General features: G+C 37.3%; 1 protein-coding gene and 3 pseudogenes across 1 annotated transcript in view; 2 read left to right on the top strand and 2 right to left on the bottom strand.

The window, feature by feature from the left end:
• The first annotated feature begins 47,798 nt into the window (after positions 1 to 47,798).
• LOC140503124 (ornithine decarboxylase pseudogene) lies at positions 47,799 to 49,168 on the top strand (annotated as a pseudogene).
• A 29,604-nt stretch (positions 49,169 to 78,772) lies between these two features.
• Positions 78,773 to 192,563, bottom strand: LOC140508039 (MAPK-interacting and spindle-stabilizing protein-like; annotated as a pseudogene).
• A 12,035-nt stretch (positions 192,564 to 204,598) lies between these two features.
• On the top strand, positions 204,599 to 212,719 carry LOC140508038 (phosphatidylinositol N-acetylglucosaminyltransferase subunit P pseudogene; annotated as a pseudogene).
• A 72,328-nt stretch (positions 212,720 to 285,047) lies between these two features.
• The window catches only part of NR0B1 (nuclear receptor subfamily 0 group B member 1), a 3,421-nt gene continuing 110 nt past the window's right edge, over positions 285,048 to 288,358 (bottom strand). Inside the window, exons 1-2 of the mRNA XM_072615229.1 lie at positions 287,423 to 288,358; positions 285,048 to 285,446 (exon numbers count right to left, since the gene is read on the bottom strand). The exon at positions 287,423 to 288,358 is cut by the window's right edge and continues 110 nt beyond it. Coding sequence (XP_072471330.1) covers positions 285,202 to 285,446; positions 287,423 to 288,023 — 846 coding nt within the window. The 5' untranslated portion in view covers positions 288,024 to 288,358 and the 3' untranslated portion in view covers positions 285,048 to 285,201. The remainder of the gene's footprint in view (positions 285,447 to 287,422) is intronic.

The following is a 288,358-nucleotide window of genomic DNA, read 5'->3' as shown; positions in this document are numbered from 1 at the left end:
GTGGGGAAGGGGAGCGATGGACCTTTTGGAAGTATGATGAAGCCTGTGGACCCCTTCTTTCAATAATGTTTTAAAATGCCCAAAATGCAATGCACAGGATTGTGAAGGAAACCAATTATAATGGAATATGGTTATAAAAATATTAAAACAAAGATACATTCATGTACCTCAATAAAGGAACCCCATTTCTAGACCTTAAAGCATCATTTATTGAATATCTACTCAACTATATTCCACATTAATTTGTCTCTTTAGATTGTCTTGTCCTTACAATTGAGGCAGGCCTAAGACACACATGACTAAGGTATAATATAAACATCCTCATGTGTAGAAAGATGACATAAAAGTGGAATCTGTAGAAGTTGTGTATATAGTATAATCATCAAGATAGAAATGGAAGATCCCTTAGTCATTTAGCCCAAACTGCTCCTATTTGCCCTCCTTGTGCAGTCATGAAAATTACCAAGGAGCAGAATTAGAATTCTAGGACCCCTGACAGCAAATCCAGTGCTCTTTTCACTGCAAGTCCTAGCCCATAACTTTTGAGTTTGGTTTAGTTTTAGATGAGACCCCTGATTTCATTGTAGGGAATTCCTAATGACTAAATTCCCTCTACCAATGCAGATAGACAGACCCTTGCGTGTAACAATAGTGTAAACAGAATTGTCTGAGGCACTGAGAAGCTCAGTGACTTTTCCCACAGTCAATATGTGGCAGAAATAGATTTTAAAGCCAGGATCTCTTTTTTCTAAGGTCAGCTTTCCAATCATTATGTAACCTTTTCTCTGCCAATGCCATCATTTTTACAGGTAAATGAATGAAAGCTCAGAACTTCTCCCAATGTCATCCAGCAAATTAGTAGCAGAGTGAGTATTAGCATCTTGTGTCTCCTCAATCATTCTTTCCATTATTTCATAAGATCTGATTTGCTTCCAAATAAGCTTAAGCTTAAATACTTTGGCCACATAAAGAAAAGATGGGATTTACAGGAAAAGACCCTGATGTTGGGAAAGATTGAAGGCAAAAGGAAAAGGTGACAGCAGAGGATGAGGTAGATAGATGGTGCCATGGAAACAATGAACATAAGCTTGGACAGACTTTGAGAGATGGTGGAGGATAGGAGGGCTTGACATGCTATGGTCCATGAGGTCAATGAAGAGTTGAACATAACAGAATAACTACAAAAAGCTTATTGATAATTCTGTGGCTTATCTTTCTGGGTTTCTTAGGTTCTGTATCTTACCTGTCTTGAAGCTCCAAGATTTGATTACTCCTTCCAAATCTCTGACCCCTTAGCACCCAGATTTTTGGGGTTTTTTTTTCTGACAAATAATTGATGCCATCCCAGCTCACCAATACTACCTCCTGTTTTATCTTTCGGGTTCCCAGAACTTCAGCTTATTTTTTGACCTCTGACTATACTGGACCCCTCAACGGACCACATCAGTTTTCTTCCAAATTTTGCTTCTATTTGACTAGTTCTCACTCATAGTTGCTTATATCTTAATATGACATTTAGAAACTGCAAATTATTTTTAGGTAATAAAATTAATTGACTGATTTAATATGTCCCCAGAAGAGCTAGGAAAAATATGATTAAATCCCAGAATTTTACTGGAATTTAGCTAGAAGGTGCCATGGAGGCAATCTAACCCAGTCTTCTTATTTTATAAAGAATGAATCTGAAGCCCATAACTTTTCATGGGTAATATCACTAGTATATTAGGAATGTCATGATTAGAATTTTGTTTCTTGAAAACCACCAAAATGTGAGGGAAGACTAATTTTCCCAATTGGAAGAAAGAAAATTAGTCCTTTCAAGCAAGGTAAGTTAGGTACCAAATTAAAGACTCCAGGGATTGGCAACTTAGATAAAGTTGAAAGTACTGTAATTGAGGGTAAAATTGGATGTGTTTCTCATAAGTACTGCCAATAAATTGCCACCCTACCCCTACTTCTAAAACCTGAAGAGCCAGGGGCTCATCATCAGTTAGTTGGATGCAATTTACCAGGTTAGGCATGTAAAATGGCCCTAGGATAAAAGGCTTAGCTCTACATAAAAGTCTACTGGAAGGCAGGGTTTGTGAATATGGACAGTAATTAGTTCTGGAGAGGAAACCTGAAAGGGAATGGAAAATGCTGGCTTCCAAAAAGACACTAAAGTCAAAGGATCATTGACATTCAACGTAAAGATAACAGTGTTCATTGTTATTCTTTTGCCCAAATCCTTCTTAGTCTAGAATGCTAAGCTATCAAAATACAAACTCTGGCAGATTATACTGGCCTGAGGAAAGGCTTTGGGTTGTGGTTTGGCCAACATATTGTGCCCCACTCATCTAAGTACCAGCTGATTTTAAAAAGGCTCATCACCGGAAGTGTGGTCATTGGGTAATGAACATTTTCAGCCACAATAATTCATGTCAGCTAAAAAATGGAAAGGGTACAATCTGCCACTGCATGGTCTTCACTGCTAAAAATCACAGACCTATTGAAGGATTAATAAATATGTAATCCCAGTCCCAAAACTCATTGGAATGGGACTCTCTCCTTATTGGGGGAAAACCCTACCTTATGGCTGTATGAGGGCTAGGGTAGAGTTGGCAGGAGCAGGAGAGCTTCAATCTCTTCAGTCTTCTTCAAGTTTTCTTCATATAAGTCCCTGGGGACTTCTGGCTTCTAGCTTCAAGAGGCAAGGAACCCAAGGAACTTCTTGGCTAAGTATCATATGTGTTCAGTGTGGAACTAATATGTAGTGAGACCTTTGTCCTTTACCCTAAAAGAGTTTAGGTCCCATTTGTCCAAAGAGCCCTGGAAGACCTCACCTTGACAGCTCCTTGGATTTCCCCATCTGATCTGGTTTTCCCTTGAGGCCTTAAGCTTTTTATTATCACCATGCCCAAATCTCTGTTACCTCCTGATTTCCTTTGGCTGCTTCCCACCCTTAATCTTATCAATATCCCATTCTCCAGGCTACTGGTCACTCCCATTAAGATCCTCTGTAGATTCAATCTCTAGTCATTCCAGGGTACTGGTCATTCCCATCCAGATCCTCCCTAGATTTGACCTCTTGTCACCTCAGAATACAGATCATTCCCATTAAGGTCTTACATCTAGACACCACAAACTACTGAACATTCCCATGAAGACCATCCATGGAATCCCCAGACTACTTGACCACCCCTAGATTCTTCCTTCAGTCTTTCTGTATATAAGATTCATTTTGTTTTCCTGAAAGTGGTCCAATTCTATCTAGCCTGCTTATATTAGAATTACAAAGGCTCAGATTCAACCTGGTCAGTTGGCATTAGTGACACAAATGCTTAGATTCTTTAAGAGTCTACTCAATATTTAGAATCTTTAATAAATTTTATTTCTCTTTGGCTGAAAGAAAATTTGGGTTGAAGTCATTCTGGCAGGACCCTGTGTGTCAGTATTTTGGGGTTCCAAGCACTCGTAAAACTTAACAGTGTGAAGGGAGAAAAAAACCTTGGAAATAAAGCCTGGAGTCCTTCTTTTCCTCCATTCAGTGAAACTGTGATCAGAAGTTAGCTTAAACCTTAAAAATCATACCCCATAGACAAGCAAAGTGAGCAGAGAGATATAATTCTAGCCTGATACCCCACTCTCTAAAAAGAGCAGAGGTGCAAATCCCTGACCCTAATATCTTTTTTGTCTTCCTGGTAGGAATCAATGTCTCCCTTGGAAAAGGGTAGGGGAAGAAGAGGCTAGAGATGTCCATTTTCCTTCCCTTAAATATCAATATTGTAAGTCTTGGTGATGTGATATTTTTTCAGGTTTCTGATCACTCTTAGCCAAGAACCTATTCATCCCAATCAGTAATAAAAGAAAAGTAGCAGAAGATAAAATATGAACCAGATAGTAGAGAATGAAGGAGCTCTCCTATTGGGAGGGAGGTAACTCAGTTCAACAGAAAGAAAGAGGGAGATCTTAGATCTCACACAAGGGTAAGTTCCCTGAAATTTCTAGTGTAGAAAAGTAGGGACAGGAACATGATGTAGGCTGGCAGCTCCTATCATGCTGGTTTCTTCCCATAGCCTTTTCCTTCAGCAACCTGAAATGGAGTTGGCATCTTTTATCTTTTCATCTTTTTTGAAACTAGAAGCCAGCAGTGCCCAAAGTCCAATGACTCAGTGACTTAAAACCTGGAGACTGAAAAGACTAGAACTCTCCTTTTCTTGCCAATTCCCAAATCTGTAATCTGTGTCTATCAGCTCTCCTTCTGTAGGTGAATAGAATTTTTTATCATGAAGTTGTGGTGGATGATTTTATTGATCATAGTTACTAAGTCTTTCACAGTCAATTATCTTCACAATATTGCTGTTAACAGTTATCATTGTTCTGATTCTGCTTACTTCTCATTGCATCTGTTCATATAAGTCTTTCCAGGTTTTTTCTGAAACTAACTCTTTCATCATTCCTTATAGAATAATATACTACATCATATTCATATACCATAATTTGTTTACCCATTTCCCAATTTGTGAAGATCCCTTCAGTTTCCAGTTCTTTGCCACCACAAAAAGACATAAATATTTCTATATATATATATGGGTTCTTCTCCTTTTCCTTTGATCTCCTATGTGTATGATTTAATAGCTGTATATCTTGGTCAAAAGGTATATAGTTTTATAGCCCTTTGGGCATAGTTCCAAATTATTCTCTAGAATGGTACACTAGTTCACAGCTCCACCAACAATGTATTAGTATACCTACTTTTCCCACCTCCTTTCTAGCATTTGTCATTTTCCTTTTCCATTATGTTAGCCAGTCTGATGGATATAAGGTAATACCTCAGGATTGTTTTAATTTGCATTTCTCTAATTGTTAATGATTTAGAATTTTTTTCACATTACAATTGATAGCTAGCTTTAATATCTTTCTTTTAAAACTACATGTTCCTGTCCTTTAATCATTTCACAGACAGGGTTATTTCTAATGAATTTGGCTCAGTTCCCTATTATATTAGAATAATAAGACCTATAATAATAAGAAGAAAACTTGCTATAATTCTCTGCTTGTCTTCTAGTTTGGTCTAAATGATCTGATTTGTACAAAAACTTTTTTAATGAAAACTATTTGCCTCTTATTAACATCTCTATCTCTTGTTTGGTCATTAATTTTCCTCTTATATAGAGTTTGATAAGTAATGTTTTTTTTTTCATTTTCCTCTAATTTGCTTCAGATACCAACCTTTATGTCTCAAGTATGTCTTCATTTTAAGCTTATGTTGGTATTTGATGTGAGATGTTGGTCTAGACTTACTTTCTGCTTTTCCCAGAAATTTTCTTAATTAATGAGCTCTTGCCCCAGTAGCTAGGATTTGGAGGTTTATCAACCACTAATTTACTGTGGTCATTTGTTTCTGCATGTTGTCTACCTAATCATTCCAGTGTTCAGCCACCCTATTTCTTATCTACAATGAAATTATTTTGATAATTACTATTTTGTAATAGAGTTTGAGATTTGGTACTGCTAGACCCCTTTCTATCACATTTTTTCATTGATTCAATCCTTTAATATTTTTACATTTTGTTCCTCCAGATGAATTTCATTTTTGTTCCATAAAATTATTCTTGGGTAGTTTGATTTGAATGGCACTGAATAAGTCAATTAATTTAAGTTGTGTTGTTATTTTTAGAATATTGGCTCATTCCATTCATGAGCAATTAATATTTTTCCAATTATTTAGATCTATCTTTATTTGTTTTACAATTATGTTCACATAGTTCCTGTGTGTTTCTTGACTGGTAGACCCCCAAATATTTTATACTATTGCATCTTGAACGGGATAATCTATAAAAAACAGTAGCCAATGAGAAAAGAGTATGGCTTAGTAATGTGTATATAAATAATTTATAATTGGGGAAAATGGATACCAAAACTCTGCAGTGATTATAGAATAAATATAATTTATTTGATCAGGAAGAAGATGAGAACTAGGTTACTGAACTTAACACTAGAAGGATCAGATATATTTATTGATACAAAAAATTCATTGTGATTTTATTTTGAAATAAAAAATTTTCATCATATCTCTATTTCCTTTGCCTTCTGGACAAAGAAAAATACTCTATCAAGTGGACTTAACTTGGTAGTTCTAATATTTTCAATTCCATTTTTAACAGAGATGATCCAGAATCTGAACTAAAAAGTATAAGAGACAGACAAAAGTATAGATTTCAGCCTGAGATACCACAACTATGTCCCTGTATTCTCTCTTGTTTAAAGGACCAAGTTCTGATAAGCAGAGGAATAATTTAGAAGCAGAAAATCAGAGCAGCTATTCAGTGGACCAACTATTTTGGTTAGGGACATTAAGCCTATTGATGGAGGTATAGCATGACTCAACTTAGTTTAGAGTTTAAGTATTTGATCTGTTTAATACAGAAGCTATATCTATCAAGGAACTTTTATGGATAGACCATAAGACAGAACAAAGATGTTGAAGATTATATGGTTCAGTAGTCTATGTTATCCTGAGCAGATGGGTATTCCTAACTTGTACGTTCCCTAGCCAGTTTCTAAAAGTGTGTACTTTCCTTTATATTCAAAGTGTGTATATATATATATATATATATATATATATATGTATATATGTGTGTGTGTGTATGTGTGTATATATGTATATATATGCAAAGACTAAGATTTGTTTATTATTTATTATTTATTTATTATTCCTTAATTTGCTTTGATATATAAATAACTGTGGCTTCATTTCTTTTGCTTTAGTCTTAAATAAGTAGTTAGGCTTAAGATCTAGTGTGTTATTATTCTAAATGACTGGGTTTGTGTAAGTTGAAGTACAGTGGTAGAAGCTTGGGTATATTTCCCTACAATATGGTTAACTCTAGAATCCTAGATAGATTGAATGCTTCCATATGATTGTGGTCCATTTCTGGAAACCCAGGCCTTCCAGTGTGAGAGCAATTTGGAGATGGTGATTCAGTCAAGATGGTGAATGAGAGTGGTATGAAATGAAAAATATTGGTGACCAATCTATGCACCTGTAACATCTATAACTATTGTTACAAAAGATGCATACATTTATGTAATCATTTTCCAATTATCTGATATTTTCCTTTTATTGAAAGTCAAAGAGAAGGAGGAAGAAAAAAGGAGGAAAAGGAAGAGGAGAAAAAGGGGAAGAAGAAGAAAGAAGAGAAGAAAGAGGAGGACAAGAAAATGATTTCATAAATCAATATTTTCTGAGAAAGATATGTGTATTCAAAAGTGAAATGGACATAATCATCATTATAATTCCATATTTACATGAGTTTAAAAGTAACTTTTCCCAAAACATAACTGTGGGACAGATACTGAAAATATTTTATTAAGAAATTGGGGTAGTAGTCTTTGCAGTCCCTGAGATTCCTTCTTCTCCCTCCCTGTGTCCCTCCTATGGCTAGATTTTAACTTGAGAGATGAATGAAGTGACCAGAAGTGATGGTGTTATATATCCATAAATAAAATTCATGACTTGCCCATCTGGTTGCAATCCCATTTTTGGATGCTAAGTCTGAAAATACAGAGACTGTGAGAAAAACTATAGAAGAAAAAAAAAACACCAGGGTACAACTGTCCCCTGCTAGCTACAACAAAAACCACATAGGGAGATATGACATTGGTGAGCTGACCTAGAAAGACAACTTAAAAGTATGAATCAAACCTGGGACAAAGGGCTGGCAGCCTACTGAGTTACAATCACCCTCAAAAATTTGTGAGAATGGGGGTGATGGAGGGTGGAAGACAGGAAGGATATGAAATTGATCCAGAAAGCAGTGCAAAAGAATACTAAGTAGAAAAAAATGGATGTGATATGAATGTAGACCCCCCAAGCTCCTTCCCAAATTGAAGTAGGAACTACCTGGGGACTCTTCAAGTCAGACAACAGCTTCTAGCTGAAAGGCAGATAAGTAGGAAATGTTTTTAGTGAAATAAGTAAACTTCTCACAGGTCTGCTAGTAACCAAGTCCTCTTGAATTCCAATTACTTATGAATTCAATATGGTGTGTGACTATGTTTCTAGAGCATATTGATATGTCACTATAAATGCTGTGTTGTTGTTCAGTTGTGTCAGTTGTGTCAGATTCTTCATGTGTGGGGATTAAAATTGTCCAACCTACAATAAAAGAGATTGAGGCAGAGCTCTAAGCCATTGGCACTTTATTAAAGGGTCTATGGGCCCCTCCAATGATGGGAACCTCGGATCTTCCTCATGATCTGAGATCCCTCCTTCCAGGACTTTATTTTTATAGAGTTTAATATCCAAATATGCAAAAGAGGCATGTCAAAATACAGAATCTCATTGGTTGATAGACCTTGCTCTTGAAGGCCAAATATGACCTATTAATAGGGGCGTCTTGGGTTGGGTGAAGTCACCTCTACTGACAAAGTATTCATAAGATGATCACCTTCTCATGTTGGATAAAAGACAACAATCTAGGGTATAAAAATAAATTGGGGGACTTTCCAAAGCACCAAAACTTCCCACTTACGCTGAGTTTGGACATAGAATTTGAGCAAAACAGGATGGACATGTCTTTGTCAGCATTGTTGGGGTTGCTCAAATGAGCCTTATAATTTGTCAAACAAGGAGTGAATATTCAAGTTTAAGGTCCTCTGTAAGAACCTATCTATCTAATTCTCCTTGATTTATGCAAAATATAAAACTGATTAATACTTACTGAAACTGAGTAGGAGTCCAAATGAATTATTTCTCACTCATCACCACATTTGTGATTTTCTTGGTAAAGATGCTTGAGTGGTTTGCCATTTCCTTCTCCAGCTTATTTTACAGATCAGGAAACTGAGACAACAAGGTTAAGTAACTTGCCCAAGGTCACATAGCTAGTAAGTATATGAAGCTGGATTTGAATTCAGATCTTCCCATCTCCAGAACTGGCATTCTATCTACCGTGCCATCTGGATGTCATGTATAAATGCTGATTTATCTATACAGTATTCAATGCCTTATTAATGGATATAATAAAATGGCACTGATGAAACTGACAGGCAAGAATGCTAAGAACTGTGCTAGAGAGGAAAAACTGAGCAAATTTTGTTTTTCTTTTTTTCTCCTGTTTTTCCTTTTGGGGACCACTTTTATTTAAACTTGAATTAGCAGTCCTGAAAGGTTTCCAAAGGAATCTGACAATGAATGACTTTGTCAAGAACAGAAAGGAAGTTGAAAGGACCTTGGAATCTTACTTCAAATGATATAAGCAGCTGTGGTTGCTTCAGAGGCAAGACACCTCCATCTACTAAACTCCCTGTTGGTGAGGATGAAGTTTCAGAGAAGAAAGTAGATATTGATATTGATGACTTCAGAAGACAAGATATTGTGGATACAAAGCTACTCAATTAAAAAAAATCATTTTGAATTTGGAATCAATACAGGCTAGGTAGAGTCAATGGGATGGTTAAGCCCAGATTGTTTTCTGTGTTCAGGTAAATTCTCTGACTTTAGGTACCTAGGTGGTACAGCTTGACCTGTACTCCAAAAGTTCAAATATGGATCCAGGCACTTATTAGTTGTGTGACCTTAGGCAAATTAGTTAAGCTATGTCTGTCTCAAGTTCCTCTTCTCTAAAGGGGGGTCTGCAATCTCATCCACCTCCCAGGATGGTGTGATGGCAAGCAAAATAGGATCTTTTTCTGTTTTTATTTTAGTACAATCAAGTGCCTCTCCTTTAATCTTGCCTTTATCAATCAAGAGTCTTTACTAGGAGTAAAATACAGAATTAAGAGTTTCTTTAACTAGAAACAGCGTGTGTATTTGTATAGTTAATTATTTTAATGTGATTAAAGATCTTTCCCACCCATTAATGGTCCTGCCCATTAAAGGGAGCTTGATTAGGGAAGATTTGTGTGAAGGACTAAGCCTTTTGTTAATGAGGCACTTGTGATGCTCTCTGGCTCTAAAAAGGTATAAATATTCTGAGTTGAGATTTTACTTTGGGGCTTACTGGAAGTGTTTGTTTTGCCAGATGAGGACTCTGAGAAGCTGCTAAGGAGCTCTCCAGCTTTGAAAACCCAGATACTGGTGCTTCCCTCTCTGGTAACTATGGTCGGACTGTTGGACCTGTCGTTTGATGGGCTGGCAGAGGAGGTCATGTCTGTTGATCTTTGATTTCTCTATATTTTCTTTGAAGCTCAGGGTGCTGACTCCCCTGAACTAGGTGAATGATACTTGTGCTTGGTTAAAGGAATGCTATATGTGTTTGATTAAAGTGATTGTTAACCTCTCAAAAGCAGCCTTTCCTTTTATGAATGCAGATCTAAGAACCTGTGCATGTTGGAGTGCTTACCAATACAGGTGGTTTTAAGGATAAACTGAAACAACTTTTTTAAAGTGTTTTGCAAACCTTCTAGTACTATATAAAACCTACTTATTATTAGTATTCTATAAGTTTTAAATGTCCCACATTTCACTCCCCTGTAACTAAATGGGAATGTTTCCCCCCTCTTTCCCACTAATAATGTTAAAAATAGGAAATGTTACCCTATTCTACTTTCATCTCCCTTAGCCATTTACTAAGCTCAGGGATGCCAAGGCATAAATCTACATACAAAGGTATCCTGCCCAAAACTCCCTCTGCCCCACCACCAAAGAGGAGGGAGCATTTCTAACACATTTCAGAGATGGAAATTTTCCTATGTAAAAAAATAATGCTGGGTAGCCATCTTTGGAGCCAGCATACCACCTGAAGTAGTGTCATCACATTAATCTAATCTGGAAAACCAATTTGAAGACCTGAAATACTCCACTGCTATTTCTAGTCATCTGTAAGGAATATCCTTTTGTAAATCCCCTTTGGAAAGAGAAGCTTCTGTGTGGATTTCCATTTCCCATTCCTAGTCCAGTGGTAAGATTACCATGTAATTACTCATTTGGAGAGGCATTTGCTGCCAAATGGAGGAACTGAAATGGATAGGATAAATTGATCAAATCTCTTCCTCATAATGAAATTCCTTTGGGATCTTTCATTATAATTGCTTTAGTGTGGACCCAATTTACTTTCATTTTTTCCCTAATTACACAGTTTTTCAGTTTTATTCTTATATTTGTTACTTCGAATTAAAAATCTATCAAAACTAGATATTCCTCTGCCTAAAATTTTAATTTCTTGCTTTCCCCTATAGATTTCTATCATTTGACTATATATTTTATCAAGGGATATATGGAATGTTCAGGGAAGCTGGCACCTCAGGTGTGAGGGCTTGTTGAGTCCTTTTCAGGGCTGCTCACTCACCTTTGGAGTCCACCTGGTACTTTGAATGGCTCTCACCTGTGACTCCAAGAAGCTGTATCACGCCCAGTGACAACATTCTAGTAAACTGTCTTGGTAAGATGGGTTAAACCAGGTTGAGGGTAATCAATACGCCTCAAACCTATTGATGAATTAGGAGGATGTTTCCCCTAAACGTGAATACTTTTTCCAATGAAATGGATGAGAACAATTTGCTTGAATGGCCATGAAGGTGGCTGAAGCAGGTGCTATAGAGTGTTTAGAGTTTGGTCAGACATCAAAGATGCCAAGATCATCCATTGGCTATCTCCTGGCCTGTTCTGAGCTCTCTCCATTCTTTCATGCATTTGTCTTACTACTGGACTTTGATGGCTCCAGAAGAGAGAGTTGATTTTGTGCACTTAAATTCTCACTTAAATATAATTCATAAACAAACCCTGTGATGTCCTTGACTCTCTCTGAAAAAAAAAGACAAATAACGAAGTCAACAACAACATATTTTATCAGTTTAAGTTAAAAGAAGATATCTTCTCTTAGGGCAATTAAATATTCTTTCTTTTTTTTTTTCCCAGACTCTTTAGATTGAGGGGCAGTGTTTGATAGTGGACAGTGTGCAGGTCTTTGAGTCAGGTACATATAGGTTCAACTCTTGCTCTGACACTAACTCCACGGCTACAAATGAATCAGTTAACCACACAGTACTTCAGACAACTGCTTAACATATCTTATTCCAAGGGAGTTCTAGATCCTTGATTAATTCCTTGCTTAAATGAACTTTGGGGACTTTTTTGATATGGTACAACACAATTAACACATGTATTATTAGGAGTTCTCAATGAATCCTTGATACTTTAATGGCATTGTAACAGATTGGGAAAAGTCACTGACTTTAGGAGTCACATGGAAATAAATCAATCCCTTGTCCAACCTAATGATTGTCCAAAAATCATGTGGAACTTTAAAAGTGGATCCCATATACTGGCCAGAACAATATCACTAATTGATGTCTTCGTTCATGGCTAAATATTCAGAATTAGATTACTTATAGATACACTCAACAGTATTTCAGAAAAGCAAAGAGAAAACCTTTATAATTTCCTCCCTAAGGTACCCTATACAAATGGAATCATATGGAACATAAAATAATAATTTTTTTCTTAGAATTTATTAAAATGATACAAATTTTAAGAACAAAACTGCTTCCATTAAATATATTATTATTTAGAAAAATTAAGATGATATAGCAATTGCTAAAAATAGGCATAAATGCATTATAAATATTGATAACCAAAGGAGTCCTAATGTGCCACAAAATACACACACACGCACACACACACACACACACACACAACAACAACAATTCTATGGAATCATGGCTTTCATCTGAATACAATCTTGGGAACTAACTATAATAAGCATTACTTACATATTTAGCTAATAATAATTTACAAGAGTATTTGGTGGATGATTAGGATGACATAGTTCTAAGAAACTTTGAACAGATGCCTCTATATCTCAGTAAATTTCTCAGTAGCAAAGACCTTCAAGATTAACTTTTGTTCCAAGGTGTAGGCCCCATAGATATGTATTATTGGTGATAGTATTTTTCTTAATGAAAATAACTTTTAAAAGTAAAGCAATGCTCCTCCTTTTCTCATCTCCGTAGACCAATTCAGTGGGACAGGGTTAGTTAATGGAGAGTAAGCCTTAAAATTAGGAAAACCTGGTTTCGTACTCTGCCTCACACATACTTGCTGTGTGATCTTGTGTAACTCATTTAACTTCTCAGTGATGTAAGCAACTCCATGACTCTAAGATGCAGAGAAGGTACTTGTACATTGGTAGAGAAAGTTTCCTCACCAGGGATTTTCTTATAAATTTGAAATTATAGGTGAAGTCCCTATCCCTAGGGGTAAGGTATAGTGCTAAGTTCTGGTGATAAAAAGACAAAACAGAGATCATCTCTGCCCTTCAGAAACTTGAATTCCACGTAAAGGACATAATATATTAAGATATACATAACTATGAAATATTGACAAAATGATTTCAAGGGGGAGAGAATGAACAACTTGGGCTATCAATCCAATGAGGTTGTTGATACTCCCCCTACAGTAGGCTTCTTCTCCTGCTTCCCCTCATGCCTTGAATGTTTTTCCTATCATCTCTGACTCCTCATTTTCCTGACTTCCTTCAAGTCCCAGCTAAAACCTCACATGATACAGGAAAACTTTCTTGATCCTTCTTAATTGTATGGAGTTTCTTCCCTCAATGATCATTTTTAATTTATCCCATATATTTCTTGTTTGTACACAGTTGTTTCTCCCTTTAGATCATGAATCCCCCAAGAGCAGGTTGTTTTTTTTGTTTTTTGTTTATTTTTAGTATTCTTTGTTAGGACAAGTTAAGACAGTGCCTGGCATATTGTAGGCACTTAATAAATGTTTACTGATAAACTGATGTCAAGAAATACCTTATGTAGGAGGTGACATTGGAGTTGATGCCCGAAGCAAAGAAGGAATTTAAGAATTGGAGATGAAAAGGGAGTCAATTTGAGAAGGAGTGGCATACTCTGAGGAAAGGACCAGTAGAATAGGAAATGTTATATATGGGAAACAAGAGCAATCAAGCTAGTTTTTCTGGAGCACACCATGAATGAGGAAGAGTAACATGAAATAAATCCAGCAATATACTCACCATTGGAGTCCAATTGTGAGAGGCTCAGGTGCCAGACTGGTGTGCATTTTTTCTTAAAGATAGTAGAGAAAGACTTGCTCATTAGGAATCTCTATGTAAAGGATTGTTTTGCAGTTTGGCAGGTGTGTGGAGACCACATTGCCAAGGTGAGAGACTGAAAGCAGTAGATGATGAAGGACTAGACTAGGGCCATGGTCATGGGAGTGAAGAGAAGGGGGCAGATGAGATAGAGATTGTGGAACAAAGAGGTATAAGATTTGACCACAGACTGAATATGGAAGGTATGGGAGACTGAAGATACAAAGATAACTCCAAAGTTGTGAACCTGGGAGACCTGAAGGATAGTGGTGGCCTGGACAGAAGTAGGGTGGTTAGGAAGAAGACTGGGTTTGAATTTTTAGGTACCACAAAAAAAATGATCGCCATTACATTTTCTCAGCCATAGTTACTGCAGGGAAAAAAAAAAAAAAAACTTTGTTACCTTTACACTTCACTACAAGACCTTAAAACAGTTATCAAATAATTAATAAGAATTTTAGGAAAGGATTTTTAAAATTTCTCTCCCAGAATCTTTAACAAGCATGGAAACATCATCCAATATATCATAATTGTTTGTAGTGATAAGACAACAAGTATTAAGGGAAAGTTGTTAATAGGTGTGAGGGTTGGATCAAAATTGTTCCCAACCCACTTAGTTCTGACAAAGTTTTCATAAGCACATCACAATTTTTCACTAGGTTTGATCAAATGCTGGTTACTTTGCTAGGTGGGACAGGAAATCTCCCCACAGAGCTAAGACTCTTGGCCATACCCTGTAAGGACTGTATAAAACCAATAAACTAGTTGGATTCAGATATTTGAGCAAGTGGTGAGCAGGGAGGAAGCCTTGTAGTCAAGCCTCTGAAAAGAAACTATTCGAGTTGGGGGTGCGCTTTGACCTCAGTCCAGGTTTCTTCTTGTACTGGTGGAGGCTTATGAGCTACAGATTTAGAAAGACAAATCTTTTTTTTTTTTTATTTAACTTTTAACATTTATTTTCACACAATTTTGGGTTACAGTTTTTCTCCCCTTTTATCCCCTCCCCCCCCAACCCCAAGCATTCTAATTGCCCCTGTGACCAATCTGCTCTCTCTTCTATCCTCCCTCTCTGCCCTTGTCTCTGTCTTCTCTTTTGTCCTGTAGGGCCAGATAGCTTTCTTTACCCCTTAACCTGTATTTCTTATTTCCTAGTGGTAAGAACATTACAGTTGATCCTAACACTTTGAGTTCCAACTTCTTTAGCTCCCTCCCTCTCCACCCCTTCCCTTTGGAAGACAAGCAATTCAATATAGGCCAAATCTGTGTAGTTTTGCAAATGATTTCCATACTAGTTGTGTTGTATAGGACTAACTATATTTCCCTCCATTCTATCCTGTCCCCCATTACTTCTATTCTCTTATGATCCTTTCCCTCCCCATGAGTGTCAACCTCGGATTGCATTCTCCTCCCCATGCCTTCCCCTCTATCCTCCCCCCCACCCTGCTTGTGCCCTTGTCCCCCACTCTCCTGTATTGTGAGATAGGTTTTCCTATCAAAATGAGTGTGCATTTTATTCTTTCCTTTAGTGGAATGTGAGAGAGTAGACCTCATGTTTTTCTCTTGCCTCCCCTCTTTATCCCTCCACTAATAAGTCTTTTGCTTGCCTCTTTTATGAGAGATAATTTGTTCCATTCCATTTCTCCCTTTCTCCTCCCAATATATTTCTCTCTCACTGCTTGATTTCATTTTTTTAAGATATGATCCCATCCTCTTCAATTCACTCTGTGCACTCTGTCTCTATGTATGTGTGCGTGTGTGCATGTGTGTGTGTGTACTCCCACCCAGTACCCAGATACTGAAATATTTCAAGAGTCACAAATATTTTCTTTCCATGTAGGAATGTAAACAGTTCAACTTTAGTAAGTCCCTTATGACTTCTCTTTGCTGTTCACCTTTTCATGGTTCTCTTCATTCTTGTGTTTGAAAGTCAAATTTTCTTTTCAGCTCTGGTCTTTTCATCAAGAAAATTTGAAAATCCTCTATTTCACTGAAAGACCATTTTTTCTCCTGAAGTATTATACTCAGTTTTTCTGGGTAGGTGATTCTTGGTTTTAGTCCTAGTTCCTTTGATTTCTGGAATATCCTATTCCATTCCCTTCGATCCCTTAATGTAGAAGCTGCTAGATCTTGTGTTATCCTGATTGTATTTCCACAATACTTGAATTGTTTCTTTCTAGCTGCTTGCAATATTTTCTCTTTCACCTGGGAGTTCTGGAATTTGGCCACAATGTTCCTAGGAGTTTCTCTTTTTGGATCTCTTTCAAGCGGTGTTCTGTGGATTCCTTGAATATTTATTTTGCCCTCTGGTTCTAGAATCTCAGGGCAGTTTTCCTTGATAATTTCATGGAAGATGATGTCTAGGCTCTTCTTTTGATCATGGTTTTCAGGTAGTCCCAGAATTTTTACATTGTCTCTCCTGAATCTATTTTCCAGGTCAGTTGTTTTTCCAATAAGATATTTCACATTATCTTCCATTTTTCCAACCTTCTCGCTATGTTCTGTGATATCTGTCTTTCTCACAAAGTCCTTAGCATCCATCTGTGCCATTCTAGTTTTGAAAGAACTATTTTCTTCAGTGAGCTTTTGAATCTCCTTTTCCAATTGGCTAATTCTGCTTTTGAAAGCATTCTTCTCCTCATTGGCTTTTTGAACCTCTTTTGCCAATTGAGTTAGGCTAGTTTTCAAGGTGTTAATTTCTTCAACATTTTTTTGGTTCTCCTTTAGCAGGGAGCTGATCTGCTTTTCATGCTTTTCTTTCATCCCTCTCATTTCTCTTCCCAGTTTTTCCTCCACCTCTCTAACTTGATTTTCAAAATTCTTTTTGAGCTCTTCCATAGCCTGAGCCCATTGGGTGGGCTGGGACACAGAATCCTTGATTTCTGTGTCTTTGCCTGATGGTAAGCATTGTTCTTCCTCATCAGAGAAGAAGGGAGGAAATGTCTGTTCTCCAAGAAAGTAGCCTTCAATAGTTTTATTTCTTTTCCCTTTTCTGGGCATTCTCCCCAGCCAGTGACTTGACCTCTGAATATTCTCCTCACACCCACCTTGCCTCCTGGTCCTCCCAGCCAGCATTTGGGGACTGAGATTCAAATGCTGCTTCCCGCCTTAGGGCTTTTGGCGGGGGCAGGGCTGCTATTCAGTGTGAGAATTAAGTTCAGGTGGTCAGGTCGGGGCAGGGCCGCCTCTCAGGCTCAGTTCCCTCAGGGGGTTTATGTACAGACCTTCCACAAAGGATCCAGGCTCCTGCCTGCTTGAGGAGCCCCTGTCTGCAGCCGCCTCTCAGCTTCTATCTCCTGGGGGGGCCCGAGCCATGGGGGCACCCCACTCCCCTCTCGACCCGCCAAAGAGACTCTCTCACAGACCCCTGTCACCTGTGGGTGGAGGGGCTTGTGCCACCGCTGGAGATCCCATCCCTGAAGCCTGCTCGGATCTGTACCTCTCGGCGCCGTGGCCGCCGCAGGTCTGGGCTGGGCTCCGTGTCTGCAGCGCGACGGACCTTTTGCGAGAAGTTTGCAGGTCCCTCTGTGGGTGGAGGGACCTGCGTGGCCACTGGAGATCCCGTCCCCGTAGCCCGCTCGGATCTTTTCCTCACGGTGTCGCGGCCGCTGCAGGGCTGCCCTCTGCTCCCAGTCCTGGCGCCCAGTCTGCAGCGTGAAGGACCCCCGCGAGAGGTTTGCAGGTCTCTCCAGAACAGAAATCTCCCTCGCTCCAATATTCTGTGGTCTCTGGGTGCAGAATTCACCGTGAGTTGGTCCCCTCTAGCCGTTCTGTGGGTTGTGGGTTCGGAGCTATGTGTATGTGCATCTTTCTACTCCGCCATCTTGGCTCCGCCCCCCTAGAAAGACAAATCTTCAACCCTTCTGGGACCTTTGAAACCCTAAGGATGAAATGTAACCAGGCCTGCTCTGGGGACCTGACATGTGGGAACTGTAATAAAGACCTCCACTAGACTAGCGAGGCCCTGACTGATATGTTCAATGAAGGACAACAAGATACTGTCTGCCTTTTGGGAGACAACTTCCACCAGATACAATCTGAGAAGCTGATTATTTGCCATCTACCAAATCCCAGAAAGAGAATGGATCTGTGTTCAATTTGTACCTGAAGAAAGAATTCTCTCCAAAAGGTAGCAAATAAATGGTCAAATAACGCTTCCTTGACGTTTTCTATTGAGGGAGTAACCCATTGCCTCCAGAGACAGTCATTCCACTCTGGTGTGGTTGTTCAGTCATTTTAGTCCTGTACAACTCTTTGTGACCCCATTTGGGAATTTTATAGCAGAGATCCTGGAATGGTTTGTCATTTTCGTCTCCAGCTCATTTTACAGATGAGGAAACAAAGACAAATGGGGTTGTGACTTACCCCAGGGTCACGGAGCTAGTGAGAGTCTGAGGCCAGATTTGAAATCAGAAAGATGAGTCTTCCAGACTTCAGGTCTAGTACTCGATCCATTGTGTTACCTAGTTTCCCCTCTCCTCTTGGGGATACCTCTAAGTGTTAGAAAGTTTTTACTTACATTTATCCCAAATCTACTTCTGTAAATCTTCTAGAACTGAATGCAATACTCCAGATATCCTCTGAATGGGAGCAAAATCCAATAGAACTACCACTTTCCAAGTCTAGGACACATTAGCTCTCTAAGATGACATTAACTACTCACCTAGGGGCAGATAAATAGATTTGAAATGTGAAAACCTAGCTTCCAATTCTAGCTCTGCTATTTATTGGCTATGAAACTTTGGATAAATCTTTTTGTTTGTTTAAACCACTCTAGGCTTTCATTCTTCATCTGGAAAATGAGAGGGTTGGTCAAGATAATTTCTAAGGTCCCTTTGGGATCTAAGTCACATGACAGCACAATGGTTCCCTATTATGATACCTCGTTAATCCTCCTTAAAAAACAATGGATTTGTTCCAATCATATCAGGTGGGGCTTTTTCTCAGATGTTCCTTGTGTATACATAGGGCACATGACAAATTGTAGGGATGAAAGCAATGGTTATTGGGGGTTCACACTGAAAGCTAAGTAAGCTAAATTTAGTATTAAGGGGAAAAAATTATATACTGACTCTCATGTATACAGTAAATAGAGTTTTGGATCTGGAGTCAAGAAAACCTGAGTTCAAATACAGCCTCAAATATTTCCTAGCTGTATGACTATAAACAAAGGACTTGAGCTCTGTCTGTCTCAGTTTTATCAACTGGAAAATGAGAATAATAATAGCCCTTATCTCTTGGACACAGAAAGATCTGAGTTCAAATTCAGCCTTAAATATTAGCCATGTGACTCTGGAAAAATCATTTAACCTACTGTGTCTCAGTTTCCTCATCTGTAAAATGAGTTAGACAAGGAAATGGTAAACCACTCCTGTATCTTTTAGAAACAAACAAACAAACAAAACCATATAAGTGAATAAAGAATCAGAAACCACTAAAACAACTCTAGAGCAGCAATAACCTCCTCTCCCACAGGTTGGTGTAAGGACCAAAGGAGATATCTTTAAAGGTGTTAGCCCAGTTCCTGGCACATAGTAGATGCTTTTTATTAAATTTTTTTTGCTCTTTCTAAACTTCTTCATCTCTCTGTTTCAGTTTTCTGATCTATCAAATGAGATTTGATTGCATATTTTAGAAAGTAGAATGTATAGTATAAATGGGGCTTTGTATATGCTATGATAGATACCTAATATGAGATCTGGCCCAGTTTGTCTCTAGGGGGAGAGGAACATTTCTTCCTTTGTGCAGAGTAAGAGAAGGGACATGTCTGTATCACCAGTAGACTAGAAGAGAAGAAGCAAGCAGGAACTGCAATTGAAATGGTTCGAAAATTGTTATTGGACTAGAATTGTATCTTTCCACTACATATCAACCGTCTGTAGTTTAGGAGCATGAAAAAGTGGTACAGAATAAAAGTTTCCCTTGTCATTTGAAAAAATAAGAGTAACAGAGGGCAGAGTCAAGATGGTGGAGTAAAAGCAGGGACTTGATAGAGCTTCTCCACACTAAACCCAGTCAAATACCTGTAAAAAATTGCTCTAAACAAATTCTGGAGCTGCAGAACCCAAAGAATGACAGAGTGAAGAGTCCAAGACAGCCTGGAAGATTGACAGGAAGTGTCTATCATCAATGATGAGAGCAGAGTTCAGTCTAGCATGGGCCATGCCTGCATAGATGAGACCTTAGCAGACCCTGGGAGGACTGAATCACTGGTACCTGTGACAGTTTCCAGACTTCTTGACCACAAAACACTGAGGACAAAGTACAAAGTGAGTAGAAAAAACCTGTCAGATCTATGTGAGAGAGTAGAGTCGTCTGGCGCCAGCCTCATGGTGGTGGAGGTAGAAGAGCAATGGACAGCCATGACAGCATCAGGGGCTGCGACAGCAACTATTTCTGGAGCTCTAGACCCACAGATTGAGAGGCAATCAAGCCACTGACCATATAAACCCTCTCTCCCCCACTAACACTGGAAGCAGAGAACTACCTTAACGAAGAGCTCAAAAGTCAAGTAATTGGCTGAGGACATGAGCAAAACCCAGAAAAAAAAAACAACACATCAGACTATAGAATCTTACTCTGGTGACAAGGAAGATCAAAACATACAACCAGAAGGAGACAATAAAGTCAAAGCTCCTATATCCAAAGATTCCAAAAAAAAAAAAAATACGAATTTGTCTCAGGTCATGGAAGACCTCAAAAAGGATTTTAAAAATACAGTAAGAAAAGGAGAAGAAAAATTGGGAAGAGAAATGAGAGTGAGGCAAGAAAATCATGAAAAATGAGTCAACAATACTGAAGAAAATGACACCTTTAAAATAAATGGCAAAAGAGATCCAAAAAGAAAATGAGGAGAAGAATGCCTTAAAAAGCACAATATGCCAAATGGAAAAGAAGATCCAAAAGGTCACTGAAGAAAATAATTCCTTAAAGATTAGAATGGAGAAGATGGAAGCTAATGACTTTATGAAAAATCAAGAAATTAAAAACATAACCAAAAGAATGAAAAAAATAGAAGACAGTGTGAAATATCTCATTGGAAGAACATCTCACCTGGAAAATAGATTCAGAAAAGAAAATTGAAAAATTATTGGTCTACCTGAAAGTGATGATAAAAAAAAAAGAGCCTATCTTTCAAGAAATTATCAAGGAAAACTGCCCATATATTATAAAATCAGTGGGAGAAATAGATAATGAAAGAAATCACCAATCACCTCCTAAAAGAGATCTCAAAAGGAAAACTCCTAGGAACATTGTAGCCAAATTCCACAGCTCCCAGGTCAAGGAGAAAATATTGTAAGCAGCCAGAAAGAAACAATTTGAATATTATGGAAACACAGTGAGGATAACATAAGATCTAGCAGCTTCTACATTAAAGGATAGAAGAGTTTGGAATACGAATTTCCAGAAGTCAAAGGAGCTAGGATTAAAATAAAAAATCACCTGCTCAGCAAAATTGTGTATACAAATTCAGGAGAAAAATAGTCACTCAATGAAATAGAAGACTTTCAAGTATTATTAATGAAAAGATCAGAGCAGAATAGAAAATTTGACTTTTAAACACTAGAATCAAGAGAATCATGAAAAGGTAAACAGGAAAGAGAAATCATAAGGGACTTACTAAAATTTGACTGTTTACATTCCTACATGAAAAGATAATATTTACAACTCTTGATACTTTTTTCAATATTAGGGTAGTTGGAAGGATGATAGATAGATAGAGGGCACAGGGTGAGTTGAATATGAAGAGATGACATCTAAAAATAAAATTAAGGGTTGAGAGAGGAATATATTGGGAAGAGAAAGGGAGAAAGAGAATGAGGTAAATTATCTCTCACATAAAAGAGGCAAGAAAAAGATTTTTCAATGGAGAAGAGGGGGGAGGTGAGAGGGGAAAAGTGAACTTTACTCTCATTGGATCTGGCTTACGGAGGGAATAACATGCACACTTAATCTGGTGTGAAAAATCTATCTTCCCCTTCAGGAAAGTAGGAAGAAGGAGATAGGTAGGGGTGGAGGGTATTGGGGAAGGTGAGGAGATGATAGAAGGGAGGACAAATGGAAGGAGGGAATAATTAGAAGTAAACTCTCCTGAGGAGGGACAAGGTCAAAAGAGAGAATAGGATAAATGGGGGCAGGATAGGATGGAGGGAAATGTAGTGAGTCTTTCACAATATGACTGTTATGGAAGTGTTTTGCATGACTACACATATATAACCTACATGAAATCGCTTGCCTTTTCAATAAAGGTGATGGGGAGGGAGGATGAGAGAGAAGTTGGAACTCAAAGTTTTAAAAATGAATGTTAAAAGTTCTTTTTGCGTGTCATTGGGAAATATAAAAGCAATGGGGTATAGAAATCTATCTTGCCCTCCAAGAAAATAAAGTGAAAGGTAATAACAGAAGGGAGAGGTGTAATAGAAGGAGGGGCAGATTGGGGTAAGGTATAATCAGAATGTACACTGTCTTGGGTTGTGCAGCAGGGAGAGGCGGGGAGAAAATTTGAAACTTAAAGTCTTGTGAAAGTGAATGTTGAAAACTAAAAATAAATAAATTAATTAATAAAAATAAAATAAAAGTAACACTTAGCTACTGCCCCCAGAACCATTCCTCACATTTCCCACAGAAACACAGGTGTGCCCATGCACTCAACCACAACCTTATCCAGTCAGTCTTAGATAGGACCACAATACTCAGCCAATCAGAAAGCAGTACAACCAGGATGCCCAAGCAAGATGCAGACCCCAACACAATAGAAGGGACTTTCCCTAAGTAGGCACCTGCACAGTAATGGTAAAGAACTGACCTGAAGTGAATTTATGATGTAGAGAGGCTTATTATAATATCATAATCATATATACATACTCCCTCTCATGGGTTTCTCTGCATGCATTGTGGGTAATTATATGGGCAGTTCCACTGTGGTTTGGACCCCTTCCCTACTACCTAATCCCTTAACAAACCCCTTCTGCCTTTTTAATATTCGTAATTTGTCACTTAGTTGATAGTTTAGATCCCTACCACCAAACACTGTACAAAAGTTCATCAAGACTCTATAGTAAACCTCTTATCAACGTAAGCAGTCAACACAAATCAGGGAGTTCATACAGATTAGAATAGATGGATGAATACCCAAGAGTAATGGAGCTTTTTGACTAAGAATATAAGATCTTATCTCCTGCAAGAAAAGAGAAAACAATCTCTATCAGAGGAGTATTCCTGGTCTCAAGGGTTTCAGGAAGTCGAGGACACGGTAGGAGGTAGCTTCCTCCCCTGCCTGCATTCTCAGAGTCATCTCCAGTTCACCATTCAAAAGTCTACTCTCACTCCCTCTTGATCATCTCTTCCATCCTTTTTCTCTGAGGTGCCAATACAGGTAAGCAGAATCTTGAGCTCAGTAATTTCTCACTCAATCAAGACTTATGTCTTCCTTGGTGTATTTAGCACTCAATTAAAAGACTATCCCTTAGGAAAACTATCCCAGACTTGGGAAGAAGTGGGTTAAAATGTAAGCTCTTAAATAGCAAGGACTGTTTCATTTTTACCTTGTTGCATTCTCCTCTCCCACCGCCAAATCCATTACAGTGCCTTGCACATTTTAATTTTTTGAGGTGGGGAATTGAGATTGGTCTAAACCTGCAATTTCATCAGTTGAAGGAACTCCCAGAGTAGCAATTTCTTCCACTGAGGCAATTTATATATTTAGATAATTGACTAGGGCACGAGGGGGTTAAATGATTTGCTCTGCTTCACACTGCCAGTATATGCAAAGGTGGGAATTGAACCCAGGTCTTTTTGATTGTAAAATTGTTCCTTTATCTATTGCTCCTCTCATATTTTTTTGTTTTTGTTCCATCACTTTTCATCATTCTTTTTAGCTTCATTTGGGATTTCTTCTGGCAGACACTGGAGTGGTTTTCCATTTCCTTTTTCCAACCCATTTCATACATGAGGAAACTGAGGCAAACAGGGTTAAGTGACTTGTTCAAGATCACATAGTTATTAAGTGTCTAAGGTCAGATTTGAACTCAAGAAGATGAATCTGCCTGATTCCAAGAACAGTAATCTATCCGCTCCACAACTTAGCTGCTCTGCCTCACATAGAGTAAACATTTAATAAATATTTATGGTCTTTAGGATAACTTCCAAGGATGAATTTTTGGAATAGAAAGGAAAACACAACTCTGCATAAAGGAAAAGCTAAATTTTGCATGCATAATAACGATAATAGTTAGCATTTCAATCAATAGTCTGTCAACAAGCATTTATAACAATGTTTTGGGAGCTGTGCTAAGCCTTGAGGGAAAAAAACAGAAAAAATTCCCTGCTCTCAAGAATCTTGAAATCTAATGGGAGAGGTAACATGAAAACAAGTACACACAAACCAGCTGTGTACAGGATAAATAGAAAATAATAAATGGAGGGAAGGCTCTAAAATTAGGAGACACCATCAAAAGCTTCCTGTAGAAAGCTGGGACTTGAAAGAAGCTAGGAAAACCAGAGCATTCCAGGTCTGGGGTACAATCAATGGATGGTCTTATTAGTGGAATATCAGAGACCAGTGCCAGTGGATAGAAGAATATGAAGGGCATGGGGGGAGCCTGGTGTTTAAGGGGAAGTGGTACCCATAAAAAACCTAGAAAGGCTGGGAGGCAGGGCGATATTAGGAAGAGCTTTGAATGACAAATACATTTTTTTTATTTGATCCCAGAGGTGGTAGAGCCATTGGAGTTTATTGAGGAAGGGATTGACGTTTTTGGACCTAAGCTTTAGAAAAAAATCAATTGGTGGCTGAATGGAGTAGATTGAGAAAAATGATTGTTTTCTTTTTATATTAGTAACCAGTTTTATATACAGGACCCAAAGATCTTCTTTCTGCTTACTCATTCAAAGCCCAGTCTCTCAGGGATATTTCTGACCCTGCTTAAAAATACACCCCATCCAAACCATCTTCTCTAGGTAGAATTCTTTCCATAACTTCACCATTGTTCAACTTGAGTATGACTGGGTGGGAAATGGATTCTTTTGTACATATTGTTGGAGGCAGAATTATCTGGGAGTGCTGATGTGATCAAAGCCATATCTCCCAGGATCTCATTAGAAAAAGCCCACTATTCATTTTCTCATTTATTATTAATCCATTGATTTTCACCCTCAGGGACACTCCCTTTTCCAACGGTATTTAAACATTCAGTGATTTCCACATGGGGTCTTTGGTTCCCGAGAGGACCACTGATCTCAATATATTGATTATTTGCTAGCCTAATTAATAAATATATTATTAATTACTCAGAAACTCTGACTCTCAAACTTTTCATTCATCAGACAGAAGTAGGGAGAGAACTGTGGCAGACACACCAACCAGGTCTAGTCCAATAGTGAGGTGATGAAGGACTTCACCAGAGTGACGGCAACATCAGAGGAGAGAAGGAGGCAGAATGAAGAGATTTTACAAAAATAAAATCAACAAGCCTTGAATATGAGGGGTGAGAGATTGGGAGGAGTCAAGGATAATACCTATATTGTGAGGCTGGGTGACCAGGAGAATAATGAGTGCCTTTATAATCAATAAGGAAATTTGGAAGAAGGTTTGAGGGGAATATCTATATTATATAATATGTATCTACATGTATATATTATATTATATAATATAAGATAATATTTTTAAAGTGCTTTGCAAAAAAGTGAGAAATATGTGTGTACATATGTATGTGTACATGTGCGTGTATATATGCATATGTATGTATGTATGTATGTATATTCTCATTTTATCCTCACAATAGCCCTGGGAAATAAGTGGAATTATTACCCTCATTTTGCAGATGAAGAAACTGAGTCATGGAGAGGTTAAAATTACTTTTTCACGGTCACACAATCATAAATGTCTGAGACCAGATTTGATCTTAGGTCTTCCTGACTTGAAGTCCGACATTCTTACTCACTGTGCAATTTCATAAGGGAGTTATGGCAGTTTCACTGCCTATACATGGTAGGATGCAATGTGTTAGATAAACTAGAGTCTTTCTTTTAGAAGACCAAAACTGAGCTAAACATACCCAAGGAAAAGTTGACTTCTATTGATTTTTCAAAAACGTTTGTAGGAAATTTTTAAGTACATATAAAGTTTGCTGAGACAGAAAAAGTTGCAGTAAAGGTAAGGACAACATTGCTAATATGTTTTACTTGGTTTTAATAACTTTAGTATGGCCTATTATCATAGTAAGAAATGAGTGGAATCAGTCTCAGAAGACAGACATAGGTAAAAAAAAAATGCCTTAGGAAGGCATCTCAATTTCAAAGACACATCAGTGTTAAAAATGGTATGGAAATATTTCAGGAAAATTGAAAAGGAATGACTTTCCTTCATCCCAGTCTTTTGTAGAAAACAGATACAAAAGGGCGTAATGGATATATTGGGTATATTATTCATCCTTATTTCGATGCATCTTCACCCTCACTCCTCTTACCAATCCATCTTCAAGCTATACTTTCCCCAAAAAATCAAGAAAAAAGCCATGATAGCTGTCTTTTCTATTCTGCCCTGCAGGCAACCATTAAAGTCAATGAGTCTCTGTCTCTGCTAATGTGATTGCTTTGAAACCAAATGTGTACCAGAGAGCTTAAGAGTGATGGAACATTCTTCTAAGAAGGACCTGTGCTTTTAAAAAAAAGATTAGCCTTACTGAAGAAATTTGTGCACATCATTTTCTTATGAAATGTAACAAATTAATTCCACATTGAGAACTGGAGATACTTAGCCCAGTCACGTATACTAATACAATTGCTTCTGTTTTGGAAAACACTGAAATTAAAAGAGAATATTTACACCAGGAAAGGCATCTACTAACTTTAGATAATTTGACAAAGTCTTGCGCTACCATGTCTCTGTGGACATGATAAAGTCTACCAGAGTGCCTCTTCAAGAACTTTGTGTGATGCAAAGAGGAGACTTCATTTTCAGAACATGACACTTTACTATTCCATTGAGGTAAGTGAGCTTCTTCAAGGATATTACAGAAGATGATGAGCTTGGCTCCTTTCTACCTTGAAGTATATATGAAATTAGTTCTGGCTGAATAGGAGTTCTTTATTGAAGTGCCTACTCAGGCTAAAGTGTGGGGATATGTTCCTTGTTCATGTAGCTGGGAAAGAACACAAGAAACTGCAGTCATCATAGACAAATATATTTAGAGCTGCAAAGGACCTTAAGCTCAGCCAAACACAGTAGAAAGAGCTGATTTTGGAGGAATAAGGCCTGTGTTTGAGTCCTGACACTTTTACTTAGCAAATCATTTCAATTTTCTTAGCAATCTTGTGTGTAAGAGGAAAGAGAATGGATCGTGTCTACAATTCTTTCTGGTTCAAAATCTATCATTCATTCTATGACCAGAGAAAAGTGGCATGGATAATGTCATGAATGGCATGTTAATGGGGAAAAAAGGTAAAAGATATAAAAGAATCATGTAGAAAACCAAAATTTACCAAGGATTTAAAATGCAGCTACCCTTGGTAGCATTCTATCTGGGTGATGATGTGGAGAATATAGACCTGTGGTTTCATTAGCCTAGGGAAATCCTGGTATTGAAATTCCTTCCTCTAATGAAAATTGGGACGTAGATACTCCTAGGTGGTACAATGGATAGGATGTCAGTCCTGGAGTCAGGAAAACTCATTTCCTGGAGTTCAGATCTGGCCTCAGGCACTTAGACTAGGTGTGTGATGGTGGGCAAGTTATTTAATTGTTTTGCCTTAGTTTCCTCATTTGTAAAATGAACTGGAAAAGGAAATGACAAATTTGCTTCAATATGAAGATGAGTAGTAGTAATAGCTGATATTTATATAGGTTCTACACATACATTCCCACTAAATATATTTTCACCTTAGCCATGTTGCATAGAAGAATGAAAATGAATGGGAGAAACGCAAATATGAATCATTAAACAAAATAGATTCTTAGCCTGGATGAAAGACATTTGCATCTTTAGCACTAATTATGTCTAGATGAAAAAAATCTTGATTAACTTTAATGTTTTTTAACCTTTCTTCAAGAATGATCTAATTAATGAAAATCCATCCTTCTTCATCTTCCTCGAAAGTAATTATATTTTTGCATGTCACTTCACTCTGGGGAACTGTCTCAAAAGAAAAGAAGAAAATCAATCTCATAAAATTCTAAGAACAGGAATAGATGAAACATATTTGCTGATAAGAAGGTAAAAAGAAGGGGAGAAGGGGAGAAAATAAGGAAAGAATAAGTATGAAGCACGTGAAAGGGAGTAGTTGAAGGGGGAAAAGACCCATCTCAGGATGGTTCTTAGAATGGCTACGAGAACATTTCTATTTCAAGAGATGCCCACCTTCTTCAACAACATCAGCAACCTCTTCTCATCAACTGCCAACAATAGTCAGATAAGCAAAAAAAAAAACCTGCAGGTGACAGCATCCCTCTCCCTCCAGGCCAGTTTAGCCCTCGTGCCCTTCATCTAGGGAGGAAGCTCCTATGGACAAGGGACCAGCCATCCCTACCAACTATCAGCCAACTGCTACTCACTGGGCAGGCAGGCCAGCTTAGCTAAGGCAGCAAGGGACCCTAAGAGAGAGATAGGAAGCAGCATGTGTCAGATGGATCAGACCACTATTCCCATTTTGCACCGCCCCCCCCCCCCCACATATCCTTTGAACCTCATATTCTTTTAATGGCAATACTCCCGATCCTTAGATATCATCCTGGTATGCAACCCCTGTTGCCTGGCAACAGTCTCTACAGGTGATACAGCCACATCTATTGAAGACCCAGAAAAGACAATTCTTGACACCAAAGTCCTTGGCACTATCAAACTGTTCAACATTAGCAGCTGATATGATTATCAATGGAAATGGCATTAAAGAAAAGGCATTGCCAAGTACTTTATCACTTTACCCTAAGGAGCACAAGACCTTACCATCTGATTTGCCCCTGAAACCTTCTATATGTATTGCCTCCTCCACTAAAATGTGAGCTCCTTTAGAGCAGGGGGTCTATCTTACTTTTCTATTTTTAGCCCCAGAACTTAGCACTATGCTTTTGCATATACTAAGTATTTAAGTAAGTCCTTCATTCCTTCATTCACTCATTCATTCATCTAGAATGTATTACTTTGCATTTTTAAGGCAAAGCTCCTCTCCAAATTTTGGTTCAGCTTTTCTCCCCTGGAATGCTCCTTTCCCTGCTCTAAGCCTCACAAAGCCATGGAGTTTCATCCAGAGACATTGCTCATAACAAAACCAAAGCAAGCTGAAATTAAAAACTAAAACCAACTTCCAAAATTTATGAGAGAAACAGAGAAAGTGTGTGAGAGGGAAAGAGAGAGAGGGAGGGGGGGTAAGAGAGAGAGAGGGAAAGAGAAAGAGGGAGGGAGGGAAGGAGAGAAAGAGAGAATACAAAAAAAATTGACTTATGGTGAGTCTGATCATATATGATGTATTCCGTCATACACCTCTGTGCTTCTTAGAGTATACCTCGCTATTCTCACTCACCAAATTCCCCCTTCCCCTACCGCATTAGCAATAGCATGGTGTAGGGAGAGAACCCAGGGCTTAGAATCAGCAGACCAATATAAATTCCAGATTCTACATTAAAAATATTGGCTAGCTGGATAGATATGTGTATATATTATAAATATATTATTTATTAAGATATTTATTATACATGGCTGTGCATATATATATATATGTGCATATATATATAAATATATATATATATTTAAGTGTGTGTATGTGTGTTTGTGCGTGTATATGTGTACATGGACAACATGGATCTTATTTTGCTGGACGACGCATGTTTGTAAAAAACAATTTGTCTTTCTTTCTCACTTGGCTGGGAGGAGGTGGGAGGGATAGAATGTGGATCTGAAAATAAAATTTAACTTAAAAAACTAGAGGGCATGCCAGAATAGCTCCGTTTTCTCTTTTGGCAGGCTTTCTAAACTGGTAGAACATGAGAACACTGTGGATATATGTTACCTAGATTTGGGGAAGGTTTTTGATCGCAACTCTCTTTGTGTTCTTATGAAGAGGTTGGACATATGTGAGCTGGGCAGTACTGTGGTTGGGTAGATTTAGAATTGGTTTAATGGCTGAGCTCAAAGAACAGTCTTTAGTGGTTTATTGTCTCTGCTACCTGAAATGTTTTCCCCTTCAACTCTGCCCTGGCTTCCTTTAAGTCTCATCATTTACAGGAAATCTTTCTCAACCCCTCTTAATTTTAGAGCCTTCTCTCCATTAATTATCTCCTATTTACCCCGTATATAGCTTGAACTGTATATATTTGTTTGCATGTTGTCTCTTTCATTAGATCATTAGTTCCTCGAGATCAGAGATTGTCTTTTGTCTCTTTTTTGTATCTTCAATGCTTAACATTGTGTCTGACACATAATTGGTATTCAAAAAATGTTTATTTATTGACTGACTTGGATAATGGCATAGATGGCAAGGTCCTTAAATTTGAAAATGATACAAAGTCAGGAGCAATAGCTATCACTCTGGGAAACAGGATTCAAAAAAAGTTCTTGACAAGCTAGAATATTGTACTTTTAACACTTTGATAACTATATTTCAATATAATTTTTTCCTCTGTAATTTTTTTATTTTGTATTGTGCTTTAAAAAACATTATTCTAAGAATTTGTTCCTGGGCTCTACCAGACTGCCAACGCAGTCCATGATGTAAATTAAAAATAAAATTAAAAAATATGGGGAAAATCCCTGAACTAAATATGAGAATGGGCATCAGATTCTCCTTAGACAGGAAAATTAATGTGTTAACAGAACTAGTTTTATCTTGTGCCTGAAGGCAACAAGAAACATCGCTTGGTCAGTTAGGACATAAGATATTGGTCGGTTCTTAATATATTATACATAATAATGATTTGCAAAGAAAAAGAAACATGAAAATAATGGCAGCTTATTCAACAACATCTTTTGTTAAAGAAGAAGAGAAGGTAAACAAACAATGCAGCCAAACCTTAAAAATCCAATAGAAATAAATTTTTGCTATTCAGTGACTTAAAAGCAAAGATGGGAATCAGCTATGATGGTGAAAAATACACTGAAGAGAATGGTGGTTCAGTAGTAAAGGAAATGCCAAGGCCAAAACTTGGAGGCTTAACATAAGCCTCATGCCTATATGTCACAATTTTTTGACAAAAGAATTGGAGCAGTTAAAACCTTTACACAAATAAAGAATAATTTCCAATCAACTACAAAGAGCTTATGAGAGGGAAAGGACAATATTCAGAGACACTGGACAAAAATAAATAGATTCTGTCAACTGCGTTGATAAGGAGAATATCCACATTGATGAAATTACCTGTTTCAAATCTTTATTTCAGTATGTTTTCAAAGAAGGAGGAATTCTGAGTGAGTCAGAGTTATTAGAAGGTGATATGTGTAAGGGCTGGGGCCTTTATAAATGGGTATCATACCATGGGTATGATATATGGGATATGCGAGTAGATATCTATCTGTCCTTTGATGAATGGATGGATGATAGATCCACATGGAGATATATGTGTGTACCTCTATCTACCCATCCATATGAATATATATGTGTACGTATCTCTATCTATTTATCTGTCAATGAGAGGGTGAGTTTTCAAGTAGAAAATATAAGTTATAAGATGGAGAAACAGAACATGTGAGAAAGAAGCAGCAGAAGAAGCTAAAATGTCAATTTGAATGTCTCCACAGTTCTAACCAAAATTCAGAATTCCTTACACTAATGTGTTATGCTGTATTTATTCTATAAACTCAGGACAAAATTGTAGAAAGAAAATATTCAATTTGTATATTTTCCCAGGTAATGATAAGTTCCAGTTAGATGCTGCCTTCTCAGGGCTCATTGGTTTTGGGGGAGAGACGAATGGCTTCCTGGGGGTGAGAGAATGTAGTTAGGGAGGAGAGAAAATGGAGGGACAGTCTTTGATCAAATCACATGTGGTCACTAAGTCTGCTTTTCCAGCAAGACATCATTATAAAGACAGGCAGCTGAATCTGTTTTACATATACTCAGGTAGATAAAAATTTGAATATTTTCAGAGAACGTCTACTTTGCAGAAGCAAATCTCATTTCCTGGAAATCAGGTTACTTCATTTTCTTCCCTGCCATTAGCCAAGGACATCATCTGGGACAGTATCCAAATGAGTCCACTATTACACACTCAGCTTAATTGGTTCTCTTCATTAATTTATTCCATTTTTGAACCTACACGGCAACCTGAAGATACCATACTATATAGGAATAACAATGAAACGAAAATGAGATTCCTGCTGCCTGCCTGAGAAATTATTTCTTTTTGACCTTTTATTTTGAATTGTCAAATAGTAGAGAAGCAGAGTTAATCTCTCCTCATCAGTTCACTAACTGGCTGATCTAACATTTGCCAAAAAATAAAAATTCAAAGGTGCGTACATTAAGACGGGCATTAGTGTATTGGTTTCAAGGGCCTATTTGTTTTAACATTAAGAAAGAAAATGTGAATTCATAATAGAAAGAAAACTGAATTGTTAAATTATTTTAGAAGTAATTTGAGGCTTCTAACATAAAAAAAAGGAAACTGATAATATATTACGAGTAAAGATCAGTCCTGATTTAAGAAAATCCAATATGCAAAAATTGTTTAAAAAATAGCAAACTGTAAAGCACTCATATTAAAATATGAATCCTACAAATAGCAATTTCCTCAGTCCACTAAGAATATGACTCTTTTCTGGAAAAAAACAAAAGATTTAAATTCAAGGAACTTACTTCATGAAATGAAACACAGCTGCAATTCTTTGATGGGTCCATTCTCCCCCATAATAATGGAATCCTTTTTCAGCAATACAGGATCCAGGTTCTTTTTCAATTACGCTTCTTCTAGGCATAGCCTATCAAAGAATCCTAAGACCCATCATATACTTAGCAGGATATTGAACATAATATACCAATACAGAAAAAGAGTTTATTCACAGGGAATATAGTATGCTTTCCCTGAATAGGGACTTTGCAAAGTACCTTTGGATGATCATGGGGTTGAGATAAAGGAGATCCTATTCCTTTAAGGAAGTTTCAGGGTTGGAACAAATATGGAAAAAAGTCATCAAGTGAAGTCAACAAGCGTTTTAGGGATCTGTTAAGTGCTGAGGTAACAAAGAAAGGCAAAAAAAAAAAGATCTGTGATCTTAAGAGGAAGAATCAATCCTATGTTTTGGAGTGTATATTAGAGCAACAAGCTATGGGCTGTGGGTAGGGTCAAAAAATAGAAGAGGGGAAAGGAGCACTTGAGGCGGCCATATGGCAATTCTAAGCTCAGCAGTAGCACTGAAATCCTGGTGACCCCTATCTGCTTACATGCACTGGTGTCCAGATTATCCATGATCGCGTCAATTTCCCAGAGAGCATTTTTCCTCATCCACCACCTTAAGTGATGTAGGTGTTGTGTTTAGTTGTCTAGTTAGTAAGAAATGACTCTATGAATGATTTCCTCATTATTCACATTGCTTTATATCCTAAATATTTTTCCAAAATGATTAGATTGGTGACTAAAATAGCCTAGTAACAGAAAAATATTATGATGAACAGGGCCACAGAATGAGATTTGCAAAATTGATTACCCCCAAAAAAATTGTACAACGTATGTGTACTAATTAATAGAAAAGGCAGCCGAAAAAGAAAAATAATATATTTTTCTTTATCCAAGCAGTATTATGTACTGAAAAGAAGTCAAATTCTGGCTCTACTACTTTTTACTTATGTGACCTTAGGAAAGTTATCTATATCATATGAAGATTGGATCCAATGTCATCTAAGGATTACATCAAATCCCAAATCGATTATTCTTCTACAATGGCAGCTGAGAAACTATAGCTACTGTTACCATTATCTTACAAAGAAACATCCCTGAAAGACTAAAGGGAAGACCTGACAGACTAAAACTGAATGATGGTCATACATTTTCAGAATTGAGAAGTCAGCATGTGTAGTGAAGACTGAAGGCCACTTTAACCATGATCTTTTTCAAATATGTTACATTGTAAATATTTACTTGTCTTTACTGGACTATTAGTAAAGAGTTTATCTAGGAATACTGATATTTATTTAAGCTTAAAAGGTTGAGGAATAGATAAAAAATACACATAGGTAGATGTATGAGAGAGAGAGAGAGGTTTTGGGGAGAGAGAAAAAGGGAACAAATGCTTATAAGGGAAAAAAAGGTTTCTCAGATTTCTTAAATAATATTTAATAAAATAGGGTGAAGTCTCAGAGCTAATTAATTGAGATGTGTTACAATTTTAATAATTATTTGAAAATATCAGACCATGTTCCTTGATTGCCTTACAACCTAGGATAAGAATGAAAAATGAAAATGAGGGGCACCATGTAGAGAGAAAGGTGATAACTCCACTTGGGATATAAATGAGGATGAACCCTAGAAGCTTATTACATGTTGGATTTTTAAAAATTTGTTTCTTTCCTGTAGGTATTTTCTCTCATTATAAAACCAGTGTAATCAAAACTGCAAAGTTCCTGACCGTGCTACATAGATTAATGAAGCTGTTTTAACTATTTCACTATTTTGTTTGATATAATTGAAATGCTATTGTTTAATTACTATATATGTTACATATTTAATGTTGAACATAATTAGTTTGCTAAATATAATTTTTATGCTACAATTATTTGAAAAAATAGAGATTGGTATATTTAATAAGTATGAAACTTTTAATCAAGTATTCAAAAAGATCTTAAGAGACCCAGTTAGGAGTAGATCCAAAGAATAAAATGAAAGACAATATAAGAACACTGAAAAGAAAGGTTAAAGAATTGCAAGGCAATTCATAGTCACATCAGGGCTGGTGAGACCACTCAGTTGTGTGATATATCAAAAGTTCAAAAGACATAGTTTCATGTAATTAATTATTTTATTAATTATGCTAGCAATAATTAATAAAATGGGTCACTGTCACTCTCCAGTGCAAAAGATCCCTCATGAAACTCACTGAGAGATTAGACCTATTCTAATGAGGGGCTGAGGGAATCATGACTATGTCCCTCATGGACACTCAGGGACTATCTCAAGCCACTACTCCCAGCCACAAGCTATTTCGCCTGCTTGATAATGGGCCAATATTCACCTTAGATTAAATTCTTTGTAAGATTTTCTTGTTGGATGGAGTAAGAATTCCACGATTTTATCTCACATTCATTTTGGTCTTCAGAGAATTAATTCAGAGAATTAATTCAGAGAAAAAATTCAGAGAATTAATTAATTAATGACCTAATTTCCAAGTGAGGAAGGGAAATAATCGTGGATCTCTTCATATTTAATTATTCAATGACAATTTCTCTTAGTTAGAACTCCAGGGTAATTAGATGTCACAATGGATAGAACATTGGACCTGGAGTGAGAAAGACCTGAATTCAAATCCCACCTCAGATAATTTTTAACTGTGTGTCCCTGAGCATGTCACTTGACTTTTTTTCCCGGCGTTGTTGTGTGAATAAGATGTGACAGTATTTTCAAGCATTTTGCAAACCTCAAAACACCATGTAAAGGGAATGATAATGATAATGATGACCTGGTCTAATGGATCATGCAAAAATAGCACTTACACCGATAGTAAGGAGATATCACCTAGGAACTGAATGACATCCCCTCAATACTGATCGGGAAAGATTATGGAGACCTTTATGTGAAAACAGAGACCTGATAATAAGGAGATTTAAGGAAATTCTTGTCAGATAGAAACAATTCGCTTGTGAGAAAAACCAAAAATAGACTCCTTATGAAAGAAGAAGACAGTTTACTTATGGATAAGGCAAGGACAAGATCCCCTAAATTGAACAGAGACACATTTCTTCTGGGCAAGGCTGAAATAACATTTATCAATGCAGAACAACATCTTAACCTGTAGTCAGGAAGCTCTTCTGGGAAAGTACTGTACCTTTCTGGGAAACAAACAAGGGGAGCTGATATCAACAGAGAGAATCACTACTGAATTTGACAGGCATCTGAGTTAGGAAAAAATGAGTAGTTTAATGGTCTGTCTTGACGTATACAGTTTTGGAGTTGCCTGGATTCACATGACAAACCAGTTGCAAAATCGACAGAGATGTTTTGGTATCCCTGCAATAACACAGAAATTTTTTTTAATTATTTTTTTGAGACAACCAGTTAGTGATTCATTGTATACATATGAAAAACCAAGAATTCACAGCTGCAAGACTACATGTTCCCCTATCAACCATTATCATCATCATTATAAAAATGCGTTCCATAGAATCTTCAGAAGTAAGCCCCATTCCCCTGAAGCTCACTGTCCTAAAAGGTAAAAGCTTTGTCCTGCTCTTATAAAGAGATCAACTAAAAGCATATTTCTTCCACTGTTCAATGATCCTTTTCCTCATTCAACAAAACTATGTGTTGCTTTTTTTTCCCAATTCAATTTTCTTTTTCATTTTTGCTTTCAATGTATTGTAATAATCTTTATTTTCTTGGACTTTATACTACTGTCTTATTTCTTTCTTAATCAAAAGTTCAAAAGACATAGTTTCATGTAATTAATTATTTTATTAATTATTCTAGCAATAATTAATTCTTCTTTCTAAATCACTTCTGAGAAGGAATAGCCACTTAGAAGGAATAGCCCCTTGTCAACTAATGTGAGAAAAGTATCCCAAAGACTCCTCCTGTGAACCTATATATATATACCACACCTGCTCAGTTCCTTTCTACTAAAGATGGAAGGAGAAAATAACTGTGCCCCTTTGGGATCATGTTACACATGAGGCAACCAGGTCCACATTAAGGGATTTACCCTCTATCATACAGTATATATGAAGACAGAACTAGAATCAGAACCTGAGACTCACTCCAGAGACCTTTCAACTCCATCTTCTTTCCACCAAAGATGCAAAGACGGTATATACTCTGCATTTACCAATTCCTGCTGCTTGGCCTTGTATTGAAATCATTCAATAGGAAAATCCCCATAGCTACTTCCATGTTCACAAACTCCAAAAATGCCTTTTTCTCATGATAATCTTTTGTTTTTTCTTCTTTCTTTGATCTTTAGAAGTCTGCTGACTTTGTGGTTTGTGTGAATTCTGAGCTAAAGAGACTACAATAAAGGGGAGCTGTAAAGCCTGGGGAAACAGATAAGGTTAGATTTTGAGATGGCCTGAATCACAGCCCAGAGACAAAATGGCATCTGGTTGAAACTGATCAAAACCACTGTCCACCCCACTTAGAATACATGTGAGTCTCTGGACAAATGAGATTTTAGTTAGGAAAGGGACTAACTCTATGATCATCCCCTCCTCCTTCTCTGTTCTGGGATCTTCTTCACTCATAGCCCAAGGTACTCATTGTATTATTCAGTATATTATTTCATTATTCAATATTCATCATTTCATATATTCATAATATTATTCAGTTTATTTTCATGAGTGTATGCATATAAATACATACACACACGTGTGTGTGTATGCATGTGCATCTGCTTTCCTTAGGAACATTAGTTTTAAGTAAACTAGAAAGCTCTTTTTTCAAGAACTCTTTGTGCTGACTGGAAAATACCCTGGGCTTCAACATTTTTTAGCTGCTCTTTCAATATAGCCATTTTCTTCTGAGAAGTTTTTCATTTTTGGTGTTCTTTGTGAGTATGTTGAGTTTATTTTGGTGAAGATGATGATGAAAACAACGTGACAGTGGCTAAAAGAGCTGTAAAGATCTGGGTTCCAGGTCTGCCTCTGACACGCACTATGTGTTGACTCTGGGCAAAGTACTTCAATTCTCAGTGCTCCAGGAAACATTACAAGGATATATTATGGAGAAGGTACAAACCTCTATAGGTAGACATTCAGGCTTTTCTTAAGTCAGTAAAATTATAGACTGAGTCCCTGTCTCCATCTAGATGATGGCTTGTTTCTATATCTAGTTATTTCTTTATAACTAAAGTGTGAACGTTTTGATTTCCTGTAAACATGCCTTTACTCTCTCTGACCCTCTAATTTCTTTTTTGAGCTGAGATATCTGACACTTAAACTTTTTGTTTCTGGTTATCAAGTCTGTCCAATACTCTTTGACTATTGCCCACTAATTCTTTAAAGATTTAAAATTTAAAAAATGTGTATTTCCCCTTCATGGACACAGTCTGCAACCCTCTCTACCGCACAGTTAATAGTCTTTTTGATTTGCTGTAACTGAAGAGAAATCACTATCCAGGGATGAACATTTGGTGACCAGACATTCTAAAATTAGCAATGCTGATCTATAGGAAATGTGTTCATATACGTTAATCTAACCCAATAAACCTTAAGTGCCTACTGTATACAAGCTACTATGTGCTAGGTGCTAGAGATACAAAGATAAAAACTGACATAAACCCACCCCCCAAAGCTCAAAGTATGACAAATTACATGTATGCAAATAAGCACTTTATAGGTTAAGTAAACAAGATGCCTAGACAAAAGTTGCTAAGAAAATCTGAGGAGAGAGAAATCATTTCCAGCCATTTGGTACTTCAATTGGCTTGGCCTTGTAGGAATTTCAACATGCAGTTGAAGAAAGAGTGTCATTCACGTTTAGGGAATGGCCAGAATGAATGTACAGAGACAGGAAAATGAAAATTAAGATCTAGGAAGAGCCGATATCTAACTTGACTAGAATATCAAATGAATGAAGAAATCTCAAATGAAATTGGGTTGGAAAGACAGATTGGAACTATCCAAAGAGGGCCTTAAATGTCAAACTAAGGAGCTGGCATTTTACATACTTGACAATAGGGAACCAGAGAGTTTTCTGAGCAATGGTGTGACATGATTTGCCCTGTGCAAAATTTTGACAACTGTATGAAGGATGGATTGAAAAGAGTGGAGACCGGAAGGCTTCTTAAATTAGTAGGACTTGCCAGAGCTTAGAGAACTCAGACATTTCAATTCCATACTTTCTCTATGTTTCTTTATAAATATTTTTTTAATACAAAATGTGGTTTAAAGAAACTAGACTAATTTAGATTTTTAATTTTACTGAGTATAACAAACCTTGATTGTATTACAAAATATCTGAAATGGTCCCACTTTTGAGTGATCTTACCTTCTATTGAGAAAAAAAAAAAGTAAAAACCAATTAAAGATGAAAAGGTATAGGTGCTTCATTCTCCAGGGTGATATCAATCCCTGACAAATGAATGCAATGCTCCTATCTGTACAAAACTAATCATTTTAATAATTCTACTGTGGTTTCCTCTTTAGGAAATCTGACAAAAACAAGATGATAGAACCTGGTCTTTATGTACTATTGCTACAATTTTAGCCAGAAAGTAAGTGCTGCTATCTGAAATGTTTGAAAGACAGTGAGACAAATCTGGAATTCCTCTGGTAAAGCTGAAGGTGAATAGTAGTTTTGTAACCACAGTCCCTCATTTCTACTCAAGGTTTTAAAGGGTCCCTCAGAAATCTGAGGAAGAGCACAGAATACCAGGAAGAAAACATTTTCCTCTCCACTGTAGCACACTGCCCCACCCACCCACCCCAAATCTAAGAAAGAGAGAAGGTAAACCATGGAAATAACTCAGAAGTTAATCATCAGGAAACCACATTTGATTATACAGCTATGTGTACCCAGCTAAAAATTGACAAAGTTCTTGATTGGTGACCATAAGATCATAGATTAAGAGGTCATTTGGTCCAGCTTCCTTATACTACAGATGAGGAAAATGAGGACAGGACTACAGTTTATTTCTCCTGAGAAAGCAGATTCACTGAGGACCCCTACTCTATTTCAATCAGTATCAATGAATTTGATATGATTCTACAGAGGCAGTGATTATAAGTTCTGTATATTTGGCCCTAGAGTTGTGGCTACAGATTCTAAGTTCACTTGCTTAATCATAGGAAATTAACTAGAGCCTCTCCACCCTTGTTTTTCCTTGTCATGGTGACCAAGCCTAGCATGGCAGAGATGACTCAACTATATGGAAAGTCCCTCAATTTATTTTTGTAGCTCCAGACCATTCTCTTGCCCAACACAATACGGTGACTATCTTATGATCACTTAGTCAGTGGAGATGCCCCATGTTTCACCCAGTCTGTGACACTGCCCCCAGCCCCAGTCTTCCACTGTTACTTTTGGCCCTCAAGAGCAAGCTATATCAACCAATGAGATGTTGTACTTTGCCATGCCTCTTTGCATAGTTGGGCCAGGAAAGGCAATATATTAATCCATACTTTGTATAAGTCACTTAGAAGGGCCCTATGAAAGGCTTCAAACTCTAATGTAATTTTCATTACTTGTATCAGCTATGGAGCTCACTTGTGCAACCATAACAATGCTGACAAAGATATCTCCATCCTGTGTTGCTCAAATTTCATGACCAAACCAAATATGGGTGGTGGCATGGTATGGAAAATTGTCCCCTACATCCCACCCCAGATATTTTCTTGCAGCATGTGTATAGTTCCTACCTCATCTAAGGAGAAGTTCGTCTATCTTATGACCATGTAGTCAACAGAGATCATTTCCTGCTTCCACCAGCTTGTGACCCTGCTGATATATTGTTTGCTTATTTTAACTCATGCATCATATGTCAATCAATGGAATTATCCTGTATTTGGTATAGTCATTCTTGAATGTCTAGATATCTTACCCCCTAAAAATTGGGCCCTGGAAGGAGGGGGCATCTCAGATCATGAGAAAGATCTGAGGTCTACTCCATTAGATGGGGACCATAGACCCTTTAGTATTGTATTATTGATGCAATGCTCTGCCTCAGTCTCTCTTACGATGAATTGAATAATTTTTATCCCCACATCTCAAAGCCACATAGCTTGTAAGTACTAGAGATAGTATTCAAGCAAGTGCACTCCCATGAAGCCTAAATGACTTACTATGACATGCTTTGGGTGGCAGCAAAAAGCAGCTCAATTAAGACTATTCTAATATTCTGCTACCATGATCACCCCCCTCCCTCCACCCTCATTCCCAATATGTGTCTATATGTTCTTTTTTTGTTCTATATAGTGACTTTCTGTCAGGTGACCTTCTTGGGCCTCAAAATAAGCAAGTTACCTTGAATTTGGAAAATCACTGCAAAATCTGAGAAGCTCTTTTTTACTTTACATTTTTGTCTCTCCTGATTCATCTTGAGCTCTGCAGAAGCTTTAGTAACAATCAGCAATAAAGTGATTGATATTTTTAAAAAGACTATAAATCTCCATAGAAATTGTATTGAATAAAGACCTTCTATGTCATTTTTAATTGAGGGATTCATTTCTGCCCCTTTTCCTTCTGATTCTCCGGGGGAGTGTTTTTGGTTTGGTTTGGTTTGGTTTTTTCATTTTCTCAGATCACTCAATTCAATTCAAGATGAATTTAGTACGTGCCTACATTAGGTTCGACATTAAGGTAAGTGCTAACTATGTAGAAAAAGCGAAATATTCTGTACTCCCAAGGAGCATCATTCTACTGGGGAAAAATAGCATGCTTACAAATTAAATAACCACCAAACACATATGAAGTAGAGATGCAGAATGTCATGGACAGCGGCCTTCATTGTCAGGAAATCCCAGGTTAAAGTACTTCTTGGGACACATATTAGCTACATGGGCTAGTCAAAACTTTTCAGTTCTCTCAGTCAGTTGTCCTAGACTAAAGTTTCCGAGCAACTGCTGATCGGCATTGGTAGAGAGTTTCGTTGCTATGTTTGCCACATCATTGGCATCACAGGTCTTGAGAAAAAAAAAAAAACAGTTTTAGGGAGGGATAGAATCATGAAGAATGGGAGTTTCAGGAAAGAATCTATCTTTGTTTTTTGTTTCCCTTTCAATTGCCAACTGCTTCTAAATGGGAGGGACTGAGTCTTGGACATACTGTCTCCATGGGGACAGCATAGGTCATCAGAACTATACAAATGGATTGGAGACTTTGAGCTAGGGTAGACCTTAGAGATTATCTAGTTCAACTCTTTGAACTTATGCATAGGGAACCTAAAGGCTAGAGAAGGAAACCGCTTTCCCAATGTCCTGCACGTTAGGGTTAAAACCCATGTCTTTTGATTTCCAGTCTAGTACTTTTTCCTCTGCAACACAGCTCTTATGTTGATTTCTGTCTGAGCTTGGGAGGTCATGAGGCTTAACTAAATTATGAGTCTTGATTCTCTAAGTAACCAATTTTGCAACCATGCCCAACTCTCCACACTTTAGACTTCCCTTGAAATGTCACCAACAATGACAATAATGACAGCAGCTGATTCAGTTAAGTAGTCTAGATCTTGACTCCTAAAATACAATAGTAACCTGAGTCGAGTTTCAGAATCTGGCAGAGTGGGAATATTCTGGACTATATTTCTTCCCCTACCCCACCCCAAGGTCATAACACAAACTTTTCCTATAGTGGTAGAATGAGAACCATGTTAAGTTATCTTAGAGTGTTTATGTGATCTTCCTGAACTCTTCATTTAATACAGCTGGATTTTAAAGTTAACTGTCCAAACTACTTAATTTGTTTCAGTCGTTACACTTGCTTTCGGGTACTAGGTAGAATTTGCTAATTTCTTAGGTGTAAACACTAGGGCTAAAATTTTAGTAATCAGCTCTCCCTAGCAGGTTACATATGGCTCCAGGAAAACTCTGATAACTTGTCCTTCCTTGGGCCTCTGTTTCCCCACCTTTAAATAATGACATTATAGCTAGACAATCTTTAAGTCATCACCTTAATTTTGAGAGACATCAGAGAATTCTTCATATCATGGCACAGTTGTGTAAAAGATGGTCTTCATTTTGATATTCATATCACTGCCTCCAAAAACCAAACATGCTAGATTTAGAGGCAGACAGAAAAGTTGGGTTCGAATCTCAGTTCTCCTTGTATAACCTAGGGCAAGTCACTGATCATCTCTGAACTTCAGTTTCCTCATCTCTAAAACGAGGGAGTAGAACCAGAGAACTTCGATGGACATTCCTAGCTCCAAATCTATGATCCTGTAACTCAGACAATTAAAAGGCCACTGTGGATGCCACTGAATGTTTAGGTGAAAAGTTGAGTGTATCTCCTTCATCTGCTAACTCTTATCGTCCAAACTAGCACCTCAAGATAGAAAACAATTGTTAAGGGTGTTTAGGAAAATAATCAATCAGAAAAGATAAATTGTGTATATTTTATCTTCAACTTTTCTGAGGTAGACGCTGAAAGACAAGTTATTGCCCTGACAGTGGAAAAAATATATTAGGCCACCACAGGACCTGCTCTAGGGGAACAGGACAACATCTAGTCATTATTAATATACTAGAATTGAGGCTAGGGAAATATTCAGGAGGCAGAATATTAAAGATGTTTAAAATATTCCCGGAACGTTTTTCCTGGGAGCAATTCGTAACTGAACTTACTTAGACTTTATTTTGTCACCTGGAATGGAGACGTTTCTTAGTAGGTAGCTCTGTAGCCAGTTGAAAAGGAAGGAAAACAAAACACAATTAAGCAGGTTAGTTGGCATAGGATAGAAGCTAAGTACATTGTCCTTGAATTCAACCAGTTTCCATTTTTCTTTTGCTGAGTTTAGTCATATGAGTTGTGCATTTGCACAGCCATAAGCAGAATATTTACAATAAACATCAAAATCAGTGGCCATTATTTTCCAGCCTTTTATATATTCAGTTTTCCCCATGCAAGACTTAGCAATTCCTCCTTTGTAGCTGTTGATTCCAGTTCCATATCCAGATATGTTGTTCTGAAATAGGCTTAATTGCACTTGGCTGTGTAATATTTGAATAATAGAGCAGCATCATTTGGAAATGCAGCAATACAGCTAGCAAGTAGGCCAAGAGATTTTAGTTTATTCTTAAAGAACAAGAAGTACAGGGAGGAAGTGATACCTTGACATTATTATTTCCTTATATCAGGGCATGGAGTCTGAGGATATTAAAGTAGGAAGGGAATTTAGAAGTAATCTAGTTGAATGTTCTCATTTTACTCAATAGAACAGTAAAGGTCACCAACGTGGAGCCAACTTGGCAGCATACAGGCCAGGACCCAGTTGAACTCCCCCAACATTCTCCTGCAAACAACTTTAAAATAACCCCTCATATCAAATTTTGGAGTTGCCGAGCCAACAAAAGTCAGATGGAGACATTTTTTTTTCCAGCTTAAGACAATTTAGGAGGTCCACAGGAGAAGTCTGTAACACTGGGCCTTGGAGGCAGCCCTGACAGGATGAGAAGTGGGTTGGACAACTGGTTGGAAAGAGATTACAAAGAGCCCTTTGTTGACACTGGGTATATCTGGCACCAACTGGCAAGTCTCTTGACCATAAGCAATTCTGAGTTGCAGTTGCAGGGCAGAGAAGAGTGCTGGTGGTCAGTCACAAGGGAGCAGGGGCCCTGATCACAGTGTCAGGGCCAAGGGGAGTGCTGTTGCTCTCAGCTGCAGGGGAGCAAGAGCCCTCCCTGGGTAAAGACAGACCAGGAGAGCAATGATCACACCTCTACTAAGATAGTACCACTTTAGAAGCACCAAAAACTTACAGACACCCCTTTGCTCCTTTCTGTTCCCTCCCCCCAACTAATTCTGAAAATAGTAGCACAATAAAGCCTGAAGTTTGGCACAATGCCTCCCTACACCAAGGTGAACAGAGCCCAAATTTAATATAAAGTTCGAAATCAAGAAAAAGGGTGGGAAATGAGCAAAAAGCAAACAAAACAAACAATCAAACAAGCAAAACAAGAATTAGACTGTAAAAAAGGTACTTGTAACAGCAAGCATAGTAGGATCTTTGATGTTTTTCTGGATTGAGCTTTAACCAATCACATATGTACATATGAGCTCTATCCAATCAGATACTGAGTACAACTGTATATAAAGACAGAGCTGATGTTGAGAAAGCAGATCTGAAGAGAGCTAGCCTGGAAGGGGTGAGCCAATATTGAGAAGAATAGAGCTGAGAGGAGACCTGAGCCAGTAGTAGACCTGAGTCTGGAGGAGACCTCTGAGCTGAGGAACCTCTGATGGCAGAGACTTGTTGAAGGATCCTCCAAATTTGGAAAGCAAATAGAGCTATAGGGAAGAAACACTTTTGAGAGCTTTTAAAGTGACTTTGGAGGTGAACTGAGATGAAGGTGCAGGTAGTGTGTGTCAGTATTGTTGTCCTGTTCAGCTTTGTTTTCCCAGAGGCAGAAGCTGCAGAGTGGAGCAGTCCCCCTGAACTGAGCCATGGAACTGGAGTGGAGAGCTGCCTAGGTGTGAATTCAGGAGAGAGTCAGAGGAAGAGCCACGGGACTTGAAAGTTAACCTCAAGTTAAGATGAAAGAGGACTTTACTTGAATACTTGGCATTGATCAAAGATGTTGTGAATATGTTTTAATTTTTTGAACAATATTAAGTCTATTGCTGAATAGAGGACCCATTATACAATGCAATTAGACCCTTCAAATGATTCACAACAGCAGCCTCAGGTGTGCTGCCATGGCTAGTGTTACTATGGTGGCAGAGAAGTCCAAGACATCTATAGTCATATTAAAAAATGCCCCAACTCACTATTGATGAGAAAAAGCCAAATTAAAACAACTCTCCAGTACCACCTCATACCCATTAGAAATGACAAATCCTGGAGGGGATGAGGGAAAATTAATACATTAATGAATTGTTGCTGCTGGGGTGTAGGGTGTGTTCAGAGAGGAGCAAAACCTTTGGTGTGATGGCTGCTGAACCCTTTGAGGGGTTCTTTCTACCTTCGGTGCCCACCTGTTCCACCCAACTTTCACCTGTGGCTCCAAGAAGCTGCAGCATGCACAACAGCCACACCTTGGAAAACCATTTTGACAGATGGGCCAAACCAGGCTGAGGGTAACCAAGGGGTCTCAGATCCATTGGTGAGTTAGGGGGCTGTCCACCCCAAGCATGTGAAGACTTCCCGTGGTAGAATGGGTGCATGACAATAATTTGTTCCAATGGCCATAAAGACAGCTGAAGCAGGTGATGTGGAGTGCTTAGAGCTTGGTTAGACACTGAAGATGCCAAGGTCATCCACTGCATCCTGAGTCATTTGCAGATATCTTGACTCTGTCCTGCCACTGGGCTATGATGACTCCAGAGGAGACAGTGAGGCTGACCATTTTGTGCAACTCTGCCTCACTTAAATCCAAATTACACATGAATCAAAAGACATCACCCATCCCATTTTACTGTTATGCCTTAAAGTCCTATTGCAACAGGCAAGTGGTGAAGCGACAGGTATAGATACACTGGGAGCTGTAGTCACAGTACAAGGGACCCAGGTCACAGAGTCTGGGAGCAGCCTCCCTGGTATCTGAGTAGCCTGTTATGACTCATACTGCTCACCTCCTGGTGTGACGAAGGGGGCTAGAAAAGGTGCCCTAAAAATTGTCTGCTTACCCCACCCTGGTCTGATTACTGCAGCAGGCAAGGAATCTCACTCAGTGGTCAAAACACAAAAAGATGTACAAAATGTACAAAAACATCTGCAAAGATGATTCCACTCACTATCAGCACATGGAACGTGCCACTTATAGATAACACAAAATCCAGTAAATCTGGAAGACGAATTGCTTTTGTTGAAAAAGAACTCAACAGGTATTGCATCCAAATAGCAGCCCTGTGTGAAACAAAACTGGCAAATGAAGGCCAGCTTACTGAAGTCGGCACTGGATACACATTTTTCTGGAGTGGCTGCAGTGAAAGGGAACCCCATGAAGCTGGTGTAGGTTTTGCAATTAAAACCAATCTAGTCAGAAAGCTGGTATGTCTGCCAAAAGGAGTGAATGACAAGCTCATGACAATATGATTGCCACTCGCAGGAAAACGCCATGCTGCCATCATCAGTGCCTATGCTTCCACCATGATGAGCCCTGATGAAGTCAAACAAAAATTTTATGAAGACCTAGAGACCCTTATCGTCAATGTGCCAAAAGAGGACAGGATTATAATTCTGAGTGACTTTAATGCTAGAATAGGCTCAGACTACCAGACCTGGCAGGGAGTCCTAGGGAGGAATGGAGTTGGAGGCAGCAACAGCAATGGTCATTTATTGCTGAAGACTTGTGCATCACATGACCTTCTCCATCACCAACACTGTTTTCCACTTACCTAAATGCAATAAAACTTCAAGGATGTACCCTCTCAGCAAACATTGACATCTAATAGACTGTGTGATTGTAAGAAGATACAAATAAGATGTGAGAGTGACAAAGGGAATGTGTGGTGCAGAGTGCTGGACTGATCATAGACTTATCTTTTCCAAGCTAAATATTCGCATTCATCAAAAGTGCTGCCCCCAAGGCAAAACGACCACCAGAAGAATTAATGTCAGCAAATTAGAGCCATTCTCTGAGCATGAACAGTTGTTGCTAACTTGGAGGGAAAGTTGAACCAACACACAGTTGGCAGCGATTGAGCAGAAAAGGAGGGGGCAGGTCACACCTCTTCAGCCTCTGCCACCACTAACTCCTCTGCCACCAACTGTCATGCAACCTTGGGTTGCTGGCTCAGTGTGGCTCCTCCAGCTGGGCAGGAGGTGGCTGAATGGGGGCAGAGGTTGAGGAGAAGTGTTGTAGCTGTAGAGTTCCCTTCATTTAGAGCATCTCCATGGGGTCTTCCCACTCTGTCCATGCCTTTTAAGGACTTTGTCTTCCTGGAGAACCACCTTCAGTGGAAAGCTGGAAATAGCCTGTCTTCAAATTTTATCTCCTAGTTTTCCATTTTGTTGCACTTTAGAGGAACACCAAGAAATCATGAACAACTTTAGCAATCGTGAATTTAACTTCACTTTCCTTGATGAAGGCTTTACTGCTAAGGATATACTGGACCAGAAAATTAATGAAGTTTCTTCTGATAACGATAAAGATGCCTTCTATGCTGCTGACATTGGTGGCATCTTAAAGAAACATCTAAGATGGTACAAAGCTCTTCCTGGAATAACTCCTTTTTATGCTATTACATGTCATGACAGTAGAGCTGTAGTGGAGACACTTGCTGCTTTAGGAGCAGGATTTGATTGTGCTAGCAAGACTGAAATATAATTAGTACGAAATCTTCGGATGCTTCCATAGAGGATGACCTATGCACATCCATGCAAACAAGTGTCACAGATTAAGTATGCTGCCAACAATGGAGCACAAGTGATGACTTTTGATAGTGAAGTAGAGTTAATGAAAGTTGCCAGAGCTCATCCAAAGGCAAAGTTGGTTTTGAGGGATTGCCAGTGATGACTCCAAAGTGTCTGTCATTTAAGTGTTAAATTTGGTGCCACTCTCAACATTTGTAGGCTACTCCTTGAGCCAGCAAAGGAACTGACTATTGATATTATTGGAGTCAGTTTCCATGTGGGAAGTGGCTGTACTGATCCAGAAACCTTCATCCCAGCATTTTCTGATGCCCAATGTGTCTTTCACATGAGGGTGGAGTTTGGTAATATGTATCTTCTTGACATTGGTGGTGGCTTTCCTGGTTCTGAAGATGTAAAGCTCAAGTCTGAAGAGATCTCAAGTGTAATCAATCCAGCACTGAATAAGTATTTTCCTTCTGACTATGGAGTGAGATTCATAGCAGAAACAGGCAGATACATCATTATTCATGTTTGCAGTTAACATCATTGCCAAAAAACTTGTATTGAAGGAACAGACAGGTTCTGATGATGAAGATGATGCAAATGACCAAATTTTATGTACTATGTAAATGACGAAGTATATGGATCACTTAATTGTATCCTGTTTGATCAAGCTCATGTTAAACCTGTTCTACAAAAGAGACACAAATCAGATGAGAAGTATTACTCTTGTAGCATATGGAAACCAACATGTGATGGCCTTAATTTGTTGAATGCTGTGATTCACCAGAAATGCATGTGGGAGATTGGATGCTCTTTGAAAACATGGGTGCTTATACTGTTACTGCTGCTTCTACTTTCATTGGATTCCCGACACCCACTATCTATTATGTGATGTCTGGGCCAACATGGCAATGCATGAAACATATCAAGAACCAAGGTTTTCTGGCAGAAGTAGAGGATCAGGATATCAACCTTTTGCCATTATCTTGTGTTTGGGAAAGTGGAATGGAACATCACTCAACAACTTGTACTTCAGCTAGTACTAATGTATAGATGCTCTTTGTAGCAATTAATTGCAAGTTTAGCTTGAATTAGAGCATTTGGGGGACCATTAACTTAATTCCTGCTAGAGTTAAATATGTTTTAAGAATAGGGTTGGCACAAAGGCAACAATGTTGAAGACTAAGAAATGGGGTCACACTTACCTGTGTTCCTATGGAAACTATTTGAATATGTTTTGCATGGATTTTTGTTCACTTTTTCAAATATGCTTCTAAAGATTGCCCCTCAGCTGCTAAGCAAACATTTGTTGCTTGTAAAATGGCAGAATGGGATTGAACTTAGTGTTGTGACCTGTTTTAAAATAACAGTATATTGAAATAGTTAGGTATTGGAAAATTCTTCAATCGTTAAAAACTGGTTTGCATATAATGCCATTAAGACAATTAACCACAAATACTTAGAATGAATTCAATTTCTTCAATTAAAGGTTTCAGCCAAGGATTTCTTCTGCTGGGGGGCAGAGGGTAATGGAAGTGTATATATTTTGAACTCCCATTGAAATGTTTCTCAAGATCCTAGGCATTTCTAGTTACCATTTTAAGGCCCTATACTTAAGATGAAAAAAATGTCAGAATGAGTTCAATTTCTGTCCTGCTTTTTTGTAAATAATGGCTAGGAAAAGGACAAATATAATCGAGATGCTAAAATTGAAAGACTTTTCTGGGGCCAAACAGTCATTGTAACTCTAAAGGTGAAATTGTGACCTAAGCCAACTGTTACAGCCATTCGTTGGCTATAATCGAAAGGCATACTTAATCGTTGAGGTAATAGAACATTTTTGTTTAGTTGACAAGATAATTTGACTCAAAGAAAAAAGATCATGACTTAAGTCCTTAAACCCTTATTTCTTCCCCTCCTCCATTCTCCCCATCTTTGCTTAGTGGGACAAGGTACAGTTGCAAATTGAATCAGGAATGTAAAATATTTGTCAATAGTGACAACTCAATAAACTGAAAACTCAAAAACAAAAAACCAAAAAAAAAGGAAAAGGAGTGGGCAGCTTTCAGAGATTTGGAGTACAGAACTGCATTTGCTCATCTGGGTCAGAACACTCGCAAACACCGAGACTGGTTTGATGAAAATGATGGGGAAATCCAGAAGCTGATAAATGAAAAGTGAGAACTCCACAGGACTTACCAGCAGGATAGTTCATCCATCTCTAAGAAGGCAGCATTTAATTCCATCAAAAGTAAAGTACAAGCAAAGCTTTGAGAGATGCAAGATTTCTGGCTCAGTAAGAAAGCAGATGAAATTCAGTTTTATGCTGATAGTAACAATCCAAAGTGCTTTCATGATTCCCTAAAGGCTATTTATGGACCAAAAATTTATGGTGCATCACAACTATTCAGTGCTGATGAAGTCTCATTGATTAGTGATAAGGACATGATCCTAGAGAGATGGGCTGAACACTTGCATAGTGTTCTCAACAGACCATCATCAATCAATGCTGAGGCTACTGACCGTTCACCTCAGGTTGAAGTCAATCCCTCCTTAGCTAATCCTTCCTTAGTAAACTACTCCAATAATTCTGGAGAACAATCTGGAAGTAGGCTCAAAGGGCTATAAAACTCTGCATATCCTTTGATCCAGCAAAACCACTACTAGCTATATGGGGGCAGCTAGGTGGTGCAATGGATAGAGCACCAGTACAGGAGTTGGGAGGACCTGAGTTCAAATCTCACCTCAGATACTTGACATTCACTAGCTATGTGACCTTAACCCTACTTGCCTCATCCTGGGTCATCTCTAGTCATCCTGATGAATATCTGGTCACTGGATTCAGTTGGCTCTGGAGGAGAAATGAGACTGGTGACCTGCAAAGCCTTCCTTCACTTGAAACAAAGTCAAGTGCAAGTCATGTCATCATTTCTCTGATGCCATGATCTTCTTCGGCAATGAAGGACAAACACACACACTAGCTATATATTCCAAAGAAGCAAAGAAAAAGCAGATATACAAAAACATGGTGTCAAAGAATTGGAAATTGAAGAGATGCTCATCAACTGGGAAATGGCTGAACAGGTTGTGGCATATGATTGTGATGGAGTACTAATGTATTTTAAGAAACGATGAGGAGAGTGTTAGAAAATAATATGGTAAGACTTATATGAACTGATGCAAAGTGAAGTGAGAAGCAGGAGATCATTGTGCATAATAACAGCGATGTTGTAATAATGATCAATGTGAAAGACTTGGCTATTCTATCAATAAAATGATCCAAGTTCCAAAGGACTTCTGAGGAAAAAATGCTATCCACCTCCAGAGAGAGAACTAATGAATTCCAAGTGAAAACTGAAGCATAATTTTCTCATTCTTTATTTTTCTTTTTGAGTGTGATATGGCTAATATAGAAGTTATGTTTTGCATGATTTCACATGGATAACAGATATCATATTGCTTTCTTCTCAATGGCGGGGGGAGTGGTAGAAGTGAGGGAGAAAGCATTGAGCTCAAATTTTAAAAAAATGTTAAAAAATAAATGTTTTTAAAGGAGGGAGGGAAGAAATACTGTATGTCTTCTTCGTACTCCACCCTTGCACCAAACTAGATTTAGACATCTGAAAAATAATCAAATCAGAGGAAATCATTAAACTAAGCCAGGCAAAAATAAAATAAAACTACTTTTGATTCAAAGCATTCTTTGATAGTAGGTAGAAAGAACGGATCTAATGCAATTTTCTGAATAGCAGTAAGATACTTTAAGAAAAAAACTTTTGTATTTGCAAGGCGCACACATAGTACTATTGTACCTTTAGACTTCAATAAGAAAGAAAACATTTTCAGGAAAAGGTAGTGAAAAAAGGAAATAAATATAAAAGTTTATACTATTTCACATGAAAATTCTTAAAATAGCATGTGTATATTTAAGAAAGTAATTGGGCTATATTATTATAACAGTAGAACTTTTACAAAAGAATATATTTGCTTTCAAAGATGTAATTACAAATATACAAACATCCTCTCCTCCACATATGTGTGTATGTGGGGAAGTATAATCCCCATTCACCTCTAACAGTATTTCACTTTTGAGGGAGGGATGAAGATTAGATTCAAAATTTAGCTTGGTTCCCATAAAGCACAGTCCCAGTTCCAGGTACAAACCTTCTGGGGGCTTGAGTCCCAGGCACTCTAGCTTCTCATCTCATGCTGAGATGTCTGGCTCATAGACCACCTCACCTGTAATACAAAGTCTTGAACTCCAAGTCCCTTGAGGACTATTTCTGGCACCTGAAATTGAGGGCAAACAATGGAACAGAAACAAATTTCCCTAGATCCATTTCTTGGAAGTGGGATAAAAAAGGCAGAGCAGGGGAAGCACATGTCCCTGTCGCCTCTCATGACTTCAATGTAGAGCCTCCACCTGGGCACAGCAACTAGGAGCATAGCCCAAAGCAACTGGGGAAATAGAGTAATCCCTGTTCTTGCCTGCTTTAAAGATAGGCAGTCAAAGGAGGCTACCCCAACCATGTGGTAGGAACTCAGCAGGCTCCACATTAGGCAAACTAGACATGCTTACAAACTGGGTTACATTATTATCTGAACTTCTATTTGAAAAAATATTCTAGGAGCAATCCATCCAATTATATATGTTGGGGCAGGGGACTGGGGCAGCACAAGGGGTGCTGCAAAACTATTCACTCCCACCTTCTGAAAGGGCACGCGTCAGCATCAGTTCTCAACCCACGTGCATGATAGAGACCAGGTTCATTCCTAGTGGAGTCTGATCACTTAAATCCTTTTAGGATGCAATTTATTTTCTTACGCTTATTACACCTCCCCCCACTCCAGCACCTCAGGGAAATTATATAAAGCTTAGGTTTGGCTTATGTCTAAAATCTCCTCAAAATGGAAAATAGAAGGGTATGCAATATGCAATGTAAATAAGACAAGAAGAGTTATTTCTTCCACACAAGAGGAATGCTTAGGTAGCAGAATGTATAGAGGCCCACATATAGCAAGAAGGCCAAGGAGGCCTGGAGCTGTAGGTGGCTAAAAAGGAAGACAGAATAGACATCTCTAACCACCTCTTCTCCCACCCTCCTCCAAGGCAGGCTTTTGTCCCTTCCAGGAGGTTGGGGCCAGAGGCCTCTGATATCCTCAGAGAGAGGAGGTACCAAGATAAAAGTATATCTGTCTTCTCCCATAAATACTGCTTAACCAGGGGTTATGATTAGATTCCATCTAACTTTGGATAGATTTGTCATTTCTGAGGGTAAAAGAAGTCCCAGGTTCTACATCCAAGGCTTGACGACTTTACAAACAAATATCTGTTCCACAATGAACACACATAGAGAACAACAAAGAAACCAAATAATAACAAATCATAAGTCAGAGGTCTACAAAGGAGAATATATACCAGACAAAGAAAAATGAAGGCACTCACCCATTGGGAGAGAGGTAGCTCAGTTTAACCAAGAAAGAAGTTCATGAATCTTACCCAAGAGGAAATTCTTTGCTGTCTCTAAAGGAACGAGTAGGGAACAGGGACATTTTGGAGACTGCCTGCTCCTTTCATGCCTTCCCACACTCTTTTCTTTCCGCAGTCTAAAAGTGGGATTGGCCTCTTCCATCTTCTCTCCCAGAGCTGGAAACTGACTCTACTGTACTCTGGAATCTGGAATATGGAGTCTCCTAAGGGGGACTGGCCTTTGGAGAATCTCAAAGGTTATTGACTGATAACTGAAGTTGTCATCTCTTATCAATCTCACCCTGCCCCTCATGCAGGGCAGGAAGTTCATCTATTCCAATAAGGAAAGAATTGCATGCCAATGAACTTTGAGATAGGGGTTACAATTAAAACATATCATACTAACAGGCATGTGTTGGTAGACTCAAAATAATATTCAGAAGCTTATAACTGCTTCCAGCCTCAGCTGACTCTGAGAATCTTAGGCAGCAGTACTATCTACTATTATGCTGAGAAGCTGAAACTTAGTTATCCAAAAATGAAGCAGTTTGATGGAATGCTGAATAGGCATTTTAGATCTTGCCTTGCTCTGGACTGTATCTCTAGTATCTTGAAGCTCACATGATTGTCTCCTTATATGAGGCTGTTTTAGGCATGACTCTAAAGCTAGTGCCCTCTTATTTTAGGTTCAATGTTGGGACAAAATGAGTCGCTCACAAGGCTTTGAATATTTAACCAAGGAAGAGTTTCATTTTGACCCAACATAGCAAGGATATATATCATGTGTCATTAGATACAATGGCATTAGGCTTCTCTGAATGTGGCCTCCCTTTTCTCCATTTAGAAATACATCTAGTCAGTGTTTGACCACTTGTGTGGTCTCAGGCATCCACCATATCTGAGAAAATCTAAATACCTGAAGCTGGGACTTTTCTATGTCCACGGGCTAGGAAGCTACATCAAGGAATCTAGAGCAATGAGGCTGCATGCAGAAAAGAAGTTCTGTCAAGAAAGTCAGGAAAATTGCATCAGGAAACTGCTAGTCCTATCACAGAAGCGTTTTATGCCCACCCATTTAGCTTCTTGAAGATCACAGAATTGTCTCCCTCACTGAACCTTACCATCTTGGGATTTCTCTTTGGGAAGCTATACTCAGGAAAGGAAACATAAATCAGAAAGGCAACCAGGAGCCCAAAGGCCCAAGTCTAGCTCACCTAGCTGAGTACCTATCTGTTATCACATGGAAAAAGTCACCATTTCTTCCAAGGCAGGGGAAGGACAGCTACCTTGTCTTCTCACTTTCTTCAGGATGGACTAAAACTGACCTAACATGCTTGGCTGTAAGAAAGAGAAGAGGCAATCAAAGGTGAATTATCAGGTCTTTATGTCCAGTGGTCAATGTAGGTATTGCTTTGTCATCACTAAAGTACCTGAATTCTTCAGCACTGAGAGAAACATAGGCAACAATGAGAATCCAGGAGCCTTGTCATGCTGAAAACATCCTAGAGCTGAACTAACATACGTGGTCCACCAGAAGCAGGGAAGATCCATCCACATGTCTTGTTACACTAGGCTGAACTCTTGTCATGGTTTATGAAAAAATCTTTAGCACTTATAAATACATGCTTTTGTAATTTTTAATATGATGAAATGATTTTAAAAATTTTGCTAAGTACTACGACCATCATTACACTAATTTTACAAAGACAGAAACTGATTATGTGACTTGTCCAGGGTCCCACAGCTGCAAATTTTTTTTCTTATGGCACATTTTTCCAATGTACATCCTTCCTAGACAGCACTATGGAATTGAGAATCTTTGCCTTGGTCTTTATCTTAAATCATCATAGTATGCATTTTCAATGGGATAACAACTGATTCCATCTACTTTATATTTCGTGGTTTATTCTCTATCCATACTGTTGGATAGTTGAAGACAGAGGTAGACATATTCTGATATCCAGACAATCTCTAAGGTATCTGAAAAAATAAAAAATGATTATGATATTAACATATTATTATAAATACAAGATGTTATTAGTTATGATTATTATTAATGACCATTCTAGCAATGAGATTATTTTTTTCTATGAAGACCTTAGCATGGATTTATTTTTGAAAATTGATACTTATGCTTTGCGGAAATAAATTAGAGCCCAGAGCATGAAATGGGTATAAGAAAGCTTTTTTTAACTCATTTTAAAAATTTTGATTTCCACATTCTACCTTCCCTCCAGCCCCCCCGCCCATCCATCAAGATGGAAGTAATATAATGCCCATTGTACATGTGAAGGCAGCCTAAATATATTTCCATGTTAGTTACATTGCTGGAAAAAAAAGAGAAAGAAATGAAGTGGAAAGCGTATGCTTCTATCTGGACTCAGTGCTCATCCATTCTCTACCCTACAGGTGGATAGCGTTTTCCATCATAAATCCTTTGTAATTGTTATGGATCATTGCATTGATCACAGCAGCTAAATCTTTTACAGTAGATCATCATTACAAGGTTACTATTACTGTGTACAGTATTTTCCTGGTTCAACTCAAATATGTTTTCTCAGGTTTTTTTTTTCTTCTGAAATCATCCCCCTGATTATTTCTTATAGCAAAATAATATTCTATCACAATCATTATATCTCAGCTTGTGAAGCCATTCTCTTGCTGAAGTACCACAAGAAAATTTCAACAAAGAATTAGGAGACTCAGAAAGTTCTGGATTTGGACACTCTTAAGAGAGGGCAAACTGTGGTGGGGTGGCTCAGTGAAAGATTGGAAACTGGGAACATGAAAGTAATAGCTACTTGGAAAATATCCTAGATGATGTGTAAGAAGTTCAAGAGATCTTTTGTTGAGGAACTGGAGTCCAAGTGTACAGAATATTAGATGTACTTTGAGACATTGTCAATGTATTGGTAAATTTTGACGAAATTTATATCTTTTTTTTTAAAACCTTCCTAATAAGGAAAAGTTAGATGAGTAGGAGAGGGGTATATTTGGAAAAGAGTGCAACATAAGTGAAAAAGTACTCACACTTTTTTTTTAAGATGCACAAAGGATGTCAAAAATAAACTTTATATACATTACGATTTAGAATTTTGCCTAAGATCAACTGTGGTCCACTCTAGCATGGGACATGAACATGTAGAAGTCACAAATTTCTAATCTAGATTACCTTTCTAATTTTGAAATTATGAATATTAATTGCACTGTAATCACCTTTAAGAAATGTGAAGGTTTAGATCAGACCACTGAATCATAAATTCCCAGCAACTATTTGAAAATCAGTTAGAAAGGAGATAGCAGACCTATTTTTTGATGACAACCTTGCTGAGAAAACTTATTTTTACTTTGCAGCTAATTATTAAAGCATAATGTATTTTTAAAATATATAAAATATCTGGTGAGCCCAAATAAATGCAATTGAAATTTAGACCCTGCAAAAATGGAGAAAATGAAAATTGAAGCAAAATCTGCTAATATATCTAAATAAAAGGAAAATAAAAACCGATTAACCTCTGGAAACAAGGAATGGTAGCTAGAATGATAAAATTGAATTAGTCAGATGTCACATTACACTTTGGAACTAAGATGCTATTGTCCAAATTCCTTTAAAAACTTCCTCTTGCTCAGACCATAGTTGCCAGAAAGCACTGGTACAAAATGTGAAAAGAGCACAGTTGTCTGTTCCATATACGTGCATCAAGATCATTAAAGACCTGATGAAACCTTTAATAGCCTGGAGGAAATTGGAAAGAAGGCATGGGGCTAAGAATTACATCATAAATCAATTTTTGAATGCATGCCTGTTAAAAGTATTGTGACTCCATTGATGTATCATCAAACTATTTTGGCCAGTTCAGGCAAGCAGCGTAATTTAATTCAATTCACTAAACGTATTATGTACCAGCTAGGTGTTGTATATTAGAAATCTGAATGAAAAAAAATCATTTATCAAAAGCTTACTATGTGCCAGGTACTGTACCAGTGATGCAAGTACAAAAAAACAAGGCAGTTCCTGTTCTCAGAAAGCTTACATTCTAATAGAGAAGACAATAGATATAGTAGATGGTGGTTAAGGAGAGGTGTTTTGGACTGAGAATTCATGAGTCTGTGAGTGGAGTCAGAGCTTAATTGATTGACAAGTCCTTAACAGGAATGGCAGACTTATTTCAGAGTTAGGAAGGTAGGAGAGTGCCCATAAAAATTATTCACAGATTATCAATTATTTATTTGTTTTCAGTTTTCTACCATCACTTCTATAAGTCTTAGGTTTTCTCCCCCTCCCTCCTCCTCCGTCCCCGAGAGGGCATGCAATCTTACATGGGTTCTACACATACATTCTTATTAAACACATTTTCACATTGGTTATGTTGCACAGAAGAATTAAAATGAATGGGAGAAACCATAAGAAAAAGTAAAACAAAACAAAGCACAAGAGAAAATATTTTGCTTCATTCTGCATTCCAATTCCATAGCTCTTTCTATGAATGTGGAAGGCATTTTGCCTCAAGAGTCCATTGCAAATGTTTTAGGTCCTTGCATTGCTGTGAAGGGTTAAGTCTACCACAAAAATTCCTTGCACACTGTGGTTGTTACTGTGCACAAAGTTCTCTTGGTTCTGCTCCTGTCACTCAGCATCAGTTCATATTAGTCCTTCCAGGCCTCTGTGAAGTCTTCCTGTTCATCATTCCTTATAGCACAATAGTATTCCATTACATTCATATACCACAACTTGGTTAGCCATTCCCCAATTGATGGGCATCGCCTTGATTTCCAGTTCTTGGCCACTACAAAGAGAGCTGCTATAAATATTTTTGTACATGTAGGACCCTTTCCCGCTTTTATGATCTCTTGGGATACTGTTCTAGAAGTGGTATTGCTGGGTCAAAAGGTATGCACATTTTTGTAGCCTTTGGGGCATAGTTCCAAATTGCTCTTCAGAATGGTTGGATCAGGGGGCGGAGCCAAGATGGCAAAGTAGAAAGACGCACATACACATAGCTCCGAACACACAAACCACAGAACGGCTAGAGGGGACCAAGCCAGGGCGAATTCTGCACCCAGAGACCACGGAGTATTGGAGCGAGGGAGACTTCTGCTCCAGAGAGACCTGCGGACCTCTCGCGGGGGGGTCCTTCGCTCCGCAGGCTGGGTGCCGGGAGGGGGAGCGCAGTGCGGCCCTGCCGCGGCCGCGACACTGAGGCTACGGGGACAGGATCTCCAGCGGCCACGCGGGTCCCCCCACCCACAGAGGGACCTGCAAACCTCTCGCAAAAGGTCCATCGAGCTGCAGACACGGAGCCCAGCCCGGACCTGCGGCGGCGGCGGCGGCGGCAGCCACGGCTCCAAGAGGCACAGATCTGAGGGGGCTCCGGAGGCAGGATCTTCAGCAGCGGCACGGGCCCCCCCACCAACAGGTGACTGACGGGGGTGGGTGAGAGAGTCTCTTTGGCGGGTTGAGAGGGGAGTGGGGTGCCCCCAAGGCTCGGGCCCCGCCGGGAGGTGGGGGCTGAGAGGCGGCTGCGGACGGGGGGCTCCCCAAACGGGCAGGAGCCTGGATCCATTGTGGAAAGTCTGTGCATAAACCCCCAGAGGGAACTATGCTTGAGAGGCGGCCCTGCCCCTGACCACCTGAACTTAATTCTCACACTGAATAGCAGCCCTGCCCCCGCCAAAAATCCTAAGGCGGGAAGCAGCATTTGAATCTCAGTCCCCAAACGCTGGCTGGGAGGACCAGGAGGCGAGGTGGGTGTGAGGAGAACATTCAGAGCTCAGGCCACTGGTTGGAGAAAATGCCAAGAAAAGGGAAAAGAAATAAAACTATTGAAGGGTATTTTAGTGGAGAAAAGACACTTCCTCCCTTCCTTTGTGATGGGGAGGAACAATGCTTGCCATCAGGCAAAGACACAGAAATCAAGGATTCTGTGTCCCAGCCCAGCCAATGGGCTCGGGCCATGGAAGAGCTCAAGAGGAATTTTGAAAATCAAGTTAGAGAGGTGGAGGAAAGACTGGGAAAGAAAATGAGAGGGATGAGGGAGAAGCATGAAAAGCAGATCAGCTCCCTGCTAAAGGAGAACCAAAAAAATCTTGAAGAAATTGGCACCTTGAGAACTAGCCTAACTCAGCTGGCAAGGGAGGTGCAAGGGGCCAATGAGGAGAAGAATGCTTTCAAAAGCAGAATTAGCCAATTGGAAAAGGAGATTCAAAAGCTCACTGAAGAAAATAGTTCTTTCAAAACTAGAATGGCACAGATGGACGCTAAGGACTTTGTGAGAAAGACAGATATCACAGAACATACTGAGAAGATTGGAAAAATGGAAGATAATGTGAAATATCTTATTGGAAAAACAACTGACCTGGAAAAAAGAATCAGGAGAGACAATGTAAAAATTCTGGGACTACCTGAAAACCATGATCAAAAGAAGAGCCTAGACATCATCTTCCATGAAATTATCAAGGAAAACTGCCCTGAGATTCTAGAACCAGAAGGCAAAATAAATATTCAAGGAATCCACAGAACACCGCATGAAAGAGATCCAAAAAGAGAAACTCCTAGGAGCATTGTGGACAAATTCCAGAATTCCCAGGTGAAAGAGAAAATATTGCAAGCAGCTAGAAAGAAACAATTCAAGTATTGTGGAAATACAATCAGGATAGCACCAGATCTGGCACCCTCTACATTGAGGGATAGAAGGGAATGGAATAGGATATTCCAGAAGTCAAAGGAACTAGGACTGAAGCCAAGAATCACCTACCCAGCAAAACTGAGTATAATACTTCAGGAGAAAAAATGGTCTTTCAATGAAATAGAAGACTTTCAAATTTTCCTGATGAAAAGACCAGAGCTGGAAAGAAAATTTGACTTTCTAACACAAGAATGAAGAGAACCATGAAAAGGCGAACAGCAAAGAGAAATCATAAGGGACTTACTAAAGTTGAACTGTTTACATTCCTACATGGAAAGACAATATTTATAACTCTTGAAACATTTCAGTATCTGGGCACTGGGTGGGAGTACACACACACACACATGCACACACGCACACATACATAGAGACAGAGTGCACAGAGTGAATTGAAGAGGATGGGATCATATCTTAAAAAAAAAAAATGAAATCAAGCAGTGAGAGAGAAATATTGGGAGGAGAAAGGGAGAAGTTATATGGGGCAAATTATCTCTCATAAAAGAGGCAAGCAAAAGACTTATTAGTGGTGGGATAAAGAGGGGAGGCAAGAGAAAAACATGAGGTCTACTCTCATCACATTCCACTAAAGGAAAGAATATAATGCACACTCATTTTGATAGGAAAACCTATCTCATAATACAGGAGAGTGGGGGACAGGGGCACAAGCAGGGTGGGGGGGAGGATAGAGGGGAGGGCATGGGGAAGAGAATGCAATACAAGGTCGACACTCATGGGGAGGGAAAGGACCATAAGAAAATAGAAGTAAAGGGGGACAGGATAGGATGGAGGGAAATATAATTAGTCCTATACAACACAACTAGTATGGAAATCATTTGCAAAACTAAACAGATATGGCCTATATTGAATTGCCTGTCTTTCAAGGGGAAGGGGTGGAGAGGGAGGGAGCTAAGGAGGTTAGAACTCAAAGTGTTAGGACCAAATGTAATGTTCTTACCACTGGGTAACAAGAAATACAGGTTAAGGGGTCAAGAAAGCTATCTGGTCCTACAGGACAAAAGAGAAGATGGAGACAAGGGCAGGGAGGGAGGATAGAGGAGAGAGCAGATAGGTCACAGGGGCAATTAGAAAGCTCGGGTTTGGGGGGGGAGGGGATAAAAGGGGAGAAAATTTGTAACCCAAAATTGTGTGAAAATAAATGTTAAAAATTAAAAAAAAAAAGAATGGTTGCATCAGCTCACAACTCCACCAACAATGAACTTGTGTTCCGATTCTTCCACACCTTCTCCCACATTTATTGTCTTCCTGTGTTGGCATAATAGCCAGTCTTATAGGTGTGATGTGGTACCTCAGAGTTGTTCAGATTTGCATCTTTCAAATCAATAGTGATCTAGAGCATTTTTTCATATGACTATAAATAACTTTAATTTCTTCCTCTGAAAACTGCATATTCATATCCTTTGACCATTTATCAATTGGGGAATGACTTGTATTCTTGTAAATTTGACTCAGTTCTCTATATATTTTATAAATGAGGGCTTTATCGCAGACATCAGTTGCAAAAATTCTTTCCCAATTTTCTGCTTCCCTCCTAATCTTGGCTGTATTGGATTTGCTTGTGCAAAATTTTTTCAATTTAGTGTAATCAAATTATTCATTTAATAATAATAATAATTTTGGGGGAAGGAGAGAGAAAACTTAAGACTTATAGAAGTTATTCTACAAAACTGACAACAAATAAATTAATAATAATTTTAAAAAGAGTTCTTTTGGTAGCTAAAGTGGAATATTTAGGAATTTGTGGGATGTAAAAACAAAAGGAATGAAAAACTATTCAAAATTATAATGAAAAAATGTTAATGCCCAATGCCCTCTGGGCACCATACCTACTTGTATACCAACAAAACAAAGCTAAACTTAAAAAAAATTATTCACAGAATAAACTTCTCTATACATATTCAGTGAGAGAAATGATGACTGTGTCTTGAGTGCTAAAATAACCTGTTGAAAAATGTAAAAAAAAGTATTGAAAAACTGTTTAGCTAGAAATGGATCAAAAAAGATTGCTGAACTAAATTCATTTTTTAGAAATGGAATTATGTCAAACTGAGCTAGCCAATTGGCCATTGTGTCAGAATTCACTAATTAGTTCTGGGCACTCATGAAGTTTAACTCTATTTTCACCAAATTGACTAAATTAATCAGTTATAATCTCTTTCAGTCCACCATGAAGATAGAGACCAGTGACTTTCAAATGCAGATGAAAAGTGGTGTTCATTTTCTTTAAAGAATTCAGAACATAGACACAAGAATAATCCATAACTAGAAAAAAGGGGGAATTATTGATTATGTGGGATAAATGCATGAATCAACAAACAAAAAAGGGCTTGGATGCAGGATTCCCATAGGGAGAGGTCACTACTAGATGAGAAGATCAAAAAAAGTTTAATGAAGTAGGGGAGAAATCCAGGAAAAATCAGAGTTCTGAATGTAGTAGTTAAATTATAAAAAAAAAAAAATTATATTTCCTTTTGATATAACAGATTGATTTAGCTAATTTAGTGAAAAAAAAAAATCAGCTAAACTTTGCATATGCCCAGAATTAGTCAATCCTGGAACAATGATCAATTGGTTAATCTCGGTTTGAAATAATTCAACTTTTCAAAATTAAATTTGAATCTACAATCTTTTTTTGGTTCGTTTCTAGCTAAACATTCTTAGCCATATTTTTCTGCTTTTTAACAGGTTATTTTGCACTGTTGAAACACATTTATCTCTCACATTGCATATATATGGAAGTTTACTCTGAGAATAATTTTTGTGGGCATAAAAGGGCACAGTATATAAATATAGATAGATCCATTCTTACCTTTTTCGTGAGACAGACAAGAACAATTTTCAATCTCAGACCTAGACCCTAGGGGAACTCTTGCCTTATTCTTAGATAGACTATACTGTATACTACAGTGCAACCTTGAAGTGCCCATTAAGCTTTCAGAGCTCCATTGGATGAATTTTATCACCCAATGGATATATTAATGAGACATCTGGGAGAGTTATCTGAGACAAGGAGTGCTTTCAGAGAATGATAACTAGTATTGATGAAGGCTCCAAAAGTTTATATTATCTGAATTATTCAGGCTTCTTAGTTATGTTGGGGGTGGGGTGTAGAGGAAAAGTATATCCATAAAACATAATATGCATGGGATTAGATGAGAAGACATCTAAAATTCCTTTTCCATATTGCTTCATTTAATCTCATAAGAATTATAGTGACAAGTAGAAAAAAAAAGGGTTTCATATATTTGTGAATGGAAATATGGTGGACTGAGAAAATCACTAAATTAGAAGTTAAGAGGGATGAGTTTCAGCCCTGCCAGTGATATTAATTAGCTGCGTGACTTTAGACAAGTCACTGCACTGCATTTCACTGGACCTCAGTTTCCATATCTGTAAAATCAGAAGGTTGAATTAAATGATCTTTAATGGCCTTTTTCCAGGTGTGAGATTGCAAACAGTGGATTTATAGATTAACCATCAATTGAAACTTTGCAACACAAACTACCATACTATGGATAGGAGAAGAACCAGGAGTATCTCAAAAACCTAGGGACAAGACAATGTCAAGAAGAAGAATGTGATTTGGCAACTGAAAGATCACTGGTAACTTCAGAGAAGAAAGATTCAGTTAAATGTTGAGGTTGGAAGCCATATTGCAGAATATTAAGGGAGTTAGAGAAATAGAAAAATGTATCCTAGTTATTCATCTATGTTTCCAACATCTTTGTCTTCAGTTGTTTCAATTGCATATAAAGTCCCTTTGCATAATGATATCCCTCAAAAATTCCAACCACACATACAACCTCTTACCAACCTCTCATCACACTTCATATTCCTTGTGAGAATCTAACTTTGTGAATACGGAAATAAAGCAAAAAAGCTTACCCAATGGCATGATATCTTATCCCATAATCTACCATTAGGGAAGGAGATGTTTCTAAAGGAGCAGTGCCTGTCACTGCTCCATTGGAATCTATAACATAACTAGCATACTCTGAAATGTCAGAGATAATGCAAAAGAATTATTTATTAAAAACTTCCCAACTTTATGTGAGGAAAATTTCAAAAGCCCTGTAATCTGCAATAGAACTGGGAAGCATGATGCTGAATGCTGTCTCTCTCCTTTTATGTATGCTTGTACAACACTGACCTGTTCTGGGGTGGAGTAGGTTTGCTTGAACCTTTGGGGATTGGGAGGGAATGTAGTCAGCCCTTGAACAACTTACCAAGACCCAATCCAATTATGAGTTATAGTTAAGTTGTGAACTGAAAGTGTTTCAGGAAGTGAGGTATGGCTCAGATGTCAAGTACTTTATCATAAGTTAATGCCTCAAGTTCTGTACCTGAGGGTGCAGTCAATCCCCTGTGCCTCTCCATATTTCACTTTGGGTTTCGTTTCATCAGGGATAGGCCAGGAGAGAAGAGAAGGATCACTTTTTAATGGCAGTTGGTTTCTATTTAGATTTTCAGACTGTGAATGGTAACACCACTTCAGAAAATATGTTCCTCTCTAGTACTTACTTCTTAAAATGAGAGCCATTCTGCTTTTTATTCTCCATTTAAAAGTGAAAAAAATCTCCTAAATCTTTTCCTCAAGTATCAGTCTCTCAATATTTTGGCCTCTAGTCTTTTTTGACTTCTTAGTCTATCTCTGACCTTTAGACCCTGTCAGACTCTCAGGAATTAAACTTACATGAATATAATTAGATTCCTGCTATAGGAAGATGTTGAAATTGGTATTTCTTTCATAGACATGGCCTGAGGAAAGCCAAGCAAGCAGCATTCATTTTTTTACATTTGCAGGAGAGAGATATACTCATTAATTGCCTAGGCGAGAAGATGTTTGTTTACCTTTTCCTATTATTTCCCAACTAAAATTTTAAAATAAGTGTAAGGTAAAATGAATAATAATAAATAAGAGGAAACTGACATTTACATAGCACTTAAGGTTATAAAGCACTTTACAGACATCGTCTCACTTGACCCTCTGAACAACCCTGGGAGGTAAGTGCTACAATTCTTATTGTCTTCATTCCCATTTAACAGATGGGAAAATTGAGGTTTAAAGAGGTGAAGGGACCTGATCGGAGTCATAAAGGTAGTGAATGACTAAAGCAGAATTGGTTTTCTAGAATCCAGGTCAAGCACCCTGTCCATTATGTTTTACAATCTACTAATGAAAAGACTCAAGAGGCCTAGATCATGGTCTGACCTTTTGATAAGTGAATATGAAAATGTTCATTGTCCTCATCAGGATCACCTGGTGCAGATGGTTTAGCTCTTCTCACCACAGAAGCAAATGATAATATTAATATTATCACATCATTTAATATTACAAGAATGAAACAAAAGGAAATGGAAATCTTTCATGGGGGAGGGGCATAGCCCAGCTCCTTTTTAGGATATAGCTCATCATATTTTAAGTTGATCACGTACCACTGGAAAACTGGAAGAGGTTGTACTGATTGGGTTGTATAGGGGACTTGATGGAGGAGAGAAACTTCTCTGGAAGGGGCTATCTGTTCAATGTGTAGATTCTGAAAAAGGATCCTGGATACTGAAGTTTCAGTATAAGGTATATGGAAAAGAAAAAGATCCTTATTTGAGTATATAAATGAGTTTCATCAGTTAAGAGACATTAACACTGATATAAAATGAGTGGAATCTTTAAAAAATTATAATCTTTTGCTTTTGTACTATTTTCATTTCCTAATGTATCACTAGTGCTAGGTGATACATTGGATAAAGCCTGGGACTTGGAGTCAGGAAGACCTGAATTAAAATCCTTCTTTTAAGGAAATTCTTTCCTCAAATCCTTGCTAACTTTGTGACCCTTGGCAAGTCATTTAGCCTTTCTCAGTTTCCTCATCTGTCAAATGGGGAAAATAATAGTACTTACCTAGAGAGCTGTTATGAAGATCAAATGAAATTGCATATAAAGTACTTGACAAATTCTAAAGTGTTATACAACTATAAACCATTATCACTCCCCCCTATTTAAAGAGTTATTTGTATAATGAGGAATGAAAAAGAAAGAGGTAGAATAGCGGAGAAAAGCATATTAGCTAAAGTCACCAACACATAAAACAAATGAATTGATAATTTATTAAAATATAAAATGGGGATGAGTTCTTTGGGTACTCTGGGAAAAGACATAATGGCAGTGGGAAACAGGGATGTAATCATGCTTCAATAGGGCACAGAGGGTGTTGGGAAAAACAGTACAGAAAGTGCAGGGACAATTTACAAAAAGGGGGACACAGAAAAGGACAGTTTGGGGACAAGTAGTGAGGTGGTAAAGTAAGCCAAGAAGTGTGAAGAGGACAGGAAGTGGGAGAGACAGAGTATCACTTATGTAAACATAAATTAGATCTGGGAGAGCTTGGCAGCATGGATCCAGATGGAGAGACATGAGTACTTGGGGTGGGGCAAGAGTTTGAGGTCTGATTTTTATAGGATTTTTTGGGAGGGAAACAGATCAACTCTTACCTGTCCTGCCTTGGGATTATTTCATTAATGTATCCAAATCATTTCAAAATTTTCAGTAAAAGTTTGAAGTTAACATGTCTACATCATCTCAAAATTTTCAGTATCATTTGGTGATTTGTTGATCTTAGTATGGATGTCTAGAGTTTGTCTGAAATTTACATATCACAGGACTAAAGACTGATGGCAAATTCAAGATGGCATCCGCTGATGCAGCACATAATCCTAGGATGTGATTTTTGGTTAATATATGATAAAATTTGCAAATTATGTTCCTTTGATCTTTGGAACTCTTTCTACATGACTTCTAGGTTTCCCTTTGCAATCTTATTTCCTGCTATAGCCACTTTATGCTGGCTACTTACATACTTTCTTACTATAAAGACAACAAGGGGAAGAACATTAAGGGGAGGATGGAACAAAATGCAATTTTAACACCCCAAGTTGGACAATTTAGTCTAAGTTCCTCTACCCTTGCAAAGAAAGGAAGCAAGTATATTTTTAATCTCTTCTTTGGAAAAAAAGTCTTCTTCAGTATAATTATACAGCATTTGTTTTCTTTTTTGTTGTTATTGTTTTAATTTATACTTTTGTAGTAATTATGTATTATCTTTTCCTGGTTCTATTTACTTCACTTTGTAGCAGTTCATCGAAGTGTTCCTTTTTTGTCACTTTCATTGCTCTTGCTGTGCAGTCATATTATATTACATTCTTGTAACACACCATTTTTCTGTCAATGGATGTCTACTTTTTTACTATTCTATGCTATTACAAAAAAAGTGCTACTATAAATATTTTGGTGTTTATGGAATCTTTGTTTCTATATTTTAGTTCCTTGGGGCATATACTTAACAGTTGAATCTCTAGATTAAAGTCAAAAGGTTGTGCCAGAACCAATGTGGGCTGCCTCAAGAGAGCCAATTATTAAATATTCATTGTGACCATTGATGCCTTGGAAATCAGCAAATGCTATAAACCAGAATTGATTTTATTTTTTTGTTGATTGTCTAGATTTAAGAAAGTGATGGAGAAAATAGTAATAATTCAGATTGAACTTAAACATGTGTTGAGTGTACTTTTTTTTTTTTTTTTTTTTTTTACCCCAGAGACTTGGCTGTTAAACATTTACCAGTATACCCCTAAAAAGGATATGGTCATTTTCATCCCTTTGCTTTCATAATTCAAATGCTTTCCAAAATGTTAAACCCATTCACAAGTGGTTGCAACTCTTAAGAATGGTCTGAGCAAGACTCTCTAAGACTATTTTGCAGGACATCTTGAGAGATTGAAATATCAGAATATTGATAGATAAGACACCCCACTGGACTAGGTGAGATTGATAGATACACACTAGAGTTTTGAATAAATGGAAATGGGTGCCAATTGGCAATAGCAGACTTCCTAGGGCAGATGGGAAAGAACACGTGGAATTCTGGTCAATCTGGCCTCCCAGTATCAGTGAATGGTCTTGGAATTCCGGTACCAAGCAGGAAAGCACATTCTACATGTAGATGGAGGGGGAAAAGGAAGAATAAATTACTAAAAGTTAGTCCTAATCCTTGATTCTCTAGGACACAGGTACATAAGCCCATCCAGGGTCATGATGCTTCCACATTTAAGTCTGTGTCAGTGTGTGTAAGCAGCATTGTCCCCCTTCCCTCACTTTGGTGAGAGATGTGTACAATGCCCCTTCTCAAGGCTTGACCCAGAGGGCTGGGCTTGAGACACTTTCCATGACTTTAGTGGAAGATTTGAAGGTCTGTCCCAGAGACACCTAAGACGAGTTGTGGATATAGCTGTGGATATATGATTGCTCTGCCTAAAGAAGTTTGTGTGTGTGTGCGTGTGTGTGTGTGTGTGTGTTTATGTATATATGTATGTGGTGTGTACTGTATGAGAGTGGGAAAGGGTTGAAGGTCTAAGAGACCTTCCATATGAAAGTTAAGAATAAAATTCAGTGAAGACCTTTAAAGTTTAGTTCTCCATTTTGCATTGACAGAGCTTGGCAAGATCGGAAGACAAAGGGTGAAAACTGGGAAGAGCCAGTCTCTGTCCTACTTATCCCCCTAAGAAAAGGTCAGGAGAATTCTGAACAGGAAAGACCTAAGACAAATAATCCAATCCTTTTTCCTGTACAGACACACTGACTGAGCAGATAATAATAGATTTAGAGATGGAAGGGAACTTCAAGGTCATCTAATCCAATCTCCTCAATTAATAAATGAGGGAAGAGAGGCCCAGACTTTAAAGGGATTTGCCAAAGGTTCCATAGGTACTAAATGACAAGAGTCTAGATCTGAAGGAAATCTTGTGACTCCTAATCTAGCACTTTCTACAGTTCTATGCTAGACCTGCAGTTGCTTACTCCACATAAGAAGGAAGGACCCTTACAAATTCTAGGCAGTTTTATCTCTGGGGCTTGCAAACTCCTCAAGGATACTCTCAGAACAAGAAAACCTACAAGCCTGAGGAGAGAGTGGTGACATGGATGCTGCCATTTCCATGGGAAGATTTCCTCACCAGCTCACATCACTCTAGAAGCAACTGTGAGGAGAAGGGAAAAAGTAACTGACTGCAGTTCAAAAGAAGCATTTAGGCATAGGAAGAAGTAACTATATGTTAAAAAACCCCTATATGACCAACCTTGAAGTGCCTGTGGTTACTTGGCATAAGAGGATTGAGGATTGGCTAGAATGGAGTAAAAAAAGCTGATACATCCTTGTTAATGTTACCATTTTGAAGCCAGCATATTCCAGTATAGAGTTAGTATCAATGGAAATTTACAATTAAATTCTGTCAAATAAACATGGCACAAGGGAAGGACCACTGGATTTGGAGTCATTAAGACATGCATTCAAATATTGCTTCTGATCCTTATTAGTGGGGGATTCTAGCCCAGTCGTTTGACCTTTCTGGACCTCAGTTTGTGGTTGTTCAGTTGTTTTCACTGGTGCCTGACTCGTCATGACATTTCTTGGCAAAGTTGCCCTTTCCTTCTCCAGCTCATTTTACAGATGAAGAAATGGAAGTAAACATGGTTAAGTGCCTTGCCTAGAGTAACACAGGTAGTAAGAGTTTGAGGCCAGATTTTAACTCAGGAAGGTGAGTCTTCCTGATTCCAGGTCTAGCATTCTATCTACTATTGCACATAGGTGACTGAGAACCGTGTTGTGTACCTAAAATACAAATAGCTGTTAATTTGCCAGTAATGAAAACACACAAAAAAGGCACCCTTTTCACTCTTTGCCCTTCATACTTTCTTGTCCTGAAGTTACAGCTTTCTATTTATTGCCTTTCTGGGAGTCTCTATGGCTTATTATCCCTACTACTAATCTATTTACTACATCAGGAACTCTGTCACTTAGAGTGACTAGACAAGGTTTTACCTGTTTTGAACTTCCCATTTTATTAGCAATGTGTAGCAATAAACTCTCATTTATTAGCAATTTCAACTGTGAAAGACTTAGCTATTGTGATCAAGACAATGATCCAAGATAATTTCAAAGAGCTATGATGAAAGATACTATCCACATCTAGAGAGAGAACTAATGAACTCTAAATGTAGAGTGAAGCATACTTTTCTCACTTTCCTTATTTTTATTGTTCTGTTTTGTTTGTGTTTTCTTTTGCAACATGGCTAACATGGACATATGTTTAGCATGACTTATGTAATCCATATCAAATGACCTTCTAAAATGCGGACAGGAGAGGGAGAGAATTTGGAACTCAAACTCTTTAAAATGAGTGTAAAATGCTTTTGACATATAATTGGGAAATATTTAATACAATAAATAAAACTATTTTAAAAAATGATTAGTTAAAATACAAAGCTGCCAGATGGTACATATTCCTTCTCCATGATTGGAAAGATCCTGGGTGAGCCCTGTTTCCCTTCTGGCAGAGCAACTTTGCCACATTCCAGGGTCTCTATCTCAGAAAGAATTTATCTTAAAAAGTTGATTTGAAGACAATGTTTGTGCTTCTTGCCCTGGTAAAATTTGCAGAAGTTTTCCTCAGGCATGAAACATGTTAGTTATGGCTCTGTCATACTCAGCCTCCATGGTGAACAATCCAAATATGTCACTATTCATCTTTCCATATTTTCCAGAACCTACTGCAATGCCTTTTACATAGTAGGAATTTAATAAATGTCTATTGAATCGAATTGAACATGGCAGCAATATTCTGTATTGCACTGTGCCTGGGAAAAGTCATAGATACATACAAATTGAATGTGTGATGCCTTGGGAATGGTTACATATGGCAAGAATGCCTCTCAAAAAGAAAAATAAGACTGCAACCATTGTGCCTGGGAATTAGAGTAGTGACAGGGTCATGCAAGAGCTAGCTTGAACCAGTTCACAAAAGCCAATGGTTAAATTTTGTGTGGAAATTGGCAAATACTGCAATTCAAAACTTGATTTATTATTTTGTTGATTGTGTAGACCTAAGAAAGTGAGAGAGAAAATGTTAATAATGCAAATGAAACTTTAAAACGTATCATCTATACTCTGCTGTAAGAAATGATGAAGGGATGACCTCAAAAATACCTTGGAAGACTTATGTGAGTTGATTCAAAGTGAACAGAGCAGAACTAGGAGAATGTTGTACACTGTAACTTTGTAGCAATAATCAACTGTGAAAGGTTTGCTAACTTTGATCACTACAAGGGTCCATGACAATTTCAAGGGCTCATAATGAAAAATGCTATCCATCTCCAGACAGAGAACTGATAATTTCTGAGTATGTTTTACTTTTTCTTATTTTTTACCCAGTATGGCTACTGTGAAAATGTTTTGCTTTCAAGGGCTCATAATGAAAAATGCTATCCATCTCCAGACAGAGAACTGATAATTTCTGAGTATGTTTTACTTTTTCTTATTTTTTACCCAGTATGGCTACTGTGAAAATGTTTTGCATGATTTCATATGTTTAATGAATAGAATAGTTCCTGCCTTCTAGATGGGCAGGCAATGAAGGACAGAGAGAATTTGGAATTGAAAATAATAATAAATATCCTGGGAAACTAAATAAAAGTGTATCACATGTAATTTTTTTCCCCTAGAGAGTCAATTATTAAACATTTCCAGGCACATCACTAGTTAGTTTAGTTAGGACAGATTTAACTGGTACTGATGTCTCCAGATATTAATTATTTATATATTTAATATAAACAGCATTTAAAATCTTTCTTAATTTCATTAGTATAAAATATTTATGTGTGAATTTCTATTCTTAGAAAGACTGCAGCAAATTATATACAATTTAAAAGCAAGAATTGAAAGAAAAAACATTATAATCATTTTGAAATGCTCCCTAGAAATATTCTTTTTGTCTTATTTTAAATGATCATTTATCATAGTTTAATGTTGTTAGCTTTTACTTACCCTTCACTTTAAAAAGGTCATTTTAAGAACAAAATATTCATTGGCAAGAATACTTTTAAAACTCCTAAATCTGCAAATTGCTGAAGTTCTTTCTGCTTTCTATTCTCCCAGTCTCTTTTCTTTAATTGGATTATTTAATTCATTCACATTTAACGTAACAATTTTGGAGCTTATATTTTCTTTCATTTATTTATTTTGCATTGATTTTTACCTCCCCCTTCTTCTGAGAGAGTACTTTGTCTCATAGTTAGTTTTACTTAATACTATTTGATGCTTATCAATTGACAGTGAATCTCTTCCCTTTGTTCAAGCTTCATTAACCTATTCTAAGTTCTTTGAATTTGCTTAAGTTGTTAGTTTCTTCTACGTCTATCTATTCCTTTCAGTCTTTTGAGCATGCTCTTGTATCTCCCAGTTAAGTATGTAGTTCTAAATATTCCCTGCCATCCTTCTTTTCATTTCTTCCATCCTCTTAGGCAGTATTCTTTCGCTGCACCTCTTTCTAAGAAGTTTTTGTTAGCTTTGTCCATGTTTTTCTTCTTTTCTAGTCTATTTTGTATTCTATTCTGATTTATACTCCATACCCCTACATTTTCCTTTTTTGTTTTCTACATCTTACCAAACTTGACAATGCACACATTCATCCTTCCTATTTTTATGATGTGCTTCATTCTTAGAAATATAATTTCATGAAAGAAGTAATGTAGGATAGGAACAATCTTACTTTATGTCAATAAATCTGTGTCCCCAGTCATAAGGGTAGATTATTCTATCTCTGATTTAACACTCTCTTCCTGTCCCTCCTTTTACCCTTCTCCACTGAATGTTCTTGGGTACTCATAGGATACCTCTCCTGAGGTGGGAGAGAGTCCTAGGCTATGCAATCTTACTTATGGAAAATGGCCTCCTAATGTTTGACTTCCACAGTTCTTCCCTCAAGTCCTTTGTATATACTCTCTCTCTCTGTCTCTCTCTCTCTCTCTGTCTCTCTCTCTCTCTCTCTCTCTCTCTCTCTCTCTCTCTTTCTCTCTCTCTCTCTCTCTCTCTCACACACACACACACACACACACACACACACACACACACATGGATACACACGCATATAATCACTATCTCTTACTGAAGATATATATCTATCTCTTCTTCATGAGAATGTTCTTTAATGGCACTTTCATTTTTGTCTTTTGGAGTAAACTATTCCTTTCTGTACATCCTCATTCTAGTTGTTACCATCTCTTACTTTTATTTTATTCTTCCAAAGACCCTCGTCTTGTTGAAAAACTAAAGAATGTATTTTCATGAAAGAATTTATTTCATTGCTTTGTCTTTTCCTGATAATTGTACTTATTTATGTTTCTTGAGATTTTCTTATTCAAAGTATGTGCAAGTTACATATTCTGCTGAACTCTACATTTTGTTTTGCAGGAATATACCAAATGACATTCTTTGGGTGAAAGTCCATCTTTTTTCTGTAATGTTTAGACTCAGTTTGGCAGCACATTATATTTGGAGTTGCAGCAAAGAACTCCTTGTGGGGGGGGGGGAAGTACAGAATATATTATATTAACCAATCATTTCTCATAACTTTTGAATAAACGTGGTTTGTTCAAATAGACATTCCTTCATATTTGAAAGGTTTTTCTTTCTGTTGCTCTCAAAGTTTGTTGTGTTATTAAAATTAAATATATACCTTGGAGATTTCAAAATCTTTATGTTTTGTTGGAAGTCAATTTGCAGATTCAGTTGATCAGAATTTTGTTGTCTTAAAATCAAAATTCTGAAAAATTTATGTCATTTTTTTCCTGCAGTTATTTCCATCCATGATGCTTATGCTTTTTTGTTGCGTTGTTGGTTACTCTGATTTGCATAGAATTCATATGTTCTTTTAAAGTTAATGCTTTTTTGCTTCTTTTCTGCCAAATTTTTTTCACTTCTTCATTTTTGTCTTCCAACCCTATTGTTTGTCTTTCAAAGTCTCTGCTTCTTTGGGAGAGAATATCCATTGTTTCTTCTAAATTATGCATTCAAATTTCTCTCCCTCAATTCCTATTGTTCTGATTTAAAAATAAATTTCATTCTTAACATTTTTCCTTAGCAGTTCTATTAATCTTCTGAAAAATCTTAAGCTTTCTGGCTGTTATTCCATGATCTCTGGGGAGCACCCAGAATCATTTTTCAATTAGGGAATTTTTGTTTATTTTTCAACATGGGAGAATACTAAGTCATAGCAATCTACCTACTCTTTAAGGTTTCCTTCCTTCCTTCCTTCCTTCCTTCCTTCCTTCCTTCCTTCCTTCCTTCCTTCCTTCCTTCCTTCCTTCCTTCCTTTTCTTTTCTTTTCTGCTTTTCTGTCTTCAGGAGGCTCTCTGTTGATCTGCTTACAAGATATATTTTTACTTTGGCTTTTTCCTTTGCTTATCTGATCTTTCTGCCTTTCTCTTTTATTTACAGTAGGTTTTCTCTGGTGACTATCCATATGCTTCAGCCCCTTCCCTTTCAGCAAGATCACCACGAAGACTGGATATTCTTAGCTTATTTTCTTTGAAATGTGAGGGGACCTGCCCTGGGTCACTGTCCAGAGTAAACTCTTAGAGAAAAGTACTAGACCCACCTAGTTTTTTAGTCCTACTTTTTCTTTAGCTAGAATATGTGCGCACACACACACTCTTCCTGCAGTTATTCCATAGATCCTTAATATGGCTGAGCAGAAACTGTTTCTCCCTCCTCGTGAGGTGAGGACATATTCAGGCTCTCATTTGCTTGAGGGGACCAGGAAAGATTATATACAGCTGGACCTGAAACGTAAGCCTGTGAAGGTGTTTGTCTGCAATGAATCTGGCATACGTACTGGGTGGAGGGATAGGGCTACTGGATGGAAGCTATTAAGTATTTAAGGTCTTTGCTCTTATTGAGATTTTGTTTTATTTAAGAAAGCGTTCTTGTTTTCTCTCTTTACAATTCTTCTTTAGTTGCCCTCTCCCTGATACATAATTATTCTTTTTCTTTTTGAAGATAGTTGCAGTTGGAAAGCTTGAGGAAAATAACCATACTAGCTTACTGGTCACATGATATTGGATAATGGGAGCTCAATACTTTTAATCAACTGTTCTACTTAATCAGAGAAAGAAAAATCCAAAGTTTTCTCCTCTTATCTGAACAGTGTTTCCACAATCAGGAAGGCAAGTTTATTGATCTGTTGGTAAGGAAGGCAGAAGTTATTGCTAATAGCCCTAACAAGGTCGTTAACCCCTCTCTCCCATTCAGAGATTGCTTATACATGAAAGGATCTGTGATTCATGAGAAACTCTCTGTGAAATTCTGTCCCTTAATGCAGCTTTTACAATAGATCTATGACAATAAATAAGTCTTAGGGAGTTGTGTTAAGCACAGAAAAGTTAATTATATTGCCTAAGGTCATACAATTAGTTAGTGTTAAAGGCAGAATCGGAAAGCAAGTCTTTTTCACCCTGAGGCTAGCACCCTCTTCGTTATGTCTTTTTGGCCATAGACAATACATAAAAGTAAGGAGCACCTCAACTGCTGAGCTTCTGTTAGACTGGCTCATTATACACAAAAGTGTGCAAAGAGCATGGGACAGATATGCTGTATCAGAGGTGTCAAAAACATAATCCAGGGCCTGCGTGCAACCTACAACATTCTCTTATGTCGCCGGAAACCAAATTAAAAGGCATTTCCAATCAGATTTTAATGTTTTAATTTTTTAAAAGTGTGGTTTTCTAAGTCATTATTATTAAACAAGGATCCTTATGTATGGCTTTGTTGTTGGTGTTCAGGCATGTCAGATTCTTTGTGACCCTATTTGGGATTTTCCTGACAAAGATACTGGAGTGGTTTGCCATTTCCTTATCCAACTCATTTTACAGATGAGAAAACTGAGACAAACAGGGTTAAATGATGTGCCCAGGATCACAAAATCAGTAAGTGTCTGAGGATGGATTTGAGCCAATGAAAATGAGTTTTCTGATTCCAGGTTCAGCTCTCTATCCACTGTGCCCCCTAGCTGCCCTTTATGTATTGTTTACTGACCCCCGTTTCTATTTGAGTTTGACACCACTGCTGGACCATTACCTTAAGGAGAAGGGCCGATGGTAAAGCTCCTCCAGTGTGTTCTAAGATGCCTGGTCCATGATCCAATGCCCACTCCCAATTACATAGTGGTGGAGCTTATTGCTTTTTTAAGGAAGGAGAGTAAAAAAGCACTTCATGTCAACACTTTTGGAAATCTGATCCCTGTCCCCCTATGTTATGGCTATTCTTGGGGAAAACCTTGTGAATTAGGCTATGCTATAATCCACTTTGCCACTGGGTGGTGCTATAGTGCATAGAGTGACAAACCTGAAATCAGGAAGACTCCTCTTCCTGACTTCAAATCTGGCCTCAGACACTTACTAGCTGTGTGACCCTGGGCAAGTCACTCAACCCTGTTTGTCTTAGTTTCCTTCTCTGTAAAATGAGCTGGAGAAGGAAATGGTAAATCCCTCCAGTATCTTTGTCAAGAAAACCTCAAATGGAGTCACAAAGAATTGAACATCACTGAAAAAACTGAACAATGACAAAATAATCTGCTTTTAGTATTAGACAAATTATATATTCCAGGGTTAGAGGTAGTAAGAATTCTGCACACAAGGTCAGTGGTAACTGTGTCCCTTATTTCTTGAACCTTCGCTTTGCCCCTCGAGTGTGTCTATAATAGAGTTTGTGGAACTCTGGGAGACGAGGCTGTGGGATTCTGACAATTGATCTCTGGAAAGGATAGATATCCATGTTTTCTGTCCTATTTTTGATTTGAGTAGTATAAGTCCTTGCTGCTTACTCTCACTATGTCTTCCTTGAACTGGACAAAAATTAAATCCCTATCATTGTAATAGTAATATTTCTGATACATCTCCGACTCTTTAGGGCTTCTGTTTTCTATAAAATGCACAACCTCAGAAAATACTTGCTCAGCCAATTCTCTCTCCCTCTGCCTTTCTCACTCTCTCTCTCTCATTTCCATCTGGCCCCCCAGCATAATATAATTAAAGCAAGCTCTGTGAAGAAAAACTAGGGAAAAATTCCTCTAATAATCAATTTACATCTATTGAACAAATATTAAAGAAACTGTTTTAGGTGGCACAGTTTCAGACACAAAAAAGATAAGCACACTCTCAAAGAGGTTGTTGTTTCTGTCTTTCATTTTCCAAGATCAATGACATCACATGAAGTCTTCGCTTACCCTGAATTGGATTTAAGTGAAGCCATGTCATACAATTGTCAGTCTCACTCTCTCTTCCAGAGTCATTGAGGTCCAGTGGCAAAGCAAATGTCAAGATGTTTGACAATGGCCCAAGATGCAGTAGGTGACATTAGCATCTTCCGTGTCTGACCAGGCTCTAAAGGCTCTACAGCACTTGCATCAACCACCTTCATGGCCACTGGACCGTATTGTACTCTTTCATCCATTCCATTGGGGAAAGTCTTCACAAGCCTGGAATAGACACCCCTTTAACACACTGACAGGTCTGAGACCCACTGGTTACCCTCAACCTGGTTTAGCCCATTTACCAAGATGGTTTACCAAGGTAGGATACTGTTCACTCTACAGCTTCTTAGAGTCACAAGTAAGATTTGAGTGACCGGTGGGTGTCAAAGGTGAATGATCAGCCCTGAAAAGTGTTCAGCAAGCCCTCACACCAGAGCTGCTCATCCCCTTCAAACACCTCATACACCACTCTCAAAGAGGTAGTGCATAGTAGAAAGCACAATGAATCTGGAAACAGAGCACCTGGGACCAATTTTGGTTCTGTCACTCACATGACTTTGGGCAAATTGCTTAGTCTCTTAGGCCTCATCTATAAAAATGGGAGCAGGGAGAGAGTGGAAGGGTGTTAGAGTAGATGACCTCTGAGGTTTGCACCAGTTTCAGCAAAATCTATGATCTTCTAAACTAGATAGAAAATAGCAGCACAAGAATGTTAATTACCAGTAAAATGCGTCTTATGCTAAATTATACTGGCGATGTATCCATTTCATTCTCTCTTTGTGACTGTTATCCAAAATTCAGTTTTCTCCTCTTTTCTGATTAAAACATTCAGGTTGGAGAAGAAAATCAGTTTACTTGAAGATAGGCCTGCATTTCTGGTCAATTAAGGCAAGAGGGTCATTCAAGATTTTTATGTTGTAAAATTATGTGCTAGCTTTTATTCTCAAAACTACCATAAATAGGAAAATATGTCATAATTCATACAAAAGGCTCAATAATTTAATAATTTTAACTACTTTCAGGACATAGACTATCATGTTATACTAAATATCTTTTCCTCTTCATGAATGGCTTAGCTACACAAAAGTTTATCTGAAAGAGATGTACAAGTTTTATTTTTTTAGCTGGTAAAAAGGAAGAATATTTAATATTCAGTGTTCAAGGATATGCACACTAGCAAATACACTCTCGAGACTTGAGAAGCACTACTTCATAACTCATATTTTTAAATATTTACTCCAGAATAATAACCCAGGAGCACAAATTTTCTTTATTTTGTAGACAATAGTGATCAAAATGCTCAGAGGCATTTTTCTGGTCTTTTTAAAAGAACATATGACAAAATGATTTGTCAGAAATCTATTTATTCAGGGGAGCAAAATATCAAAGAAAATATTTGAAGTGATTTCCAAGTTATAGGTAATTAGCATCCACATCAACATAGACTTCTTAAGTGTGTGGTTTTATAACTTAAAAGAGAATATTCCACAAATTCCACCAAGAGTTAGTCAATGTACTTACTTTGATTTCTCTTCGTATGACAAATGAAAAAAAGTATGGATAATTGTAAAGTTTATAATATTATCTCTAATTATTCCAAGTGCACAGTCAGGACCAAGAGCCAAGTCTTCTTGGAGTTGTCTTGACATACTTTTTGTGAAATGTCCCAAGAGCACTGAAATTAGGATTATGTATATATGTGTGTGTGTGTGCGTATACGTGTATACATACATATACATGTTGTAGATATGTGTGCATACACACATATATACTGTATACACAAACATACATACATACACATACTCTGGAAAGTAGTGAGTCGTCTCTTTGCCTATCAAAACTTCAATGGTAAGAATGGTGACCACCAGGCATTGGTGGAGCACCTGTAGGTCCAGAAGGCACTTGAAAAGGATTGTTAGGAGTAAGATAGAGTCCTGGTGCAGGATATGATCCCATAGGTGAAGGGAATGGAGCTGGTGCTGGTGGTCCCCATGCTCCAAGTGGGACAGCTCCCAGAGGAATAGATGCTCTTATTGATGGTGCTTGGGGAAGAGTAAGATACGGCCCTGCCGATGGATGTGGTATATTAGGTGTAGAGTGCTGCCCTCCCATTCTTTGTGTCCATGGTCCAGAAAACATAGATCTCCATGACTCTAGGGGACCAACTGTAGCTGGATCTGTGGGTGTACTATAAGGTCTTGGAAGCTCTGGAAAAGGCTGTATCTCCAAGGGAATATTCACACTACAGAAGGTGACTATGAATTTGTTGCATAGTTCTGAATCACAAAGTATAATAGACTCTCCATATAGAAGGCAGGAAAAAAAAAACATTTATTCAGACACCAGAAATCCAAATCCCAACCCTAGAAAGCCAAATCCATCATAGCAACCAAGAAGTCAATATATATTAGCACTGCAATTGTACTGCCTTGAGCCACTCCCACCTCTGACCTTCCTACAAACAAACACTCACAAGACTAGCTATGCTTGCCTGCATCCTCTCTCCTCTGCCCCCACTGCTCTCACCAACTTCCTCTCAGCTCTACTCCACCCTTCCTGTTCCAACCTTTCAGAAAGCTCCTCCCACAACATGTGACTTAGGCTCCCATGTGATTTAAGCAGGTCACTTGGGTGTATTAATGGATAGGAAAGATCTTCAAATTAAGCAAAAAGTACCTTAACAATACAAAGGCATATTTGGTGTAGAATATGGCCCTCTAGGGCCAGGAACTGGCACAGATAGAATTAGATAAGGACCACAAGGTGGAGGACAAAATGGTCTACATGGAGGAAAGGGGCCGGGAGTCTAGGGGGCGGTCCAGCAGACACTGAAAGATATATTCCTGTGGGTGTAGGTCCAAAAGGCACACTAGAGGGTGACTGCACTTGGTGGAAGTCCAGATGGCACAGAAGGAGGAGCACTTGAGCTATTCCAAGAACTGGGGCCAGGCCTGGGGTGGCTGACCAGGTTTTGTACCTCTCATAGTGGAATTTTTTGTGGGTGAATGTTCTTGTAGAGCATCTGTCGATGAAAATTCTTCAGATATTTTCCTGAGAATAAGGGCAAAGGGAGAGAAGAGCAGCATGTTATGTGGCACAAGATCTACAAGTTTTTAGTGAATTATAAGCTATGGCATCAGAAAAAAGGCATTGTGATCTAGAATTATATTAAAAGAGGTTTGACTTACAGGAGTAAAGAAGCAATTTTCCTCCTCTACTATGTCCTGGTCACATCATGTTTCAAGTGTCTTATTCAGCACTGGGAGTTACATCTTAAAAAAGACATTGAAAACCTAGAGTAAATTCAGAGAAGGACAAACAAGATGGTGAAAGGCCTTGAGATGTTGTCATATGCAAATGAGTTGAAGGAACTAGGGATTCTTAGCCTGGAAATGAGAAAACAGTGGGGATATGTTAACTGTCTTCAAATATTAGAAGGGCTCTTATGGGAAAGAAGGTTTGAACTTGTTGGAGTAGGTGATATTCAAGGTCCCTAAGCTTCTGTGATTCCCCCAATATGGAAATTAAAGACTTAAAATAGAAAGTGCCTGTCAACTAACTCCTCATGCTCCAAGTGCATGTTTGAATCAGGAATTTCTATTAGAGAAATTAAGTTTTTTTTAGTTCCTCTATCTTTTCAATCTCTCGTGTGACCTTTGATAAATTAATTCAACTTTTGCCCCTCAATTTCTTTGTTCATAAAATGGGGGATTTGGACTCCAAGGTTTCTTCCAATTCTAACTAGATTATATGTTCCAGATTTTATAAGACATAGCACTGGGCAGCATTTTATGGTAATCATTTCATCATGAATCAAACCAAGGACATATAGGCTCAAATCCCGCTCGATGATCCCTATTTTCACTGTGTATTTATAAGTGCTAAAAATACTATGTGAAAGGTGACAATTTCATTATTCATGGAACATTCCGATAGTTAACCGAAGGTGAAAGGTTCCCCGCAAAATTGGCCATGCTTATTTTATAGTGCTATAAGCTATTGTGAATATTGTTCACTGTGTGAATAAAATTCATTTGTTTTTTCTCTCAGCATGTCACTATTAAACCATAAAAAAATCAATAGCTGCAATTCAGAGAAGCTTTTGTGAGAACTTGGCATGTAAACTATCAGTGCTTAAAAATAGATGACAAGAATTTCTATGTAACTATATGAGTGATGCTAAACATTCGCATAAAATGACCTATTAACTATATACCATGACTGCTTGATTGGTAATGAGGGCAAGGTTATACAGCCGATTGTCTGCCCCTTTATTCTAGGTAAGACAGCAAAAGAGCAAAAAGTACAATGGTTGAAGAGAATGTTCCTTTTGGATTGACTTACCCCCTTTTCATGAAAAATAGAAAATATAAGAGAGACAAAGAATGTCGGAATCCAGCTGGTGAAGGAAAAATAGTAAATATGGCCCAATCTGAAGCCCAGGTGGGAAGCTCTGGTTGGGGCTTGGAGTAAAAGATCAGAGGTAGAGGCCAGAGTGGTATAATCTAACTGGAAAGTAGTGTAGTAGGTCAAAGTCCAGGGTAGAAAGAGGAATGAGAAGCTCAGAGTCCCAGGACAGGAGCTTGCGGTTCCAGGTGAATGGTAAAATCTAGAGCACAGAATGTGGCCGAACAGGATCTGGCCAAAGTATAAATATTGCTGCAAATTATTAAAATTAGTGAAGAGATGACAGGAAAATACCCCGAAAATAATCCACAGTGGTCAAGTTTGTTTCATGCCAGAGAATCAAGGATGGCTTAACAGCAGGAAAAAAGCAAGCAGACTTAATTAGAGAAGCAATAAAATGGATATGATTATTTTATAGTTGTAGAAAAAAACTTTGACAAAGTGCAACTTTCATTTAAAACTTTAAAAAGCATAGACATGAAAGGGTTCTTCTTTAATGTGATCAAGAGTATATTTATAAATATGAGAAATAGCATTACTTTCTATGAAGAAATACTAAAAATTTTGAGTACAAATAGGGATAAAAAAAGGATCCCCCTTCTCACCTCTATAATTTTACATTTTGGGGAAAAAATGATAGACGTAGCGATAAAACAAGAGAAAATAATTAAAGATGTAAATAACAGCAAAGGAATTATAAAGTTATACCTATTTGCAGATACCCGATTGGTTTACTTAGAAATCTCCAGAGAATTGACAAAGAAATTAATTAAAACTAATGCCTTCAGTAATGCAGCAGGATACAAAATAAATCCATAAAATCACTAGCATTTCTATCAGTACTATAAATAACCAGGAGGAAATAATAATATAATGAATTCTACCATATTAAGTACAAAATATAGAAAATCACTTAGTGCTAACCTTATTGAAGACAAACAAAAGATTTATATAAAAACAGCTATGCCAAATTCTATAGAAATAAAGAAAGAGAAGTAAACGGAGAGATGTTCAGTTTTTATGGTTGGACCACAACAAGATGATAAATATTACAATAGTGCCAAAAGATAAAATTTTGATTCAATGGTATACAAATAAACCTTTCAAGTATATACTTTATAGAAATAAACTAAATGGCATCTAAATTTATTTGAATGAATAAAATGTACATAGTCATAAGGGAATTGATGAGAAAAATAGGAATAGAGGAGATAATGCATGACTAGAACTCAAATTATTTAGTTAGCTATTTTATAAATGGCAAGCTCACTTCCTGGCTCTTCTTTTCCTATTTTGTAAATATCTTTTCAGATATATAAATATTCTTCTGGTGACTCCTATGATTGTATCATATGCCCAACCTCTCCATTTTAGAGTTGGAGAAAGTGAAGTCTGGAAAAGTAAAGGAAGCAAGTATCAAAATAAGGATTGATCATTTTTCACAGTATATGTGATATATACATGCATGTATACACACGTGCATATACATGTATATATATATATGTGTATATAGCAAATAAATTAGAATTGAGAGCATCATGTCAACAGCACTCTATTGATTTTTCATTCTCTTTCTCTTACTTTTCCTCTTTCCTTAGGTCATATTCACTTTCAGGTACTATCTGGTATCTATGAATGGGAAGACACAGTGACTTAGGGTTTTATTGCTTAAATGGAAGAAAAAGAATTGAATTTCCTACCTCCTGTCCAAACTCCTAAGTCGGCATATCAAGCACTTTCAGCCTGCCATGGCTTACAGCACACTATTTCTCTTCTCATAATACATCCCAGCAAAACTAGCATTCACGCTATTTTTCATTTATGACTTTTAATCTTCTCTTTGTGTACCTTAGTGCATGCTGTCCCCTATCTCTGGAATGTACTCAGGCCTTATCTCTAAATCTATGAGTCCCTACTTGCTTGTAAGGCTCAGTTTAAATTGTGTACATGGCATGAAGTCTTGGCATGAAGTCTTCTCTGGCCCCCAGCTGCCAGTGCCTCTCCCGCAATTATTTGTACTTACTTTATGTAAATATACACACACATATGTATATATGTGCATTGTGAACCTCAGTTTATTAGAGAATCTGTTCTAAGAAAGAGACAAACGAAATTAGGGTTCATATGTACAAAATTTAATTTCTCTCAAGCTGGCTTGACGTGCATTGATGGGAGTTCAGTCCAAATCTGGGCCCCACTAAAGTGGCCAGTTCAGAACTGGCTCAATTTGGGATTTGGAGGTACAGGTTATATGCCCTTTGAAAAGTAGATGTTCCCAAGGAGTGTCAATCAACCCTGATTGGTCAACATACTGGGAGGTGGACTATATTAAAATGAGGTCTTGAGTACATGTTAATCTTGGTCAACAGGAGCTGGCATCATCCTGTCATCATTCCATCCATTCCTAATCTGTCTTCACCCAAACCTGAGTAAGATAAAATCAATTCAGGTTTGGGTTAGGTTGGATCAGGGTAAGATTCAATGCAATCTTATTATCAGCAATGGCCTTCTGAAGAACTTTGAACCAAAGGCTGGAGGTGGGTGGAATTCTGAGTCTAGAAATCATTGTTCACAGTATATATGATATATAAGGCATTTATACACATGTGTATATAGATAAATACACACAACTGTGCATATATTACATACATAGTTATTCATCTTCATTCTCAAGGAGGTCCAATAGCATCACAAGGGTGATGACTTGTATAAGAATTGCATCTGAGTGAGGTAGAGCTGCATAAAAATTGCTAGCCTCTTTCTCCTCCAGAGTCATCAAAGGCCAGTGGTAACGTGAAGGTCAAGAAATATATAATCCAAGATGCAGTGGGTAACCTTGGCCTTTCTAAATTAAGATCTTTCCCAGGTCTCACTTTGTCTGAGGCCACACCCATTTAATGATTAAGGGCTAGGTAAGAAACTGAGACCAAAGATAAACCAATTTATCATTCCAAAGATATCAATCTGAGAGAGGAAGATCCTCGGAGCTTCTGTCCAGAACAGAAAATGATTGTTATTTATGTGCATTCTAAACTATCAGAACTAAACAATAAGATACAGACTTGGGCTGAGCCTATTATTGTTCATTCAGTGAAAGTCAGAATGATTTGGGTTTAAAGGTGTACTCAAGTAGACGCACTTAAATCACAATGAGCTTTTCTTAAAGCCTGTTTTTCTGAGTTATATTTCAAGAAATCAAAAATGAAAACTGTTCAGGTCAAAAGTAAATTGTCCTAGCTTTAAAAGAAATGAAGAAGACAAAGAAGGAGGAAGAGAAAGAGAAAATAAATAGCAGCAGTACTTCTCAACATCTGTTCAAATTGGAAGGTCCCCAGAGAGGAGCTACTACTACTTTTAGATAAAATGGTAAAGGAAGTTAATACAAAACCTTCTCCTAAGAACCTGGTTCACTTCCTCTCACAAATACACATAGAATTCATGGGTGTAAGAAATATGTGTGACAAGGTTTAACTCACATGTGGATTAATATAGTATTATATATTCCACATATGGTATTATGTATGTGTGTGTGTGTGTGTGTGTGTGTGTGTGTGTGTGTGTGTGTGTGTGTATATATATATATATATATATATATATATATATATATACGTATGTATAGCATATGTAGTATACTATACTAGATAGATAGATATACACAATGGTTGTTCATTCATTAAGTCATGTCTGACTCTTCATGACCCCTCATAGCACACCAGATCCTTCTATTCTCTACTATCTCCCAAAGTCTTACCCAGTTCACATGCATATACATATACATACATATATACATGTGTGTATACATATGTATAGTATATAGTATGGTATTTTGAGTTGTAATATAAGTATACGTAATAAATGTGTTACATATGTAATAAAGCTTTGTATGTGATATAAATGTATAATATATTATGTATAGCATATGTGGCTATGGCATTTATTTCTTTGTATGCATTTTGACCTTCCTCGTCTCCTTAGCTTATAAACTCTTTTAGGATAGGAAGTGTGCTACTTTTACTTTTGTTTTTCCAGCACCAAGGACAGTACCTGACACATATATTGTCAATAAATGCTTGTTGATTTATTGACTATTCCTCTGGCAAGCATAATAGTAAACTTCTGTCCATCTCAATATGTCACTTTTGCCATAATGATATGTTTTATTTTAATTTTTGGAGGACAATGAAAGAAACAACAATTCTGTTCATTGACATCAGCCACACCTAGGGAGAATCCATAATGATATCTTCCTAGTGAGCATTCTAGTGAAAAGCGAAAAATTAATAGTAATCTAGCAGTTTTGCATATACTCTACATCTGACTATCTAAAATCATTCAAGGGTATATACAAAGCCCCAATTTTCTTTTTTATGAAAGAATATGAATGAATTGAGGGTGAAATAGGATCAGGGGTTGGCCTGATATTGGAAGTTCATTAGTTCAGGATGGCATCAGGCACTCATAAGTAATTGAAAAGTTAACAGACAGAGCTTCACTTAACCCTAAGCAGCAAGGATATGTAAAATCAACTTTTGGATCTATTTTTATGTCAAAATAATCTGGTCAACAGGGTAGGTGACTCAAGAGAATTTAAGACATCTGCTGAGTCAGAAAGGTCCTAAATCTATAAGGATGGGGTCTTTTCTGTGCCTTTAGCTAATCAGGAAGTTGTGTCTAGTCAGGTTAGGGTTAATCAGGTCACCTTTAAGGAAAAATAAATTCCTGTTGCAGATGGGGCTCCCTGGTAGATATTGGTTCTCATCATTGGAGTCTATCTTGAGCAAGGAGACAAAAAAGCTGCTTCCTAAATACTATGAGGCAGATCCACTTTGAGAGAGAAACTAGATATTTACCTTCAGGCACATAGCAAAGTAAACAAGTGTAGCCAAAGTGGCAGAAATTAATACCAAGGCAATACTTTCATTTTTCAATTTTGAGTTCTGAGAAGCCAAAAGAAATATTTTAGGTGTGTAAAGACTGATGTGAAGAGGGAAAGATGTAAGTCTGCTCTCCCTCTCCCTCTCCCTCTCCCTCCCTCCCTCCTTCCCTTCCTCTCTCTCTCTCTCTCTCTCTCTCTCTCTCTCTCTCTCTCTCTCTCTCTCTCTCTCTCTCTCTCTCTCTCTCTCTCTCTCTCTCTCTCTCCCTCTCTCTCTCTGTGTCTCTCTCTCCCCTTTACTGTTCATTGCATTTACCGCAGCATTGGTACCTTCTAGCAGGCATGAGCTGAGATAATTAGCATAACTTTGCTGTGCTTGCATAGAGTTGGTTAGAGCTAGAATAATAGATATAATGAGACTAATCACAGGGCTGTGTTTCAGTCTTGAGAGTTCTGCTGTCAGCGTAAACTACAGGAGAAAAGGCAGGGCTGTATTGCCTGCAAATGACATCAAAAGCCACAGGATTGGAATGGAATGCGCTTAATTAGTCTCTCTATCTTTCTTATGTTTTTAATATTCAGTGGGGGCGGGGGGACTGGGATATAGAAAGCAATTTCTTTAACTTCTTAAGTAAACACAAGACAAATAAAACAAATGAAGCAGCTGGAAGTCAGGGTCATAGTTACTGCTGTGGAATTCCAAATTAGAAACGTGGGCGGAGAGAAATCATAATGCAGGCAGCATTGGAAAAGAGAGATTATTAGGCTGAGACAAGCCATTATTTATCAGTTGAACCTTTCTTCTTTTCCTGGCTTTAAGTGTGCCTTCAAAAGAGAGAGACTTTCAAGTAGAAGGAAGACATCTATAAATAATTGAACAGTACAGCGTTAGAGTGGAAGACACCTCAGAGACCATCCCGAGCTTCCCAAATACAGGTCTGAGGCAAAATTTTCTCAATCTGTAAAGGTTTTTACTACTTTGGGACCTTACTGCTTAAATCCTATGACATTAAAATACTGACTTTTTTTTCTTCTCCTCCTTATCTTTCTGCCATACTCTCCTCCTTAGACTTTTTGCTTTTCCCAGGTTGCTAGCCTCAGAGCTGCGGAGTTACTGAGAGGTCGTTGGAGAGGGTTCCGCAATTTACAGGAGAAAAATTAGATATTTTCTAAAGTGAAATATAGTTTAGTTTGGGAAACAATGATCTAGTGCAATAGCCCATACTTCGGTTTCAAAAACAAGTCCTGTGAGGTTCAAAAGCTTCCCTAATATCTAATAGCCGGTTAACACCTAGCTAGGGCTGGAACATACTTTTCCAAACTCCCAGCTTAATGCTTTATCTAGTACAGTAATCTAAATAATTATTTACCTTTAAAGGCACTAGACTAATAGTGATACAAATTGTTTTTTATCTTTATCTCCCTCTCTGCTGGAGACTATGACAGTACTATAGCTTTTAAAATATTCCATACCATAGGTTCTTTCTATGGGTAGGTAGATGGAACAGTGGACGGTGTGCCAGGTCTGAGTCAGGAAGACTCAGTTCAAATCTAATCTCAGACACTGGCTGTGTGACCCCGTGCAAGTCACTTAACCTTGTGTGCCAGTTTTCTCATCTATAAAATGAGCTGGAAAAGAAACTGGCAAGCCTCTCCAGGATCTCTGTCAAGAAAACCACATATGGGGTCAAGAAGAGTCAGACGTGATTGAAATGACTAAACAATGACAGTGTGGTATAGTATGATGAACTTGGAGTCAGAGGTCCTATGATCAAATTTACTCCCTCACTATCTGTATGACCTTGAAAAAGTCACTTAGCTTTTAAGAACCTCATTTTCTTCCTCTGTAAAAGCAGAGGATTAAATTAATGCCCTCTAAGGTCCTTTCCAAGCTCATGAACAATGTTCTGTTGGTAAGCCTCCAATATAGAACTGGTAGCTTAATTCACCCTAAACAATCTTCATTTTTATCTCACATAGCAGAGATTATTTCTGCACTGTTTCTCTTTCTCTTGATGGCAAGCATTAGTGTTTGGAACATCAGCTATTTTTCCCCCTCTCCTTCCATACCTGATCCAGCCACACGGTCTCTATGCCAGTTATGGTTGCCCCAACTAGCCTCACCGGCCGACATAATATTTGATCAATATCACAAAAATGATCAATATCATTTTTGAGTAAAAAGCTCCTTTTTTATCTCTGTCCCACACCTCATTCTTTCTTTACATTAGTTTAAAGACAATATATCAAAAGAGAAGGATAAATTCTAAATTAACTTCCATTTACATTTCAATCAAGTAAGGTGATTTTAAAAAATCACTTCACAGTGTTTTTACTACAATCTAAATTAAGCCATATTTCACACATATTCATTTCGCATACATTTCACATCAGGAGACTGAGCTTAATCAATACTTCTGATGGAGATATTAAACATAGCTCCCCCACACTGACACAACCTCTGTAAATGAAATACAATAAAAATTAATGAGTGAGCTAATTGCTTTCTCTGGATACAGTGACCAGAATAATCTTAAGGTATTCATAAGTCATAAAACTGCCTAATAATTTTAGTCCTGGGCAAAGAATACTATCTCTCTATAAACATGATATAGAACTTTATTGTATGAACCTGAGTTCTTGAAAACAGAAGATGTTCTATGATATTTTTATATTCTTGTATGGTAATTTTCCATTATTTGGGATTCTAACTTCATAGTAGTATGATCAACCTCAATGCAAGCCAAAAGGTGAAGATGTGAGGTCATATATATGCCCATGGCTGTGAAAATGAAATCTGAATCAGTAAAACATCTATGCAACTGCCATGTAAAAACCCTCTTCTACACCAGTTAAAGAAACTGCTACTGTTTTGTTTTGTTTTGTTTTTATAAGCAGACAAGCTAGAGTAGTTGTAGTTGTAAGTGTTATTGTCTGGGGAAATTTTTTCTTTGTATCAAAGAGTGTATGAATTTTAACTTTAATCTATGAGGAGAAAAATTGAAAGGAAAATATAGAGAAGAGAGAAAGAAGGCAAAAGAAAATTTCCTTCTCAGGAGATTCGCCAACTAATATTTTATGAAGACAATGATAAGGAGGACTTTGGGAGAGGTGAGTCTGGAAAAGGAGTCTTAAAAGTGTTCACTTGAGAGAGGATAAAGAGACTATTTTCCTGTCATTTCTGTAAAAGATAGAAAGAAATTAATTGCAGGGATCTTCTTTCTATTTGAAAACTCTGTAACCTTTACCTTGTGAAAAGGTTACATTCATACTATTCATTCTTGTGAAAAGAATGAATAGAATTCTTGAAAATATACTTTATTTGCCATCCTGGAAGAACTCAATTATGTGGGACTAGTTTTCAGAAGTGAAGATAAGTCTCTTGTGGTTATGATATATGTTTCAGGTGACTCAGTCTGAGATTTTTCCATTGCTAAAATATTATAATTTATTATCTATGTATCTTTTTATTATTATTTCATTGATAATAAATTATATATTCAGTAACACTGATATTTATTTAATCCCAGAAGACTGAGGGATTTAACGTGGAGGCATAAGTAATTACTGTGGTGACAGAAGGTTTCTCTAGTTTGTTAAGTAAATATTTGATAAACTGATATGGGACCTCTGAGTTTAGTTGATTCATTGAAAGATAAACTGAAATTGTTTTAATGAATGAGGAAATATGACCCTTTGATTAGAACTCAGGAGGATTAAACTAAATATGAGAATATGTCAAGTAATAGCTTGTAGGGGATGACCTAAAATGACATCACTGGTCCATGTTACCATGTTACTAACCTTATTACATCTATAGTGTCGATATCCTTAAAAGTCTACAAGACAGAGACTTACTGTGGAAGTCAGTGAAAATAAACATCATTGCAACCAAAAGTGAGCAATAACATTTAAACAAGCAAGTGTTTTGAATTCTGCTAAAAAAAAAAAGTGGAAAGACATAAAAATTAGCGTTGATGATCATGTCACTGATGTCAAGATAATATCTTAGGAGTAGGCTGCTTTGCTCTTTATGTGGTGGCAAAAATTTGGAAATTGTGGGGGTGCCCAACAATTGGGGAATGGCTGAACAAGTAGTGATATATGAATGTAATGGAATACTATTTTCTTAAATGAAATGATGAGCAAGTAGATTTCAGAAAAAAAAAAAAAACCTGGAAAGACTTACATGAACAGATGCTGAGTAAAATGAGCAGAACCAGGAAAACACCGTATACAGTAACAACAGCATTCTGTGATGATCAGTTTTGATAGACTTGGCTCTTCTCAGCAATACAATGATTTTAGACAATCCCAAAAGAGTCATGATGAAAAATGCCATTCACATCCAGAGAAAGAACTATGAAATCTGAATGCAGAAAGAAGCATGCAATTTTCACTTTTTTGTTGGTTTTTCCTCCTCATGTCTTTTTCCCCCTTTTGTTCTGATTCTTCTTTCACAACAGGACTAATGTGGAAAGATATTTAATATAATTGTACATATGTAATCTATAGTAGATTGCTTGTTGTCTTGGGGAGAGAGAAAAATTTGGAAATCATAATCTTATAAAAGTGAATATTGAATCATTATGTGTAATTAGAAAAAAATAAAATAGTATTAAGTGGGGAGAAAAACTGAACAACAGCATCTGAAGTGTAGGCTGCTTTAGCACTGGATTCAAAAATTAATTTGGCAGAAAGATAGTTATGCTAAACTACTCATCGTGCAGATGTACATATTGTATTTTGCAGTCTTTGAGTACTTCTGCAAGTCCCTGTCTTCTAGCTGTAGAACTGGCAATTAGGGTAAGTTCACCCTAGCAGTTACTGTCTAAAGTACAGATGTAGGATACAGGACTTAGCCAGCAATAATTGAGAATTCAGTTCTTTGGTCCAGGTTCTTACCTTTAACAAATAGAATGTTCCAACTGAGAACTGAGTCTTGGGAGGAAAATGAACTATACAAAATACTTTTCAGAGGTGTTTACCAAAATACCAGATACCCTGACAGGGATAATCAGCAGTTCCACAGTTATTAATGTACATTCAATTCTGGCCTTCTAATTCCAATAAGTCAGGTAGTCTTTCTCATCTCCCAACGGATAGATCCAAAAAGTGGGCATTGTCTAGTCCTAAGTACATTACACTGATATCTATCATGTACTCCTTCCCCAGGAAATTTGTCCCTGAGAAATTTCCTTATTTTGCAAGACTGAATCTGCCTGGTACTCATATTTCATCAGCATTTCCTGCCCTCTTATCGGGCCCTCTGATTAGAGGGCATGGCCATAGGCTTGAAGGCATCTATTTTAAGGAAGGGGTTCAATGCAGTTTTCTCCCCATTTCCCACTGTTTTTTCATTTCTTTGGACTTGTTCATCATGACCTTTTCTATTTTCAGTTTCTTTTTGTGTGTTTTCTTCCCCCGTTAGATAATGAGCTCCTTGAGGGAAACAATTATCTTTGATTTTACATGTATTTGTATTTACAGCAGTTGATATGGTGTCTGGCACAAAATAGGTGCAAAATAAATGTTTCTTTACTGATCCAACCTGATAGAGATTACTCAGTACTATCTGACTTTAAGGGCTTCAGGGATTCTGGGAAATTTTTCCCTTAATCAAAGAAAAAAAAATAATCATTGACCTGTTTTGTTTTCATTTCACCTTCATTCCCAAAAAAACCTTCCTCCCAATACATACAGACACAGAGGCAGAGAGAGAGAGAGAGAGAGAGAGAGAGCCATCCCATGTAACAAAGGATAAAAAAGGAAAGAGAAACAATCCATTAATTCTACCTAATACATTAGTTGAATCTGTATATGCAATGTTCTGTATCCATAGGCATGCATCTATGAAAACAAAGGATAGAAACCTATTTTGTCATCTCTTCTTTGGGTTCAGACTTGGTCACTATTACACAATATTGTTTTATTTTTACTTTTGTACTTTTCTTTTACATTGTTGTAATCATGGCACATACGACTCCATTTGTTAGCTATTCCCTAATCCTTGGGGGATTCTTTTGTTTTCCATCATTTAATACCGCAAAATATATTATTATTAATATTTTGGTGCATATGGAGTTTTTCCGTCCTTGAGCACCTTGGATATATGCCTTGTAGTGAGATATCTGAGTGAAAGGGTAGGAACTTTTTTGGGCCCTTACTTAGCATAATTCCAATTCTGAAATTTACTGAACCAATTTACAATCTCAGAATCCACAAATTGGCAATAGTATATTGATGTATCTGTCTTTCCATAGCACCTTCAATAGTGGTTGTTCCTGTATTTTGAAGTGAAACCTCAATGTTGTTTTGATTTCCATTTCTCTTATATAATTTGCAATTATATTTGTGTGGTTGTCAATAGTTTATTATTGTTTTAAGAAATGTTTATTCATACACTTCAACTATTTATTCAAACAAGAAATGACTCTTGGCCTTAACCCTAATAGTTTCCTATATTTTAGATAGCAAGTCCTTATCAAAGATGTATGATGTATGTAAAGATTTTGCCCTTTTAGCTTCTTTGGGATAGTTTTGGTTGCAACTAATATGGAATCAGTTAAACCACAGATTTCCTGGCTCTAGGAGGATAAGAGCACCATTTAGAGAACATGCCAATATCTTCTAAATTCTGGTTCATGACTTTTAAAGGAAATAGTCAGTCCAAGATGAAGTATATAGAAAAATAATTTAGCAGATCCCTCCCAGTCTCATCAGACTAGGTTGACTATAATCTTACTCTGAATCATGTCTAGCTCATACCCCAAACATTTGCTTTTTAGTGCTCCAAAATATGTAGGAAACTCAGTCACTGGGTGAGAGATGGGAGGAGAGGCAGACAGAAGAAAAATACTGACTGAGTGCATCCAGTATCTGAGCAAAGGGAGATGATTCCACTGCAGGCTTCCAGGGAAGAAACATGATGCAGTTAAAAGAACACAATTTAGAATCAGACGACTTGTGTTTGAATCCAATTTCTGGTATTTATATAGCAGTGATCTTGGGAAAGTCACTTACTAAGTTACTCTGGGACTTCATTTCCTCATTTAGAAAATGAAGAGCCTAGATTAGATGATTTCTGATTCTATCTGTAACTGTGTAAACCTATGACTTTAGAATGTTGCTTATCTGAGTGCCCAATTAATGACTCAATGGATTGGCAAGGAGAATTGTTGTTGTAATAAACTAAATTTAAATTTAAATACACTAAAAATAAACTAAATTACAAGAATTTTGTTGCAATAGAGTATCCATTGGAACAAAACTCTGATCCAGCTCAAATAGTCATTCACCTGTTCTTTCTCAATAATCTGGAAGCTCCAAAAGACTCTGGTTTCTGAATCAAGACTCAGGCGTCCTTGACTAATTTTAAAACATAGAAGTCTGGGCCTCTACTTCTAAGGAGTGTAAGAGTAAGGTTTTAGGGTTCTGTAACATGTCATGGTTTTCCATCATTTTATAAACTTGGTCTTTCATAAATTTTTGGATGAGGAATAATATGAGATTGGGTGGTAACTTCTAAAGAAAAGCCTTTTATCATAGCCTTAAGGCTTCAGGAGGTCCATGAACTTAGATAGAAAGATATATATGTGTGTGTGTGTGTGTGTGTGTGTGTGTGTGTGTGTGTGTGTGTGAGTGTGTGTGTGTACACATACATATATACATATATATACACACATACAAAATTTGAACAAAAAGCATCTCCAATAATATGATGGACCTAGGGAGTGCATGGATAGACCCATGAAATGTGGTAGTGATATTAAATATATAGACATATGTGGGATTTAAAGGATGTTATCATCTGCCTATATTTTGCAGCACTGAGCACATCCTCCACATAATTATTCAAGACCCAAAAGCTTTTGAAAATAAATCATTAGTGTTCATCACAAGATAAGATCTTTAGGGAACCAAAACCTTAGACCTTATGTTAGTGTAACTAGATGAACCCTTTGAACTGTGTCCTAAACCCCAACATATGCCAACATATCTGAAAGTTAAATCAGCTGTTGATTAAGTGGACACGTTATTTTTTTTTTTTTTTGGTAAGGAAGGATTTTCACTATAACATAGTCAGAAGCCCCCAGGTGTCCTCTTTCTTGCTCCTCAAGCTTTGATGCTGGCACTGATTTCTACCAATAATGCACTGAGTTCATTCTGTCACTGGATCTGCAATTCAACATTTCATACTCTTGGCCACAGATGCTAGCACAATCTAACCAGCACAAGCATCACTAACCTGAACATTCTAACACCTTCTTCATCAGGGATATTTTTGGCCATAACTTTTTCCCAGCTGATTTAAGTCAGAAACTCTTTCTCATAATCTATTCTAGTCCCACAATGAACTAGAGTCTGTAGGAATATTGTTAGAGAAGCAACCAGCTTGGTATGGAATTTTGCAGAGAGAATTTCCATAGAGTGCTATGGAGCAATATAGTTACACCCAAGACACAGTGAGTAGTAACACTAGGGAAACTGTTCAAGAGATCTACCATGTTGCTAGTGCACTGACTTCAGTCAAGAAAATTTAGATTTAAACACTATTTCAGACACTTATTAGTTGTGACCTGGGGCAAATCACTTAAACTCTCTGGGCCTCAATTTCTTCATCTGTAAATGTAGATAATAATGTGTGTGTCATTTACATCATAGTATTGTGTGAAGATCAATTGGGATAAAATATGTGAAGAACTTTGCTTGTCTTAAAGTGTTATACAAATGTCCAGTTACTATTACACATGCTCTAGGGATATAAATGCTATAAATGCAAGTCAAATTTCCTCATTAAGGAAAAGTTGAAAGACTTCCAGGTACAATTGTTTATGTCCCAACTTTTTATCAAAGAAAAATATCCTTACATAGGAAAGATGAGATAACCCAGGAGGGACATAAGAATTCTAGCTCAGGCTTAATTTAGGCTATTATGTCTTCTCATTCTATTATATCTTTTACTTTTATTTTGTCCTCTGAAGCCAGCCTATTCCCTCTTCAAATTAACCTTCAGCTCGTATCCACATACGTTTCATAGGATTCCAGAGTTGGAAGATAGTACAAAACCTGTCTCATCCCACCTCTACCTGAATAAAATCCCTCTCTCACATACCTACCAAATAGTCCTCTGTTTTCCACTGAAGAAATTAAGTGGAGGGAGGTTCCATTATCATCAGAGGAGATTGATCCTAGCTCTAAATCTTTCTAAATGTTAAGTTTTTCCTTAGATAAAACCACTTCAGTCAGGATTAGATTATAACTCTCTCACGGGACCAATCCTTGTTTCAGATGAGGGATTGTTGAAGGTATAAACAGCCTCTTTATTCAGCTTACAATCCATCAAATCTTCCAGATCTTTTTAAAAGATGAACTGTCAAACTATGCTTTATGAAGTTGATTTCTAAACCCAAATGCAAGATTTTAAGTTTATCAACATTAAATTCAGTCCAATATTCTAGTAAATAGAGAGTATTTTGGATCTTAGATCTGTCTTCTGACATACTAACTCTCTCTCCATCGAAGTATCATCTTCAAATTTGATAAGCATACTTTTTATGCCTTTAGATACAGGTCATATAGGAGATTCTATAGCATAGGTTCAACACCAATCCCATTTCTGTAAGTTTCATCATTTTGTTAGAAAATAATTTTTCATTACAGTAATATATTTAATTATGTCCATTCATTTCCAATGGATGGATATGCATTTTGTTTCTAGTTCATTACTACCACAAACACTACTGAATATTTCAGAATATATTATTTCTGTCTTTGACTTTTTCAGCCACTAGGTCAGGAGATTTATATAGATAAATTAGTCACTTTTCTTACATAATTGCAGATTCCTTTCCAGTATAGTGTGGTCAATTTGCTGTCCCACTCTAGGTGCTTAAGTGTATTCTTTTTTCTACAGTCCCTTCATCATTGACTAATCTCATAATTTGTTTTCTTGTCCAATTTACATAGTGTGAGATTAAATTTCAAGTGTTTTAATTTGAATTTTTGCACTGTTAGTGATTTGGAAGGATTTTTTATATGGCCATTCGAGTTTGTGATTAATTTTGAGTGTTATTCATAACCTTTAACTTCTTGTCTGTTGAGGAACGGCTCCTGGTGTCTTACTTATTTGTATACGATATCAGACTTTTATCAGTGATAATTGATAGAAATTATTTTCCCACTCTAAATTTTCTTTTCTTATTCTATCTTCATTGACTTTATTCATGTAAAAGCTTTTATTTGATGCAGGAATTTTGTCATTTGTGACTGCCTCTATACCTTGCTTAATTGAAAGTTATACCCCCAACCATTGTTTTCAAGGTACTTGACCTTATTCAATTCTATTATTAGCATTGATATTGCTATTATACATTTAAATTCAAGTTGAGCATCCATTTTGTGGTTATTGTGAAATATGGAATATGACATTGGTCTGAATCTGATATCTGCCAAACTACATTCCAATTTTTGCAAGAATTTTTCTCAAGAAAAGAATCTCCCTAAGTAATTTATAGTCTTAGTCATCAACACTGTACTGTTGTTTTACATTGCTTCTTTTAATGGATTAGCAAAACTTCCATTAATTTACTGGGTTTTTTTTTCAAACCAGTCCAATTGTTTGATAAATATTTCTTTATAATATACTTTCAAGTTGGGTAATGTTGTGTATCTTTCCTTTGTTCATTTTTCCTCATCATTTCCCTTTTCTTCTTCTGAAGGAATTTTGTTTTATTTTTCTAATTTTATAATGTATTTCCTAGATATACTTTATGTGGTTGGCATAATAATAAATCTTCAAATTAATTAAACAACATTACAATTTTTGTTAAATTAGCATGACCTAACCAAATCCTTCCTTCTTTTTTCTTCTTTTATTTCTGTAAGATCTATTTTTCAATTGCATTTATGGAAATTTTTTAAAGCATCCAGATTATCTAGCAGGTATGTTTACAAATATGGTTCTTTGGCATTTAATATCTTTGTTAGAAAGGTAGCAAAAAGGTACCCAGGTCGTATAATGAATAGAGTGTTGAATTTTGAGTCAGAAAGATCGGAACTTGAATACTGCCTCAGACACTTTAGAGTTGTGTGATCCTGGACAAATCACTTATTTCTTTAGCACCTCCCTTATCTATTGTTGTTCAGTAATTTTCAATCCTGTTTGAGTCTTTCTGACCTCAGTAGGAGTTTTCATGGCAAAAATAACAGAATGGTTTGCCATTTTTTTCTCCAGCTCATTTTACAGATGAGGAAACTGAGGCAAACCGAGGGAAATGACTTGATCAGGGTCATAGAGCTAGTAAGTATCTGCAGACAGATTTGAACTCACAAAGATTAACCTTCTGGACTCTAAGTTCCATATCCACTACCACCTAGCTGCCCTATTCCTCATCTATAAAATCAGTGTCGTGAGGATCAAATAAAATTGTGTATATATGCACATATATACACATATATGTATAAATGTGTGCATGCACACATATACACATACATGCATATATAATATATACACATATATGTATGCATATATATAAAACTTTGTAAATCTTAAAATATATAAATTATGGCTATATCATTATCACTATAATAATTTCTTTATGGTATTTGTTAGTAAAGCATAAAAATAATGATTTTAGGGGCTTGTTTTATATCTTATTGTCTTGCTAAAGATATTAAACATCTCTTTTTCATCTGTTTATGTGTCAACAAAACCCATTTAATACATAGGAGTATATAAGAAGTACTTAATAAATATTTGCTGATTGATTGAGATTCACTTCTTTCTTGATTTTCTAAGTTAGTCACCCTGTTTTAAATAAGTTTTCTCCTCCTTTGCTGGTTTGTACAATTAATTTTCTTTTCTTGTCTCATTTCAATAGTTCGCATTTCTACAACTATTTCAGATGACCTTGGGGCAAAAGGATGGACTTAAGCCCATTTGTGTTAGGAAAGCTCCTGGTGCTTCTCCATTGCAAAACATTCTCTAGACTTTCAATGTCCAGCACAGATCATATTAAAGAAAAACTGTACGCCTCTGCTTTTTAGAATTTTTAATGAACGCGATTTTTCATCAAGGGCATTTTTTGTGTCTGCTCCTCATGTAAATATATACATAGGTCGTTGTTTTTATTGTTTATATGACTATGCTAACTGCTTTCCTCATATTACATCTTCATCATCAGATCCTTGTATAAATCCAATTTGGTCGTAATACGTTACTTTCTGGATATATCGCTGCACTCTCCTTACTATATTTTTATTTAATTTTTTCCATCGATATTCATTAATAAGATTTCTCTGTTCTCTTTATCTATTTTACTTTTTTTCCCTTTTTTAGTATTGAGATTGTATTTAACTCAGAAAGAGAATTTGACAGAGTGCCTTCTGTCACTATATTTGAGGTTAATTTTTATAACAATGGATATCATTGCTCTTTAAATGTTTGATAGAATTCTCTTATAAATCCATCTGGAGCATTTTTTTTCTTTTTCAATTACTCTGTATCTTAATTTTTTCTAAGATTAAGTTTGATAAGCTCTTTATTTCTTATTCTATTAGGCTAGGCACTATCCCTGTCTTACAGTAATAATCAACTTCCTTTCAATTCTCCATTTTGCTGTCATTTAACCATATGCATTTATTTGTGATATTTCTAAACATCCCTCTTTTGTAAACTTTCTTCGTTCATTTTTTTTTATTTTGGTTATTTTATTTTCTTCTTTTCTGGATAATAATAGGTAACAGGTTTTTTGCTTTTGTTCTCTTTTAATAAGACAAATTTTTAGCAGTTCTGTTGTCATTGTGTTTTCAAGTTTCTCTATTTCTCTTGTAATTTTTAAGATTTTTTGTATTTACTTTCGAGTTGTTAAGTTGTTTATCTTCCAATCTATTGTGTTTTGTAGTTAGTTCATTTATACTCTATTTTCTATTTTGCTAATATGTTTCCATTGAAAATTATATTTTGAGAACTTTTAGATGAATGTCATACTTTCAACATATTCTCTATTTCTGTTTTCATAATTATGTGGTTTTCCTTGATTTCTATCAGCCTATTCATTATTCGGTGTCGTTATTCCCTTTGAGTTTTGTTTTATGTTCAGTTCATATTTATTTTATTTGTCATTATTTTATTGCATTATCATCTTTTGAGGCAGAGTGTGTTACTTCTGCTTTTAATAAAATATGTCCTAAAATCATAGGACAGTTTTAATAAAGTATTAAGAAAGTGTTAAGTTTTAATAGCTTAAAACTGCACTTGAGAGTTTGGGAGCACAACATATTTGTCCATGGTTCCCTTAGGACTTATTGCACAATTTATTTTTGTAAAAGTACCATGAGATGCTGAGAAATTGTGATTTTTTAAAATATTACTGCTTAGAGATAATAATATTTACTTTTTTTTACAACAATCTGTTCAGAGTTATGTTTCTTTTCTTGTCTTTGTGTTGGATTCATCTAGCTCTAAGAATATTAAAATCTTCCAATATTATTAGATCATTACCAATGTCTTTTTATACATCACCTACCTTTTCTTTATGAATACATATGCTGTGACATTTCATACATATATATTTAATAATTTGTTTTAAACCTATTAACTTTTAGCATTATAAACTTCCCCAATGCATTTTTCATTACATTATCAATTTTATAGTTGTTTCATATGAGATGATGATGGTGATATCCTGCATTTAAACGACACTTTGTGATTTGCTTAAAATTTTTTAGTTGTCAGTACTGATAAGATCACTACCTGTACTCCAAGTAATAGATTTCTTGCCCATATTTTCATAATTCTTAGCAACAATTTACAGCTTGATTCTGGCAATATCACATGTTCCCACATAAATCACCAAACGTAGTTATCCAGTTTGACAAATCTCGGGATTTCTTTGTCACATCTTGGATATAGCTCTGTGAAGATATCAGATGTTTCCATTATTAATTCCATGGTTGACAAATGGTTGCCTCATCATCTCTTAGCAGGAGGCCACCAGTGCTACTACTAATCCTTTTTTTCTCTTGTCCCTAATGGTATGAAATAAGACTGGAAAAATAGGTTGAAAGTATTTGAATGACAGGATAAAGAACTCATAATTTGTTTTGATTGGTACTGGGGAGCCACTGATGGGTTATGAGTGAAGGAATGATTAAGAAGAGTTTGTCATAGCAGTGAGTCAAGGAAAGTACAATAACCACTAATATTATAGAAAAGTGTGAAGATTTCATTTACAGAAAATGTAGAAGGTGCAGATAATTTTATAATAACTTGCATAGAGTAAATTATATTTATACTTTAGCTATGACCAAATACCAATTGGCAATACTCAAAGAACAGATTGGTCTGATTTCTGAAAGAGAATGTAAAGGAGATCAAGGAACTTGACTTATCTTTCTAAATTATCAAAAAAAAAATGAAATATTTCTTTAAGGAAAAAAAAAATTTGGCTTTAGCACATGTTGCTTACTGATTTTTATCATCAGCATCTCATGCTGATGGGTGGACTTCTGCACTTGGACCAGCAAGCAAGAAAGCATGGAACTTTGTTACCGGACCTATTCAAACAGACAATGGGTTAACCACTTGTCAAAATTCTATAGAGGAAATTAATGTGCCAGGAAGGCAGTTGGAGTCAGCAATATAATTAGGGCAGGGCAACTGTGGCTTTGTCCTAGTGGGCCAAAATTAGAGAGTAACAAGAACATTTTAATTCCTTTAGCAGAAGAAATAATGACATATAGCCTCTCATTTACCTGGAATATTAGTCAATATAGTAAACTCTGGATTGCAAACCTCCTCTTCTCCTAGCAACAATATCCCAGTTGAGATACATACACACACACACACACACACACACACACACACACACCCCAACAACATAAACTTTGGCACTCATATTGGCCTCTCTGGCAATAGCCTTGCCATGGCATCCCAAAGTAACATCTTATGGGGATTGGTGTCCCTATTTCAGGATGGCTTTCTGCCACTTGCCCCATGCCTTTCTCTTGCTCTGTGCCCATTCTCTTGCACTAGGTTAAAAAATTGCTAGTTCAACTAGCAATTTAGTTCAACTATATTTAAAATGATTTAAAAATGATTCAACTACATGATCTCCCTTGCTTCCTTTAAGTTCCAACTGAAATATTACCTTCCACAGAGAGCCTTTTCCAATGCCTCTTAACTACAGTGCCTTTCCGCTTTTAATCATCTGTTATTGATCCTACATAAAGCTAGGTTTGCATATATTCATTTACGTGTCTCCACCAGCAGACTATGAGCTCATTGAGGACAGGTGCTGTCTTTTGCCTCTCTGTTTAGTACAGCGCTTGGCACATAGTAGGTACTTAAAAATCATTGATTGATTGACGGACAGACATGTATTCTAGGGTTACTTCCAAATCTAAGATTTTATGAGTGTCTGAATAAATTCAATTATCCATAAAAATTCAGCCACCTAGACTCTCCTTCAATACCAATGCGTATCAGAAAACTGAGGTACCCCACTATAATAAAATGATGCATTTTATCAGGTTACATGAAAAATTTACATGAGATCAAAATCACGATATTTACTGTAATCTTCATTGATTGAAGTAACTTTAAAACATGATCTCATGGAGGAAAATGGGAGGATAATTTTGAAGAATGAGAATAGTTGGTAGGTTTGCAGTGCAGGAGCTAGGGGATAATAACTACTCCTTCTCCTTACATTATAAATGTGGTTTATTTGCAATTTTTTAACTTTAAAATTGAAGTCGCTAATCTTATGATTTCTGGGCTGCCTTAACTTTGTTAATAATTGATTTCTTTTACTTGGCACATCTTTAACAAATACCATAGCAATTGAAAGCATGCAATCTATGTATCTAAGTGAATGCATTATTGAACATTCTCCCAGCAGCTTTTCCTGTTATTTAACCCTTTCATCACATATTGAGATCTGAAAAAAAGAGCTATATTTCTTATTCTGACTTAGCCCAAAGCTGACAGTATACTCAGCTTCATGTAAAATGTGAAGAAAATGTGACCATTGGGAGATTTTCATCAAGTAAAGATAATGAGACTGATTCCTCTGTAGCAAGAGGAGTTTGTGCCCCAAAGGGAGTAGACTCAGAATCACACTGTATGTTCTAAAGGTGATTTTGCAGAAGAATGAACACATATACCAAAGACCACCTGCCATACTCTTGTGAAATACATAACTTGAAGGAGAAACTTGGATTTATGCCCAGTTCTTGGCACTGACAAAAGGTTCCACATCGAGTCTTATTATCATTTATGAGTGGAAATGACATTAAAGCGGAGAAATTAACATGTTTTTTTTTCCCTCTGCACCATGAGGACAATACAACTTTTCCATTTGACTTTCAGCTGAAACATTCTGTTATGTGTTGTCTCCAGCACTAGAGTATGAGATCCTTCAGAGCAGAGACTTTTTTTCTATTTGTATCCCCAGCACTTAACACGGTATTTTATTTTTTTTTTACTTAATAGTATTTTTTTCAAATTAAAAGTAAAGATAGTCTTCAACATTCATTTTTTGTAAGATTTTGAGTTCCAAATTTTTCTCTCTCCCTCCCTTCACCATTCCCCAAGACAGCAAGCAATCTAATATAGGTGATACATGTACGATCATATTAACCATGTTTCCACATTAGTCATGTTGTGAAAAAGATTCAGGACAAAAAGGAAAAACCATGAGAAAGAAAAACAACCAAAAGGTGAAAACAATATGCTTTCATCTGCATTCAGAGTCCATAGTTCTTTCTTTGATGTGGATAGTATTTTCCATCATGAGTCTTTTGGAATTGTCTTAGATGACCGTATAGCTGAGAAGACCTATGTCTATCATAGTTAGTCATCATACAGTGTTGCTGTTACTATGTACAATGTTTTCCTGGTTCTGCTCACTTCACTCAGCATCAGTTCATGTAAGTCCGGTTTTTTCTGAAATTTGCCTGCTCATCATTTGTTATAGCATAACAGTATTCCATTATATTCATATGCCACCACTACTTCAGCCATTCCCCAATTGATGGGCATCCCCTCAATTTCCAGTTTTTACCACCACTAAAAGAGCTGCTATAAATATTTTAGTACATGTGGGTCCTCTTCCCTTTCCTATGATTTTTTTGGGATACAGGTCGAGTAGTGCCATTGCTTGATCAAAGGGTATGAACAATTTTGTAGCCCTTTGGCCGTGGTTCCAAATTGCTCTCTAGAATGGTTGGATCGGTTCACAACTCTGCCAACGATGCATTTGTCAACAAAGTACTTTGGCACAATTGTTATTTAGTCATTTTTCAGTCATGTCTAATTCCTTGTGACCCCATGTGGGATTTTCTTGGAAAAGATCGTGGAATGGTTTGTCATTTCCTTCTCTAGCCTATTTTACAGATGAGAAAACTAAGGCAAATAGAGTTAGGTGACTTACTTAGTGTCACGCAGATAGTAAATGTCTGAAGATTCGAGCTCAGGTCTTTCTAACTCCAGGCCCAGTGCTCTATCTACTATACTCCCCAATTTTGTACAAAGTAAGTGCTTAATAAATACTTCATTCATCTTTCATGCTATTTGGGAAACAGTTGACATGGACTAGATTCCACTCAAAAAACATTTATAAGACACTTCCTTCCAGGAACTGTACTAAATGCTGGGGATTTTTCAGTCATTTCAATTGTGTTCAACTGCTCATGACCCCATTTGGGGTGTTCTCGGTATAGTTTGCCATTTCCTTCTGTAGCTCATTTCACAGATGAGGAAACTGAGACAAATGGTTAAGTGACTTACCTAGCATCACACAGCTAGTCAGTGTCTGAGGTCAAATTTGAATGCAGAAAAATGAGTCTTTCTGACTCCAGGGTTGGTGCTATATTCACTCTGCCACCTAGGTGACTCCAAGTACTGGAAATATAAGTAAGACAAAGAAAGACAGTCTGTGCTTTCAGAGAATTTGGTTGGTTGTCTGTTTTCCCTCATTCTTGAAGAGGGCCAAAATGTTATTACCATGTTAAAGTCGAGTTATGGTTTGTGCAACTGTGACTAACCAGACCGACATGAGCACAGAAAGCCCTACCATGTCAGGCACAAATATGAATGAAATATATAAAATATATTCACAAATATATGAACTTTGGGGTGGAGATGTATCTATATTTGTGCATCTCACATTTTTTTTGAGATGCTGAAATTCTGCTTTACTCATAGAGCACCATTCTACTCACAGAGCACAGTTCTTTAATTGATGCAGGATGCTGGGTGGTTCTTTGCCAGTATCTCCCATGTTATATTATCAATAACAAATTTCTTTAGAAAGACCTTAAAAGTGTCCTTCTATCACTTTTTCTGACTACTCTGTGGGCATCTTCCTTGTTGTCAGTTCTCCACAAAATAATCTTTTAAGCACATGTGTATTTGGCATTTGAACAATGTAGCCAACCCATCCAAGTTGTGCTCTCTATAGTAAAGTTTGAATGCTTGGTAGTTTAGATCAAGAAAGGACCTCAGTATCCAGTACCTTACCCTGCCTGATGATCTTCAGAATCTTCCTAAGATAATCCATATGGAAGCAATTCATTTTCCTAGCAGGTGCTGGTATACTGCCCAGGTTTCACAGGCTGGCAACAATGAGGTCAGCACAATGGCTTTGTAGACCTTATTTGATAGGCAGTCTAATACTGCTTCTCCCACATGTTTTGTTAAAGAATTTACAATATAAAGAAGGAAAACAATGCACAAAAAGAATCTGAAAAGCAAGGGATGGGAACACCTAGCTCAGGGGGATGATGTTCTGTGGAGTTCAAACCAAGCAGAGCTGTTATTGAAAAGTGGACAGTTACCTGGAAAGTTCGGAAAGTTCAGAGCCTTTTATAAAAGAAGGCTTTGGAAGTATTTTAGTATTCCATCATCCACCCCACCAGTCAGAGTGGGGAAGTCACTGGAGAATTGGTTATCAATCAGCATAATGGTGAAATTTCAGGTATTTAGTTTGTTCTGGTTGAAGCATGTTATTTCCTGGAGTCTAAATGAAGCAGAACTGTTGATGGAAAGTGGAGAGCTACCTAGAAGATTATTGGTTATATATGAGTTGACTTGAGGAGTAAAATGTAAATACACTACATGAAAAAGGTAAAAATTCAAATTTTAATCCCCTCCCTCAAGCAGTGACTTGATTTGGTCCAAATAATTTTGGTGAGCAGCACCCTACCTAAAGTGAGGAGACTAGGACTTTGCCCCTAAGTGCTAACTAACATCTGAGTGGGAGAGACATGTTCTTCCTTTCCATGTATCCCTGTATCTTCCTAGAAACTGTATCCTTGGCCTTCCACTGGGCTTCACTATTCAGTGAGGTCTCACCTGTTCCTGGGCCACCACTCTCAGGGTCTTTGCACCACTGTGCCATCTTAGATCTTCTTTCTTAATCCCGTGTTAGAATTCCTGGGAGACTAGCCATCTCCTCTCCCAATGAGAAGTCCTCACAGTCAGACTTTCTCTTTTGCTGCTTCCATACTGCAGACTCATCAGACTCTGTTTTGTGCTGTCTGCCTTCACTTTTTACCCAGGTGAAATCATCTATTTTCATGACTCTTGTGGCAAGTTTTCTTTTTTGTAATGGCTTTTTAAGGTTGTTATTCTGAACTTAATTAACACCATAAAATATGAATATTTTTACCTACAGAGAAACCTTTTAAAAGGGAATTATATATGAAATCACAAATCTCCACTCTACACAGCTTATTTTTAAAAGTAGATGATAAATTTAGCATGTTAATTCCAAAGCTGTCCTCATTTTCTGTTTTCCTCCCTGACCCTCATTCTCTTCCATATACTTTAAAGAGTCCTTCACTGTAATTACTTTTTTATGATTCACTTTTATTTTGGGGGGGAGGAGGAGGGGGGTATCACTAGTACCTCTTTTGCTTACCAGTTCTCCACCCACCGAATTTATTTAATCTCTCGTAATAAATTAGCATAATTAAGTCAAACAAATCTCTACATTGGTTACATATGAAAATTCTTGTCTCCTTTTGCACTTCTGCTCCATCACATTTTTGTGTGTTTCAAGCGTGGTTCTTATAAGCAAGATTCTTTTTTTTGGATTCTGAATTCTAATCCATTCTGTTCCCCATTTGACATTTAACGGGTTAGCTTATTCTTTTGTGCTATTATTACAAATTGTATGTTTCTCTAATTATATGTTTCCCTAAAACCATACCCTTTTCTGTTCTCCTCTTTTTCCTCCTTCACTAAAAAAAAAAAAAAAAAATGAAAGAGTTACAAATCTCTACTACGCTAGTAGTAATGGAAACAATCTGCTTCCTTTCCGCCCCTCCTCCTCTTTTCTACTTCACCAGACCATGACCACTACTTTTTGTGCTTTCTTTCTCTTTAACACCCTTCTTTATGATGGGAAGTTGGTTTTGCTTGTGACTTTTCCACAGTCTAAAGTTCTGCTAAATCCCTCTTTCTCTTTCCATTGTTCCCACTTTTTTTTAACCTACTGAGTTTACTGCATTATTTTACCATAATCTCTGGGCATGAATGTGTGTTCACCTCTCCTTTGTCCAGTTCAGATAACAATGAGTTTCATGTCACAGTGATTCATGTCATCTCTTCATCCATGTCCACTCACTTTTTCCCTCACATACCACAGTTAAGAAAATTAGTAAGTTATATACTTCTGTCCTAATTTCTTCCTTTATATATTCCTTTTCCCCTCCCTATGTTTTCTGTCTTCTATTAATACTATCCACGAAGGATTTCACACACACACACACACGCATACACACACACACACATGTTAAACTCTTATTTAATTTTTTCTATGTGCTTGAAGACATTAGGATTCTGAAGGGATGCTTGTCTCTTCTCTGCATATTAAGATATAAGTGCCTTTTAATGCAACACCCCTTCCAATTACTCTAGTGTACTTACCTTTCTGGGATTCCCTTGAGTCTCGTGTTGACATTTCAGAATTCTTACCCCAGTTTCTGTGTTTCCATCTAGATTCCTTTTTTTATCTAGTAGTATTTTTGTCCAATTACATGCAAAGACGTTTATCAACATTCATTTTTGTCAGCTTTTGATTTCAAATTTTTCTCCTTCTCTCTCCCCTTCCCCAAGACAGCAAACAATTTGATATAGGTTATACACATACGATCATGTCAAATATATTTCCTCATTAGTCATACTGTGATAGAAGAATCAAGACAAAAGGGAAAAACCAATAGAAAGAAAAAATAAACCCCCAAAGCAAAGAAAAAAGTGAAAATAATGTGTTTTGATCTGCATTCAGACTCCCTAGTTCTGTCTCTGGATATAGCTGGGGTTAGCATTTTCCATCACAGATCTTTTGGAATTGTCTTGGATCTCTGCATTGTTGAGAAGAACTTAGTCTATCATCGTTCATCATCATATAATGTTGTTGTCATTATGCACGATGTTCTCCTGGCTCTGCTCACTTCAACATCCTCCATTCCATTAAAGTTCCACTAATTTTACTCGTTAGGACTATACTTTGTGTCATGGGGAAGGTATTATTGCTTGTATGCCTTTATCTTCTTTCCTCTAATTTCTACCCTATTTTAGAACTATGACCCCAGGATAGGCTCCATGTACTTAATAGGATGGTCAAACTCTATTTGTCTCTGCCCCTAATTTCTTCTTCTTGTTTTCCACGTCCCCTTCTATTTCTGTACTTCAGAGATTTGAAAGGTTTCAGTTTCCCCAACCAGGTTTTGTTGTCTTTTGGCTGATCTAGAGAGTCTCCAATCAGAAAACAGCTTGGGTCATACAACCTTCCTGGGACACCCTTTGCCAGGACACTTATACTAGCTTCTCTTCCCTCTGAGTCTTCTCCAATGAGGATGCTGCTATGGATTTCCATTCATCTCAAGGTGTCCCAGCCAAGTTGCTATTTCAGTCTTCCAACTCTATTCATGCAATTTTGCGTTGACTTCCTTGACATATCCCACCTTTGCACCACCTCTAGTATCTGTCTGTCTCTTTGTGTAGTTCTTGAATGGAAGGAATTTACCATCATTTCTCTTTGGACTTCTTGATCATTATTCAATCTGCTACCATTTTAAATGGTTATTGGTGTATAAGTGGAAACTGGACTTAAGTATGAACTTTCATGGCACCATTTTAGCAGAAAGTTTCTAAGATTTTCAAAATTATAGTTTACGTCTGATTTGTGTTCTTTTCTCACTTTTAAACGTGTATGTGAGGGTGAAATGTCAATAGATATCACTAATGACTGGCATGTAACTAGACCTACCAGAAAACAGTACTAAAGAGGATTGCATCACTCTTTGTTAACAGATCCTGGAAGGAAGAGTTCAATAATTACTTTGCTGACTACAGGATTCATTAGTGCTACTGATACACTTGATGTTGCCAATATAAGTGGGAAGTCACAAGGAGAAACTATGGAATTACAGAATCTTCTGTGATGCTGATGCTAATGAGGCCGGTATATCTCTCCTTGCCCTGACTTGGTAGGAGAGGTCAAAGAGAGGTACTTAAGAAGAAGCACCAGAAGAAAACACAAGTCAGTAAGTCAGGAGTGAGTGGGTTGTACATATACATGGGATGGAATATACAATAAGGTTTGGCATTAAAAAATGCCACAATGATTCACAATTCCCTGCATAATATAGATTTTTTTTTTTGCTGTCATATAAGCTCAGTTCTAAGGTACAATATCAATAATTTCATAGAGATGAAAAGGTTTAGTTGAAAAGCTAAATGGAATATGAGACCTCAAAAATTATATGTTAAAGTTATATCTTGCAATTACTTTGATTTAGGATTGATGAATCAGATTTAGAATTAAGTAGGTTTTACTTTTTAAAAGTAGGTTACATTGAAACCTCAGCTATCTGAAGAATAGTCTTCTAAAACACCCAGGTTCTAGGATAGCTCCAGAACTCAATGCACCCCATACTCTCACTGACAACTCCTCCTCTAAAAAAAGCACAAATGCTGAAGAGTTTGCAAACCATTAAATGAACATAGCCAAGAAGAGCCAAGAGGCCCTGAAAGATAGTACACCATGTACTAGCACTGGCCAGTTCCCTAAGCAAAAGAAACAGTGTTCTGAATGCCTGGTGATGTTTATAAATGGCCACCAGCCACATTTTTCATAGAAAAGCTGGAAAAAAATGTGATAGAGGTGACAGAAGAGACAAAAGAAGAGAACTGGAGAGATAGGGGAAAAGGTCAGGGAGGTATCAAGGACAGTGGTTACTATCGCTATGTGTTAGAATAAAGACCCCTGCAAAGAGCTGACATTCTGACAGCAGAAAAGGGAAATCCAGTGACAAGGAGGCTAAAGATAAAAATCTACAACGTTCCTGTCCAAGGACTAACAGCCACCTTCATGTCAATATTGGAGCTTTTAAAGGCATAAAAACATCTCTACAGTGTTACATCTGTGGAAAGGTTCAAGCAAATATCTCAGCAGAGCCCCATCGGGGTATACCCTGTTGAAAACACACAAATTAAGCACTGTACAAAATCAGAAACATGTATGTTATTGAAAAGTGAGTAAGTAGTTCATAGGATACTGGGCATAGAACCTGGAAGACCTGGGCTCAAATTCCACCTCTGACAGAAGCTGAGTGACTTTAAGCAAGTCACTTAACATCCCCAATTTTCAGTTTTCTCATCCATAACATCACCTACTCTTCTTGTGGGCAGTTAGGTAGTACAGTGGATAGTGGGAAGGGCCCGGAATCAGAAAGACTCATCTTCACAGGTTTAAATCTAGCCTCAGATGTTTTGCTAGCTGGGCAAGTCACTTAACCCTGTTTACTTTCCCCATCTGTAAAATGAGCTGGAGAAGGAAATGTCAACCATTCCTGTATCTTTGTTAAGAAAACCACAAATGGGGTCTCGAAGAGTCAGATACAACTGAAATGACTCAATGACTAGTATTGTGAGAATCAAAAGAGAGAATGTATGTAATATAACTTATATAAATATATGTAATATATGGAAAAAGCTTCACAAGTCTGAAAGCTCTCTCTTATTATATAAATGCCCTGTCAAAAGTTAAGCCATTACATACAAGAGGAGAAGGTGTAAGTTGCATGGCTGAGCATATGTAAGCAACACAGAAGAGTTAGGATGAATCCATCCATCCTGTGCTAGCCTGGAAGAGAAAATGAAATAAATACTTCTTACAGAGGAGTGATCCACATGAGTTACATTTTTCCTTAATATCAAGGCATATAAGCATCAATTTTATTTGTGTGTGGTAAGTTCTAGATTTTTAATATTTGCAAAGGTGAACACTTATTGAATACTCACAAAGCCATTTTATCTTCAGCAAGCAAGCTAAAGATATTAAAATTTAACTTTTTAAAAAATTAACCACTAACTAAAAATTAAACCACTTTAAAAGCAGAAACTTTGAAAACAACTCCTTTTTCTCCAACCTTGGCCCTTTTCCTAAACTACAACCCAAGCTTTTCAACTTCATCTTCGTAACTAAGAAAACATTTTTCAAACTGAACCTTGTTCCCCTCTTCTCATATATTATTATAATGACTCTTGTAAGAGTTTAATGATTGGTAACTAGAGGTACATGAAATGTTAAATTTTCCTTCTTTTCTCACCCATCCCATGCCACACAGAGAACTAGAACCACATAATACTAGAAAACAAAATACTCAGAGGGGATAAAAAATGTCTAATTGATTTTCCCCTAATCTGGCTATAAATTTCTGTAATCCTAGCACTGGGGGATACTGTTCACATATCATAAATTGCTTAGTTATTCTCCAGTTGATGGGCATCTACTTTGCTCCCACAAATCATATTGTAATAAATATTTTAACTCATATCAAGTCTTTCTTTGTCAATGACCTCCTTAGAGCATATGACTCATTGGAATCCCTGGGTCAAAAGGGTTAGATATTTTAATCATTCAGATTGCATAATTCTAGATTTCTTTACAGAATGGTTATATTAATATATAATCCCATGAACAATTTATTAATGTGCCTGTATTTCAACAACCCTTTAAAAATTGACTATTCTCGTCTTTTCCAGTTCAGAATTTTGTTCATTTGTTTGCTTTTAGTTTTTTTGCCTTTCTCTTACTAGTAGTAACTTAGAACATTATTTCATATGTTTGCTAGTAATTTGGAATTCTCATTTTGCAAATCATTTGTTCATATTCTTTGACCATTACTGTTTTGGAGAACAGTTTTCAGCCTCATTTATTATTACTATTTTTTGTGTATACATATATATATGTATGTATAATATATACATACATAAATATGTACATACAAACACACACATGCATATATATATTTACACACAAAAATTACCAATGCCTCATAGATGATCTTTTCCTAACTACTTCCTTTTTGTTTTAGATGCATTAATTTTATGCCTTTTGCTTTCTCTTTACACTAGCTCTGTTTTCCCTATTGTAGTTCAGGGAGCACCTATATAGTAAGTACCTATTCAGGAAATTTGGGGTGCTTTTTCTGCTGCAGGGACACCTGGGAAAACAGATAAAGCTCAGGTCTAGGGAAAGGAGGGAATGGAAAAGTACTCAATAAGCAACTTAGAACAGGTTTAAGCTAATCCTTTATTTGTGTTGATCAAAAGAAATGCTAAACACAGAGAGTCATTATCTTAGCTCTATCCCTTCTGAACAACGATCTCCATATCCTTGTTTTTTGGCTTCTTAGCTGCATCGCAATGCCTCTTGTGGTCACTAAGGAGAACATTTGAAGTATTATTTTTTTTAATATTACTGTTACTTTAAGGTTATTTTTGACGAAATTTTACTCAGCCAAATATTGAATAGACCTGGGAGAAAATTCTGTTCTGGTGTCATTCCTGAAGAAAGGTCACTTTGTGAATATGAAGAATTTGTGGGCTTTGAACACTGGAAATATCCTTGAACTAATTCATGACATATTAGGGTATATTCCTCCTCCATATTCCATAAGCAAACTTGATACACATTAAGTACAGGAGTGACTGTGATTTGACAAAGCTATGTTTGTGGTCCATATATGTGAAATTTTGCACGTGATTAATAAGTCAAAGGGCAAAAAAAGCAATAGTGAAGATGTGGAGAAGGATGAGAAAACCAATAAGTAGAAAGCTACCATTGACTACTTGTGTGACTCTGGGCAAAATGTTTCACTTCTCTAAGTTTTAGTTTTCTTATCTGTATAATGAATGTCAGTGATTTTCAAAAGCAAAAACCCCAAGTATAAGAGAGGTGAAGTCCCACTTAATATTAGCTAGCAAGTTGGTGTATGTCCTTATATCCTTATCAAGTGAGAGCATCTCTGACTGAGTTGAGTTATAGATCACTCAAATAAAAGATAATATGCTAGATGTAAAGAAGTCCTTAATAAATTTAATAAGTCCTTTATAATAAATTTCAGAGAAGTGGATAGCTTCTAGCTAAATCAGATGATAAGTGATTTAGAATTGGTTGAATTCCGGAGCAAGGTTCATCAGAGAAGAAATTTGAACCAGAAAAGCAATCAAGCTCAGAAATTTGAGTAGGCAGATACCTTGTGATTATAGAAGAGGGAGGGTAGAGATGAGCCCAGAGGGAGTAATGTGCTCCCACCTCTTGCTACCGATAATGTCGCTGGAGAGATTAAACCAGTAGCAAAGTATGAGGAAGGAAAAAACTAGACAAACTGAGAAAGCAAGAAGTCTTCATAACAAAGTACAGCAATAGTCTCTACAAAAACCCCAACCCTCAAAGCCCAAAACAGATATAAGGCCTCCACAAAAATAGAGCACTTCCAATAATCAAAGGCTATGGATTTGCCCTTTGGCAACATAAGCTCACTATGTTTGAGCCCATTTCCCCGAAAGACTTTGCACATGGAAGGGAAGAATATGTTAAACATTTTATATAATTTTTGAAACAACTGCTCTTCCTGTGTCATATCAGTAAATAGCTCCTTTCCAATAGCTAATTAAGTATTATATCTGCTTAACTAAATGGTAATCAGACTAACTAAGGGCTTATGAAGTCATGTCTAACTCTTTAGGGAAATCCATAGAATGGTGAGAAGTAACATTGCCTTCTGGGGATCCAGTCTACCACTTGGAGTGGGAAATGGAAAATGAGTTGTAATGACAAGCAAAATAGAATCTTTGCTGTTTTTGTCTTAGTATAATCAAGAAGTATAATGCCTCTATAGGGTCCTTTGTCTGGCCTGGGAAGATTTGCAAGAAGGTCCAGGCCTTTTGTTAATGAGGCACTGCTTCTCACTCTAAAAAGTATATAAAGATTCTGAGGTGCAATTTTATTTTGGGGCTTACTGACTGGAAGTGTCTGTTTGGTCAGATGAGGACTCTGGGAAGCCACTAAAGGAGCCCCCCAACTTTGAAAACCCAGATGTCTGTGCTTCCCTCTCTGGTAACTATGGTCAGATAGTTGGACCTGTCTGTTGAGTTCAGACAGAGGAGGCCATGTCTGTTGATCTTTGATTTCTCAGTATTTTCTTTGAAGTTCAGGGTGCTGACTCCCCAGAACTAGGTGAATGGTATATGTGCCTGGTTAAAGGAATGATACATGTGCTTGATTACAGTGATTATTGACCCCTCAAAAGTTGCCTTTCCTTTTATGAATGCAGATCTAAGAATCTGTGATAGCAACCCCACCGTGTGCACATTGGGGTGCTTACTGTTCCATGAGCTCAGAGGGGATGTTACATAAAGAATGTAGTGTACAAGTTTGTGTAAGGTCAAAGTTTTTTTGTCTATTTGAATGTTTCTATACGATTACAGGAAATTGGCAACCAGACCAAGACTGCCTCTAATCTATGGGTGACTGAAGCAGAACAGAACAGGCTACAGTTAAGAGAGCCAGGAGTCAAACAGAAGTTCAATTTCAAAGTGAGGGACACAGCTTGAAAGCAAGGAGGGAATCTAGACACATGTGCTAAGGTCTTGCCTCTGGGAGGAGGACCCAAGGCAGTGTGGGGAGATCTCAATACTTCTAGCAATGGTTGTGCAGTAAGCTGTAACCCTAACTATGAGGGGTAACATCAGTAATGTAACAAGTTTATTCACAGCAGGGTTTTGTGACCAGAACTTGTCCAAGCTCAGAGAATACCTGGTCCAGGTCAAAATAATACAATAATTATGTGATTTTTGCTAGAGATTATCCACAGGGTGAATGCAAGGGATTGCTGTTATGCCAAACTCAGAGCACAGTTTAATGGCTGCGTCTTAGTTCTGGAAACCAGGGTGTGTATATCTCCTAATCTCTTGACAAAATAAATGAAGAAAAGTTGGGCAGAATGTTCTCTAAAGTCACTTCCAGCACTGTGATTCTGTAACTTAAAAGTTCAATGTTTACTTCTAAGTACGTTTATAGGCTGGAGGTAAAAGAGTAGCATAAAAAACAGAAAGAAAAAAAGTATTGCTGTCTGATAGCAGAAAACCAAGCAATGAACATTGACAGGGTGAGATACTCTCCTTGTTTTTTTTTCCTCTTTCTAATCTTACTTAATCACATAGTTCCCTGTGGTGTCTGAAGTGAGAACTAGAAATCAGCTCCTAGTCCAATACCTCTTAATGCATTTTATGAAAAAACCTTGCCAAAAAAAAAAAAAGACAGCTTAGAATTTCTGTACCTTGACAAGGAAATAAAGATTACTTCATATCCTTTTCCTCAAGATGTTCTGTTACTATCTGACACTAGGAAATGTGGAAAGGAATAACAATAAACTCCCTTATTTTAATAGTAACGTTGGAGCAGTTGTTTACAGCTTAATAACAAATTACCACATGTTCAGAAAAGGACTGTGACAGCTTCCCACCTACCTCATTAAGGAAGGAAAAGAAGTTTTATTCATCAGAATCTGCCACGATTTTAACTTGTGGAAATAATTGTTCAAGTGTGACGATCACAACATTTTTCTTTGCTGGATGGTTTCTGCAGCTGGAACATATCATAGGCTCTTTGTAGCTAGCAGTGCTCCAAATACAAATTCAAATGAAAAATTCAGCCAACAACTGGCTCTTCAGCCAAAATGTCACCTGCCAAAATTGGTCTTGTAGAATTCGTCGCTCCCACCCCGATTGACTGCTTTTGTTTCATCCCCGCTCTGTCGAAATTTAGTGTCTAGTACATCTACTCCATTTAGTAACAACTGGAATGCAAGGAAACGCCAAAAGCAAAGCAAAGACAGCTAAAACTAGTTGAATGATTAACTGACTTGCAAAGCATTCTCAAGTGTTAATTTGGTGTGTCCCTGAGTCTGTGTGGTAGGTTTTTGTTGCTGTTGGGTTTCTTAAGAGAGTGGTAGATTTTTGACTGTGATATATACATAGCTGTGTGCATATTCTCTCTCTCCCATTAAAATGGGAGCTCTTGAGGGTAGAGCCAGTTTTTAGCTGACTTTGTATTTCCAGTGCTTGGTGAAGTGCCTGCCACACAGTAAGCACATAAAATGTCGATTGATTATTCTTGACTCATCAGGACCTGTGATAGTATTGGTATAGGGAACTTACTATTAGGAAATCTCCTCCACTAAAGCAAATAGGCAACTATTCTTCAATTAATAGACTTAGAGGGTTGTCTAGGACATGGAGACATTAAGTGGCTTTCCAAAGGGTCACAGATCCAGAGGTCAAATTTGAACCCACGACTGCCTGGCTCCAAGGTGAACCCTTTATCCACTGTTAATTTGCTTCTCCCAAATACTAATAACCAGAACCCAAAGGAAACCTAACTAATCAGAACTAAAAGCAAACATTTTCCCTTAAATGTGCTTTGTGACCCAGTTTTGAATGAGAATGCAAACAAGGGATTTTCTAAAATGATTGAACTCACATTGAATATATATATCTAGCTGAACTCACACTTGAGCCGCTTTCAATCCAAGGCTGAAGTACAGAGTGAATGCAGTCATGCTGGAAGGAAATGTCCCTAATGTCGGAGTAATGGTCATTGCAGGGAGGGGCATCTCAGTGAGAAAAACTTTTGGCCAGAAGCTATTGTGACCGATTCCTCCAGAGGATCCCAAGACAATCATGGGAAAGTCAGTTGTTTCAGGAAGGTGGCACAACGCCTGGCACTTCCAGAAAGGAAAATACCTCTGTAGGACAGTGTCAAAAGATAGTCCCTTTAAAGATAAATGGGATGGGGAGGAGAAATAGAAGGGAGGGAACTACAAAGTTAGTCATCATAGCTGTGACTATGAATGAGATGAACTCACCCATAAAACAGAAGCAGATAGCAGTGGAATAAAAGCCAGAAGCCTACAATATGATGTTTACAAGAAACACACTTGAGATACACACTTGAGATACACACAGATACACATGTGAGATACACATGGAATAAAGGTAAGTAGCTGAAGAAGAATCTCTTGTGCTTCAGGTAAACTTAGAAAAATTAAAAAGCAGGGATAGCAATTATAATCTCAGACAAAGCAAAAACAAAAATAGATCTAATTAAAACAGAAACAGAAACTACAGCTTGTTAAATGGTGCCATAAACAATGAAGTAATATCAATTCTAAACATACAGGCACTAAATGGTAAAGCGTCTAAATTCTTAAAGAGAAAGTCAAATGAGTTACTGGAGGAAATAGACAGTAAAACTATACTACTGGGGCACCTAAATTTTCCTCTCTCAGAACTTAATAAATCTAACCAAAACCTAAATAAGAAAGAAGTTAAGGAGATGAGTAGAAATTAAGTTAGTTAATAGATCTCTGGAGAAAAGTAAATGGGAATAGAAATGAATGTACTTTTCCCTCAGCAGCACGACACCTGAACAAAAATTGACCATGTATAAAGGCATAAAATCTTCACACTCAAATACAGAAAAGAGGAGCTATCAAATACATTCTTTTCAGTCCACAGTGCAATAAAAATTACATTCAATAACGGGCTGTGAGAATAGGTAAAAAATTAGTTGGAAACTAAATAACCTAATCCTAAAGAATGAATGGGTCAAAGAACAAGACATAGAAATAATTAATAATTTCATTAAAGATAAAAACAGTCATGAGACACTATACCAAAATTTATATGATGCAACCAAAACAGTACTTAGGAGAAATTTCGTATCTTTAATGTTTACATCAATAAGATAGAGAAAGAGCAAATCAATGAATTGGGCACAGAATCAAAAACAAACTAGAAAAAACAAACAAACAAATGAAAAATACTCAATTAAACACCAAATTGGAAATTCTGAAATTCAAAGGGGAAATTCACAAAATTGAAAATAAGAAAACCATTGAACCAATAAATAAAACTAGCAGCTGGTTTTATGGAAAAAATAATAAAATAGATAAACCATTGGTTGATTTGTTTATTTAAAGGAAAGAAGAAAACCAAGTTACCAGTATCAAAAGTAAAAAAGTGTAAATAGACTAGCAGTGAAGAGAAAGGTAAAGCAATTTATTAGGAATTATTTTGATCAATTGTTTGCCAATAAATCTGACAAGTGTTCAACATATATAAACTTATTTGAATTGATGTACTCTATTAGTCCTATGATGTATCACACCTTTTTCTACCCCTCCCCCCAAACTGACTTACATCACACTTATGTGTGGATGCAATTATGCTTTTATAATGAAAATCCCAGAGCATCTTGGTGGAAATATACTCATTGGTAGACATCAATGCCCTGTTTTTGTGTGAGGAATGGAGTGAGTTGCGAAGAAAGAAGAAATATTCAGTCGCAACTTCTTGGTGATCTCATGAGTTTCTTTGCACTCTGCAGTCATTTCAAGTTCTTCTGGCTTCTAACTTCAAGAGAGAAAATGGATGATGCCAGCTCCTCTTCATATTGCTAAAAGGAGAATTAGACTCTGTAAAGAACCCAATATGAGATAAGGTGGCAGTTTCCATCATGTCCCTATCCCCATCTTTCTAAACTAAAGATTTCAAGGCATTTTCTCTTGGGTGAGATCTGGAACTTTCTCAATTCAACTGAGTTATATCATTCCCAATGGGAGAGCTCCTTCAATTTGTATTGTCTGGTACATATTTTCCTTTGCATACTTTTTCTCATTTCTTGTTTGCTATTGCCTTGGATAAATGGGTTCTTTTGCTCCTTGGTATATGCGCTCTTTGTAGATCTGGTTCTTGGTGGAAAGACAGTCAAGCTTTGAATAGAAATCTTGAATTTTCTTTTCCCTTACTAATTAAAAACATCAACAGTTTACCTTGAAACTGAAATCCATATTCCCCAGATTAATAACATTTAACAAAGTAGATGGATATAATTGTAGCCTGGCAACACCTCTCTTGAGAAAAGCAAGGTAGCCAAGCTTCTGACCCAAACTTTTGCTTCCTCTCCTGGCAGGAAATAAAGTTTCCCTTAGAGAAAGGTAGGGAGGGCGAGGAAGAGGCTAGAGATGTCTAGTCTACTTCACTTTGATCCACAAAACAACAATACCATGTGACATGGAGGATAGGGGACAGATTCTTTACACCCTTATTGCAAAAGATATTCCTGAAACCTCATTTGTCTCCCTAGCTACAACAACAGCTTCTCAACTGTACACATCATAGAAGATTCTGTGCTGAATTTTCCTGTTACTGGTGGTGAAAGATAAGGGAAGCAGATTCTCCACACTTGCACAATTCTGGGACTCACATGAATTTCTGCTCCAAGTCTCTTAGAGACAAGATATCCCTGCAAAGTCCATCATCAACTAGGGGTGAATGGTGGGAGTGAATTTTCCAAAATCACTTCATTGCAGGCTTAGATGCAAAGCAGAATGGAGAGATTCCATGGAATAACAAAGTTTTCAAGCTTTGTAAGTGAGCAAGAGGCTGCCCCAGGAGTGGAATGGAAATGAGAATTGTGGGAGAGATTGAATGAGAAGGACCCGTATGTCTTCTCTTTATCACAAAAAGCCATTTGAAAGCCCAAAGTTTTGAGTATATTATTTTATTAATAAAGAGAGTGTATTTTTTAGTGTTAAAATATGATTATCTGAAATATAAAGGAAGCTGAGGACACAGGTAATGAGGCATCTGTGATTTAACCTGCATGTGAAATAAGGTCACCTGACCCTCAGAGATCAGAGACAAGGAGTGATTTACAGAGATGACGTATATATTTAGAGAGAAAGAGAGAGAGAGAGAGAGAGAGAGAGAGAGAGAGACAGAGACAGAGACAGAGACAGAGACAGAGACAGAGACAGAGAGAGACAGAGAGAGAGAAATTGTTTTGAATATAATTCAATTGAACAAGGCAGGTCACCTCACTACTTTAGCTTCTCCTGTGCTACACAGCCTTTCCTCCAGATGGTACCTTTTGTAGCCAGAAAGTGTACTGGAAAAGAGAAACTTGTGGTCAGTGGTTAGCAGTCACCCTCCCACCCCCCATTTTCCTTAGAAGAGCCCATGGCTCAACTTAAATTCTAGTTCAAGAAAAAAAGGGGGAACTTATATACTAAGAATGGGAAAAAAATCACTTAATCTCTGCCTAACCTTTCTCCAGCTGTCAGAAAGAAGGACTTAGTCTCTGGTCAACCCTGCTTTCTTCTAGAAAGAGGGGTTAGCCTTTTGAAAGACCTTATATTCATGGTTGTTTTATTCTTCTAAATCATCTGCTACTAAATAGTAAAGTCTTCTCAGTCTATTTATTTACTATAGCTATAGGTAACCTAGACTTCAGAGACTATCTATGTTAGTCTGACTTAGCTGTTAGAGCTAGTGACGTTATGACCTTCAAAGACTTAAAATTCTAGGTGAGTCCATGGTGTTGTATAAGTAGAAAGCCACATATTATAACTAGGACTTGCCTTGAAAAAGGGATTGGACCTGTCATTTCATTGGTATAGAGAAATGACAGATAACGAACTTGCCTAAAGAAGTTGTGTAAAAGGTATCATCAAGAACATATATGACCAGAAAAGGATGGGGGCCAATTGTATCAAGATGTGTAGCTAAAAGGTGAATAACTCCAATATTATACTGATATACGTTAAGTACTAAAAGACCTAGTGCAAGGCCTCCAGAGCATTGCAAGTTGTCAGTGGAGGAAAATGGCATGCACATGAATTACACAGGACTAGAAAGCACAGATGGGTGATGATTAACTCTGATAGAGAGAATGCATTCACTGATGACCACAAGGTTCATAACAGTATTAAGGTACCTATGTGTTTGTTTCCTTCTTTCAAGGGGCATAAACTATATTGAAGGGTGCTCCATACTCCTACAGGTATAGTTCCTTAATATAAATGATCTAGGAGAAAAAAGAAAATGAACATTAAAAAATTACTCACAATTTTTTCAAATATAGCTTAAGCTTCTAAGATCTCATCATCAAGGTCTTTATCTTCCAAAGGTTTCTCCATAAAAAGAAAATCAAAGTAAACATAAGTCATTAAATGGTAAGAGTTTTATCTCTGGCTTAACTCCATTTTGTTAGGAAACTTTAAATAATGATTTTTGCATCTACAGAATGGAGAAACAAAGGTTCTATTTTCATTTAGGTGAATGAATATACTACAAAGCTCTATTTTATGTGGATGATGAGAGTTAAAGAAATACAGCCAAGTAGCATTAATTAAGTAGCAATTTTTATGAGATCAATTGATAATATGCCTGATTCATTAAAATGCAATCAAGACCTTGTTTGGTTATACTAATGCTCCAGTCATCTCTGGCTTCTGTTCCTTTCCTGTGTTCCATCTATGATAAATTGGAAATTAGCTGATGTACTCTAACCCATTCAATTAACAAGAAATATCTTAAGTACTTATTCACATGGAGTTACCTCAGTTCAAGTACTAATTATCTCACTCCTACACTATTGCATTAGCCTCCTAATTGACCACCTTACCTCAAGTAGTTTCTCCAATCCATTCCCTGTCAAAGTGATTTTCCGAAAGTAAAGATCTGATCATATTACTCCAATACTCAGTAGATCCTAATGGTTCCTTATTGTCTCTAGGATCAAGCATAATCTCCCATTTGGCTTTTAAAGCCCTTTACAACTTGCTTTATCTTACCTTTTCAATCTTATTTTATGTTACTCCCCTTCCTGGGTTTAATAGTCCGGCTCAAAGTCACCATTTTATTCTTTCTCTCATAGGATGCTCCATCTCTCATCTATCTGACTTTGAATTTGCCAAGACCCTAGCCCTGAACTGCACCCCAAATTCATCTCTGCATTCTAGAATCCTGGTTTCCTTCAAAATTCTGCTCATGCTGTATCTTAAACATGAATCCCTTTCTGACCTGCCGAGTTGTTAATGTCCCCTCCAATTTACTTTGTATGTATTAATGCACATGTAGTCTCCTCCAATAGTGCGTAAGCTTAATCTAGAGATAAGTATTGTTTCATTTTTGTCTTTGTACTGTCAATATTTAGCATAGTGCTAGCTTATTAAGTATTCAGTATATGCTTGTTAATTGGTTATTCATAAGATATTGGAGGGAGGTATAGATAATAAGACAGAGAACCTTCATTCATTCAGCAAGACATGGTGCCAGATGGCAGGAGTCATGTAAGACTAAAGCCTGGTAGGGTTCAGTCAGTTATATGATACGGTAGCTAGGGACACAAGAGAAAAGGACATTGTATAGTTGAATTGGTTCACCAATGCATCAAGATAGAGAAAAGAGAAAAGAGTGGGTAGTGCTGGGGAGAAGGCCAGGGAGAAAACTGAGGGGTTTACAGTGTGAACAAAGTGTATGGTTTGTAGGGTTTGGTAAGGAAAGGAAAATGGAGTGGTAAAAAGACAATAGATTATGATTAGATACCAAGATTTCAGAATTCTGGAACATGGAGGTCCCATATTTGTCAGTCATGGACAAGATCAAGGTCATGAGTTCTTAAGCAGGGTGGAGGAGTAGGTCATAGGAAATGAATAGGTTGAGGACCTGAATGGCTAGGGTCTTTGAGGGACAGTCAATATGGATGTAGAAGTCCCTTGGGATGAAGGCAGGAATAGAGTAGGAGAGAAAAACTGTGAGCCAGGGACTGAGCTCATTCTAGAAGGAAGAGGAGTGACCTAGAAGTCTGTAGACAATAGCTGCCAGGTTTCTGAGTGGGTCACAGATGAAAATATCATGAACTTCAAAGGAGGAGAGGTTATTGAGTAATGAAGGTGGGGGAGAAACTGGAAGTGACAAAGCGGAGCAAGGAGTATTCAAGCATCCCCCCTCAACCAGTGAGTGGAGGAAAATGAAGGAAGGTACACCAGTACTGGAAAGTATAGCCAGTACTGGCAAGTCAGGGATGCTATGTTATCGGGGGGAGCCATAAGGGACCTTTTTATTCTTTATATTGTATCTCTAGTCTCTAGTATAGTGCTTGGCACACAGTGGATGCTTAATAAATGATTGCAGATCTGTTGACAGAGCTGAATTGGAGAAGGCAGAAAAAATAAGGAAAATAAATGGCGGAATGCAGGGGCTGCAGAAAACAGTGTTGGTGGGTGCAGTGGCAAGGAACCCAACTCTCTTTTGACTTAGGTTAGTACTATAAGTTGCAGTCTGTACAGGTTTTTAGGGGAGAGCTGGGCACTGAAGGGAATATCATTTTTATTTCCATTCAGATGCAAATTTTATGCTTCCATTAACCTGTAAATAAAATTGATCATATTTTGAGTCTTATGAGTCCATGGTGTCTGTCATGCTAGGCATACCCTTGGAGAGTGGCATCTATTCACATTCCCATATCATCGAGGTGTGAAGAGCGGGGGTGGCAAGGAATGAGAAATGAGAGATTCCCATAAAGTATCCGTGCCCTCTGTCAAAAGAGCTTCTGACAAGAAGGTTACATGTGATGATATGAACATGCCCTTTGGGCCCAACCAGCCATAACCATCACTCAAGCTGTACATAGACTGTATTCTGTTCAGAATGACCATGTATAACAACTATGAGTGGAGGGAGGGGTTTCTCTCCCTGGAACACACAAATATGTGCTGAAAAAAATCTCCCTTCCCTCCAAACACTTGCAAATTCTTAAAGGGCTGTAAAACTGTGACCAGGTCCCACTAATTGGAATGCATTCAACTTAAATTATTCCTTTATTATCCTTGTTTCTCCTTCCCAGACTCACTGAGTTAGCTAACCAAAGGACCATTCCCACAAAGAGAAGTTAAAGAAAAACAAATTAAGGCTGCAACTACATAAAATGAAAGGAAAGAGAAATTATGTCATCTGGCACAGCTTTTCCTCAGAAACCTATACAGTGCTCACCAAGTAAGGGGAAAGATTTGGAGGTGGGTCACTACCCATCATCAGAGCTACCACCAGCAGTGTAGTCTAGAGCCCTTGTGTCCAGTCACTTCACTTTTACTCTGCTTTTATACTCTCTCTAATACAGTACTTTCCAGACAGTTTGTCAATTACATTACCAGAAAGATCATTCAAAGAAGTTTTCTGTGAATTACCAGTCACATGACTGCTGCTCTTTGGGCACTACCTAAAGGTTTGGCCCCTTCTGGTATCTATTAGTTTTGCTTCCTTTCTTATTTGGGGAAGGTGGCATTTTCTTTTTTTTTTCCTTGCTCCTGCCTGTTAGAACAGAAGAATGATTTCCTGTTGCTTTGTATACATCATACAAGAAGCAATTCCTTTGGCCTGATATTCCTTATCTAGTCCCAGGTAATGATATGAAACGAAATCCCTAGTGACTTGGTCCATTTTCAGTTTCTACCATTTGTGGTTTTTGCTTTGCTTTTCAGGTCTCTGCACTGACCTGAATTTATCCAAAATTTTTACACTTCCCATTTTTGCTGCGTATTGTTAAATAGAATCGTTTTTAAAATCTTGCTCTTGAATGATCCTGAGTACCTTGGATAACGTCAATACCTTGTCTTTCACTTTGAGTGGACAAATACAACCAGTAAATCAACTCTGCCTCCTTTGTGGCTATGTAGAGAGTAAGCGCAAATGAAGAATTTTAGTCTGGGGTGGTGCTCGCATTTTCTGTTCCTGTTCAAAATCTCTACAACTAACTACCTCCACTCCCTCTCTGATTCAGCCATGTTTTAGCAGGCATATTTTCCCTTTCTCCTTCTAGCCTTATGAACACAAAATTCCATTCCCAGGTGATATTCAGGGAACACGGAGATCTCTGATCATTGCCTGGAATAGGATGACGATGAAAGTAGAGTTTTATCTCCACTTTCAATATGAGCCTAGGAATTATTGTAGGTCAGAGCCATGGGACCTCGTTAGGACCTGCTGTCCCAAGTAGAGAGCTTATTTAAGACTCACTAACCCTGAGGCACACACAAACAAGAGACAAAAATTGGAGTCCTATCATTTCTACCATCTTGATTTTTCACCATTAAAGCATTCTGGCTGCTTTGCTCTCATTATCAATCAATCAATCACCAAATATTTATTAAGCAACGACTAAGTGCCAAGCATTATGCCAAATGATAGAATACAAACACAATGAATGAAGTAATTGCTACTCCCTGGGAGTTTAGTTTTTAATAGGAGAAATTAGGCATGCATAAAGACACACGATATAAATATAGAGAGAATAAATGCAAATAAACACAAAGCGATGAATTTTAAGTTAATTTATGAGGGAGGAATTGAGCATTTAAGGGGATTGGTTGGTGTTTTAAGTTGCACCTTGAAGAAAGAAAGATTCTATGAAATAGAGGTGAGCAAGGAGTGTATTCCTGGTATCTGTGAAAGTTATCGGAAAAGCACAGAGATGGGAGATGGGGTCATGTGTGGGGAATAAGGAGAATGATAATTTGGCTGGATCATCAAGTTTAAGAGGAGGAGCAGTGTTCAATGGGGCTGAAAAGATTGGTTGGGGCAAAGTTGTGAAGTTGTAAAAGCTAAACAGAGGAGTTTATATTGAATTCTAAAAGCAATAGAAATCCAGTAGAGTTTATTGAATAGGGGTGTGACATGGCCAGATCTGTTCTTAAAGAAAATCATTTTAGAAACAAAATAGAGAATGGATTGAAACAGAGAGATCAAGTAGGAGGCCATTAGAATGTTCTGTATGAGAAGTGATGACAACCTAAACTTAGGTGGCAACTGTGTGAGTATATGTGTGTGTATATGTATGTGTGTGTATGTACATATACACACATACATACACACATGCATTTATGTGTACCACATTATACATGCATGGATGTGTGTATTGTACATGCATACACACATACATATGTACATGCACATATAGTATGCATGTATGTTTGTATGAGCACACATGTATTGCATGTGTGTACATAGACATATATGCAATTATACATATGCATACATACACACATGTGTGTGTATATATGTATGCACACACATGTACATGTCTATATGGCAGCTAGGTGGCATAATAGAACGCTGGACTTAAGAGTGAGGAAGACCTTAGTCATAATCCATCCTCAGATACTTACTAGTGGTGTGACTCTAGGTAAGTAACTTAACCTCTGTTTTCTTTATTCCACTGGAGAAGGAAAGGGCAAACCACTCCAGTATCTTTACCAAGTAAACCCAATGGACAGAGGTTCATTGGGTCATAAAAACTCTGTTCACAATTGAAACAACTGTACAACAACAACTCTACATATGTGTGTATGTGTATATGTATATGAATATCTGTATATATACACACATAAATATACATATATACACATATATACATGTATATATATATATGTATGTGATAAGCATAATGACTGATTAACCACATGGAAGCTGTTGAGATTACAGAGAAAGATAGTATATAAAGAGAGAAAAGAGTACAAGTCAAGCTTTGGGAAATATATACAGTTTGGGAGCATAATTTATGTGGGGAACCAGCAAAAAAGACTGAGTGGTTAGAAGGTGAAAGGGAAATGAATTCCTCCTGTATTGACTTAGTTTATTCAAAAGTTCTTCAATTTATACAATTAAAAATGACCATGTCTTACCTATGAACTTCTCTTGTTGGTCAAAAAAATCATCTTTCATCAGCTTATGTCAGGAAGTCCAAAGGGAAAAGAATATTCAGAAGGAGAGAGGGGTCAACAGTAAGAAATGCAGGAAATAAGTCAAGAAGTCAATAACCCAAGATAATCAAATTAGACAATTAAGAGATCGTGGGTAAATGTGGGGAACATTATCAGTAAAATGATGAGGTATGCAACCAGATTGAAGAGTGAGGAACTGGAGGCAATGGGTGTAGTCAGCTTTTACTAGAAGTTACCTGAGAGATTGTAGAGATATAGAATCATGGTTTGGAAGGATGCTATAGGATGTTTTGAATGTTTTTGATTTGTTATAAGAATAGAAAAAAAACTTGGGCATGTTTGAAGTCTACGGGGAAGGAACCAGTAGAGATGGAGTTTAAAAATTAGAGGAAAGGAGGATGATAAAGTTTACAATCTTCTGGAGATGATGGGAGTGCATAGGATCAAATGCATGGGTTCTTCAGTATAAGAATTGCAGAACCTGAAAGAGAAAAAAGACTTCCTAAGTGATTTAGTTCAACCCATACCTGAAGAAAAATGTCCTATAAGATGTCACTGTTAAGTCATTACCAGGTTCTGGCATGAAGGCCCAGGTGATGAGGAGTTCACTAACCCTGTTCCATTTTGAGACAGTTTTTTAAGGAAGTTCTTCCTCATCCCTAGCCTAAATTTGCTCCTCTGACTTCTATACATTAATCGTTATTCTGCCTTCTGGTTTTGACTCCTACTCCAGCCTAAGTTCTTAATTTGGGACTTTGTTCCAGGACAGTCTTCATTGGGATGGTGTTTGCTCCTCACTTCACTTTTTTCTGAGTTACTGCAATGCACTTCCATTTTCTTTAACTTCTCTTGGCTTTAGTTCTGTAAAATGAGGGATGTGGACCTCTTGACTTAGGTCCTTGAGATCTCGATGTCTAGAACACAATGCTTATCTTTGGATTCCTTGGTATTGTCCACACTGAAGCTCTTTTTTGTTGTGGCTGCTGGCATTCATCTTTCATTTGCAGAGGACTGATGGCATCATTGGAATGATACCTTGACTCATGCATGAGTTGGATTAAAGTGAGGCAGAGTTGCATGAAGGGGTCAGCCTCACTCTCTTTCAGAGTCATGAAAGTCCACTAGCAAGACAAAAACCAGGAGGACCAGGATCATTTTCAATTTTTCTTTTTTTAATTCTTTTTTTTTTAGCTTTCAGCATTCACTGGCACAAAATTTTGAGTTTCAAATTTTTTTCTCCCTCCCTCTCCTGTCCCCTCCCTAGATGACAATCTGATATACAGCCATCATTTTCAACGTCTGACCAAGTTTTAAGAACTCCACAGCATCTGTTTCAGCCACCTTCATGGCTGTAGGAACAAATCATTTACATCCACCCATTCCACTGAGGAGAGTCTTCATATGATTGGGGTAGTTATTTCCCTAACTCACCAATGGGTTTGAGGTCTGTCATTTGGTTACACTTAACCTGATTTATCCTGTCTGCCCAGACAGTTTGCCAGGATGTGGCCACAGCAGGTGCTACAGCTTCTCAGAACCACAGGTGAGAGTTGAGGCCATGTGGACCCGAAAGGCCTTAAAAGGGCTTAATAAGCCCTCCCACCAGAAGTGCTAGTCCTCTCTGAATACCCATATACCCCTGAAGCTTTCTTTATATCATTACTGAAGTAAAAGTCAGAGATGGCTCCTCTGGGAACTTTCGCCTGCTCATCTAAATCAGAAACACTCCTAGCTCCTTGTTAATATCACAAGGTTTTAAAGAACATGACTTTTTGGGAAAAGAAATTAAATCAAATGTCCTAAATGTACTCCGATGCCTTTGTTCAGTTGCTGTTTATAACAAAAAAAAAAAAAAATGGGGGAGCGTCTTAAAAAGAGAGGAATATTTTGTTGGTTTTGTTCTGTTATATGATTGCCGCTGAATGATGTTCCAATGCATATTTCCTTCTTTGGAGAGGTTATTTAATCAACTTGCCTTCTCTTTCAGTGGTAAAAGAGCTCAAAAAAATTTAGTTTTTAGTGACGTATACAACAAGAAATCCTTAATACAGGAATGAAGTGAAAGTCCAAAAGTTAGGATATGGACTTTTCCTACCTCTTCTGCTCATTCAGCTCTTTTTGAGCTAAGCCAGCATAGTGAGTCTATTTCTTTTACACAATTAAAAGTAGTTAGAAGGGTATCTAATTATGTATTTAATAAAAAAGCCTTTAATAGTTCCCAGAAGTTCCTACAGGCTCACAGCCTAGGGAACCATTAAAAACGAGCCCTCTTTTATTTACATTGTTTCTTCTTAAGAATTTTTCCTTCCTTCCTTCCTTCCTTCCTTCCTTCCTTCCTTCCTTCCTTCCTTCCTTCCTTCCTTCCTTCCTTCCTTTCTTTTTCCCTTCATTACTTCCTTTCTTTCTTAGTTCCCTTTCTTCAAAATTTATTACATGGCTACTATGTACAAAGCCCAGCACTAAGTAGTAAGGTTATTACAAAAATAGATATAGCATGATCTCCATTTTGAATAAGCTTGCATTCTAGTAATGATAAGACACAGAGTAAACACAAATAACCATATGACAGGGAAGATTCTAATTGGTATTATAACAAATGTACAGAAGTGTGCTATAGTAGCTTAGAAGAGATACTGTAAGCCCAAGTATTTACTTTTTCTGTGTTTCCAAGAATTTCCAGGGCTTGTTAAGATAGCAGAAGATGGTAATGTCTGTGTGGAATGTGGGCACCAGATAGGATAAGGCAGACAATTTTCCAAAATAAAGACATTTAAGCTTCTGGTATATGAATTCAAACAAGAGTCCATGGCACCTTCTATATTTTGTCTCTTCAGAACAGCAGTATTCCTTAGCAATGGATTCCTCAGCTTTTGTAGTACCTCAGCCCATTGGAACAGCACAGTTCAGTCACTCTGGTAACTAAAACTTGGCTTTGAATTATGTCTTCTTTCCTTTTGTCTGGAGTAATGCTTCTCTTTCCTTAAATGATTTCTGTCAACCATAAAGTTGTTCTGGTGCCTTGACTTGAAAAATGAAATCGTGATTGATTGTGAACATATCAAAATTGTTTTTTAATGTTGATTTTTTGTTTTGTTTTGTGTTTTCAAGTGCTGTCTCAGGCTTGAAGAGAAACAGCATCAGTGACGAAGGGTAGGTACCACAGAGCTAGGAAGTGAACCTTAACAACAAACGAGGCAGATTGTGTAGTGGACAGCGTTGGGCATGGAATCAAAACTGAACACAGACCCTGTTCAGATGCTTGCTAACCGTGTGATCCTTGACAAGTCACTGACAGTCTCAGTCTCTTGATCTCTAAATAAGGGAGTTGGGCATGATGTTTTCTAAGGTCTGTCTCTAAACCTATGACCTTATGGGAATGGACATGAAATGCTTCCTGTCCATACAACATTGATTGTCAACCCATAGTGTAATTTTTGAGATGTCTCCTTTGTATATCCTTTATAACTAATTACTCACCAAGGCTTGCCAACAAATGCTTCAAAATGGCTATTATACTGATCCATTCCTAACTCTGCCTATCCATTCCTGTTGCACCGAGACTATTCCTAATGCTGCACCCCTTATGCCCATATTTTTCCCAAGATTTTTGCCTCTCTAGTTATATGGGGTACCTAGGTTTTATGGGGAAGTGGATTCAGCATTGAATTCATTCTCCTAACTTCATATCTGTGCTGCAACATAGTCAGAGAGACCCTAAGGACTGGCTGGTGAACCAAAAAGGGAAGGCAAGTGGTATTTTCCAAAAAGACAAGAAAAGGGGATGTGTACAAAAGAGAGGCAGTCCACCATGCATGAACCTTGTAGTCTTGAATGGGTCTTTTGAACCATCACAGGTTAGAATGAGGAAGGTATATTTCAGGGATAGGGAAGTGGACAGCCTGACTGGAGTGCAGAGTTGATGTTGGGGAAGAGTTATGGATAAATTTGACTAGATATCGTGTCCAGATAAGGAAAGTTCTTGATTGCCAGAATGAAAATTTAGGGGTTCATCTTGAAATTTTGCTAAATAGATGTGTGAAAGAAACTGATCAAAATATAAGTATTCATTGTAACCACCCAAACAAGAAACTGAATAAGGGAAGGACTGGGCAGGGGAATGGTCTGACAAAGTCAAGTCCAGAAAACAGCAAAGAACTAAAAGTCAGGTGATCACCTGCACCATAAGGGCATCTGGTTTGACCCTTTAATTTCTCAGTCTCTCAGATTGTCTTAAAGTCTGAGGTAAATGATGGTTCATGGTAACTTGCTTAAGAAAAGAGCAAAGCTACACCAAGTGTACACTGGAAGAAAAAAACAGATAAGAGAATACTGTTTTTGTCCTCAACATTTTGGATGATGGCTCAAAATAAATATTGGGCTCTTGATCTCAGCAGTGTGAACTGCAGTACTTAATGAAACTTTGCCCAGCCACAAGAAATCTCTTTTACCCTCAGTGATCCATGAGTTTTGGGGGTATCTTAAGAGAAAAAGAGAAGCTGAAATCCAGAAATAAAATGTTTATTATGGTTGTGGATTTAAAAAAAAAAGTGTTGCAGCAGCAGTTTTTTGACAAATGCATGATGAGAATATAAGATACTTCAACACTGGTCTAATAAATAAATAAATAAAACCCAGAGGCAGAAAAGTCAAATGCGATCTGGCAGTCAAACGATGACTCAAAAAGTTGTTTATTTTCTTTATAACATGAGGAAGTTGTTCATTGAAAATCTAAAGGAAATCAGCAAATTCTCATCAAAATAGAGAAAAAGGAACAGAGTTAAGATATAAAACAAAATGAAATGAGTTTTAAATGTGAATTTTAATAATGATTATTACTATGCTTTGATAAATCCTCATATGTTATATATCATTTTGGATGACATTTTCCTCTCTGAGAAATAGGGCATCCTGTGTTCTTCTCCAACAAAGGAATAGTCATTCACTCATTGTGCTGTTGTCTTACCTCTGCAAATAGATTGTTCCTTCTAGGAAATATTAACACAGCATTCCTCTTATGTACACGTTACAACTCAAACTTTTCTAAAGTTCTTAATATTGTCTTATCTGTTAATCATCAAATATCCCTAAAAGTTAATTTGAGGAGTCTTAGCCCATAGAGAAAGCTCTGGACATGGAGTCAGGAAGGTCTAGATTCAAATCCTACTCAGACACTAGCTATGTTACACTCGTCAAGTCACTTAACCTTTGTGTCATTCGTCTAGCACATCTGCAAAATGGGAGTGAGGGGATCTCAGTGATTTCTAAATTCCCTCCAGCTCTAAATCTATGTTTTTATGATAATATGGAGGGGGGGGGGGTGAGAGAGAGAGTGAGAGAGAAAGAGAGAGAGAGGGAGGGAGGGAGGGAGAGAGAGGGAAAGGGAGAGGGAGAGGGAGAGAGAGAAGAGAGAAGAGAGAGGGGGAAGGGGAGGGGAGAAAGACAGAGAGAGCACCCCTAGGGAGGGCAGGAACACTAGAGCTCATTTCTGGCATCAAACACTTACTAGCTATATTGCCATGAGCAAGTCACTTAACCCCTGAGCAGATCTCTAAGAAAGGAGCAGACAGACAAGTTGTCAGGCTATGGACGGAGTTTCTGCCCTGGGAGTTCTCCAGACTGATGAAATCACAGATTGAAAAAAAAAAAAGGAAACAAAAATTCCTAGAAGATAAGCAGGAAAAGAATTATCTCCATTACGCAGAAAGTATATTGAGAGGAAGTGGGGATTTGATGATATCTCACATTTGTACTGCACATTTGAGGTTTCAAAGCACCTTAACATATGAGAAGCAGAAGATAAACATTAAATCATAATTAATGTTACAGCAGGAGCACGCTTTTGGCTGTTATTTTTATATAAATGTGGAAATTGGTAGTTACTATCTCTCTTTTTTTTTATTTTAGTCTCTTCAAATAAAACCAATATATCTAGGTCACAGCGACTTTTTACTCCTACTAGACCATCATTTGGGGGGAAGGTAATGGGAGGATTTTTTCTTTAGGGAATATTATTCTATTTATAAAATAAGGCCATATATTTAACAACCAGACCTCAACGTGAGTGGCCTCCATCACACTCAGCCTACTGAGTTCCAGTCTATCATTAAGGATGTCATTCCCATGGGTGGTGATTGCTATCAGGATGCAGTTGAAAAAAAGCCTCACATGCTCAATAGTTTGTGTACAATGTGCAAAAGTGTCATATTTTTTTTTATTTGAGTTTTCAACTGGTATGCGTAGAGCTGGTTAAATGCAGCTTGAGTTTCCTTCCTTCCTTTTCTCTGCTTCTTCTGTTCATCTTTTTTCCAAAACCCTTTCTGAAGAAGCACTATTTCATTTCTGCTTCAGCATTTTCTCTGTGCTGGGGAAGTGGACTACTACTATTATTTCCCCAACAGTAAAGAACTATGTGAGAGAACGAGATCTTAAACTTCAGTGCCTCATGTGTTTCTTCCCCATACCAATGTTCATACTTTTCTTGTTTTAGTTCATTCTGCAAAATACTAGTATGAGCTCCTTGAGAGTAGGGACTGATGTTTATTATATTATCTATCACCTATCTATCATCAACCTATTTTTCTTTTCTCCTTTCCTTCCTCATTCTTTCTTTTTTTCATTCATTTATCCAGTCTAATTATTTCATCCACTTGTACATTTATTTATTTGTCTGTCCATCCATCTATCTGTCTATCTATCTATCTATCTGTCTAATTATATGCTTCTTTTTCTTCGCATACACAGTGTTCAGGAGAGCGCCTAGCCACATAACATCTTTCCTTTCTTTGGTCATTCATTTATCCATTTTAATTAGTTCATTCACTTATTCATCTGTTCATTTATTCACATTTATTTGTCTATCTATTTTTCTATCCATACTTCTATCGATCTATCGTCTACCTATCTACATGCTTGTTTTTCTTTGCATACACAGTGTTCAGGAGAGTTCCTAGCAATGCAACAGACTCTTATTAAATGATAGTTGACTGATTGGGGGATGGGAGAAAGAATATCTTTGTCACCCAACTTCAGTCCTGAAGATAGTGGTGGGAAGATGGAGGTTATATTCTTTTGGTCAAATTCTATCTGTGGATTTCTTTTAAAAGCTAATAGCACTTATTATGAGATTCTCCGGCTCTTCGAGAAAGCATTTATTTCAGTTCTCTGTTCTCTACTAAGTCTCACCAATGTTGAAAAAATGCTACCCTATATGCATATGGTTCATAATCTGTACTACAAACACTTATACTCCCTTATTTCATTCTTTCATGATTTCATTGTTATAGGTAATAACAATAATAATTGACATTCAATAACACTTTAAAGTTTCAAAATATTCTACATGTATTAACTCATTTGATGCATATAGTAATCTTGTGAGATAAGTACTATATGTGTGATCACTCCCATGAGGACTGTAATACATTTTGACCTGAGTAGATAGTATTCATGAGACGTTGAAGCCAAAAAAGAATTGCCACCATTGGTAGCTTGGTAAAGAGGGAAGAAAACTGAGAGGGTCCATCAGGAAAGACCTGGATCCTCTTTAACACTTACTGGTTTTGTGACCATGGACACATTCATTAAATTCTCTGAGTTTTAGTTTCTTCAACTGTCAAACAGGACTTAAAAGATTTAACTCACAGGACTCTTTTGAAGGTCAAACAAAGCTGTGTTTGTAAAACTCCTTGCAATCTTTAGCTTGCTATGTAAATATTAGCCACTCTAGTAATGAGCTTCTCTACACTTTGCTAGGTTACTTTTTGGGTCACGCTCAGTTACAGAGTCCAGTTTCCATAATTTTCTGTCTCGGTAAGAAGAGAATTCTTGCTCTGCTGACATAACCTTTGAAAACTCACTTATGACAGAAAGGCCAACAAACCTTTCTTCTGAGTATACTTTCTACAATGCCTGTTCTCGAATAATAGACCTCAAGATGGATGAAAACTTAAAGGTCATCTCGTCCAGGGTTTCTTAACTTTTTCCACTCTCAACCCCTTCAGCTCTTATTTTAAGAAGTACTAATTACAATGAGGGTAAATGATTTGCCTAAGGTCACTTGGTGAATATGTGGCAAAACTGTGATTTGATCCCTGGTCTTCTGGCTCTAAATTCAGCACCCAGCCTATGACATTCCCTGCCCCCTCTTGGTGTGGTGTCAGCCTGGACTCTGGCAACAATGATTCTGGTGGTAAATATAATAAGTCCACAATTGTTATATGGGTCTTAGATCCCTTTGGACCACCATCACTGTCAGACCACATCTTTTGGGGAAGGCAACGAGCAAAGGTTTTGTGTGGGAAGGCAGAAGCACTCTCATTAGTATCTACTTATATGTATTTGTTGTGTTACGGTTTCTAGTAGCTGAAATATCTTCCCAAAATGTGATACAGTTGTTTGCAGCAGGGCACCCTTTGGTAAAAACTTGGAGGACACTTTAACTCTTTTTGTTGGTTATTGTATAGATAAAGTTACTGATGCTATCAGTCCTAAGAGGCCTTCACAATTCTTCCTGATCAGCTCTCCCTAAATAACTGTAAGACAAATGGCAAGGCAGTCAAAAAAGCATGCCACAGTTGTCTAGACTAGAAATTCCAGTTACCAGAAGTCAGGAAAGATGTCTAAAAATCCACATTCCACCCCTAATGTATGTAGACTGAATATGTCATGTCGAGTCCATATAGTCCCCACTGAGGAGAGAGATGTACCAGGTGGACCAAACCATCATGATAACCACTACCTCACATCATTCTCTGAACACCACCTCACTTTTAGTGGAGACAACCGAGGACCTTGGGCCCCCAAACCCTAGGAATCTGAATTAGAACAATAGAATCCCCAAGCCCATAAGCCCTCCTTCTAGCCCTGTTCCTGTAACTATCATCCATGGGAACAAATCCTGTGAAGATGGAGTCCATTATCCTCACCTAAAATGACCAACAGCAGCTATCAATCAAATTCCACAAGTGAGAATCAAGTCCAAGAATGCTGATGTGGCATAAGAGTAACATATTTTTTAGTGTTAGCATGTTCTCCATAATGCCTAGTCTTTATAATTCACAGAATCTTAGATCTAGAGATGGAAGGATATTCCTTCAAGAATAGCAGTGGTCTCAGACTCATGACCTTGCTTCCAGGCCTTCTCCAACAGCTATCATCCAGGGAACTAACCCTTGAGGAGAAGTACCCAGGCAGATGTTTCCACAGATGCTACAGTCCCCTCAGAAGTCATATTTAGTGAAGACCTTCAAAATAAAGTTGTCGTCAAAGTCCTTGCCATTTTTGAATGGTTAAACATCAGACACAAATGTGATTTATCAGTGGAAATGATATCAAATAAAGGGTATTACCACCTGCTTTGCCACTATGACCTAAAGACCATGAGGTCTTTCCATTCAACTTGCAATTGAAACTTTCTATATATGTTGTGCCTTTCCATTAGAATTTGAGGACCTTGAGAGCATATACAGTCTGTCTTTTCTTGGCATATCTCCAACATTTTTTTTTTCATGGTAAGTGCTTAATAATATTTTTTTATTTATTCATTACAATACATTAAATTGGACCTCATACTGTAGAATACCTTTTGGGCAACCATACACCTAGCTGTCTCCTAAGAAGGAGCTTACATGTTAACCATGAATGCTACTATCACGTTGTCACTTCACAATATAAATGTAATGAACAGAATAGCTCATGTTCCTAATGGCATAGATGAATATGTTTTTGTCATTGTTGGTGCTACTATTGGAGCCGTTTGGGGATATGCTGTATGGCCTTAAAGCCTAGACCTGTGTTCAAGCCCTACCTCTCAGATGCACTGGCTGTGAGATATTGGGAAAGTCCTTTATAATCTCGGTGTCCTACTCCCATACTGCTCCCCACCTAGTGGTTCCATAAGTCATGTAACAGCTGCTGACCAGCTTTGGTACATCAAGTTTCCTCACTGGTAGTGATCAACACCAGTGAAATTACAAACATGGACAAAAGTAAAAAGATATTTACAAGCACTTTTTCACAGAAACCTTTAATCTTTACAACAATCATATGAAGGAAGTACCATAGCTATCATCCAAATGTTACAGGTAAGGGAATTGAGGTTCAGAATGGTTAAATGACTCATTCATGGCCACAGAATTAGCGTCAGAGATGGAAGTTGAAATCAGATCTCTCATGACTCCAAGTCCATTACTCTTCCCATAGGCCATGCTCCAAGACCAGAGACATTTGATAGCAGAACTGAGATCTGCAGTCAAAACTTTTGACTTTTGACAATGCCATTTTCATGATATCACGTTGGTGATGCAGAGACAAGAGGCAAAATCGTTGCAGTGATTCCAAGAAATAGCAGGACTTATATAGGATGACTTTTGTAAGCCAGAGAACTTTAAAAAGTTAAAAGACACTGGTTTCCAACCAGAGTTTTATGTTACAGAAAATTAGAGTATTGACCAAGGGTTCATGCTTTAGAGGTCTCCAATCTACCAGAGAGTGACTGGTAGGTGAACAGTAACTCAGGGAGGCAATCAGTAGGAGAGGAGATGGTTACTTCATCTGAGAAATTAAGGCCTCATAAGCCTATTATTAACCTATACATTGCCAGATTGTCAGATTAAAGAGAGGACTTCCTGCTCTCCTGCCCTCCGCCTACCCTGCAAGGATGCCTATCAAGTGTTTTTTAATCTGACTTTTCTGAGATAAATAGATAGATTGATTGGTTGTTGTCCTTCATTGTCAGAGGACAAAAATGACATCACCATGATAAAGAGAAATTTCAGTGTGTACAACTGTGACTGATCAGACCAATATGAGCTCAAAATGCTCTACCACAGATTGGGTACAAATAGTCCATGTGAACATTTGTGATGTCTTTTGGTTCTTGTGTAAATTGTATTTAAGTGAGGCATAGCTGCATGAAGTTATCATCCTCACTCTTTCCTCCAGAGTCATCATAGTCCAGTGGCAGGACAGAGTCAAGACATCTGATGATGGCACAGGATGCAATGGATGACCTTGGCATCTTTGGTGTCTAACAAAGCTCTAAGTGCTCCACATCGCCTGCTTCAGCTGCCTTCATGGCCATTGGAGCAAATTGTTCTCATCCGCCCATTCCACCAGGGGAAGTCTTCACATGCTTGGGGTAGACACCCCCCTAACTCACCAATGAGTTTAGGATCCCTTGGGTTACCATCAGCCTGGTTTGACCTGTCTGCTAAAACGGTTTACCTGGGTGTGGCCGCTGCACATGCTGCAGCTTCTTGGAGCCACAGGTTAGAGTTGGGTAGAACAGGTGGGCACCGAAGGTAGAAAGAGCCCTGAAAAGGGCTCAGCAGCCATCACACCAAAGGTACTGGTACTGTTATTGGTACTGGTTCTGTCTGAACACACCCTACACCCTAGATAGATAGATATAGATAGACAGACAGACAGACAGACAGACAGACAGACAGACAGACAGACAGACAGATAGATAGATAGATAGATAGATAGACAGATAGATAGATAGATAGATAGATGAATGAATAAAATGTAAAGGTGATGCTGAGAAAAAGCACTAGAGTAGTGCTATATGCCCAGGGCCCTGTATTGGCCCCAAGGAATGGCCCTGATCTTTGAATCTCCCCAGGGGCAGTTGTCCTGCCAAGCAACTTCCAGTTCAGAGGATAAAAGCAGCAGCAGCAGCAGCAGTTGCTTGAGGGGAACCAGGTACAGTACATGCCCTTTTAGGTACTATGTTTCACAACAATCAAAGGTGGCTTCAAAACCTTTCTGTTTCTCTCCAATCCCTGAGTCACACCAGTGCATACCAATGGGCAGATCTATTCCAGAGACACAGTCACTGGCCCCTGCTCTCAGAATTGTTAGATCACGTACATATTTATTTGTTCTTTGTAACTTTGGCTCCATTTATTTCTTCCATAAAACTAGTCTAATTTCTTTCCTGGATAATTTCCTGCTTTTGTGGCCAGAGTTTATTCTTAATTACTGAGAAACATTGAACGTGTTCCAGCCCTCTCTCAACCTGAGTGATACTGATTAAACTAGAATACACAAAATTATGATTTGTTTTGAAGGATGGAAAATGATTTGTGGGGAATATTATGTCAAAACCACCTTAGTTTGGATCTGCCTTTAGACCAACAGTCTATGAAGGTCAAAACACAGCAAGAGAAAGCTGGTCTCCTCTGTTTTAAGGAGGGATCTCTTCTTTATTTCAATAAATGCTATTAAGAGTTGTTACCGTAAATCCTGTTCTAAGCCCTGAGGATACAGAGACATAAACAAAACAACTCTTGTCCTAAGGGAGTCTATAGTCAATGTAGGGAAAGAACAAGTATGCAGATAAGGAAATACCCTCACTTTAGGAGGGAGAAGGCACTAACATTTCAGGGGATAAGGAAAGGGTTGGTCTAAGAGATGACTCCTGGGCTGAACCCTGAAGGAAACTAAGAATTTTAAGAAGTAAAGGTGAGCATTTTTGGCGTGGGGGAAATAGTCTGAAGAAAGTGTAGAGGCAAGACTGATGTCACTGCTTATCCTAAATGCATTCAGTTTCCCATTCTAAACATGGAATGTTTCTATCCCTTATGAAGTTGAATATTTTCTCACTTGGATGCACTCAAAGGACATTTTCGAAATAAGTACCTTTTCTACCTTGGCTAAATGTTTCAACTCCTAGCAGCAGAGTCTTGTCACAGTAGGCATTTAATGAATAATTAGTATTCATGATGATGGTGAGGAACAGGAGAAGAAACTATAAATAGATACACAACATCTACACATACTTTTCAGTATTGTTGTGAGGATAAAATAAAATCTGCAAAATGCCTTGTAAGCCTTGGTGCTACATAAATACTGCCTATTAATAATTATCTTCATAGTAAAATCCAAATTGAATTTCTGTTGAAATTCTAGCTTTTTCCAACTTTTACCTTGCATATAGAAAAGGTGACTATAAGCATCAGTTTCATATGCCAGAAATTTCTCCACTTATATAAAAAGTAGACATTTTCAATCCAATTAGGATGTTGAAATGATGGATAGAAGAACGATATTTTTTTAAATAATCATGCTAACTCTTATGGTGCCTATGGTGATTGCTATTAATAGTGAATGCGGGGAACCATTTTTTTTTTTTAAATGTGTTTGGAGGAGAGAGGAAAAAGACTGAAAATCTTTATTCTGCATTCATAGAAGTTGGATTCAGCATCATGGGGCCATAGATTTAAAGTTGGAAGAGACCTTAAAAGTCATCTAATCCTCATTTTGTAGATGAAAAGCCTGAGAGGCTCAGGGAGGGTAAATGGTTTGATCACTGCTATACAACTAAAGTGTCAGGGGCAAACACAGGTGTATCTGATTCAAAGTCCAGGACTTTAGCTACTACATCACTGTTATCTCTCAAGAAGACCTATCACTGAGGACAGCCTCTGCTCCTTAGTAGCTACATGACCTTGGACAAATCAATTCATCTCTCCTGGACTCTAGTTTCTACATCTATAAAATGAAAGACTTAGACTAGGGAACCTCAAATATCCTTTTGAGCTCTAATATTCTACAATTCTGTGCATTACAAATAATTACAAAAGTCACGTTATTCTACACACATGAAATATGAATTAAGCAATTATTTTAATAATGTTTTAGGTGAAATCAGAAGTTCCCATGTTGTCCACCTTATCCTCTGGAAGATAATTTGCCAAAGTCATTACTTCAGCTACTTCACTAAACATTGGCGGTCAGATTTTTTTCTTTCAAAACTATTTGAAGGATGAAATAGTAGAAATAAGGAAAACAAATTAAATGAAAGAATTCAATTTGTATTTCTTAGGACAACATTTTATGGCATAACCCTTTTGTCCATAACGACATTATAGATATGAAATACATGGCTATTGCTAAAATTTATTTTTATTTAAAATAAATCTTTATATAATTTAATATTATTTCCATACTGAAGAAAATTAGGGTTGATTTTCACCTAGTACTCCTAATTAAAACAACAATTCATGATAGAAATGCATCTGACTCAAAAGTTCTTGACCTAGATTTTTTTTTTAATGGTCTGTTATCCTGAATAAGAATTAGCAGCTAGGTAGTGCTGTGGAAAGGATGCTGGGCTTAGAGCAAGAAAAAAACAAAAAACCTTAGTTTAAATCCAGCCTCAGACACCAGCTGTTTAACCATGGGCAAGTCATTTAAGCCCTATCTGCCTCAGTTACCTCAACTGTAAAAAGGGGAACATAATAGCATCTATCAATGGGAGCATTGTGAGGACCAACTGAGATAATATTTGTAACCTTTTAGCACAGTTCTTAGTATGTAATGTATGCTTAATAAAGGCTAATTACTTTCCCTTTTTTCATGAAGAAACAATGGTATAACCAATTGCCAAGACAGGGGGTTATGTGTATAAATAGGGGTACAGTTGCACAACCCCTAAGTCAGGGAGTAGACATTGGCTATGTCTTCTGAAGAATAACTCAGCCACCCCAACACTTGCAATCTCAACAATACTATGGTGGGGAAAAAAGTGTATCATAATCATTATGATATACATATATTAGTCCCTTAAATACACAAAATGCTGTAAGCCTATTCTGAGACACTCCCTCCCTGAAGAATATGGAAATGCCATACTTTCTTATGTCCTTTTTCATCCTAACCTTGACTTTCTCCACTTAGGATGTTAAATGGTTCTGTCTTGGCTTATGATGAATGTGAAAAGGGGGAAATAGTCTTTCCCTCCTCAAGGAAATTTATAGAAGGATGTTATCTCCTTGCAGGGAAAAACTCTATATATTTAGATTATAAGCTTTGGGTTTGAATTCTATTTCCAGAATTTACTGTAGAAGAGTGTGTTCACGTATTCAGCAAGTCACTTAACCTTATTGCACTTCATTTTCCCAGTCTTCTCTAAGGTCCCTTTAAGAATCTGCAAAACTATGAATTTATGACTTTTTGAAGTGTGCTATAACATATTGAATTGAAAGTCGCTAATAAGAATGTCCAACTTTAACCACTGGCCAGAGAATATTCTGGCTAATAATGCCATCTCAATTATATTTATTATCGAGATCTCAAACTGTCATGTTGTGTTACATTTACATTACATTCCAGTATAGTGCCCTCAGAGTGATGATAGATTAGGATAAATAATTAGGACCAGTAATTCTATTGATACAGGGAACTTCTGAATGAAACAATTTCCTCTACAAATTGCAAATCAGCACAACCTATTTTGTCCTTTTCCTACTACAGGTTTAGATATGTTGTATTTTAAGATATTAAAACCATTTCCAGACATATCAAATCTTGCCCACAGCACCAGGTACCTTGGAGAAGGCACAGCAAAAGAGTATAACAGTTCCTGTCTTCAAGAAATTGACGCTGTCTTTAGAAACTAAGGCGAAGTCTACAAACAAAGGAACTCTAGAAAAGTACAGGATAGTACCAAAAAAATAATAGGACTATAATATTTAAAATAGACAACAAACATAGGAACTAAGTGATGAGAAAAATCATTGGTGACTGAGGTAACCCTAAAAGGAAGGCTTCTAGGAATTGAAGAATTTATTTTGGAGGGGAAATGAGGGGAAGGCAATAAGTATAACATCACCAAAGGCATCAGAAAGGAAATGAGTATTTCACATAGTAGATTTAAAAAGACAAGCCACACTAAAATAGAAAGTTCCTACTGTAAGGTAGTGGGAGATGAGGTTAGATAGGTAAAGTGAGTTCATGTTCCTAAAATTAATTTGAATTTCATTTCCATGCTTTGCACAATGTTCTAATTAAGTAACACATTTACATGACACTTTTAGTTTAACGTGTTTTACACTCTGTGTCGTTTGATTTTCACAACTCTGTGAAACCATTTCAAAAACTGGAGATTATGGGGTTTCATGGAATTTGCACTCAAGTTTCCCAGATTCTGCATTCAGCACTATGCTACCCTAACTTTGAAGGGCAGAGTGCTTTCTTCCCTCTTTTCAGCTGGATGTGGTCGCTTCTTCATTGAAAGCCCAATTTAAGTGCACCTCCTTTGCAAAGCTTGTCTGATTCACTTTCCTCCCTCTGAATCAATTTTCCTCCACCTCCTTCACAGTTTTTGAGTAGCTGGGCTGTGCTTGTGTTGCACTGAACATCTCCTTTTGTCTCTTTCACGTTCACACATTGTGTAAGCTCCCTGAGAGCAGGACTCTGTCATTCTGCTTTTCTTGAATTTCACCACGGTTCCCAGTACAGTGTTCTGCACCAACTGCGGTTGCAATAACTAGGGATGGCTGGCTAAAATAATTGCAAGATCAGTCCAATTGTTTTGGCCATCTCTTATGGGCTATTTCAGATTATTTCACAGCCCAATCAATTATCCACTACTCATTTAGAGATATAAGAAGGTATCCTGATACGATAGTAAGGGTACTGACTGGCTATGGTATCAGAAGACTTAGGTTGAAATATTGCCTTTCATGTTGGCTACCTGTGTGACCTTGCCTGAGTTATTAACTCTCTTGTACTTTTTCTCATCTGTAAAATGAATTGGTTGTATGTAATGCTAATTATGAGAGTCAAAGATCTTCCCACCCATTAATGGGCTTGCCCATTAAGGAAAGTTTGATTAGAGGAGGTTTGTTTTGTTGGAAGACCCATACTTTCTGTTAATTTCTAAGGAGGCACTTGTTCTCGAGGGTTGTGATGCCCTCTGGATCTGAAAAGTGTAAAAATTCTCTGAGGTGAGGTTTTGTTTTGGGGCTTACTCATTGGAAGCATTGCCCTGGGTAACCCCTAAGGAGCCCCTCTTGCTTTGAAAACTCAGATGTTGCTGCTTCTGTCTGGTAACTATATATGTATGTAAAGGTCAGATAGTTGGATCTGTCTGTTGATCTGTGTTGTCTGGTCAGACAGTTGGGAGCCCTGTTTATTGGTCTTTCTGTTTGTAATTTCTGTTTGTATTTTCTCTAAAGTTCAGGGTGAAGACTTTTCCCCCTGAAATAAGTGAATGACATATGAGCTTGAGTAAAGTAGATTGTTGACCCCTCAAAAGTTTCTTTCCTTTTAGAAAAGCAGCAGGCCTCCCAGTGTATGCCAAGGGTCTTTGCTGATACAGTGTATTAAATGGACTTTGTGATACCTTAAAATTCTTGATTTATGACACCAAGGTAATAGGTCATAAATGGAAAATACTATTATAATTGTTGTTCAGTCATACGTGACTCTTCATGACGCCATGAAGCATAGCACGCCAACACTGTCTATGGGGTTTTCTTGCAAAGATACTGGAGTGGTTTTCCAATTCCTTCTCCAGTGCATTAAGACTTGCCCAACTGGGATCATATAGCTTATAAGCACCTGAGGTTGGATTAGAACTAGGGTTTTCCAGACTCCAGGCTCAGCACTCTATCCACTGAATCATCTAGCTGCCTCACTATAATGTGGAGTGGGGGAGGGTTCTGTGTGTATCTTTATATGCATATACACTCCATTATAGATGAGGACTTAAAATATAAATGTTATAAAAGCAATTTCTTTGTACAGCAATTTGTCATTTTTAGTGTAAATGAGGTTCTAGAAAGTATTTGCCCTAAAAATTGAACTCTACCTACCCATTTTTCTGTGTCTCTTTTATTGATTCATTGCTTGCTACATTTTTTAAAAAGAAAACAAAGAAACTCTAGAAAGTATCTTGTACAGCACAATCTGCAGTAGCCAGGGAATACTTAATGCCAGATAAGTCTCTTCTAGCTCTATATTCTAATGATCTATTGCTACCTCTTTTAAAGTATCTCCTGCCCTTGAAATTTTATAAACAAGATTTTTATGTGGTTCTTTGCACTTTTTAAAAAATTTTGCTATCTGGCATAATGATGCAGCGCCCTATTACTTTTCAGAATACGTTTGCTCTCCCCCCTTCTTTCATGCCCATCTTCATGAGCTAAATGCATGTCCTAATTGAGTTGCATTATAAGGCTATTTTCTACAACTTCATTCTTGCTGAAAAAAATATGTGCACACATGGCAAGTGCATAATGGTGCCTATCGTATATTAATAATGAATTAATACTGGTGGAATGCAACTCGGAATAGGACAAAAATAAACTACAATCCAACCAAGAACCACGCTTATTTTTCAATTGGCCAAAAAAATATGCATAAGATTGTGACTTGGCATTCCATCTCAGAGGAAAGAATATGAAATTACTTCCAGCATCATCAATTCACTGATCGTAACCCTGAAGATATACAAACAGTACTGAGCATGTTCCTCCTGTCTCCTGGACAGAATGGAATGTGCTGAAATGAAAACAAAAAGAGAGAGGCATAAACTCCCACGTCCCATTTAAATTTGGGTTTATTTTAGTATTTTTTAAAAATATCAAGGTCATTTCTGAATACAGCTGCACACACTCTCCCATGTTAAATTGAGCCCTTCTCTGTAAACAAGGGAAATTGGTGAGCAAAAACGAGCAACACATGATCATGTATGGTTATGCCTTTACAGTCTACTGCCTCTGTGCTAAGAGAATAGTGGTATGTTGCAAGGCATATTTTCCAGGACCAAGAGTACTCATAGTTGGGCTTTTTTTTTTGATTCATGTTCTTTCCACTTCAATTGTTATAAGCACTATGTCTTTCTTTCTTCAGGGTCTGCTGAGTTCACCCAAAATCATAGGATTTCAGCATCAGAAAGCTCCTCAAAGACCATATATTTTAACTGGTACCCAACCTGACCCGTAAATAACTAGTCAACCTTAGCTGGAAAACCTTTCTATCTTATTTCATACAAATCTCCTCATATTTCTCTGAATACCTGACATTGTTTCTTAATTAAAATTTTAATACAATGGTGAGTCCAAAAGACAGGGGGATTTTGTTCCCTTTCTTTTCATTGAATCCCCTCTAGACACATAAAATCAGACTGGGTATAGCCTGGGGAAGCCTGGTCTCTAACAAGATGGGTTAGCCATCTTTTTCTCACATTCACTTCCACATTGCCCTCCTGTCCCAGTGCCCTGGGTATGATTTCCTCAATGCTTAGGTTTTGATTTATGTGTTAAGTCTTCCCAAAAGAGGACAGTGGAACAGTATTCAATGTACAATATTCATCAGAAATGGGACAATATTAATCAGAAATGGGACAAAACTAATCAGAAATGTATTTTCTACATACAAAAGAAATGCTTAACATAAAATGCTCACAGGTGCACATCAACAGCATGGTTTAAACAGTTAACCAAACAAGTGACAGTAATGGCTATTAGTGTGCTTATGACAGGCTGTTGAGGCAAGCCTCATCACTGTGACTGTTGAATAAGCTTCATTCCATTTCACTTCAACTCTGCACCAATCCCTTGAATTCCATGCTACAACCAGACACCATCCCAAGGGTATGGGCTCCTCTTTCTCCAAAGCAGAAACTCTCCCTCTAATCAGACCATTCCACCCAATTGTCCCAGGACCTCTGAACCTCTTGAGACCATAAAGTCACCTCCAAGGAGAACTACTCAGGAAAAGAAAAAACGTCCAAGTTCTAGTTCACCTAGTTGAATCTCTCTGTTCTGTTAAATGAGAGAGGTTGCCATGAGGCCAAAGTAGAGGAACAGCATTAGACCTCCTCCTACTGTATCCAGAAAGAGACTATTCTGAAGCTATGAGTAGAATCAAAAGAGGCCTGTGGCTATTTGTTTATTTAAGGACCACATCATCATCAGGTCTTCCAATAAGGGGACTATTTCATCATCCCAAAGCAGAAGAGTCCTTTAGCATTGATTACCTCACCCTAAGTGAGTTCCTGCATAGACCTTGACCTAAAGGGCTTAAGGTCTCCCAGTGCATCGTGAGTCATCTCCAGCAATCCTGCGGAATATCTGGTCACCAGATTCAGATGGCTTTGGAGAAGTGAGGAGAAGAAGGTGACCTACACAGCCCTCCCTCCCTCACAACAAAGTCAAATGCAAGTCATCATTTCTCTGATGGCACAGTCTTCTTCAGCAACGAAGGATAAACATAACAACAACCCACTCTTGGAAACTACCAGTGAATTTGTCCTCTCCAAAGGACCCAAATATTGAACTCTCCCATACATGGCCAGCTGGAAGTTGGTAAGATAGCTCTATACATATCCTGATCAAATTTCAGTTATACAATAATATATCTACTACATGTGTATGCCATTGGCAACCATTTTCTTTGGTACTACAAAAAATACTGATATAAATATTTTCCTGTGTGGATAGAATACCCTGCTCCTTAGGGTATATGACCATAATATGACCACAATGTGTCAAAGGATATGAAGATTTTAGTCATTTTTTTCTCATAGAATTCCACATTATTTTCCTGAATGTTTAGACCAAGTCACAAGTCCAGCAATGGTACATTAGTGGGACTAGCTATTTATTTTTGGGGGGGGGAGGGGAAGGCAATCGGGATTAAGTGACTTGTCCAGGGTCAGACAGCCTATAAGTATCTGAATTCAGATTTGAACTCAGTGCCTCCTGACTCCAGGGCCAGTACTGTATCCACTGTGCCACTTAGCTGCCCCTAAAATTAGCTATTTTTAAAAGAAAAGCAGAAACATATTGCCTAGGTTTCTCTCTCTCAATGTGGTCTACGGTTCATTCTGGTTTGTTTTTTCTTACTTCATAACAGCACACTGATCTCTAAGCCCTACAGCACTTGAAATAAAAAGTACATTTACTTGAGGACTGGACACTTGGAAAACATTTTATAAGGCTTCCTTGCATCTTAAGTAATGGTTATTGTGAAAATTATATGTCCTGGTATGGTCATGGGGCTTTTTTTTAACCTTTTGGCAAATAATCCTTTTTTTCCTTCTGTGTTTACTTGAATTGCTTAGCAATTACTTCTTATCAATATGAACAACTATATTAAATCCAGGGTGTCAATGTTGAACCAGCTTTCTGAAAATTTAAACAATCAACTTTTCACAATGAAATCAAGTGCAGAAAACCTCAGGGGCCTCTATGACTGATTTTTCTTAGAGCAGCAAAAATGTTCATGAAGTAGCAAAAAGGGACAAACAAAAAACAAAATCATTAAATGTGGTATTTGGGGAGATGAGCCTAATTTTTTAGGAACAAACCAGTAACCAGAAAATTCTATTTCCCTAGGCTTACTATGGCAGTCACCCCTTGACCCCCAAATGCACAGCCACAGATTTTTCAAAATGTAAAACCTTTCTGTAAATAAACCCCAAACTGAAAAATGAATCCGGCCATTAGCCAGAAGTAAATGCTGTTTGTGAATGAGGCAATGAGACTGATTTTTTCCTAAACCACACCAGAGATTAGGTCTTGTTATTTTAAAAACAAACCGTAGCTGCCTCAGCTACTGGGATAGGAACTATGAGAGTGAAAGCATGAAATTTCTATAGTCACCATTTTTCTGTTCCTCAAAGTCTGAGTGACTTTTACACCATAAGGTGAATGGAGACCAAAAATAACTGCATCCTACATACTGTCCTCTTTTCTCAAGATTATTTTAATGAGTAATGAGAAGCTGAAGACTATCTCTCATTTTATGACCCAATTGATTTGATTTACAGGTGACATGCCAGAAATAGTTCTTTCAAGGTGTGCTGGACTCAAAGAAAAAAAAATCCACTCCCTAGGTGTCCATAGGGAGATCCAAAGGGCATCTTGCCAATATGCAATGTAAAACAGAAGTGTCAAATGCATAGATTGCAGGTAGACAGCAGTCTACCACTCTTGAGTGTGGCCCAAACCAGATTAAAATGCAATTGGGAAACGTTTAACAAAATAAGTAACCAAAAATATACTTAAACACAGTTGGTTTTCTAAGTCCAAATACAGACTGCAGAGATCCTTATGTACATTTTAGAGGCCCTTATTTCTATTTGAGTTTGACACCATTGATAGAAAGAATAAACATCGTGGAGTTAGAGTTTATCTCCTGCCACTGACAATGAGCAGCAGTTTCTCTATCTGCAAAATAGCAAGGTTAGGTTACACATAGGATTTTAGATCTACAATCCTATGATGGGTTCATCTAGAGATCATATTTCTATATTTCCTGATGCTAGGATGTCAAATAACTGTACCATTCCCCTACACACTAAGAACAAGATGTTTCCACAACATCTGTATTATCTGGATAATTGAATTTGTGGGTTTTAAAGGAATTAATTCATTTGCAGTCCTTTAAATTGAATTCAAATTAAATTTTCCTTTTTTTTCCCCTCTCTTCCCAAGATGATTCTCCTTCCCATGTCTTCAGGTTTTTCCTATTTAACATGGCCCTAATCAAAACTGTTCAATAATCATTTCTGTGATCTGCAACCCAGAACCCTTCTCTGTGTTTACATAGAAAGAAGTTCATTCCTGGGCAATTTCCCTCAAATTACTCTTTGTCTAGAGTCTTTACTCAGAATTTTCTCTGAGCCCCTCATAATGGAGGTCCTGTCTACAGCAAAGGTGAAAGGTCTCTTAGCTGTTCCTATATACCACCACCTCAGACAAACCACAAGCAGAAATGATATATATCAAAATAAAAGGAAGCCCTTATTTCACTAATTGCAAAACTTCATAGAACACCCTCTGGTAGGTTATATAGAACATACACAGATATCTCCTATAAGATTCCAATCTAATGCATGGAGGTTTTAGTCTACTTCAGGCCATTAATTACTAGGGGGATAGTAATATGTAGTATAAAAGAGAAAAACACTCAAATGGTCTGAAGTTTTTTTAGTTTTCAACATTCAGTTCCACAAGATTTTAAGTTTTAAATTTTCTCCCCCTCTCTTCCCTTTCCCCTCTCCAAGATATTGACATTTTGATATATGCTTTACATATACATTCATATTGAACATATTTTTACATTAGTAATGTTATAAAGAAGAATTATATCCAATGGAATGAACCATGAGAAGAAGTAATAAAACAAAACAAAAAATAGAGAGAGCAAATAGTAGGTTTCAATCTGCATTCAGACTCCAGAGTTCTTTCTCTGAATGTGGGTAGCATTTTCCCTCATGAGCCTGTTGGAGTTGTCTTAGAACCTTGTGTTGCTGAGAAGAGCCAAGTCTATCAAGGTCAGTCATCACTCAATATGACTGTTGCTGTGTACAAAGTTCTGGTTCTGCTCACTTCACTTAGCATCAGTTCACGTAAGTCTTTCCAGATTTTCCTGAAGTTCACCTACTCATCATTTCTTCTAGCACCATAGTATTCCATTACATTCATAGGTCACAACTTGGTCAGCCATTCTCCAACTGATAGACATCCCCTCAATTTCCAATTCTTTGCCACCACTGAAAGAGCAACTAAAAATACTTTTGCATGTGTGGGCTGGTCTGCAGATTTTTGACATGTGTGCCTCACTCCCAGAATACTTTAAATTTGGACCTACTCTCCCCAGGGTCATTGTGTGTGCACTTCCCTGTTTAAGAGAAAACAATTTTGTAATTATTTTTCTTGCTATATCTTCTCAGCAAATTCATTTTTTAGAAAAGTTAATATAACTCTACTGTTGTTGTTCAGTCGTTTCGGTCCTGTTCAGCTCTTCGTGACCCCATTTGGGGTTTTCTAATCAAAGATACTGGAGTAATTTGTCAGTTCCTTCTCCAGATCATTTTACAGATGAAGTAACTGAGGCAAACAAAGTTAAGTGACTTGCCAAGGTCACAAGAAGAGTACATCTCTGAGGCCAGATTTGAACTCATGAAGAAGAATCTTCCTGGTTCCAAGCCCAGTGGTCTATCTTCTGTGCCACCTAGCTAAAGTTCACATATAATCAAGACCATTCTCCTTCTCCAATAGATTCTGTTTCATGGGGTTGCATACAGTCCTCAAGAATTATATCAGTATCTTGTGGTTGAGGCTCCACTTCCTGAAAGAAAAACATGTGTGTTCATCTTTCATTGCCAAAGAAGACCATGTCAACAGAGAAATGATGACATGATTTGCACTTGACTTTGTTTTGAGTGAGGTAGTGCTGTGCAAGTCACCAGCCTCACTTCTCCCCCAGAGCCATCTGAATCCAGTGACCAGATATTCATCAGGATGACTGGAGATGACCCAGGATGAAGCAGCTGGTGTTAATTGACTTGCCCAAGGTCACACAGCTAGTGAGTGTCAAATGTCTGAGGTGAGATTTGAACTCAGGTTCTCCTGACTTCTGCAATGGGGCTCTATCCACTGCACTACCTAGCTTCCCCTGAAAGAAAAAAAAAAAAGAAAAGAAAAACATATTCACAAATGAAAGAAGGCCTACCCTCTTTCCATCTTATAGTGACCACATAACTCATAACAGCTGTGTAGGGGAAGGTCCAAATTTTCTGTGTCCAAGAACTCCACCTCTCATTTCTCAGTCCTGAAACTCAACACTCTTGTGCTCTTTTCAATGCTTTCTTTCTAGTCATATCTTCACTGCTGTCTTATTACTCCTCCAACATCATAAACTCATTCCTTATCTATGGCCCCTCTCCTACCTCTGCTCTTTGCTTTTCTTTTCTGGTTCATGTCCTTGTCCATGCTAAATTGGATTAACTGTCAGACTTGTCTATTCCCTGTTAAAGACCAAATCTGAATAGCTCAGATCTACAATATTCCTAATTCGACAAATCATTTCCAATGGGCCAGGAAACACCAAGGGCAAAAATACTCTTGACAAGGCTTTGGGAAATACGATCAAAGTTGTAGATTAGATGTCAATGAGAATATTTGCCTATTTTATAGGAGATATATTCAGGACCACACCCTTAACCTCGAGGCATGTTAAATTGTTCTGATCACACTCTTTAAATTATCTTGTTAAAAGGAAAATATTATAATAATCACCGTCTACTATAAAATTATAAATCTCTGCTATGAGGTCATTTGGTTGAGCATTCATTTAGAATATTGTTCCCATGGAATTAATTAGCCTCTGAAATGTCACACTTTCACACACATACACACACACACAAAAATTAATAGCATTAGTTGGACAAGGCTATGTCTGTCCTAGTGAAATGATGGGTAGCTTCTGATTTGGACAGTCTATTTCTTTTTTCTATTAATTACCCTTTTCTCCCCAAATAAGAATCTATACATATAAGTAATTTCAGTAAACAAGTCCCAAATATAAAATGCTTATCATTATGACTTTTTACTCTCCATCCGGTCTCCCTGAAGCAACAATGAATTCTGAGGGAAAGAAAAGAGGAAGCTTATGCCAGGAAAGTCAAACTTACCACCATCACATCTCCCCTCTGACCATGATGGGGTAGTCTAGCATTCTGAAACTAAGAGCCATAGGAAGAGCAGACCAAATGGTTAAATCTGCTTCCAACCTATAAATGGCATAACTGAGGGAAGAAAGCAAAAAGGGAGACCACTTTCTCCACTACCACAAGCAACAGTTGCTCACCAACTGCCACCCACGTGGTGGATAGTCACAGAAGCTCTGGGCATGGCAGCACTCCTTAGTTCACCATTCTTGCATTTCATAGCCATCATTCAGGGAAACAAATCCTATAGAGACTAGGCCAGCTATCTTCACCAATTGCTAAGCAATTGTCATATGTAGGACCAGAAGCAAGATACCCTGAGAGGCAGGAAGCAGCATGTACCAGGCAAGACCAAACACCACCACCATCTTGGCTACTTCCCCTCAGACTCTGCAGAGGATAAGCTATGACCATAAACTCAAGGGCTGTAAAAGCAAGCACTCCAACATACACAGTGGGGCCTGCCATCACAGGTTCTTAGATCTGCATTTCTAAAAGGAAAGACAACTTTTGAGGAGGTCAACAACCAATTTAATCGAGTATATGTATCATTCACTTAGTTCAGGGGGAAAAAAATCAACACCCTGAATTTCAGAGAAAATTCAGAGAAATCAAAGATCAACAGACATGACTTCCAACTGTCTGACATAAGCAATACATACATCATAAATCAACAGACAGATCCAACTGTCTGGCCATTGCATACAAACATAGTTACCATAGAGAGAAGCACCAACATCTAGGCTTTCAAAGCTGGGGGGCTCCTTAGTGGCTGCCCAGAGTCTCGTTTGGCCAAACAAACACTTCCAAAGAGTAAGCCCCAAAGTAAAACCTCACCTCAGAGTACTTATACATTTTTCGGAGCCATCACAACCTTTGAGAACCAATGCCTCATTAGAAAATTAACAAAAAAATGTGGGTCTTCCTACAAATCTTCCCTAATCAAACACCCCTTAATGGGCAGGCCCATTAATGGGTGAGGAAGATCTTCCCATTAGGAAGTAAAATTGTATTAACAATAAGCAAAAATCCATTATCAATACAAGGGCTTTTACCATGGCAATGCTCCCAGCCCAATACCCTTCCATAGCATCTTCAGAAGCAGTCCCTGTGGAGACATAGTTTTGTAACTGCTCCTATAGGTGTTGTGGTTACAACTACTAAAGGTCCAAGAGAAAGAAAAGTGTTTCTGCCACCACAGTTGTTGACACTGTCAAATTGTTTGACATCAAAAATTCATATGATTTTATTAGTTGAAATGATTCTAAAGGAAAAAGCATAACTGCCAGGCCTAGAGGCCTGAGGGCTACCCGAGTCTTCTTACCTTACCTCTCGCAGGTCTTCGGCTGGCCAAACCGGATAGTCGTATGAGAGAAGAGACCTCCCAGAGTCGAACAAAGGTTAAGCTTTTATTCAGGGTTCTGGTTACAAGTGCAGGGGAATTCTTCCTTAGGAGGGAGCGAGGAATCTCCCAAGGAGGCAAAGATCTTATAATAAGAGATTGGAAGTAGAAGTGTAAGTGGGGAGAGAGGGAGAGGGGAGAGCGAAGAGAGGAAAAACGGAGCCTTGTCCTGTAACGACCCCTCCCGAGCTAAGAGCGCCTTCAGGATTTCCTGACCCCAATTAAGCTCTCCAGCCGCATAGTTTGCATCTGAATACCGTGCCTGTTAGATAACAATAGGTGTGCCCAGACCCAGGACAGTCTCTAGGGGGATGCTCCTCCCATCACGTTTCTTACGGGAAGAGGCGGAAATACACGAGATTGCTCGGTCTCACTCCTCGATTCCCTGGTGTTTATGGGGGGGCCTCGTGAGAACTCTAAGATTTAGAAGTTCCCACCTTTACCCGCCCGAGACTGTCCACATGGAATTGAGCTTCCATCCCCAGCACATAACCATCTGCTTTGCTGCTAAAGATCATTGTGATTTTTTTTATCTGAGTTGCAGCAAATGCCTTCTTTAATAGAACATGAGAACAAAGACTGTCTTACTTTTCTATTTCCTATCTCAAGTACCGAGCTAGTACTTTGCACATTGGAAGCGGTTAATAAGTGCTTCATTCATGTATTAATTCTTTCATTTATTCATTCCATCAATGGAATGTATTCTGCCTCCATCCCTCTTTAAGAGGCAGAGAACTGAACCAGCCAAGAGGAAGAACTCATAACAATAACTCACAAACCCGGGATGTCCCGTGTGCAAATGGATCCATTGTTACTGCCAGAGGTCTGAACTTTGTGAGTGAATTCTTCCTTATTGATTTCTTATGTCCATTTCCTAATTTTGCTCTTTCAATCTTCTTTTTCAGATAATGGGGACTCATTTCCATTGAGGCCAACTTGTCCATGTTTTTATACTTTGATTGCCTTTTCTGTTGATGTTTTCTTGATATTTCCTTTCAGACACTGTTGTTACCTTCCTCTGCCCTCTGTGGTTCCCCTTTTGGACAGGTTTCCAGATATAACAAACTTTCCAAAAGGATTCTGGACATGACTTTATTACTTCACTCTTCAAGACACTAGGAAGTAACATAGGTTCAACACTACCTATGTTAGTTCCCAATAAAATAAAAATTAAATAAAAGGCACCCAACTAAGAAGATAAATCCTGTGATATAACAGAAATATATGCAAAGTAATGTGATAAAATGTATTTTGAACATCAACAACTCTCTCTGTCTTAGAGCTTTCACTCACCCAACCAATCTCTTTGAGTAGCACAATAAAATGGTGCCCAGACACTTCTAGTCTCAACTGAAAATCTACCAAAATTGCAGTTTTGTCTGAAAGCAAAACTTAGAACAAAATTTGAGAGCATGAAGTTACATACAACAGCAAGGCCAAAAATGATGTGAAAATTACTTATGGACAAAAGAGATTTGCATTAATTAAAATGTCTCATCCCTGCAGAGAGGGTTAAGAAGGAAGATTGGCTTTGCACCCAATAGCATCAGTTTTATGGCTTTACATCAAACTTTACAAATGTGCTTTTTTTACTTAAGAAAATGAAAGGAACATTTTTAAAAAATCTCACAGGGAAAGAGATAAGATATTGCAGAAGACTTGAATATATCCATTAACATCAGCAGCATTTCATCTCACATTTATGAATTTGGTCAATTTTTATCACACTTGTTGTTAAGGGATAATCAAGCAGGTGCCATTTTATGGGGCACTAATTCAGGAGTGATTCCCCAGTGAAAAATTCAAACACAAGGGTCAATGATTGTGAGTAATAGGAATGCTGTCATTAGGAAAGGTGGGAAGTACCATAAATCCCACCATTGCTCCCTGGAGCAGAGTTTAGCTGTCAGTTCCAGTCCTGGCTAGCTCAGAGACCACCAATGTGGCCAACATACTTTTGGATCTGTCACTTCAAGGGCACAGGAAGGTAGGAAATTTTTGTTTATTTTGATAGAAGATGTCAGGTTTGTATATGTGTATGTGTGTGTGACTTTTTTTTTTTACCCAAACCATTCATTTCAAAACAAAAATATTTAAAGGACACCAGTTAGAACAGTCGTTTAGTTAAAAGGTCCACTCTAAGCCCATAAAGATGTTACTAAGAGGCTGTAAACTTGAAATTCAAGTCAAAGAAGCCAGTGCATAGTTCTTATTCTCTAACCATTTCCAAGTTCATATGAACTAAGCATAGAGGTATTTTGCAGGCAATGCAAAATATATTCACATAATACAGAAAAAAAAATCAGAACATAATATAACATACTTGGATGTCACCTAGAAACTTATCCCTGCCTAAGAGAAATGTCCCCAAATATTGTGCAGACACCTATCCTTACTGAGATAGAAGCCTGAGGGTTAGGTCATATGTTTTTCAATTTCTGCCAATAAAAAGACAGGAGTTGGGTCTTAAAGGGATAGGTTCTATTTTTCTCCATCCCTGGGTAGGCTGAATGTTATTAGAACTGGCTGTGAACTCTTTGAATTATCATCTGAGACAGACAGCTTTTCCTTCTCCCTATTCTGGGGGAGAATCTAATATAAAGACTGAGTTGTGTTTAGGATTCCATAACACCAAGGATTTTTATTTAAATTATGACCAAGAGAAGAGGAGTAGCTGTACAACAATTGAGAAGAGATTTAATCCAAAGTTTCTTCTCTTTTCTTTGTCTTTTTATATCTTCCTGATTCATGTCTTTAAAGATATCTTACCCCTCACATAAAACTATATATTATTTAAGATGTGATTGTGTTTGTGTACATGTTTTTGCAGAGAAAAGGAAATGGAGGATTCTAAAATAGCTAGAGATACACACATACACAAAATTCAAGTGTGATCTAGGTCAGAGATTTAACCTCTGTCCAATTATAATTGTGAGCAAGCATTATGGTCTTGAACAAAAGGTAGAACTAAATTCCAGGGCTTTCCCCAACTTGTGTGGTGGACACCAAAGGTTAAAGTTGGGATAGAGACATGTCAAGATAAGGCATACAGTAAAAAGCACTGGATTTGAACCCTGACCTGTCTCTTCTTCTGTAAAATGAAGTAATAGGAATAATTGTTCTCTAAGATCCTTTACAGCTCTAAACTGATAAACATTTGGCCTGACAAGACCTCTTGAACTCATTGGGTTTCCTTTAGACTTATACACAAGATTTCTATATAAAACGGTGGTTTTCCAACATGTGATAAATAGAACACTGGAGATCCAAAAGGGTTGGCCAGTTGGACCTTTAGTATGATCCTTTTGGAGAATGGGTCATACTTTTGCTTCTGCCTGAGATTAATAATGAAATTGTACTATTTAATAAGAGACGAATAGACATCACATCATTGATGCTTCATGGAAAACAAGGTTAGGCTTCTCAGTAATCAGTATGGACTATCTTTTTAGTGATAAATAGCCTCATTGCTCATTGTCTCTTTCTTGCTCCCATTCTTACAGTCTAGATTAAGAATCACAGAATTAAAAGACTATTCCATCCCTCTTAGGGGTAAGGCGGCAAGATGTTTTTAGTGATCTAACCCCTTCTGGCAAATTTTGGAATGATCCTAATTTGGAAACTCCTTGGAAATCTAGCCTAAGATACACCAAAATAACACATTTATTTGAAATCTTTTAGAATCCCAGGATTCACCTAGCTCTAAAACAGAGATTCCTAACCTGGGGTCCATGAATCCATGGAAAGGGGTCCATTGGGTAGATTTCAGGGGGTTGGTGAACATAGATGGGAACAATTTTATCTTTATTTCCATATAATTGATTTCCTTTCTAACTCTACAAATTTTATGTCATGCATTTTTAAACGATGTTCTGAGAAAAGATCCAGAAGCTTCACCAGACTGCCAAAGAGGTCCATGATACAAAAAAAGTTAAAAAATTCTGTTCTTGAGTACATAGACCAAGGGTGGAGAACCTGAGGCCTCAAGGCCACATGTGGTCTTCTGGGTCCTCAAGCATAACCCTTTGACTAAATCCAAACTCCACAGAACAAATTCCCTTAATAAAAAGATTTGTTCTGTAAACCTTGGACTCAATCAAAAGCTGCACCCAAGGACCTAGAAGGCCCCATATGACCTTGAGGTCACAAGTTTCCCATCTCTGCATAGAGCAATAATTTACAACCATGTCTTATAGCTATCAGTAATCCAGGGAGACTCAAGAGTTGTCTCTAAATTTATTGATATTTGTGTCCACTATGTTAAATGCAATGTCAATGGAGGATTATCTCCTGGCTGCAAACAGTAATAATTGCACTCTTGGGGAAAATCTGAATTGCTACACAGACTTTAGATTCACAACTTAAATCTTAGCAGCTAGATCTTACCCACAATTGCCTTCTTTATCTCTTGATGGTCTAATCTACAAGAATGTGCACAAGCTCATAAACTGCTCTATTACGATGTATTATCTGAACCCTGATGACGTTGACCCACAACATATTTTCCCTTTTCAGTTTCATTTTACCCTAATAATAATTTCTCACAGTTGATCTTTTTTGTAAGTAGACTGTCTAATCCATTCCCAACCTCATTTGTTTTGTAGTTATTGAAAACTTTTTTGTTTCATTTTGTTTTTTACAAAGTTGATCCTATATTATTTCTACTTTTATCCTTCTTTTTAGGAAATTTAGCTAAAAAAATAGAGACCACCTATGCATCAAAATATAATATGCCTAGGGAAGGCCCTCTAAAACCTGTTATAGATAAACTTTCTCATTTTGAAAAGGTTATCTAAGAATTAAGGAGACAGCATGACGTGATTGATAGGATACTGTCTCCAGAGTCAAGATGACTGTTTCAAGTCCTACCTTTGACACTTAGTGGTTATGTGATCCTCATTTTGGGCCACTGAGCTGTATATTCTCACAAGGCCAAGGATTTCTGATTTTCTTGATGTCAATGATTCCTTCACCAATACCAACTATAACCCATTGAAAAATTGATCAAGTCTTTAAGACCAACTCTGACTTTGACTTTGAATGATTGTGACATAAAACTACCATGACAAGTCCATCATGTTGTGTCCTGACATAGAAAGGCTGGTGCTCAGATGACATGAACAATTTGACCCAACTGGCAAACTGAGACAGTCTCCAATAATAATCCCAAGTCCCAGTCTTTTTACTGGTGTAGATCAGTGTTCCACAACTTCCTGAGGGACAGAGTAGGATTGATGAGAGGAGAGAGAAGAGTTCTAGTATCTTTGGGTTCTTGAAATCTCTCCATTCTCTTCAGGCTTCAGGTGCTTTTGGCATGCACTTTGGGAAGAGAAGATGAACAATGAAAGAGAAACTTCATATTGATGAAGGAAAGAAAGAGGCTGCCATGAGAGGAGTTGGCAGTCCCCACCATGTCCCTATTCCCAGCTTGCTTCACTAGAGATTTGAGGGTGAGATCCAGAACTCCCTCACTTAATTGAGTTGAATTATCTCATTCTCCATGGGAGAGCTCCTTTGCTCTGCATTGTCTGGTATTTATTCTCCTAAATGTACCTTCTCTTGTCTCTGTTTTGCTATTGACTTGAATAAGTGAAATCTCTTTGGTAATTGCTATGTGTGTTCATTGGGGAACTGCATTTGATGGGAGAGGAGTCAAGCCTGGGATATAAATCTGGAAATCTTGATGTCACCATTAATGAAATAGTGATAAGAGGTTTACTTGAAACTGAAAACCACATCCCTTAGACTAACAATATTTAAGGGAACAGATAGATATGTCTAGCCTAGTATTTTACTCTCTGAGCACAGCAGTATGAGCAATCCCCTGGCCCACCTCCTGCCATCATTCCTGAAAGGAATTAAAATCTTTTTTGGAGAAGGCTTGGAAAGAGGCTAGAGGTGCCTGTTTTGCCTCCCTTCAAGCCTCACAGTGACACCCCCTTGCTACATGTGAAGGATAGTCTTTGCAACATGATAATAATATTTCCCATTTCTAAAATTCTTGACTGCTTTTAAAGCATATTCTATACAATATCCTTGTAGGGCGAGTAGCACAACAGTCTAGAAAATTCAGGTGAAAAATCCAGCTGGGGTTTAACACTTTCTCCTCAGCACCAGCCTACATACTACACATCAGCAATGCCTTTAGAATCCCAGAGTTATAGGATGCAAAGGGACTTTAGAGACTACTTACTCCAACTCTCTTATTTGACCAAGAAGGAAACTGAGGCCCAGAGAAATGAAAGGGCATATTTAGGGTCACTCAGGAAGTTAATGACAGAAGTAAGTCTACAATCCAAGTTTCCTGAGCCCCAATCTTGTACTCTTACCAGAACAGTAATAAACCTGCCTTGGAGTCCATACCCTGGAATCGTCTGAGGCAGTAACAGCAGAGCAAGGTGAGGTTTGTCTTATTAAAGAACACTGGAAATCCTGTATTGCTTCTCATTGTTCTTCAAATATTCTGAAGAGGAATAGAAAAATAACAATGCAATTTAAAGAGGGCTATTGAATGTTTCACTTTATTTTTTAAATCTCATCTACTAGTTGGTGTTGAGTATCGATTTTGGTAGGAAAGCCGAATAAACTTGTGGGAAACCTCTTACAGAGAGTAAATTCAACTGCAAAAAATATTGCTAAGTTTGTCAAATGCAAAAGCCCAGGATAACCTAATGAAATGGGACTGAGGGAAAAAATTAAACATTTTAGACATTTTTAGGGTGGTTCCCAAAATAACACAAATCAAAACAGAAAACATTCAGCTATTTGGTAGGAGATGTTTTTATGAAATTTTTTTTGTCAAGTTTTCCTTTCTTTCTGCTTCTCAAGGAGCCCAATGAATACCATCCTTCCGAAATCACCCCTACCTCGCAATAATCACAAGTTCATTAGGTGGAATTGTCATGGCCCCCAAAGCAATAATAATAACTGACATTTCTGTAGCACTTTAAGGTTCACAAATGGCTTTGCATGCCTTGATTCTGTTTCTCAAAACCCTTTGAAGTAGGTGTTATTACTATTCCAATTTTACTTAAGAGGAAAGTGAGGCTTAAAGAGATGAAATAATTTGCCAATATCTCTAGCCTCTCTAAGACTAGGTCCAATACCATGGGTTTCAGAAGTCTCTTCTTGGGGAATGTGTTCAAGATCACATATTATTGTTGTTCATTTGTTTTGGTTGTATCTGACTTTTCATGACCTCATTTGGGGTTTTCTTGGAAAAGGTGCTGGCGTGGTTTGTTACTTCTTTCTCCAGTTCATTTTACAGATGAAAAAACTAAGGCAAACAGGGTTAAGGGACTTGCCCAGGGTCACACAGCTAGCAAGTGTCTGAGGCCACATGTGAACTCATGAAGATGAGTCTTCCTTTCTCCAAGCCTGGTATTTTGTCCTCTATACAATCTAGTTGCCTACAAGAGCACAAATAGCTCCCACATACTCCTGGAGTTGATGACGTCTCACCACATCCCTAAGACCCACTTCATCTCTGCTTCTCTCTGATCTGCCTACTGAAAGCAAGGAAAAGAGGCAGAATCACGTAAAAGATGAATCCACGATAAGAACTCCCTTTCATAACACAGTAGGAGATGACCCCTCTGACAAATGTCCAGGCCAATCAATTCATAATCAAGTACTGAGAGCAAACAATGAGAACTTTACAAAACACCAAGGGGCTTATTTAAATCTGCCATTCATTCTTCCTCATTCTCCTCTCAAGTCTCTTGACTCTCTACCATGCCATAGCTGCCTTCTCACCTTAGAAGTTCACTCCACCCCTGGTCTTCTCATACTAGAAATATATTCCACTCTGGTGGTCCCTTCCTCTGATAGGTTGGTTCCTCCAAGATCTCCAATTTAATGAAAGGGAACAAGCTAATTATATTTTGTTCCTTTTGGGCTCTATTCCTGATCTCAGGACTTGCTCTACCATGTCATGATTCAGGTAATTCCCTCTTCCCTTTTCAGCTTCATTTCATGCGCTGTTAATCCTTCATTGAGGCTTCATGAAGCTGCAGCATGTGCAGAGGCACACTCCAGTAAACCTATCCCATCAGACAGGCTAAACCAGGTTTAAGGTAACCTATAGGCCTCAAACCCATTGGCAAATTACAGGGACGTCTATGTCAAGGAGCTGAAGACTTTCCCTAGCTGAATGGGTAGAGAAGAATAATTTGTGCAGTGGCCATGAAGGCAGCTGAAGCAGACATTATGAAGAACCTAGAGCTTGCTTAGATATACGAAGACCCCACTACATCCCAGGCCATGCTGGTCACCTTGATTTTTGTCTTGCCAATAAACTCTGATGATTCTGGAAGCGAGTGAGACAGATGACTTTGCTCAACACTGCCTCTCTTAAATCCAATTTATGCATGCCAAGACATCACCCATATTCTGATATCACGGGTCCTCTTCCAAAGGCCCAACAATCCCTCATTAGAATATAAGTTCCTTGAGGGCAGAGACTTTCTTTCTCTCTGTTCTATTATGTATGCACAATGTTTGGTATAGTACTTGGCACATATTAAGTTCTTAATAAATGTTGACTTGGATAGGCTTGACTAGGAAGATGAACTTAAATGTTGCCAATTACCCTTTGCCCCACAGTAAATTCATCAAGATGCTCAGCAAACTCCCCTGATCAATCCTCTACAGTGGTATACTTCCAGGGGAGCGCTGCTTTAGGCTATTCTGGGCTTTTTATTCTACCTTTGTTGGATTCTTCCTTTAAAGCAATTTTTTTAGGAATTCAAAAGATTCTCCTGAGAGGATATTATGAACAACTTCTCATTTTCTCCCTGATGGTTAAGCTACATCTAACCCTCTTTCTATCAATCTCTCTGGTGCCTGACCAGGCTACAGATCAGTCTTCCTCTTTGTGAAATTATTCTCTAGGGCAGGATTATATCCCACTCTTTCTATCCCTCTTTACATTTCTCTCCTTCTATCTTTCCATCTCCCCCCAATTTCCTTGATTCTTTGTTTCTCACAAATATCTCTAGGCTCTTGGATGGCACCCTTCGTGATGGGAGATGGGAATAACTCCCATTCAGTTCCCTCTGGTTTCTGTTTGGCCCTCTTCGGGCTCAGCTATACTTTAATAAAGCAAACAGACCATTTTCTTTTTATTTCCTTCCTCCAAGGAAGTCAGCTGCTGTTCTTAATAGGGCAAGGTTTTTAAGGGGCTCACATCTGTATCATTCATACACAGTGTTTCTAATCCAATTATGGTGTTTCTAGAAGGGAAAAACTGCCTTCCATGCCATCCTCAGATACTTCCATTAAACTCTTTCTACACTGACCCCATCAAGGATATTTCTAGCCTTTAGACAGTCTTGTCAGTTGCTAGACAGGCTCCCTGTCCTCCTTTCTGTTTAGGCATATTTTTCTGTCATAATTTCTGCCTAAGCTGCTTATTCATCAGGTGGTACTATTGGCATATTGTTGAGAATAGACAGTGGCACATTTTCAAGTATGATATACTCTGGGGTTCTCTGGCAGCATCAACTTTTTCTCCTTGTATGGTTGGCTGAGAAAAATACATATGGAATAAATAGACTATTATGTCTCTCCATGAATGCTAAGGTGGGATTTGGGATATTGCTGGTGAACTATAGTGTCATTGCTTCAAATTTAGTCCTCTTCCAGTGATCCTGTGCATGGGTGCAAGTCTCATCAAAGTTTGATTCTGAGGTATTAAAATCTTATTGTGACTTTTCATTCTAGTGGAATTGTGAGCACCAGAACTTTGACCTTGTACAATTTGGATGACCTGATCTTGGTGAGCCAATAGTGTTTTTTTTTCCCTTTTCTTCATCATCATCTTCCTTCCTTCCTTCCTTCCTTCCTTCCTTCCTTCCTTCCTTCCTTCCTTCCTTCCTTCCTTCCTTTTTTCTTTCCTTTGCTTTTCAAATCCAAATGAACTGAAATCACTTCAGCTGGTGATGAAGTGGGAGCTCATAAGGTAATAAAGCTATGAATTTATGCTTATTGGTTTCTGGAAACAACTTTGCCACAATTCTGAAATACTGCTCACAGTTCACTGAACTCTTACTGGATCTTGAATTATAACTGATGCTCCTGAACAGAAAATATTTGTCAAATTTCATCACTATTATGTCTTGTGACTTTGGGTAGCTTTTGATTGTGTTGACAAATCTGGGCTTCTGGAGCTACTCTTTCCATTCTGGATCCACTCTTAATTTAGTGTAGGCCTCCATTCTTTTGGTACCCAACTGGTACTGCCAGTTGAAATTAGGAGAAAGTCAGGGCAATGCCACCTGTGATAGAAAATACAGAAGGTGGACCCTGAATACATTTTCCTGCCCTCTCAGTGTCAGAGTAGTAGAACAGTTGATGACTATTACTTACAGATATGGGGCAATAGTAATAATTTGCAAGTCACTCTAGATATGAAAATAGGAATGTGCACGCATCATCTATTGCAGCTGTTTTTATCAGAACTGAACAAAAGGGACTATTGCACATACAAGTTTTAAAATAAATGTTCAAGCTGCAGCTGAGTCTGATCATTCTATGAGCTATAAATTCTCTGAGCCATAATGTCATTGGCATTGAAGAGCTTACTCTAGATGGGGTATATGACTTGCTGCCTGAATGCCTATCCAAGTAATAATATTGGGCTCTTTTCTCCTCACTGCCTTCATTTCTCTCTGGTTTGTAGGTTAAGGACTTAGGAAAGCAAGGTAACTCTTTTGATAAACCAGAGTGACATTACTGAACAGGAAATTACTGTAAAGAAAATTGCTTTCTACTGAAACATCCTTTTTTATGAAAGCTTGCTAAGTGTTAAGGTTTTACCTTAGAATAAAATCAGTATAATCTATTATGTCTATTACTCTATTAATGATACACAGAGGTTCTATAACACCTGAATGATAGTATAAATTTATCACGTTGGAGGGGAGGAAAGTTCTATATAATCTGGCAAATGCTAAGAGGGAAAGGTTAAATTTTGACAGAGGTCACTAGGAATTATCCTACTTTTGATTCCCAACAATTGCATGGGTCATTTTCATAACAATACAAAATAAATTTCCCAATATCTTTGGTATTCCTCCTCTTACTGCAGTAAAACAAACAAAAATACCCCAAACAGGTTGTAGATATTGATATTGAGATTCCTAGCATGGTTTCATGCAATAAGATGAAAATAAATGTCTCTTGTGCCTAGACTATGTGTCAACACATTGAATCTACTAGAGTATAAACTCTATGAGAATGGGACTATGTCCTAGTCAATCTTTGTGTTTTACCCAATCTAAGCACAGAATTCTGTTTACAGTAGATGTTTATTTGACAAATCACATCAACAAATCACATCAAATCAACTGATCTCCACAATGATCATGAGACAACCAAGGATTTGACTGTAGGTTCATATCACACCTTCAACATTTCCTACCTCTGTGATCTAGGTCAAGTCACTTAATAGACCTGGGTCTCAGTTTTCTCATCTCTAAAATTAAAGTATTGGACTAGATGAACTCTGAAGTCCTTCCCAATGCCAGACTATGACCTCTTTGAAGGACCCTGAAGCATTGAACCTAATATACAAAAGGTAGAAGAATTAGGTTTTCATCCTCTTCCACACAAAGGAACCACTAAGCCTGATTTTCTCTCATTTCTAAGGTAGCAATAATTTAGATACACTATTTTTTTCAATGCATTGTGACATTATTTGCCAAATCATGCCTTTGGTACATTATATTGTCTTCAAGTAATCAATGAATATATATTGAATTCCTACTGTATATAAAGCACAAAGAAAAACAAAATCTTTTCTACCTTTACAAAACGTGTAATCTAGTTGAGAAAACAATTCACCAGTTCAATTTGATGGGCATTTGCTAAATGGGTATTCTGCGGTAGCACTGGAGATATAAAAACAAAAATAAAAAAAACAATCCAAAGTTTTCAAGGAGTTGACATTTTTCTGGGAGATCTATGTAGGTAGATATGAATTTACAAAATAATTGAAAGAGAGAGAGAGTTCAAGGAACCAAAGGAAATTAACAATTATATTGTACTATATTAACTATGCCTTGAATGATGCTAAGAATTCTAAGTATAGAGATGAGGAAGGAGCATATTACAGCCTTGGGGAACAATGTGCACAAAAATATGGAGTTGGCAGATGAAAGACTCAGTTTTGTGAATTATATACAGATCATTTGTGCTAGAATATAGATTGTGTAAAAGGAGAACAGTGTGTAAGCCTGGAAAGGTAGTCTGGTGTAAGCTTCTGAAGAGTTTTAAATGCCAATAATTTGTCTTTTATCCCACAGACAATAGGGAGCTACTGAAGATTCCTGAATACAGGCACAGCATACCTAGACTTATGCTTTAGGATAATTATATAGGAAGATTTTTGTAACTGTGAGAAGGCTGTTCATGAATAGTCCATGAATCTTGTAATAGGATGTAAGCTCCTTGAGTGGAGGCATTTTTTTCATTTTTCCCCAGAATAATTTCTCAAATGTAGTAGCTTCTTTTAAATATATATAATAATACATAATACATAAAATATGCTATATATTATATATCATATTATACATGTAATATAATAATATCATGATATAAGCATATATTATATATAAATATATGTATATAAATGTAATATATACATATATTAATATATGTAAATAAAATCTAATTTCCCCCAGTTACACATAAAGACATTTTTTAACATTCACTGTTATTTTAAAGTTTTGAGTCCCAAATTCTATTGCTTTCTCCCTTTGTCCTCCCCCGCAAGATTGTAAGCAACATGATACAGCTTACACATGAGCAATCATGGAAAACGTTGCCATATTAGTCATTTTGTGGAAGAAGACTAGGACGAAGGAAGGAAGGGGAGAGAGAGAGAGAGAGAGAGAGAGAGAGAGAGAGAGAGAGAGAGAGAGAGAGAGAAGAAGAAGAAGAAGAAGAAGAAGAAGAAGAAGAAGAAGAAGAAGAAGAAGAAGAAGAAGAAGAAGAAGAAGAAAGGAAGGAAGGAAGGAAGGAAGGAAGGAAGGAAGGAAGGAAGGAAGGAAGGAAGGAAGGAAGGAAGGAAGGAAGGAAGGAAGGAAGGAAGAAAAAGAAAGAGAAGTAGTGGTTTCTTAATAAATGTTTATTGAATTGTTGAATGGGAGTAGAAACTATTTAGAATATTATTTCAATAATACAAAAGAGAGGCACTGAGGGCATGAATTGGAGCAGAAGTTCTTAAATTGGGGTCCATAACTTGTGTTTTTAAATATCTTTATAACCTTCTTTCATCATAATTGGTTTCCTTTGTAATAGTTTTGTATTTAAAGCCATTATTCTGAGAAGTGGTCCATAAGTTTTTGCCAAGACCAAAAGGGTCCATGACACAAAGAAAAGTTGAAAGTTTCTAATCAGTATGATGGGGGAATAAGGAGAAAGGAATGGGTGTGACAGATGTCATGATAAAAAGGATTAAGACTTAGAAACTAGGATAAACAAAATACAAATATTAACAGAGTTCATATTAAGGTATTGTAATTGATACCTAAAATTTAGAAGCATAGGTACTGAAATCGTTTTTTCCCAAAAAACTTTATTCAGAGGGGAAAAGCATTGACTTTCCACTCTGGAAAATGGATGATATTGCAATTAATTTTACAGAAAAAATAAATACAGCAGAAAGTTGCGGGAGGAAATTGAAAAGCTGAACAGATCGGGTTCATTATTGATGGTATTTAATTTATACTTCCTTCATAATCAAGAAAGCAAGCAAATCAACAAACATTTAAACATTTGATATGTATCAGACACTGTGCCAGGCACTGGGTCTGTGACTAGAGGTCTTCTATTAAAAAGTCCTGAATTCTAATGGAGAGATAGCATAGGCATGTATATATATACACATAACTCATACATGGCAGAATCCTTATGACTTTGGAGAAGAAGGGATTAATAACTGAGGGAGAGGGAATCAAAAAAGGTATTATGGAGAAGATAGCATTCAGTCAGAGTCTTAAAGGAAAGTGAGAAATCTGAGTTAGAGACAAGGAAACACATCCCAGAAATGGAGAGCAGACATTGGAATGATGTGCATACAGGAAATGGAACTCCTTTTGTGAGAAGTAGCAAATACAGTAGTAAGGTTATATCACGGTGTGAAAGGAAGTAATTGTATCACCAAGGCAATATTCACAGCACTGGTGGGTGACTATGAATATGTCAGCATAATTCTCAATCACAAAGTATAATAGACTCTCCATATAGAAGGCAGAAGAAAAACATTTATTCAGAAAGCCAAATCCCCAAACCAGAAAGCCAAATCCGCAAACCAGAAAGCTGAATCAGACATAGTAGCCAAGAAATCAATACACATTTTCACTGTAGGGGACAAAGTCATTCCCAAGCCTTCCTTCCTCTGCTGGGGTCTTCCCACAAACAAGCACTCACGAACCTAGCTGTGCCTGCCTGCTTGTGTCCTTCCCAGCTCTGACTAACCTGACCAACTTCCTCCCAGCTCTGCTCCACCCTTTCTGTTACACCCATTCAGCAAGCTCCTCCCACCACATGTGACTTAGGCTTCCATATGATTTAAGCAGGTCACATTGGCCTATTAGTGAAGGGGAAAGATTTTCCCATTTAAATTACCATTACAGTAATGTATAATACAGAGCTTGAAAGGTACAGGGTCAGATTGTAAAGAAGTTTAAATCTCAGTCAATAAGCCTTTATTAAGCACTTACTGTGTGCCTGCTACTGTGCTAAACACTGGGGAGACAGAAGTAATTTGTATTTGATCCTTAAGGCCTACACTTTAGGAAAATCACTTTGGCAGCTGTGTAGAGGACAGGCTACAGTAGAAAACACTAAAGACCAATTAAGTTGTACCAGTAATCCAGATGAGAGATGCTGAGTACCTGAACTAGACTGCTGGCTATGTGAACAAAGAGAAAGGCACATATAAAGGATGTGTTGTGGAAATATAAGAAACAGAATTTCTCAACTGATTAGATCTATAGCTGTAAGTGAGCAAGAGTGAAGAGCTGAGTGTGACAGATGCAGGTAGATGGCATGACGCATGCCTCCACTGAATGTAGAGCAAAGAGTGTGTTGTACTTTAGTTGTTTCAGGCTTGTTCAACTCGTCATGATCTCATTTGAGGTTTTCTTGGCAAAGGCCTGGGGTAGTTTTCCATTTCCCTCTCCAGCTCATTTTACAGATCAGAAAACTGAGGCAAACTAGGTTAATTGACTTGCCCAAGGCCAAAGAGCCAGTAAGTGTCTGAGGTCAAATTTGAACTCACAAAGATGAGTCTTCCTGACTCCAGGCCTGGCACTCTCTCCACTATGTCACCTAGCTGTCCCTGAGCTCATAGATTATTTCAAATCATCTCTGATTCTCACTAGTTGTATGTGAAATTGGGTATATATCATCCAAACCTTTTTAGTTTCCATTTCCTCATCTCTCAAATGCATGTAGCAACAGCTTCTACATCAGAAGACTGTTATGAAGATTGAATGTATTATACTATATGTAAAATGCTTTGCAAACTTACAAACACTACATAGTTGTTAGCTCTGATGATGATTATGATTTTAAGGTTGTGAACTGGGTGACTGGGAGGATGGTGGTACCCTCAATAGTAAGAGGGAAATTTGGAAGAGGAGGGAGTTAGGGGGAAGGGAATTATGAATTCTGTTTTTGATCTGTTAATTTTGGCATTCCTAAGGGATGTACACACTGAAATAGACAATGAAGAGAAATGTTCAACAGTGAGATCTGAGCTGGAAAGATTGACTTTGGAGTATCTGTATAGAGATTATAACTAAAGTCATGGAAACTGGTAAGGTCATTTAATGAGAGAACGTAGAGCAGTGGTTCTCAAAATGTGGTGTGGCAACCCAAGTGAGTTGGTCACCAAGATTCTTTCAGGGAGTCAATGAGGTCAAAACTATTTTCATAATAATATTCAGATTTCTAACTTATACTATGGTAAACCTAGATACAACCCACATAAACAAAAGTTCCTTGGATGGTTCTCAATAATTTTCAAGAGAGTAAAAAGTCTTGAGGCAAAAAAAAATTGAGAGCCACCAGTGTAAAGAGAGAAAAGAAGAGGGGCCAGGATAGAGTCTTGGAGTATGTCCATGGTTGGGGGAATGATGTGTATAATGACCAACTAAAAGACACTGAGAAAAAAATAGTCAGATAGGTAGGAGAACTTGGAGAGAATAAAGCCACAAAAATCCCAAGAGAAGAGAGTGTTCTAGTTGAGTTCTAGTTGAGTGATAAGGTAAGAGTCCAGATGACAGAGTTTCAAAGAAAGTGAAGCACAGGTAATTGAGAGAAGAAAGCTTTGCTGAGAAAGGGAAGAGAAATATATCATGTTTTCTGGTGGAGATGAAAGGATCTAGTGAAGGATCTCTAAGGATAAGGAAGATTTGGAGTAGGGAGCAAGGAAAAAAATGTATAAGGAGAAGTTGAACATAAGAGACTGAGGAGAGATAGTAGTAAGAGTAATCTACCAGAGAAGAAAGAAGTGGATTTTGTCAAGGGTAGATGTAGAGGGGTCAGCCTCTTCATCAGACACTGAGGAAAAGACTCAGTTAATGAGTCTACTGTAGAAAGCCATTTCTGACCTCTCCAGATGCTAATATTCTCTTTTTCTCCTCATGGTACAATGGAAAAAGGCACTGATTTTGGAGAGAACTTGGGTTCAAAATTCTGCTTCTGATTCTTATAATTGTGTGATCTTGAGCAAAGCACCCAAAATATCTGGGCCTAGCAGTTTCCTAACCTAAAAATAAAGAGTTTGAACTAGATGGCCTTTGAAGTGTGTCTCCTAACTCTAGATCTATAATCATATGATTTCTCTAATGTATGTGAAATTATCATATATGTGATTATTTATATGTTGTATCCCCTCTGTGAAGCCTAAATGATCTTTATTTTGTTTTTTATCTCCTCAGAAAACAAGGTGATCCCTTGCATGTTAGGCAGTTAATTAGTATTTATTTGATTGAATTAGATTGAATTATTTGATTTCCAAAAGTAATATTTATGTGTTGTCTTTTTTAAAATCAATGTTGCATTTTCACAACTAAAAGCATGTTGGAATCACCTCCTAGTACATATCCTGAAGGCTGAATGAAATAAAGCCAAAAAATAGAGCTTGCTTATGGACAAAAGGTTCCCAATCATAACCTAAGATTTCTTTATTTTACATTCATATACCAAGTAGAGAACTAATTAAAGTACGTGTATATTGTGATTGAGAAAGTCTCCACAGAATCAAAAGATCTCTTGGGATCTGGATTTTTCATAGACCACTTATGAATTTCATATTTATTGTTCCTAAGTCAGATAGCCGTCTTTAATCAGGAACATACTGGTTTTCAAGGACATATGAATTGTTGAAAACTTTAGCAAATTCATCCTTGACATTTCAATGAAAAAGATGCTTATGAATGTGAGAGCTTGTTGCCAACTGCATTTTACCTTGAAAATATCATTGCGATATTTATCTGTTCCTTTATTATGACTTGAATTTCCATAGACGTTTAATTTGACAAATGGTACTGCACTTTAAAGTAGTCCATAACTTTAAAATTGTTACTATAAGAAGGGAAAGAGTACATTGTTATTCTAGAGTGCTACTATAAAAAGTTTGAAATAATTTTCACTAATTTTCACCATGAAGATATGCTTTTAACTCAAATCAATTCAATTCAATTCCAGGTTCAGTTCAAAACAGTATAAATGCCTACTACCTGCAAGTAACTATATAGCCCTAGGTATACAAAGACAAAGATAAAATATTCCCGCCCTCCAAGTGCTTGCATTCCTCTGAAGGGATACAAAATTGGAAACCTCTTGCATGGAAGATAGAATATATTCCACTCAACCTTGCTTTTTTCAATGTTTGAGAACATTGTGGCACCAATGTGATATTCACAGCACCTGTGGAGGCTATGAAAATCCTGGCACAGTTCTGAATTGCAAAATACCACAGCCTCTCTTCATGAAGACAGAACCAAAACATTTATTCAGATATCAGAATCCATCACAGCCACAAAATCCATCACAGCAACAAAACTCCATACCCAGTAACAATGCAGAGAACAACACTATCCCCAAGCATTCCCCCTGCTAGGCTTCCCACAAACCAGCTCCATTAAACAAATCACAAACAAGCTCTTTCACTCATGCTAGCCAGCCACCTGCTTGCCTGCATCCTTCCTAGCTCTGAGTAGACTCTGACCAACTTCGTCTCAGCTCTGCTCTAGTTCCACCTCTTTCTGTTCCACACATTCAGCAAACTCTTCCCACCACAGGCTCCATGTGACTCAGACTCATGTGACTCAGGATTCAATGTGACTTAAGCAGGTCATATAGGTCAGTTAATGGATGTGTATGATCTCATTAAGAAGCAAAATTACTTTAACAATAAGCAAAAATGCATTATCCATACAAACATCAAAACAAGTAGAGAAGTAGCTGTGATGTACAGCTACGGTATTTGTGATGGAGTAGAAAAAGCACAGGGTTTGAAATCAGAAGAACTACATTGGGTCTCTGACCCTATCTCTTTTTGGTTGTGTAGCTATTTACTGGCTCTGGGACCTTACAACAGTTAATGAAACACCAAATCAAGCTTATTCTTCATCTATAAAATCCTGACAATATTATTTGTAGTATTAACCTTCTAGGATTGTTGTGAGGATCAATTGAGATAGTGTATGAAAAATTATTTCCTTCTAATTCAGGCTACATTTACATAATAATAAAGATAATGGCTTCTATTTGAATATTTCTTTATGATGAAAAATGTTACTGATCTGTCTTTACTATATCATTAGCCTGTCCCTGCACTCATGTTACTGGCTTCAACTGTTTTACTACTCTCTTAATACTGTAGTGTGTTGTCGTTCGCCCTTTAGTTTCCAAGAGGACCAATGACATCAGAGGGTGATGTATTGACTGGTAGGTGAATTGGATTTAAGTGAGGCAGAGTTGCACAATGTCATCAGCCTCACTCTGTCTCTTCCAGAGTCATTGAAGTTCAGTGGAAAGTCCAGAGTCATTGAAGTTCAGTGGAAAGACAAACATCAGCATGACTGGCAGTGATCTGGGATGCAGTGGATGACCAGGCTCTAAGCACTTCACAGAACCTGCTTCAGCTGCCTTCATTGTTGTTAGAACAAATGGTTCTCATCTACCCATTCTGCTGGGGAAAGTCTTCACATGCTTGGGGTAGACACTCCGCACCTCACTCTAGTGAGTAGCACACTGTTGAAGTCAGAGGACTTGAGTTCAAATCCCAGTCCCGACATTTACCAATTAGGTACAAATCACTTGAGCTCTGAATTTAAGTTTCTTCGCTTGTAAAATGAGGAATATTATAAAAGTGTTACCTATCTCACAAGGCTATCGTGAATCAATGTTTCATGAAACATAAACAGATATTGGAATGTGATATAGTATATAAAAGCATTGCATTGAATGTTTCATCCCTTCGCAGGGAAGTGGTCTTACCCAGTCTTAAAACAGAAAAATTAAAACATCTTAAATAGGCAGTACACGGTTACAAATATCTCCCCTTCTTTGGAGGGTGAGAGGGGGCAATAGAAAATTTACAATAGCTTTCAAAATAATTTATTAACACTGGTTAATATTAATTGAATAATATTATTGCAAGAAAACTAGGTGAGGAAGCAGAACTTCTAGGATGTAGTAGCAGTCATACTTTAGTTGTGGAGGCAGCTAGGTGAAGCAGTGATTAGATTACAGGATGGGCCTGAAGTCAGAAAAAACTAAGTCCATATCTGGTCTCACATTTAATCTCTGCCTGCCTCAGATTCCTCATCTATAAAACTAGGATAATAATACCACTTACTTCCCAGGATTATTTTGGGGAAAACATGAAATAATATTTGTAAAGTTATTTGCAAACCTTCAAGCTTCTTGTACAAATGTTAGCTATTATTAGCATGACCTTCAGCCAGATCACTTCATTATGCCTGAAATGAAACAATATTTATATAATATTTATAAATATGTATATATTTATAAAATATTTATAAAAGCACTAGCACAGTGCCTGGCACGTAGTAGGTGCTGTATAAATATTTATTCCCTTCCCTCTTCTTTTCTCACTTCATGTTGATAACAATATCTACTTTACTATTTGTGTGATTATATGAGTCAAACCAGATAAGATATATGGGAAGAACTATATAAATGCTAGGCATCATTGGGTTTAGATTTTTTTCTGCCTGAAGTTTCATTACAAGTAAACCATACTTTTAAGCTAGTGGTATTTCTACATTGGAAAGACCACACAGGAAGAAGAACAGTTGAATTCAGTGTATTAAAGTTATTTGCAAACTATTGAATTTTATGAAGTTTTTAAGCCTTAAACAATGTTATTTCTTTCTACCCTCTTTCATTTTCTCTACAAACTTGATTATGAAAAGAAAATCAAAACAGGGAAGAAGACAAAGCTTGAATGAGGAGGGGAGTTTTCAAATGTATTTGTGAACTATTTCATCCTGGGCCATATATTCAACAGCCTGCTGCTGCCATCCTTTGTAGTCTCATTTGTTAGATGTCTCTGTCTGGGATAACATTGACAAAGTGGACTTCTTCATAGCCACACTGCCCATCTGTTCTTTGACATCCTGTCAAAGTCACTATGAAAATGTGAAGTATTAAGGGAATGTCCAAGGTAGCGCTCATTAACGCTGAAGGAGGCCACAGCTCAGCAGAATTTGCTGGTGATTTCTCTGAGGAAAAGATAAAATGGAGAAAAGTATTTAAATACAGCGTTTGCAACTTTTTAATAGGCATGCAGTGCTATGCCCTAAAAAAAGAGAGTAGTTAAAAAGCAAAATTGAGTCCATTTCAATAGCAATCACACCGTGTGGTCAGGACCTGGGATAGAAATGAAATGTGACCTTGGGAAGTGAACACTCTGAAGACGAGGAGAGCTTGTTATGTTAGACATTGATGAAATTTCAGCAGCAAAGGAAGACACCATCCACAAGGCCAATGAAGCTGAGAGAAGCCTACCTTAGTATAAACCAAGATCTATAACTTTTTTTCAAAATATCAAGAGACTCATCTTGTCATTGCTTGGAGATAAAAATTTACAAGCCATCATGTGATCCAAAATAGCCCAGCATCTCTAGGGTTGGTAAGACGCTATAGGAATGAATGGATGGAGGAGGGGAAGGGTTTGCAAGGAAGCCTTTCTTTCCATCTGAAATCCATTATTTCTAATTGCTATTTTCCCTTTATTTAATTTTTTTCCTTCAAATGGCAAGTGGCCGATTTTAAACTGGATCTAAAATTGTAATTTAGGAACTAGATGTTAGTGCAATTTGATTTAAATATCTTCTGGGGCAAATATCATTTTAGTAGCAGTATAGATTTCATTTATGTGGAGGCCTCCCACATAACATTTAAAGATTTGTGAGTCCCTTGGAGATGCAGGTGAGGGAATTGTTACTGTTTGCTTCATGCTAACAGGCTCAATTTTTCAATTTGTAATTAAAAAGTTCACAGTTATCTGGAGGGGGCTGCTGGAGCAAGTGCTCTTCATGAAAACCTTGGGAAAGTCGAACCTTGAGGCAAAGAGACTAAGAAGGTGATCACCTTAAAATCGGAATGATTAAATGTCTGTGCTCACTAAGGCTCAAAGAATACATTCAGTAGCTACGGAGAATCTTTGAAAGGAACATGGTAGCATAATCTAAGCTTTGCTAGAAATTCACAGTGAACATGAGACTGTTGTCTTTGGTCTATTCTCTAGGTTGAATGGAAACTCCTTGAGAACAGGGAGATTTTTTTTTTTTTATTTAGGGCCTTGGATTCTTAGCACCAAACATGATACTTTGAACCCAATAGATATTTAATCCAAACATGCTAAATTGAATTGAAATCTGATCTGTTTATAAAATTTGGAAAAGGCATGAATGAGTCTGACCTCATTTTTAAGAGTCTATATTTTGTTTTCATCTTCAATTCAGTCAGTCAATAAAGAATTTTTAAGTATGTACTAGTGCAAGGCTTTGTGTTAAGTGCAGGGAATAAAAAAGTGTGGCAAAAGACAGACTACTCTCAAGGGGCCCACAACAGAGGGAAAAAAATGTAGCAGGATTTATATAGTTTGCAAGGCACCTTACACATTGTGTATCATTTGGTCCTCACAACAGCCCTAGGAGGCAGTCTCTATTATCCCTATGTTACAGATACAGATGCTGAAGAAGTCAGGTGACTTGCCCAGGATCACATAGCTAAGAAGTGTCGGAGTTGGATTTGAACTCAGTTTTTTGTGACTCCAACACTCTAGCCACTATACCAGTTAGTTGGGTGGTTTGTTTGGCTTAAGAAAATCTCAGTTAACCAGATATTTATGTACTTTATAGGGGATAGGTAAATTAGCTGATTGCTATCAGGGACTTAGAATTTTTGTTTGTTTTGTTTTTAAGTGGCATTTAAATTGTCTACTGTGAATTAAGTCCAATCTCCTTTACTTTCTGGTCTTATCATTGTTCAGTCCTTCAGTCAGGTCTGATTCCTTGTGACTCCCTTTGGGCTTTTCTTGGGAAAGATAAGGTTTCCCATTTCCTTTTCCAGCTCATTTTATCCCATCAGATGAGGGAACTAAGGCAAACAAGGTGATATAACTTGCCTAAAGTCACACAGCCAGTGAGTGTCTGAGGCCGGATTTGAACTCAGGTCTTCCTGACTCCAGGACTGGCATTCTCTCCACTGAGCCACCTATAGTTGTATCTCCCATCAGTAGTACCTGTAAGCAAAGCAGGCAGCTACCAATATGAGGTGATTTTGAAATTCTAGGATAGGTCATCTTTGACCCAAGGTATCTCTGCTTCTGGCCATGCATAGCTACATGAAATTCCCATTAACTTCTGCACTATTATAATCAACCCTAGGACTTTATGCTGACTTATTTTATCAGATTATCTTGCCCAACATTTAGCAGAGCATTGAGGGAACAAGTAATAGGTGGGATAAATTTTGCTGGGTGAAACATTTGAAATATCAAGCGATTAACAATTTATCACAGATTGGGAGGACCTGGCATCAAACTGATGGGGAGAAGAGAATAAGAAAAAGTGTAGAAATGAGACTGAAAGGCTAATTAATGCCTACTTCACCATTTTGCCCAGGACTAGTCATTTCTGCCCTTCTCTGTGCCTGGCACATAATATACACTATATAAGTAGAATAATAGAATTTGGAACTGGAAAAGATCCAAAAGACCGTCAAGTCTAAATCTCATTAAAAATGGGGAAACTGAGACCAGGGAGGTTGAGTAACTTCTCTAATGTCATACACTATCTATAATGACAAAGTAAAGGTTAGAATCTGGGTTCCCTGACTCGCAGTTTAGGGTTCAGTAATAACTAACTGAATGAATTAATAAGTAATTCTTAGAACGATGTCTTTGATAGAGGTACTGAAGCATCTTGAATCATCAAAAATTTAATCATGTCCAAGATACTGTGCTAGTAAAGAAGACTAAACCAGCATATTTTTAAAAATATTTGGAAAAATAAAGATTGAACCAGGAATATTTTTCTCATTAACCTTCAATTAAAAAGCAATTTTGATTCAACCAGAACATCTCATTACTAGAGTGTCTCAGGTTATAAAAATTTAACAGACAAAGCAAAAGCATGAAAGGCAATATGATACAAGCACAATTAAGGAAAGCAAAGGTTTTTCCTTCATTTTGTAAGCTATCAGTCAGGTTCAGAGTGATCACAGAGAGATATCTCTAAAAAGAGAATCTGAACGGGATTGGGAGTGGCAGAATCCAACAGGAGAGAGATTGTGGCAGATTCACAGCCTAGGACAGACTGGAAGGTCCATGGGAACGATCTGTTGCACTGGATTGAAGGAGTACACAGCACACAGAGCACAGGCTGCATCAGTGCGATCCCCGCCTTGGCAGGGCTGAGCAGGAAGCCCTGGGCAGTCTGAGACAGTGGGCTCACTGTGGATTCTTGGGCATATTAGCCCAGGACAGGAGTCCAGCAGAACCAAGCAAGTGAGAGCCTGGAGCTCCAGGTAACTGCAGTAGCTGCTCTCAAGACTATCAGCGCACAGATTAAATGTCTGTAAATCACCTACTTGAACTTCCGGGAGCTAAGATGGCAGAGTGACCCATACATGCTCCACCTCACCCCTTGTTGGCCTCGAAAGACCCATAAAATATTTCCCCAGTAAAAATTCTGGAACAGTGGGATCAGCCAAAGAGGTAAACAATCTCTTAGCCCATGAGGCTAGGAAAATTGGAAAGAGGGGGCCCCTTTGCTGTGGCTGAAGAGGACCAGTGCAGGACCAGAGCTGTCACAGACAGCCCCATCTCAGCAAACCAGAAGATCCTGAGTCCTAGGGGGGGTAGAACCTGCAACTGCCAACATCAGGACCCTAGATGTGCCTCACCACCCCAGGGGAATCAGGAACACACTAAGGCAGATGGGTTCACAAACTGCTGAGCCTGCCTAAGCTCTAGCTCAGCAGAGGAGACAACCTGTGGCCAGAATACCCCTCCTCCACATTTAACATAGCTTGCTCCTGGGAAACCCAGAACGACTTCACCTGGGCTCTGCTTTCTTACACCAACTGCCTCAGCACCAGGTAATCTGCAGCATTTTATCTTCTAGCTGAAAGAACTAAAGGCCACAATACACAAAGCCTCAAGTTCAAGGCACAAGAACTGTGGGATAAAGCACCTTGTGAGCCAGAAGCAGAGATCTACTTTGAAAGCCAAGAAAAGGGTGATCATCATGAGTAAGAAGCAAACCAGAAAAGGAAAGACCATAGAAACTTTCTATGGGGAAAAGGACCAAAACACAAATACCAAAGAGGTAAAAACTTCAGAAGGGAATATGAATTAGTCTCAAGTACAAAGAACATTCTTGGAAGAGCTCAATAAGGATTTTAAAAGCAGATTAGAGAAATAGGAGAAAAATGGCCAATGATTTTAAAAATATGAAAAAAGAAATTGCAGAAGAATTTGAATGGAAAATTGGATATATGGAAAAGAAGTACAAAACTTTACTGGAGAAAATAACTCCTTAAAAGGAACAATTGGACAGATGGAAAAGGAGATGAAAAAGCTAACTGAATAAAACAATTTGATAAAAATTAGAAATGGTTAAGTAGAAGCTAATGACTCCATGAGACATCAAGAATCAGTCAAACAGAATCTAAAGAATGAAAAGATAGGAGAAAATGTAAAATATCTAATTGGAAAAACAACTGACCTGGAAAACAGATTCAGGAGAGAAAATCTAAGAATTATTGGTCTACCAGAAGGCCATGATGAAAAAAGAGCCTGGAAAATATCATCTAAGAAATCATCAAGGAAAATTGCCCAGAAGTCCTAGATCCAGAGGGCAAAATAGTCATCAAAAGAATCCACCATTCACCTCCTGAAAGTGACCCAAACTGAAAACACCAAGGAATATCACTGCCAAATTTCATGAAGGAGAAAATGCTACAGGCAGCCAGAAAGAAACAATTCAAATATAGAGGAGCTACGGTCAGGACCACACAAGACCTTGCAGCTTCTACATCGAAAGACTGAAGGAACTGGAAAATGATATTTCATAAGGCAAAAGAACTGGGACTACAACCAAGGATCACTTACCCAGCAAAGTTGAGTATAATATTTCAGGCAAGGAGATGGACGTTCAGTGACATAAAGGATTTTCAGACCTTCCTGGTGAAAAGGTCAAAGCTCAATAGAAATAGAAAATTCAGTCTTCAAACACAAGTCTCAAGGGAGGTATAAAAATGGTAAACAGGGTGGGTGGGGGGGGAACTTGTTATTCAATATGGGCAAACTGTTTATATCCCTATAAGGAAAGTTGATACTTGTTAATCTTGAGAATTGTATATTTATCATTATATGTAAAAGGGATATACATAGATAGAGGGAGTGGATATAAAGTAAATGATGTGATGATAAAATGTGATTTAAGGGTGAGAAGAGATTGTAATGGGAGACGTGAAAAGGAGGTGGCAGAAAAATGTAAATTATATCACAAGAAGAGGCACTAAAATATATTATGGTAGAGGGAAAGAGGGGAGGAAGATGAGTATTGTTTGAGATTTACTCTCATCTGGTTTGATTCAAGGAGGGAAAAACGAACTCCGTTAAGTACAAAAATCTAACTAGTTCTATATGCAGTAGGAGGGGAAGGGACAAAGAAAAGGCAGAGCAGGCTAAAAGGGAGGGAAGAAGTAGTAAGGGAAAAGGGGAGTAAAAGGCAGGGGGACTGAAAGAAGGAAGGGAAGACAGAGGGAGGTGGTGGTCAAAAATTAAAACACTATTGTAGAGGGGAAGGGAGAAGGAAGAACAGAGTGATCATAGATCCAGAGCTAGAAAGGACCTTGAGGTCATCTAGTCCAACCCTCCCAATTTACAGAAAAGGAATTAAAGCCCACAAAACCAGGGTCATGCAGGAAGTGAGGGGAAGAAGCAAGATTTGAATTCAGGTTTTCTGACTCCCAGTTAGTACTCATTTTGTTGCACTATTGCCTACTTATTAGTGATGTTAAACCCCTGAAAATCAAAGCCATCGATGCAGAAGTCAATCAATCAATTATTAAGTGATTACTATGTACAGCAACTGTGCTAAGCACTGAGGATGAAAATAAATGCAAATAAATAAATAAACTGATGATAGACAAATAGAAAGATAGACAGACAGACAGACAGACAGACAGACAGACAGACAGACAGACAGACAGACAGACAGACAGACAGATAGATAGATAGATAGATAGATAGATAGATAGATAGATAGATAGATAGATAGATAGATAGATAGATAGATAAGACAGGCCCTGCCCCTACAAGAGCTTAAACACTGAGGGAAATAAGTAGTGCATGAAAACACAGGGACAGTATAGACAGTAATATCAGAAAAGAGGGAAATGATTCTGGAAATTATCTTTACTTTTACTGTTGGAAAATCGGAGCAGCTGCTTCAGTCACTGACATTTGTCAAGAATGCGCTTCACTTTGTCAATGTCCTCATTCTCTGCAATGAATTATTGAATTCCGCCTTGTTTTTTCCCACATGGATCCCATTCCAGGGAAAATTTGGCATAAGCAACTCATAACCAGAATTATTATGAAGAGTTGGGCAAACAGAGAAATTCTTGTCCTACTGCAGCCTGCTTAAATTAAGCCACAGAATGCCTTCCTTCAGATCAAACCTTGATCACATTCAGGATCAGGTTGAAATTTTTCTTCCATTCATATTGGTTACATGCATCCTTCTTCTATTTTAAGAGCTCCTATCTGAATACAGCTGTTTTGCAACTTTTCGATGATCCCAAATATTTGATCATGGACCCAAATGTCTCCTTATATATTCAAAATAAACTAGAGTCTTACAGGATGTACCACAGATGGAAGTCATTTTCCATTGCTAAAGTTTCACTTTGATGAAATCACAAATTTGTGTGATTATTTTTTTCTTTTGAAAAATTTAATTAATGTATTTGTTTTCCCTTTTCAACAATCACTTCCATAAGTTTTAAAGTTTTCTACCCCTCCCTCTCCCTCCCTTGCCAAGACAGCTTGCAATCTTATGTCGGTTCTACACATACGTTATTATTTAATGTATTTTCACATTAGTCATGTCGCATAGAAGAATTAAAACTAAAGGGAGAAACTATGAGAAAAACCAAAACAAAACACAATACAAGAGAAAATAGGTCCTTACATTACTCCAAAAGGATTAGTCTATCAGAAACAGTCCTCACACAGAGTGCCTGTTACTATGTATAATATTCTCCTGGTTCTGCTCATTTCATTCAGCAGCAGTTCATATAAATCTTTCCAGGCCTTTCTGAAGTCCTCCTGTTCATCATTTCTTATAGCACCATAGCATTTCATTACATTCCTATAACACAACTTGTTCACCCATTCCCCAGTTGGTGGGCATTCCGTCAATTTCCATTTCTTGGTCACCACAAAAAGAGCAGCTATAAATATTTTTGTACATTTTTATGATCTCTTTGGGATACAGCCCTAGCAGTGATATTGCTGAGTCTAAGGGTATGCACATTTTTGTAGTCCTTTGGGCATAGTTCCAAATTGCTTTCTAGAACAGTTGAATTAGCTCACAACTCCAACAACAAGGAATTGGTTTTCCATTTCTCCCACATCTTCTCCAACATTTATCATCTTCCTATTTTGTCATGGTAGCCAATCTGATAGGTGTGATGTGGTACCTCAGAGTTGTTTTCATTTGCCTCTCTCTAATCAATAGTGATTTAGAGTATTCTGTCATATGACTATAGATAGCTTTAATTTTTTCCTCTGAAAACTGCCTGCTCATATCCTTTGACTATTTATCAATTGGGGAATGACTTGTATTGTGTGATTATTTTTGCACAGTATATATGCTATATCTTATGACACAGTTAGGACTACCTAATAGCTCTTCCTGTTGAGTAAAAAAGGAGGTTAGGTAAAAAGAGATAAAAAGAGAGGTTAGAGTTTGGAGGAGGGAGGAATGTGTGCAAAGACATCCAAAATGTTTTATCATGACATAATGAATATATAATATATACGGTGCCCCAAAAGTCTTAGTGAAACTCAAAGATTTTAAAGCTTGAAACTTCTCCAAGAGTTTTGGGATTGGCTGTATAATATGTTATATGAGAATAGGATAGAATCTATATTTTATTATTGAAGAATGTGCTCTCAAAACATACACCAAATCAGTAGAGTTGGAAGCAACTTTAGAGATGGAATCTGAGAATAGTAACCAAGGAGAGCAGCTGTGTATGAGATCATAGAAACATTATTTTGGAGTCAGAAGAGACTTTAGAGAATAGCAAATATAACTCCCATCATTTTCTAGATGAGCAACTCAGACCCAGAGATGTTAAGTGAATTGCCCAGGGTCACACAGATAGTAAATAGAAGATCTGGGATTTGAACCTAGTTTTTCTAACTCCAAAGGTAGCACATAAGACAATGTAAAGTGCCTTCCTTTGTACTGTGACCTTTAACTCCAAGTTATATATTTTCACTAGACTTACTAGTCATACTGGTATGAGGTCTCATATCCTCCAAACTTAGATAAACAAAGAGTTTCTCTAACTGGATGCTTCTTCAACTAATTTATCTGACCATCTGTCCCATCTAAGGTGTTCCACCATTACTGTCATGGTGATTAAAGAGTCTAAACTTTTTGTCCTCTGAGTCCTGAGGTGTGGCTTTATTTCCTACAGATGCTACCTATGCTTTTTTGTAACTTCATTTCTGTAACTATTTTAAAGTCTGGATTCAGTTATGTTTAATTAACTGTAATACCTCTTGTCCACCTGTCCCTTCTGCTCCCCTTTCTTAAAGAGAAGTTGACTGTTCTTGTGTTATAAATCTTTTTTTTCATCTTTTTCAAAAAGTACACTGAAAACTTCTGCCAAAGGCTGAGTAAAACAGTGAATTCATTCTTTATAAAGTATGATATAGCAAGTCCATTTATTACAGAAATACTCCATTCCTTCAGGACCTTTATTTGGTGTCTTTTTTCAGTATCTTGAACCAATAAGTCCCCGACATCTGGACAGGCAAGCAACACATCATTCCTTTTAATGACTTGTCTTACCATTTGTCATGGATCCAGTTAAAATTTCACAGAATCTCAGATTTGAAAGTGATCTCCGAAGTTATCTAGTTGAATGCATATTTAAATAAGAATCCTCTCTGCAATATCCCTAACAAGTGGCCAGGTGATCGACCCTTTGAAGATCTTGAATGAAGAAGGACTTTCGTTTGAGAGAGCACATTTCATTTTTAGATCTAAATCTGTACTTCTGTTATTTCCAACTATTATTTTTAATTCTTCCCTGTGGGTTCTAGACAAATTAATAGATGAGAGAGAGAGAGAGAGAGAGAGAGAGAGAGAGAGAGAAGAGAGGGGAGAGAGAGAGAGAAGAGAGGGGAGAGAGAGAGAGAGAGAGAGAGAGAGAGAGAGAGAGAGAGAGAGAGAGAGAGAGAGAGAGAGAGAGAGAAGAGAGGGGAGAGAGAGAAAAACAGCGACACAGAGAGAGACAGAAAGACAGAAACAGAGAGACAGACAGAAGGATGGACAGACAGGCAGAGTATTTATCATAAGCAAACAAGACAACCCTTGCTTTCAAGGTGCTTACATTTAATGGAGGGAAGACAACAATTAAAGAGGAACTGGAAGAGAAGGGACTCACCTATCAAGGATGAGAGAAATCCAGAGTCAGAGTCCACATTACTGTGGAGGGGGAGGACATGGAAGTGATGGTATGGGTAGTGAAGGGATGTTTGGGGCAATTAGTAAGGTTACAGAGGGAAACAGAACCCTTGCAAGATAAGGGAAAATATTTTTTCATCCTACATTCCTTCAAAACTTGAACACAGCTGCTAAGTCTTCTCTTCTCAAAGGTAGACATTCTCTATTGCTTCAGTCTTCGTGTAACATGAATTTAATGCCATTCACCATCCAAGATGCTCTTCAGCACATCGATCTTTTCCCTGTAGGTATTCTGATGATGGCAGTATATAGGGAACCTCCATGTTTTAAATGCTAATCTTTTCTTTAGATAGTTCAAAATCTCCTTAACAATTTTGGCAATTATTGTTCTCTTTTGACTCATATTGACCCTGCATTTCACTAACACCCACCCATCTTTGTCAGATTTCCTTCCATCTAGGTATATTTTTTCCATCTAAATACAAAACTCCAGTGTGAATTTTTTATAATCAATGTCCTTTCCCTCATTCATTTCTCATTTTTTATCAGTAATAACTGGAAGAAGGAAAATACCAGGAGAACTGACATTCAGTATACTTAGAGTGCATCAGGCTTTTACCAAAGAATGTAGTGGAAAAATTTTGTGGTGGCCTTCACACCAGGGTTCCACCTCATGATCTTTCAAGGGCTTTTAAAAAATATTTGGAATAGATTAGATTTTTACAGAAAGAAGGAAGAATTACCTAGCTGTAGTTATACTTTTGTTTCCTCTGCCAAGAAGAATAATTATTGGACTGGAAAGGACAGAACAAGGAAAAATAATGGGGAGTTAAGTTCCATAAGTAAGGATAGCTCCTTAAATCATCATAAGGTGAAGTAACTAAGTATGCCATGAAGTTATACTACTTTTTTAGTGACACTATGAACTTCTATTAATACCAAGAACTAACAGTTTTATGGAACCTACTATGTGCCATATACTGTTTTGTCTTATGGTTATCTCATTTCATCTCCACAACAACAACTTTGATAGGACCAATTGTCATTAGCCTTATTTCACAGTTGAGAAAACTGAGGCTAAGTGACTTGCCCAACTAGTAAGTGTATGAGTCCAAATTGGAACTGTCTTCCTGCTTCTAGGGCCATGCTCTATACATACTGTACCACTCCTCAGCCTTGAGCTCATTTCATCTATTAAATTTAATAATCCCAACACTGCTTGCATCTGTGTTTGAGCTTCTTCTGTTCCTTCTTTAAAAAAAATGTTGCATTGACATTTTCTTTCTTTCGTTCATTTTTTCATGTTATTACCCACCAGTTTCATAAAACATGATCCATGGTACCTACAGTCTCACTGTCCCTCCAACAGAAGCTCTCCTTTATAACTAATACATAAGCATAGTAGAACAATGCAGTTCATTCAATTCATCAGTCAACAAGTATTTATTAACTGTTTACTATAGACCAGACACTAAGTACTGATATACTGATATACGGGGTGTCCCCAAAATCTTAGTGCAGTTTTAAGCTTTAGTAGCTGAATTTCTCACTCAGAGCATTGTTATTAGCTTTAAATTACACTAATACTTTTGGTGTACCCTGTATGAAGAAAGGTAAAAACATGCTCTCTGTCGTCAAGGAGTTTATATTTCAAAGAGGGAAACAAATTTGGAAACATTGTAAATATTACATTTACAATGTGATGGAGTGTTATCTCACGGGGGAGGAACAGGGTGAGGTCTTGGGAAGAGGGAGAGATCAAGAAACACATCTTGAAGAAATTGAGATTTGAGTTAGATCTTGAAGAAAGCCATAGATACCAAGGGGTAGAGATGACGAGGGAGAGATTTCCAAGCATGGGAGATGGCCACCGAAAAAAACAGATTCAGGAGATGGTGTGTACTATATGAGGAGCAGTAATAAGGTTAATTAGTATCAATGGATCACAGAATACAGAGAAGACAGTAAAAGGTAAGGAGATTGGAGAGGAAGAAATGAACTAGGGTTATGAAGGACTTTAAAAGCCCAAAAGAAGATTTCATATTTGATTCTGGACATAATGAGATGTCACTGGAGTTTATTTAATAGGGTGGGTACTGACATCGTCAAACTTGAGCTTAATAAAAATCCCTGGCAACTGAGCAGAGATGGGACTGAGGTGGGAGACTTGAGGTAGGGAGACCAATCAGAAGGCTATTGTAATAGGCAAGGTGAGAAGTGATGAGTGCCAGCTGTTCAGGTTGAAAGGAAAGTTTACATATGAGAAATGGAGTGAAGGTGGAGAATGATGAGACTTGGCAACAGGTTGAATATGTGGGTGAGTACAAGTGAAGAGCCCAGGTTGATGCTAAGGTTGAGAGCCTGGATGACTGGGGGTATGGTGGTGCCCTCAAAATGAACAAGGAAGACCCAATCTTCTGATTTCTCCCTTCTTGTTTCCCACATCTACTCTCTACTCACTCAATCACCCTTGTTCAGGCCACCACTTTGTATTTGAATTACAATAATTTCATAAATAATTAAAATATATTAAAAATAATTTCATAAGTGGACTACCTGCTAAGAGTCACTCTCCCTCAAATTATCATCTACACAGTGTCTAAGGAGATTCTTCTAAAGTGTAGGTCTAACCATCTCTCTCTCTCTCTGTCTCTCTCTCATACACAACACACACACATATACACATACATACCCACAAACACACACACACACACACACACACACACACACACACACACACACACACCACCACCACCACCACCACCACCACCACCACCACCACCATCACCTTATTCATCAACTTCAGTGGCTTCATACAACACACCCTCCTGTAGCATGAATGGGTAAATCTCTCTTTTTTGTAACATACTTTTAAATTTGTTAAAATTTATTTTATTTTTAATTCATGGAATAAGTGTTTCCACAATATGATATGATAAAAAAGATGATTTCACGTGAAACTGAAAATTTACTACATATAATTTGCCATTCCTTTTAAATATATAACAAAGTGATCATGTAAATCTGTTTTAAGATGTTGTGGTTTTCACTGTGTCAAATCAACAAGCACTTGATAAGGAAATACTATGTGCCAGGCACTGCACAAAGTGATAGAGATTCAAAGAAAGGAAAATAAATTTTAAAAAAATGAAAACAGTTCCAGCTCTGAAGCTCACAGTCTGATAAGGGAGACAAGATGCAAACAAACATGTACAAAGAAGACCGTGTTTTGTCCCTTGCTCTCAAAGAGGACCATGACATCAAGATGATGATGAGACTTGCAGCTGACTTTGGTTTGAGTGAGGGAGGGCTGACAAAGAACACAGAGGATAAAAGGGGAGGTAGTCTCAGAGGGAAGGTACTAAGAATAAGAAAGAAATTCTTTCTTGTAGAAGGTATGCTTTCAGATGAAACTTGAAGGAAGTTGGGGAAGCCAGGAGGCAGAAATGAGGAGAGCATGGACCTCCATGAAAAGATCCAGAGTTGGGAGATGGAATATTGTATATGAGGAAGAACAAGAGAGCTGGTGTCACTGGGTTTCAGAGTATGGGGGTGGGATATTGGGGTGGGGAGAAAAGGGGAGGAAGGTTTAAGAAGATTTGAAAAGTAGGAAGGTGTCAGATTCCAAAAAGCTAAGGAGAAGACATTATATTTAATTCTAGAAGAGATCAGATGCCATTAGTTTTGCTGAAAAGGAGGGGAGAGGGTGACAGGTCAGATCTGCAGTTTAGGAAGATCAATTTGACAGTTGAGAGGAGGATGGACTAATGTGGTAAAAGACTTGAGGCAAGGAGATCAACCAGCAGGCTATCACAGAAGTCCAGGTGTGAGATGATGAGAGCATTTTATTATGTCCAGATGCTTGATAAAACTAATGGAATGTCATTTACAAAGAGGATTATTGGAAGAAACTTGTAAGCAATAGGGAATCCTTATTCTGCTTGGACTCTCTACAGGACGTCCTCTACTTCACTGGCAAACACTTAGGGTGAGCATATGTCTCCTTGTTTTATATCTCACTTGATGTGGCTACATGGTAAATTGTTGAACAGTTAGCTTCTTAGTCAGATCAGGCATAAAATTTGCTATGAATTTTATTATGTGTATAAGGGATACTTTGAGGAGAAGCTTTAGGCTGCACTTTGTTCTACTGGGTCATATATGAGTGTTTTCATTAATTAACAAACACTAATTACATAGTAATCACTAAATAAATGCTTATTGAATGATTGAATTAAAAGAGCTTGTTTTCATACTCGATAGTATGAGAAGAGGAGATTTGCCCAACAGGGGAGTAACGTAAGAAAAAAGGAAGGGGAGCATCCAACAAAGAAGCAACTGTATGTGGTGTAAATTGTTTCTGAAGGGTCTGAGGACATCATGGTCTGCAGTCCAGAGTTATGAGCTGCCATGAGGACATAGATGTGCAGGTATCTCCCTGCAGGTTTCTGTGATTAAGTGACCCCTCTTATCTGTAACTGCTACATGCATTGTAGTGTGGGTGAGTGATCTAGGCCTGTAGGTGTTGCACAAGTAAAATAAATATAAGGTAATTGAAGACACTAACAGTGTGCTGGGGAGGGGACATGTAGAGGGGAAGAAAAACTTCATGAAGCGGTAGTTGAACTAAATTTTAAAGAAGCTAGGAATTCTAAGAGGCAGAGGCGGAGAGAGTACATTCCAGGGATGAGGGATGAACAGCGCAAAGGCTTTGGAATGCCATAAGTGCAATTGGGCTATTTTTGCTAAACCATAAAACCATGAAGGACAACAATGGACAACAAACCTAAAACCAAATTGTGAATGGTTTTATTGATAGAGGAGTGAGTATTTTATCCTGAAAACAATGGAGAATCGCTGACACTTTTTGAACAAAGGCGTGACATGTGCTTCGGCACTATCACATTGACAACTTTGTGGAAAATTGATGGGAGAAGGACAAAACTTGAGCAAGAGAGAAAAATTGAGATCATTTCAACAGTTCAGGAGAAAGGTAATACAGGTCTGAATTAGGGTAATGGCAGAATGGATGGAAAGAAGGGGATCTATACAAGAGATACTGTGGTAGTAGAACTTAAAGGACTTAGAAATTTATTTGATGGGGTGGGGAAGAAACGAAGAATTAAGGATGGCATTCAGATTTAAACTCTATCTGACTGGAGGGGTGACAGTGCCTAATTCAGAAAATTGTGGCAAATACAAATACAAATGAACCATGTGATACAGCATTATGTAAGCAAGTCAAACAGAAATGAAGACCATGTGTCTTTCTCCTGTACCTTTCCTTTTGGCCATATTCTTCTCTTCCCCACCCCCATTTGAAGAAAGAATCATTACTTCTGCTTTGTCCATTTGTGGTCTAATTTTGTCAAAGAACAAACTTTGTAACCCATGCTTTGTTGGGTGACTTCAAAAGGCATCCCTAGAAGAAAACAATGTGGATCATTTATCTTAGAAAAATAGTCTTCGATTCATTAATTAGGAATAGCTGAGGCCAGTTATAAGGGCAGCTCTTAGAGGGTGGAGTCAGTTTATGCTGATAATTGAGAAATCAGTGAATGGGAATAACTTTTCTGAGAAAACGATGCATGACACAAGAGAGAATATGACTGCTATAAAAGTACATTCAGAGCTTTTTTTAAAGACTCATCAGCTCTCTTGTTGAAAGTAGATAGAATGTTTCATCTTGAGTCATTCAGGATTGTCTTGAACTGTTGTATTGATCAAAGCAGCTAAATCCTTCACAGCTGATCACCCTTACAATATTGCTGGCTCTCTGTACAATGTACTCCTGGTTCTGCTCCCTTCACCCTGTATCATTTCATTTAGGTCTTTGCAACTTGTTCAGTCATTCCCCAACTGCTGGGTAACCTCTCAATTTCCATTTCTTTGCCATCACAAAAAAGCTGCTATAAATATTTTTGTACAAATAGGGCCTTTTCCCTTTTCTTTGTTCTCTTTGGGATACAGATTTAGTAGTGGTATTGCTGGGTCAAAAGGTATGCAAAGTTTAATAGACCTTTAGGAATAGTTCCACGTTGTTCTCCAGAATGTCTGGATCAGTTCACAACAGTATGTTAGTGTCCTTATTTTTTTTTATATTCCTTCCTGAATTCATCATTATCCTTTTCTGTTGTGTTAGCTCATCTGGTAGGTGGTAACTAAATCTGAGGTGGCACCCCAGAGTTGTTTTGTTTTTCACTAATCAATAATGATTTAGAGCATGTTTTCATGTCTGTTGATAGTTTTGATTTCTTCTGCTAAAACTATTTATTAATCTCCTTTGACCATTTACAATTGGGGAATGGATTTTATTTTATTTTTTAAATTTGACTCAATTCCCTATGTATTTGAGAAACGAAGATTATATCAGAGAAATGTGCTATAAAGCTTTCTGATTTTTCCTCATTGTGCATGTGTCCTTTCAGGAAAATGTAATTTGCCTGATAGTCTCTTTGAATTAGGTCTATTTTTTAATTTTGCTTTCGCTGAGATCGTGATTGCTTTCCATTTTTTTAAACGTCAGCTAAAATATAAAATATTCTACTCCAGCCCTTTAGTTTTACTCTATGCATTTTTCTCTTCTTCAAGTGCGTTTCTCATAAACATGTTGTGGGATTCTGGTTTCTAATCCATTCTGCTTTTTTATTTCTGTTTAATGGGCATGAATTTACAGGTACAGTTTTGATTGCTAACTGTATTTCTTTCCATCCTATTTTCTTCTGTTTATCTTTTTTTCTCTCTTTTTGTCCCTCCTCAAAAATCTATTTCAGATCTGACCATTGCCTCCCTTAATCCACCTTCCTTTTTATCATCTTCCCTTCTCTTATCCCCTTCCCCTCCTATTTTCCTGTGGTTAAGATAGATTTTTATACCTGTCAGAGCACGTATATATACACATATATATATATATGTATATGTATATATGTATATATATGCACACACACAGATATACCCATATATATACATACACTTATATACACATATATACATACATATATACATTCATATATTCATACACACATATGTATATATATATATAAAATTTTTTTCTTTGGACCACTTTTGATAAGACTGAGGTTCAGGTTCTGCTCCCCACCACTCCCTCACTGTACTCTCCACTATAAAAGCTCTTCTTGCCTGCCTGTTTTGTATGAGACAATTTTTCCTTTCTTCCTCTCCCTTCCCTCTTTTTCTAGTGCGTGCCTCTTTCTCAGTCCTTCAAAGTTTTTTTCAGATCTTCCCAATATAATTGACTCACTCTAAGGCCCTCGATCTATGCCATCTTCTTCTAATTGTGCTAAATAATCAGATTCTCAGGAGTTACATTTATTGTCTTTCCATATAGGAATGTAAATGGTTTAACCTTATTCAGTCTTTCATGATTATTTATTCATTGCTTCTCTTGAGTCTTGTGTTTGAATGTCAAGTTTTCTATTCTTATCTTTTCATCAGGAATACTTTAAAGCCTTCTGTTTCATTAAGCGTGTGCCTTTTTTTTTTCTTTTGAAGGATTATAATCAGTTTTGCTGGGTAGGTTTTTTTTGGTTGTAATCCGAGTTCCTTTGCCTTCCAGAACATCATATTCCAAGCCCTCTGCTTTCTCGATGTGGAAGCAGCTAAATCTTGTGTGATCCTGACTGTGTCTCCACAATATTTGAACCATTTCTTTCTGACTGCTTGCAGTACTTTCCCCTTGAACTAGGAGCTCTCGAAATTGGCTATAATACAATAATACAATATAATATAATATAATATAACATAACATGGTATAATAAAATATAATGTTTTCATTTTGAAGTCTCAGGAAGTGATTGGTAGATTATTAAAAAACTCTATTTTGCCCCCTAGATCTAAGACATCAGGACAATTTTACTTTATAAATTCTTTAAACATAAGGTCTAGGTTCTTTTTTTTTATTGTGACTTTCAGTTAGTCCAATAATTCTTAAATTATCTCTCCTCAATCTATTTTCCAGGTCAGTTTTGCCAATGAGATATTTCATTTCATATTTTTTGTTCTTTTGACTTTATTTTATTGTCTCAATGTCTTGTGAAGCTATTGCCTTCAACTTACTCGATCCTAATTGTTAAGGGATTATTTTCATCAGTGAACTTTTAAGCCTCTTTTTTCCATTTGGCCAATTTCAGATTTTTTAAAGAGTCATTTTTTTGATGAATTCTTGTGCCTTTTTTAAAACTATATGACCAACTGTTTCTTAAGGTTTCATTTTCTTCAATATTTTTTGTGCCTCTTTTACCATTCTATTCATTCTCTTTTTCTTTTTTCAGTTTTTTGAACCACTCTCATTCCTTTTCTCAATTGTTCCTGCACTACTCTTATCTCTTTCTTCAACTCTTCTAGGAATTCTTGTTGGGCTTATGTCCAATTTGCATTTTTGAGGCTTCGCTTATAAGTATTGTCTTCTGAGTTGTGTCTTGATTTTTGCTGTCATCACAGTAGCTTTTTATAATTAGGTTCTTTTTTCTTGTTTGCTCATTTTTCAGCCTATTTCTTGACTTTGAATTTTATGTTAAAATTAGGCTCTGCTCCCTTAAGGATGAGGAGGTACTAGTCTGATTCTCAGTCTTTTTCCCATTCTATTTTCAGAGTTTTTTCTGGAGGTCTGCAAGTTTTCTATGCTTCCAACTTTTATCCTGGGAGACAATAATACCACTCTCATTCTCCTGATCTGCACTCTGGTTTTTACTGAGGAAGTACCCCCATCCTCCTGTTGCCACAATGACTACTACTCCTCTTAGCCTTGGAATGACAACCAGGACCCCTGATTCTGTGTGATCATACATGCTCCTCTCTGCCCTAGAACTGTGACCCAGAATCATGTATAGGCAATGGAACTGACAAACAATACCCAGTCCTGTGCCCAGTGTCAGCTCAGGGTCCCCTGTAATCTCACTCCAATCAGGTGTCCAAAACCTTACCAGCTCTGAGTAGAGAGCTTTTTGAACCTGCTGCTGCTGCTGACATCTCCAAGGGTCCATGGTGTTGCATCAGGACTAGCCCCCTCTCTTGTGAACCTTGTAAGTTGTCTTGAACTGGAAAAAAAAATCTTGCCTTGAGCTTTTGTTGGCTCCAGAATTCAATTGGACGTGGTATTTTAAAGTTGTTTGGAGTAGAATGTTGGAAGAGTTTAGTTAGGTTGCTACCTCTATGATACCATCTTGATTCTTCCCCCTTAATTCAGAGTTCTTAAGAAAAATAATTGAGGCTTAAATTTTAAAGACACAACAGTGAATTTAGACTTGTAAAAATAAAAGAGTTATTTAATTCATCATCATAGCTCACATGATGCTTTAATATTTAAGAACTTCCCTCACAAAAACTCTACGTAATGTCATATGAGTAATATTATTCAGAGACTGACAATTATATAACTGAATCTATCAGACATAAGGTGACTTTCCCAAGGTCAAACAGCTAGCAAATGTTTACAGCCACAATTCAAATTCAGATCCTTCAGCAACGAATCCAGTGCCCTCTCCTCATTATTTGTTAAATGGTTATTTAACACCTGTATTTTAAATAACTCCAAACTGTCATGGTTTGAGATAACAAGAAAAATGAATGAGGGAACATGAAGATATGAAAAGCAGATAAGTTTATACTCAAGAACTTTATTGTTTCCATTTGACTTTTAATACTTTAAGATGTGTATGATTTTTTCCACTATAGGTACTCTGCTCAGCCAGATTACAAGACTTTCATGCCTCAGTAGGATGCTTTCATGAGTTGCTGTGGCCAAGAGATCACCTGTAGCCAACATATGTCTCATTTTGCATTTTAAATCCCCTCTCGGACAGAAAGTACATGTAAATTTCGTCTTCAGTTGTCTGAACACATGGTTGGTCATTTCATGAATCAGAGTTTGACATTCTTTAAACGTTTTTCTTTATAATATTATCATTTAAATTATATTCCTAGCTCTTTTCACTTCACTTTGCATTAATCCATAGAGGTTTTCCTTGTTTCTCTCAAACTTTGCATTGAAGTATGTCTTAAGGCATGATAATATCCCATCACATTTACATGCCTTTATTCGTTTATCTGTTACAAATAGATTGGCACTCAGTTTCCAGCTGAGCCTTTACTAGTACAAAGACCCATGACAATTCCCTGTATCTCCAGGACCCTTTCATTCTATAAAGCTTCTATTAATAAGATCTTCTTCCAGGATGAGGCTGGAGAGGGGTCTTAAGTTCATTTTTGTCTGTGCCCACTTACTTCCAACTTTGCTCTGATTAAATATTATAATTTAGAAAGTATAATTGATCTGTCTCTTCCCTTGAAGTCATGGCTATTTTATAGATGTTGAATCTTATACCGTTAACTAAACTCAACAAAATTTTTAAAGTCCTACTTTGTGTGGAGGCACTAGGAAATACAGGACATAAGATTTAGTTCCTGCCCTCCAGGGGCTAACTTTCTTCAGGGGGGGAGAGGGGGGATTTGGAATATGTAAACAAAGAAGCAAATGGTAAATGAAGAAAAAAAACTAATGACTAGGATAATCAGGAACAGATTCCTGTATATGGAGATGAACTTGAAAGAAACTTAGGATTTCAAAAAGCAGTGATGAAGGAGGGTATATTCCATGCATAGGGAATTGGGGGGTTAAGGGATGAAGAAGGGCTGGTTTGGGGATAGTGGGGCATGAGAAAGGATGTCTATACAAAGGCTAGGAGATGGGGCATGGAGCAGGAAGACTGGCAACAGCAAGAAGACCAGATTATTAAGAATGTAGAGTGACTGAAGGCGAGTTATGTGAACTCTGTGAAGGCAGGCTTTTCAAGAGATCATGTAACTGTCATGTCTCTACCTACAATAAGGATAACAAAATCCTCCCTGTCCACATCACAGAACTTTTTCCAAATTTGATTCTTCAGTAAAAAGCTCATTTTGATGTTTGCTTTTGAAATTGGAAACCATTGTTTTATCTCATTGTGTGTTTTATTAAGTATTTTTTCACTAATCCACTGAAATACGATTCCTTTTTAAATTTTATCCAGGCCCTCTAATACCATATGACAAATCTGTTATTGAAATCCTCATGTTTCTAAGTTAATGAAGCTCATTATAAATCATTAAAGGGAGGGAGAAAGGTGAGGAAAGATCAGAAACCCAACCCACTATGTTCTTAGCTAGATCTTTTCCATTAAAATAAAGGTTATATAATTTCCCACTTACGGAAGACTAAGGATGTTAGTATAATGATATATTAGGGGAGAAAATGTTCTTAAAAAAGATTATTGTCTGATTTAATTCACAATTTCATATTTAGGAAAATCGTGTTTCTCTTTTCTATATAGGACACAAAAAGTCAATATTCCCTTAAAATTTAATTCCTATAACAAAACATGGAAGGGCCTTTCACCATGAAGAATAATAAGGGGATAGTGACATCTACAGGCAGTGAGTATTGGTGTTAAGCATGATGCAGAAAAGATTTAACAGTATTTGGAATAAGCATAGCTTCCCTCCAAAATGTTCTTTGTTACTTATCACATAATGTTCATTAGATGAGGTGAATTTTGCTATGTGACTGAAAAGCAAGCAGTCAGATAGAATTGTATGACTTTTCATGTTCCTTCCAACTTTAGGATTTTGAAATTTTGGAGCAGTGGAATACTAGATGACATGGAACATATGTGTGTGCACACATATATGTGTGCATAAAAATTTGAAGATCAAATGAAAGTCCTTTCCAAATCTTAAAGTGCTTTAAACAGGTGAGCTATTTTCCTCCAGTAGAATATAAATCCTTTAGAGTAAAGACTATTGTGTTTCTTGTCATTGTATCCCCAACACCCTATAGAATGCCTGGCATATGGTAGCAATAGCAGGTGCTTAAAGAGTGCTGAAACTTGTTAACTGGACTGATTATTCTTTTAAAAACTGAGTTATAAGGTTGCTCTTAAAATCTAGCTTGTCTGAGTATTCCTAAGATTATTGTTGAGAGATATCTTAGATGTCAACTAGTCAAAATGCTTTCCTGATGCAGGAATGCTCACAACAAACCTCATCTTAACCACCTTCAGTAATGGGAAACTCACTCCCTAAAAAATCATCCCATCTCATTTTGGAACAGCTCTAATTGTTGGGAATTTCGTTCTCATGGTGAGATAAAAATCTATTACTCATTTCTATCCACTAGTCTCAGCTTTGCTGCCTAGGGGTGAGCAGAAATGAATAAATTCAGTTTCTCTTACATTTGACATTTCCACAGTGCAATACACTGAATGTTGATCCCATGGATCTATGTTCAGATCCCACGTCTGCCACTAATTCTCTGTGATCTTGGACAGGTGGCTGGATTGCTCTGTGCTTCTGTTATTATGAGATCAGTACAGTTATCCCCAAGGGTAGGAATCAATGAACTATAGCACAGTGTAGGAATGGTTTTTATATGCTTTTACAAAAGCAGGCAGTTGGCTGGATTTGTCACTGTCACTCACTAAACCTTGACCTAGGGACCATAGCCTTCACAGTCCTGATCCAATTGGCCCTTTTCTTTTCAATCTCATTTGACTATTTTGCTGTGGTTCAGTTGTGCTGAACTCTTCATGACCAATGTACCATAGCAACCAGACCCTTCTATCCTCCGCTATCTCTTGAATTCTGTCCAAGTTTATTGTTTCCATGATACTACCTATCCATCTCATTCTCTGTCATTCCCTTTTCCTTTTGTCTTCAATCTTTCCCAGCATCAGGGTCTTTTTCAATGGGTCACATCTTCTCATTATGTGGACAAACTATTTAAGCTTCACTTCAGTATTTGACTTTCCAGTGAATAGCTTGAATTAATTTCTTTAAGTATTGACTAATTTGATCTCCTTGCTGTCCAAGGGACTTTGAAAAGTCTTTTCCAGTGCTATAATTCAAAAGTGTTGATTCTGTAATGCTGATCTTTCATTGTCCTGTTATATTATTTAAGGACACCTAATCTCCAAGCACAGGATGCCCTTCTCAATAGTTCTTTCATGTTTCTAGTTAAGATGATGATGATGATGTGAAAGGTCAGAGAGGAATCCAGATCTACCATATATACTCCATGAAATATTTTAAAAATAAGCTCCAGATCGAATAAGTACTAACAAAGTCAAAGAGAAACAGTAGAAAGTTCCTCCAACCAGCCTAAGACTATATATGAAGATAACCAAGTGGTTGTGGGCAATTGAAAAGTGATGAAATCAGAGAAATCAGTGAGAGCTCAGGTATGCAGCCAAGAAGTCTGCCAGAGTTCTAAGCAAGGACACTCAGAGCAGTAGAAGTCAGCAGCCCTTTGAATGGCTGTACTTCCGGAGGGCAGAAGCCCTCATTGTTCTAAACATCTTTTTATCTACATTCTGCATTGGCTGGTGTGGCTGTAGCCTGCAAGCACGCTGTGCACAGCCACAGCAGGAAAGGAGAAAGCCAACAAGAAGAGCACTGAAAGTTAAGTTCAGCACCATGATTACTCCCATCCATGAAGCAAAAGGGGGTGCAGCTTGGTCCCAAAGCCTCAAACCTGGCTACTTCATACATTTTTTGATGCATCATTTATACCATCTGACAATGTACTTCTTCATTTCCAAGGTGTTGTAGACTGCTTACCCTTACCATGTGCCTCATTATCCTTTGGATGATCCTCCATTTCAACTCTTCAAACTTATATACAGTTTTTGGAATCTCAACCATGTAACATGACTGAAAGAATGTAGCTTTCAAAAAAGGGCTTTATTTCAGAAGAAATCTTGGGGTGATCATATTTTATAGCCTTTTAATGTTTGCAAAATGCTTTGAATTAATTACCTTATTAAAACCTCACAACCTCATGAAGTAAATGTTATCATTCTCATTTTATTGATGAAGAAATAATGGCTGACAGGAAACTAAATGGCATGCAGGATCCCACACCTAGTAAGAGTCTGACACAGGATTTGCACCAAGGTCTTCCTAACTCAAAGTCCAACACATTATTCTCTCTAGGCCATATTCTCTCCCAAAAAGTTCTGTATAATTTCCCAAAATCAAGTTACTAAATACTGGGTTTCCTAATTTTGGTTCAGCAACACTTTTTCTGTATTGGAGGGAATAGATCTTTACATGGCAAGTCTTGAACACTAGTTAATTTCCCAATATCACAAAACATGCCCTATATACAGTAATTACACAGCTTCACAGGATATGTCTACAATGACCTTCACTGTAATATAAGTTCATGTTTCAAAAGTTATTAAAGTTTTAGGAAACTTGACATAATTTCCTATAATATGTTTTGTCTCAAGTCTCTTAAGGCACTAAATTACATAAGCACTATGACAAAATGAGAATGCTGATTTGGTTGTTGCATCCTCTTTTCTTTTATAACTCCTTATAAAAGCTCCTTTTTTTTTGCTAATTTTTCCATAGGGTTTTTGTAAAAAAGGAAAATCACAGTCAATACCTCAAGCAAAGCCTTGAAGCTTTTGAAGCACTAGGTTTCTTTACTTTGGATAGGGGAGACTGAGGAGAAATGAATTAAAGGATAGCATTTACTGTGGGGACAGAGGTGTGGAGGGTCTCTCCCTGCAAACCAAAAGGTGCTGATTCTAGGCACTATGTTCCAATATAGTGAGCTTGTATATGACGAAATGAATATATTCTTTAATTTTCCTTCCCATCAAAAGCCCACTTTATTCTCATGAACTGGACATGTATTAACAAACAAAAACATTCCCCTTTACAAAGATCAGAGACAGGTTTACATCTGAAAGTGTCAATCTCAATCACATGTAACTTGGTAAAAAGTTTTCACATATTTCCAACCCCAAAATTGACCTTCCAACACTACCTGGGTGATCTGTGTTCCCTTCTGAACTTTCTTCTCCATTTATTTTTTTAATGATTCATTGAACATCATTACTTCCTGCTTCTTTGGTATCACTTTTACCACCCTCTCACAGATACCTTTTTCTCCTCCTCACCAAATAACAACCTTTCCTTGTAATAAATAACTTTAGTCATGCTATGCAAATTCACATTGGCTGTGTCTGAAAACACCTCTCTCATTCCGTATCTCTAATTCATCACCTCTCTGCCAAGAGGGAGGACATTATTCATCTCTGTCCTCTATAATTATAACTGGTCATTGTGCTAAAAATTGTTCTTAAGTCTTTCACAGTTGTTTGCTTTTGCAATGTAGCAAATTCTCATATAAATTGTTTTCCTGATTCTAACCACTTCACTCCATGTCAGTTCATACAAGGTTTCCCAGGTTTCTCTGAATCCATCTCATTTGTCACTGCTTATGATCCAATAATATTTCATTTTTTTCATATGCTATAAATTATTTCAGCCATGCTCTAATTGATAAGAACATATTTTGCTTCTGGCTGTTTGTTACAACAAAAAGTGCTGATATAAATATTTTTATGTATATGAGTTTCCTCTTTTGTCTCTTTGGGGTACATATATTATCACTGGGTCAATGATTATACACAATTTAATAACTTTTTGAGAAAAATTCTAAATTTCTTTCAGAATCAACTCCTTCAGAACTTTACTAACAGCACATCTGTGTGATTATCTTTCTATATCCTAACAAATAATTACCATTTTTCTTTTTTTGCCCTCTCTGTCACTTTGATAGCGTGAAGTAGAATCTCAGAAATGCTTGAATTGCCATTTACCTTCTTGTTAGTGATTTATAGCAATTTTTTTACATGTCTGTTGAAAGACTATATTTTTCTTTTGAGAACTTTCTGTTCAAATCTTTTGACCATCAGTTTTTGGGGAATGATTATTATTTATATAAATTTAAATCAACCCATTATGTATCTTGAATGTCAGACCTTTGTGAGATAAATTTGCTGAAAATATATTTTTCTCACTTCACTGATTCCTTTGGAATAATTCCTTCTTTGATGTTGTTTACTTAAAATCTTTTTCCCCCTTTTTATGTTCTGCAAATTATCCATTCTATCTCATGTGATATTCCTTGTTCCTTGCTTTCCTCATCCATAGTTGTGAAAGATATCTCTTTACTTATGCTTCTTTTTCTAATTATGATTTTTATGTATGTCTTATATGCATTTGGAGTTTCTTGTAGTATATGGTAAGATTATTGGTCGAAACCTAATTTTTGCCAGACTACTTTTTCAAGAAGTTTTTGTAAATCATGAGGATTTACCTCAATGGAGATTTCGCGTTTCTTGAACACCATGCTACCATGCTGGACAGTTCATGGGCCTTGTATACATAATCTTTTCCTCTGGTAAACCTTTCTTTTTTCTAATCCAGTGCCAAATTATTTGGATGATTATTGCTTTGTAGTATATTAACATAGCAGAGATCCGATACTTTTAGTCTCCTTATCTTTTTTTTCATAATTTGTCTTGAGATTCTTGCTTTTTTGCCCCTCCAAATGAATTTTGCAATTGTTTTGTCTAGTTTTACAAAGAAATCTTTAGTAATTTTATTGATATAGCACTTATTATAATATTTTAAGTATTATGGTGATTTTTATTACACTAACACAGGTCAAGGATGAGTAATATCTCTCCAATTCTTTGTCAAGGTTTAAAAAGAATATTATGTAGTTGTATTCATGTAATTATCTGTGTATGTGGTCAACTGAACTCTCAGGTATTTTATATATCCTGTAGTTATTTAAAAGGAATTCTTTCTGTTATCCCTCTCACTGCGCTTGTTGCTAATATGTAGAATCTAGACTTCTTTATGACCTTTCATGTTGTTACCTTAGTTGGTGAAAATACCCTTTTCCAGAGCATACCAGTGATGCCATCACAAAAACTGAGCAAAAGAAAAATAGGAAAAAAGGAAAATATTGTTAAATAGGAAAAGGAAAAAGGGAATCTGCTCACATTCATTTAAAACAAACAAAAAAACAATAAGCTAACACTTTGGTCAATAACTGCGTTCTAGCAATTCACAGATAGCTCGACATTCAGCAAAGAAGACACACTGGACACTAACCTGAGGCTTGAGAAATGCTTGCTTTATTTCTGACTTCTTCTTTAATGGAAAAACAATGTTGTCCAATGCTCCACCTGCAGTGGCAGCTGCTATTGGTTGGGCTGAAGGAGGAGATGAAGTCAGTAAGATGCTCCCTACATTAAAAGGACAGGCATGAGCAGAGTTGTAACTAGGGAACTTTTGCACATGGGGCAAGTGACACAAAACATGTCTGGAGAACATGATCAAAAAAGATTCTCATTTCTACCATAGGCAGAGAGCAGCAACATTGACCCTGGACACCTAAGGCTGCTTCTGGGTGTGCAGGAAATAGTTCCTGGGGAACGGTAGCAAAAGACCTGGGAGGTGCATATTTGCACTGTGGTCATAGGGAAAGGAAGGAAGCACATGCAATCTATGATTTTCTATTTTAACTAGTTGTGCTTACTGATTATTTTCCAAGGTCAGTTTTTTCTAGGCAAGTACTATTATTTTAGCAGCCTAGGGCAGACCCCTACTTGTAATTCTGGATGGACAGCCAAGAGGATGAATCTGAAGAAAAATATGAGAATTTGCTTTGAAAATGCAGCAGTTAGCTTCAATTAGTCTTTGATCCAGGATCTTTTGTGACTGATTTGGAATTTCAACAAAAGATGGCTTACTTCCTTTTCGTCACCCACTAGACAAAGTATCTCTCTCTCTGTCCCTCTCTCCCTGTCTCTCTCTCTCTCCCTCTGTCCTCCCCCTCCTTTTCCTCCTCCTCTCTCTGTCTCTTTTCTCTTCACTCTCTATCTCTCTCTTCTCCTTCTCCATCTTCCTCTTCCTCCTCCTTCTCCTCCTCCTCCTCCTCCTCCCTCCTCCTCCTCCTCCTTCTTCTTCTTCTTCTTCTTCTTCTTCTTCTTCTTCTTCTTCTTCTTCTTCTTCTTCTTCTTCTTCTTCTTGTCTCTCTCTCTCTCTCTCTCTCTCTCTCTCTCTCTCTCTCTCTCTCTCTCTCGAGCACACACACACACACACACACACACACACACACACATATGGCTATGATGGCCCATGACTCCAAGTACTGATAGACATTTAGCTTTTGTTCATGCTTTGCTTTCACATAATTTCATGACTTTCCTCACCTGTCCCAAGGGAGAATCCCCTTCTCCATTTGGCTTTATGGTTCAGGTTCAGACACTGTCCATATGCCCTCATCCAGTCAAATACTTAGGCAAAACATAAGCTTTCACATGATTCTGCAATAGTCTGTTGGTATCAAATAAATACTGTATAGCATAGCTCATCAGTTGAAAAACCGCTTGGCAAAAACACAAAAGCATATTTTAAATCTCTGAAAAATACTTTTAACAACATTTGGTTAGAAGTCAGGAAATAGTGGCAGGTGGGAGAAAGTATGAAAATATCCCTGATGCCTTATGGAGAATAGGCACTAAGAGAGGAGATGGAAAAATTGCTAAGAGACAGAGTTATGTAACCCATGACCCTGAACTGAAACTTTGAGTTTATATAGAATATGTTCTATCTGGAACTTCCCACATCCTCATACTCTTTGGCTCATGCTCCAACCCAAAGTTTCTCCTGGAAACATCAGAATTTGGTTTGTTTCTACATTTCCTCAAAAAAAAAGGATGATTAGCAGCTCCCATGCCAGGGATATCAAAATAGTTGATACTGAGCAAGCTTTATGGGGCTTAATGGATAGATAGATAGATAGATAGATAGATAGATAGATAGATAGATAGATAGATAGATACATAGATACATAGATACATAGATAGATACATAGATAGATAGATAGATAGATAGATAGATAGATAGATAGATAGATAGATAGATAGATGACAGAATGAATGAATGACAGAAGGAAGGAAGGAGGGAAGGAAGAAATGAATTAATTAATTCAAAGGACTGGAGATCAAGGCCATAATAAGTCAAAATTACTCCCCTTTCCTCTCCAATCAGTCCCATTGCTACTCAAGGATATGAACAGTTCTCTGGTCTTAAAAAAACTAAATAGAGGGTAAGGTGTCCCCACACATAACACCAACTACCTCCAATTTCATGAATTCATTGCAGTATTTGAGGACTGAAATGGAATGGTAAAACATTTTATGGAAGAACAGAGATGGTAAAGGAAATGAAAGAGGAAGGAAGAAGAGAGAAGAAAGTGACACTCAACCATCTCTATCATACACCAGGGGCACAGAGTAAGGGGGCAGAAGAAGCAGAAGGCATGGCCAAGGAAGACAGCCAGAAGCAACGCATGGAATGGGGAACTGTACACTTTATACAATTGAGGATCCTGTACTATCTCATACTATGTGTGGTATATTCTATTCTATCCCACAATCTCCCCCATCTCTCATTTAAGAAGTGACTCTAGCATAATTCTCCTGACAGCACTGTCCCAGGTGATCCAGCCCCTCTGGGGAAGAACTTGGAACTGCTAGAGAGCCAAGTCACCTTAGACTCTAAAGGGCACCTCACCTCTTCTAGAGACCTTGATAGTTATCTGGACTTATAGTATTAATTTGAGTGATGCTGCTCACAGACAAAAAATATTGTTGGAGAGTCATTCCTGTTTCCTTCCCTAGAATTCAGACTCCACAACTCAGGGAAGAGAAAAATACAGATTTGCTTTCCATCTAGGGTTTCCTCTACTATGTCCAGGAAATTTTACCTAGGAATTGTATTGCTATGCCCCTATTTCTGCTTCACATTCTTGAAGCTCCTAAACTGATCCAATGACTCTTATCACTACCTCCATCCACTGCTATCCCTGTGACTAAGTTGGTCCCTGACACACATGAGTTCTTGGAAGGGCCATATGACTGCCCAGACTTCTTCCCTCTAGCAAACAAAGTCTGAATTTGTCCAACTGAGCTCTCCAAGTCTAGCATATTAGCTCTGGTTCTCCCTCTGAAGGGCTTTGTTACTGTCTCTCTGATAGCTTTTAAAATACTGTGTAATTCAGAGTTTAGGAAGTGGTCATGGAGTCATGATAAATTGAGTTTAGGTACAGCCTCTGAAATGAACTGTTCAAATGACTTTGGGCAAGTCCTTAAACCTTTCAGGGCTGAGGGTACATTTCTAAGAGGAAAAGGAAGGCAAATAAGGATTTATAGAGGACCTAAAATGTTCCAGGTACTTAGCTAAGCTGACCCAAAAGAGAGTACTCTAAATGTGACTTTGGGTATGGGATGGAAAAATGCCCAAATTAAAAAATATATATGTATAAAATTGGAAATGATAGAATGTAAAAAGATTTGGAATCAGATTATCTGTGTTTGAATCCTGGCTCATCAATTTACTACCTGTAAGTCCTTAGACCTGTCAGTTAACATTTATTGACCTCAGTTTCCTCATCTTCAAAATGAAAATACTAAACTAGATGATTTCTAGGGTCTTTCCAAACTTTAAATCCTATAAAGTGCAAAGAAAAATAATAGAGAAAATGACCAGTAAGCTGAAGAAGAAAATATATATATATATATATGTGTGTGTATATACATACATACATATATATGTATACACACACACACACACACACACACACACACATATAAGACACCTGGGAACAGTCAAAATGAGTTTAGGTGCCTATATGCCAATGCAGAACAATGTATAAACAATTCATTTGGGAGCTAGGTGGTTCAGTGGATAGAGTGCTGGATAGTGAGTCAGGAAGATGAGTTGAAATTTGGCCTCAGACACTTATAAGCTGCATGATCCTGGGCAAGTCACTTGACCGCCATTTACCTCAGTTTTCTCAACTATAAAATGGGGATCATTATAGCACCTACTGACAAGGTTGTTGTGAGATCGAATGAAATAATACTGTAAAATGCTTAGCCTAGTGCTTTGCATGTAGTAGTCAGTATATAAATGCTTATTCCCTTCACTTTCCCCCTAACACAAAGAAGCAAATGTGGTTTTGCAAGTATTATGGAGATGTTGCCATATATCACAGACACAGTGGTAAGACATCTGGTGAGAAGATTGTTTGAGGGATAGGGAATGAGATGAAGCGTGTGTGAAGACTTTGTGAAATAGTGGGTCAGGTGAGACATGCGTGATCCTGATGGCAGAATCTCAGAGTGAGAGTTCTGGAGACAAAAGGACTACAACCTCTAAGGTATGGTCTCAGGTGTAGGGAAAACAAGAAAATGGCTGTTGATAAGGCATTGATTGGTTGGTTGGTTGTCCTTTACTCTTGAAGAGGACCAAAATGACATCACTATGTTAGAGTCAAGGTGCAATGCATCTAGCTATGACTGATCAGACCAATGTGAGCTCAGAATGCTCTACCACAGGTCAGACACAAATAGTGCAATGCGAACATTTGGGGAGGGTTCTCTAAATTTGTGTATCTTGTGTTTCTTGGGTCAGAAAATGGCGAGATTCAAGATGAAGCATGGCTAGGATTTGACAGCAAAAGTCAGCCAGGTTGAATATAGTCCAATCAGGACTGCAGGCCCTAGCAGAGGTGGGGAACTTGTAGCTTAGAGGCCTCACATAGCTTTGTAGGTCCTCAAGTGCAGCCCCTTGTCAGAATCTATGAAGTTTGGATTCCATGAAAGGGACACACTTGAGAATCTAGGAGCTCCAATGGGGACTGACACAGGTTCCCTATCCCCTCCCTAGGGCAACCATATTTCTAGGGTGGACATTTGTCCTCTGTTGATTTATAAAAGAGAAAGAGTTTCTAGCATATGATTCTAGCTACTTGGTTACCTCTTTTAGCGATACGGTAGAAACCCATTTTTTGTCATCTTCAGTAATATGACTGAATAGTTTCTCTCACTTCATTGTATAAACTGCATCAATCAATGTCCATGACCTTTAAGGAAAATTTTTCTGCAATTTGTGTTGGCAATGACCTGATTCTGAACCACTATTATAAACGTCTCCATCTCTATTAACATATATGCATTAGTCAGGCACTTAAGAGATGCCTCTTTTTCAACATATTGTTAGATTGTGATTGTTGTCATGTTGTATCTTTTGAGACCACACTTGTATCTCAGCCTTTTCATTCCTTGGGTCATAATTTGGATTTACTTCTATTCAGCAAATCCATTGGCATGGTCAGCCTGTACGATTGCTTTGTGAAATAAGGTCTGTTTGCTTGAAAAATATTTCTATACATAAATCTGTTTATTATGTGTTATGAACAGACTTATTGATCTTTTTCTTACCTTTTTGGCTGTTTCTTACCATACATAAATGTTCCTGTTCTCATCTTTTTATGGAATTCATAACAGATGGTACTGGAACAAGCAACCGTTCTACTCATATCTTTTATATTTCTTTAATTGTTTATGTTATTATTTATATATAATTCTTTTATATTTTATATTCTTTTATATTTGTTATTCCCTTACTCTCCCAATTTGCTAGGACTTCCTCTCAGCCGGTCGTTGCCCTCAGCAAAGCAACTCATAATTTCATGACTTGTTTGTGATAATTCGTAAGGTAGAAAAAATAACAGAAAAATTCTATTCTGGCTTTGATTTTCACTAACAGAGAGGATATTGGTTTTGAGGGGTGAAAACAATGGAAGCCTGAGAGGTCCCTCAGTCGAGTCTATGATAGAGGTTGGGGAAGCCTGGTGTGTGCCAGATTGCAGGAAAGTAGGTTCCAAAACATTCAGAGGAAATACTTGTAGAATTCCATAAAATAAAATGCTTTGGGGGCAAGTCTGCTTAGGAGGGATGGGAGCTGCTCAAAAATGAAATTCTGGAGACAGAAAGAATAACAACTGTAATGAGGAAGAAAAATGGAAGTTATCTGAAGAGTCTGGTGTGTATGCATGGGACGTTTACCAGTCAACTTAGATATTCAGAAAGAAGTGTGCAGGAAATGGAAACAAGACCAAGCAACAGAGGAAATATATAAGACCATGACATAGTTCTGTGAAATAATTTCAGCAATGCTAAGGCAAGGAATGAAGCAAGGCTGATGTCGGAAGCTAAGACAAAATAAAGTGATTTTAGTTATATCAGAAGAAAAGGGAAGATAAAACAAGGGATAAAAGCCTTGGGTGGATGGGATGATAATAACAACAGAGTAGACAGAGATGCTCCCTGCTGCGGTTTTCTCTCTCAAGGAGAAATGATCATTGCACCAGGGATGACGGAGCAGAAATTGCTAAGGGGGGATTTATAACAAAGATAAGTAAGGAGATAGTAAAAAAAATTTTAAGTCCCTGACTTCTCTTGATGAATTTAAGTCTTAAATAAACTACCTCTGAGAGTAAACTCCCTCATGGGTCAGATAAACCACCTCTCCATGCACTGAAAGAACTGGAAAAAGAAATTGTTGATTCACAGTGTATGATATCTGAAAGATCATGAAAAATTGAAGAAGTATCAGAAGCTTAGAGAAGGGTAAGTGGTTCAGACTCTAGGTTGCTGAACTTGACTTCAATTCCTGGGAAAATTCTAAAATGATTAAAGCAATGGTTCATGAACAGTCAGAAAGGAAAGCAATGATTACAAAGAGCCAGTACAGCTTCATCCATAACATGCTGTGCCATTTCAATAACCTCATTTCCTTTTTGTACAAGATTGCTAATGGATGACTCCTTGTAGAGATATAGCTTACTTCAATATTAATAAAGCTTTTAATAAAATATTTCCTTATATTCTTATGGAGAAGATATGAATTAGATGAAAAAATGAAGTGGATTGAGAACCAGTTGGATATGAGTTTTTGCTAATAGTTCAACGTCAACATAGCAGTTTATGGTGGAGTACCACAGAAAATTGTTTGGCCCTGGGCTGCCTAACACTATTAATGACTTGCTCAATAACATGCTCATTAACTTTGCAGATGGCACAAAGTTGGAAAGAATAACTAACCCACTGTGTACATGTGTGTGTGTTATTCCATCAGTTCCCAAAAGGATCTTGGCAGGCTTAAACATCAGGTTGAATCTAATAAGATGAAAGTAAATTATTCTATTTGTCACCAAAAGAGCCAAACGAGTAGAACCTGGAACAAAAGAAATTGGAAAGAGACAAATCTAGGCTAGATGTTAAGAAAAAAACTTAGCAATTAGAGCTGACCAAAAGTGTAGTGGCTCCTTTAAAAGGCGATGGACTCCACCTCCTTGGAGGTCTTCTTGTGTTCATCCTTTGTTGCTGAAGAAGACCAGGCCATCAGAGAAATGATGACATGACTTGCACTTGTCTTTGTTTTGAGTGAGGGAGGGCTGTGCAGGTCACCAGCCTCACTTCTCCGGAGCCATCTGAATACAGTGACCAGGTATTCCTCAAGATGACTGAAGATGACCCAGGATGCAGTGGGAGGCCTTGGCCCCTTTGGTCCAAGGTCTATGCAGGTACTCACTTAGGGTAAGGTAATGCCCATTCATTGAATAAACCTGTTTAAGGAGTAGCCAAGGCAAGGGCCCTTTAATGAGGCAAAGAAAAAGAAAGTCATGAGGCTAGGAGGAAAACAGCAACAGTTTTAACAGTCTTAAGCCAGGAAGATCCAGAAGAGCCCTTTGCCAGGGGCGCAGTGGTGTCAGAGCCTCAGAGTGCAGTAGGTTAAAGGTTCTAGGAAGGAAAAGAAAGGGAAGGGAAGGGAAGGGAAGGGAAGGGAAGGGAAGGGAAGGGAAGGGAAGGGAAGGGAAGGGAAGGGAAGGGAAGGGAAGGGAAGGGAAGGGAAGGGAAGGGAAGGGAAGGAAAGGAAAGGAAAGGAAAGGAAAGGAAAGGAAAGGAAAGGAAAGGAAAGGAAAGGAAAGGAAAGGAAAGGAAAGGAAAGGAAAGGAAAGGAAAGGAAAGGAAATCTAGCCAGTAAAACCCAAGTCAACTGGGCATCTTAAGCAGAGGCTAGAAACACACTTTGAGGGCTTGTTATTGTAGGGATGAGGTGGCTGCTAAGGTCCCTTCCAGCTGTCTTAATTCTATGATTCTGTAATCTTTTACAATGGGATCTACAAAGAAATAGTCCTGAGGCAAAGATTTGGGCTGCTATTATTTTTTATATTTTATATCCTACATCCAAGATGATTATTTAGTTGGATAAAATTTTTATTGTTGTTATGTAATAATAGATACGAATACATGAACCAGAGGATTTTTAAAGAAAAAAGCACTGACTTTTCTAACTGGTTGTTTCATAGATATCTTAAACTGAACATTCCTAAAACTGAACTTCTCTTCTCCCCCAAACTCTCCTTTATTCCTAACTTCCTTATTATTGTCAAGGACATCACTCTCCTCTTAACGTCCAGGCTCACAATCTAGGCATCCTCCTCAACTCCAAACATTCTCTCACCCCACCCCTTTTCCAATCAGTTATAAAATCTTGTAGTTTCTATTCTGCATTCATAGTACCTTATATATATATCCCCTTCTCTACCGTAACATTGCCACCACCCTGGTGGAGGACCCTCTTCATGCCATGCCTGGACTATTGCAATATCCTTCTGCTTGTTCTCCCTAGATCCAGTTATCCCTCACTTCAATCTATCTTCCACTCAGGTGTCAACTGATGTTTGTAAAGTATAGTTCTGACTTTATTACCACCTTACAGTTCTTTGCACATGGTAGGTACTTAACAAATGCTTATTGATCAACTGACTAATAAAACACTCAAATAGCTCCAGGATCAAATAGAATTTTAAATTCCTTCATAACCCATCCCATTCTACCTTTCCAGTCCTTTTATATCCGCCTCCCTCCAAAGATACTCTTTTCTGTTCCTCAAACATGGTACTGCAGCTCCTGACTCTGAGCCTTTTCTCTAGCTGCCCTTCATGCCTGGAATACTCTTCCTTTCTCTCTGCCTTCTAGTTTTCCTGGCTTCCTTCAAGTGTCAGATAAAGCCCCACTTTCTGCAAAAAGCTTTTCTTAATTCATTTTAATCGCAGTGCCTATCCTTTTAGACTACTCCTAATTTACATACATATAATAAATAAAATTTATATTTCATGTAACATATAATATACTTAGATATACATACAAACATACACATACACACAGACACACATAGAGTTGCTGTTCAGACCCTATTTGGGGTTTTCTTGGCAAAGATACTGGAATGTTTTCCCATTTCCTTCTCCACATCATCTTAATATAAGGAAATTGAGGCAGCTAGGGTTAAGTGACTTGCCCAGGATCACATAGCTAATAATAATAACAAAGATGGCAGATTTGAACTCATGAAGATGAGTCTTCCTGAAATTAATCTTAGCACTTTACTCATTGCACCATCTAGGAGAGAGAGAGAGAGAGAGAGAGAGAGAGAGAGAGAGAGAGAGAGAGAGAGAGAGAGAGAGAGAGAGAGAGACAGAGACAGAGACAGAGACAGAGACAGAGACACAGAGAGACACAGAGAGACAGAGAGACAGAGAGAGATTTTGTTTATCTTCTCTTGTCCTTGGAAATGTGGATTTTTCACCCATTCTTTGTATTCCTAGAGTTTAGCACAATGCTAGGCACATACCACATACTTAATATATGCTACTTCACAGACTGATTGACCAATGTACAATCCATGAAGCAGAGTTTTAAAGCACAAGGAAAGTATTTGGATAAGAATAAAAGGAGAGAGAAATAAAATTATATTTTTGTGCGAGTATACTACAGAACAGTGTGCAGGGAAAAAAAGATAGGGATGACACTTTTCTAAGACACATTCCAAAAATTACACAAAAGCTAGATATAGAAATAAGCAACTTAAACCACATAGACATATGTTAGAATCCTCATTCTACTAAAGTCAGAACATTTGGTCATTTCTTGGCTTCTTTCATGAGTCAGAATTCCATCATAGACCTAGAATCCTGGTTGTGTCACCCTGGGCAAGTCACATACCCTCTGTTTGCCTCAGTTTCCCCTTTGGCAAAAAGGGGATAATAATATGGCACTCTCTGCTAGGATTATTAAGAGGTTCAAATATGATAGTTATTGTACCTTAGCACAATTCCTGACACGTAGTAGGCACTATGTATGTTAGCTGTTGTTCTTGTTGTTATACAATCAGACACACTTGCACTTCAGTTCTGCTTATTTCTTTTTTTGGTTTTGTAACCATAGGTAAGTCCATTAACATCTCTGAGTTTGTGTTGTCCTCAATAGAATGAAGTACATGATACCTGGAGCACAAAATTACCTGCTTCTAGGGGCACAATTGAACAACATATGTAATAGGCTTTGCAAAATTTAAGGCAACATGTAGAAGGAACAATGGGTAGAACTTCTCCTCCATGTTTAATTGTGATTAATTTTGAAAAAATAATTAGTGAAATACAAATGACAGAAGGAACCTTGGTGAAAGAGTGACACAGAGAGACAGAGATTGAGATGAGAGAGTCGAGAGAAGGATCAAGACAAAGAGCAGAGCATGGGAGGGTCAAATTCTACAAAGTCTACAAAATATAGATTCCATTTAAAAAAGACTTCACCAGATCACTTAACACTAGATTTAGCAGCTGGTCTTTTCAAGGGGAGGAAAGGTACATTTGGAAGAGAAAGAACTGACGAGTTTTCAAGTAGAGCCTCGAACACTGAAGGACTTCTATTGAGACTCTGAGTTTATGTTTATCTCACCTACTCATGATCAGTGTTTTGAGATTTACTCACCCTAGGCTGGTGCATTTATGGAAAGCTTCAGCTTACTTTCTACTTCAAAATCAACTCCACAACTTTCAACCTCTGTGGACCATCTGGAATCATCTGATTGTACTCTAGATAGAGTGAATTTCTCAGGCAGCAGCAATGTTTTCCAGAGCCAGAATAGAGCTGGGAACCAGTACGACAGTGAGGTAGGCACATGTCTTCGATCACTTTACGAGTGAGCATTCCTCCAGTGACTTGTATGCTATTAAAACCCCCGATTATTAGCTTAAAGTGAATGGGACTTGTCTTTCTTCCTTTCAACACTATGCCTAATTGGCAGAGTGCCTTTGGATACTAAAATGGATAAATTTTAGGCCAATAAAAGCCATGGAATATTTACAGAACTCATTACCACCACTACCATCCCCTTGAAGAGACAGAATAACACTGCAAAGTGTCCTTAATGAAATCTACAACAACGTTTAAGACATTGGTCTAATAATCTACAGTGGAAAAAAGAAAGCAAATGAAAAATATATAGTGCCCAGACATGAATCTGGATAGCTTGTCCATAGTAATAATTATAATAGCTAACATTTATTAAACATTTACTGTGTGCCAGGTATTGTGCTAAACACTCTACAATTATTATCTCATTTGATCCTCACAGAAGACAGGTGAGGAAACTGAAGAAAACAGAACTTAAGTGATTTTCCCAGGGTCCCACAGTTGCTAAGTATCTGACATCAGATTTGAACTCAGGTTTTCCCATCTCTGGTCCCAGCATTCTATCTATTGTGCCACCTCATTTATCAAGATGATGATAAAAATAGCTAGCATTTATGTGGTACTATATATTTATATAGGTGTCAAATATGTCACATATATTACATATACAAATAATATATATATATGTTTTATCAATTTTCAAAACTGCTTTATAAATATCTCACTTTATCCTCACACCAACACTTGCAGGTAGATTTATATTTTGCAGGTGAGCTAACCAAGGCATACAGATTAACGCGCTTGCTCAGGGTCACACAGCTAGTAAATATATCTTTGTCAGTGACTACAAAGTGTATCTGCCCTCCCCAGAGTCCTCTGAGTAGAAAAGCTGTAGGTGGTGAACCCCCCTCCTCTCCTCCTTGCCCTCCAACAGTAGCACCTGTGCACACAGGTTCAGCCTAGAGCTCCTGAAGTTGGTAGGAAGGAAAACTGGTTCTCTAAGGCTAAAGTGACTGTAGTTGAAAATTCACCATCATCATTGCCTGATATATGGCTTTATTGTTTTCTTCAGCTCTCAGTGTGGTTTCAGACTCTATCTTGTGAGGGCATGTATTCCCATAACTTGGTTAAATGCCATAGGACTAGCATATTGGCCTCAAAACTACTGGGCAGATGCTTTTCCAGTCTACCTCCTTATCTCTTTAGTAATTACTTACCTATTGATATTTGGAATTAACTTGATAAATAATCCTTCACTGAACTTTACTTATACATAGATAACTATGTCAAAAATCAGCCACAGAAAAAAATCTCAAGAAAAAACTGTTCCCACCTTAAAAATCATACCTATTAGTGAAGTAAACCAAATGTTTGTTATTAATGCCAGAGGACTTTACACTTAAAGCTGAATTATATGGGAAACATCTCACTCCCAAACATTCATTTAAGAATTTTTTGAATAGGACTATTTTGACCTCTATTTCCCTCTAACACACTGCATTAATTGAGAAGGGAAAAGACCCAAGCTGAATGGAGACCTGGCCTTGAAGCCAGGTAAGCCCTGATTAAAATCTCATTTCTGAGGTACTAGTTGTATGACCCTACACAAATCATTTAACTTCTCAATGCTCTATTGAACTCTCTAAAACTCTGTGTCACAGAGAAAGAACAGAGTTTCCTTTTTTGGGGGTACCCTATATCAGTTAATAATGGGTCCAGTTCCTATCCCTATCAGATTTTTCTGGGAAGGTATTCCAAGTATTAGTTTATGACTGGAAGAAATAAAATACTGTATGTCATATGTACTAGTAAAGAAGCTCTAATTAATGTTTAATTAAAGCTTGTAGTTAATGAATGATAATAACAAAAAAATGACTGCAGAGTTATATCATAAGGAAATGCAGAGATGGATCAGATTGTGGAACTGCCATAACAATTTGACTCTGAAGAGGTCACTGCCTTAAAAACCCATGTTTTTATCACCAATATTCTGGTGGTCATGTTGCATAGCTGTGAATACAGGACCCCATTCAGTGGTGGGGGGTTCGTGTAATGAAAATGAGGGCAAAATGGATAGAGTTGAATTAAGTGGTCTATTGGTATCCCTGAGAAATTAAAGGAGCTAAAAAAGGACCTTATGGGTTTGGTAGATCCTTTATGAGGAATTTAGTATTAAGGATGGGGTATGGACCTGAGATTTCACTGGTATAAGGAAATCCTGGAAAAGGAAACATTTGCCCCTTGTACTACTGCAGCACCTTCTCTACAACGTTGCCTTAGAGAGTTAAGAGTACTGAATGGTTAAGGGACTTGCCCAGGTTCACACAGCCCATATGAATCAGAGGTGAGACTGGAATGGAGATCTTCCTGACTCTGAAATTGGTCCTGTATCCACTAAGCTATGCTATCTGAATTTACAAGTGGCAAAATGGGCAAAAATCACAGAAGATGAGGAGATATGGAGGGGCTGTGATGTGGACCTGAAGGTGGAGGTACCCATATCAATGAAATCATATATACCCTAAAACACCTTTACCCCACCAATGATACACTAAAAAGATAAATAGTTCAAGAGTAGTTTAGATAATTTCGCAGTTGATAGCTAGCACTAGAGTAGAAACCACAGACAGTTAACCTGCTGAGGTTAAGATCATTGAGGACAACTGTGCCCCCTCCGGGTTCGTGCCAGCAACCAAGTACTAAGCTTAGTGTCCTATGAATCTTTCTTAGAAAGACTGTTCTTATATTCTTTTGCAATATTTTCCGAGGAACTGAATAGTTAGTTCTCATTATATTTTAGCATGTGTCCTAGAGTTTGACTAATACTCACCTCACCCCCAATAAAAACTACTGGACCTAGAGTACTGTGCGATAGTACTTAAATGATGTGCGATTACAGTTATCCCTTCCCCAGGGCAGAGCATGATGCCACCATGATCTAGAAAATCCACATAAAATTATTTAGCCCTCCCTTCATACTGTAGAAGAAGTCTAAATTATTATTATATTAAAAGATAAAATGCGTTTTTATTATACAATATTCTACTTTTATTCATTTCTGGGTTTTTAAATTTCTGTGTTGTCTGCCAGCCTTCAAGTGTCCTCCGTGGCTTCTGCAAAACTCTCCCAAAATTATCATTTAATTGCTTATGCTGACCCATGACATATTAAAACTTTGATGGAGAAAGTCACAATATGAAAGGGTTAACTATTTTTTAATATTATATTTACTCTAACTTGGACATCTCCTACGACTGCATGATGTAATAGATATGGCATAGGATTTAGTGTTAGGAAGACCTAGATTCTCACTAGATATGTGACCCTGGAAATTGATTTTATCTTGGTGTCTCAATTTTTTTATCTGTAAAATGAGAAGGTTGGACTCATGGTTCCAACTCTAAATCTATGATTCTATAACCAAAAGATGCTTTGAGCAGAAAAAAAAAATGTTTTTATTCTGGATCGGGGATTTTATCAGTGTATTAGAGCTCCCAGGAGAGAAACACGCTCTACCAATACAGGTTGACAAGATGTCTGTGCTTTAAAGTTGCTTTGACTACTGAGAAGTTGTGACCTGCCTGTGACAGTTGCAGCTCCTATACCTGAGACATAGCATTTAAAATCAGGTCTTCCTGACTCCAAGACAAGCTCTCTAATAAACAGCATTTTTATTTTTTAGAGACTATTTAGGAATGTGAAAATATACCTAAATATACGTATAAAGAATTAGTGGCAGAGACAATGATGTTCAGAATGTAAATAAATGTAATTAGAATACTGATGACATCAACTTTAAAAGAAAAAAAAAACAAAATTCATACCAAGCATTATGTTTAGATAGATTTTGCATTCTTATAAAATAAACACATGCCTCAAAAATTTCTTAGTAATCACCATCTTCATTTAAATCACTGAGATTTAACTTTGTAAGGAAACTAAGTCTTTATGGATAGTAAGAATTTTTCTAGGTTCTTTCCCATAGAAATATTTTCGTTTATTCTTTGTAATAAAATGCCTCATTATCAGAGTTCTAAGGGAATTTCAAAGCTTTATGGGAGCCAGAATGTAATCATTTTTCTTCCTTTCCACAAAAACACTTTTTTTGGCACTGATGCAGTGTTTAATATTCACAAATCTAAAAGGAGAAAGGAAAATGTACATCAAAATTATGTTTTCTCTTGAAGTGGAAAAGGATGCTCATCAAATGCTACACTTGGAAATAAAATTAGAAGCTAAGCTCTCTGATATTGCCTTGTAGTCTCTGAGCAGGTGTGTCCTTATTTTTCTCTCTATCTGAAAATAGAGAATAAGCAAAACTCATTTCTGGTGCTAATGATTCTATAGTTGATACAATTAATAAGGTATTCCCAATTTCCTAAAAGCATTTTTAATAACAGCAATCAAACATAGCTTCAGCAATTTGGTAGAATAGATGTTGTTATTTGAAACACATTACCAGTAATCATGATGCCCAGCAGTTGTTGTTAGTGGTGTTTTGTTCTCCAGCTGGTAATGCTGTTACCATGCCAGGAAACCTGTCAAAACCTTTCCATTCGCTGCTGTGTTTTGTGCTTGACCCTTGAGAGTAAATCTGAATGTGAAACCAAGACATACATATATCTCAAAAAGAATCCATTTTTTCCCCTTGACCTTACTACAAAATGTCTCTCTTGAACCTTCCACCAATTTTCTTCTGCAATAAGGTATAAATCAGTCATCAGTTGAATTTTGTAATGTGCTAATGTTTTGGTTTTGTGTATTTCAACCTTAATTAAGTTTTGTATTTTATATAATAATGTGTCACTAACCATTATGTGTCACATTCTTTATCATCTTCATTGATTTCTAAATATTTGAATTTTCAAAATTTTCAAAATTGTTGTTTCTCTTCTTTTTCTAGAGAAAACGTTTCTCTGTGAACAACTTCTCTGAAAAGAAAATTTTCTCTGTAAACCAATATATTAGAATACAGTTATAAAATATGCATAATTGGTTTTCTTTACAATCTTATGTCTTTTATTTCTTGAATTTAAAAATGTTACTTTCAGAAAGGGTTCATAGATTTCATCAGACTGCCAAAGGGGCTCATGATATAAAAAAGGGTAAGAAGCTCTCTATTGGTATGGTATCATCCCTTAACAATGGCTTCTGGTATATGCCTCTTCTACTGAAATCTTCCGATACCTTTTCATTGGTTCCTTAAATGGGAGATACCACCCCCTGGGGAGTGCTAGAATGATCAGGGGTAGGAGGAGGGAGACTAAGTAGCCTAAGATGCAATTGAGGGAGGCAGTGAATAAAAATAAGGGGAGCTGGAAGCATAAGAAAAGAAGACAATTTTTAATTAAATCATTTTACTTGTTTTCAGTGTTCTACAATCACTTTCATATATCTTAGATTTCTTCCTCTCCCTCCCCACTCCCTCCCTGAGAAAACATACAGTTTTACATAGGTTCTACACATACATCCCTATTAAATACATTTTCACCTTAGTCATGTTGCATAGAAGAATTAAAATGAATGAAAGAAATCATAAAACAAAACAAAACATAATACAAAAGAAAATGATCTACTACATTCTGCGATCGAATTCCATAGTTCTTTCTCTAGATGTGGAAAACATTTTGCCTCAAGAGTCCACTGGGAATTTTTTAAGTCCTTGCATTGCAATGAAGTACTAAGTCTACCAGAAAAACATCCTCGCACACTGTGGTCGTTGCTATGTACAAAGTTCTCCTGGCTCTGCTCCTTTCACTTAGCATCAGTTCATATAACTCTTTCCAGGCCTCTCTGAAGTCTTCCTGTTCACCATTTCTTATAGCACAATAGTGCTAAGTATATTACTAATGTACTTAGTATATTAATTTGTTAATATACTATTATTAATTTATTCAGTCATTCCCCAGTTCATAGGTATATCTTTGATTTCCACTTTTTGGCTACCACAAAGAGAGCTACTATAAATATTTTTGTACATGGGGGAACCTTTCCCATTTTTATTATCTCTTGAGGATACAGTCCTAAAAGTGGTGTTGCTGGGTCAAAGGGTATGCACAATTTTGTAGCCCTTTGGGCATAGTTCCAAATTGCTCTCCAGAATGATTGGATCAGCTCACAACTCCACCAACAATGAATGTGTTCCAATTCTCCCATATCTTCTCCAACATTTATCAGCTTCCTCTTTTGTCATGTTAGCCAATCTTATAGGTGTGATGTGAGTTGTTTTGATTTTCATCTCTCTAATTAATAGTGATTTAGAGCATTTTTTCATATGACTATAGATAGCTTTAATTTCTTCCTCTGAAAAGTGCCTGTTCATATCCTTTGACCATTTGTCAATGGGGGAATGACTTGTATTCTTGTGTATTTGTCTCAGTTCTCTATATATTTTAGAAATGAGGCCTTTATCACAGACACTAGTTGCCAAAAGTCTTTCCCAGTTTTCTGCTTCCCTCCTAATCTTGGTTGCATTGGGTTTGTTTGTGAAAAAACTTTTCAATTTAATATAAGCAAAATAATCCATTTTGAACTTCATAATGTTTTTCTATTTCTTGTTTAGTCAAAAATTTCTCCATTCTCCATAAATCTGATAAATACTCCATTCCTTGCTCCACTAATTTGTTTATAGTATCAATCTTTATAGCTAGATCATATACCTATTTGGACTTTATTCTTGTATACAGTGTCAGGCATTGGCCTATGCCCAGTTTCTGCCACACTGCTATCCAGCTTTCCCAGGCATTTTTTGTCGAACAGTGAGTTCTTATCCCAGAAGCCGGGGTCCTTGGGTTTATCAGACAGTAGATTGCTGTATTCATTAACTACTGTGTCTTGAGTACCTAACCTATTCCATTGGTGTACCCCTTTGTTTCTTAGCCATTACCAAGTGATTTTGATAATTGTTGCCTTATAACACAATTTGAGTTCTCGTAGGGCTAGGCCACCTTCCCCAGCATTTCTTTTCATTAGTTTCCTTGATATTCTGGACCATTTGTTCTTCCAGATGAGTTCTGATATTTTTTCCTAGCTCTAGAAAACAATTATCTGATAGTTTGATAGGTATGGCACAGGATAAGAAAATTAATTTAGGTAGAATTGTCATTTTTATTACATTGGCTTGGCCTACCCACGAACAATTGATGTTTTTCCACTTACTTAGATCTGACTTTATTTGTGCGAAGTGTTCTGTAACTCTTTTCATATAGTACCTGGGTTTGTTTTGGCAGGTAGACTCCCAAATATTTTATAGTGTCCATCTTAGCTTTAAATGGGATTTCTCTTTCTATCTCTTCCTGTTGGGCTTTGTTAGTAATATGTAGAAATGCAGAATATTTGTGTGGATTTATTTTGCAACCTGAAACTTTGCCAAAGTCGTTTAATATTTCAAGTAATTTTTTTACTTGATCCTCTGGGAATCTCTGAGTATATCATCATATTATCTGCAAAGTGATAACTTAGTTAGAGAAGACAGTTTTTGAAAAACCATTTGTGCATATTTCATCTGTTGTGTCACAGAGTTAAAGTCATAGTGATTGCATTATTTTCCAAATAAACATTCAAAGTGCAAGTTATAACCAAGCAGTGCTCAAGTCCGTTAACAGATTTTTTAATTAAATTTATTTAATTTTGATTTTCAACATTCACTTTCACAAAATTTTGAATTTTAAATATTCTCCCCATGTCTCTCCTCTCCCACTCCAGGATAGCATGTATTCTGATTACCCCTTCATCCAGTCTGCCCTCCTCTCTATCACCCCACCCCCTTATCCCCTTCCCTTCTATTTTCCTTTAGGGCAAGATAGATCTCTATACCCCATTGTCTATATATCTTATTTCTCAATTGCATGTAGAAGCAATTTTTAACATTCATTTTTAAAGCTTTGAGTTCCACATTCTCTCCTTCCCCCTCTCTGTACCCAAACAAATTGAGAAGGCAAGCAATTCAATATAGGTTATACATGTGTAGTCATGCAAAACACTTTCTTAACAGTCATATTGTGAAAGACTAACTATATTTACTCTATCCTGTCCCACTCTCCATTTATCTTAATCTCTCCTCTGACCTGTTGCTCCAAAAAGTGTTTGTTTCTGATTACCCTTTCCCTCAATCTACCATCCCTTCTACTATCTCCCCTCCTTTATCCCCTTCCCTCTTGCTTTCCTGTAAAGACAGACTTTCATACCCAATTGAGCATATATGTTATTTTCTCCTGAAGTCAAATTTGATGAAAGTAAGGCTCACTTATTACTTCTCACTTTGCCCCTCTTCCCCTCCATTGTAAAAGCTCCCGATATATTCCTTTCAACATTTAATTTCATTTTTATAAAGATATCATCCCTTCATAATCAACTTACCCTCTTCTCTTCCATCTGTTGATATATGTGTGTGTGTGTGTATGTATATATATATATATATATATATATGTGTGTGTGTGTGTATGTATATATATATATATATATATATATACATATGAGTGTATGTGTGTATGTATACATACATATGTATACATATACACAGAAATACATACACCTATATACACACATACATATACTTATATGCATACATATTCATATATACCTATACATATACACATACATACATATATGTATGTGCATGTGTGTATATATGTATATATACATATATATGTGTATATATATATATATATATATATATATATATATCTCCATGCAAATACACAAACAAGCACACATACATATACATTCCCTCCAATTACCCTGATACTGAGGAAGGTCTCATGAGTTACAAATATCATTTTTCCATGGAGGAATATAAACAGTTCAATTTTAATAAGTCCTTTATGGTTCTCTATCCTGTTTACCTTTCCATGCTTCTATTGATACTTGTATTTGAAAGTCAAATTTTCTATTCACCTCTGGTCTTTCCGTGCAGGATGCTTGAAAGTCCTCTATTTTGTTGAAATTCCATTTTTTTTCTCCTGAAGTATTATACTCAGTTTTACTGGGTAGGTGATTCTTGGTTTTAATCCTAAGTCCTTTGATCTCTGGAGTATCATATTCCAAACCCTCCAAACTCTTAGTATAGAAGCTGCTTAATCTTGTGTGATCCTGACTGTTTCCACAATACTTTAGTTGTTTCTTTCTGGCTGCTTGTAATATTTTCTCTTTGATCTGGGAACTCTGGAATTTGGCTACAATATTCCTAAGAGTTTTCCTTTGGGGATCTCTTTTAGGAGGTTATTGGTGGATTCTTTCCATTTCTATCTTACCCTCTGGTTCTAGAACATCAGGACAGTTTTCCATAATAATTTCTTATAAAATGATGTCTAGGCTCTTTTATTGATCAAGACTTTCAGGTAATCCAATAATTTAAAATTATCTCTACTGGATCCATTTTCTAGGTCAGTTGTTTTTCCAGTGAGATATTTTACATTGTCTTCTATTTCTTCATTCTTTTGGTTTTGTTTTTATAATTTCTTGATTTCTCATAAAGTTGTTAGCTTCCAGTTGCTCCATTCTAATTTTTTTGTGATATTCAATCATTTTCAGTTGTGTCCAACTCTTCTTGACCTTGTTTGGGGTTTTATTTTTTTTCAATTTTTCATTTTTAACACAGTTCATATCACATAACACAATTCCAACTTCTGGTCAGGTAATGTTTCTTTTAAAGTATTTGCAGTATAGACCACAAATGGATTTTTTTTAACATTAACCAGCTGAGACACAGGTAATACCTATGCATGCTAACTTCATAAGCCCTTGACCTAATTGTCTCCACACTGTTACTAAGAATTAAAGGACCCTAACTTCTTGTTGTTGATCTAAAGTCCTAAACCTAATAGCTTAATTTTAGACTTGACTTCAGATGTTCCTCTATCAAAAATCTATAATTTAATAGATCTGGTATTAAGCTTACAAATCTTTTGATTATAGGAAATTGCCACTAAGAGTAGAGACACTGCAGGGAAACAATATCTTCCCAACTTCATGTTACTTCCAGGCAGGAGTAGATTGTCAACTTGCATTCAGTGAGACTTAGAATCTGCCAGGTGTCAGTGGAGAAACTGAGTCAGGAGAATCCTACCTCAGCCCAGACTGAACAGCCGCTCTCTCATCCTTCCCATGAGATCACCTTTTGCAGTTCATACCAGCATCTCACAAGCTTATTGGCATCATGGATTGGAGGCTCAGATAGCCTTTGTTGCTATCCATACCTGGAGTTAGACTCAGAAGAACAGTCCCTTAATAGTCCCATATCATATTAAAATAGTAGGTTCCAATAACCAGGTTTCAGATATGACTATAGTTTCACATTGGCTAAGGAACATCTTTTGAGTTAAGTCTGAAGTGCTGTACATGCCCTTCTATACCTGTTCTAGTTCCTGCTTTAATAACAATCATAAAATCAAATTTACCATCAAAATCTTAACTTTTCCATCAATGTCAAATTTTACCCAGAGTTATCTGCCTCTAGGAGACTTAGACTAAAATGTATTTCCCCATACTAAAGATGTCTCTCATTTAGTCTCGTTAATTAGTTCAGTCAATTGTTTTGATACTAATTGCTTTTACATCACTTTGTAACATGTCCAGTTTTTCTCTTCATCTCTCCCCTCCCCCACCCCCTAATACCTTGCATTCTGATTACTACTTCCCTCAGTTAGCCCTCCTTTCTACCACACCCCACCCTTCCCTTATCCCCATCTTCTCTCTTGTCTTGTAGGGCAAGATGAATTTCGATGCCCCATTACCTGTGTTTCTCATTTCCCAGTTATATGCAATAATAATTCTCAACATTTGTTTCTAATACTTTGAATTCCAACTTCTTTCTCTCCCTCCCTCCCTACTCATCCCCACTGAGAAGGCAAGCAATTCAATACAGGCTATATATGTGTCATTTTGCAAAAGACTTCCCTAATAACCATGTTGTGAAATACTAACTATATTGCCCTCTACCCTACTCTATCCCCTCTTATTTTTTTATTCCCTCATTTGACCTTGTCTCTTCCCAAAAGTATTTATTTCTACTTACTCCCTTCTCCCATTTGCCCTCCCTTCTATCATTCCCCTTACCCCACTTGTTGCCTCCTCCCCTACTTTCCTGTAGTATAAGACAGATTTTCATACCAAATTTCATGAGCATGTTATTCCCTCCCTAAGTTACATGAGGAGCGAGCAGCTTCACTTTCAGCATCTCCCCTTCTCCCTTTTCTCCTCCACTGAAGATTTTTCTTTATCTTTTTTATGAGTTATATAGCCTGTTCCATTCTATTTCTCTCTCCCTCCTCCCAGTTTTCCCTCCCTTCCTCTTTAATTTTTATTTTATATTTTTTTGTGGATATCATCTCTTCTGATTCAACACAGCCTGTATTCTCTGTCTATGTGTGTGTGTGTGTGTGTGTGTGTGTGTGTGTGTGTGTGTCTGTGTGTCTGTGTGTATACAATCCCTCTACCTACCCAAATACTGAGAAAAGTCTCAAGAGTTATAAATATTTTCTTTCCATGTAGGAATGTAAACAGTTCCACTTTAGAAAGTCTTTTATGATTTCTCTTTCCTCTTTACCTTTTCAAGCTTCTCTTGATTCTTGTGTTTGAAAGTCAAATTTTCTATACAGTTCTGGTCTTTTCAACATGAATGATTAAAAGCCCTGTATATCATTGAATAACTATTTATTCCCTTGAAGTATTATAATCAGTTTTGCTGGGTAGGTGACTTTTGGTTTTAATCCCAGTTTCTTTGACTTCTGGAATATCCTATTCCAAGCCCTTTGATCCCTTAATGTTGAAGCTGCCAGATCCTGTGTTATCCTGATTGTATTTCCACAATGCTTGAATTGTTTCTCTCTAGCTGCTTGCAGTATTTTCTCTTTGACCTTGGAACTCTGAAATTTGGCCACAATATTCCTAGGAGTTTCTCTTTTCCAGTCTCTTTCAGGAGGTGATCAGTGGATTCTTTCAATATTTATTTTGCCCTCTGGTTCTAAAATATCAGGACAGTTTTCCTCGATGATTTCACAGAAGATAATGTCTAGGCTCTTTTTCTGATTATGGGTTTCAAGTAGTCCCATAATTTTTAAATTGTCTCTCCTGGATCTCTTTTCCAGATCAGTTGTTTTTCCAATGAGATGTTTCACATTATCTTCTATTTTTTCAGACTTTTGGTTTTGTTATCCAACTGCTTGGTTTTCTCATAGTCATTCATTTCCCTGAACTCAATTCTCTCTTTCAGAGAACTGTTTTGTTCAATGAACATTTGAATTTTCTCCTCCATTCGGCTAATTCTGCTTTGTAATGCCTCCTTTTCCTCATTGGCTTTTTTGGACACTTTTTCTAATTGAGTTAGCCTCTTTTTGAAGGTGTTATTTTCCTCAGCATTTTTTGGTTCTCCTCTAGCAAGCTGCTAGCTTGCTTTTCAAGCTCTTCTATTGCCTGAGCCCAGTTTAAGTTCACTTTGGAGGCTTTGGAGGCAGGGGTCTTAACTTCCTGTGGCAGTAAGCCTTGTTCTTCCTCGTCTGAAAGGATGGAAGGAGACACCTGTTCACCAAGAAAGTAACTTTCTATGGTCTTATTATTTTCCCCTTGTTTGGGCATTTTTCCCAGCCAATTATTTGACTTCTGAATCCTTTGTCAAGAGATTAGACCTAGCTGCTCAGTTTCCCTGGGCTTTGGGTGGGGGCAGGGCTATCACTTAGGGCTAGGGGTTAGGTCAGCTGCTGCCTACTGCTAGAGGCTTTAAGAAGAGCTGCCTGAACAATGGACCCAGGTTGCTTACTGGCCTCCATATCAGCCCACAGTCTGCTGTTGCAGCCTCTGCCATTGCCTGGGGCTACTGCTGGAGAAACCCCCTTCCCTTTCTCCCAGCTAGGAAATCCCTCCCCCACTGACTTTTGGAGCTTTCTTTGTAGCTTGTGGGTTGAGTTATCTGGGACCTTCCCTGCTAGGAACTCTGCTGGAGGTCTGTTCATGTCCTGTTCCTCCCAATGCCATGTGGCCAGGGCTGGGCTCAGGGTCCTGTGAGATAGATCTTTCCTGTCAGCCTTTTCAGGTTACCTTTGGCTAGAAACCTCTTTTGCTGTGTTGTTCTGTAGCTTCTGCTGCTCTAGACTTTGTTGAGAGTCCTTTTTACAGGTATTTTGTGGACTGTGGGGCAAGTGCTAGAGTATATGTGTCTTTCTACTCCACCATCTTGCCTCTGCCCCTCTATTCTAATTTTTAAGGAATTAATGTTTTTCAGTGAGTTTTTGGACCTCATTTTCCATCTGGTCACTTCTGCTTTTTAGGAAATTCTTCTCCTCATTGGCTTTTTGGATCTCTTCTGACAATTGTGTCAGTCTATTTTTTAAAGTGTTGTTTTCTGCAGCACTTTTTTTTTTTTTTGCATCTCCTTTAGCAAGCAGTTGACTCATTTTTCATGATTTTCTTGCATCCCTCTCATTTCTCTTCCTGATTTTTGCTCTAGTTCTATCACTTGATTTTCAAAATCCTTTTTGAGTTCTTCCATGCCCTGAGACGAATTCATATTTTTGTTGGAGCTTTTGGATGCAGGAGTTTTGACTTTGTTGCCTTCTTCTGGTTGTATGTTTTGATCTCCCTCATCACCAAGGACATAATATAATACCCTTTTACCTAGAAAGTAAGATTCTGCAGTCTTATTTCCTCTCTCTCCCCTGTTTGCACATTTTCCCAACCAATTACTTGACTTTTGCACTCTTTGTTAAGTGGAGGGCTCCAGAAACAACCCCTGTAGCTGTGGCTGGGGCTGGCTCTGGGGCTGAAACAGGCTCCCCTCTCACCCAGGTGAGAAACCTTTCCCACTGACCTTCAAATCTGTCTTTGGTCTATGTGGGTTGAGAAGGTGAAAACCGCAACAGCTGCCAGGGATTCACTCCCCTGAGGCCTGCTCCAGCCCCATCTGTGCAGACACATTGACGACTGTACTCTGCTCCCAGACTGGGGAAATAGACTGTTCCTATGGACTTTCCAGATTGTCTTGGGCTGTAAATTTGCTTCAGTCTACCATTTTGTTGCTTCTGCTCCTCTAGAATTTGTTTACAATCATTTTCATGGATTTTTGAGGGGTTTAGTGGAGAGTTCAACCAGGTTCCTGCTTCTCTTCCACCATCTTGGCTACGCATTCCCTCAACCCCTCTTTGACAAATCTTGACAAGCAAGCATGGGTAGGTGACTGTGTAGTACATTGTTGGGAAGTCCAGTATCCATCAGCAGGAATATTTGTGTGTAATGACTTGTTTACAGTGTGATTGTATACATACAGCTACATGATCCAATATTGTGTCATCACAATTTCAATGCAGAAAAAAACATAAATTTACAACAAATTATTAAATTTATGTCATATTAAAAATATATATTTTTTTGAAATTACACAAATTTGTTTTTAAAAAATTGTTAAAGAGTTAAAGAAAATAGATTTGGGGGGGCACTGAGTTTTGGTTTGTTTTCAGTTTTCAGATGAGTAGATTATAGTAGAATGAAGGTCAGTGATATCTCCAAGGTCACAGAGAAACTTTCTCTTTAGAACTCCTTTAGAATACCAAATTCAATACTCTCATTTCAAATCAACTTTCCTCTTATGTGACCAAATAGTGTGAAGTTATTCCTGCATATTATTTATTTCACAGTCCCCACCATGAGAAAGAGTAGAAATAGGTTTCCCTTAAGATAGCATGACTCTGTTGGTAAACTTTCAAGTTTCAAGCTAAAATAAGAGAAAATAGGGTAACAGCTTTTGCGTAATAACATTTTATGATCCTGAGTTGTATTTTTAAGTAGACAAAAACACTAGTATACTTGTTTCCTGTATCACACTTTTATATAAGCTTTATTAGCCAGTCAACTCATCAGTTCTGCAAGAAATAAGTTTTCCCCAAGAGAATCCAAATTTACAGGGTTGTTGAAATAACATTAAAATACAATTTTCTAATCTTTCTTAGGCCTTTCCTGTTCTAGTACCAAAGACTATTTTTATCCTCCTGAGAAAATAGATAGACAGTTTTATCTGGTACTAGAAAAAAAAGCAAAAAAATGCAAAAGTAAAATGGATCTTTCTTTTTTTATTTGAAAGAGAAGAGATAGAAGTTTGGCACTTCTATTCTGGGTCTAAATTAGCTCATTTCAAGGTAAGGGAATGATGGGAAATGGTGACTAAACTCAAAGAAAGTAACTATTTGGAATTTCCATCTTAAATTTGTACAATTCAGTACAAAAGAAATTTCTCTTCCAAAAGTCTTTACATTTGCTTTAGCAACTTAATAGAAAACCAATTTTTCTCCAAATCATCTTTTCTTCTTCCTCTTTTTTCTTTTTTTTTTTTTTGTCCTTTGTACTTTTTTTTTATCAAATTCTTTCATAACTGAAGACAAGAAACATTGAGTTACTATCTTTGGCTGAAAGCCAAAAAGGTTTAGGAAAAGAAGAGTTGTTTTTTTGTTTTGTTTTTTTTTGACTACGACAAATTCTACACAAATTTTAAATTCACAACTAACATTTTGTCCAGCTCAAAAACCTATGAAAGGTACACAATTCAAGCAAATAATGTAGCCAGGTAATTTGAAATAAGAAGCCAACTTCCTTTCTATCATGTAAAAAGAAATAATAAATACAGATTACTTAAGACAGAAAGTAATCTTTGAGGTGAAAGCATTGGTGGGTTGTTTGTTTTTCATTTCAACTTCACACTGTCCTATCCTCTTAAATATCTTGCTTCCTTGTCTTATTGTTACTCATGCCTGGCCAAATCCTAGCCTTACACTAACCTCATTTACTTCAGCCATTTCGATTCATGTACTCTTGACAAAATCTGGAGGAAGCCATGCAAACAAGCTAACTAAGCCTACGACTACTAACTTGTATTATCTTGTTGTAGTATGTCCTTCATTATTGAAGAGGATCATGACTTCAGGAAGATGATGCCATGGCTTGTGGGTGAATTGGATTTAAGTGAGAAAGGGCTATGCAGGCTATACCAGCCTCACTTTCTTCTCTGAAGCTATCTGGTTCTGGTGCCAAGATACAGATCAGGACGACTGGAGATGGCCTCCTTATGTTATCTAACCTCAGCTGGGACCTCCCTGCAGATTCCACGTCCATTTCTCACAGAGGCTGTTCCAAACCTTTTCTTCTCTCATCAAGTCTACCATGCTTAACATTTTTCTTTCTCTTCACAGTTAAAGACCTCGCCTCTTATTTTATTGAGCAAATTGAGGCAATTCACCATGAGATTCTTTTTCTTTATCTTACAACTTTGTGATATCCCAAACATTTCCCCTCTATAGACTCCTTCTTTGCTCCAGTCCCTGATCATGAAGTCACCTTTTTCATATCAAAGCCAACTTTTCTATATATGCCTTTGAACTCATTTTCTCCAGCAAATTGATCCCTCAATCATTCATCCTCTCTTCCTTTAATTTTCAATATCTCATATGATCAAGTGATCCTAAGCCATCTCATTCCATCCCATTGTCTCCAGCAGATTGCTTTCTCATCCCCACCCTCTCACTTATTCCCAATTTCTCATTGCTTACTGGCTTTTTCCCTATTGCCACAAACATATCATGTCTCCTCCATCCTCAAAAAACCCACATTCTTCCATCCATCCACACTATTATCTCTTATCTCTCCTGCCTTTTATGGCTAAACTTCTTGAGAAGGCTATCTTCAATAGATGACTCCACATCCTTTCCTCTCACTGTCTTCTTAACTGTCTACAATCTGACTTCTGTCCTCACCATTCAACCAAAACCATTTTCACCGAAGTTACCAATTATCTCTTAGGTGCTAAATCTAAAGGCCTTTTCTTAATCTCCTTCTTGACCACTCTGCAGTTTTTGACACTATCAATCATCCTATTCTCCTTGATGCCCTCTTTTCTAGATTTTTGGGACACTATTCTCTCTTGGTACTCCTCCTACCTATATTGCAATTCCTTCTCAGTAGCCTTTGTTGGATCTTCATTCAGGTCATGCCTACTAACAGTGGGTGCCTCACAGGATCTTGCCCTGGGTCTTCTTTTCTTCTCCTTTTATAGTATTTCATGTGATGATTTCACCAGCTCCCATGGATTCAATGATCATCTTTATACTGGTGATTCTCAAATCTGCTTATCCAGCCCTATGCTCTGTGATGACCACTAGTCTCACATCTCCAACTGCCCATTAGACATTACTAACTAGATGTCCTATGGATATCTTATACTAAGTATGTCCAAAAGTGAACATATTATCCTCCCCAAAACCTTCTCCCCCTTCCAAATGTCACTATTATTAACGAAGTCATCCTTGTCCTCTCAGTCCCCCAGGCTCACAACCTACTTATCATCCTCAGTTCCTCACACTCTGTCACTCCAAGTATACAAACTGTTGCCAAGGCCTATTGACTTTTACCTTAGTAGCACCTCTCAAAAATACTCCCTTTTCTCCTCTGATACTGACACCAGCCTGGTACAAACCCTCATGTCCTTATCCTATTGCAATACCTTGGTGATTGGTCTGCCTGCCTCAAGTCTCTCCCAACTCCAATCCATCTTCCACTTAGCCATTAAAGTGATTTGTACCTAAAATCATATGTTCAACCATGTTGCCTGATGACTCAATAAGCTCCAGTGACTCCCTATCACCTCTAGGATCAAATATGGCATTCTATCTTTATTGTTCAAAACTCTTCATTACCTAATCTTCTCCCTATCTTTCCACTCTTCTTGCATTTTATGCCTCATCCCAAATACACCACCATGTACCCTGCACCAGTGACATTGGCCTCCTTACTGTTCTTTGAGCAAGACATTCTATCTCCCAACTCGGAATTTTCACTGACTATGCCTCACGTATGTTATACACTCTCTCCTCAATTCTGCTTCCTAGATTCAGTCCCACCTTCCCAATGCCTCTGAATTCTAGTGCCTTTCCTCTGTTAATTATTTCCTTTTTGTCCTTTACATAGTTTGCCACATGTAGCTGGTCATGTGTATGTTGTCTCTCCCATTAATGTTAAGCTCTTCAAGTGCAAGGATGTCTTTTGCTTTTCTTTGTACCACCTCTGGTTAGCATAATACCTAATACATAGTAGGCAATAAACAAAGAAAACGAAATTTTATTAGATCCTACAATTCTCTCAAAATATTATTTCACATCAAGCTGCTTTTCTTAGCTAATCTCCTAGAAAAAAGCTTCCCAAACTGATTGTCTACATTTCCTCTTTTTTCACTCTTCTCAATTTTTTGCAAACTGGTTTCCAACCTCAATATTCAAATGATATGTCCCTCTCCAAAGTTACCAAAGAAGCGTTCATTGTCAAATCAGATTGATGTTTTTTAGTCCCCTACCTTATTGACCTCTCTGCAGTATTTGAAACTACTGACCACTCTCTCTCTCTAAATACTTTCTTTTCTCTGTTTATTTTGTTGCATTCCTATCTCCTTGTTACATTACTACCTATCAGACCGCTTCTTCTCAGCCCCCTTTTCTGGCTCAATAGTCAAATCATGCACCTGACTGTGGATATACCCCAAAGTTTTTTCATAGGTCCTCTACTTTCTCTGTTTACACATGATCTCTTGGTAATTGTATCAGCTTCCCTAGCTCAATTATCATCTCTCTATATGTGATTCACAGACACACACACACACACACACACAAGTGTGTGTCTACACATACATACATATCTATCTATATATATGTGTGTGTGTGTAGATAGATAGATAGATACATAGATACATAGATAGATGCACAGATAGATAGATAGGTAGATAGGTAGGTAGGTAAATAGATGATAAATAGACACACATTTATCTCTTCTACATTGTGACTTTCTCCATCACAGTTCCCATATATTATGAGTTAGCACAACAAATTAAATGAGAATTTTGGGGGAATTTCGAGGAAGCCTCAGATGACACACTAATGCCAGTGGATGAGACAGTAAAGATTAGATACTCAGAAATGCATAAAATATATATAAAGTCTTGTATAATATCAAAAAAAAGAAGGAAATCTGCAAAGCTAGAAGACTTCTCCCAAAGGGAGGGCCAAAAATTTCATGTGGATTTTACAGATCAGGGGGTACCACTGCCCTAGTCCCCATAACATGGAAGGGATAAATGTGTGTGTATACAAGTATACATGTGTATGTGTGTGTGTCCACATCTAGCCCTACTCTCTTTCTCTTTCTCTTCAGTCCTGCATCATTGACTTTTGAATATTTCTAATTGAATAAGCTAAGTATATACAAAACAAACTTCATTATCATTTCCCCCAAACCCACTCCTCTATAGAACTTACAAATTTCTGTTGAAGACACCATCATTGGACTAGCCTCCTACGTTTGTAACTTTAACATTGTCTGACTCCTAAATCTCTCTCACCTCACATATCCAATCAATTATCAAACCTTGCCATTTCTGCTTTCATGACATCTCTTGCATCTAATTCCCTTCCACAATTCACACAGGTACCAACTTGAATAAAGCCCTCATCACTTATCAACTAGACTTTGCATAGCTGCCCAATTAGTATCTTTGCCTGAAGTCTTTCTTCACTCAACTTCATCCTCCACTCTGCTAAGTGATTTTCCTTAAGATCAGTTCTACTGTGACATGCCTCAACTCAATAAACTTAGTTGTTCCTCATTGTCTCTCAGATAAAATATAAATTCTCTGATGAGCTTTTAAAGCCCTTCACAACTTAAACCTGAACTATTTTTTCAGTCCCATTTTATATATGTGTGTGTGTGTGTGTATCCTTTGCCACACTCTGTTTTCCAGCCATACTGGTCCTGTCTCTTTTCCTTTTCATTGGCCATTAGCCAGTCCTGGAGTGAACTTTCTCTTCAATTCCATTTCATTGAATCAATCCCTCATTTCTTCAAGACAGAGTAAGTGCCATTTTTTATGTGATGCCTTTTCTGATCCCTCACCACCTCCAAATGCTAGTACCCTCTGCTGGTAGTTATCTCATATTTGTTATGTATATGTTTATACATACTACATACTACATCCCCCTCCCCACAGCCCTCCCTCACTCAAAACAAAGTCAAGTGCAAGTCATGTCATTATTTCTCTGATGGCATGGTCTTCTTCGGTAAGAAGGACGAACACACACACTACATCCCCCAACCTCAATTAATATAACTAACAAGATAATCTGTGCCCTGATATATTTATGAGTTATAGAATCAAAGTGGGGACTGCATGTGAACATGTCTTAGAGACTATATTGAATCAATCAAAGGTGCAAATTAGGTTCAAACAAGTATTTAATCAATTTTATAAGAGTGGAGTGCTTCAGCCTTTGAATGAAAACAGTTTATGTCATATAGTAAATGGAATGAAATTACTTGAAAAAATAAAAACACCTCTGTACCAATGTATAATGAATTCTGGTCAAGCTTCAAGAGTGTTTAACCAGGAGACAGCATGGGAGGCAGGGACAGGAGAGAAAGTGGAGAGGAGGCAGGAAAGGCAGGGGGTGTGTACATGCAATGAGGAATGCTATCGCGTTTCTAGAGAATGGCCCTATGTACTTTGAAACATCTGAAAGATTTGGAATAACAGAAGCCCAGTAGAGTACTACACCTCAGAAGAACTTCATAGGATTCCAGGAAGTTAGAAAGAACTCCCATGCAACCAAGAGGTCATATTTGCCCCTTTCCTCACATTTGTTCTAAGTTGGAGCCCAGTGTGTCCTAGATTTTTTGGGGGTTGCCAAATGTTTTGATTACAAATACCCCTTTCTAAAAGCTAATTAACTCTGGCTAATTGATATCAAATGGTTAATTGATCCTGGATGGGAAATTGTTATCAGTATTAGAACCATGAACCTTGTAGCATTTCCTCTAGTATGTCATACTTTGGGCCCCCTGACAGTCAATGGGAATGGGAATTGGGGAACTTGCCCTGGAAGAGGTGCCATATGCACAGAAGGGAATTTTTTTTGGAGAGAAAGCAAGAAGAGGTTCATAGTTTTATCAGTGTCCAGTGCACTCTACGAAGTATGTGCTCTAAAAAGTATTTCTTGATGATTAAGTCGTGAAAATCATTTCATTACAATGTTAGGGAAGTAATCATTTCATTTCTGAGAGGAGTGAAACATCACCCAGTTTTGCCTGGCGGGGTATCCGTTTTCCAAGGCAGTCAGTGATTCCTTTCTAAGAATCCCTATAGATCTAGTTGATGAGGAATTAGCAAGACACCTTAGACCTGCTTTTCCCCTTCATAGATGGAAGATCACTAGTAATGAGCCCTCTAGGGCAAAGAGAGAGTCATCTTTCAACGAACTCTTCAAATTATGTTGCTTCAATTATGCTCAGACATAGTAGAAAGTGGTCTGTCATTTGAAAGCAAAACGGATACTTACTGCGATTTCTAACACAGATAAATGTGCTTATATAAGACCAAAGTATCTGGATCCAGATGACAAGCAGACAAAAAGAAATAACTTGGTCCCTTAAGGAAGTGTACATTCTTTTGAGTTGTCAGGATACTTTTTAACTTAGTTTTCCCTTAGAATGAACCATTAGTACAAATGGCAAGAATAATAGAATCACATTAGAGCTGGAAGAGACATTAGCAATAAAGAAAAAGCACTTTGTGTTAAAAGACTTAAATCTGAAGCCCAGCTCTGTTACTTTTTCACTGTATGAACTTGAAAAATTTTTCCCAACCTCTACACAATGAGGTTGATAATACTTGTTCAATCTAACTCAAAAGTTTATGGTGAAAATTACATGAGATCCCTTCTCTGGGGAAAGAGTAAGACAATGCAGAAGATTGGATACATTGCCAAATATGGTCATATTTGTTAATTAGTTTTGTTTAACTTTTTTTGTTACATAGGAGAGGCCAATGGAGAGTATATATCAAGAAACAATATCCTACTAAACAGCCTTTTTTTCTTATTCTGTACATCGACTAAAATTTTTTAAAATTATTTTTCTAATTAACATGCATTTATTTTGTCTCCTCTCCATTTCCCCCAAAGAAAGAAAAATAATACCCTTATAATAAATATGCATTGTCAAGCAAAACAAATTCCTATATTGACCAAATCCAAAAATGTGTTTCATTCTGTACATTTAATTCATCACTACTCTGTCAGGAGGTGGGTACTGTTTTTAATCCTTAGACATCTAGAATCATGATTGTTTGTTATGTTGTTAGGAATTCTTAAGTCTTTCAAAATTGTTGACTTGTACATTTTTGTTGTTATACTATAAGGTGGCCTCCCGGTTCTACTCAGTTCACTGGAAATCAATTTGAAACTATTCCTAAAAGCTAGGGTTAATTTTTTTCATCTTATGGTTCTTCATTTAAATCTTCCTTACATTCATTCTCTTTATAAGATGAGAACTTTTAAGATTTCTACCTCTCATTTTATTAATCTGGAAATTTTATACTGTTGTAGGCTACCCTCTCTTTCCTTTAATTTACTCAGCTTTGACATAATATTACATATGTTAATTTCTCATAATTCTTTTGTTGTGGTCATGTTGATTATTTTATTTTAATAATATGGTTTTAGCCTTTTTAAAATTGTTAGTGATTGGGGTAGGGAGGAGGCAGAGCCCAGATGGTGGAGTAAAAGCAGGTACTTGTTGAGTTCTCCCCCAAACCCCTCCAAATACATGTAAAAAGTACTCTAAAAAAATTCTAGAGCAGCAGAACCCACAAAATGACAGAGTGAAACAAATTTCCAGTCCAAAACAACTTGGCAGGTCAACAGGAAAAATCTATTGCTTCAGGATGGGAGATCAGTATAGACCAACACTGGCCATACAAGCACAGATGACCCTTCCCTTCCCCCCTTCCCTCCACCTAGCAAATCTGGAGCAGATCTAAGGTGACTGAATCATTGGCAACTGTGGCTGTTTGCAGACTTCTCAACCCACAAATGGCAAGACAAATTAGAAAGTCAATAAGAAAGGTCTTTCAGGATCTGGGTGAGAAAGGAGTAAGGTGCAGCTCCAGTCCCAGGAATAGTGAGGTGGAGGTGGAGGTGGAGGCAGTGGCAGCATCATTGGCTGCTTCCAAATCTCTCAGCCCACAGATGGTGTGGGGATTGAACAGCTGTTCATAGGAGGATGGCAGGGATCTCTTTGCTGGCACTGAGGCAAGATTCTCTTGTTTTGCCCTGCTTGGATCTGGGTCACAGTCCTAGGTGGTGGTCCTGGGGTGAGAAGGAGAACTGGTATGGCAGAGTTTGTGGAAGCAGGGGAGAGGGAATCTTCCTTAAATTTGCAAGGCAAAAAAAGAGTGCTTGTAGTCACTCACAGACCAGAGCACAAGCCAGGAAAGGAGTAACCACCTCTCCTTTGATCATACAACCTTAGGAAAGTTGAAAACTTGAAGGCCCGAAGAAGTATCTCTGAAAATAGCTGCACAAAACCCCTGAAGCTTGGGACAATACCCTCTCCACGTTGGAAGCAGAGTCCTACCTTAACAAAGAATTAAAAAGTCAAGCAGTTAGCTGGAAACATGAGCAAACAGCATGAAAAAAATCAATTCAAACAGCATAATATTACTTTGGTGACAAAGAAGATCAACATATAGAACCACAAGAGGACAACAAAGTCAAAGCTCCTACAGCAAAAGCCTCAAAGAAAAATATGAAATATGAAGTGGATATAGGCCATGAAGAAGCTTGAAAAAGGATATTGGAAATCAAGTAAGAGAAGTAAAGGAAAAATTGGGAAGAGAAATGAGAGTGATGGAAGAAAATCATGAAAATCAAGTCAACAGTTTACTAAAAGAGACCCAAAAATATACTGAAGAAAATAATACCTTAAAAAATAGACTAACCCAAAGCCAATGAGAAATACCTTAAAAGGAGAATTGGTCAAATGGAAAAGGAGGTCCAAAAACTCACTGAGGAAAATAATTCCTTAAAAATCAGAATGGAGCAAATGGAAGCTAATGACTTTATGGAAAATCAAGAAATTATAAAACAAAAGCAAAAAACTAGAAGACAGTGTAAACTATCTAATTGGAAAAACAATTGACTTGGAAAATAAATCCAGGAGAGATAATTTTTTAAAATTATTGGACTACCTGGAAGTCATGATTGAAAAAGAGCTTAGACATCATCTTTCAAGAAATTATCAATGAAAACTGCCCTGATATTCTAGAACCAGAGGGCAAAATAGAAATGGAAAGAATCCACTGATTGCCTCCTGAAAGACTTCCCAAAAGAAAAACTCCTAGGAATATTGAAGTCAAATTCCAGAGTTCACAAGTAAAGGACAAATTATTGTAAGTATCCAGAAAGAAACAATTTGAGTATTGTGGAAATATAACTAGGATAACACAAGATCTAGCAGCTTCTACATTAAATGACTGAAGGGCTTGGAATATGATATTCCAGAGGTCAGAGGAGCTAGAATTAAAACCAAGAATCACTTACTCAGCAAAACTAAGTATAATCCTTCAGGGGAAAAAATTAACATTCAATGAAATAGAAGACTTTTAAGCATTCTGTCTGGAAAGAACAGAGATGAATAGAAAATGTGACTTTCAAATACAATAATCAAGAGAAACGTGAAAAAGTAAACAGGAAAGAGAACTCTTAAGAGATTTATTAAAGTTGAACAAACAGTTTACATTCCTACATGGAAAGATGATATTTGTAACTCATGAGACCTTCCTCAGTATGAAGGTAGGTGAAGGAAATAGATAAACAGACAGGCAGGCAGGCAGACAGACAGACAGACAGACAGACAGACAGACAGACAGACAGACAGACAGACAGACAGACAGACAGATAGATAGATAGATAGATAGATAGATAGATAGATAGATAGATAGATAGATAGATAGATAGATAGATAGATGGCACAGGGTAAGTTGAATATGAAGGGATGATGTCTAAAAATAAAATTAAGGGGTGAGATAGAAATATATTGGGAGAAGGAGAAAGGGAGAGATAGAATGGGTTAAAATATCTCACATAAAAGAGGCAAGAAAAAGATTTCACAATGAATGGGAAAGGGGAGATATGAGAAGGAATGAGTGAAAGTCACTTGCATTAGATTTTTCTTAAGGAGGGAATAACATACACACTCAATTGGTTGTCTTATCCTACAGGAAAGTAGAGGGGAAGGAGATGGGGTTTATGGTAGAAAGAAGGGCAGATGGGGGAGGGGGTAATCAGAAGCAAACACTTTAGAAAAGGGAAAGGGTTAAAGGAGAAAAAATAATTGGGGGGTGAGATAGAATGGAGGGAAATACAGTGGGTCTCTCACATGACTGTTATGGAGGTGTTTTGTATAACTGCACATGTGTAACCTGTACCGAATTGCTTGCCTGCTCAATAGCAGTTGGTAGGGAGAGAAGAAGGGAGAGAATTGGGAACTCAAAGTTTTAAAAACAAATGTTAAAAATTGTTTTTGAATGCAACTGAGAAATAAGATATACAGGCAAAGGGGCATAGAAATCCATCTTGCCCTTCAAGAAAGTAAAGGGGAAGGGGCATGGGAGGGTGAGAAAAAGATGGGCAGACTGGAGGAAAGGGTAATCAGAATGCAAACCATCTCAGTGGGGCAGGGAGAAGATGGGGAGAAAATTTGGAAATCAAAATCTTGTGGAAATGAATGTTGAAAACTAAAAATAAATAATTAAATTTAAATCTTAAAAAGAAATGATTGAAATACATGACCTCTAGGATTTCTTTCTAAATCTAAATCAACCTCAGGAGGTAAAAAAAAAATATTGGATTTAGAGGGAAGGGGCTCAGGTGCACATCTTGGCTCTTGTATTTACTAGCTGTGTGAACATTGAAAACAAAAAAATTTTTCTGGGTCTCAGTTTCCTCATCTGTAAAATGAGGATATTGACCCAGAAGGGACCTCTGAAATCTCTTCTATTTCAAAATCTTTGCTCCAGTGATAATCCAAGACGATTTATAAATGTGTTTTTAAGGCTATGGTTAATGGAACCAGAAGTATTTAAAGACCTTCGGTTGTGGTATTTGTAATGATGGCTCTAAGACAGAATAGTCAAATAAACCTGAAACACCGTGGTGGTTCTTGGATTTACTAATGCAATACAACAGTAAAGACAAAGGGTTACATTCAGGAATATTATATCAAAGTATCATACTGTCAAATGGTGGGTCTTGAGGTTTTAGAAGTGCTAAGGGAACCATGATTCTGTGGTTGCTTCATTGCCATGGGGGATGAATTCAAAAGGATTGCCACAGACCCCTCCCCTTCCATCCTAACCTCTCCTCCTACTACAAACAGACCTTCTCTTACACTCCCTACAAAATCACTCATTCTTTGGAAGTAAGTCATGATTGTTCATAATGACACAATCCACAATCTGTGACAGCAGACTCTATGTCACATATAGTGATTGTTGGCTACATTCTTGCCAGGGTCCTCCTTAATATGCGAATCTTTCATCTGAAGCATGGTCAACCACCAGAGAACCCAGAGTGGCTTCAGAAAGGGCCAAGTAACAGTTGATCTGGTGTTTGCTGCCCAACAACTCCAGAACAAAATCCAGGAGCAGAAGAGAGGTCTGTACACAACATTTGTTAACTGCCCAAGACCTTTGTCAGTCATGAGGTCTTGTAGAAAATCATGACAGAATTTGGTTGCCGGAAAAAGTTCATCAGTATTGTATGTCAGTTTCACGAGAGCACACTGGCAAGGGTTCTGGATAAAGGATGATGTTCTCACACTTTCCCGGGCACTAGGAGAGTGAAACAGGGGCGATATGCTTGTTTCCATGCTTTTTGGCACGATATTTTCAATGATATAGTCAGACCCCTTTAACGAGGATAAGGAGAGCATCAAGATCAGTTATCACACTAACAGTAAATTATTTAATATTAACCTATCTACTCCCTCTCAAACAAGGACATAAAGGATAACTCAAGTACAATAGACAAACTTTCACATCTATGTCTATATTAACATTATCACAAAGTATGAAAAAGTTTATTTCTGTCTTCTAAACTTGCCCCCTACTGATGTCTTGGTGATCATTCCAGACGTTTATTCTCTTTCCTTTCTTTAAAGCATTTCTTTCTGCTGTTTTCCATGGCTCTTTAATGATTTTTTCCCTTTGACTTTTACCTTCCTAATATTTGTGTTCTTGCTCATGATTTTTCATTTCTAATTATCCATCCCACCACTCAACATCCATTTCTCCAATGGTTTTAGCTCATGGTCATAGGGTTGTGTTTTTTTTTTAAATAATATTTTTCCCAATTACATGTTAAAAAATTTAACATTCTTTTTTCTTAATTTGGAGTTCAAAATGTTCTCTTTCCTTCTCTTTTTTCTTCCCTCCAGAGATAGGAAACAATTTGATATAGTTTATGCATATCATTGACTTTTAGACCTGGAAAGGACCATAGAGATCATTTAATCAAATCCCTTCATTTTGCAGATGAAATGATTTGTACAGAGTGACATGGTGGCAAAGACAGGATTCTAATGTAGGTCCTCTGACTCCACATTCAGTGTTCTTTGTACTGCATCACACCTTGTCAAATACCATCCTGGATTTTATGAATACTCAATCACACAAGTTTTCATTCTTTTGACAACTGACTTGAAGTGACTATAACATGGAAGACATTGAAAGTCTATTGTTTGATTCTGAATAAGTACATATTTGTGGTATATAACTCAAATGTTCTCAGCACAGATCAATGTGCTTGATCTATGTTAGAGGATTAAAGCACTCTATCAACAAAAAAAGAGGCAAGAAAAGACTTTTACAGTGGAGAAGAGGGGCAAGTAAGAGGGAATGAGTGAACCTTACTCTCATCAGATTTGGCTTAAGGAAGGAATAACATATACACTCAATTGGGTATGGAAATCTATCTTCCAGGAAAGTAGGGGAAAAAGGGATATGAAAGGGGATGATAGTTTAGGAGAGGGGGTAATCAGAAGCAAACACTTTTGAGGGGGCACAGGGTCAAAGGAAAAAATAGAATAAATGGGGTGTAGGATAGGATGGAGGAAAATATAGTTAGTCTTCACAACATGACTATTATGAAAGTGTTTTGAATAACTACCCACGTATAACCTATATAGAATTACTTGCCTGCTCAATGAGGGTGGATGAGAGGGAAGAAGGGAGAAAATATGGAATTCAAAGTTTTAAAAATGAATGTTAAAAATTGTTTTTACATGCCACTGGAAAATAAGTTATGCAAAGGAGTATAGAAATCTATCTTGCCCTACAAGAAAATAGAGGGGAAGGGGATAAAAGATGGGGAGGGAATAGAAAGCAGGACAGATTGGGGGAAGGGGTAATCGGAATGCATATTTTCTTGGGGTTGGAGGAGGGGAGAGATGGGGACAAAATTTGGAATTCAATCTTGTGGAAGTGAATGTTCAAGCCTAAAAAGCAATATTTTTTTTAAATTGTTACAATTGATTCATTTTGTTATTCTTTTAAAAACTTTTTGTTTATCAATATTTTGTCTTTTATTCTACTTATTTCTGCTATAATTTTTTATATTTTTAGTATGCTTTTCTATGATTATAACTTTACTTTCAGCTTTTAATTTGCGTGTTTAGTTCATTAATCTTATGTTCTTTTCTATTTTAACATATTTTCATATATATATGCATATATATATATATATATATATATATATAGGCATACACACAATTACATTGCTTTTAAAACTACTTTCTCTCTATCCCAAAATATATAGCATTCTTTCATTGTTGTAATATTTATCTATTATTTCTATGACTTGTTCTATGACCTATTCATTATTTAGGTTGTTAATTATTAAGTCTTTATTCTTGCCAGTATCTTTAAAAAAAAAAAACTTCATATCAATTGTTTTTATTCCATTATGGCCTATTCAGGAACGAAATATATTCATTATTTCTTTATGCACATTATCACTTTTTGTGAAAGCATAGCGTTATGTTGAATTTTGTTTTAATTTTTCCATTCAGATGACAGTATGAGTTAGTCTTTCAAAACATTTTTTTCCAAAAATGTATGTAACTCTGTGTTCTTTTTTTATCTTTCCTTTAGATGAACTCAGTTTTGAAAGAACACAAAAGAACACCAATTGTTCACTACCTATATCTTTTCCAAATTCACTTTGTTTTTCCTTTAAGAACACAGATACTGTGGTTTTTAAGGAATATGTATTTAATAATGATATTGATTCATTGTCTATGGTGTCTTTAAACATATTGTTGAATTCATGTTTATCTTTCTTAATGCTTTGAATTTTTAATATTGCCTTACTTAAAGTCATAATTGCAACCTCTGCTGTTTGGATTTATCTGAAGCATAGCAAATTTTATTCTAACTTTTTATCCTTTGTATGTCTCATATATATTATACACACATATCTGTGAGCACCATATACATATGTGCATATGTGTGTCCATATGCATACATACATATATATATTTCTTGTATGCAGCAAGTTCTTGGGTTTTATTTTCTTAACTACTCACCCATTCTTTTTGGTTTTACTGGGGAGTTAAATCTACTCTCATTTAAGATTATAATTGTTAGGTTTATGTTTTTCCTACTTGTTAGAAAATTCAGAGAGATCATAGAATTATAGATTTAGAATAAGAAGGGACCTTCTCAAGGTTCCTTCTTGATAAACTGAGGATTAGAGAGATTCAGTTAACTTCCTGAGAATTACACAAGTAAACGTCTAAAGTAGGATTGTAACCCAGATTATCCAGAATCCAAGTACAGAAATCTGTCCAAAGCACCATACTACCTCAAAGATGATTTTAGCTGGACTTAATACCCCTTTCTCCTCAGTATGAAAGTCCCTTCCCTTCTGACTTGCTTTGTACTGGTAGCATGGTCTTTTTTGAGCATGAAGAACAGACGACAGCTTTGTACTAGAGTCCCTCCTCCCTCCACAGTTAACCGATTTTATTTTCTCTTGCTGGGGCTAGATGAGTTCAAAACTCTCTTTCATTAAGGTGTACGTGTTCAGATTGGTTCATCGCTAATAGAAATAATCAAAGACAGGACAAAAGCCACAACAGGGGAAGGTTAAGTTGCAGTCCTGGCACTTATAGAGGGATATGCTGAGTATGGCTAGAGAGAGTGCGTTCATCCTTTAATCTTCCTCTGTTCACAAAGTTTTACCTTGAGGATGAGTGGGCTGTTGCTTTCTCCTTGTTTTTCTAAGTGTAGCTGCTGTATTTATTACAATTCTTATTTTTCTTTTTAGGTGGTTATGGGATGTGTTAGGCTGGGACACAACGATTCATTTTGCCATCCCCTGGACTGGACAAAGACTACAAGACATTCACTTACAGATGGACAGGACTACCAATCAAATAAAACCAGCAGGTCCCCAAGACCCAAGGCAAGTCCATTTTTAGTTCTTCCACTAGGGTTCTTATCAAGGAGAACCTCCCAGAAATTCTGGAATTGGGAAGGTAAGAGCTTTGGTCTGTGACTCCTCGGTACTTCTGTGTCTGTTTGTCACCAAAACAATTACTAAAATAAAAATTAGAAACCAAGGAAGGAAAATGTTTAACATTTAAAAAAAAATTGGATGTGGCTCCTGATTCCCACCAGGATGTCAGCGATTCAGACCACACTAAAGGAAGACCAAATCAATTGGTCATCAGCTTTATTAAGTGTTAACTATTTGATTACTGGGGCAGCTAGGTGCTGTATTAAATAGAATGCTAGGCCTGAAGTCAGGAAGACTCATCTTCCTGAGTTTGAATCCACCCACCAGCTCTATGACCCTGGGTAAATCACTTGCCCTTTTTGCCTCAGTTTCCTCATCTGTAAAATGTGCTGAAGAAGGAAATGGCAAACTACTCCGGTATCTTTGCTAAGAAAACCCCAAGTAGGGTTACAAGGATTCAGATATAATTGAAAATAATAACAATGTAATTACTGCTGCTAAGCTCTGAGATACAAAGAAAAGTATAAGCATGGCTTTTACCTACCCAGGAGGCCCACATTTTAACTACTGACCAAGTTCCAAATTTGTTAGATCCATTAAGAAAGAATTTCCTTCTTCCTATGCAAATCATAAGCCCTCCACACTTTCTCATCTGGTGGAGGGTTTGTGTTTTTGCTTCTTTCCCTAAATATTCCATGAAAGATTTATCTAGCAGGTTAGAAGCCCTCCTCTGGATCTGTCAATATTCCTGGGGCTATCTACATCTCTTAAACTGGTTTGCTTTGAGAATGGCCCACACATGGATGTCTGGGTGGTATTCCTCACTCTGAAGTCATCCATGGCAGCACACCACTTCACAATCTGTGTCTCTCCATGGACTTTGAGTCCCTTACACATGAGCTACATATAGCAATGAGCAATGAGCAGTCCCACCCAGGGGGAATAGGGTTCTTTGTAGTGGAGTAGCAGTGTTTAATCTAGCCCTGGGGCCACTTTGGGTTTGCATGACTTTTAGCAACCAGAGGGCAGCAAAGTGCTGAGCTGAGGCAGCAGGACTGGCTCAAGTTGGCTGCTTAAAGGACAAAGTGGAATTTCATGAACATCCAAGCATCTCTAGCAACAGAGGCTTGGAGAACAAAAGAGAACTGGATTTAGAATGAAAGAATTTTGAGACCCGATTTTCATAAAGTGCAGATGTCCTCCTACTCAAAAAACTCCAATGGTTCCCTATCATTTCTGTGATTCAAAGCTCTACTTAACATTTAAAGCTCCTCACAACCTGCCCTAATACTACATTTCCAGCCTTATTACACTTGATTCTCCTCCATACATACTCTGGAATAGTCAAACTGGTCTTTTCGTTATTTCCATACACAATCTCTCTCGCATCTCCTTGCTTTATGTTGCCTAAAATATTCCCATCTCACCTCTCATCTTTGAGTCCCTTGTTTCCTTCAACCATAGGTCAATAAACATTTAAGTGCCTACTATGTGCTAGGCATTGAGACTCAGCTCAAATGTCATCTGAATAGGTTTTTGTAGTCCCTCCCCCCCATCTTCTAATTTTATTTCACCAAGATTATCTTATATCTGTTTTGTATAATGAAAAATTATTATTTTACTATTATATTAATAACCAGTTGTTGCCAGGCTTCAGTTTTTTCTCCTTTTATTTCCTTATTTAGGGTCTAGCCTCTGTCTCTGAAAGAAATGACTGATTGATGAGATTGCCCTAATGCTTGGGGAACATGCTACTCCATCTTGGGCTGGACCCCACCTAACTAGGAGACCTTACTTCTGTTTACAGTATAAAAAGAATCCGGTCTAAGTAAGTTCTTGCCCTTAGGAATGAATTTAGGTGACACAGCTCAGGTCAAGGAGAAAACCAGTCAGAGTGGTTTGGGTTCTAGCCTAGTTCCTCATTAAATGTTCACCAAGCAGGGCTGAATTTTAACTTGCCAGGGGCAGCCCCTTTTCCAAAGGTATTTAAAACATTTGCTGTCTCGATTGAGTGTCTTGCTTTCCTGAGAGAACCATTAACTATCAGTTTATTGGTTATTAGCTAGCTGAACAAAAAATATTAATTACCCAGAAACTGTCTCTTGGGGTTTTCATTTGTCACAATACATGTGTGTGTGTGCATGCATGTGTGTATGTGCATAATTTTCTCCAGTTACATTCTAAAACAATTTTTCACATTTATATATATACATACACACATATACACACACGTGTTTTATACACACACACATCTATCATATGTACATATATACACACATATGATAGATGTGTGTGTATACATGGGCCTCCTGTAAGGACTGTTTCACTTTTGTCTCTGTTCCAGTAGCTGGTTTCCCAATGTCAAACTCATAAGGAGTCAGGGTTACAGACTACACCTGAGATTTCAAGGGTATAGGGAAATCCTGAATTAGGAAACTTCTACAAATACAGGTTCTTCTTCTCAACAAGTAATAGCCTTGGAGACTTAGCTGGGGATGGCAAGAGGTGAGGCAGCCTGCAGAGGATCCCCAGCCCATAAGCACCAGAGTCCAAAGCAGAACTCAAGTTTTCCTGGCTTTGAAGCCATTTTTTCCCCTATATTTCGCAGTGTACATGGAGGGAGTGTCCTTAATAAATGTTTATTGATTGACTGGCCCAATTTTATTAACTCTGTGACACTGACCAAGTTGACCAGGTTGTTTAGCTTTGCCAAGTATGAGTTTCTTCATATATTAAAATGTATAACAATATTTGTACAATCTGCATATCAAGGGTCATTTTAAGGCAAGTGTAATATAAATGTAGCTAAGGAGGGGTATAGGAGTACAGGAGATGAGAAAACAAAGAAATCAATCTGAACCTCAAGACTGCATAGTCATGACAAAAATGGGGCTGGAAGGCAGGGTGAGAATGAAGGCAATTTCTGATGCTTTATGGCATCTGCACCAACTGGCCAGGCAGACAAATTCAGTGATTAAAGCATCAGACACCTTTTCCTTATGGGTAAGACATAGATTTAGAAGTGTAAGGGATCTTAGAAATCATCTGGGCCAAGCCCCCCTCCTTCATTTTATAACTTAGAAAATTAAAGCTCAAAAAAGAAACATGGCTTTGATGTTACTAATAAGTGGCAGTACTCTTTCCTCTGTATTAGGCTATTTCATATGCAAAAATCTGGTCATGTCATTTCTCTGCTCAAGTCTTTAGTCTCTCACTATTACTGACTAAGTAATGTCCAAACTTCTTTGCTTCATAATCAAGGAGTAGAGAGGAAAAACATCGAGAGACAGAATTTGGAACTCAAAACTTTAAAAAAAAATGTTAAAATTGTTTTAGAATGTAATTGGGGAAAAATTTCAGAGAATTCAGGTAGAAATTTTCTGGAGGTAGGCAAAGCTCAGCAGAGAAGTCAGCATGGGAGATAAATCTGAGATATATTGGGGGCATTATGAAGGAAGAGGAATCAATGGAAAGCTGTTGTCCATTTGTGGGATAATAACAGCTTGAAACATGTTAGTGATTATGAAAACAGAAAAGAAGGAACGTTAATGTTCACTCATTTCAGGAGTGTCCAATTCTTTGTGACGCCATTAGGAGTTTTCTTGGCAAAGATACTAGAATAGCTTGCCATTTCCCTCACCAGTTCATTTTGCAGATGAGGAAACTGAACCAGAGTTAGGTGACTTGCTGAACCCTTTACAGGGCTGCTCATCCACTTTTGGTGTTCACCTATCACCCAGCTGTCATCTGTGGCTCTAAGAAAGTGTGGCAGGAACAGTGGCCACACCCCTGTAAAACCATCTCAGCTAATGGGCTAAAGCCTACAGTAGACCGAGATGCTATATATCACTTGGAAGTAGGAGAGCAAAACTCAAGAGAGTGCTCCTCTTGGAAATGTATCCATAGAGAAGTGATGGTTAAAGCCAATGGTATGAGCAAGGTGAAAAAGAAAACTATTTACTCACAAGTAATTATTTAATCACTGGAGAACATCAGACTCCGTACTTATGTTTGAAATTACTGACTTTCCTATTTCTTTTATATAAAAGCATTTTAATCATGAGATAAGCTATATATTTAAATAATACAACTTACAACAAACTTTAATGTAGAAAATATATATAATGTCTGCAGGGTATAAAGTGTTGTTCATAAAATGAGGGCCTAAGTACAATCATATTCTTTTTTTCGGTACACAGCTTTATAACTTAAATAGAAGTAAACATCCTGATGAAATAACATCTGAAGCACCAGAGCATAAAATTAATATGCGTCAAATGGCAAGAAGAAGCTGATCAGTTGATACAGTGTTCCATAAAGTTTTCATGCATAATTTAAATAAAGCTGTTCAGCAATTCATGGGTTTAACAAGTGAGGTGCCTTTTATAGCTAAATTATGAAGTGTATTTGTTTAGAAGGTAATATGTTTGTTGCCATTGAAAAGTTTAACTAATTCCACTAAGAAGTGATTGATAGAAGTTTCCACCTCATCGTGGCTGACTCTCCTTGTTCTGTTGCTGTGGAAATCATTTATGTTCTATGACATGTAGGAAATGAATCGATTTTCTTATTTCTATACCATAGGTTGGTAAGGGACATTTTTTGAACAGTTCATCAGAAGGTTCTAATGATAGTAATGAATCTAAAAGAATAGAGAACATAGGTGTGGAACATTAGGTCGAACTAGAAATCTTTGAGATGCCTTCCAACTCTAAGATTGTGTGATATTCAAGACCAACATTAAATGCACAGATGAAAGCACTTTGGCACTACTTTCAGAAATTACATATGATTTAACACAGTGAACTGGCCAAAGTATAGCCAATGAACTTCTTCCATTTATTTTTGCCTTCTTTCAGTAATCTGAACCAATGCATCAGGAGTTTATAGTTTCTGAAGGCTTCCTGATTTACCAAATGTGTTCAAATATCTCATATTAGGTAATGGTGATTGTTAATATAATTTTTTCTTACTGTTGACTCAGGTCTGGCAGTAGGAGAAAAGATCTGTCCATTATTATTACCTCCACTGCTAGGACAAGAGAGGTTCATAAGCCATTAGCCCCAGGATTGGTAGACCCTCCCTTTATTTGGAAATATACAGGTATTCATGGTATGGAAGAGAAAATTGGAGTGACAGAAATGGGAGCAGGGACAAAAAGGTAGCAATATAAAATGAATGGAAAGGCAAATAGAATGAGATTGTAAATTACACATTCAAATAAGGATTTTGAACTGTATTCTGGAACAATAAAGATCTATTGAATATTCTCTGGTAGTAATGTTATACGATCAGACCTCTGTTTTAGGAATATCAGTTTGTCAGATGTTTAGAGAATGGATTAAAGAGGGGAGAGACTAAAGCTAGGGAAACTAATCATGAGGATCTTGCAATAGACGAGTCAAGGGGTTATAAGGACAAGAACTAGGGTAAGAAGCTGTGTGAGTAGAGATTATGGAATGATTCAAGGGATGTTTTAAGGATTTGATGGACAAGACTTGACAACTTATTGGATATTGTTATTGTGTTTGTCCTTCGTTCCCAAAGCGGATCATGACATCAGGGCAATGATGACATGACTTACAGGTGACTTTGATTTGAGTGAGGGAGGTTCAGTGCAAGGTCACCAGTCTCACTTTCTCCTCCAGAGCCATCTGGGTCCAGTGGCCAGGTATTTATCAGGATGATTGGAGATGGTCCAGAATGCAAAGGGAGACCCTGGCCCTTTTAAGTTAAAGTCTTTTCAGGTTTTCACTTTGAGTAACTCCCTATTCAGTCTTTAAGAAGTGAGTCAACGGATGGCCCCTTTAATAAAAAAAAAATCAAACTGGGAGGGAAATAATCTCAGAGTTACTGGTCAAAAAAGAAACAGATGCTATTACATTCACTCTGAGCCAGTAGGGATCCCCCAAAGAAAACCATTAGGGATGCTTGGGCAGGGACCTATTGCCCAATCTATGAACTCCAGAGTGAATTGGGTTTAAGGCTTGGGCCTCGAGAAAGAAATCTAGCCAGTAAACCCAAGTTAACTAGAACAGCTTTCAGTCATCAAAATTTACCTTCCTTGGGAAAGGGAGAGGAAGAGGGAGAAGGAACTTGAGGTAGGGAGAAGAGTCAAGAATGACTTGAAGGTTGTAATCATAAGTGACTGGAATATTGACAATGCCATCTACATGGTGGAAAATACATATCAGTTTCATTTTGAACAAACTGAGTTTGGAATGCTTATAGAATGCAGCCAGGTAAATTTCCATCAGACATTTAATAACGTGGGACTGGAGCTTAAGAATGAGGTTAAGGCTGTAAATAGAGATTTGAGAGTAATCTATATAGAACTGACCATTGAACCTATAGATGGCAATGAGAAGGCCAAGGGATAAAATGGATAAAGAGAGTAGAAATACAGACAAAAATTTCCAAGATGCCACCAGATAGCCTGACCTCAATTTCCATCTTCTTTTCACTCTGACACACTGTCTTACCATTGGATTGCTTAACTCAGGACCTCATGTGGGCATAGGACCATATAGAGTTGGTCTAGAGTTCAAAACATATCTAGTTCAGACCTGTCATTTGACAGATAAAGAATCCTAGGCTCAGGTAGGTTGAGTGACTTGTCACACAGGACATATATGTAGTAAATATCAGAGGAGGGATTTGAATTCCTGTTCTCTGACTTTATTGCCAGTTCTCTGAGTCTTTTTACTGTTCTTTGCTGTTATGAAAAATAAAGGCATGAGAGAAAGTTAAGTTTCTTGAAATAGAGTGGACAGTCAATTTTCTAGCAATTTCTGCTTCTTACATTGTGGGTTATCTCCAAAAAGTGTTGTAAGTGTAAAGCCCCATACTGAGTGGGGAGAAAATGAATTTGCCTTTTAACACTTCTAACATGCAAATATATTTCTTCAGGAGGACAGTTTTGCATAATATATGCATTCTGAAAGTATACATATACTTTGCTTAATGCATAGGCTTTCTCTATTGTGACTTCTCCAAATGTTGAGCTCCCTACACGTTGTTTTATTTTGCAATTTTAGTGCAGTCTTTCTCAAAGAAGAAAAATAAATTCCTGTTTAGGTAGTACTGGCATTTTCTAGGAAATTTCAACTTGAAAAAAAAGCTAGATGAAATTGTTATTTTGAACAACGTTACTTAGTCTGTTATAATGTTATCAGTCAGATCTCATATGGATCACTGATTTGTGAGCATTTATTTATCTCAGGCACTTTAAAGCCATCAAACAGTAATGTTTGGCAGGAATCAGTTATGATAAAATTCTGTTTTGCCATCTGAGTGCAAGAGGGAGGAGGGATAAAAAATTAGAATTTAATGAGTACTGACTTCATGAATGCATTTGAAGGGAGAAGATGTCTTTAGTCAAAAATAGAAAATTACACTAGGAGATTGCTTCCTGAATCCCTTTGTTAGAAATGATCCAGGTTAATTGCTCATTCTAAAACTGTTGCTCCATGGATTTTACTTTTTTTAATGATAATTCTGTCTTTATGCACTGCCTCCAAATTGTGTGGCAAATAGCCAGGACCCTCACTCCCCTGAATTGTTTCAAAATCATGTAGGAAATTATATTTGCTAGCTGGATGCTGTTTAACTAGGAATCCTTGGCAATGCCTATACAAAATGCAAAACAAAACATGAAGAATTGCATGGTGACAAGCTTTCCCTGTCAGACTATTATGACCCTTGGAAAATTTAAATATGAATCAATAATACAAAGAGTAAAGTAGAATAAAGGAATGACTCTTCCCCCAACTCAGGAGAAAATACAATTTACTATTTCTTTCATCCATCAGGTATTCATCATGAAGTATATTTAGGAGAGCTTTATGCTGGTTTAATTTTATATGTTGGAAGTAGAATTCAACATCTACAAAATCTAAATGTAATTTATCCTTAATTGCACGAGGACAGATCATAAAGACAGAAGAAGTCTTTGTTTATTATCTCATCCAGTCTTCTCATTTTACAGATGAGAAAACTGCTTCCCAAGGAGGCTTAGTGATATGCCCAAGGTTAACACATTATCATTGTCAGAACTGGTATTTGATCCCTTGACTTTAGAGCCTATATTTTTATTGATTCATACCACAACACTTCCAGAAGTCAACTTGTAGAATGAAAACCAGTGTTCCTTTCAAAATTCAAAGATCAGGACTGGGCTTTGAGTCAGAAAAACATATATTCAGGTCATGCTTCTGATCCAGTGGCCCCAGACAACTAACTAAAATTGTAAATTATAGAGGAGGAAATAATCTGCATTTGTGAAGAGTTTACACACAAGGAGTTCTCCATACCAATGAAATAATAGGTACAAATAGTACTCCCTCTAGTTAAAAATATAGTATAACTTTCTGATAGGAAACATGTCACATACTATCTTTTTACTTGAATAAGTATGTTTGGTCAAGCAATAAAATGAAAAAGTGCCTATTTATAATACTACCATTATAATGTATTTACTATCTATGCAATTCAGTTTGAAATGCTAAAAGGAAATATGATCAGTAACAGAATTTTCCATATACATGGCTCAATTCACCACTTCTGCCTAGCAGAAGGTCTTGCACATAGTAGGCACTTAATAAATGCTTATTAGATTGTACTGAATTGAGGTTCCTACTGGTCGTGCTTTTCTTTTCCTTAAAATTAATAAAAATGTTTCTAATGTCCATTTTTTAGAATTCAGAATCCCATTTCCTATAGAATTAGTCTTATGGAAAGTGATTATAAAATAAATCCTCCCCCAAAAGTCTTGAATTACAGTCTCAGAGCTAGAAAAACCTGATTCAGGTCCACTCCTAAACAAGAGTCCCTCTACAAAATGACTTAAAAGTGGTCATCCAGCTGTTACTGGAAGACTTAGAGTGAGCCATGTGCACCAGCCCAAGTCACTTTACGTTGATTCTAACTATTAAGAAACTGTTCCTTACATCAAGCCTAAATCTGTCTCTCTGTGACTTCCACTATTTGCTTCTAGTTCTTCATTCTGAGTCCAAAGAGAATAATCATAATCCTTCATCTATGAGATAGTCCTTCAAATATTAGAAGCACCAGATGAGTGCTATGGTGTGACTCCTTAGTCTTTCTTTTCTCCAGGCTAAGTATTACCAATCCCTGATGTCATAGTCTGAACTCCCTGATTTCCCTGCCCACCTACCCTCCACCCTCAAAGCCCTCTAATCCAGTGACCTTCAAATACTGTATACTCATGTTCCTCTTCTCCTCCTGCAGTTTTCTTCTTCCTTACCACTCCTCAATATCTCCTCCAAAAAAAAAGTTCCAGTCTTCCATGTTGAATTGTCCAACCATTTTAACTCATATAGATTTTTCACTACTCAATCCTATTTTGTAATTATAGTCAGTATCACATAGTTGAACAGTTATTTTTTAATTGTTTCATGTGTGCTAATCTTGTCTTTCAAGACAGATTATAAGCTTCTTGCAAGCAGGGAGATTTCTTCTGTAGTTCTCATGAAGCTAATACATTGCTGAACACATAGTAAATGTGCAGTAAAACTCATTGGATAGATGAATGGATGGATGGATGGATTATTGTATAGACACAGTCTCCAACTACCTCTAACTCTATGCCATAACCACACTTGTTTTCATTCTAGCCAATCTCTTAGATAAAAAAATAACTACCCTATGAGACATGGTCATAACCTTTTATACCTTCTTATTGGGATAATTTTGGCTAATGAAAAGAAAACTTTAAAGGTCAGTGAACATAAAATGAAATTAATGAAAGCAACATGTCAAACCACTCTCCAAGAAACTGCACAAAATAAGATGGAAGCATAATGTCAACTGCCCAAATTATCTAAATGGATTTGAAATAAAATGATTCCAATTGCTCAAAAGCACAGGCAAAATCCTAAATTCAAAGTCTGATATATCAAAGAGAATTCTATATGGAAGCCTCAAGCACAAAATTAAAAGATCCTTCGTTGAAAATTTGGATAAGATATTTTTTTAAACTGTTTTTTTGAATGCAAACATTGAAATATATGTATATTTTATTTCAAAGCTACTTAAGAATATTTTTATGCTTTTTCCATATATTCTTTCTGGCAATTATCTGGTTACTTTTAGACTTATAAAGGAGAGGTTAAAGGGTGTGCTTGTTTTCTAAACCATGCTTAAAACTTGTTGAAGTCAAAGATATAATCAAAGTTGATTTCTTTAGTGACTTTTGGCACATATAATAGCAAATGTCCTCCATGATATGATTTTTTAATCCACAAAATCACATCATCATCATCACAGTTTATGTTTATATGAGACCTTAACGTGTAGAAACAGAATATTAGTCATTCTTCACAGCAATCCTGTAAAATATTATTGTCCCCATTTTATAGATGAGAAAAGTGAAATTCAGAGAAAAAATGAATTTATTTCCTGTTGTCACATACTTGTGGCAAATCTGAGGATTAGAGTAAGGTGGTCTAATTCCAAGTATAAGGCTCTTTTCATTACATCATGATGTGTAATGATACAATAATTATCATGCATAGTTGGGATTTTACAATAAAAGCAAGTGGCAAATTTTCATATAACTGAAACTTGCATTTTTAAATTTATTTTTTTATGAAATAAAACAAGTATTTCCATAAATGACATAACAAAAAATTATTGCACTTGAAAGTGCAAATCTATTATGTACAACTTGCTATTCCTTTTAAATATACAATAAATTGGTGAATCAAGATGGAGGAGTAAGCAGTAAGTAGCTCTCACTCTTCCTTATTTACTTTAAAAAAAATAGAGAATATTGTCTCAGGAAAAATCCTAAAGTAGTGGAGCCAGGAGAAAGACAAGGTACACCAGCCTTTTAGCTCAGGAGGATAGGAAGATTAAGGGAAAGGTCCCTTTTGCTCTGGCTAAAGAAGATCAATACAGGATGGTAGGCATCCCAGCAAGCCAGTGGCAAGCCCCAAAGCCCCAGGGTGATGAAGCAGGTAACTGCCAACACCAGGTACACATCAACACCAGCTCTAGCTTAGGATCAGGTAAGCTACCCACCTCCAACTGCCAGCATGTGAGGCCCCAGAACACAAAACCAGTAGCCAGGATCCTTGTTCTGGGACAGTGCCCCCTGTGCCCCAGAAGCAGAAACCAACTTAAGAAGTCAGAAAAAAAGGCAAACAGCATGAACAAAAAGCAAGAAAGAAAAATACAGAGAATAGAGAAGTGTCTTGGTGACAAGGAAGATCAAAACACAAATTTGGGAAAGGACAACATTGTCAATATACCCACATTCAGAACCTCAGAGGGGAATATGAACTGTTCTCAAACCCACAAAGGCTTTTTGAAAGAGCTCTAGAAGGATTTTAAAAGTCAAAAAAGAGAGGTAGAAGAAAAATTGAATAATTCCTTTAAAAATACAATTGACAAAATGGAAAAAATACACTGAGGAAAACAACTCCTTAAAAAGTAGAATTGTCAAAATGGAAAAGAAGGTACAAAAATTAACAGAAGAAAACAACTCATTAAAAGTAGAATTGGACAATTGGAAGCTAATGACTATGAGACATCAAGAATCAGTCAAAGAAAATCAAAAGAATGAAAAAAATAGAAGAAAATGTAAAACACTTCATTAGAAAAATAACTGACTTGGAAAGTAGATCCAGGAGAGATAATTTAAGAATTATTGGTCTACCTCATAACCATGGTTTAAAAATAAAAAGGCTGGACAGCATCTTTAAAGAAATCATCAAAAAAAATTGCTCTGAAATCCTAGAACCAGAGGATAAAATATTCATCAAAAGAATCTACTGATCATTTCCTAAAAGAGATCCAAAGTTGAAAATGCCAAGAAATATTGTAGCTAAATTCCAGAATTATCAAGTCAAAGAGAAAATATTTCAAGCAGCCAGAAAGAAACAATTCAAATATCATGGAAAAACAGTCAGGATTACACAGGACCTTAAAACTTCTTCATTAAATCATTGGAATCTCTATATATTGCTAATAAACCCCAACAACAAGAGATAGAAAGAGAAATCCCATTTAAAGTTATTGTAGATTGTTGGGACTGGAAGCTCAATTCCGTGTGGACAGTCTCGGGCAGGTAAAAGTGGGACTTCTAAATCTTAGAGTCTTACGAGGCCCTCCATGAACAGCGGGGGTTCGAGAAGGTCAGACCGAGCTAGCTCGGCTAGCTCGGGTATTTCCGCCTCTCCCCCGGAGATACCTGATGGGTGGAGTCTCCCTGCCCTCGAGGTCGTCCCGGATTGGAGCACACCTAGTTACCTAACAGCACGGTATTGAGATGCAAACTGTGTGGCTGAAGATTAAGTAGGATTGAGGAAGCCTAAAAGCTCTCTTAGCACGTGTGGAGCCAAAGAGAAAAGTAGGGCTCCGCTTCTTTTCTTTCCTCTCTCCCCTCCCCCTCTCTCCCCGCTTGTACTTCTACTTCCATTCCCTTAAGCTTAGCCTTCTTAGGAAATCTCCCCCTCTTCGTCCTAAGAAAGAAGACTCCCTGCACTTGTAACCGAAACCCTGTAATAAAGCTCAACCCCTGTTTGACTCTGGAACGTCCTTTCTCTCATATGTGCATCCGGCGTGGCCAGCCGAAGACCTGGACAGGTAAGAAAGACTTGGGTAGCCCAATACAGGCCTCTAGGCTTGGCAGTAGATATTATAAAATATCTGAGTCTACCTGCCAAAACAAACCCAGAAACTATGTGAATACAGTTATTAAAGTCAGATCTAAATAATTGGAGAAACATCAAAAGACAATTCTACCTAAATTAATTTACTTATTCAGTGCCATATTGAACTGCCAAAAATTATTTTATAGAGCTAGAAAAAATAATAACAAAATTCATCTGGAAGACCAAAAGGTCCTGAACATTAAGGGAATTAATGAAAAGAAATGCTAAAAAAAAGATAGCCTAACCATACCAGATCTTAAAGTGTATTATAAAACAACAATCATTAAAAGTACTTTATACTGTCCAAGAAACAGAGTGATAGATCAATGGAATAGGTTAGGTAAATATGACACATTAGTCACTGACTATAGTAATCTACTGATTAATAAACCCAAAGACTCCTGTTTTGGGGATAAGAACTCTCTATTTGACAAAAACTGCTAGAAAAACTGGAAAATCATATGGCAGAAACTAGGCATAGCTCAACATCTTATACCTTATACCAGGATACAAATTTAAATATAAAGACTGATACTAGAAGCAAACTAGACCAGCAAGGAATAGCTTACCTGTCAGATTTATGGAGTGCAGAAGAATTTATGACCAAACAAGAGATAGAGAAGATCATGAAATGCACAATGGGTAATTCTGATTACATTACATTGAAAAGTTTTTGTACAAATATGTACAAACATATACAACATGAGGAGGGAAGCAGAAAACTAAAAAAGAATTTTTCCAACCAGTGTCTCTGAAAAAGGCCTCATTTCTAAAATATATAGAGAATTGAATCAAATGTATAAGAATATGTCATCCTTAATTGATAAATGATCAAAGGATATGACTAGGTAGTTTTCAGAGGAAGAAATTAAAGACATGAAAAAATGCTGTAAACCATTATTGATTAGAGAAAGAAAAATCAGAACAACTCTGAGGCACACCTATCAGACTGGCTAACATGATAAAAGAGGAAAATTATAAATGCTGGAGAGGATGCTGGAAAATTGGAACACTGTTGGTGGAGTTGTGAATTGATCCCACCATTCTGGAGAGCAATTTGGAACTATGCCAAAAGGGCTATAAAATTCTGCATGCCCTTTGACCCAGCAATACCATTTCTAGGTCTGTATCCCAAAGAGATCATACAAATGGGGAAAAGATCCACATGTACAAAAATATTTATAGTAGTTCCTTTTGTGGTGACAAAGAAATGGAAATTGAGGAAATGCCCATCAGTTGGAGAATGGCTGAGCATACTGTGGTATATAAATGTCATGGAATACTATTGTGCTATAAGAAATGAAAAACAGGCAGACTTCAGAAAAACCTAGAAAGACTTGAATGAACTGATGTTGAGTGAAGTAAGGAGAACCAGGAGAACATTGTACACAGTGACAACCACATTGTGCAGTGATTAACTTTAATAGACTTATCTCTTAGCAAATGCAAGAATCTAAGACAACTCCAAAAGACTCTTGATGGAAATATATCAAAATACATGTCTTCTTAGGGTGGGAAGAAGGGAGAGAAGGAGAGAAAATATGGAACTCAAAATCTTATAGATATGAATGCTGAAAACTCAAAACAAATAAATAATTTTTAAAAAATAAATATATAATAAATTTATTATGTGAATTTCTTTTTCCCCCCAAATCCCTAGTTTTGTAGACTAGGTAGGCAAGATCCAGAGAAAGAAAGTGATTAGTCCAGAGTCATATAGCTAATAAGTAGCAGAGACTTGTAGCAAATGTATCTACATTTTGGAAGAAAAAGATCAGATCAGGAAGGAAATAAATTCATAAATATTGATGTCAATGTCTTATTTTCAAAATCATTCCCATTATTGGTTCAGTCTTGGAGGCGTATCTCAGGCTACTTTCTTACTTGTCTATGCAAATCTAGTAGAGGCACAGGGAAATTTTCTACATAGAAAAAGTAAATCTTTCATAGTGTTTTCTTTCTAGGGTGGTGGATAATTCTTCATCATAATACAAAGTGGAAGAAATACAGAGAAAGAGGCTACAGAGAGATAATAAATTTAAACCTAGAAAAGGTCTGACAAGTCAAGTGATATGAACATTTTCAGACTGTTGGGGTATTGTTTCAAGAGAGAATCACTTAATGTTTAATCATTTAGTTAATTTAAGCATTAGGCTTACATCTTATTTTGTTCAGTTTCTTGGAGAGGGGTTTGGTCTATTATTTTCAGTAGAGATGATCCGTAGGTTCCCAAAGTGAGCAATAGTACTTTCTGAGGGGGTGCTGGGATAATTCAGGATGGATGATTTGGTGGGGTTTTTTTTAAATGACACAAATAAAAAAAAACATATTAAAGGGTTAAAGGAAATAGATTTCCTGGGGGTTGCTAAGCAATTTTTTTTGAAAAGGGATCAGTAGGCCAAATACATTTAGGAACCTCTGAATCCAGCCCCATTTCACAAATGAGAAAAGTGAAGTCCACATATCCTTTATTGGTGATATTGATGGCAATGTCTAAAGTATGAGTCTGCTCATGGAATCCAAAGGACTTGGAGTAATGACTCTGCCATGAAGCAACTGCTCGACTTAGGCCAGTCTCTTTAACATCTCTGGGCTTCAGTGTGTTCATCTGTAAAATCAAGGGCTTGTACTAGACAATCTTCAAGATCTTTCAGCTCTGTTATTTTGGGAAGTGATTTGTCCAAGTTCTGGCTAGTTTGCAACAGGGCCAAGAGTAAAATCCTATCTGAAAGCCCACATGATTCAATGAAATAATACTGGACTTGGTGACATGAGGACTGAATTTAGTCTTAATTATTTATTAGCTGTGTGATCATAAAAAATTACTTAACCCTATAAGGACCTCAGTTTCTTCATCTGTCAACATGTATATAAATTGCTATCCTAACACTCTGTGTCCACCAGGGTTGTTGTAAGGAAAGCACATTGCAAATCTTAAAACACTATGTAACTGGGAGTTGTGATCCAATGCTAAATCTTGTCCTTACAGAGCAACTTACTCAGTTGGAGGACTCGGTTCCCAGAACTTGCAATAATCACCTCTTTAACCTAGACATCCAGGTGATGGCATCAATACTGTGAGTACAGCCATCAGAACTTTCCAGACCAAGGGCCTGGGCAACAGAACATAAGTACTTTGCATCATTTGCATAGTTTTTCCTTCTCTTTAGAGTTTAGCACAGTGCCAGACACGTAGAGTGTGCTTAATGAATGCTTATCAATTGATTATAAAAACCAGTATGTGCCACCTTTCTTCTTGGATGTTGTAGCATGAATGGGATATTCACAGTCCCTATGGCAGCCATGAATATCCCAGAGCAATTCAGAATCTCAAAATACGGCAGACTCTCCACAGGAAGGCAGAAACAAAACATTTATTTAGACACCAGAAAGTCAAATCCATCACAGTAACAAAAATCTATACACAATAAGAAAGCAGAGGACAATAAAATCATTCTTAAGTCATCCCTCTGCTAGGCTTCCCGCAAACCAGGTTCATTAAACAAATCACAAACAGGCTCTCTTAAACAAAATCACAATCACTTTCATACTAGCCAGCAGTCTGCATCCTTCCCAACTCTGACTGCTCTCAAGACTAACTTTCTCTCAGCTCTGCTCTAGTTCTGCCTCTTCCTGTTCCACCCATTCAGCAAACTCCTCCCACCATAGGCTCTAAGGGGCTCAGACTCATGTAACTCAGGCTTCCATGTGACCCAGGCAGGGAACATGGACCTATTAACAAATATGAAAGATTTTCCATTTAAATTACTACTACAGACATTTCAATCAAGTAGGACCTGCTCCCCATCTCTAATAACCAAGTCTTTGACTTATGCCCCATTCCAAAGTTCCTGGAGAATTCTCATCTCTGCAAATCTTCAAGATGGAAGCTTTCAGTCATATCATGAACTACCACTGCCATTGCCTTTTCTTTACAACTAAAGAGATTTACTTTTTTTCATTATTTTAAAGGGAGAGGCAATGAAGAGACATGTCCATGGAGAGGACATTGGACTTGTGAGTTCAAATGTATTGGAAACTACTTACTTGAGGCACTGAGAGGTCAAGAAATTTCCCCATGAAAACACAACTACTATAAAGAGCTAGAGATCTGATGAGAAGACAATTACAGAGATTCAAAAATTTTTGGATGGCCAGACTTAAAGAGTTTTTTTAATCATTTAAGCAACCAAAACACATTTGTCGTTTAACAAAAGGCTCCCACTTTCCTCCCCTCACCCCACATACAAGTTTTACATGGTGATATTTCAAATCTGAAAAAGGAAAAAGGGAACATTTCTAGGTCTGCCATATGTAAACTATCCATATTTGGACTGTTAATGGAAAAAGAGAAACCACATGAAACAGTGTCCCCAAAGACTAATTGTTAATGGTTTGATGTCAGCATGGCAAGAGGTCTCTAATGGAATGACCAAGGGACATATGCTTGGTCTTCTACTGTTTAACATTTTCATCGCTGACTTCTATAAAGGTGTAGGTGGAAATTTGAAGATGATAACAAAGTTAAGAGGGAGAATTAGCACACTGGGTGATGGAGTCAGGATCTAAAAAGACCTTGACAGATTAGAGCATTGAACTGAATCTAAGAAGATTAAATTAAAGAGGATGCATGTAATATTTCACATGTAGGTCCAAAAAAATCTACTCCACAAGTGCAAGATAGGGAAGGTTTGGTTAGTTAATGATTTGTGTTAACAGTGTGCTATGGAAGGCAAAAAGTTAAGGAAAATTCAGGCTGCATGAAGAAGGCAACAGCTTCCAGGAATTGGGAAGTGATAGCCCCACTGCACTCCATGCTTATCAGACTGCATCTGGAGCATCATGTTCAGTTCTTGGAATCACAATTTAAAAAGAACATTGATAAGCTGCCAAGTGTTCAAAGGAAAGCAACCAGGATGATGAAAGGCCTTGAGTCCATATCTTTGAAAGATCAATTGAAGGAACAGGGAATGTTTAGCCCAGAGAAGATGAGTCTTGAGTCACATAGAAGTTGTTTTCAAGTATCAGTAGGGTTGTCATGTGGAAGAGGAAACTGATTTATTCTGTTGGTCCTCAGAGGGCAGAAGTTACTAAAAAAAAAAAAAAAAAGCTTGGAAAAGAAAAATAAACTTCCTTAACAATTAAAGATGTCTAAATAGGCTTCCTTAAGAAGTGATGAATTCCCCCTCCTTAGAGATCTTCAAACAGAAACTGAGCAAATGCTTAGGTATATTAGAGTGGAACTTCCTTAGTGGGAGTGTTGAATCTGATGGCTGCTTAGTTCTTTCCCTACTCTCAAATTCTATAATTCTGTGACAGATAGAGGGCATGGTCTCAGGTGTTACAGACTGTGAGGTTAGACTGAGAAGCCACCTCTCTTACACTAACAAATCACTGCAGAAATTGATCCCAAACTCAAAGCAAGAAAAGTTGTAAAAAACAGTTCAGTCCAAATCTGCACGACTAGAAAGCAATTAGTAAAATACAGATCAGTTGGAAACATGCGAGACAAGGCTATGATTGGACTAATAGCCTGGGAAGGCACAAAATAACTGGGTAATGAAGTGGAACCCACTGTAATGTGCAAGAGTGCTCCAGGGACAGTACAGAAATCTATTATTTAGACACATGCTATATCTAGTGGAGAACTAAGCCCTTAAGCTAAAACATTTTGGTTTTGTTGTCCCCATTCTGATTCAGTTCTGCTACAGACAGAATTGGTTCAGGATTAAGATGGTAATATTAAAAATAGCTAAGTTCTTCAGAAAAATTTTCAGAGATACAAAGGTAAGACTGTAATCAATGGGAGAGAACGTGTTCTATGGAATAATACGTAATCTCTGAATTATTCCCATGTTAAAAATGTATTTATTTGTATAAACTTTGTCCACCAGTTTTCTACAAAAAGAAGTAACTTTACTGTCTGACTATATTTTACTGCATAGTTATACTGCTGTTCTACAAAGGATCTAGCTCAAAGTTTTTCTTTTAATTTCTCCTAGAGATAAGTTTAAAAATGCTCGGTATCAAATGATTACCAAGGCGTAGTTAAATCGGTATATTGTGATATGATGTCAGAAATTTTTATTGAAGAATTCCTTGAGGGAAAATGCTATCTCTAAGCAATAGACCCCATCCCTTTATAATGTACCAGTTCACTCTAACAAGGAGAATCACAAATAGGAATTGGTCAAATATGACTATGGCACAATTTGGTAGGAAAAACAGTTCTCTGCTTTCCCAATCAGTGCTGGACAGCTCCTCACAGAAAAATTCACAGAATATTAAATTTTGTCAGGACCTTAAAGATAGCTAACATTTACATAAAATTTATAGTGAAAGTTGGCAATAGACTCTACATCTCATGTATATGCTCATGTACATGAGACTGGTGATAAACTCTACATCTCTCTTATGTATATGCTTAAGTAAATGCTCATAGAATTTTGTCCCCACCTACACTTTATTCCTACTCTGAACTTAACACATATTAAATAAAATGAACATTTCCATACATATATAGGAATGAGAAAAGGGCCCTGGAAATCTCTAGATGTACAATTTGCTTTTCTTTATAAGAATATATATATATATGTATACATGAAGAATATACATACATACATATACATCATATATCTATGTGTGTGCTTATGTATGTGTGTGTATATATTGGGACAGCTAGGTGGTGCAGTGGATAGAACACTAGCCCTGGGATCAGGAGAATCTGAATTCAAATGCAGCCTTAGACACTTACTAGCTGTCACTTAACCCTGATTACTTCCAAAAAAAAAAGATATGTGACATATAGCCATATGTGTATATGTATACACACACACATAAATCTCAAAACTAATTTTCTTGTCAGTGACTTCTTCTGACTTTCCTTCTGTTCTCTTCTATGAATTAAAAAAAAAATGACTCAATGACCTTTTTTGTCTGCAAGCAAAATATCAGCAAGCAAAACAAATTCCAACACTGACAAAGTGAAAATTTGTGTCACTCTTTACCATGAGTCCTTCACCCCTCTGTGAGGAATGCTTCATCAGTGCTTCATTCTTGTTTTTCTGGAATCATGGTTAGTCATTGCATTGATCAGAATTCTTAACTCTTATCAAAGTATTTTTTACAAAGTTATTGTTACTATATATCCTATACATGTATATGCAGGAAAGAGAGTGCTAGGCTAGTGGTCAGGAAGAGCTAAGTTCAAATCTCAGACATGATCCTGGACAAGAGACTTAAATTCTGTCTGCCTCAGATTTTTCATTTATAAAAAGGGAATGATAATATTGCACCTAATTCCTATGGTTGTGGTGAGGAGAAAAGGAGATATTTGTAAAAGGATTTGCAAACTTTGAAGTACTATAAAAGGAGTAGTAGTAGTAGTAGCAGCAGCAGCAGCAGCAGTGGTAGTTGTCTTCATCATCATTATATACTGGCTTCCAAGTTCTGACTAGCTTAGATAATTTTGGAGAGGTTCATAGCCAGAAATTGTCATCAGTTGGTGATATTTCTGGAGGCAACAAGCCATGAAGTTGTGGAAAGATTAAATAATCTTGGCACTGGAGAATGTACCAGTGAAGTCCTAGATTCCAATCAGGGTCTGCCACTAACAGGTCATGGTGACCTGGAGGAAGTCCCTTGACTTCTCTGATGCTCAGTTTTCTTCATTTTAAAACTGGAGAATGGGAGAAGTACTAGAAAGTTAGACTAAAGAATCTCTAAAGATAATTCCACTTTCTATGGACTTAGTAAAATACATAGTAAAAATATAATTACCTAAATTATATATATAATAGACACATATATATGTGTATATATATATAATAAACATATACATGTGTGTATATATATACTTACATATATACATGCATACATGCATATATATGTATATATATAAAGAACTGGAAATTGAGGCTTGACGAAATAACTTGCCCAATGGCATATAGCTAGTACAGGGCCACACAAAAATTCAGTACCCAGATCTGATTCTGTATCCAGCTACCTTTACACTAAGACATCTTGTCCAATATTCTCAAGTTTTAGAGGTGAGGGAAGTGAGGCCCAAAGAGGTTAAGTGACTTGTCCAGCCACACAACTGGTTCAGAAGACAAAATTCTGCACTGTAGGAGCTGTGATGCAGGAATACTTCCAGTCTAATATTCTATCTGCTACACCATGTTGTTCTGTCACCTTTGCATACCTGAGCTGGAAACTGTACCAAAGAGGGCAGACTGAGACATGTTGACATTATGGGAAACTTTTGGTGTCTGCAGCTGTATTGGCGTAATAAACCAGATGAAGGTAGTAGCAAGGTGGGAAAAGTTTGGTGAGGGGTTCATTGCCAACTTGCAAGACCAGGTAATACAATTGAAACTGTCTAATCTAGTTATCTTGTTATCCTGTAGTGAACTGACAAATGGAAAGACTCATTCAATATAATTTTTTAATTCATTAATAAACTTTATTTGATACAGTAAATGCTTTTCAACCAAAAAAAAAAATATTCTTCAAACCTTTAAAAACCATATTTTTTGAAAAAGTCTATTATCTGTTAAAAGGAAGGAGAAATGACCTCCTTGATTTTGGCAATATGATACCAACACTGGCTTGCGTTTAACTAGAATTTTACTCCTTCTTCATGTTGTTTTTATTAATGTTATTGGACTCATTATGCATGTTGTTATTATTTGGAATATGCTTTCTACACATTAAATCTCTTAATAAGAGTCTTGCCATGTCTCTCTAATTTTCCATATTATTCTTTCCGCATGGCATAGTAATATTTCATTAGGGCTATATAATAAAATTTCTTCAGTCATTTCCCAATAATTTTGCATATACATTTACTTCTAGCTTTTTAATCACAAAAAGTGCTGTTACTAACATTCTGTAAACATAATTTTCCCTTGCTTTTAATATCCTTCTTGGCTTATAGTCCTAGTAATGGAACATGAGTTAAAAAGTATAAGTAATTTAGTAACTTTTCTGGCACAACCGCAACCTGACTTACAGAATGTACCCACTATCTCACAAATATACCCATAATGAATTATTGTGTCTGTCTTGTCATATAATCCATTCAACAGACTATTGACTCAGTTTCATTGTTAGTTTCATTGGCATGAGGTTACATTTCAGCGTTATTTTTATTTCTGTTATTTATTTCTCTGCTTATTGATGACTTTGAATATATTTCTGGTGAGGTATGTTAATGGTTTGCACTTATTTTCTTTTGAAAACTTTTCATTTTCATTGACTGTCTATTGGGTAGTGTTCTTAGGCTTGGATATTTAAGTCTCCATGGGCATTATTCTAATCACGTGTCTCTTTGTTTTTGCACCGACTATCCCCTATTCCTGGAACACATTCCCACTTTTCATCTGCCTCATAGAATTCCTTATCTATTTAAAATCCCTGCTTATGCAACACTTTTCACATGAAAACTTTTTTGATTCCTGCTTGGAGGGTCTTCCCTCCAAGAAATTTATCTTGAATTTAATTTATATATGCTTATTTTTATACCACTGATAGACTCCAAACTCCTTAAGAGAGAGACTGTCTTTTCCTTTGTGTTCTCATAACCTAGAACAGTATCTGAAATACAGTAGACACTTAAAAAAATGCTTGTTGGGTAATTTATTGACTGAGTATCAAATTTTTATCAGTTATTCAATGAAAAGATTTTTCTTTCATAGTTCATAGTTTTCTTCTAATTATAGTTGCATTGATTTTGTTTTTACAAAGATTTTAAATTTATATAATTGAGAGTTTTTTATCTCTCACAGTCTCTTCTTATACCTGTCTGATAATGAATTTTCCATAATTATAAAGCACAAACTCTTTCATTCTCAAGTAAGTAGTTTTTAATGGTATAGATTTTCTCTTTAGATTGTCTCTTTGGAATTTTTTGTAGAATAAGGCACAAGTTACCTATCTAGACCTCTTTTCTTATCAGACAACTTATAGGTTTGTCCACAGTCTTTGTAGAATCTTTTTTCTTTTCAGGAATTTCTTAGACCTTAATTCTGTAGTTTATTATGTATTAGACCTGTGCACTGTGTTTCTATATCTTAGTTTTCTGGTCTATAACTTTTCTAATTTCTATTTTTTTTGTCCAGTTTCAGATAGTCTTGATACTCTTTTGTATTTTTATACCTAGCAGCAACAACCCATCATTTTTTCTTTTTCATTATACAACTTAATGTTCTTGACTCTTCCTCCAAATGAATGTGAGTCCCACTAAATCTACATAGCCATTTTGGTATTATCATAATTTTTACTATACTGGTGGATCCTAGTAATGGTCATTCTCTATTTCTCCAACTAGTTTTCTTCACATTGCTAATCTGACTGCTCATCTCAGCATCAACAAGCTCCATTTGGTTGTCTTAGAGATGAAATCACTGCCTATCTCATGTCAGTCCTAGGGGAAGGGACTACAACTTGGTTACAAATGATGGTGGCTGTGTTATTCCCTCTGATTTCTTATCTTCCTCCCAGTTTCCACTTCCTAGCCTACACTTGGTTTGCATCAACAGTTGCAATATTCTTTACACTTGAATAAATTCCCCTTCAACATTACTTGTAGGGCTTTGAGCAAGTCACTAACCTCCTTAGCCCTCAATTTCCTTATCTCTAAAATTAGTGAGTTACATTATCTGGCCTCTGAGATCTCTTTCAACTCTGTATAAGATAGGATAACATAGGAGAGGATATTAGAGGTGGATCAAATATTAGTATTTTCTTAATTCAGGTTACATTTTGGGAACAAATGAAGTATTCGCAAGTCATTGGACAGTTAATAAAAAGGTTCTACAGTAAGGATATGTGAGAAGGATACAATGGTATTTAGCTTCAGCTTTGGCAAAATGATCTCCCCATCTCCTAATAGAAGTAAAAGTGGTCATCAGAGCAGTTGCCTCAGGGGAAATGAGTCAATCAGTTCTCAGGGATAACTTTGTCTAATATTAAAGAAAATTAATTTCTCTTGCAAGAGGGAAGGAGGCCTGGGCCTGACTCATATTGTAGGCAACCTCTGCTCAATATTAGTGCCATCGTATGTGATATGATATGCAATCCTCTTTTATCCTTCCTTTCAGTAGTTTCAATCTAAAATCCGACAGAATGGTCTACACTTACTACTTACAGCTTTAATTTATCTTTCACGTTGTTATTTTTTAAAATTTAACTTAGTGATTTATCTAATCCAAAGTTACAAGATAATCACTGGCAAAATTAATCTGAATTAAAATCTAAGATAACAGTTAGTAACCTGTGTTCAATAGCCAATTTTCAGTGATAGATGGGATAGTTATCACTGTAACACCCTCTGCCTAACTTCCTGTTTAAGTCCTGATCACCTACAATACTGTTCACCCTCAAGCCAGCCCTTACTTCCTAGAATGGTTTTCAACACCCTGCTTTCCTGGCACAGATCATCTCTCCATATACTAAAAGAATAGGGGCCACCAACTTGGCATGCCACTTATAAAATTTTGCTATCTACTGATCTATGATTCCCACCCCCTTTCCTCAAAGTTGCCATGATTATAGCAACAGTATGTGTGCATTTGTCTGTGTGCAGAGAAAAAGGATTTTCAAGATTATTGGAATTTCAAGATTAGTGGTGTTTCCTCTTGGAATTTCTTTTCCTCTTGATACTAAAGCTAAAGCACTTTTGATCCATTCAAAAAAGTAGTAGACAGCTACTGAAAATTCATCTCAAATCAATTTTTTGAAAAGCATTTATTAAATACCTACTCCATTCAAAGTCCTAGGGTTACCAAAAAGAAAAAAAGTAGGCTTTATCTTCAATGAGCTTATATTCTACTGAAGGATATACAACATGTACACAAATGTTTATAGCAGAATATAGGAGAAATAGCAATACACCGAATCTAAGTGAGATAATAAACATGTATACAAAGAAGCGAGTAGAGAAATAAATGAATAATTCTCTCCTTGTGCCTAGCCAATGGAGGTTGATTGATTTCTTTATTTAATCTCTGACCTTTCCTCACAAGAATAAAAAGTACTCCATTTAGAGAAGCAATAAAGGCTATTTCAATGGAGGGTTATAATCATGTAGGTGAGAGGTTTTCTGGGAAAATAGTTGTAATGTGGGTGAGAAGGAAAACAGTTTTCATTCTTTTCTTCTTAAAATGGGGTGGAAGAAGGAAGATGGAAAGAGAAAAACTGTACAAGTATGTCTGTGATGAGCTTTAACATTAAAGCACAAAAATGGTTGTATTTCTATAATGAAATTATTAATTTTATGAAGGAGGAAAAAACCTCACAGTTATATATATACATATATATATAATTTACATATTCTCTTTGGGAAGTTATATATATTTACCCTCAATTTTTCCTCTATCAAGCACTCAATCATAATTAGATGAGAGTTTGAAATATTGATCGTTTGACATATTTTCAATCTGCCGTTTAAATATAAGCAGAACTAAAAAAGAGGGAGCAGTTGATGCGCATTGTATCACTTTGGGGGGAAAACATCTGCTGTACCTTTATGGTGACAAGTATTTTAGAAACCAGTTCAGAAATGACATAATCTCCTTTGAATTCAGAATACTATTTCCCTATGCATAAAGTTTACCTGGATACATTAAAGTGATGGAATGAATTCTAGCCATTTGGGCTCAAGATGAGACTCAAGAAAAAGGCACTTTAATTATAACTTAAAATTCTATTGTATTATTACACATTGTTTGGAATTTTATAAAATAAAACAGATTTTTGAATAAGTTAACTTTCCAGGTCCTCCCCACCTTCCAGACACCCCCAAGACCAAATTCTATTTTTCTTGTTCCATCATGACCAACTCTTCATCACTTCATTTGGGGTTTTCTTGAGGAAGAAACTGGAGTGTTTTGCCATTTTCTTCTCTAGCTCATTTTATAGATGAGGAAAATGAAGCAAATAGGATCCCATAGCTAGTAAATGTCTGAGGCCAGATTTGAACACAGAAAACCCATTATTCTGAGCCTTCTTGATTTTAAACCTGGCTCTCTTTTCACTGCACCACCTACCACCTCCCACTACTGAATAACAATTGTAACTCATAGGTATCTGCAGTTTTTTTCCTTGTGACTTACTGGGGAATATGATTTTTAACACTTTTTACTGGATAGGGAATGCTTTTTTTTTAGTGGAGTGAAGATTATTTGTTAAAAGAATAACAGTTTTTATTTAATTTGTTTTACCCAATTATATATAAAAACAATTTTTAATATTTGTTTTTTTAATATTGTATTCCAAATTCTCTCCTTCCCTCCCACCCCACTGATAAGGCAAGCAATTTGATATAGGTTATACATTTGCAATCATGCAAAACATATTTCCATATTAGTCATGTTGTGACAGAAAACACAGACAAAATAATACCAGAACGAATAAAGAAAATTGTGTTTGTTTTTTAAGCATGCTTTCAACTTCAAGCTCCATTTTTGTTTTTTCCTCTGGAGATGGATAGCATTTCTTCAGAATTGTCTTGGATCATTTTATTGCTGAGAATAACTAAGTCATTCACAGTTGATCATCATATAATGTTAGTTTACTGTGTATAATGTTCTCCCGATTCTGCCCATTTCACGTTGCATCAGTTTATGTAAGTCTTTCCAGCTTTTTCTGAGAGCACCCTGATCATCACTGCATAACAGTATTCAATCACAGTGTATACCGCAATTTGTTCAACTATTTCTCAAGTGATGGGCATAACCTCAATTTCCAATTCTTTGCTACCGTTAAAAAAGCTGCTATAAATATTTTTACATATAGGTATGGGCTCAAAGAGGGTGTAATTATAGTTCCAAATTGCTCTCTGGAATCATTGAACCAGTTCACAACTCCACCAATAATGCATTAGTTTCTCAATTTTCCCATTTAACCTCCAACATTTGCTATTTTCTTTTTCTATCATATTAGGCAATCTGATAGGTGTGGTACCCCATAATCTTTTTAATTTGCATTTCTCTAATTAATAGTGTTTTAGAGCATTTTTATATGACTGCAATAACTTTGTTTTTTTCTGAAAACTGCGCCTTGGCCATTTACAAATTGGGGAATGTCTCTTTTTTATTATTAATTTGACCAAGTTCCCTATATATTTGAGAAATGAGGCCTCTATCAGGAAAATTTGTAGTACATTTTTTCAGTTATGATTATTATTACTACAATTACTATTACCCATCCTATTTCTCCCCTGTTTATCCTCTTTCTCTCCTTTCACCCTGTCCATCCTCAAAAATGTTTTGCTTCGGACTACTACCTCCCCCTAATTCTCCCTCCATCCTATCAACCCTTCTGATATTTCCTTCTTCTTTCACTTTCCTGTAGGGTAAAATAAATTTTTATGTCCAACTAAGTGTGTGTGTTATTCCCACTTTGAGCACATTCTAATGAGAGTAAGGTTCAAGCATTCCCCATCACCACATCTCCCCTCCCCTCCACTATAAAAACTTTCAGATCTTTCATATTTCTTTTACATGAGATAATTTACCTCATTCTCCATCTCACTTTCAGCTTCTCCTAGTGCATTCCTTTTTCTCACAGCTTAATTTTTGTCTTTTTTTAGATAATCATCCCATCATATTCAATTCACACCTGTGCCCTCTGTCTAGGTATACTCCTTCTAACTACCCTATTAATAATAATAAAAGTCTAAGGGGTTACAAGTATTATCATCCCATATAGGAATGTAAAGAATTTAACCTTATTGGATCCCTTATGATTTCTCTTTCCTATTTACATTTTTATACTTCTCTTGAATTTTGTATTTGAAAGTCAAATTTTGTATTCAGCTATGGTCTTTTTTTGTCATTCTTGGAGGTTCTCTATTTCATTGACTATCCATTTTTTCCCCCTGAAAGATTATGCCATTTTGTTTGGTTCTTAGTTATAATCTTAGCTCCCTTGCTCTCTGGCCCTTCTCCCCTTTAATATAGAAGCTGCTATGTATATGATTGGTATACAATTGTATATGTGTCTGATAGTGGTTCCACACTATTTGAATTGTTTCCTTCTGTCTGTTTGAAGCATTTTCTCCTTTAGCTGGGAGCTCTGAAATTTGGATACTATTTTCCTGGAAGTTTCCATTTTGTGATCTCTTTCAGGAGGTGATTGGTAGATTCTTTCAATTTCTATTTTACCCTCTGGTTCTAGAATATCAGGGCAGATTTCCTTGGTAATTTCTTGAAAGATGATGTCTAGGCTCTTCTTTTGATCATGAATTTCAGGTACTCCAACAAATTTAAAATTATCTCTCCTCAATCTGTTTTCCAAGTCAATTGTTTTTGTGATGAGATATTTCACATTTTCTTCCTTTTCTCATTCTTTTGATTTTCTTTTATTACCTCCTGATGTCTCATGGAGTCTTTAGTTTCCACTTGTTTAATTCTACTTTTTAAGGAGTTCTTTTCTTCAGTGAATTTTGTACACATTTTCCTATGTAACCAGTTACTCTTTTTAAGGAGTTCTCTTCATTGCATTTTTTGTGCCTCTGTTACCATTTGGCCTATTATGTTTCTTAGGATGTTACTTTTTTTGTGCCCCCTTTACGAAGATGTTGACTTTTTTTTCATTATTTTCTTGCAACACTCTTGTTTCTTTTCCCAATTTCTCCTTTATTTCTCTTATTCTGATTTTTTAAAATCCTTTTTGTGTTCTTCTAGGAGTTATTTTTTGGGGCTTGAGACCAACATTTTTCTTTGACACTTTGAATGCAGCAATATTCACTTTGTTATCTTCTCAGTTTGTGGATTGATGTTCCCTGTCACCATAGTAACTTTCCAGGGTCAGGATCTTTTTTCATTATGTGTTAATTTTTCTCATCCATTTCTTGACGTTTTTTAGAGGCAATTAGGATTAAGTGACTTCCTCAGGGTGACATAGCTAGTAAGTATCTGAAGCTGGATTTCAACTCAGGTGCTTCGGACTCCAGAGCTGATGCTCTATCCACTGTGCCACCTAGCTGCCCATTGACTTTTGACTTTACATTAAAGTTGGGTTCTACTCCTAAGTGGAGGGGATACTACCCCAAGCTTCAAGTTTTTTTGTGTAGCTAGTTGTGGGGAGGAGGGAAAGTCTATAATCTTTCAGTTCTTCCAAAATGTCATGATCTAAAGCAAGGTGTGTTGACTATTCTTCTAGCCTGTGCTCTGGTCTGTAAGTGACATGAAATCTTTTTTTGCCCTGAAATTATGAGAAGGGTCCTTACTCTCTTGGGCATACAAGCTCTGGTGTGCTAATGTTCCTCCTGACCCTGGGACTACAACTCAGGACTGCAACCAGGATCCAAGTTTGGGCAATGCAATAGATTCCTGCACCCAGGGCCAGTAAAGTGACCCCTATAATATCCTTCTGACCACTTATCTGAACCTGTTATTGTCTTTGGACTAAGAGTTTTGGAAGCAGCCTATGCTGTCATTGATTCACTCACTCCCAAGACCTTCTGCTAATTTGCTATGGCATGGCCTGTACTGGCATGACTTGCCCTGGCACAGCCTGTACTCCACTCTCACCCCATTGTGATAGACCTTTTCTGTTGGCCTTCTAATTTGTCTCATATTGAAAAATTGTTTCACTTCATCCCTTTGTGGGTTCTGCCACTCCAGAATTTATTCTGACACCTTATTTGAAGTTGTTTGGAGGAGAATTTGGGAGAGCTCAAATGAGTTCCTGACTTTTCTCCATCATCTTAAAGAATAGCATTCTAAAAATAATCAAAATAGAGGGTCAAGAACCCTATCCTCCTTCAAATAATAACTGGATCGAAAGGTTATGAGAAAACACCTTAATCATTATAATTAAATCTTATATTTGATTAAAGTCTTTTATTGGTGGCTTTAATCAATTGAATGAGCTAATATTCATAAGGTGTTTAGCACAATATCTGACACATAGAAGGTGCTTAAAATGTACTTTACCTCTTTACCCCCTTTAAATATCATTATGAGCTACCAAATATTAATTGACTAGTAGACAGTGTAGCACAGCGAATAGAGTGCTTCAGTGATCATGAATTCTTTTGTCAGAACTTTAAAAAAACATACTGAATGGGAAATTTTTCAAAAAGCAATAATTTTTTTTGCATATAAATATTAGTTTACATGCTCCCCAATAAATAAGAAGAAAATGTGAAAAAGAAACCAAAAAGATACGCATAAAATGATATTGATAAAAATCATATTTTACTCTCATTTTCATGAGAAAATCTGGTAAATATTAAACAACCCTCTGGTAAAAAGAAATGAAGTGAGGTGAGGGTAAGTAAAATGAATCATTTCTTTCCCTACTCACTTCCTTACATGTGTACTTATCACCTCACCTTGCTTGGTTCTATTGCTTATCCTTCTATTTTCTTTCTACTATAATTATCTGTGCAAATGTTGTATCCCCTCAGTAGAACATGAACTCATTAAAGGCAGAGAAATTAAATGAAGTGAAGTGAAGAAAAATGAGGTGAGATAAAATGAGATGAGTTGTCATTACAACGTATCACACAAAAAAAGAAGCTTCTTAAGTGTTTGGATGAATGAATTTTAAAGTAAATGAGAGATGGTTCTGATTTTTGAATTGGAGTACCATATGAAAACATTTGTCCTCACTGTTCTCTTTGCTGGTCAAAATGAAACCTGGAATATTGTGTTTGATTTGAGTTGTTGGGGTTTTTTTTAGAGCTAGATATGTGATTTCATTGGTGTGGAAACACATGAATGAGGAAGCTTCCTTTTCTATACAAATACTCTTCTACAAATGCAAATGCTTTCTGTCTTAAAGAATTGTCCAGCAAACTAAGAGAGAAGTTAAGTGATTCATCAAGGTTCCCAGAGGCTCGCACAAGGCTCTCAGTATGTATCAGCAGCAAGACTTGAATCTTCAAGTTCCTCACTCTAAGTGTCTCAATCTACTTAGCCACCTTGTCTCAGTTCTGAGTATTACAGTTTTAAAAATACAGTGACAAATGAGCAGATTCAAAGGGAGATAAACAAAATGGTTAAGCATATGCGAATCATTGTCATAAGGAGTAACAATTGAAAGAAATTATGATATTTAGCCTAGAGAATAAGAAAGTTAGAGTACAAAATACATAGTTTCAAATGCTTGGTAGTCTATCATTCAGAAGAGGATTTAGATTGTATGTAGCTCCCTAGGACAAAGAAAAGGGGGAAATGAGTTAAAGATATAAGAAGGCAAATTTTGACTCAATAGAAGAGCTTTCTATGAATTAGAGTAATACTAAATTGAAATTTTTTCACACTATTTTGTGAGGATATGATGTTCCAATCATTGGAGGTATTCAAGAAGAAACTGAGTTGTTATCTATATGAGATACTGTAGAAAGGAAACTTCTATTGGGTGGGCAACTGATGACCATTTATATTCTCTTCCAATACTAAGATTCAGTGACCCTGGAATGGCAGCATATGCCTATAATCCTTGTTAGCAGAGAAGCTGAGCTTTGTCCATATCTTGATCTTGGACTAGGAAGGAGTGGGGATTTCTGAACTGCATTGGCCTAAATGAATCAGGTGCCCACACTAAGTTGGGTATTACTACAGTGGGACCCTAAAAGCAAGGGATCACTAAGTTGCCTAAGAAGAGTTCAGATCAAACATATATTAAGTCAAAACTCTTACACTGCTCAGGATGGGTGAAATAGGGAGATCTATATTTTTAAAATATTTAAAAATTCAATTGTCACAAGGTAATTACTTTTGGGAGGTTGAAGATAAATTCATGCTAACTTATTTTGCCTTAAATTTTTTGATGATTTCTTCAGAGTATGTATGCTACAGTCTACTTTTTCCTATAAAATTAAATTTTCATATGTGAAATTCTAAAAAAACTATTCTGTATACATTCTTGACCATATACATTAAAGTGTAAAGAGATAAAATGTCTAATATACTATTTTTATTAGAAATTTAATATCTTTGTCATTATTATTACAGAAGATAGCCTTCTGATGCTAGCTAGTTTGATTAAAGTCCTTCAATGAAGGGGTTGGGCTGGATGGTTTCTAAGGTCCCTTCTAGTACCATGACTTCTAGTACCTTATAGTACTATGACTTCTAGTACCTTCTAGTACCATGACTTCTAGTACCTTCTAGTACCATGACTTCTAGTACCTTCTAGTACCATGACTTCTAGTACCTTCTAGTACCATGACTTCTAGTACCTTCTAGTACCATGACTTCTAGTACCTTCTAGTACTATGACTTCTAGTACCTTCTAGTACTATGACTTCTAATACCTTCTAGTACTATGACCAAGTACCTTTCTATGACTCATAGAGGGAGGGACATATAAAGACTGAAATGGCTAGATTGCCCAATGAGTACTCATGAGCACAGACCCTGACTGCAACTGTCTTCTACCAGTCGTTTTCTTTAAGCTTATCTGACCTCTCTTGGATGATGCATTTTAAAGCAGCTGTAATTTAGGTCAAGCATTCTCAACATGAGCTCCATGAACTTGGGTGTGTTTTTCTTTAATATTTTAATAATCAGATTTCAACAGTTTTGTTTTCCTTTGTAATTATATGTTTTATTTTATGCATTTAAAGACTGAGAAGGGGTCCTTGGTTTCACCAGACTACTGGGTGGGTTCATGACCCCAAAAAGGTTAAAAATTAAATTCTTGCCCTACATTGGACATTACAGTTTCTTTTGTCGAACTCAGTAGAAATCTTAAACAATCCTGTAGCATCTGTGGACTGTCTGGAAGATAGGCTATAACTATCTGGGGGTGGGGTGATAGAGAAGATATGTTGTTTATTGTAGCTTCAGTATATAGCTTCATTCCCCTGTGTCAGATGGAGACAAAGACAAGGGAGCCAGGAACTGGCAATAAAGTCACTGCTCACATGCCTTCCTGTACCCTCCTTACAAAGGTATCTCCATGTGGTTTGTTTGTATTTGGTAAGCACTATCATTAAATTAAAATGAATGTGACTGCCTCCATTCTTTGATATCCTGAACCTACCTAATACCCAACACAAGCACTGATTGGTAATATGTTTGTCCATTTCCAAGAATTTTAATCCAAGCATGAGGAAGTTTGTATTGCGTTTGTAGCTATTTGTTCTGTTTTATGCCCAGATTCAAAAGTATGACTAGTGTGATGACATAAGCTAATATCTCCTTAGGATAGGGAGGAAGTTTTGGGATTTCATTTCATCTTCTGTGGCTGTCTTCCCTACCTCCAAGAAATAAGTACATTTTCTGACTTTTTCTGCACCAGTGCAATACTTAGAGAGCCCACTATATTAAAGTGCTTTTTAGTCATTGTGTTGTGAAAACAAATGTATAAAAATCTATATATATTTTAACATGAAATTTAGAGTACTTTTATTTCTTCAGGAAACATGTGTGGAATGAAGAATTCTGCTTGGGGACTTTGGTGAGCTGTTGCTACAAAGCCAACGTAGTGAATACTAAATTACTTTTTTAAAAAATTAAGTCACATTAGAGATTCAAAACAATTTCTGAGAGGTTCAGGTAAGGTTTATGTAAGAATGTTAGAAAGGGAGATGAGTTAACAATTTGCATTTCTCCTTGAGAAAAGAAGTGCACAGCATAAACAAAAGTTGATGTTGGTTTGAACTGGCGCTCTCTTTTTCTCAAATATACTATGCAAATTTAAAAGTGCTGTACAAGTTCACCTTATCCAGAAAGGAGTATTATAAGAAAGCTCGTAATTCCAGCTGTCATCAGTCCTTTTCCTTTTCTAATTTCTATTTTACATATTTTCTGTGTCATGCCTTTGGTATATCATTCCATCATGTTCCCCATTATCTATGCTGAACAATTTAGCATATCGTCATATTCTGTGATGGATCATAAGCTCCTTTGGTCAAAGACTTTGTAAGTTGTTGTTGTTATTGAGTCATTTTTAGCCATGCCCTTCTATATCCCAATATCATCAACAATTATTTGTTGTTCAGTTGTGTCCAAATTGTCATGACTCCATTTGGGATTTTCTTGGCAAAGATACTGGAGTGATTTGCCATTCCTTCCTCCGCTCATTTTACAAAGGAAGAATTGAGGCAAACAGTGACTTGTCCAGGGTCATATGGTTAGTAAAAATCTAAGGTAAAATTTGAATTCAGAAAGATGTGTCTTCCTGATTACAGGCCTGGCACTCTATCCAGTGCACCACCGAGATATTCATTCAGTTCATTCAGTTAACATTTGTTTGAGTATTCAAATGTATGTTCTAGGAGTAGTAAAGGACACTTCATGAAAACTACTATCTTGTCCTGGCATGGAACAATATATTTGAATTATCACAGAGAAAACGTTAGACGCGAAGTCGAAATGTTCAGTAGTATAGTGGAATCCGTGCTAGATTGCTGGAATGAGCAGAGTAGACCAGCTATCAAGGATTTTACAAAGTTGAAGTCTTTTTCCATGCTGAAAAGGAAAGCATAAAACGTACAGTAATTTATATCAACAAAATTACAGTGACACATTTTCATCACTATATAGAAATGTCTCACTGCTTCAGTTATTTTCCCTAAAACACTTGCTTAGACTTACTATAGTATTTTGTTTTTAAAGAGAAGATCACATGTTGAAGGGACAGCAATTTAGTCTAGGAACCTAAATTGTACTTTTTTTTTCAAGAGATCCTTTACAAAATGTTTACATGTTCAGCCGTGGCCTTACTATTCCTCAAAATCTCCCTCAAATGCTAGCTTCTCTTTGAAGCCTTTGTAATCCTTCCCAGTGGAATTTATCCTTCCTTAGATTTCACATCATATTTTGCTTAGCTCTTTATTACGTACTTAACATGTTCTGTTTTTATTAGAATTATTTACATGTTTTCAAGTCTCCTATTGCACATTAAGTTTCACGATGGTAGGGACTATGTCTTTTTTCAGGGTTTTGTTTGTTTTTTTTCACTCACTCTCCCAGGGTTCTGAGTAAAGTAAATGTTTTCAAATAAATTGAATCCCATAAACAGAGACACTATAATGGTGTGTTAGTCAGTACAAGTGAGAGAGGGAACGTTATTGCAAACCAGAGGCTTGTGGTAAGCGTGATTAGATCTACTCAGCTCAAAGTTTAAGCAGCTGATTAGATTACAATGGCCAGTCCAGGACTTTAATGACTAGAATAAAATGGCTAAAATGAGTTCTCAAGCCCTGTTTAACTGTTGAACAGTATAAGACCACTTCAACCCTCAAAATGAATCAATACATGATATTTGGCCATTTTTCTAGTTATGTTCTGAAGGAAATTGATCCTTTTTATTTCATCATGGAGAAATTTTTTTTTTTAATCTTTAGGCTTTGTAATCTCCATACTACTTTCAGTTTATATTAGGAGGAAGGTTTATCATTAATAATTTTCTTATACATCACTTGAAAAGCATGATAGAAACATTGCAGAACCACAATTATTTTGTGAGGAGAAAAGAATTAACTCCTTAAAATGCTGAAATTACATCACTGGTATTAAGTAGATTTGGTGTGTAATCCTAATATTAATTACTTTTTGGCAGTGAAGCATGAAATGCTTTCAAAGCCCTTCACTAAAAGAGAATTGAAACCAAATTACTACGTGTAAACTGTCTGTCCAAGACCTACAAAGGGATCTAGATATTAAGGTTGCAACTGTGTACTACAGAAGAGGTATTAAACATGCAACCAGTGGGCCATGTTACTGATGATAACACTGCCAGAGTACTTCCAGAACAGGTTAAAAGGGAATTGGGAAATATTTAGCAGAATAAATAAAAATACAATAGAACAGAGATAATGTTAATATGAGATTTTCTAGGTCAATATAAGGCATGGTTCTGTGGCCCTGTGTCTATTTCATACCACTACACTAGACAATGAATGTATGGGAATTACTAAATAAGACTTATAATGAGAACTAAGAAAATCCCAAAGCAGCCATGAGAAAGTAAATGGTACTTATTTTTCAATAGAGTTTAATACCAAAAAGTAGAAGAGGTTCATGTAAACATAGTATGAGCTCTCTATCTCTGTCTCTCTTTATATCTGTATATTTATGTGTGTGTGCCTATGTAACAGAAAAACAAAATTGATATTTGGAATACTTTGTTGGTTTTACATGTCAAATACATTCAGAGTGAAATGTAATTGACAGTTATCAAATACAGAAAAACAGGCTAGTTTTATATATACATGTTTCTCTATTATGTCACCAGCAGCTAGGATTCATATCTATTTTGTATATCCTTCAATGAGTATATGTTGTTTTCTTTGATAAAGTCTAAGCGCCATGAGGACAGGGACTAAACTGCTTTGTGTATCCCCAAACTTGAGTATAATTCATGACACGCAGAGGGACCTTAATAAATGCTTCTGTTGATTAAGTACTCACACACTTGAAATCATGGATTCATCAAACCATTCAACTGTTAGAAAATTATTCTATATGTCCAGCGATGGGCTGGAACCAGCTCGTACCTGCTCCTAAAACCTGATCATTAAAGTTTCAGTGTTAACATTTACATCTTGGAAATAGACAAAACTAGAAATCAAAACTTGATTTACTGTTTAGTTGATTGTTTAGACTTCTGAAAGTACTGGAGAAAATGCTAATGCAAATCAAACTTAAAAGTGTGTCATGCTTACTTCTCCCTCCCCAGATACCCTGTTGTTAAACATTTACCAGCATACTCTTATTGTGTTCATCTGAAATCTGTCTCTCTGTAGCTTCTATCCCTTTCATTCCAAATTCTTCCCTTTAAGATCAAGAAAAAAAATCTAATTGCTGTTCTAATTAAATAGATATTGATATAGATAGCTATAGATAGGTTCAAAATCCACCTATGTCATCTTCACATAAAGTGCTAACTAGTCACATGTTCCCAATCCTGCATTTGTATTATTGGTTGTTGTTTTTTTTTTAACTCCAGTTTGGAGTCCTACAGTTTTATATTTATCCCTAATATTGGAGCTCACTTTATTAGATTTGTCACAATTGCTCTAGTCTGTCCAGATCTTTTTGGATTCCAAATCTGCCATCTAATTGTAACTTTCCACCAAAATTTTTTCCACCAAAATACCTACAGAACATTTGATAAGCATGACAGCTATGTCTTTATCCAAGTCATTAACTAAAATGTTGAATAGACAAGATAAGGACAGAGTTCTGTAGTGTACTGTTACAAACGTCCATCCAGGTGGACAATGATTCATTAATCAATAATCTTCCAGTAGGGTTATTCAATAAATTCTGAAGTCACCTAATGGAACTATCACTTGTCCACATTTCCGTGTCTTCCCTACAAAGATATTGTTTAAGATAGTTTGCTGGGGACAGAGCCAAGATGGCAAAGTAGAAAGATGCACATACTCCAGCTCTTCCACTGCAGCCCATAAAATACCTTTAAAAACTGACTCTCAAGAAATTCTACAGCAGTAGAAGCCACAGAACAATAGAGTGAAAGACATTTCCAGCCCAAGGTAGCCTGAAAGGGTAACAGCAAAGGTCTATCACACAAGGCATGGGGCAGAGAGCAGCCCAGCCATGGCCATGTGGCACAGGGAGGAACAGGACTGGAACAGGTCTCAGGGAATGGAATTCCCAGCAGCAATGGTGGTTCTCAGATCCCTCAAACCACAAATGCCAAAGACAACTACAAAGGTCAGTGAGAGGGCTTTTTCAACTGGGTGAGAACAGAGCAGGGTCCTCCCCTAACTCTGGCCGCAGGCGGTGGCAGTGGAGGCAGAAGAAGCAGCAACATTGGCTGCAGCTGCAGCATCCATTTGTGGAGCACTCAGCGTAAAGCCCTTGGGGGAATTGAGTAGCTGATCTGATTATCAGCCTGGAACATGCCTCGGGAGTGCGGAGGAGTGCTGGCTTGGTAGAACTGGAGGGGTTTGTGGTGAGACAATTCTACTACTCTCAGATTCTGAGCAGAAAAGCTTTTGGTTGTTCTCATACCAGTGTGTAGGCCAGGAGAGGAGTAAACTCCTCTTCCTTGATTGTGCCACCTTGGTGGAACTGAGAACTTACAGGTCCCCAGAATATACCCTCTTCTTGACAAAGGACTCAAAAGTCAAATAACTGGCTGACAAAATGTCCAAAAAAAGGGGAAAAAATAAGAATATAGAAGGTTGCTTTCTTGGTGAATGGGTTTTTTCATCCATCCATTCAGATGAAGAAGAATAATGTATAGCTTCAGAGGAAGTCAAGGTTTCCAAAACCTTCAAAATAAATATGCAATGGTCTCAGGCCATGGAAGAGCTCATAAAGGATTTTGAAAATCAAGTAAGAGAGGTGGAGGAAAAATTGGGAAGAGAAATGAGAGAAATGCAAGAAAATCATGAAAAGTGAATCAACAGCTTGTTAAAAGAGAAACAAAAAAATGTTGAAGAAATAACACCTTTAAAAATAGGCTAGCTCAATTGACAAAAGAAGTCCAAAAAGTCAATGAGGAGACGAAAGCTTTAAAAAGCAGTTAGCCAAAAGGAAAAGGAAATTCAAAAGCTCACTGAAGAAAATAAATAGTTCTTTAAAAATTAGAATGGAGCAGATGGAAGCTAATGATTTTATGAGAAATCAAGAAATTACAAAACAAAAACAAAAGAATGAAAAAATAGAAGATAATGTGAACTATCTCATTGGAAAATCCATTGAACTGGAAAATAGATCCAGGAGAGACAATTAAAAATTATGGGAATACCTGAAAGCCACGATCAAAAAAATAGCCTAGACATCATCTTTCATGAAATTTTCAAGGAAAACTGCTCTGATATCTTGGAACCAGAGGGCCAAATAAATATTGAAAGAATCCACCAATCACCTGCTGAAAGAGTAACTTCTAGGAATATTGTAGCCAAATTGCAGAGTTTCCAGATCAAGGAGAAAATATTGCAAGCATCCAGAAAGAAACAATTTGAGTATTGTGGAAATACAATCAGGATAACACAAGATCTAGCAGCTTCTATATTAAGGGATCAAAGGTCTTGGAATACATTCCAGAAGTTGAAGGAACTAGGATTAAAATCAAGAATCACCTGCCCAGAAAAATTGAGTATAATCCTTCAGTGGAAAAAATGGTCACTCAATGAAATAGAGGACTTTCAAGCATTCTTGTTGAAAAGACCAGAGCCGAAAAGAAAATTTGTCTTTCAAACACAAGAATCAAGAGAAGCATGAAAAAGTAAACAGGAAAGAGAAATCATAAGGGTCTTACTGAAGTTGAACTGTTTCCATTCCTACATGGAAAGATAATATTGGTAACTTTTGAAACTTTTCTCAGCATTTGGGTAGTTGGAGGGATTATACACACACACACACACACACACACACACACACACGTATATAGACAAAGAGCACAGGGTGAGTTGAATAGGAAGGGATCATATCTAAAAAAAAATAAATTTAAGGCGTGAAAGAAGAATATATTGGGAAAAGGAGAAATGGAATGGGGCAAATTATCTCTCATAAAAGAGGCAAGAAAAAGCTTTTTCAGTGGAGGGGAAGTAAGTGAAGCTTACTCTCATCACATTTGGCTCAAGGAAGGAATAACATGCACACTCAATGTGGTATGAAACCTATCTTATACTACAGGAAAGTAGAGGAAAAGGGGATAAGCAGTGTCGGGGGGATGATAGAAGGGAGGGCAAATGGGAAGAGGGAGCATTTAGAAGTAAACACTCTTAGGGAGGGACAAGGTCAAAAGACAGAATAGAAGAAATGGGGGGGCCAGATAGAATGGAGGGAAATATAGTTAGTCTTATACAACATGACTATTATGGAAGTCATTTACAAAACTACACATATATAGCCTATATTGAATTGCCTGCCTTCTCAGTGGGGATGGGTGGGGAGGGAGGAAGGAAGAGAAGTTGGAACTCAAAGTTTTAGGAACAAATGTTGGGAATTGATTATTTTTGCATACAACTGGGAAATAAGAAATGTGGTAATGTGGTATAGAAATTTATCTTACCCTACAAGACAAGAGAGAAGATGGGAATATGGGAAGGGAGGGATGTTGGAGGGGAGGGTAGATTGGTGGAAAGGGTAATCAGAATGCTCCACTTTTTGGAGTGGGGGAGGGGAGAGATGGGGAGAAAATTTGGAACTCAAAATTTTGTGGAAATGAATATTGAAAACTAAAAATAAATAAATAAATAAAAGAGACTTTGCTAAATGTCTTATGGATATACAGGTATATTATTTATATAAGACTTCTCTGATCTCTCCGTTTTAGTAACTCTATGCCTTATCCCGGAATCACACCAGTAATTAAGAGTGATTCCGAGGCAATTTGCTAGAGGCAAGGCCACATTCACATTTGGTACAGCTATAATATATATGGCCACCAGTGTTGGAGAACCCACTTAGATTTCTCAGACATGAGATAGGAAGCACCCTGACATGGCAGAGAAGTCAAGTATTTGTAAGTACCTTCACCCATTTAGGAAATAAAGTCAGAAGTTAGTTATGACTTGAAGTGGGGCCAATGATATTTCAGAAGTGAGGTACAGATCTTGCTGTGTTAGTTTTTTATTTTGCCCAAGATTCATCAGTATCAGAATGTAGACCCAATTGGAATAATCCATTCTTTCTTGACTGGATTTATGAATGAGTATTACAGACATAGCTTTGGGGATCTGTGAATTATTTCGTACTTACTCACCAAGGATCAGTCATGAGATAATTTCTGAGGGCCAGTGATGAAGTATCACCTCCTGACAGAAAATGAATTCAAGATGCAGAATGAGAAACTCATTTTGAGGTATGGCCAGTGTGGGAATTTGTTTTGCTTGATTATGCAAATTTGTTTCAAAGATAGTTTTTCTCTTTTACATTTGGGAGGTGAAGTAAAGTAGGGATAAAGTTTAAAAAGAAAGTAAGCAAGGAAAAAAGGAAGGAGGGAAGGAAAGAAGAGCAGAGATAGAAAAACAACAATGTAAATGGAAAGAACAACCATCATAAAATAATTGAAATTGAATGGTGGGAAATAATAAAAGACCAAATTTGAACCCAAAGAAAAATTATAAGAATACACTTTCCCAGACTCTTTTGCAGAGGTGGGGGTCCACATGTATGGAATATTGCATATAACAACAGAAGGTTTTAAAAGGGATGATCAGATCTACTGATTGTTTTTTCTCTTTAAAAAATAACTTTGTAATAAAGGATGGTTGTTTGAGAGGGGAAATGATACAAGGGGAAAATACAAGATGATAAAAAAGCAAAATATATCAATAAAATTCTACATATCTTCTTAAAGAGAAGATAAAGAAAAATGAATTATTGCATTTTAAATGCACAGAAAAGAACAGAGGGTAGGTCGGAAGGATTCATAGACTTGCTAAATTTATCACATATTTGAAAAGAAAAGCAAATTTTGAATCACAGAGATTCATACTTTCATCTACAATCCTCTTTTTCTGTTCAAATATATATGTATATGTATGGATATATGATATCAAAATGGTTGTTTTATTTGATGTTTGTTAAGTTCCGAATTTTTCAAAAGTCCCCTTTCAACTCTAAATCTATGAGCTTATGTGTGAAAAAAATGATAATTACTGAAATACCACAAGATGAGCAGTACCTGATCGAACCACACCGAGAAAATGAAGCATTGCTTTACTTACCTTTATGTGCCAACATGGTTCTCCTTAACTCATCTTTATTTACACATGTGGATAATGGTACCCCTTGAACGTGTCACCTGTTGCCAACTCAGCCTTCAACATACTAAAAGCACAGGACTAAGCAAAATCGACCCTTCACTTCTAAAATATTGCTGACCCTTCTTTAAATGATAATCAAATTGGACTGGCTGCTTAAGATTTAAAGTCCTTATAAATATGAGTTGAACTGATAGCTTTCTGATCTTGTGAAAACACCTCACCTTTCTGGGCCTTGGTTTCCTCTATAAACGTAAGGTTTTGAGATAAACAGTTCATTAGATTGAACCTGTTATCATTGCTCAGTCTTTATCCTTTCTTCTGATTTAATGTTTACTTTGATCTTTGCTTTTACTAGTCTATGCTTTGATTGAGTATAGAAAACCAATTCTGCGATGCCTACTACAGCTGCAATGAATGATTTCCTGTCTGTTAAGACAGCCTCATTTTTATGATGGCAGCCGGTGATTGTCTAGTCTAGCACATTTAGACTTTCTTCTTGAAAACAGCATTCATGATGTACATGTCAAGCTTCTGTATAGTCTTCAAACATTTACCTCTTTCAATTCTTAATTGAGAATAGAATTTCCAACATTGTTTTCCTCCTCCATGCCCACTTCCATAATTAAAATAGTGAATATCATGATATCTTGATAAAGTTTGACAGATCTTGTCAAATTCGTCATGGGATTTCTCTCCTTTTCTGCAAGGGATTTAGGTGTATAATTATCAATTATTTTCATATTGATTTATTTGCTTTACTCATTGCAAACATTGCAAGACCAGACCACCCAGTTTTTTTCCATGAAATTATATTTCATATTGCCCTTGAGCCCTTAAATTCCACCAATGAGCTAACCGTTATCTTTCTACTTAACTGAAACCTCTTTACATTGCTAAATTTCATTTTAGCCAAAAAACAAAAAAGATAAAGACAGATATGGGTTCATATTGTCTAAATAATATGTCAACTGCTGCTGGGCAAAGACTTCAAATTAAGAGACACTATTTAATGTTTGTAGATGTACTAAAAAACCATGTAATTCTAGGTACCACATGCCCCATTTTCCAAAAGCATCCTTATAGAACATAAGGGGGCACAAAGGACCAAGGGTCATTTTATGTTCCTATGCATATCGTTGGTTGCCTTAGCTGAAATGTCACCACCAGCGGACAAACATTGGGTGATGATTTTCAATATTTATTTAAGTTGGTCCTCAGATAGCACAATACCAACTCATGCTCTAGACCTCCTAGAGATTCAACTTACTAGATGATTTTTTTTGCTGTAATGGCATAGCATCCCCTAAACTGGTCACCCCCACAGATGATAAAGAATCAAAGTATAGCTTTGATACAGACTTGTATTGCATACCACTAACTACTATTAAAGTTACAGTGACTTGGGGAGATTTCCTTGGCTTCAAAAATCAAGTTAGAGAACAAAGGGTAATTTCCATTTCAATATTTCCTAACATTATCTCCCTCCCTCTTCCCAGGACCACTCTTCTAGACTTCTCTCAGCTTCTATCCCTCCCTTTTAGAAGCTATTTTTTCCATTATTTTCTTTCTTCTGTCCGCTACTAAACATCTATCTCAAATGTCATATCCAAAGGCCTGATCATCACTCTATGGTACCACTAGAGCCCCAAAACAAAACTTGGCTCTAACTAAATAATTACCAGCAGTATGGCCATTCCCTTCCAACTCCAACCAAAGGTAGAGATAGGAAGCCCTCTACCACCAAGACTTAGATATTGGCAATAATTATATTTCTCAGACCTTTCCAAGTAGCTAATTTTCTTTCAAATTTTGTCAAATCCCAAAGAATTTTTTTTTAAATCTAGTGTATTAACACTTTAAAAATTTAATCATAATTTCATTATACATTTAATTTTAGCTAATTCAAAGGATTGTGAACCTTTGTTTTGGGAAAATACCTTATTAGTATAAGAGTCTTATCACAAAAGAGTTAATCGTTTGGTTTAGAAGCAAACCTTCCACGATTAAAATATTCTGCGAACAAGGATTTAAAAAAATAGAACTGGAAGAATAGTTTATTATTGAATACAAAAATACTATGCATTTAAAAATAATAAGTTAGTTTATTTTACAATATTTTACACTAATTCTGCTCCATCATTTCCCTTAGCTTGAAACTTATTGTTATATTCTGCATGCTTTTATAACTTTGCACAGAGCATCTCCAACAGCATATCATCCATATTTACTGTACCAATGATGGGTCTAAAGAAGAGTTCAGTAATGACATTAGCGTTAATGGATCTCAATAGAGAAAGAGCAACATTCAGCTTGGCAAATCTGGCCTGGTGCCCTCTGTGAAGCATCTGGACGTGTTCATTTAAAGCTTGCTGGGCTTCCCTCTGAAGTCCCTGGATGTACTGAACACAGTGCAGCCCTGGCAGGTCTGAAAGACAAAAGGGGTGAAAACTCTGTTCGTAAACTAACCAAGTAGCCTGCTAAACATGTCACAAGGCTTCCACCTATTCCTCTAATTCCAGTTAATTAGTAGCCTAAGAAGTCTATTTGTGCTGGTTTTCTTATATGCATATGCTCACTCAGCTTTAAGAAGGGACAGTTCTGGTAATGAAGTGCACTGTAAAAAATTTCTTAGATAATATTCACTAATCTTGTATATGGACATTAAAGCCATAAAATGTCTAATTTAGCTGAAGAATAGGAGGCAATTTTTATGAGAGTCCATTCATTCATCTTCAGTTAAGGTTGTTTTAGTGAAATACTGCTCCAATTCAATAAGTACCCTAATAACTATAGCTCACATCACAAAATGCTTTCCTCAAGACAAACTTGTGAGGAAGGTAGTGTAAGTATGATCATTTTCCACTTACAATCAAGGAAAGTAAAATTCAGAGGAGAGATTAAGAAGAGATTTGCCCAGGGTGACATTGGCTTGTTCATGTCAGGAAATCACTTCAGGTTTCCTGACTCCTGCTCCATGCACCATGGCATCTCTCAACTTATCTCGAAGAATATTACTCCATTAGAAGAACAATTTATCTTCTATGGACTGTTTGAGTCAGACTACTGATAACATTTTTTTTTAAAAAGTCTATGTACCCACAAAGAGCTTTAAGGGGCTATGAAAATTAACAACCCAGATGTGCCATTTTAAAAAATAATAATGTATTCTGATGACAGTATCACAATAATGGGTGATATCTTCTGTTTGTCAACAGCTTGACTTCTTTAAATCTAAAGACCCATGCTGATCTAAAATGCAGTATTACTTTTTCAACATCTTATTATCTAATGATTTCTGAATGAATTTCTGAAAAAATAGAAAACAATCAAGAGTTTTCTTTTAAAAAACGTTTTTCTTTTTCAATTTATAGTTGAGTTTAGAGGATCCTTTAGTTCAGACTTACACATTTCACAGGTGAAAAAAGTGAGGCCCAGAGAAACTTAATGACTTGCCTAGGACCAGAGGACCAGGTGAGGTCAAAAAAGATCAAACGAGTCAAGTCAAGGACAAAAAAAAGAACATATGTCAAAAAGAATCAGTGTGGAAGAGCATTAAAGAACATGTGAAACTTCCCCTTTCCCTCCCTGACCCCCTTTCGGAAAGCGCTAAATTGGACAGTAATTCAATTAGGAGGAGCTGCCTGGATGGTGCGGATACTCTCCCACAGTAATAAGGGCTGTGCAGTCCACTCTCCTCCAGCTTTCCCCAGGCAGCTTCTCAAAGGAGGTTAGAAGTTGGTTGGCAGCCTGAGAACTAACCTTTCTTCCGCACGAACTCCCTAGGAAAATCAATTTGGGGCATGGGCAACCTGGATGCAAAGCGTCTTAGTAACTCCCCTGTTCTGCTCTGTTATTACAACACCCTAATTTTGACAGTGCCACCAAGAGACGATTTGGAATGGCTGCTACTGTTCTCTGAAACTTAAAAGTAAAAATTCGGGGAACTATTAGGGGTAAGGGGACACAGGTGGACTGGGGTAAGGGAATTCTGAGAATTTGCCTGTAAGCAAAAAAAAATCAAATTAATTAAAATGTGTTGCACTGCTTCGTGTAAAAGTGAATGAGCAGAGGGGAAAGATAGCAGGAAATCAAAGTTCACTCTCCCTTCCTCCTTCTCTCCCCCCACTTTAACCCCCAGCAAAAAAATAATAATAATTAGCTTTTGAAAATGTAGAGCAAAGTAAAAGTATGGACGAAACTAAACCGAAGCTCTCCAGGTACTCCTTGGCTGTAGCTTACCCTTGCCGCAAAATTCTGCAAGATCCCTAACTTTGCCCAGGTCACAGCTTTCAGCCACCCAACTCGCCTTCCTCAACACTCCCACCAGCCCATGCCAGGGAGCCAGAGCGAAGAGGAAGGAGAGTCGGTGCCCGCTGCTTGGCAGAGTTCCGGCTCCCTTACCCGGGTTGAAGAGCAAGGTCCCCTTGAGGTAGGCGTACTCCTTGGTGCTGATGTCCAGGCTCCAGCATTTGGTCAGAAAGCCTTTGATGGCCTGGACTTGCAAGGGGTCCGTCAGGGCCGGGGGCTCGGGAGGAGCCGGAGGCGACGAGGACAGCGAGGACAGCGGCGGCTCGGGGCCGTCGGGGTCCCTCCGCCGGGTGGTCAGTATCCTCTGGAGCATGCTGGGCTCCGAGGTCTCCACGGTCTCGAAGTGCACTCGGTCCTGGGCCAGCCCGAGCACGAGCAGCGGTGCCCAGCAGCTCCGGACCAGCACCAGCTGCTCGTCCAAGGGCAGCTCCTGGAAGCAGGGCACGTTCTTGACGAAGCGCAGCGTCTTCACCAGCACGGCTGAGGCCGCCTTGCAGGCCACCTGCGGGCTCTTGAGGGCCACCCTGCGCTGGGAGCCGCAGGAGCAGCCGTGCCCCTGCCCGTGCCCGTGCCCCTGCCCCTGCCCCTGCGCCCGCGCCCGCTCCTGGGGCTCCTCGCTCTTTAAGATGCTGTAAAGGATGCTGCTCTGCCGCCTGTGGTCCGCGCAGCATCGGCATCGGTCCAGACAAGCCATGCTGCGGGTGGGAGGCTGGCTGGGCAGCGCCCGCGCGGCTCTCCTGCTGCCCAACTCTGCCTGCCCACAGCTCGCCCGCTGCCCTTGCCTTTACTTATTTATAGGGCCAGTGCACGCAGGCGCTGGGCTGTGTTTGGGAGAGGAGGCGGGCGCGAACGGGAAAGGGGGAGGGGGAGAGCGGCCAGCTCAGTCCGGAGCTTGGATCCCAGGGGCCCGGGGCAGTTTGGAGCCGGGCAGATGGTCTTCACTGGCAGAACAACGGAGAGAAACAGACGCGAAGGCGCGCGTGCACACACACACACACACAGAGACACACACACAGAGACACACACACG

Source organism: Notamacropus eugenii, chromosome 5, assembly GCF_028372415.1.
Source record: "Notamacropus eugenii isolate mMacEug1 chromosome 5, mMacEug1.pri_v2, whole genome shotgun sequence".
NCBI lineage: Eukaryota > Metazoa > Chordata > Mammalia > Diprotodontia > Macropodidae > Notamacropus > Notamacropus eugenii.
Note: the sequence above shows the minus strand (reverse complement) of the source record. Positions and strands in the feature narration are given on the sequence as shown.